The sequence below is a fragment of the Phalacrocorax aristotelis genome, chromosome 2 (assembly GCF_949628215.1).
Source record: "Phalacrocorax aristotelis chromosome 2, bGulAri2.1, whole genome shotgun sequence".
NCBI lineage: Eukaryota > Metazoa > Chordata > Aves > Suliformes > Phalacrocoracidae > Phalacrocorax > Phalacrocorax aristotelis.
Window position 1 is genome coordinate 56,974,559 of NC_134277.1, and position 288,358 is coordinate 57,262,916.

General features: G+C 39.8%; 1 protein-coding gene and 1 long non-coding RNA gene across 3 annotated transcripts; one reads left to right on the top strand and one right to left on the bottom strand.

Annotated features, from left to right (window-relative positions):
* The first annotated feature begins 16,294 nt into the window (after positions 1 to 16,294).
* Positions 16,295 to 139,230, top strand: LOC142053905 (uncharacterized). 2 transcript variants are annotated; one of them, XR_012659364.1, is made up of 3 exons: positions 16,295 to 16,378; positions 17,031 to 17,156; positions 137,594 to 139,230. It is a non-coding gene; the product is annotated as an uncharacterized LOC142053905 (long non-coding RNA). The 2 variants fall into 2 exon arrangements; XR_012659363.1 differs by having other exon boundaries at positions 16,303 to 16,378; positions 16,988 to 17,156.
* Positions 139,231 to 190,617: 51,387 nt separating this feature from the next.
* Positions 190,618 to 209,337, bottom strand: INHBA (inhibin subunit beta A). Its single transcript, XM_075083706.1, has 2 exons — positions 208,642 to 209,337; positions 190,618 to 197,697 (listed from the first exon to the last, which is right to left on the bottom strand). The coding sequence occupies exons 1-2, from the start codon at positions 209,027 to 209,029 to the stop codon at positions 196,811 to 196,813; spliced, it is 1,275 nt and encodes a 424-aa protein (XP_074939807.1). The 5' UTR covers positions 209,030 to 209,337; the 3' UTR covers positions 190,618 to 196,810.
* Positions 209,338 to 288,358: the final 79,021 nt, after the last annotated feature.

Sequence of the window (288,358 nt, forward strand, 5' to 3'; positions counted from 1 at the left end):
GATCAACACTCCTGCCCAACTTACTGAGCATGCTCTCAATCCCCTCATCCAGGTCACTGATAAAAACATTAAACAGAACTGGCCCCAATGCTGAGCCCTGGGGAACACCACTTGTGACTGGCCGCCAACTGGATTTAACTCTATTCACCACAACTCTTTGGGCCCGGCCATCCAGCCAGTTTTTTATGCAGCAAAGAGCATGCCCATCCCAGCCCTGAGCAGCCAGTTTTTCCAGGAGAACACTGTGGGAAACTGTGTCAAAGGCTTTACTAAAGTTCAGGTAAACAACATCCATAGCTTTTCCCTTGTCTGCTATGCAGGTCACTGTGTCACAGAAGGAGATCAGGTCAGTCAAGCAGGACCTGCCTTTCATAAACCCATATAGACTGGGCCTGATCACCTGGCTGGCCCCGTACATGCCACGTGATGCAACTCAGGATGATCTGCACCATAACCTTTCCCAGCACTGAGGTCAGACTCAGAGGCCTGTGGTTCTCTGGATCGTTCTTCCAGCCCTTCTCGCATATGGGCGTCACATTTGTTATCCTCCAGTCAAATGGGACCTCCCTGGTTAGCCAGGGCAGCTGATAAGTGATTGAAAGTGGCTTGGTGAGCACTTCTGCCAGCTCCCTCAGTACCCATGGGTGGATCCCCTCCAGCCCCATAGACTTGCGTTTGCCTAAGTGGTGTAGCAAGTCAGTAACCATTTCCCCTTGGATTATGGGGGTTTCATTCTGCTCCCCATCCTTGTCTTCCAGCCTGGGGGGCTGGGTACCCAGAGAACAACTGGTTTTACTGTTAAAGACTGAGGCAAAGGCAGCATTAAGTAGCTCAGTCTTTTCCTCATCCTTTCTCACTATGTTTCCCCCCACATCCAATAAAGGATGGAGATTCTCCTTAGCCCTCCTTTTGTTGCTAATATATTTATAGAAATATTTTTCTTCGTCTTTTACAGCAGTAGCCAGATTAAATTCTAGTTTGGCTTTGGCCCTTCTAATTTTCTCCCTGCATAACCTCATGACATATTGTAGTCCTCCTGAGTTACCTGTCCCTTCTTCCAAAGATCATAGACTAAGTAAAGAGGAATCTGTTTACCTTCAATTTTAGGCATATGTAATGAATTGAAATGAATTACATTGTATTATATTAAAAGAAAGAATGTGATATACTATAATGAAGATTATCTAGATCGTCTTAGAGATTTATGACATTTTTGTCATACACACATTTTTTCTGTGGACTGTAATCATTCCTCACCTATTCTGCTTGTTACTCAGACATTTCTTCAAGAGTCTATTATGAGAAATCTGGAGTAAGTTGAGTGCAGGCAGAGAGGGTTTAGGGTTCTTCAGGTGGCTCCAGCACATCAGGTAGAAAGCTGAACGTGTTAATTTTAAACTAATCTTGATTTCCAGAGCTAACCTGACATCTGTGAAGTGTTTCAGACTTTACAAGCACATTGATTGTCCTCAAGCTAAATTGCTCCAAACAAAATACAAGACAGAGACAAGTCCTACTCCTTTCCTATTTCCTGGATAAGTACCAAGGCATTATGGCCCTGCTGTATACTTCTTTTAAAGCTACCTTTACTTGATGAGAAAAGACTGTGCAGGTATTGGAGTGGAGGACATAGCTGGATTAGACCCAAGTAATAGTAATTCTTTGCCCCAACAGCATCGCACAGGGGCTAATGATTCAAGTACATACAGAAATTAGATTTATTTTGAGCCCCAAGTTGCAAAAAAGTCCTAGATTTCTTCCTCACAGAGAAGGAATAACTATTTTTTTTTCTGTCTAATGCCAATCAGAATTATTATTCTGACTGATATGAAGAATAATTATCTGGACCAGTTGTTCCCCTATGACAACAGCAGTGGAAAGGCAGAACAGCAGTGTACAAAAGCCAGCTTTCCTTTTCTGCAACAGTTGTTACTTTGGGCAATTTCCCCAAAGCTGCCAAGAGCATGGAGGAAAGCTCCAGATGGAGAAGAGCAATCTTATTTCTTTCTACCCTAGGAAGTTCTTGAGCTGTAAGAAGCAACTCTTTCTTTGAAAAGTGAAAAGAAATGTATCCATAAAAGAACAACATTAAGACTATGTACAAAAAATTGAAGCTCTATTAATCTGTTAGTTTTTTTCAGTTGGGTTTAAGGATGTGGAAAGCTGCCTGCCTTCTGGGTGCAGGGTCAGCAGGGGGTGCCCTCCTTCTTCAGGACATGGGTGAGGATTTCCTGCCCTAGAGAGAGACAGAGGGCTTGGTACCTATGGTGAAGCACCACCCTCAGTGACTTGTGAGAGAGAATTAATCACCGTAGGCCATGTCCTTGGCTTTTTACTGAGGTTTTGTTCAATCCCTCTTTGTCTAAGCGAGGTCCAAGTAAGAAAGTGAGTCAGGGCTGGGTGCTCTGTTGCTTGTATCTGAGTAATACCGGTATGATCTCTCCATTAGAGAGGAGGTGATGTTTTGAAAGAGGTATCAGTGAAGTGAAATTATGGATAGTAACAGATTCTTAGCCTTGCCTCCATCATCAAGGACAGGTTCCCCAGCAACAGCAGAGGATTTATGTGTCTCACAGAGGACAGTCTTTGTGACTGCATCCCCATGAGACAGAGCTCCACATGGGACGTGTGTGCAGCAGCGTGAGGGTCATATTGCACTTCAGCTGAGGAACTCTTCTCTCCCAGTTGTTAAGAAGGGCACAAAGATAAAAATAAGCAGCAGGGACTGCCCATTACTCAGGCTGCAAGTCTTCATCAACATAGCACCATAGCACAATAAATAGCCACACAATAACCAGAAAATAGCACAGAACAGCCATATGCAATTAGGAAATTATTTATCTTGATTTGCAGATGACCAGAGTAGGGAGCTAGGACTTTATTCTGCTTTTCTGTGGTCTCTCACAATCCTTGGGCAAGACCTTAATTTAAGACTCACTTTCCTAAAAGCAGGTCTGACTAACATGAGGTGTTTGTTAGGGGATGACCCTGAGAGTGGTTTAGTGATTGTCCAGCCATTGGTGCCTTCCCCTGGCTCACTGCATCCTCTGGAGACAGTGAGAGGGATGTGGTATAGGTCTGGCTCTGTGTACGCCAGCTGCAACCTGCAGCGTAACAGATAGCCCAGCCACTCAGGTGGTGGAGCAAAATGGGTATGTAAAGGGTTTTTCAGGTTAATTTGAGATTCTGTAGTGGTGCAAAGGCCTTGAAAGCAAGAAAAGGCTGTAGCTCTCTACTTTCAGATTTAGGCATCCGGGGGTGCACCTGGAAGTTGCAGGTTCTGGTATTGTTTTGGTGCGAGGTAATGAGGCAGGAAGATTGGATGTGGGAGGAAGGAACAAATTTACGATTGCCATGCAGATCCTGAAGTCCCCCAGAATATGAGATATGGCTCATGCTGACTCAGCTGTTATACCGAGGGATTAAGAAGCTTCTGTTCTTCCTGAAATAGCTACAAATATGAGCGGACATTTGACAAAATAAACTGTTACTAGCTCTCTTAAGAAGCACTTGCAGACAAATTTTGCCATAATGGAAAATCCAAGTTTTGGAACATAAAGGTGCTTCATTTTTTGTTGTTGTCATTGTTGTTATGGATTGTTACATTGTGACTCTCAAGTAGTCCTTGACTTATTCCAAAGTCTAAAGGGGGAAGGAAAAACGTATAAGATATTTTGTCCCTTTAAATAATTAAAAAAAAAAGTATTCCTATAGTGCAGCTGAGGTCAGGAGGTAGTTCGTCATGGCAGGAGTCTGGACCCATGCCCTACTATGTCTGAGAGAAGTCTGGTTAGAGAGAGGGAGAGGATGTTACCTCTGGACTGGAGTAATTGACAACTCAGCCATATAGGAGGATTTTAATTCTAGTCCAGGGAAGAATATTGGGAATACCACACCTTCACTGGAGGGGAATTCAGTGAATTCCTATGCCAAACAGAGCAGGACAATTTCACACTGAAAATGGAAGACAGTTTTGCTGAACTATGAATCTTTGTTCCCTGCAATAATACCATTTGGCATATTGTTCCAATTAATATATGAAACATATTAAGAGAAGGAGGAAAAAGCTCAGCAAACTTAAATTTCCATTTCCAAGAGATGGAGCAGTGGAGACCTGGCAGGGTGCCACTGTATGATGCAGGGCTTCATGGAAATCAAGTTGCAACGGTGAACAACTTGAAACAGAGTGCTGAGCTGTCAGATAAGTCACAGTTGGTGAATGTTAACTTCTATTTGTTATGTTTTGAAGACAAATACCATACCCACGTACCAGACAGGGCAGGGTTAGACTGCGGGGGTGAAGAAGGGAGGAAGGCAGACCAGAGGAAGGAAGATATCCTTTGTAAATAAATAGAAATGTCAGTCTTCCCCATTTACTTAGGCTGCATTGTTCATGACCCTGTTACACCAACAGCCAGTGGGGCGAGTCAGTGAAAGACCATTTCTGTCTTCCCAATTGCCATAGGATGCGAGTTGTGTCAAATGAGACTTACATTTTAATAAATTTATTAATGAAACTTTGAGCCAGTCAACCCCATGTGAAACCCCATGAAAAATCTTTGGCCCTATCCTGCTACATGTTCTTTGCAGATAGTATGTATATTTTTAGCTCTGTAAACTACAACAATTGCCCATTACTATTTTATTGTAGTTAATGTTTACATTACAGTAGTACACAGTGTTTTCAGTCTGAAAACACTCTTTTGCGATTAGTATATATAATAACAAACAGAAACTTGTTGAATTATAACATAGGGTTCCATTTATATTTAGGTGAACCAGAAATGCTGTGGTGATTACTATGATATAAATAAAACAAGTATTTGCAGACTTTACACATTTTATCCAGTACAGCTTGTCAGAGTAATTTTGTCCACATTTCCAATGGAAAATAATAATTGTTATTGAGAATGATGCCCCCCAATCTCTAAGCACATAAAAGACAAGAGTTTTTAAAATTGTTGAAGAGATGTCTAAAAAGGAATAATTACAAACATATTTCCAGTTAAAATTAACATTTCTAGGAAGATGTTTGTGTTTTCCTACTTTCACTTTTGTGACAGGCTATGCTGATGAAAATAGAGGAAAACGAACAAGTCGGCTCCTCTGTTTATTTTATTCTTGGAGGTTTTACCTAACAAGGCTTGTATTCCAAATAGGTGCATAATTAAAGCAACACAGGAGTATTTTACAGACACTCTGTTAAAGAGTAAGGCAGAAAGAAAGCTTATTTCTAGGCATTGGCTGGCGTAGTCTCTTACAAGCAGTAGCAGACTTTAAGCTCTCTGATGCTGTTCCAAAAGGTCCTAATACACCGTGTCAGGAACAATGGATACAATTGGGCCAACTGTATTACAGGTCCTTTCTCATGCCGCTGGCAAGTAATAGGATTTCCTAGGACTTGAATCTGTTTCTGAGCCTTTGCTCTTCCAGCCAACTGTATAAGCAGCCTCTGAGTGAGTTGAAGGCACCTGGCTTTGGCGTTCAGTGGGACACAGAGCAATGACCCTTGCAACGCTGCCAGGCAGAGGTGACCTGTCACACTTATACCAGGGGATCTTCCTGCATTTTCTGCAAGTTAGGTAGCCTCAAATTTTCTCACTCTACTCCATAACGTACTTTGAGATGTTCAGCAAGAGGGGGTGATTTGTTAGCAAGCAAAGAGTGTATTGCCCTCCCCACCATAGACAGCAGTTGTCTGCCTTACCGTTTCAAAAAGCAAGTTATGGAAGTGTTTTCACTTCAGGATTGTATTTAATTACATGCATGACAGCTAGCCAATGCGTATGAATGTGTTACACACCATGTGCTTATCTTGCCTTGCTCATTCACACTGAGTTGATATTGGCTGGTGCAACCTACAGGGTAGTGCACTATTTTTCAGGTCCTTAAACAGAATCAAGTGCTTTGCTACCAACAGCAGTGCACGTTTGCTTGGTCCCATTGGTTTCTTTGGTCTTGTGCAGTTAGCCCTGTGCCCGAGTGCATGATAAAGTATGTGAGCTGTCAGGAGAAGCAAGTAACCTTTCTCTCCTGATTTAGCCAGAGTAGTGCCTTCCTTCTCTTCCCAAAGTTAGTCAGAAACATCCCTTCACTCATCTCTCCTTTATCCAGCCAACCAAAGATGGCAGCAACAAGACCTCCTTTTCTCCTTACCCAGTACCTCCCATGAGGGGTACTGGTAGTAGATGTGTATCATTACAGTGGTGCTGATAAGGTCCTATGGACTGCTTGTTCTAGTAGTTAGCTCTTTGTTGATACACAGAAGGCAGTTCACATCTTTCAGCACCACTATTTGAGCCCATCTGCAAATTTAGTGAGGCTTGTTACGTTGGTTACATCTGGTCATGTTTTCAAGGTTTTCTCTTTAATAGCATAGGCTTGAAGCCCAGGTGCTTTAATGTATTTTTGTTTGCTTCCCTATTTTTTGGCTTTGATTTAATAGAAGTTGAATGTATGATGTCTTCATATGGCTTTGAGTGTGGTAGCTGTAGGCACAGGTCTGGGATTCTTTTATCTCACCCTACACATAATTTGATACAGTAATTACTTGCAGTCCATGGTTTCATTTCAGAGTGGAGTTGACAATAGACAATAGAGATGCACAATCAATGCCTGACTTTGAAGTATCAGAGGGTGTTGAAATGTCATTGAAATGTGCTTCCTGGATGTATCAGATGTGCTACATTTACCACCACTGTGCCTGCCACACTTATGCCAGCTTAGAGATCACCCTGTTAATGAATGAACTGCTTAGACATGGTCTATAGCCTCTTGAGCAATTATTTTAACCTCTGCCATTGCAGTCGCAGTTTGCCTAGAAATAACTATAGCTTTCTGTAAAGTTAGTTCTGGTTCAAGCAGTAATTGCTCACATAGCCGTGGTATGGCTGTTCCTTCCACAGGCACCACAGTCATATCCCTATGCTAGTATGTATTAAGTTCTGTAAGTTAGCATCATTAGTATTGGGTTCCTCCATTTTCTGAAAATGATGGAATGTGTTAAGGAGGTGTTCTTCATATTCAGTTGCAATAACTAGCTGAAAGCAGTGGCAAAAGTCAAAAGCATAGGAAGTATTCAGAAGCCAGACTACGGTGAGCGTTAGTAGAGAGAATGGCTTCCCAGTACTTGGGCATTTGTTCTTTTTTGTAGCAAGACTATATTTCTGGAAATTTAAAAACTTTGTAGATAAATCATTGTTAAATACTGGCTGTGTTTAGAATCCTGAACAGCTTCAGAATCCTGTTTTGATAGGGACAGTAGAAATACACATGAGACCCTGTATCAAACTGCAAGGCATCAAAAAAGTCCTGATTGATTAAGTAGGTTATTGAAAAAAGATGAAGTAACAAATGCTGTAGAAGGTTTTACCATAGACTAGCCATGTGCACAATTTATAGGAGTCAGACGGGGTAATTTCTGTAGTCCCACCGTTCTCAGCACACTCAGAGGAAGAACACTGAAACAAGAGTTATGGGGGAGAAGCAGCAGGTATGTTTGATGGCCAAGACTAGGACTACAATACAGGCTGCTTTACCTAGGAGCTTCTAGCTAACAGCTAAGGTTTTATCCCAGAATGCCAAATATGCAAGTTGTGGTGTCAGCTAACAAACATCCAAGGTAAAACTTCACCTAACATGGTGGGAGGAAACTGAGGACCTTCTGGGAGGGCTGACTGGAAACAGTGTGCCACATAACAGAGACTTTGGAAAAAGTGTAGTAGTGAGTCTCAAATAGTTGATATATTTCAAAAAGGCATCCAGAAATCTGGGTGGTTATCTGAGCTAAACTGAACCTTTTAAGGTTAACCCATCATTAATAAGTTCATTCCCAGGATTAATGGCCATGCAGTACAGTATGTGCGTGTTTAGTGAAGCCACAAATAAATTATGAAGGTTAATAAGTGTTTCTCTGAATAAGGAGAATTATTCCTCAGGGAACCACAAAATATGCTATTAAGACCTTAACAAAATAGGCGGCCTCTACCATTTTGAGATTGTGGCTTGTTTTGTTAAATAAGGCAGTAATTGTTTTTGTTTTAATAGTGTGACTGGCCAGGTATTCCTGCTTGAGCACTTTCTCTGTTTCTCAGGGTGAGAAGGTCAGATCCAACCCTTTAAAATTTGATTTGGAAAATAGAACCAAGGGGGGGAAAAGTCAAACAGAGTGGGGTTATGTGTGGAGTTACAGGTCCACGGGAACACTCGCTAACCAGATCCTATGTGCCCAAGTCAGCAACGGTCTTCATCAGGTTGCCAGACTTCTCTGCCCTTCAGATATGTGAATGCACAAATGAATTAATGCTGTAGATTTTCCATTCAAAGAGATGGGGATGACCTTTGCATGGCCACTAGCTAGGATGCTGCTGCAGGAGCTCTTATGTAAAATATCTGAGAGGATACTGCAACATAAGAACCTTTGAGCGTCATGTCCATGTTATATGAATTGATGAATGGTGTCACTGAGACGACAGCACTATATTTGATAAGCGCTATGACACAGGCAGAAAGATGGATCAGAGAGAAACACCTGTAAGGACAACAGAAATAAGTAGATACTGAGAGTGACAAAGAAATAAGAAAAACAAGAAATGAGCAAAAATTGTATTGATGATTATTTTGGTGCTTCTGGGAGACCATTGTGATCAGTCTTCAGAATATATATGCAACACAGAGAAACTGGCCTTGCTAGCTTGAGTCTGTGCCCTCACAGTAAGCTTCAGAATTTCACTGGTTGCAACTTGAAATGTTTTCTTGAAGGGCACATGGGCTTTTTTCCAGCAGATTCCTCTGAAGCAATGGAAACTAAATGACCACCGATTTTCAGAGATCCGCAAATCAATGTTGCCGTAAATACTACTCTCTTGGTCTGGGCCACAGCTGCACAGTTAAGAGGAACTTTGCAGGGCTTCTGTTGTCCAATCTCACATAGCATGAAGCTTTTATGACTCCACAGTTTCTTAGAACATGACAGAAAAAAATACAACCCACCAATCTTTGGTTAGTGTAATGAATTTCAGACAAGCTGGTCCAAAAATGGACCCTGTGGTCATCATGTAAAAGTCAATGCTTTCCAGGGGTGACGACATTTTGTTATCATAATATTTCCTTAGGGTTAAAAGAGGAAATAAATGTTCCATCTCAGATACCACTCTGTGATAACTGTTGGCATATATTCACCAATGTAAGTAGTTCCTGATGTTAGATAATATGGTCCTGAAACTAGGTGAAAGGAGGTGGCTTTAGCTGAGTTTTGCTGCAAATTTCTGGTTCTAAAGCTAGTAACAAACCTCAAGGCATGAAAATGAAGGCAGAATGACCTCAGCCCAATTCAGATGCCGTACATGAACATTCTGTGGGCAGAATCTGAAATTTCTCTCTTGATCTGGGTCCAAACACTGCGGCTAGAATCTACTCTAATCAAACTGAAGAAGAAGCCTGCATAAACGCCTTCAAACAGAACCTGCCAATTTCTGTAGAGCTCTGCTGACAAGCAGTTATTTTTCCTGTGTTAATATCGTTAGAGGAAAGTATTTGAACAAGAAAATAAACAAAAAGGCGCATTGACTTGAGGTTGAGTGGAAGAATGAGGATAGCTGAAGTCAGTGGGAGCTTTGCCATGGATTTTACTGGAGCCCAGGATTCTGTTTCCTTCTAAATGTTTGCAGAGGACTGAGATGCTGAATATTGAAACCAATCTCCAGGTGCCAGTTAGTGTCAAGAAAATGTGTGTGCATGTGTCTGCAAGTGAGTGTGCACACACATGCTTCTTATTAAGATATCCTTTTGTTGTTTCAAATTTAACCTAAAAACTATTTCTTTAACATGAGGACTAGATCAATGTGGCACTGACAGAAGCACAGTGGCAGACCAATGCGAGCTGCTCCTGAGCTAGTTCCAGTGTGCATTCATTCTGACTGGAAACTGCCTTGCCTTCTGCCCCTGGTTTCCTCACATATATTAGGGGCTGATCATGTAAAATCTCCAGGTGTTACTTTGTCATGCTTGCACATAGAGATCACCTTCCTCATTTCCCTTCAGTAGGAAACTGCAATGAATTATTTTAGCTAGTGCTGAAAGATTTAATGTACATATTTACTTCACTCCACAAAGGGAAATTGGTTTTTTTAAGAGAGCTGAATGTCAGCTGTATCAATTTTGACTTCCCTCTTTAGGAAGAAGCAACAAGTCATGCATGCAGTAAGGAGTCAGATATTGCAATGCATAATAACTGCAGTTTTTTAAGAAGATACAAATCACTTTCTCACCCTGTGAAATTTTTTGAGAAAAAAAGGAAGAGGACACTAGTAGGGAAAAGGACAATTTCTGAAAGTGATGGTTGTTATTGGTGGAAGATCAGAGAAACGCACTAAAGACTCTTTCTGAAGAGAAGGTCTGTGGTATTTCTTAGTGGGAACTAGACAAATAAATTAGTGGAACATGAAAAAGTCCCAAAGTAGAGTGAGAGTCAATGTTTTGAGTTCATGCATCAGGAATGCTGTTTGGTACTTTGCAACGTTGTAGCACTAAGAAGTAGTTGACTATGGGTTGCTTTTGCGTAGTAAGCTAGTGAGATGATTAGGCACTTCCTTTGTAAGGGGAAGGGTGCAGGTATGTATCCCAAAGTCCAAGAGAAGTGTGGAAGAACCAGTGAATTTAGAGGGATGCTTGTAATCCTAGTAGGAGGTCCAGGTGATCCGTAGTGACTTGGAAAAGTTGGGTAAACTTTTGCAAACATGTTGCGATGTCCTTTCTTGGCTAGTGTCAGCTTCTCAGCTCACCATGCAGCTTCTTAATTTCCCTTCTGTATCCAAAAGCAATTGCATGCCTGGCTTGGAGATCTTTAAACTGTGAGTTTCAGTGACTACCAGTATATTTCTTCATGCTAACTCATTGTTTGGTTTGCCTTCAGCAAATACTGCCGCTTCTGTTTAGAAAGAAGAATGTGGTACTGAACCTATAAACAAACAGTATGCATGGGAATAATAGATAATTACTATGTCAAAGTAAACTATGACATCGTCAGGATGGAAAATCCACTTCTGGCCACTGCTGTAGTGAACGATGACATTAAGAACAGATAACTCCATAATGGAAACTGCTCGGAATTGCTTTATTTTAAATGGCAAGCACTTGCTTAAACATAACAACGAGCAAACGAAATAATTTGTTGAGACTTGACTCTCTGTTAATTGTATACCATAGAGTAGCAGGTGTCTAAGCATGTAATGGTTTGTTTAATCTGTATTTCTGAGTTGCTCTGAGGCTGCCAAGAGCAAATATTCAGTACTGGAAATTAAATCTTAAGAGAAAATTTGGAAAAGGCAATTAGCTGGTAGGTCTGGCTGAGTTGTAAAGAGTCATTTGTGAGAATGTTCCTAGGCAAGAAGATGCTCAGTCAAGGCCCAGGTCTATCAAGAACTGCATGGCTGATCTGCTTGTACCTATAAACTACAGGCTTGATTTCAGTAAAGCAGAAGAGCTTCAGCTTTTTATGCGAAGCAATATATTTTATAAACTTTAAATTTTCACATATACTTCTATTGTCTCCTGACCCAGTGGTTTTTAAAGGTAGGTTTTAGACATTCAGAAGGGGAATGTTTAAAATATTTTCAAAGGAGGCTATACATAGCATCATACAGTGTGCTTTTCTGATAAATTGGTTTTTCTATGAAGTACCTGTTTATTATCTTCTTTGATACAGCCTTGCAGAGTCTAGATCACAACTGAATGAAATGTAATAGCAATAAAATAGGTAATAAAGGTGGATTGATAATGAAGCATTTGCTAAGGTTGCTTTTGTCTCTTGCTTCAGAGAAGGCTTTACTAATAATTTATAATTTTCCCAAACTTCTCTATTCCTCTGTGATACGTCAATGCCAGTTATTAGCGGGATTGGATCAATATATGAAATCACATAGATAACCCAAAATGACACAATTTCTGCAATATACAAAGAAAATGATGAATGCATTTAGACTACAGCATTTTCTCTGAGAGGTAATTTGCTTACTTAAGTGATATATAAAGCCTTTTTTTTTCACTTATTCTACAAAGACATAATAAGGAAAAAATTTTGTACATACCAGTTCAAGGACTTCACACAAAGATCTGCTTTTTTTTGCTGTTGGGTGCAGAATGCCACCATCATTTTCTTTTGATAGTACTTTAGCTAAGCATAAGGGATAACAAATTGTGAAAAAGTGGAAAATTGAGTTTTGGTTGCATTTCTTACATATTTCAATTGTATCTTTCTTAGGATGTTTCCTTTCAAGGATGGCTTATTACAGTAGCAGTTTGTAAATATGCACTGTTTAGGGAACATAAAATCGTTCCAATAATACACAATACAGTCAAAATACATCAATTCCAATTTAGCTTTACACAGAGCAGCATGAAAGAAATGAAAGTGTGGTCTCATAAATGTAGGAGATAAACCTTTGTCTTCACTTTGCCAAAGCAAGAACCACATCCTGTGAGGTGCTCAGCATCTGCTGCCCTAATCAATATAGCTGAGAGTTGGCTTTTCTCGATAGGTTTGTTCTTCTAGCCAGCAACTGTCCAGCTATAAGAAAGCATCATTGTTTGGCATGAGGAGGGAAAAAGAATTATATCTTTTATGGGAAATCTAAATCATCTTGTCATCATATAACTCAAAGATGGCCAAGTATGTTTTCCCTCAAATTTGTTTAAACAAACAAATGTAATTCTTAGGTTTAGTCCTTGGAAGCCAAGTTTCCGTCCAACATGAATTTAGGACATAAAGATTTGTTTGTGATGGAAACAATGCCAGACACTTCTGCATAGCAGCGTAATGGAGCGCTGCTAGAATGTAGCTTATAAAACCGGATTCAGGGAAACAGAGCTACTCTGTCTAATTTGGCCTGCACCGTGTGATTACAATAGCATAATTGTGCAGCTTGGAAGCCTTTCCCTCTCTGCTGAAACGATGCAGTATTCAAACACGTGTGAGAGTGTTTCTCCGACAAAAGGCCAGGGCTGAAGCCTCTGCATATCCTCCAAGCTCTCCTCCGGGATGGGTCCTCCTCATGCTGCCATGACTTCCCACAGTGACTGTGCGCTGTCACCTGCGCGTGGCTCTTAGGGCATCCCGGTCCCCTGGTACAAGTGCACTGTTTTGTCAGGGCAGCTCTTTTTTTCTAGCAGTTTGAAGAATAAATTCCCCTGAACGGCAGTGTTGGCTCTTCTCCTGTGTTAGACAGTGGCGCTTGGTTAGAGAAGATTATTCATACATTCAGCGTGTGCTGATACTTGGGGGGTGCATGGGGGTGCTTACTGAGTGGGAAGCACTCACAATTTGGATTATTTTGGAGCCTAGTCCAAAGATTTTTGGAAGGGTTTTCTAATATTTGAAAGGACCTGAGGTCCATTTCCTAGACAAGCTGCTCGTATATAGTAATCTTGTTCCAGCAGCAAAACTACAAAAGGAAAGGTGGAAAAAAAAATCTTTTCAGTATTGCAATATTTACCCCTTTGTGTTCAGTGCTTCTCAATGTTTCATCTGCCTCTGTGATCAGTACTACAGCACTTTGTATGTGACTGTCAAAAAAATAGACAGACTGCATTTTGGTGAAAAAAGGAGAAATTCCGTGAGTACTTCCTGTAACAGAAAGGGGTATAATGGTTTTTTCAGCAGCATATCATTTGGAAGGAAAAGTTACAGTGTTTTTGTTCTGAAAGCAAAATGATCTCCTTATAACACTCTATTTTAGTTATTGAACTTTGAACAAAACAAAAATATTCATTGGGGCTCAAAATATTCCTCTGCTTCATCCCAAACCAAAGTTTCCTTTCCTTTTTTTGGGGGGAGAAATATAAGGAAATTTTATTTATTTATTCTTTTATTGAGGATATGACAGATGATGGGAACTAAATGTATTAAAATATATTTGTACATGAAGTTATATGAGAAGTGTGCTAGTTGCCACTTTTAGAAGCCAGCATATATACATATATATGTGTGTGTGTGTATGTGTATATATAAAAGCACTTAAATAGAGAAAAGATAACTTTGGGTTATCTTTGGATTCTTGGTTTCAAAATGCTGGCTCCTGAGGAAACTGGATGAACTGTTGCTCAAATACTTGTGTGGGAGAGTTCTCTGAACACTCTTTGAGCACTCTTGTAACCTCAAGTTAGTATTTATTAACTAAATATATAAAGAGCTACCAAAAATAAGGATAATTTTTTTTTAAGAGAAACTCCTTTCTGAGGGCTCATTTCCTTCTGAAAAAAAGTCCTTCCATCTGCTTTTAGAATATTTTGAGAGAGAGTATTTCAGTAGGTTTTGATCCTGATAGCATCAAGGTCATGGCAGTCAAAGCAAGGTTTTGGCCTCACACTGAAATCCAAATCTTGCTGTATGTTCAGATATATTTTTTAATTAGAATGATTAATGAAATGCTTACCCTTTTGCCATTATGACCTCTGGTCAAGAAAAAGTTAGGAAAAGAGAAATTAGATGGGTTTTTTTACCTGGTGGCAACTGGAGAGAGTAGAATTGGTGGCAGAATCTCACTGGCCATTGCTTGTCAAATTTTGAAGGTCAAGATAAAGTTCAAATAGATTAATAGATTTTAGAGGCTTCATTGCCAGGCTCTGTAGTGGGGGATAAAGTCTCAGCCTCTACTCTAGAGAGTCACCCATCACTCACAGTAAGAAGAGAAATTTTAATTCTGTGGTATGTAGTTAATTTGCCATTAATGGTAGTGGGAGCTGGAGAGAGACTTAGAAGTTTATTCTCTATGTTTTAGTCATTTCTTATTGAGCAAATATAGCATCCACCTCGATGGGAGTTACTTCTGACTCGGTACTGAGTAAGACCTGAATATACTGCTGATAGACTTTCTCAAGACGTTTTAGAGTTTACATTTTAGATTCTGTACTTGGCAAAACTTTTTGAGCTGCATGGATCACCTTGCTCTCCTGTTCCAGTGGGTAACAGTGTCTCCTGAGGAAAGGCAGGCTAAATTTTCCTCTGTGTGTGTGCCTGTGTCCACGCACTTGCTTTTTTCCCATGTCTTATACCTAATGGCACTACTGACTACTACTGTCAGCAGCAGCAGCTCCTTGTTTTGGCATGGCTCACACACTGATGCAATCGATATTGCAGTTCGGAAGCTTGGGAATGACTGCATGTCTCTTAGAAAGAGATCTGAGCCATGTTCAAAGACAGAAAACAGTGAACGATCAGTTGCTCCGGTGGTGACAGGCCTTTCTTGTACAATGTATGTACATATTTCCATATTTCTAAATTTGTCTAACTTCTTCAACTTTTGGACCATACTTTCTCCCTTCTCATCCTCGCTTCTGAATTGAAAATTTCTAAAATGAAGTCTGCTGTTGTGCAAACTATGAAGATATTTCTTTAAGTTATTTTAGGATAACAAGGGAAATAAGATCTGAAACCATAGACTAGTCTTGGCACCTTATTTGGCCAGTGCCAAATGGAAATTGGACTGCAGGTCTTGAATTATGCTTTTAAGTCCTGAAATTAGGTCTGCTCAGATGAGGCATGCTGACTTCAATGAAGTCAGGGCAGGAGTATGAGCCTCCCTGAGCAAAGTTCTCTGCAATTTCACAACTGAACTTAAAGCCCACAGGTTTCAAGGGGTGTCCAAATATGGTAAAATAAGCAGAGAAGTACTTCCCTTTTCATTGACCAAGAGCTGCCATTCACAACACTAACACAAAGCCTTTAGTCAATTCCAGGAAGTTTCTTACTACTTAGAGGAAGGAAAAAATGTGGCATAATAAGGGTTGTAGCTGTCTTATGTGACTGCTGTTGTTAGCCTGGAGGTAAACAGGAAGACGATCTGGTACACTTAAAATAACCGAGATGGTTTAAAGGGGGAATGTGTGATCCTTGCTTCCTGTCTGTGAGACAGAGTTAATCACTGCAAGTAGCCGGCAGCATGTGTTTTTTTACGGAGAAACCCCTCTGTGTCATTCCCAGTACACACTTCGGTGGCTGTCTTGCTTTGATGACACAAGATGTACGTTCCTTTCTTCATCATCCTGGGATGTTGTGGGGTTTTCCTGCCCTCTGAGAAGATTTTTTTTACAATTTCTCTTAGCAAAAGTGGCTAGATAATGAGGCCAAACAAGGAGATACCCTGCAGTTCCTAGGATGACACACCTCCCTGCCAGTGACTCACCTAGTGATTTAAGACTTTCTGTTGATATTTCTCTTAATGAGAAAAATAAACATCTGATAAGAAAATGACTTCATTGGTTATATGTGATTTGTGTGCTGAGCTGTTTCAAGCACTCCAGTTATTTAGTGTGAGGAAATAATGCACCAGGATTGGAGGTGACCTGCACTGTGGAGAAAGATTCAAGTTCACATGTAGCCTGTGTAAGTATTAGGGCTTTTTGCACTGAGCTAGACGTGAGCCAGAGTGTTTGAATTCTGCCCTGGATCCAATTCCAGCTCTCAGCAGGCTGGGGAATGCATGTTTGCTATACTGATTCAGATCTGCCTTGGAAAACAGTAAAAGGAGAACGCTTATAATCAGAAGGTACAGTCACTAACAGACCAAACCCCAAATTTATTTGTTTAATTTTATTTGGGCTTTAATACGTCTTCTTAGAGTGTCTGTGCCATTATACCTAAGACTGATGTAAATGGGGGTGGAGATAAGCCTGAATAATAGTGTCTTTTAGAGGTGTAAGAGAACAGGCATTAGTAATTGAAAAACAACTGACAGCATTTGTGTTCCTCTTTAATGGAAGACACAGTGGAGGTGTACGTATGTGGACCTTATGAAAGTCAGGCCAGATAACTGGAAGGACATGTAACAGTGCTAGTCTAAATCTGGTAGGTTTTAATAAATGTAAATAAATATAGATGAACTCATGAGAGCTTTTCTTTGTCCTCCCTTTCTGTTATTCTTCTTTGCCAGTGTGCACCACAGTGTATTCATCTCAGATATCCAGATGATCTGGGTCACTTTCTCTTTCCCAGGCAACTTCAATTGCATTATAACCATGAGATGCATCATTGGCAGGTGAGCGTGGAACTGGACAGTACGATTGTGGACATGGGTATTCAGGGGACAGATCTAGCGACAGGTAAAACCAAAGGATATAAATCAGAGTTTTCTTCATGAGGAGCTGCTCCAGTGCTCCTAAATGTGAGTATTATTTAGTAAAAATTAAGTTTCCTAGCTGGTCTAAACTAGTGTAAAACTGCCAGGTTCTCTGGCACTGGTCAGTGCCTATCCACCTTTAGAAATTTTTTGATACTCTTGACTACCTATCAACTCCTTTAACATACTGTACAGAAAAATACTAGGGAGACATACAGCATTTGTGTAGATATTAGAATTTGGAAATTAAAGATGCATGAAAAGGAGCTCTTGTTTTCTCCATTTCCTAGGGACTAACAGAATTACTTTGCTCTGGACTAAGGATTTATTGGATTTGATGCTCAGCTCTGAGGTATTAAACATCTGCACGGATTTCACATGGATTTTCGAGATGAAATAATCTGTTTCCAAATCCCATAATAACCAGGGTTGTTATTAGATTGTCAAAATTATGGAAACAGTGAGAATTCATTGTATATCACTTATGTGTAGACTTTGATGTGACAGAGGCTGGGCAGTCCTGCAATTGACGGCAGGCTGCTCAGAGGGGGGTCGGCATCAGCCAGTGATGGAGTAGATGGCACAGGCCAGTGTGCAGAGAAGAACCACTGCCAACCAGCAAAGCTCAGTGTATTCTCATAATCTATGGCCTCTGCCTTGCCTACATGCCTAGCTGTGCCCATAGTGAACATAGATGGTCTTACTGCTTAGACATTATATTCTTGTGACCAGATGGCACATGTTCATGCTCCTTGTTTGTAAGCTGAATGATCAAAAGAATGGTGCAACCTCATGACATTGTTGTGCTGACTCTTCTCCATGTGTTGCTTGAAGTGTCTCTCTTTACACAAACTGTTATGGTTTTGTCATTTGGGTGAGAAAAAGTTGTACCAAAAGAAAAATGTATTCTGAATTGTACTTTTAGATCCCTAGAGAACTTCTGGATAGTAAACACCAGAGGCTCATCTCCCAGTCACATTGTGGTCATAAAGATTAAGAAATTTGGAAAAAAAAAAAATCACTGACACTGTGTCACAGTGTCTGTCATCTGGACAAAAATCCTGGATTCTTGGATTAGACTCAAAACAATAACGGAATCATCCCTCCCAGAGTGGCAGATGTGGGATAAGGATGGCCTGTTATTCCTCCATCTCTGCTCCCAGGTCTTATGACGGTTACAGCTAAGTTGGCCAGTGTAACCCTGCAGCTAAGTCTACAGCTAAGATGTAGATCCATTAACAGAAATGTCAGTTTACTATACAGACGGCTCTTGTGGAACTTCCTACTGGATACAGGGAGGTGACAAAAACACAGTGAAACATCCTGAGATTCCCCATCTATTTTTGCAGTTCCAGGAGGATTGAGCAAGCAGCTAGAAACCAAAGCCTTTAACTGAGCCAAAGCAAGTAAAAGTTTTTGAGGTTCCTCTTGTATTAGTTACAAAGACACTTAAAACCTTTCAGAGACAGATGTGCTGCTGCTGGAAAAATAGAAAAGCAAAAAATGACTTAAAAGCGTTGAGTTCTTCACAGGGGGCTGGATTCTTTGAGCTATTATAGTAGGTGGTTTTTCACAAGGTTTAAAAGCAGAAGGGGTAAGATGGAGATGGTAAAAGTAAGACAGAAGAACAACAAGTGAATCATTAAAAAGTCAATATTAGCCCAGGATTTCAGCCCCACCTCATTAGTTTGTACTGGTCAGCTCCTGTGAGCAAAGCTAATAACCAAACCGATAACTAAGAAAGCAAGAAATATGGTTCAGCCATGAGTTGTTATCAAACAGCACTTATGAGGATGGTTCACCGTCATGTCACCGGTACTGGACAAAAACACGGGCATGGTAACTTTTCCTACTCATTGACTATTAGTCACATCTTGGTTAAATTGAAACATCGTTTTAAATATTACAGAAATGTGGCACTTTGCTCAAATAAGGCATCTGTTCCAGCAAAATGTTATGTTTTGAACATTAAAAAAAAAAAGAGTTTTCTGTTTTTAAAGAAAGCATGTGGACATGAAGATGAGTCAGTAGGTTTGAGTGGTTACTGTATGTGAAGTTATTTTGAACCATGTAAAAATTAAAAATACTTTGAAAGAAATCTCTTTCCTGAAATATTACTTTAATGTTTTTCTTTGCCTTTGTTATATTTTTATCTTTCCATTTTACCAACCATTCAGCAAGGGTGAAAATAGCAAACTTTCACAACTCAAAAAGATCAGGAGATTACAAACATAGTCATATAGTTGTGGGATTCTGAATGGAGAGTACAGATGAAACATCAGCCGCAACCAAACTCCCCTTAGAGTGTTAAGACATGCCAGTTAAAAGTTTAGGTTTTCTGTAAACACCAGGATTATATCTATGACCTTGATAATTTGACAATTCTTCAAATAAGTGGAACTCAGGGGATATTCAAAACCTTATAAAACAGAGTATTCCGAGCAGTGATATTCCCAAAAGCTGTCTAGAACAAAATAGGGGACAATGAAAGCTGAGGGGATATTTAAATCCAAAGAGCTTCTAACACTTTTGTAAGACTTTCCAGGGAGGTAGAGTTGTATTTGTCAATTTGCCTTAACATCTTCACTCCATATGTTTTCACATTTTGCTCCTAAGCTTTTAGTGCATTTTACATTAAACAGTGATTGAATAAAAAGAAAATTATCCTGGGATAATTTCAGGAAGCAGTTTTCCTCCTCGCAGCGGTGTGTTCTGCCTATTAGGCTACAGAGCTGGTGTGTTGCCTGATGCAGGCCTGGCCAGAGGAGTCCTGCCTTCTTACCCACACTGCAACCCCACCTTCTGCCTGTGGGAAATGCCCTTCCCAGGGGCGGTGTTCTATAGCCCAGGGATTAAAGCGTCTCAGAGCAACAAAAGGCAGAGGTTTTAGCCTTTTTAGGCTAAGACAAGGCAATACCTAGGTCGAGGCCTTCTGAGACATGTACTGGAGCTTTTGGGATTCACAAAGAAGGTGCCTGTCACCGCAGCACAAGCAGACAAGCCTGCCTTGCACAGTTGGGCCATCCCCAAAGCACACAGGTCCCACAGGTGAGATTCACCTGCAGGCACAATGATCCCTGTATGCTGCGGTTTTTTCCCCAATGGATATTAGTGAAATTTTATTTGGCTAAATTGTACTTCAACCTCTGTGGTGGAAACAGTCCTTTGAAGAATGGTTTTGCCATTATAGTTGTGGCACTCCGGAAATTACCCTATTGCCTACTCCAGCAGCAAGGTAGTAGTGTAAGGGCATTTCAGAGCATTCAGGTGTTTAGCATCAGTGTTATGCTGATGCTGTTGTGTGTGGGCACCTGTGTTTGCTAAAGGAACTGGTGCAATGAATGTTGATATGGTACAAGAGACAGAAATGGCCGTATTTTTTGGTATGAGTTCATCAGATGCAAGTGGAAGTTGGAAGAGAAATTTTTGAAGAGGGGGAAGAAAAAAAGATGTATGTGCTGTTGATGCTCACTGTATTTGTGGATATACTATGTATCAGAATGGGCTGGGACAGATTAATTCTAAAATATATTGTTTTGGCATACAACTTACAGACCTCTTCTAGAAACTAAGAGGACACTGCAGCTAAAGCCTCTCACAAGGGTGTATTCCGACGTTTGTCCCTTCCCTTCCTTCACCCCTGCTGCTTGCACTGACAAAAGCCCATTACAAAGCTAGAGGTTTGCCCAGATGCAACAGGAACAAAAAAGATGCCATATACCTCTGTGGTAGGGAGGATCAGAGACTGCTGTAGAGAAGATCTTTATTCTGTGGCTGGATGTGAATGCTGTCCTCACCTGCATCAGGAATACTTAAGAGTTCGTGCCTGGCTTCTCTGTCTATATAAAACCAATATGAAAGGTAGAATAACCCTGCAATGAAGACAGCTTTGCAGTGGCTAGTGTGAGTACAGTGCTACTGCATGAAACACAAGGAGCATCAGATAAAAGGAAGAAAGACCCTATTACTTGCTGAGCCAGACAATTTAAATGCAGGCAAAGCAATGCAGCAACAGCTGTGGCCTGTTATGGCTGATGATAGGGAGTACCTGCCTTCTCCAACTGCTCCTGCCTACATTCCAGCCAGTGGAGAAGGTTAAAATCCACTGTAATCTAGTCAGGCTGAAGAAAGGTGTTTTCTACAATGTGCTAATTTAAAACTGACCTTCTGAAGCCTTTTGGGGTCTGTGAAATTTGGTCTGGAAATGGCATGGTAAGATACTGAATGCTCTACTTCTGGTTAATTGATGACTATTGTAAAAGTGGTTGGGAAAGTCCCTTACTTAAAAGATGTTGTAAACTTGAATTGAGAGCTAAAACTTAAAGTAAAATGAGTAGTCTGAGGAAAAAAATAGATAATCGTTTTCAAGGGGTTTTAGATTTTTATTTTTAGTAGTATTCAATTTATTCTGTCCTGATTCCCAAACCTAATTTTGTCTATATGTGTGACATTAACATGAAGGTAAAAATGCAATGTTTCTTCCTAAATTTTTGGTTTGGGAGTTGATATAGTCCTATAAAATGGTTTCCTTTTGATAAAACTGAATTTTTACTGGTGGGAAAAGTTAATAAGCACCCTTTAACAGGCTTTATATAGAGTGTATTTCCTCATACTGTTTTGATGCCTTGTCTTCTAAAATTGACATAAAACAGAACACCCAGAATGACACAAACATGAAAGCAAAGCTCAGTTTGTTGATTTGGAAGTACTGTGGTGCTGAAGTCTCACGGTGCCCTTATTTTATCCATCTTTCCCTTCTATGGAAATTGTCAGCCTGAAGTGTGGTTATGTCATACTGTCATATCCCAGATGATTTTGGATACCGCAAAAAAAATCATGGTTAGAGGGAGTGTGTGAAATGTCTGAACCTTTGAAAGGTTCAAGCATGCGATGAATGTGCTTCATTATCCCAAATGTAGGCTGCCTTCTGCATTCATAAACCAATACTTTTTGCAGTAGATGAGTTATGGAAAAACAGATAATGATTCATGAAAAAAATCCCACTTGCACACAGTTGGATGATCATCTTACTGCTGCTTGCTTTTTTTTTTCTAAGCACGAGTTTGGGTGTGGGTGCACAGTGGCATGTGGATAGGGGAAGGGAGGACTGTGTGTGCATGTGAGTTTATATATGGAATTAATATATGGATTGGGATATTCTTTTTAAGTCTGTAAAGTGTGCGTGCTGCTTTTATTCATTAGCACCTACAAAGGACTAATTGCCATCAGGCATGTAGGTGGAATTTTTGGCAGGGAGCAAGAAACGCAATAGGTTTGATGACAACCAATGATCTGCCAAAGCCTTGTCAGAAGAAGCAGCTAGTTTTGCTGTCAGTCACCCACCCCTTTAAATTCAAATGCAGATGCTTCCAGGGGGTGTGTGGCACCCATCCAAGTCAGCATTTGAAATGGAGGGCTCCTAATACTGTATATACAGACAGTGCTGTAGCTGCGGCTGCTGCCTAATGCTTGAGGTGAGAGGGAAATGTGAAAGCTGAAATGGAGACAGGAGGATATAGGCTGCTCTGCCCTTTCTGCCACAGGGCAACAAAGACCCTACCTGGTGTGGGTGGTGGCTGCCCTGTGGTGTCCAGTGGGACCTCTCGTTGGGGAAGTCAAGGACAAGAAGTGGCTCTAGACTTGTAAACCCCATGAGGGCTACCATGGGAAATTCTGAATTTACATGGATGACTTCACTGTCGTACGTTGTGCAACTCGAGTCAGTGTGGTACCCTTGCAACTGAGTGACAACAGCGTGTTTTGGGCATTGTCAGTGTTGGGTTCATATCCACTGCTGAAGGACCAGAGACACTGACAACCCAGGAGGCCACAAAGGTCCCACCTGACATTTGGCTTAACCTTGGAGGTGACACTTTTGCCCTCTTGTCCATTAGCTCCAGTTCTTCACCTGGAAATTAAAGCTCTTGCAGAAATTCTTACAGAAGTCCAGCGTAATAAAAGTGATGTGGTTAGAAACTGTCAGTGTGTTAGTTGGGTACTTGTGCTGTTGTGAACTGCACGTCAGCTGTGGCTGAAAACTTGCTTATGTGGTATCTGTAGAATGGATATCCGCCATATGGTAAGGCGCTACAGGGTGTCTGCATAAGGAACATTACATAAACAATGGCAATTTTTATCTCTCCATCAAAATAAAGCAAATTAAACCATTTGAAAGAAGACTAAGGAAAAAGAATAGACGGTACAACAGTCTCTATTAACGTTTGATTTTGCAGTATTAAGCTCTATGTCTGTCTTTTTGGCTGGAAATGAGATTATATTCCTTACAATGAATACGTTTGGGTCTACAGATGAGTCCCAAATGTACGTGATGTGTAAGTTGGGCCTGTGTTAACATTGCTTTTGACTTCTATACGTCTAAACTCTTATGGCAGGAGTTGAAGAAGTTTGTCTGATACAAACTCTCTTTACAGCTTTTTGGGGGCTATTCTAAGAACAAATGTGATCCTTTAGCTAGTTGTGTAGACTAGGTATTAACTGCCTCTGAGAGGGCCTATACTGATACGATTGAGGTGAATGAGACAGGTCTTTTGAGTCTCTGTATATCCTGGAGTCAAAGGAATCCTCCGCTGGGCTTCCCGATTGCATACCTCTCCTATCACCTCAGATGACCTCCTTCTTCCCTCCCAAAAGGAGGGATAGGTGCTAATTCTGCTGGAATGTGGCATTTATCACCTGCTGCATTCCAGGGGGATTAGTGGGGTTGCTACTTCATACCGTATTTGTTTTAATATAGTCCGTATTCTTTGATTCATACCCGTAACTTTTTGTACCGTTTGGAGTTAGCTGTAAAAAAGCAGTACAGAAGTACATGAACTCTGTGTAGTTGATCATGTAAAATAATTAAATAAAAATCCACAAAAAAGGGGAGGGGGGCAGTGAAAAAGACATGACTGAAAGTAGGTTACCTGTTTAAAAAAAACCCCACACCAAACATATTTACATGTTATATAAATATATTTATATAACATATTTATATTTTATATTCAGTTGCTGTAGTATAGAAGCCTTTCCATAAAATAATATTGTGTCTTAAGTGTCTCATAGGGCTGTTGTGAGACTAATAAATGCTTGCTAATCGCTTTGACAGCTTCAAAAAAGGTGCTATGAAAGTAATAGTTATTTCTGTTCTGCTTTTTTTATTTTCCATATTACAATTGTGATCAGGAATTGGAACATCTACTTTTATCAAATGGTGGGTGGTATCTACTTCAGTTCTTATGCCTATTTCTCCAAGTCACAAACTGACATTGGAGTAACAAATGAAGAAACGTAACTGGGTGGTCCTGTATTTCATTTCTCATAATGTCACAAGAACAACTCATTCAAATAGAAATAATGCTTCATTTACTGCACATGTAATTAGTATGCTTAGACAGCAAGTTTTGTAAGTTAGTGAGACAGAGACTTGGGAGCAAAATCCAGTCGCACTTTATCACATTTCATGAGACTCCTTGCCAAATAATTTGTTTTTGGCCTTTCTGGTAATAAGTACTATTTGCTGTAGCAGAAGTTACGTGGTAAATTTATTTAAGGGGGAAAGCTGATTTGTTGGGGCCTGGTAGTCTGTGGAGCCTACAAAAAGGTAGTTTATGCCTTTATACATGCCCTTTTCCCTATTTTCATTCTTTGAATTCCATTGAAAGGCAGCTTTGCAAACTCAGAACTACTTTCTTCTGCTTAGTATATATGGTCACTCTGCTATTTGCCAGAGATATTATATAGTCACCAAGGGAAAGTGCACTTGTGAATGGGAGAGGAGATAGCCCAAAGTCTGTTAGTATTAAGATAAATAGATAAAAAACATGAAACTATTTGATTTATAGGAAACTGACAAGAACAACATCAGAACTTACACTGGCCAAGAAAAAAATTAAGAGTATGATCAACCTTCATGTCCAAGGGCATGAGCTGATCACCAGCTGCAGTCAGGAGGAGCTTTCTCCCTATGGCAAGGTCATCGCAACTTGGTATACTGTTGGAGTTTATGTGCTCTTCTGGAGAGTTGCACACTTTCTCTTAAGCAAGCCACTTGCTGAGAGAGGGTGCTCAACTAATGGGCATGGAAGTGCTTTGGTACTGCAGCTTTCTCCTACAACTGTATCTTGTTTCTCCACCTAAATACTGATGGAGTATTTAATTGAACCTATTTCTTATTTTCTTACTTGGTACGCAAGTGCTTTGGTTTTGTTTGGTTGGTTGGTTGGTTTTTTTTTTTCAAGTCCAGAGTGACTACATCATCTTGTGATGCTTGTGAATGTTAAGCCACTGATGCTGGTAGGTGTAATTAAAATTGCTTTCGTTATAAAGGCAAGTCTTCAGCCTGAGCATGGTCCTGCTGAGAGATGGAGATATGTAACCTTTCCTGTCCTTTAGGGTGGATTACAGTCCTTCATATAATATTTGTAACCCACATATCAACTAATGATTGATCAAATAAAGCTTGTAATCCACATATTGGCCAAATATCCCAGGAGTTTTTGATTTCCTGGTGATCATCATCTCAAGAACTTAGGAGATGTTGGTGAGGTCAGATCCTTTCCTTTTTCTTGTATAGCAATTTTGAGTAGTGGATTTTCATGATCAGGCCTTTCCTGGACTGATCCTGGCTGCTTTTTTTTTTTTTCCTCCAAAGAGAAGCTCACTGGAGCAGTAGGATCTGTGTAACACAGAATTCCTTCCTGAAATTTCAGAAGTTCTTGCCCTTCTCCCCTTTTGAATTGGAACTGCAAGTAACTAGACATGAGGTAAACCCTGCAGCTCTCATGGTGCATGGTCTGTGGCAGGATGTGTCCAACACTAAAAAATATAGACCATCCCTTTCTTGGAATCAACATACCTGGATCAGCTCATAAAAATTTCCAGTAAAGAATATTCTACAGCCTCTCTAGGTAGCCTTTCCAGTGCTTCATAACCATTATAAATAGATATTTAGAGAAAACTTTGTTGCAAATTAAGCCAAATTCTCCCTAAACTGCTCCAAGTGCATATGGAAAACATTGATTGGCATTGTCTCCATAACTGCTACTTACATATTTGAAGGCTGTCATCATGTCTCTGCTCCTTTTTTCTCCTCCCTGGTCTCCTCCAGAGCAAACAAGACCAGTTCCTTCATCCTGTTCTCATGCTAGCCATTCACAAATTTGCCTTGATTGATCCTGCATCATGGTGCTGAAAACTTGACTCAATTCTACATTTGAGGCCTCACCAGACTGAGCAGAGCAGCACAGTTATTCTTACAAGCCAAAGTAGTTGAACCAAAACCAGTTTATTCAAATATTTTAATGTTGTCAATTGTGTACCAGTGTAGGCTCAAGTTGATAGTGAGGAATAATAAAAAGTCTTTGTATTTTTAATTACAAAGGTAGCTATGCAATTAAACAGAGGTAAAAACATTAATGTTTAATTCAAAGAAATTATGAACCACGGCTATTTGGGTCTTTCTGGGGTCCAGTGAAACAGGAGGATGTACTTATTTCCGAAGACAGAATGAGATGCAAGAATGCACTTTCCTGATACATGATTTTGCATTCCTAAAGGAACTGGACTCCACAAGTTGCTGTATTCTTTATTTGGTGTTTGTTATAAATGGACATGGCAATTTGCCAGGCATTAAGCACATCTGAGCATACCCACAAGCTAATTTGATGAAACATCTGTGTGCATATGTGTATAAAAAACCAAGGAAAAATTTTTACTGTAAAAGATAAGAGCAACTCTGTAGATGGCTTTTTTTTTTTTTCAAAATATTGAAGTGTTTTTGAAAGGAAAAGAGGAACAGAAGTGAAATGGATGTTTATTTTTTAGGCTGTTTAATAAAAGAGCAGGATTTTCCAGTTGTACAAAGCACTGCTTGAAGAAAAGCCTGTCTGTTGATCACCTAATTTGTCTAAGGAGAGTCAGCATTAGTTTACAATATCATTTAAGAGGAAATGATTTAGAGCATGATGTCAGGTTCCTGTTCTTTGGAAGTGTAGAGACAACTTTTCAAACTTGGGTACTTCAATTTACCCTTCTAAATCTGAGTTTAGAGATCTCAAATCTTGAGGTGTGATGGGTTTGGGTGGGTTTTGTGTTTTCGATTGGGTTTTGGGGGGTGTGTGGGGAGGGGGGCTGGGTTTTTGGGTTTGTTTTGTCTTATTTGTGGATTTTTAGGTTTGTGTTTGTGGGTTTGTTTGTTTTTTGTGTTTGTTTTTTTATTTGGTTGGCAGGCTAATACATTTAGTGACTTGAGTGTGGATGTTAGTGGAGGCTGTATGTTCTTTTTATGTTATTACACAAGGCCCCTTTTTAAGTGCCTGAGAGCAGACTTTGGTCTGCCAGATTTGAAAACTGAATGCTAAGGTACAAAATAGTAGGAACTGTTTTAAAAACTCCATTTACATGTACAATGTTTGTTCTGGCAAGTTCAGCATCTTCTTGCATGCAAAGGATACAACATAGCATCTCAATCTTAACATCATCTTAATTCAGGGAAGTGCTGAAGTACATGCCTACCAATAGGCAAATACATATACAAGTGTCTCTCCTGGGGAGGTATGCTGTCCTGAATTCAGGCCTAGAAAAATACCTTAAAAATTTTTTTTTTTTAAAGTCACTGCCATTTTATATTCTGTTGCTTTTATTTATATGGAACAGCATGTTGCAAGAAGCTGATCTGTTTTACTGAAGTTTGAGGAGTGTGACATTAATCAATGTGAAGCTGGTCTTATAGAAAAAGTGTCAGTATGTTTGTGACAAGTGGCTTCAGGTGGAACTGGGGGCATCACAAAAGTGTGTGGGCTTTAGGTGTTCTATCAGGAAAAAAAAATCACGTTATCCACCTCTGTTTCACCTGTGGTTCATTAAAATTATCTTGGTAGTTTGATAACCCATTGAGCATCAAGTCCTCCTTTTGTGACTGTTGTAACATTTAGGAGTCTAATACTGTCACCAGCCTGTGGTCCTATTCTGTCCCACATGAAGAGTGGGAAGGGTGTTCTTTGGTACTGATTTCATAATAAAATCTTTTTGAGGACCAATGTAGGCTTTCTACTAGAATTTCTTTTTTCCACTTGGGGGATAAACCAGTGAAGCCAAGAGATTTTTGGGTCAGCATGGCTTTATCACAATGGTTCACATGATCTATTTCCATTTGAGTGTGACAGGGAAACGGGTTTTATTGTTGCATTTGTTTTGTGATCATGGAGAACTCTCAATTGGAAATGGAGAAAAGACTTATGCTTCTCTTGACCTGACACAGTTCTTAACATGGTGCTGCAGTGATACCAAGCAGATCTCTTTAGTTGTGTAAAGAACTCTGGGAGTGAAAAAATATATTTAGAGAAAAGAGAAGACCATGGCTGACATCCCAGTTATATTCCATACCAAAAAATATATATCTGTTGAACAGATTCCTTTTTATTTGTCCTTAAAAGTTGTTATTATTCTGCATCCCTCTATTAATCATTCAGTAATGTTAAACAAATTCCCAAGAGTGAGCAAATATTACTCACCTCTTTCCTGATACAGGTAGCTGTGTGGGCGGACAGGTGGAGGCAGGTTAGACTGTAGGCATTGCTGTATTTTCAGCATATCCTTTTAGCTGACTAGCGTTTTCCTTCTAATCCCCAGAACAGGTCAACTTCAGGCAAAGCAGGGTGGAAGCATTATCCACACATTTACCATGTTACTCAAAAAAAAATAATAATAGGAAAAAAAATCCCAATCAAAATAGGCAATTTGTTTCACATAGGGTAGTACGCATTTTACATGGATGACTCACCTGGGTATAGGCCTGCATGATTACACTGGATTTCTCACACCCCACATAATAGGATGAAAGCATCAGAAAGTGAAATGGCATTTTTCTTTCCTCCCCTCCAAAAGGCAAAGCACAACCATGCTTGTCTTAGCAAACAATACTAAAAACACTGTAGTGTAGAGGTGCTAAGTGTCCAAATAGAAAATGTATCTTCTTTGAATAAGAAGGAACCCAGACAGTATGTCATCCTTCACTCCTGATGCAACTCTCCTAAAACCCCAGCCTGTTGTTAATACTCTTTCACATTACGCCTGTCTTGTCCTCCAATTGCTGTTCTCCAGCAAAGATATTTTCAACACTCAGTACTGTTGTGTGGGCTTTTTTTAGCCAAATTCTCCTCTATACTTAAACCCTTTTTGTCCTTTCCCTGCCACTTCTGTTCTGTGTGGCTTTGTGCTGTATTTCTCTATTGTAATGCTGGAACTTCTAATTATGATAGCTCAAATAGATATTTGAACAAAAATTTCATGGACTTCTATATTTTGAGAGAGTTCAGACCATGTCAGTTCAGCCTTCCAAAATGATCAAGCCCAGTGGCAAAACTTGGGTTTGCTTTGGCTTCTAACATGCTTGAGATGTCAGGACTATAAAGATATGTTGGTTAGCCTAATGTCCACTCCTCAAGTGGTTGCAGGACAGGGACAGAGGGCCATTTGTTTTATGGGGGTGTGCAGTTTGGGAAAAACTATTCTGCCATCCTCCCCCAAGAACATTCTTGAGTAGCAAATGTCTTCATCTTCTGACTAATTTGTTTTTGTAAAGGGCTTTTCTATGCTTTTGGGTGAGATGTACTGCACTTTAACTAGTATTTACTAGCGTGTCTGATAATCGAAGTGTTACTCAATTGCTCTTTGAAGGCCATTTGTCATAGTGGCTATGCAGAATGCGTCTGGATTTGTTTGTGTTAACCTCTTTATTTAGGCCACATGACAAAATCCTGATATAACCTACAGTCAGGATCAGTTTAAGACCTGATTACCTCTTAAGATGTCCTTTCTAGCTTTAGACCCTCAACCCTGGTTGTGGCTTCATATTACACCTAAGATATTACCCATAAGCCTGTCTTGCTGCACTTGCATAAATTCACACATAACACGTTAATCCCATAGAGACTATGGCTATCGACTGTAACTGGCTGAAGGCAATACATTTGAAAACGAATGGGATGATGGTGAAGCTCCAGATTTCTTATGGTTGCAGTCTTGCTGAGTAAATTGTATATAAAACACATGAGGCTTCTCAGGTTATTCATCATTGCTTTTATAAATGTAGTTGTTGTTGTTATGTAAATGGGCTCAGCTGTTTATGCCAAATCACTGTGACAAAACAATGGCAGCAATGCCAAATCTTCACAGATTATTGGAAGACAATGCTTTCTTCCCAAAGGCATTCATATAACTATCCCAAAAGGAAAGGGTAACAGAGCTATCTTAAAATCCTAATTTTTTTATTGTTATGAATCATACAAACTATAAATACATATAGGAAAATATATATAAACTATCTTAATCATGAAGTAATTAATAACTTTAAAGTCATTCATAATGAAATTATTTACAATTCATTAGGAGATGGGATGGCGAGAAAAGCATGTAAAAGATGGCTCTTGATTATTCTCCTTTTATATATAGCATAGTTCTCAGCAGTAATGAATATATTAACCAAACAAATGAAACCTTGATTACTCTCTGAAGTATTCTGACAGCATACTTCGCTAATTCCTCAGTGGAGAAAGTAGCCGCTCAACCACCAAGCAGTGGCTAGATTCAGTCGTATACGGAGATACTGCTAAATGAGCTTTTTTTTGGCGTGCTTTGCTCTGTTTTTGTTGCAAGTACATTGTTGCTGGTATTAAAATTTAATATAGTTTATACAATAAAAACCTTGTAAATTTTTTTAAATGTGGTGCAGCTTTGATTGCATTTCATGTGGTTTAACATGTTTGAGAGAATTATTTTAAGAAGTTTTACCATTTTAATTAAATGCAGACATTTATAAATGTTTCACATCTGAAAGTTGTGTTTGGCTGATGTGAGGTCTGAAACTAAATCAGTCTGGCTATGCCTTATTAATGAACAAAATTTCATATTTATAGTATTCTGACTTTTTGTGTAAGGTTTTGTCACTGAGTGATAGGGAATATGTTCTCAGCAATGCCAGTAGTGAGTAGAGCTGCCAGCTGTAGCCCACCTCTTCCTGGAGAGTCATGAAATGAGCTGTTGCAGCATGACAGTGCAAGCTCTCTACTGGAGAAACCTCCCTGTGAGCTATTCAGAGTCACTCTTGCTGGCATGTCTGCCTTGACACTACTGTCTGCATGGCTTATAGAGGAGCCAGATGGGCCGGCTCTCATTTTTGGCTGTTAGCCTTATGGAAAGTTGAGGAGAAATCCATGGTCTTTAAGGTGTCTTTTATGTACGGCAGAGGCCAGTGGCAGTTTTGCCTGATCTAACCACCACGGTGACACACAAGGAACAGTCTAGAGGATGTAGAAATAGTGTCAATGGAGGTCACTCCTAGAAAGGTTTGTGATCCTGTGCCATGTGGTCACTGGTGGATTCTTGTTGTCTTTACAAATGGCAGTGGGTTAAAGCCAGTTCAAGATTTTTTTCTGTTCCTGCTCTGGAGGTCTCTGAGCACCACTTTTTTGGGAGACCCGTGGGAAATCCTGAAAAATACCAATGCCCAGTCTAGACACTGCTCCAGAAGCACCATTAGTCATAAAAGGGGAGGTATCCTGTCTCTCTCTGCTGGTTAGATGAGGAAAAGATGAAGATTTCATCACAGCTTTAAGATGCTGGGGGAGGAGTGTGTGTGGTGGTGTGTGATGGCTTCTCAACTTCCTTTTGTGAAATTCATAATTTTGTAATGAATAAGTAGAGAGATCCTCAAAACAGTGCTTCTTAGGACCAAGTTCTGAGTTACAACTCCATGAGCTTTGCAGGTGGTTCTGTTTTGGGGCTTTTTTTTTTGGTTACTGACACCCCACCCCCTGAAATTATTGAAGACATTTTCAGCAATTGATAGGTGATATATATATTTTTTTTTTCTTTAATTGGGGTAAGGAAACAATCTGTGAGGAAAGCCTTGAGGATTGATTGGAGTTTTCATTGAAAAGGCAGAGAAAACACTTCCATATCCTCTTCTTTCTCTTTTTTTTTTTTTTTGTTTTTCCTTTATTTTTTCCCCTTTCCTGAATGTACTGGGAACTTGCCATGTTCTGGGTCAGGAAAAAGACCACAACCAGTTTATTATTAATTTCCTTTTAATGAAGCTGATTTCTTTTCCCAGTATATGCACATTGCAGTCCACTGATTTGGACAGGAAAATCTGTCCTTGTTAAGAAACATACTGAATAAAACAGAGCTGTTAGCCCATATCCAAAAATATTCTATGTTTTTGTTTTGGGTTCTGCTGAAAATGCTACATTAACTTTGCCTCGGGACACTAATTAACAAACTGGCCATTAATTGCTGGTAATTAGGAACTTGTCAGCAGTCATTGTTTCCTTAAACTGCCTAAATTCAAGAGGACAAGTTTAGAAGAAAGTACCTCTCTGAAAGATCCTTGTCTTTCCTCCCAAACGAGAGAAACTCCCAGTAAGTGAATGAAAAGGACCTTAAGACTATTTATTGTTGGATACTGTTAGTTTCTGAAGCAGCAGGGGTTTGTCTAGAAATGACCGGTAATGTGATGCTAGAATAAGCTGTTTCCTTGATAACATTTCTTGCCTTCAACTGGAAACAAACCTCACTAAATATAGCCATGAGAGAGAGTGATTTCATTCCCGAGGATTGAAGTGGTAGCCATGTATGTATTTCTTGCCTGTCTTCACTTATCTTGTTCATGTAATAAATGGAATGACGACAGATACGTGCGTTGACATTTCTGCCAGCAATAACAATTGCCTCCATTTACTCTGCAGGCAAAAAGTTGGGCTGAAATTGGAACAGGTATCTTAGGCCCCAGGGCATTTGGAGAGAGGTTACAGTGCTCGGAGTTAGGGGTGGAAAAGTATTCCACTGAACAAAGATGATAGTAATGTTCGGGGAATTGAAGACAACTTCTGTCTTCTTGTATTCTGGAAGAACACAATGCTTCTATTTTCATGGTTTCTGATTTCTAAAAAATATGTGAAAAAAGGATACAAACCCAGATAAAAGTCTTTGATTCAGAAGACTTAGCAGTAGGTTCTTATGTTCTGTAGGTTATGTGGAGATTTAAGAAAAACTAAAAAACACCAAAACCCAGAACTCTTGAGAATGAGAGTGTGTTGTTCTGCTAGTGTTTTGCTTTTCTTATGCTGAGCTAAGGAGGCCAGTTTCTCATTTGATTAACAATGACACAAATGACTATCCCCTTTTTTTACCCATTAGGTAACTCACACACACACACACCCCCCACACACCCCCCCCCCCCCGTTTCTTAGGTTCAAAATATCTTTTTAAACATGTGATGTTCAGGGAATTTGACTTTGACATTCCTGTGAGGAGGGGTAGGTTTAGGTGATCTACTTAGTCTTTATTTTAATATCCCATATTATTGTGGGAATGTTGATACTAATTAGACATGTGTTGGTGTTTTTATTACCAAAGTTAATTTGACTAGATTTTATTGCAAAATGGATGAATGGAGGAAAAACTTTGTTAGCATTTGAAATTCAAATGTATGATTGCAGAGAAAAGTGGTATTCCATATCCAAAGTGAAAAAGTATTTTGAAGACTCACAGATCTTAATTCAAGAAAACCAGTCACGTAATTTTAATTACATGTAATCCCTCTCTTTATTTCCCTCTGTCTCCAATAACTTGCAAAGCTTGGGGGGAAAAAACCCTAAATTTCTGACAAGAGACAACAACATATAAATGCACATCTGTTTGCCCCAAATCATTGTCAGTTTACTTACTGCAATTCTAGAAGGCATTTTGGTATTACAGAAAAGATTGTATTTCAGGAGCTTGAATACATTTTTTGATTAATGTCTGAATCTTTTTCATTTTGGCCTTTAATTAAAGGTGCACAGGGGAAAGATGTGTACAAAAGCAATGGTTTCCCAAAACCAGACATACATAAAGAAAATACAAACAAGAAACATAAAAGTTTAATGAGACTGCACATCAAAAAAGATTTAGTGACATTATGGTGCCAAAATCAAGACGTATTAAATGTGATGGACTTTTTAAAGGACTGACTGTTCATCTCTGTTAAGACAGATTTGCTTAGATGAGTGTGGTGACTTGACCCTGGCTGGATGCCAGGTGCCCACCAAAGCTGCTCTACCACTCCCCTTCCTCAGCTGGACAGAGGGAGAGAGAATACATAATAAGTCTTGTGGGTCGAGATAAGGACAGGGAGATCACTCACCAGTTATTGTCATGGGCAAAACAGACTTGACTCAGGGAAATTAATTTATTACCAATCAAAATCAGAGTAGGGTAATGAGAAATAAAAGCTAAATCTTAAAACACCTTCCTCCCACCCCTCCCTTCTACCCAGGCTCAACATACTCCTGGTTTCTCTACCTCGTCCCCCCAGGTGGTGCAGGGGGACAGGGAATGGTGGTTGAGGTCAGCTCATCACATGTTGTCTCTGCCGCTCCTTCCTCCTCATGCTCTTCCGCTGCTCCAGCATTGGGTCCCTCCCACGGGAGACAGTCCTCCATGAACTTCTCCAGCACAAGTTCTTCCTCCCACAGGCTGCAGTTCTTCACAAACTGTTCCAGCGTGGGCCCTTTCCACGGGGTGCAGCCCTTCAGGAACAGACAGCTCCAGTGCGGGTCTCGCACAGGGTCACAAGTCCTGCCAGCAAACCTGCTCCAGCGTGGGCTTCTTTCCCCGTGGGTCCCCAGGTCCTGCCAGGAGCCTGCTCCAGTGCAGGCTTTGCACTGGGTCAGAGCCTCCTTTGGGCACACCCACCTGCTCCGGCATGGGGTCCTCCACGGGCTAGAGGTGGGTATCTGCCCCACTGTTAACTTCCATGGGCTGCAAGGGGACAGCCTGCCTCACCGTGGTCTTCACCATGGGCTGCAGGGGAATCTCTGTTCCGGCACCTGGAGCACCTCCTCTCCCTCCTTCTTCACTGACCTTCGTGTCTGCAGAGTGTTCCTCTCACATATTCTCACTCATCTCTTCCAGCTGCAATTGCTGTTGTACAGGGTCTTTTTTCCCGTTCTTAAATCTGTTATCCCATAGGTGCAACTGTCATCACTGATGGGTTCGGCCTTGGCCAGCAGCAGGTCTGTCTTAGAGCCAGTGCCAGCTGCCTCCATCAGACATGGGGGAAGCTTATAGCAGCTTCTCACAGAAGCCACCCCTGTAGCCCGTCACCACCAAAGCTTTGTCATGCAATCGCGATACATTGAGCAATGAGAAATAAAAGTCACTTTTGAGACCCTGATTCATGTATTTTAATAACTGCAGTAGCAAAGGAAGATGCAGTGACAACAACACTTCCCTATATTATTTGTGAAAATCAGGCCTAACTAATTCAGCAAGGTTTTAAGGTTGCTGAGGAGACATGGCAGAAGATGAAAATAATCATAGAATCATTAAGGTTGGAAAATACCTCTAGGATCAGTAAGTCCAACTGCCAACCCAACACCACCAGGTCTCCTAAACCATGCCCTGAAGTGCCACATCTACACAATTTTTTAAACACCTCTAAGGATGGTGACTCCACCACCTCTCTGGACAGCCTATTCCAATGCCTGACCACTCTTTCAGTGAAGAAATTTTTCCTACTATTCTGTCTAAACCTCCCTAAAAGCAAAGCTGCTTGATGATTTCTTTCAAGATATGGTTTTCCAACGTTCTCTGTCAAATTTGGTATTTCTATCAATGAGGAGGAGGAGAATACAGAATGGGCCCCATTAAATTTGCAGATGATGCTAAGTCGCAAGGCCAGGGAGCCTATACTGGAGAACTTGATTTCAGAATGATGAAAGCCGGTTGGAGTGATTGCTGTAGTTTACAAGCTAAACACGAGTCAAATGTATATTGTTGCTGTGGGGGCAGAAGGGAAAGTGTATGAGGGTACTTGAGAGGGAAGTATATCTTGGAAGAGGTATGAAGAAATCCTGTACTATGCTACACGTTCTGTGGCAAGACTCAAGCTGGAGGATGGTACTGAGTTTTGGAGTCTGCCCTTCCAGAATGGTGGGATCCAGTGGGCAACAGTCAGACGACTTAAGGCATTCCCAGTGATAGACTATTGTCTGAATTTGGGCTTGCTTAATCTAAAGTAGAGAGAAGACTGAGTAAGGATATGATTATAGTCTTCAAATATTTGGAAGACTGCTACAAACTGCAAAGAAATATTTTAATATGCCCACATAAGGAGAAATAATGAGCTTATGCTTCACAGTGAAATATGAAGGTGATACATTAGGAAAACTTTTCTAACAGTAAGGGTACTGGTGAGTTGCCACAGACTGGTGGAAACTTTGTATTGTACATAGGCGCTGTGAATGCAATTTCACAGCCATGTTGGATGAACCTCTGTCAATAAAGTGGTACGTATTTTTGACTTTATGGTGTTACTCTGGATTCATGGGTCTACTGTGGACTGGATCTGGGACTGGGGGAGCTCTTATGATCTCTTCCAGCCCTATGGAGGTTCTGTGTAGTTAGATACCTTGCTGAGCCCAGTCAACTGGGAGGAAAATTTCTTCACCAGGCTTACAAACAAACAAAACACCAAAGCACCTATTGGTGAGATGGGGCATTCTGGGGGACACGTGTTTAAAGACAGAAAAGAATGGTACTGAGATTTAGTTATAATATTGTCAGTTATTGTATTGTATTATATTATAATAAGACAGTAGCTTGGGGAGGACAAAGTAAGGGCTTATGTTGCAGGAGCACCCTCGAGCCCCTTTCTGGAGTTGGGATTCTAGTAGGGATTATACCAAGATATAGCAAAAAGCTGGTTGTGCCTCCAGAAGTTTAAAACCTAGATGAATAACAAGAAACAACCTGTGGATGAAGCAAATTGGTAGAACTGGATAGTGGGAAGATAAGCTCATTTACAGAAGAGTAACTATCACCCAATGCATCTTTCTTCCTGGCTGCACATTACTGGCTGGCAGTGTTTGGTAGGCTTTGTGGCAGAAGCGAGCCTTAAGGTGGGATGAAATCCAAACTAAATAGCTCTTTATTTTGAGCTAAACATACTCTAATCTTATTAAATGTTTAGGGGAATTTTAGAGGGACAGGTGAGAGAGCGTTGGGTTAAGGCTCAGTAGCTGGGTGAGTTCCTTGCAGAAACCTGTTTCTACTGTAGAAAAGGGAGCAAGGGGTGGGGACTATATTCTTCCTGTGCTTGCTGGAATGGCACCAATTATGGTGTTGGTCAGTAAGGGGCTGAGGTGTGTGTCCTCCTTCAGAATGCTGTTTGTTTAGAGATGGAGGCTTGGGTGTGCACTTTTAAGGTTAATCCATCTCCTTTCTTGTGCACAGTTAAAGAAACTGAGGGCTTGAATGCTGAGATGACCCTCAGCACCCTTTGGTTTCAGAACTGATTCTCACCAATTCCAAGTTCAGCCTTGGGAAAGTAGTCTGCTTTTTTCTTTATCTTTCTAAAATAATATTCATTAACTTATTAAAGAAGGATTTTGAAGATCAGTGAATTACCTCTAGGTTTTGAAATGAAGTGCTGGGCATTGCTGTCAGTAAAACTATGAAAACCTATATCTGAGTATTATATAAATAACAAACATTAATTTCATGAAACATTTCAGGAATATATATGGAGAACAGTATTTTTCTTTCTCCTTTTAGGAGTTACTTTATTTCCATTTTATTTGTGTTTTTCTTTGGGCTATTTAAAAAACCTTGGGAGTTAAACATGACAGGTTGTATGTGAGAAGAATTGCACTGGAATATGATTTACCACATTTTTCCCATGCCATGAGTATATGAATTCCTGCTTACATAGGAAAATATTTGAACATAAAAAACAATAATTTGGAATCAGATTGTGCAGAATGAATCATGCGACAAAATCTCATTAGAGATCCAAAAAAATATTCTGGCGTTACTGCCAGAGTGTTTTCATAAAACATTTTTTTCTGGAAAGGAATTACTCAGAAGGTAATAATAAAAAAAAAAAAAAAAGCAGCCAAAAGTTGCAACTGTGATAGTTTACATATTGTAAAGTGTATATATTATATGAAAAAAAAAAAAAAAAAAATCTGTGTTTACCTTTTCTGTGATATAGACTACTCTTCCAAGGCCCCTTCTGTTCTGCAATTAAAGAAAAAACTACTGTCTTGGAGTTCCTCTTCTCTTCTTTATTGGATATAAATAGAATTATTGGGTAGTAGTATAAAATAATCTACAGTCTTCATGCACTTTTTTTTCCTAAAGCCAAAGCTATCCAAATTCCCAGGTCCTTCATGTTTAGTGTGCTCATCATAGACTGCAAGTTATCTGCTTGTTTTCTTCTGTTGTACATACTTCTTGTTGTGCTTCTGCGCTGAAATCATCAGCCTGTCTTTACCTTTCAGCCATCTTCTGTGGGAAACGCTGCCGGAAGTTTCTACTCCTAGGTTACTCTCACCAGGATCACAAAGGAGGCACAGGATAGTGAGTTTATCCTGTGCTTCCAGGAAAACACTGCAGAAGAACCCTTGTAATTCTCTGACAGGGCTCTTGCTGAAACAGATGTGCTGAAAATGAATGTGGCCGTTTTTCTGGGAAGAACAAATAAGTTTTTCCTTATCCTTTCAGCATGAGAAAAGAGGTATTAAATTTAAAATGCCTTGTATGCAACAGATACAAAAATAGTTGCTACTTTAGAAATGTGCAACATAAAAATATAAATTAATAAGTCTGTAGCAGTTTTGAGCCGAGTGATTATTTTAATGTGATAGAAATGGTAACTAAATCTTCGTGGGATTTGCTTTTGAAGTTATCCAAACGGGTAGTTCTCTGCAACTGCAACTGTACTAGAGCCTCAGCTTATCTATAAGATTTGACGGATCTTTCACTTAAAAAATAAAAAATTCTAAAAATTTGTTAAAACATTCAGCTTTGCATTTTAAAATCAGTTTTGTAAATTCAAAGCAATTATCCATTTGGCAACTTTGACAAATTTGGAACTTTGACAATTCATGTTTTAAAAGAAAAAGAAATCTCAAAGTTGACTGTTTTAAAAAATTGGTAAAGTTTTGATAGTCCCTGTTGGAATACACAGGCTTTTTTCTTGCTTATGGGAAAGGTCTGATACTTCAATTTTTCAGTACAACTTTTTGAGATCATAAACATTCTAGAAACACAGGAAATCTGTTTTCCACTCCTACATGCAGAGGCACAAACCTGTGGCCGTACAACACTTTATTTCTTGACAAAAGGCACTGTAATAGTATAGTATTGTTTTACCAATGCATGTGCAAATAGCCACCTGAAATTAGGTAGCTAATTGTTAGTATCTTAGAGCTAGTAGCTAAGAAAAAGCTATTGTCCTCTTAGCACACTGGGTTGTCAACTTAAATAGCAGTCCCTGTGGTTCATCTTTCTATAGGGGTGCTACATATGGAGGACATTAGAAAGTTCCTAAACCTAAGTGTGCTCAAAGGTCCCTTCAATTCCTCTTGCGTGGTTTGTTTTTGAGGTTTGGGTTTTTTTGGAGGGGTGGTGGTGGTGTTGCGCGGTAAGCATATTGATCTTCAGCTTTTTAAATTTTGGTTGCACTGTCCAGGAACATAGCTCCTAGTGTATACCCCCAAGTAACTTTTGGATCCACTGGCTTAGTTCAGGTGAGCTTGGTAGAGGAGTTAAGGCAGTGGGAAGAGCAGAGGCCTGTCAGTGTCCCCACAAGGCAAAGGGCAGTGGTATGACCTGTCCCATAGTACACATCAGAAAATTCACAGGGCACAGGATCCATCAGAAACACTAAAATCTCAGGGGGGAAAAGGAATCAGAGTTTACATCTTCCTAAGCAGCTATTTGAACTTTCCACAAGAAAGAAATGTGTAGGAAATGAGGCTTCATTATGTCTCATAAACTACATGTTTCAACCCTTCATTCTTCTTTTTTTTTTTTCTTTTTCCCTCTAATCTTCTGTAAGTATAATAAAACCTGTTTGCAAGCAAGCCAGTTCCAAAGTAAAATCTTCCAGAGTGACCTGGCAAGAAAGGGGGTGCAATATAGGGAATATAGTGGAAACACTGTGATGTAGCAAGGTGTCTGTGAAGCAGGAAGGTGGCTTCTTGGAGAGCACAGCAAGGGGCTGACGTTCATCCAGTGCCGCAGACTGCCCCGGGACACTGAGCTGGCTACGAATGCCGTCATGCCAGCAGGCAGCCTAGAGCTGAGTAAGTGGCCTGGGAACGGCTGTATCCGCTTTTATGTACGTTTTCTTCATTTGAGAGATTATATTATGAAGCCAGAGGGAGTGCTTCAGGCAGAATATATAAATTAACTGGTTACTGAACTGTGTAGGAGGGACTGAAGTGCTGGAAAGAGAAGCTCACAATAAAACCTCCGTCTGTGTGCTACAGAAAGGCGTTCAAGCTGCCCAGGTCAAACCTCACACACTATTTCCAGCAGACGAAGGTGGTGGCGTAGAACAGCTCTGGAGGTTGAACCTCTGAAAATAGAAACCTGGCTCCTAACGCTGTTTTTTCAACAATTGCGTTAATGTAAGATTTCCAGCTGATGTGGGTGGAAGATTCAGGATATGAATCCAAACACTCTCAAACTATCCCAGAGTTTGGAAGCAGGGTTTGGATACAAGTCCATTATAAAAAAGCAAGTTTGTAGAACTCAAATCCAGTTCAAACTATCAAGTGTCCTCCAAAATTTAGAGGTATTTGGATCAAGTATTTCAGTTATGGTCCATCTCTAATTTTCACCAAAATTTCTAAACTGCAAAATCCCACTTTGCTCCTAGTTTTCTTTCCTGAGTGTATTTCGGTTGTGTTTTCTTTCTTCTTCTTGTCTGTTTAAAAATGTCAGTTAGGGTTTTACCAGGGAGTTTTATTACTTTGGAATGCTTTTTGTTTTGTGATCCGCTTCTTCCCCCCACCTGTAATTTGTTTGACAAGTTAATTTTGTTCTGCAGTTGCTGTTCCAAGGATTAAGTAGCAGTAGCTTTTAGTCACCTGTACAGTCCATTATACTATCTGCTCATAACCAGACACAGTAAAAATACTGTTAATGCTCTACATTACCAAGAAGTTTGTGGGGTTTTCAATTTCAAAATATCCAGGTGCATTCATGTAGAAGCTGGAGTCATCTTGGACAGTTTCTCTTGAGAATTTTGTAGCTCCGATGACAATATGGATGGATGAAATGAAAACTATTCTGACAAAAATAGTCTGAAGCAGAATTCATGGCAAGTGGGATTTTTAACAGTACTTAATAGCTTGCCTCTCTCTGTGTACAAAATGTGTGTTTATAATGGAACTTAGTTCATTAATTGATAGTTTTATTACCTATAAAAGCCATGAATTACCTCAGCTAGAGGGTTAGAAAAATACTAGTCTTTTTAATCCAGTACATAATTTTTAGTAGCAGTCTTAGCAGCGTGAAGACACAGGCCACTGTAGTGAAGACAACAGGAATTTCAGATGATACATTGCTGTAGCTTTTACACAATGGGTCTGAACACAAAAAGCAGTAGAGAAGAAATACATATATTCTTTTTCAGACTTTTCAGACTTGTCTATAGACAATAGAAAGGGTGTCTGAACAACTCTGACTTCATGGGCACAACTGTAGCAATACAGAAGTAAAATTGGACTGATACAGCCCAAATTCAATATTAATATACAGATATAGATTAATACATGTAATGGGCTCTTTCTCCTGGCACTGAGCAGAACATCTGCAATACTTTTTATCAAGACAGAGATTTTTTTTTTTAGATTTAAATATACTATCTTTAGGCGCTAGAGTTAGAATGCTAAAAGTTGAAAGTCTGTTCTTTGTCACAAATAAACTGGTGACTGTTTAAAATCTAAAGAAATGACAAATAAAAAAAAACAAAACCAGAGGAGGTAAAGAAATGAGGAGAAATACACATCTTTGGTCTTAGTATCACTTTTTACTTGTAATAACACTTATTAGATTTTGGTTATGTTTGTAGAGTGCTTAGCACAGTCATCCAAATTTGCTTGGGGTCTTCCAAGTTCAGCAGTGTGAAGTATGTGCAGAAACCTTTCCTCTGCTTTCAGAGGCTACTAGTAAGTTTGTACAGTCAAGTACTCAGATGGTAGGAAGTGCCATTCTGTAAGGCTCTCGGCATGAACTTAGGTCAGTCCCTTGTGTATCTGTATTGAAACTTACTTAATCACACAGTCATGTGCTTCTTTCTTCTGCATAATCTTTGCATTATTCAGGCCACTGGATGGATAATATTTTTGGATCACCTTTTTTTTTTTTTTTTTATTCAGAGCAATTTCCTGCATTCAGGCTAAGCTTTAAATATTGAATTGTGAATTTCCTCAAAAGTGTTTGGTGGTTGGTTTTTTTTTTTTTAATTCTTATCAGTGCATTTTCAAATTGTTTCAAGGACTCTTTTCTCACCATATGAGTGAAACAAAGGAAGTGTTATCTCTGGTTTGCATCCTGGAAACTGATGTGCAGAGAGATTAAGCTAAATGTATCCATTCATTTTAGGGAAATCTGAGATGCCTAGGACCTGATTTCTTTTCCAAGTACTATGAATTAGCTTGATCTATGCAACGCAGGATGGCTGCAGTCATATGTGACCAGCACTTACGTAATTCAAAAATCAGCATTCAAGTTAGGCATCCAGAAAATGAGTTAAACAGAACTTGTGACTATCCCTGACAAGCTACATGTAAAAGTCTTACCTGATATTTCAAAGGCCTATAATTTGAGTGTCTTTTTATGGGGATCAGAAAGGGCATATCCTTGGAGCTATTGCAAGAAAGGTTACTAAACTTCTGTAGCTCATGTTTGACAAGAAATAATTTATTTCTGCTTCCCACTAAAAACTGCAGTCTTGGAAACAGCCAAACCCTTTTTATTGAAATGAACAATAATACATAATTCAGCCCACAAAAGAAAATAGTAAACAATTCAAGCAATTGTAATTTGTCAGTCAGAAGCAAAGAAAAACAGGCTTGTGCAAGAGGCTGCAGTGAACAAATGTTAATAGAAGGGGAACTGATTGTAATGCCTGCAGTAACAGACTAATCTCAGAAGTTGCCTATCTCAATAGCAAAAATGAGAGTAAAAAGATCAGTAGATTATACCGAAAACAAAAAGAGAGATAGAAAGGATGTTACAGCTCTCTCTTTTCTCTGTATTCAGACAGGAATGAGTAGATTGACCACTGAGCCAGCTCCTGCATTTTTGTGTAGGTCAGCAAAACTTCTCTCCCAGTTGATAATTGATCTGCTCACAGGGATTACATCATTATGCACAGGGCCACTTGGGGGTGGCTGGTCAGCAAGTTGATCCCTTGAAGGCTACCAAAACTAAAAGTTTGCTTCAGGTCTGGGAAGTTTGCTAGAAGAAAAACAACGTTGGAAAATACCGCATTTATTTGCTCCCCATTACTTTCATGTCACATAGTCTCCATTCCCAAATTTAATTGCATTGAGCTGTGAGGGTTGGCAAATAGAAAGAAACAAAATGCCAAACCCCAAACAAAGCTGGATTCTTTCCTTTTCCTATCTCACCTGGCATGACAGGAGTTCCCCGGGCTGACTCACACCAGCATGTGTACAGAGTCTGTGCCTGAGAAGATGCACAAGTGCATGCCGTTGCAATGTGGGAAGCAAATCTGGCTATGGGCAGGAAGATTTAAATTTAGCTTATTCTCCTTCTCCTGCCTAGAAATCTGGGGAGGCAAAAGCAATGTTAACTCAGGCTTGTCTCTTCCACCTGCAGACCCAAAGCTCACTTGTGAAGCTTGTGGACCTGATGCCATTTTAATTTTGGGGTTTAAGTAATTTAATTGACTATGACTGGAAACTGGAAAGGGGAAGGGAGGTATTCCTGTTGCCTAGGCTTTTGTTCCAGTGCAGGAACTGAGCTGATTAACTTACCAGTTTCCCCCCCTTCACACCCCTCAGCAGACATTCAGACAGCAAGGGCAGAGCTTTTCCTCCTTCAGCAATGTTCTGCATGTCTCTTGGTGCATTTAGTTACAAACTTAGCTGAAAACCTACTGTCAACAGTGGTTTACCATGGAACACTGGATTTCTAAAGGGAAGGCCGTTTTGGAAGAAAAGACACATTTTTTTCCATGGACAAGCTAGCCTTTTGGTAGAAAAATCTCAGTTCTGGAGGGCTGGGATTTGAGAATAGCGGCATCTTTAGAAAAGGCTGTCTAGCAACAAACAAATCTATGCTCCTAATCCAAAGGGGAAAAATATGTAACTAAGAAGTCATTTGAAGAAAATACAGAGTTTTGGCTTGTTGAGGAGAGAGATCTAAGAATCAGAATTTTTCATTTAGAAGAGTTAGCTTGAAGCTAGAATTGCTTTTGTTATCTAAAGTCCCAAACTAGAAAGCCTTTAACAATGTGAAGAACTTCAAGCATGTAATGTCAAGGTTTTAACTACCTTTTACAAATTAAGCTAAGTTCACCAGACGAACAAATGAAAAATAAAATAGAAAGCAAGTCCCACGAAAGAAAATGCTTTTTTTTTTTTTTTAAGGTTGTCTTTTAATTCAGTGTGAACTCTTGAACTCTTATGCTATCATGACTTTGCCATTGTTTAGGAATTGTAAGAGGATTTTCCTACAGGTTTCACAAATTATGATAATGCCATGGTATTACCAAAATTCTTAGGGTTGCTTAAATTTCTCAGCTCCCTAATATTTTAAACATGTATTTAATGTAACAGGAGGCATGAGAACAGGGTCCTGTTCAAAGTACAGAAGACAGACAGAACAGTAGTCCTCTTTGCTACAGGTAGCTCATATCAGTAGCCTCACACTGTTATACAGTGACAACCCCGAATAACACAGCTGAAAGTTGTGTTACTGCATAATCTGTTCCGTGGTATATTTTCTACAGCATATAGTTACTGAGACGGTCCCTTCAGGCTCAGTGTTTCCATCTACAGTTCTGTTTCGTGGTGCTAGATGTCAGTTTGCTAGTGTCTTTCAGAAAATGGAGAAGCTATTTGATGGTGTTCAAATTCACTGGGTCATCCTTGGGTATTTCTAGGCTTACACTATCTGGAAGCTGTGGTGTCTGCCTGGAGTTTCTCCACAGCAGCTGACATACTCTGCTTCCAAAGTAGACCAGTATTGCTTTTACCCCCTCCAAAGAGGGATGGATCTTAGCTTCTATAAAGACCTGATATTATTACTGAGTTGGGGTACTTTCACACACCGCGCCCCCCCATTTTGGCCAGGACTGAAGTTCAGATGCATACGAGGGTGTGCGATGTACATTGCAAGAGTGTCTCACTTTGGAATGTCTTAATTTTGAACAGACACCAAGATAACATTTTTTTCTTTAAATTAAATGTATATTTTCTTCAGAGAGCAAATGCAACAACCTATGATTAATGAGAAGCTTTTCACAAGAATTAATATAATTCTGAAAATCTAACTATTAAGTATAATCTGTAAGGAATGTCTGAATAAATAAACACATAAACCAGCTTTATTCTTCTCCTTTTGGAACATCTGTGGTTCTAAATACCTGACTCTACATGTTTTTAGTGGATTTTGGCAGGTGTAGGGTTACCTGTGGTCATGATACATGGTGATTAAAAAAAATATTTTAAATAAAATTAGGGCATATGGGCCCTATGTAACCTGCATTTAATGATCTCAGGAAAGAGGAAAGTATGGCAAGTTCCTGGGGACTTTATAAAAGCTCTTGTCAACTGTGGCATATAACATAGGAAGCCAATCGCGGGCAGGGGAACACAGAATATGAGCTTTAATTGAAAGCTTTATCACAAAGGTTGAGGTTAAAAATGCATAGTCAACCTTAACTCGAATTTTTCTTCCCAATGCTTGCTTTTACATGAAAGATGTTATTTGTTAGCTATATTCACTTCTGCTTTTTAATACACAATCACAACAGTCAGTGTACATAGCAGGATAAGGCCTTTAGCAGCTATCAAATGTGTTTATTTACTAATGTAAGCAAACCTAACGAAGCATTTACAGTAGTGGTCAGCTTGATGTTCTAATTCTCCATGTGCATGGGGAGGCACTGTTAGCACAACATCAGCTGCTTGCAAGTTAATCCCTGCCTGCATCCCTTTGCCAAGGGCAAAACTGCCCCTACTATCCCTAACCCATCCTGAAACAAGATTTCTTGTAAAGCAGGCTCATGTTGTGATTCACTTTGTGGTGGGATCACAGTGTGACTCACCCTTCTCCAGTCCCACTGTGGTCATCTCAGACTGGGGAGTGAGGGAAGACATGTGGTTAGAGAAGGAAAGAGGAGCCAAGAGGTCCATCTGCCCTGACAGTGGATGAGCTGTGTGAGCTTCTGGAAATCATGTCACCTCCTCATGCTTCACCAAGCTTGAGGGGAAAGTGAATGTGCAGCATTCAAATGATCCATGTGCTGAACTTGAGCTCGGCTGTTTTGTATAAGGAAGTTTGTACAACAATGGCAGAATGAAGTTATTTTCCCATTGGAAACTCTTTTACACTTAGAATAAAAGCTTGTTGGGCATATTAGGCAGGTAAAAGCCTAGGTTTACACTTAGATGCTTGTAATCTGTGACTGATGTTTTGTGTATAGAAGTTGGTTTAAATGGAGACTCCGGAAGAGGTCACTGGCAAGAGGATCCAGATTTGCAAAGGTACTTAGAGCTGTTGCCTGCACTTCTCAGGATGGATCTGATTCACCATAAGTGCAAGAAGAGCTGGTGAAAAGGGTTCACATTTCCTCAGTACTCTCATAAATGAAAGATTGCTGTGTTTGTGAAGGGATGTATCAGGACCTAGGAAATAATTCCTCATGATAGAGATGAGGAAAAAAGAAATCAGTTCCTCTTATTCATAACTTTTCCCTTGAACTATTGATGATGCAGTTAAAGTGAGACCCTATATTCAGCAACTCTTAGTTCAGGATTGGCAAGAAAAAGCACACGGTCCCTCTTGCTCATTCCTGGACTTTTTTACTGTTCCATACTTTAAGTCTCTGCAAGAAATTATTTGGTTTCCATTCATACTCTATCATAACTCATAGCTCGGTTTTTGAAAATAATTCTTCTGGCCAAGTGCAGATTGCTAACTCTTACGTAATGCTCCACTGACGTAGCAGCAAGACTTTTCCAGCATTGCTGAATGGGGCATTGTTAACATTTTGGGGAGGATTTGCATTTTGTAGGCAACTCTTGAATAGCTGGTTTATAATATTAGCAGTACTACCTCAATATGCCATCTTGATATTTCACAAGTTTAACTTATTTAAGTTGAACGTCTACTTTAGCTGGGTTATAAGTTTCTCCTTCATAATTTTCATTCCATGAATCATTGAAACGAGCCCCAACTTGGTATGAATGATCTACCCGCCGCTTGCTTATAAAGACATCATTGGCGCTGTTTCAGCAGTTATGCTCAAGGGTTTAGCTGGAACATTTCGCCACACTCAAACCCTGGCTGCCAGGGGTTTGACACTAGTTAGCCACTACTTTCAGAAGGTCCTGAGTAACCAAGAACAATCTAGTCTCATTACAGCCTCTAATGATTCCTTGATCTGCCAGCTATAACAATCTGTATGTATTTCTGGACTTTCCACAGTTTTCTTTATGAAAATTTTACTCCAAAGTGAGGGGCTCTTCAGCTTGACTTTATAAAAATCTCGTAGGTTCAACTAAGATTTATTCTTCCTGTCATAACTGATGTCTCAGTCTACAAATTGAACCCCACCTTAGAAGACTTTGACTCGTCTTTCTCATTTCTTTAAATTCTGTTTCATGGGAATTTTTCCAAATCAAGTGAAAGACAAATTTCTCACTGTGCTTCAAATCCAGTTTTGTTCCTGCAAGAGGGTTACTTACCTACCTGTAGACTTGCCCTTTACTTTCAAGGAAACCAAATGCAAAATCATGAAAGATGACATGAATTGTAGCTGTGAAAATCTCAGCAGCCAAAATCAAGCCAAATTATTAAGTTTTTTACTTGTCTGGACAACCGTGGTTTGCCTATGTTGGACTACTCTTTTTTCACTAATTGCTTTCAATTACTTGAGTGCCAATTTACTCAAGGCAATTAAAACACCTCTAAAAGCTAGTCTGGGTAGATTTATTTGAGGATAAGAATTCTTGTGCTCCAAGTAAGTGAGGTCCAAGAAAAAAAGCTTGGGTGTCTTGGAAATATCTAGTCTAGCTTCAAAATAAAATACAATTTTTAAAAAAGGAGTTGGTTGGCAGTAAGTTAACCTATTTACTGGCATAAACCCTAGAAACATGTCTAGATTATGAAATAAAGCTTTTTTTTCCCCAATGCATTAAAAAAGAAAGGGAAAACCCAAAAACACACTAGGCCTTTTCTCCAGCAAACACTAATCTAATCCAGGTATATACCCAGAGTAATGTTATATAGCATCAGAATAAAGTTTCAATTTATAAGAAGGCAGTAAGAATAGGGATGGGAAAATGGCAAAATGGTTACCAGTTTTCCAGATCAGATTTAAAACTTGCATGAAGAAAAAACAGGTTAAAAACATTCAGCCGCTTTAGCATGTCTCATGATAGACAAAGGGTTCATGATTGGAGTGGGCAGGTGGTAAGAAAGACCAAAATTCATAAAAGCCATTGAATTTTAACTGTAGTTAGATACAAAAACCTGGTTATAGTCAGTACAGCATTGTACAGGCCTACCAGGAGGGCCTATGAATTGGTGCACGCAAAGGTCTCTGACATCAGTTCTATGCTATCGAGTCTTATGAAAGGAGATCTGGCAAGGCAAGATCATCCCACACAAGAGAAACAAGTTTCATGTTTAAAGAAGTTGGAGACCTCTACTGCTATTGTGTTATAAAACTTGAAAGGGCTGGTGGGAGTTTGGGAAGCAGAAAGGGACAAGAGGAGAAACAGGCAGAAAATATGGTTAAGAGATCAAAATATGCCTACCCCACTGGCTTATTTTTTGTAGCTTTAAGAATTAAAACCTGACTGAGAAAAGTCAGTGGGCATCTGCGTGGCTTCAGCTACATAATCTTCCACTGTCAACAGTCGGAGAGAGTAGAAAAAACAAGCAATAAATCTAAGCCCTGAAAGGAGAAGCTGCTGATTATATGGTGAATTATGCCAAGTTTATCCTAAATCGGCATCCTAAACTGACCATTACCTTGATGGGACAAGAAGCAATGGCTCAACTGCTTTGTGGGGTCTGTTATTACTACTGAATGTCTAATTTCACAAATGGAAGTGCTGTTTGAGGACTTGAAAACCTCGTTCATGTGTCAGGGTCAAGAATTTCAGTCTTAAGCCTCTGAGGCTAGTCCCTAAGTCCCTGCCAAGGAGCTAGGTTTTCAAAAGCACTTGTCAGCCTTTGTTCACAAATCTGGAACTTAGGAGCCTATATTTTTCTGTAGTAACAAGTGTTAGGTACTCCATATTTAAAAATCTGAGTTTTGAAACTAACCTGAAAACTGCTTTAAAAGCACTGCCTATTCCAAAAATGCTGCCTCCATGCAGTATTACATTTTTTGGGAAATAATGTCACATTAGCTACTCAGAGAGGAAGGCACTTTAGAATATTACTGGCATCATAAGCCTAAATTTGGGGTGATTTATGAGAAGTGCCAGAATCTGTTGTGGGTGGGTATCACAGTCACTTTCCAACCACAAGATGCTGTATCTTCTGGCCAGTCATGTGCACTAACAGAGCAGTGTGATGAGCCTGCATTGCTCATGTCTGCACTGCCTTTGGCACATGGGTTACGTGGAGGACAGCTGCCTCCAGTCTCTTTGCTCCCTTTGTTAACTACTGAATCCAATATAAAAAACCAAATAAACAAAAGCGGGGGGAGAGAGCTAGCTGAGAGAACTGTGTGAACCAGCAGCCCTCTGAATTCAATTCTGGTTTTATCGTGTTTTTTCATAGTGACAAGGCTGCAGTTAGTCCATTTAGTTTGCATTCAGGGAAAGACATTCAGCAAAAGACCTTTCCTTCTTGTGTTATTGACACCCATGACAATTTAAGGCTGAGCTATGGAACTGAACTTTCCTTTACAAAAACAGATTAAAAACAGCAAAAGGCTTAGTCAGCAAACCACAGTTACTTGTTCCACAAAGAAGAGTCGAGTACAATTCAGGCAAGCTAACCACAGCCTTGGACACCTGATCATATGAGTCCGGGAAATGTAAAAATCAATGTTCCAAAACAGAAGAATCGAGCTGTGATCAATGGAGCACTGTTCAAACTTTGGCTCATCCACCCCTGAAAATCCTATCTGAAAAACCCTCTTATGCTTTTAAATGGAGAAACTGAAGATGCACTGTAGAAGAGAGGCTCATGGACAGTTTTCTGTGTCCTTCAGAGGAAATATACCTGCAATTGTTTGCTCTGGATACCAGTTAACATGAACTATTGGTTCTGTCCATTTTGCTCTGGATACCAGGTAACATGACCTACTGGTTCTATCTGTGCTGTCTGTACGTTAGAGGCTTTTTGGTCTTGGGCTTCCTTTGATGGGATCCTTTTATGGTACCTAAATATGTGCAGTTTTGAATTTTTTTTTTTTGAGCCATGGATATTTTGCTTCATATCATTAAATCAAGCAATCATTAGGCAAGTTTGTAAGAAGGATGTCACAACACTTTTGTTAAGCTCAGTCTGAGGCAGTTCAAGCTTCATGAATATCTGTTTCTCTCTGGGTCAGTCTGACGTTTAATCCTGGCTTTAGCAAAGTAGATCTTGTGCCAGATCCCATGTACCTGTTCTTGTAATGACAGATGTAGCTTTTCTTTTTGTTTGAGATGTCAGTGAAAATCCTGCTATAAGTCTACGGCATAAAAAGAAGTCAAAGCTTTATTAAAGCTGATATTCCCCCCCTTCTTTTCTCCCTTATGGAAAGGAAGCATCCTTCTGCTGCTTGATTGACGTTGCTGTTCTGGAGGGCAGCCCACACTGCTTGAACATGATCCTCGCAGTGCGGGGATGCACGCTAGATTTCTTCCCAGTTATGCAACATACTGGTTATGTGCCAGAGCAGAATAATTGTCGTTCACAGGGCCACAGAGGAAACACCAGAAGTGTGAGGGCTAACCTGGGGGCCACAGGGAGGCTGAGGCTAACTCAGGGGGGTAACTAGGTCTCTGTGTAACACCCAGAAGATGCCCAGCTGGGCTAACAGAGGTACTGGCTGAGCCCAGCCCTTCTTGTTTCCTTCCACGAGCTTTCCTTTTTCTACTCCCCCACTCTCCTTGAAACAAGTGAAATGACTTTGTGGGTTAGGTGCCAAAGGCCATTTGTTTTGCTTTCTGTTGTATCCATTATGACATGTTCAGGCTACTGTAAGGTGCTGCTGGTAGGGGTTTTTGTTTGTTTCTTTACTTGGGTTATCAATTGACTAATGACTTTTTAAGTATTGACATTTAAGAACTATAAACACATCAGTAAAATGAAAAACACATTTTAGGGCCGTAAGCATCAAAGTGCAACCTGCAAACAGATAAAATGATTTCCCCCTTTCATCAGCCCTCCGATGATAGAGCCTGATTGAAAGCTCACTGAAGCTAAAAGAAGCTGTCCTCTCAGAGGCCGGAGATAGTCTCTCTGGATCAGGCAGGGAGGTATAGCAGCAGATTGCTCTGAAGAATGTATAGTGGTGGTCATTCAGAAATCGCTTAGATGCATTCTGCTTAGAAATCACTTACACCCATTAGGCTAAAGTCCTACTACAGATCTGGGCCTTTTGCTGTAGCCAGAAGAAGAAAGGGGCTGGAAAGCACCTGCAAACAGCCAGCCCCATCATAGAAAAACTCCTTGCTGGTACAAGCATGTTGGCTCCCAACACTGCACCTCCTGCTTCCCTTTCCTGCCCCTCATTACCGGGGGTGTATTGGGGTCTATGGTAGAGGGAGGCAGGGAATGGCCAAGCACTGCTTCACCCATTCAAAACCAGGATGTAATTTAGAGCTGCCTGGCAATAGCTAGGCAGGTGCTAAATCCCATTGCAAGCGAATTATGACTACATCACTGCTGCTCCCTTCCCTTCTCTGTATGGGTCTGCATATTTGTTCTTTTTTTATTCTTTCTTAACAGTTTTTACCATAGCTCAGGATCTCCTGGCTTCAAGGCAGTTGTGCTGACGATTGGAGCAAGGGTAAAAGAGGTGAAAATCAGGCCTTGGTTGCTCTCTGTTTGCCATGTTAAGTTGTGGACTGTGTAAGGTGAAGTCTCTCGGTCCTTGCAGTGGCCTGGAAGCGCCTTCCTGATGACAAGGACTTAGACAAATCAGTCTGTAGGGAAACGGGCAGACTGTTCTTGAGAAACTCAGCAGCTCCCAAGAAGCTTTTAATTTTTTTTTTTAATTATTTATTTATTTTTATTATTATTATTTATTTTATTTATGTCACTGTTTGGAAGCATGCTCTAGGATAATAATAAGGATAAAGGCAACCCTAAAATTAGATAAGCAAGATATTTTTTACTTTCCATGTATGTGACATAGTAAGACAGATAAAAGACTACTTGTGAGAAATCCAGAAAAGCCCAAGAGAAACTAACCTTTTGAACAGAAGCTCAAATTACAGTCTTAAAAGAAGTTTTGTAGCTGCAGAAAAAGCCATGTTTGACTATTACAGGTGAGAGTTTGTGGGGTCTTTTTTATTCTCCAGAAAAAGGGGGAGGAGGGCTGTAGTTTTTGTAATACCCAAATGAAAGGAGTAATTTGAATGTATATGTCACAGTGTCAACTGTCTTATTCCCCAGATCATGTCACTGATACCACTATTAAGCCTCTCATCTGGTGATTTCATTTGGGAAGGTGTCAAATGTCTGTATTATTTTGTTAAATGACATGGGATAAAGAAGACTGATTTAAGTCACCAGATTTCTTAGAGACCCATTTTTAATGAATTCTTTGATCACAAAATGAATTATGCTGTGTATTCTCTAACTTTCAGGCAAAAAACCCCACCTAGGATTCTTTTAAACACAAATAAGGGACTCCATTTTAATTACAATACTGCAATCAGCACTGTCATGATGAGTAAGGGTCCAGGGTGTTTCTCTATGAAACCAATGTTAAAAATAGTTACTCACCTCCTTTCTAGTATTTGTTTAGGTTAGACACCTAGACCTGTAGCAGTTTGAAGACTAAATTTTCTTGACCTTGATATGAAAGACAAGCATGGATTTACCTGGGGGAGATTCAGAACTGTTTCGTCTGCAGCCCCCTGCCTACTAGGTCATTGGCAAGTCGTGTCATCCTAGCTGCTGTTTGATACCGTGGTTTGCTCTAGCTCCAATAGCATCATGTAATAACCTCCCACAGTGGGTGTGCCCCCATCCACACTGTGTTTTAGATCCTGCCCTGAAAAGAGATCAGTGTTGCCATCCCCTTTAGCTTTCTTTTTATAAGTGTCTCAGCAAGTTTGTACTGTCAGCTGGGTCACTTTCTTGTTGTGGGGCATGCCCTTTAAAGAGCAGAATGACATAACGTAATTGTAGAAGCAAAAATATCTTATGGGTTTTTTGATACTTGGTTATTGTTCTTTTAGAAGTCAGAGAATTATTTTAATTATTGTCATTCCCTACCCTGTGTGTCATGTCTCAACACTGAGGAATGAGAAAGTTCCTTCATCTTCTAGTTTTCCTAATGAGATGGTGTCAAAAACAAGTTATTTTTGGTCTTTGAAGGCTCGGAGATAATAGAAATACAATTCCTGTTTCAGGAACAGAATTCAGTACCTATATACTGATATGCCCTTCTTGCTTATATAGTCTGCCCAAAGATAGATGTTCTGGGCTTTATTGTGCTTTTCTGGGATTTGCCCCATTGCTGAGAAGGATGAGGTGCCTCAACATGGCCTGCAAGATCAGGAAAGTTTACATTCTTTTTCCCAACCAAATTACTAGAGGGAAATCAGACCAATAGGTATAAGCATTCAAACATTTGTGAAACTGCACATTTATTTCTCACAGAAAGGGAGATTTCAGAGCAGCTGTCCCTGATTTTTTGCTGCCTTCATTTCTATTCAACTGTGGTCTGAGGCAAAGAGCTTATTTTTGTTCCCTTGATGTTATCCAGCCATGGCTGTCCTTATCAACCACCATCAGAGCTGATGACATATATTTCATGGTAATTTGTTCCCATTGAAGATACATTGCTGCTTCTGCTTTGTTAAGGAGGTAGTGCTTCTTGCCCTGCTTTCACAGGCTTGCTGGTACAGACGGAACAGTAGCTGAAGGGAGAGCCCTGCTGTCCGTATTCAATACATGGATAACACCCTGCCTTTTACTCTCATGGTTATTGTAGGGGGTAGAGGGAGGTTGTCACTAGCTGAACTCAGTTGATACCCAGTGGTCTTCTGTACCCTGACAGAGTGAGGGATTCACTGTGCCTTAACAGTAACCAGTTCCAAAAAAGAAAGTTTTACTTGTCGGTTTTGTCTTCAACCCAGTCTGATTGTATTCTTTCTCCTGGAACTTCAGTGGTATTGTTCTACCCGTTGTCTTTTGCTCATCTGACAGCTTTGTGGAGCTGGAAGATAGTATGATTCAGATTGGAAAGACCCATAATTTAATTCCTGCATTTCTAGAGGAACAGAAAAATAGCCCGTTCTGGCAGTGAGGTGCAGGGGGTTGGCAAAGCATGAACACATTCAGTCAGTTCCCCAACACAGCTGGGGGCAACCCCAGTAATCCAAACTTTCTGGGATACATGAACACCCTCCTTGCTCTGCAGTAACCCTTCATCTTACATTCCTATCTTTTTACCAGATCTGGCTTTCTCTACACAACTCCTGGATTCCTCATTTATTTCTTCTACATTGCTCAGTTTTTAAAGCAACTTTTTTTTTTCTTCATGTTCTTTCCTCCTTACTTGTTCTCAGGGTCCCCTCTGTGGCAATGGGAGCCTGTGCACAGCCCACTCTGTCCTCTCTACTGAACTGCCTGGTGTCTTCTGGTGAGTGAAAGATGAGCTCTGTTTCTTGAGCTTTATGCTGATGGATTGGTGCCACAACCCAGAACTGAAATGCCATTCCTGCTGTCTCTGTTCTTTCTCCTAAATTTAGGTAGTGTATATTTATTTCTTCACTTTCTAATGGAAAGTAATTTCCTGGTAAAGTGCATGAGGAATTCTTGTTTGCACTCCTTGTTTGCTTCACGCAGTGAATAGAGAAGCTTTCTCACTTTGTTTCTCTTCTCAGATTGCCAAGTTATATTGGAAGGTTTCACTTATGGTTCAAGTCTCCTCCTTTCTCACTCAGACTGTGATGAATAACTGTGTGTTGTATGGTCTTTGCTTGCTTTAGCTTATGGAAATGACCTGACTAAGGATTTATGATGTTTCTTTTGAACTATAATGAAAATTCTTCCTCAGTTCTTACTTGTCATTTGCTTTATGCATAGCTTAATGATCTCTTGCTTCTATCATGAAGCCCAAGACAATTACAAGTACAAGTCATCTTCCCTGCCTTGCCATCTTACTGAAGTTTTCTTATGCATGCTACCATTTCTTCTCTGGAAACCATATCATATAACAGAAGATGGAAAGCAGGAATCTCATAGAGCTCAAGGATTAACGTCTTCCCCATCTTATCACTGTTGCCATTAACATTTGCAACTGTTATAAAGGTTTAAAAAAAGAGTGGGGCTTTTTTGTGTTGTGTTTTGTTTGTTTTTTAAATGTTTTACTGTACATAGTGTTTGCTTTGCCAGGGACACTGTGATGTTCCAGTTTTGACATTCAAGGGTGTTTGAGCTACTGTTTCAGATGCTTTAGGTACAAGTAGAAAAATCTAGACCATTTAGATTTGTCTTCACTACACACCAGCCAGTGCAAATAAGAGGTGAGTTGTGGTGGGATTTTTTGGTTTTGTTTTTGGTTTGAGGATGTTTTGATGTACAATTTCCATATAAGGGGAAAAGTAAACTGGCAGCGAGGCAGAAAATTACATTGTGGTGATGTATCTGTATCTAGCTTGGCAGAAACAAGTAATATCTCATGCAGGTAGTATTGTGACACTGGGACAAAGCTACTGCAGGATATAATTTGAATTTTTCTGGGGAGTGTAGAAACAGCTGGCAAAATAGTCAAAGTTCATATCTTGCACTGTGCAAATGTCTGCTCTGTTAGACCAAGTCTTTAAAGTTAAACATTATTCCTTGGGAAATGAGATGCTGAATTTCAAAGCAAGTGGGTGAAGAATTAAAAAAATGTCTTCTGTAACATTCATTGGTGTGTTTATATCAACTACTCAGATGACAATTTCTGAAACAAATGCCTCTCACTTTCTAATATCTGCTTGGACTTGGTTATGCATCCCTTGCTGAGCAAGGAAATAAAGATTATGTTGGAAAAGATAGAGAAAAGCAAATCCCCCTTTTCAATGTTTCCTGAATCTATTTAAAGAAATAGTATTTGCTGACCCAAATGTTTCTTCCAGATCCGTACGTCTGAATCCTATCAGAGATGACAGTTATAAGAAAGTGAAGGACTAGAGTTATTAAAATACCTTTGCTTGGCGTATTTCTTGACATGTCGACTTTACATCTATCATGGTATCACTTTCTTATCAAGCAGTGTTTATAGGTAGATTTGACAATAACTCGTACTTCCTCAGCCTTCTCGAGATAAGTTGGTCCTGAGCTACTTTGGCCAACTTCCAGTTTTCACACCTTTTAGGACCTGGAGTAGAATACGCAGCCGCCATTTAGATTCGGCTCAGGTATTATTCAGACTGACCTATTGTTTCAGAGACACTTTATGTTATTCCTTGCCCAAACACAAGATTCATGAAGTCCTGTCTCTAGTAGCCTTTAAGATTTTTCCATTTTATTTTGATAGAAAACTAACATTTTTATTCCAAGTAGCTACCTAGCTGTGAAACATGTGAAACAAAAAACCCTCTGGAAGTGACCCTCTGGGGCAGAAGGCATCCCAGAGGCTGTTTTGCCCACAATAAGCCTCCTCTTGATGTATATGTTCAAAGCCATAGAATGATGTAGGTTGAAAGGGCCCTCTGGAGGTCACCTAGTTCAACTTTCTTGATCATGCAGGGTCACCTAGAACAAGCTGCCCAGGACTGCATCAGCCAGGTTTTGAATGTCTCTACAGATGGCAACTCAACCACCTCCCTGGGCAACCTGGACCAGTGTTCAGTCACCCTCACAGTGAAAAAGTGGTTCCTGAATTTCAGACAGACTCTTCTGTGTTTCCATTTGTGCACATGGCCTCTTCTCCTGTCACTGGACACCACGGAAAAAAGCCTTGCTCTGTCTTCTTCTGAGGTATGCTGCTAGTTTCTGACCTCCAGCTAGACTTCATACCACTGATCACCATCCTCTGGGCCTGCATGTTCAGCCAATTTTCAGTCAACTTACTGTGTGTTCATCCATCATATACTTTATCAGCTTCCATGTGAGGATCTTATGGGAGACAATGTCAAAAGCTCTCCTGAAGTCAGAGTAGATAATACCTACTGCCCTCCTCTCATCTACCAAGCTAGTCAATTCATTGCAGAAGGTTATCAGGTTGGTCAAGCATGACTTTCACTTTGAGAATCCATGCTGACTACTCCCAATTGCCGTGTTGTCCTCCATGTGCCTGGAAGTGGTTTCCTGACCATGAATTAACCAGTTGTGTGAGCTGACCTGTATGTGCTGGAAGAACAAAAGGAGAAGAAATGGGAAGGAAGAAATGAGCAGTAGATCAGTGGTGTGAGTAATCCTTTACCTAGGTATTGACAATCCCAATGTCAAATGAAATACAATTGATACCTTAAAGTTGGGGATCTTGGCTCTTCCCACCCTCCCCCCCCCCCCCCCCCCCCGCCCCGCTCCCTCTTTGAATTGGCTTGATCGCTTATTCATGTAAAAATACCACCTCTTTCTTTTCTGAATCATCCTGCTATAACTTTTTAGTTGTCATAAGGCTGTCTGGACCTTGCTCACAAATTAGAATAAAATCTTTTTTCTTTTAATTTTTTTTTTCCAAGTCTCTTCTGAACCAGAAGTAATGAAAGTCATTTTATGTGGTCTGCTTTCTTGGCACTTTCACAGAAGGACAGAAATAGCAGAAATCTGAGAAGACGACTCTTTTCATAAGTACTTGTTCATATATAGAGATACTTACATAATTTGTTCTGTTAGAAAATATACTAAGCAAAGGTACTAGGACTCTGGCTACCCTTACTCCTTCACTTTCTAGTAACTATTCTCAATGACAGGATTCAGATTTTAAATCTAAAAGTGAAGATTAGCTTAAAGTTTGCTAACTTTATTCTAAAGAGAACCATTTTAGAAGTTTCAGAGAAAACTCTGACTCCTGTCTTCATTTTAGACTCAAAAGATTTGGTTAATCTAAATAATGTTCCTATTCTCATCCAATCATTTGGGGTCTTACCTGAATTTAACATCTGTTCCTTCAAAGTTCATCATTCATAGCACAGCTGGGATGTAATGTCTCTTTTTACTGGAAATCTCCGCAATATTATCAACAGCATAAGGTTATGATTAAGAAAATCAATTCAGTATTAAATCTGGATTTCTTGGCTTTAGTGGTTTAAGGCACACACAAAAATTCTCTCTGATTCAGAAAGAAAATTTTCATTGATCTAAATTAATTTTCAGAGAAAGAACAGGCCTTTATTAGCGTGAGACCTTCCTGTGCTCTGAAAATATGGGTGAAAATTTTATTTCATCTTGACTCTGCACTTGAAACTGGATTCTAAGTACTTTCTACAGTACATTCAAAACCATAGGGTACTGATGAAATGAACTGTAACTTATTTTTAAGTGTAAATACTGAAAAAACAACTTCCTACTCTGTAGAGTAGGAACTGTTCTGGAAAACTCTGTTAATAATGGTTAATAACAGAGAGGCTGGAAGTGCTGAATTCAGACCTCTTCTAAGACAGCACCAAATTTCAGTTGCTCTGAACCATCTTGCCCTGGCTTGGCCAAATCTAGGCTTCCCATGAGTGAAGACTGAGGCAAGCAAGTACAGCAGAAGTTTTCTCCTTTGGCCTACTGTCCTTTAACAACCTACGAGAGCGGACACTGTCTAACTCAATTATTTGTGACCTGGGACTGATTTAATTCAATTCCACAATGACAGAGAACCAAGTGTTGGAGACCAACGAACCATTATTCCCACTGAAAAAATACCCTTGTGTGGTATTATTATTTGAGGAGGGACTGCGCCTGATTTTGTGCTGTGTAGCAAAGAGTCTGGCATGAATTTGGTCTGGGTTCATTCAATCAATGATGTTGGCAAACTACAGAAGTTGTTGCCATTTGAGTCTTATGAAGTGAAATGTAAAGGGCAATTAGTTTTGTATACAGGATTCAAAATCTGGTTTGTTCTCTTTTAAGGATCTACATGGGTTGTTTCAGGGCAAAGACAATCTCTTCCTGAGATTGGCACATATATACATATATATCTAATGTATTGATTGTAGATAAACATTAACAGCTGTAAAAATTGAATGGATTTTAAGCACTGTATGATCTATCTGTGGGAGAAATTTTCTACCAAATGTGAATGAAATTACATTAGGAAAAAGTAACACCGAACATGTTAACCATAATAAGCTTGCCATTGATTATTATAGCATGTTTCATTTTAAATAGGAAATGGCATGGGAGAAGGGAAACAAACCAGTAGGAACACATCTAAGTCATTAAATGTTTTTTCAGCTTGTCAAATTCATGCGAAATAGTGGATGATCAAAAATCAGGTGTGTTTGCATCATTAAATTAAAAATTACAGTCATATCCATTAAGTTTTTATCATCCACTTAACAAATGAAAATAAGTGAAAAGTCTTCTGGTTTTTAAAAGTGTTTGTACTTTTCTGTTTTTTGTGTATTTTGGTGAAGGAGTTTGAACTGATTCTTGATGCTGTTTGTTTGAAGTTGAAAACTGATGCAGACTTAAATAGCAGAGGCTGTTAGTCTTGGAGGCTCCTTCAGCTAAGGAGAAAGTGAAAGGTATATGTGATACCTGGCAGGGCTCCCTGGGGGCAGGCACACTGTTCTCAAGGCTCCCAGTTCCACATTTTAATGATCTGAACACAGTCCTAGATCTGTCCATTCAGAAAAGCGTTTTAAGCATGTATTAAATTGTCATTGACTTCTTATATGGAACTGGATGTTTTGCCAAGTAGAAGCAGACTGTTTGAAGTAGAGCTAGGGATTTGATCCTGCATTCATTGAAATCATCACTAGTTCTCCTTCTGAATTCATTAGTGCAGAAGCTAGTTCTAAAATATGCATTAACAAGGGCATGAGTACATTTATAATCTTTATGTAAGGAAAGAAAAAAAATAGAAAAATGTTTTCTGTCTTTTTTTCATGCTACTTCTGCAAAGTGCTTCTCCAAGAAGACGTTAACCTTTTTATATGTGAGCTGAAACCCTCAACATCAGAATATTGAAACAGAGTACTAAGGGCTCATAAATGTGAGTTTCATCATTAGTTGCTTTGCACTTTCTCTTTGCGTGATGTTTCTAGAACTTTTTGAACTATCAGAGAGCTTGTGGGTGGTCTTATTCAGCCAAAGCACTACTGCGATACAGTAGCTGCAAAGAGAGTTTAGTGGAACTTGTTGCACACCAGTGAAAAGTAAATCAAGTATTAGTGACATCATCTTAAGAGACAATGTATTGTATTTGTGAAATATTTTCACCATTATAACTAAATAATAATGATGATGATGATAATAATACTTTGGAAATTTTAGATTCTTAAGTAACCAAATCCCACTGCATTGGGCAGTGTGAGAGTTAGTGATTATGTGGTTTGACCCTCATATGGTACATCAATCATGGCAGTGTTCTTTCCTTTTGCGTCCAAGTAAAACCACTACTTCCCACGCAACATGTCGTTACCATCACAATAGGATCTGCTTGGTAATAGCATTTGGAAGGGATCCTTCACTTTAAAGCACTGTTTGAAATCAAAGCTCTCTTCCTGTTGCAACTTAGCTTTAAAACAGACTTCTAGTGATCCTGGCAAATACAATGCTCTTTTCTTTACCCTCCTCAGTTCTGATTCCATTCATTGCCTTTTGGCTACTTTTTTTTTTTAATGGAAGACCCAAAAAGAGGTTTTCCAGATCTTTAAATAATATTAAATTCTAAATTTCAGAGGAGAAAAATAAGATTTTTCCAATTGACATTTGCCTGTGTGATTTTGAAACCTCCATAGTATGTCCTTTAATTGGAACCACCCAACAAACTGCAACATCTCCAACTTTTGTTCAAATGACTAACTCAAAAAAGAATTAAACCATAAAATACTACTTTTATAAAGTAGTATCATAAAGATTTGACAGAAGTAAGCTGAAAAAAGGAAAATTTCAGACAACACACTGAACTCCACCTATGGCGGTAAACAGTAGCAAATGGTATTCACTTATGGTCTTCGCTGTTTGCCAACAAATTGGGCAAGGATTCCATTAAATTCCTTAATTTTAAATACTGAGTCATTAATTGCCAAGATTTGTTCCCTCTCACATATTCAAAGGCTAACGTTGCAAAAGAAGATAGTTTATTCGTATGTTTTGATCTTTTAGTATACATTGCTGCTGGTTTTTGGCTATTATCTAACCAAGAGTATTAGAAGTACACCCAGCACTATGTTATGTGGGAGGTCCACATAACATAATGGAAATAGTTATTTTTCTTAATTAAAAAGGATAAATATTTCCTTCCTTTCTCATGTGACAGCTGTTCTCCTAAGAACGATAGAATCCCCATTGGGCTTTTGGGACAACCTAGCTGGAGGGAATAATTTGTCTATTACGAGGGAGATGGCCTGCCTCAGGACATTCAAGTTGTGTCATGATTTAAAGCTGTGTCAGCCTGATTCCCAGCTGGAGTGGATGGTGCAGGTCAGGGTCCTCTTCTGAGAATATCCAACCGCTGTGTGCTCACATAAAGCTTCCCCACCAAATTATCTGCTGGAGCACAGGGGAGAGAGCTGGCTTAGAAGAGTAGAAGCTGTTACTAATTTTCACAGCTATGTATTAGAACTGCATAATCAGCCTATAAATGAAATGTGAATTGGTCTGGTCACCTGTCACAGGCCTGTCTTCTCCACTTAATGGTTACTGAATTTTAATGCTGATATTTTTTTTCTGTTGAGTCTTTTACAGTGATACCCAGGTTAGTGGGTGCTACAGTAGACTAATGAGGTTTAGTGAAAGCACAGACTTCTATACCTAGGCCCATAACTGAAAAAGATGCATGCCATGACAAGATGTACCTGCAGAATAAAAAGGATTGCAGTACAAAAGCCATGTCAGGTTGTGTTTATAGCTATAGTCAGTGCTTGTTGCTACTTTTATCCTTCCATAAGTATGTATTTGTAGGCCTGTCTCCCCAATGGAGTACTTTTTTTTTTCTTTTAAAAAATTTGTTTTTTTAAGTCAGGTCCTTCTGGTCAGCAGAACATGTGTCTGCTTGTGACAGAAATAAAGACTGAAGAGAAGGCAAGAGGACTGTCTTTAGAACTGTTTTTTGTCATTCTTTCCAGCTATGCTGATATCTTTCTTTAGTCCTAGGCTGGTGCTTTCTATAACCAAACAATCCTGAATGGAACTACTGCATTACTACATCCTCATATTTGTTAAATGAGGATTTTCTATAGTTTCTAACAGAGGAATGCTATACATCTAATGATTATTATCCAAAATTACTTGGACACGTTGAGATTGTTATTTCCTCTAACAAAGAAATGAAAAGGGAGCTTACTTAAGAATTTGTCGTTAGCCATGAGTGCCTCTTCCATGCCAGAAAAATCTTTCTATGACTACAAGCATAAAGCCTAAGAATAGCTGTGTGCTTCCCAAGGTGTCTCTAAAATCATCATATGCTATGGGCTGTTGGCCTTCTATGGTCCCACATGACCTTGTGAAGCAAGGAAAGCTGACCAGGTCCAAAGAAACTTCATTCATATACATGTTCTTTTTGGGGGTGCTTTTATTAAGTGAGTTAAGTTTTAATTGTCATTAATATAGTTATGCTTTTCTGGCAAAAAATGTGGGCATCTGTCCTGCCCCTAATGGACCGGGGTCAGTCAAGCTATTCATTATGGCCCACAGCCTGAAGTGAAGCATCCTTTGGTAAAGAAAGGTAGCTGAGAGAGACTTCTGGAAGAAAGACAAAGACTGCGTTTAGGAAATCTCCGTTGTTGCCAGGTCAGTGGACAGAAGCTGTATGTCATTGTATCCTCTCAGAAAGAGCTGACAACGCTGTGGATGGGGAAGTGTAAACTTGCAGTCTGTGAACTAGTGGACTGAGATGGCCACGAAGCACAGTAAATGGGAGAAGCAGGTGGCAAAGAGGTGGAGCAATTAATGAATCCAGCTACTAGGAATGAGCAGAGGCCAAACCTGTTACTGGCAGCAGGTTAATGGGCAGCCTGGCTAGTGGGTGCTGATGGAGAGTCACTTAACCATGACTCCTGGGACGGTCTGACAGAAAGCACAGTGTAAACCCATAGCAGTGGAGGGCTTGGCCCTCAGGGGGGCTGATCTAAGGGATTACCCCTAAAAGCTTCAGGAGCAAAGCACTTACTCTGTAAAGCTGAGAGGGCATAGCACCTGGGAAAAGAGGATGTGCTGTTAGGGGCATCAGATGAATCTGCCCATTCATTGCAGTCTTGGATATGAAATGGTGAGTGCTGCAGATGGACAAGGAGCTATTTCAGCAGTTTTAGTACAGAGGCTATTGCTGGCATGTTCTAGGGAAAAGATAGTATTGCCTATGGAATTGTTTAGGTTTTCCTAATCCATTTCCAAAATGTCTTTATCCTCTTCCAGTACATTTCTCTTTATTTAAACCCATTTGTTTGGCGTACTGCATATAAGTGGGGAAGTATGGCTCATTGAGTAACTTAGCAATATAATTTGATTGCCAGGCTGCTGGATAATGGCTTGAGTGTTTTATTTTGAACCTTTCAAAACTCAGTTCCTATTGCCACAGCCCTGCTCCTTGCTAATCAGCGTCTGGCAGAAAGTTTAGGTTTGTGAAAAGACAGGTCAACAGTGGAGGGTGAGTTGGGTAGTTTGCACCTCTTGTTGTTTTTCATGAAAGTTGCCTTGCATGGACAGATTGTCAGGGAAAAATTAACTGACCCAAAAAGGCGGTGAGCAAAGAGGTGAGAGTCTGCTGATGGTACTAAGTTAATGGAGTATTCAGGGCAAGGCTGACTGAAGAATTGCAGAAGGATCTAACAAGACTGAATGGATGGTCAATAAAATGGCAGATTAAATTCAATGTGGACAGAAAAAAAGTGACACACAGAGCAGATTTAAAAAGTAATCCTGTTTTCACCTCAACTTAAGGGCACTGTTAGAGGAAGGACACTGGGCTGGTCAGACTTTTGGTCTAAGCTGATAAATCTTCTCTTTGACATCTTTTTTTCCTTTTCCTGGCAATAGTAGTTCTACAAAAGCTGTCCCTTTGTACTCTGTAAAACATGGGAATTCACAGCAATTAAAAAAAAAAAAGAAAAAAACAAAGTGTCTGCTTCTGGGTCCATAGAGAATCTTGCAGGCTTCAGTACAACTTCACAGAAAAACTCATGCAAAGCAATCTCTCCTTGCAGAACCTATTCTTGGTCTTGTCTGTGTGAGCATCTTTGCAGAAGAGGGAAAGTGGGGCCAGAGGTGGCTTTCCCATGTCATGTATCTCAGCATCTGTCTCCAGGAATTTATACAATTCTTCTTTTTCCCCCCCATTCAGAGGAGAGGAGAGAAGAGAGAGATTGGTGTTTAAACCACAGTGAAACCCTGTGGGATACAGGCTACCTAGTTGTCTTCAGGTCTTTGTTTGAAAGCAAGTCTACTTGTGCACAACTGAGGTACAGATAGAGTCATGACATGAGCTGGCAGAGCAAAAGCCAAAAGTCAGTCCAAAAGCCACGTAGTCCTCTTGGCTTAGGAAGTTTATAAGATGAGAGTCAGGATACATTAGCTAACCCAGGGAGTACCGTTTACACTGGCTTTTCTGGCCTGCTCAGAGAGGAGTTCGTACAGTCCATGTTTCTCTGTGCTTATATTTTAGGACTCTCAGTTTAGTCTGGATTGGAAAATTTGGGCTAGACTCTGCACTCTTAAAAAGAGCATTCCAAACATTTCAAATGTCCAATCTTGAGTGCCATTTCCTTTCTCTAGGGAATGTTGTTTTCCTAGATGCAAAGCTTAGCACAAGCATCAATGTGACAGACCACTAAGGTTAAGATCATACATTTTATCTTTAACAAATATTTTATAGCATTCTTAACAGCAACAATTAATTCTAGGAATAGAATGCTTTATGATTTATTGCAGTCAGGAAGTGCTACACAAATTCATATATGACAGAATTTTCCAGCCACTTTGGTGTAGTTGGCTCCAATGCCTTATAACCATTACTGGGATATGGTAATTTGCTTCACAGTTCTCTTAAACAGTTATGATTTTTTTTAAGTTCACCTGATGTTTCTTTTTTGAGGGAAGTGATGGGAATTTTGGTATGTGGTGAACCAAAATTAATCTAGCATTTAATCTAAAGTAGTAACTGTTTCTTCGTAACATAAGCTTTCATTGATGCCTTCATAATAGCTATAATAGATAACCAATTTGTATCTGATGTAGACAAACAGAAAAAATCGATGACAAGTAGAAATGTGTTTCTAATTGTAACGACAGTTTGAATTGGCTTCGACTTCTAATGTTTATGCAATATAAATTATTAGAGAGTCTAAGGCATTGCTAGTAGCTGAACTTTCTATTATTGGATGGAAACTTAGCTATAGCACAGTGAGTTGAATCTTTTCTGTGTGCACATGCACACATACACACAGAACTACTGGGATAAAGCAGACTCTGAACCTAGAAAGTTAGTCTAGATACAGTTAAAGAGATGTTGAAGTGGTGCTTGAGAAGTTCACGCTTCTAGTGGCCCACTTCTGCCTCTTCCAGGAAGTGCCCTGCCTCCTCAAGCTGCACAAATACATATGTTTGTGGGACTAGCCTATTACAGGTCACTGAAAGTTTTCAGGTTAAAAGCCATTCTCCCCCATTTCAGTGAGCTTTGGATGTAGGACAGGATAAGGCACAAATAGAATAAATGACCTGTGTATAAGTTTCTCCTGAACTGAGTACTATGACAACAAGAAAATCCTCGTACTAAGTCATATGTGAATGTTAAACTAAATTCTAAGCAATTTGGTAGAGGATAGAAATGTTTCAGGCAATGAAAGGACAGTTTTGTAGACAGTGTATATGGGGTCTATGCTCTGAACACCAATGGGCCTTTGGCGTTACACTGAAGAGTGAGTCTGATTTCTGTCTGAAAATCAGAGATTGTAATGTTCATCTCAGAGAAGTGTTGGGAGGTCTAATTAGTATGTTCTGCAGAAGATTTTCCTTTTTGTGGCAGAGAACATAGTAGGTAGGAAGCTAATTATTTAAATGCATAACCTTTGCCCTAAGTCATGAATCCAGCCCCTACACATACTGACTTCTCAGAGACTTGAGTCTGATCAAAGAGATGATGAAATAAGATTTGCTCAAAGGGTTTTCATTGATGGATTTGAAGAATAATTAGTTTTTTAAAGTTATAATTAATTAGCATTTACAAAATCCATTTACACTGTTGATTTTCTTTTATTAGTACAGGTATCTGCATGACTTCTAGTTTGCACTTGTACTTATTTCCTGTGATGCAACTTTTTATTACTACTTCTGAGCAGATGCTTCATTTTGGAAGGGTTTCTCTGGCAAAATGGAGAAATACTGGCTGAATTTAAGCATAATTTGGTGTTGTAAAGACTTATAGTTCATAAGCAATGCTGTTGCTGAAAAATAATTCCAATATAACAAATTTAACTGCACATCCTATGTCAGGAGTTCCTTGCAAAGTTGCTAACCTACTGCTATTCCATGATAAACTAGAAGAAAACTTTTTAAAATTGTTGTAAAATATTGGCATTGAAGTTTGACTGTGAAGAAGAAACATGTCCTTGAATTCTGCTGTTAGTGGCAGCAAATCATGTTAGGAATAGAAATTGAAAAGGAAAAACAGAAGTCTCAAAAAGAAATATATCCAGTAATCTAAAAGATCTGTCATGTACTCGAATGAATACTGGTATGTATGCCATCACACAAAGACCCATTCTGAATACCTATTCTGAGAGTACCAAGGCTTGCTGACTGTCAGCCCAGCCCAGCAGACAAGCTCACCGGGCCACGTACCTATGTAACTTCTCAACAGTGCAGAGCTCCCTGTGCACCACGCAGTTTAACCTGGCTAGCTCTTGTTATGGGTGGTAGCAATCTACTCTTGTTTCTGCCAAGTCTGGCTAAACCCCTTGCATTTGAAGGGAACACAGTTATAAATTCATTGCTATGCTGAATATTTATTAGGAATTCTTCTCTGTTAAGCATGGATAATACCTAAATACCCAGTTTCTCATTCTTGCACATAATCACAAATAAGAAGAAACTTTAACCCTTAATGGTGATTTACTAGCTATAGGAAAGAGAGGCAAAGCAAATATTTTGTTGTTATTTCACACTAAGCACTGCAGGTAACTGTGCAAATCAGTGCGTTACTTGGAGCCTGAGATCTCCATTTTGTTAACGGCTATAACATCGTCTTAGTGCCAGCTTTCTTTGATTTTCTTTCATTTTTTTAAATGTTTTAGTTTTACTAGCCTCTTATGGGACATAATCTTTCCTTGCAGTGTGAATATGAGAAACTTCACAGAGATTCTAATGAAGATGGACACCTCTAGGTGTTATTGCAATATGAAAAATAAACATTAATTATGTGGATCTTTCTCATCTTCTTTCTACTTCAGTGGATCTTTTCTTTAATAGGCTTATTTGCAATTTAAAGGGCTAAATAATTGAACAGTTTTGCCTTCTGGAATTTAGTTTGGTTTCCTCTGCTATGTTTCTTGCTGTGGTGTTAAAGGAGCTGGTCAAGAGAAGGTACAACAAAGCAGTAGATATTTGTACTTCGATGTAAAACTTTTGGGATGCTGTTCAGGCACCTTTGAGTTCAGTGAGAATTTAACGGCAATGCTCTCTCTGTTTTAATGAGGCGAGGATTTCATTTTTCTTTCTGGTCTTACAGAAAATTTACTGGATTCCAGAAAAGAGCTTTACTTTTGTAAATGTTTCAGCGGTGTTTCTCACAGTCCAGCAGCACTTAAAGCCATAATTTTTCAGTTTGATAGAAGGCTGAGTAAATGCTCAGAAAGGAATCAAAATTTGACCTTCCAGTTCAGCTGTGACAAGGAAAGCCATTTAAAAAAATCATTCAGGAAGGAGGGGGGGAAAAAAATTCTCAGATGTATCATAGATGTATTTTTTCTTAATTTATAACAGGCTACAATAATTTTGCATTTTAAATATTTTTTTTCTTGTTCAAGACCATTTAGTGAGAACATGTACAGTTTTGGCTGCATGTTGAGAGATAATTCACTGAGATGAATTATTGTTGTGTCTTGTAGTGAGATCACCGCTCATAAGCGAGGGGATTAATATGTGTTATCTAGCCAAAATCAAGCTTTTATGTATGGTATTTCCTTCTCTGAAGGGGGTGGAGGGGAACCCCCTGCCTCTGTAGCATATCCAGAGTAGTTTGCTTTTCATGTTATGGCAAGCAGCAGGATGACCTACAAGAACTGTCAACCACATTCAGCCAAAAGTCATCAAGTTCCTCCTGTGTTTTTCACAACTGTGGTAAAAATCAGTCATTAAATAGAACTCCAGAGAATATGAGGATCATCTGAACATATCTGGTATTCTCTTTTCAACTCAGAGAGTAACCCAAAGGATCTCCTGTCTCCATATTTGACTTGCCACTTACTATAGCCAGGGCATAGACTGGGACCTTTGTAGGATGTAGAAAAGGTCAACATGTCCTTTGGGCTAAGACAAGGTATATCGTTATCAGAATATCAAATATAGCCTTGTATGTAACCTATACATACACATAAATGAAAGGTAAATCCCCAGAAGTTCACATAGTCATGGATACCTTTGCTATCTCTTCCTTGTTTTAATAAGGCAACTAGTTGATATCAAGTATTCAGAAGGATAATATTCTATCAAAGTGGTGAGGAGGGGTGTGGGGTGTGGATCTTTGTTCCTAACAGCAAGTAACAGCTAAATTCAGATCTGACTTCAGCTTCAAGCTTAGAAAAAGAGGAGAGAGAAGCAAGGCTGTTTTCACATGTGTCAGACTTTTAAGCTAAGGTCTCCTACACTTGCTTTATGCAAGTACTAAATAACTCTGTATTTTATAAATTAAGTAGGTGGACACGATGATAAATTATTAACTGGCAGTTGTCAGGTGTACCTTATAAAGATGATGGAGAAGTACAGCCAATATAAGTCTTCTGCTGAATTTCACAACTCAAGCACGTAGGTGTGCACATGGACAAAATTAGTCATTAAGTAGAAAAGTAGTAAGATAATATAATAAAATGTGTTGACTGTTTAACTTGATTCCCATTCCTTTTTATTCTCTGGGCTGCAAAGCAAAATTGTGCCCACCCTTTGAGAAGTTTATGAGCAGTGAATGACACAAACAAAGCAAGTGGGACAAGAACAAAGGTGCAGTTATGGTTTTTCAGTGCGTGATCAATTATAATTTGTGGTGATAAAAATGCAAGTAACACTTTAGCTTTCAGGCAGCTGGAAGACAGCGTGACATGGTGCCCTTCTTGCAGAGAACTGCCGTGGAAAAAAAAGTTAGCGGCATGAGAAAGAGAAATGTGTATGCAGACAGCTTGCCTGCTCCCTTGCTTTTCTTGCCCTAAAAAAGAAAGAGGAGAAAAAAAAGGGGGGGGGAGGCGCCATTACATGGGAATATTTAGCTATGTAAGTGGTTGCTTCTAGAGACTTCTAGGCTGAAAAAAAATGTTAGTACCTTTTGAATATAATCTGTAGTGAAAGTGTAGCGCTTCAGTTGTTTCTTCCCCATAACACTTACAGAGCACAGTAAGAGAAAGCCTCCTCTTCTCACTACTAGTAGGACATTTTTTAATTTTTACCTTTGATGCAGTACTGACTTGTTCTCTAGTTTGGCTGAAAAACTGAAAAGTGTTTTGATTCAAATTAACTTGGGTGGATTTTGCTTGCTAAACTAGGTGGGGGGAGGAAAGAAGAAAAATGTTTTGTTTTCTCAAGCCTTTAAAATCTTTTTAATTGAACACTGGCAATTTTCTAAACAAAGATGTCACTTCAAAATGAAAACAGATGTGTTCATTTAAAAAAAATATTAAGCTTTTCTGAAATTAAAAAATCCACAAGAATAAATTTACTACAATCACAATAAAACTTATTTAATAATAAAACTCCTTTTTTTAGCAAAACATATGATAAAGCCCTCAAAAACTGCTCTACTTCTGTTTGGTTTTAGTTTCAGCTCCTGCCTGACACCACCTCTTTTTTGTTAATCTCACTGTTGTTAAAAAATTTCCTTGCCCTTTCATTTTCACCCTTTCACCTTTCTTTCCTCTTTGAGCTCTTTTTTCCATGCTGCTTCTTGTAAATGCAAGTTCTCAAAGAATAATCAATGGAGGTGTTAAAGCGACCACAGAAAGTCTGTCAACACTCAAGAGCAGCACAACAGACATGGCTCTGTGTTAGGTTCCTCCTTCAGCTCAGTCCGTCCATGAGCTGCAGAGAGAAGAATATGGTGACTCAGAAAGGACTCCTGGAAGGTCACTTGCAGGGTAAACCAAAGGAGCAACTCAGTGAGCAAGTAATATCTTTCTTGAAGCGGTCTCATTTGCATTGTTTTCATTGTATTCAACAGAGTGCTGGTGTCTTTGCCTTCTGTACAATATCACATTGTCCTTTCCCACCATATCAAGTTTACATCCTGCCAGGCAGCACAGAGCTGTCATGCATCATCTTCCTTCATAAGCAGAAGAGGGAGGAGGTACATATTTCCGGTTTCTGTTTGGAAAGGTTTCCATGCTACAGTACATATCTGTTATTTTGCAAAAATCCAAATCTAACTGGTTCTAAAAGACAACCTCTCATAATAATCTCTTTTCCCCATGTTTTCTCTTGAGCTGCCCTACTCCATACCTCAGGACTTTGCTGGGATTCATTCCTCATGCTGGGTAGGCCTGAGTCTAGCAAAGGGTTCCCATAGTATTCCTGTCTGTGTAAGGCTTGATGTGTGCAAGGAGATTGCATGACAATAGCTGGAGTTCAGGTATTGTGTGAAGAGGAGCTTCAGTGCAGAGCCAAAGGAACAGACTTCAATGGAAGATTACCCCCCATCACTTTTCTTCCCTGCTACACCATCCCCTTCTTTCTCTTATTGCCCTCCCCGTACAATGGCCTAATTCAGATGCTGGAAACAAGGCAGTAGAGAGTTCATAAGCTATAGGAATTACACACTTAGTTTCCTGCCTCTTTTCTGGTTTGTAGAAAGTCTGTAAATCATTATAACATCACACCTATGAAAAATAAAGATGTTTTCAATACTGAAGGAAATATAATGTTAGAAGATCGAGATATAATTATGGATATTCTTTTTTTAGATAAAGATGGTGTAAAGTGGGGATACAACATTACACCTGTTTCCTTTTAAAATTCAGCGTAACCCACCTAGCAAGTTCTATTGAATTTGGGATCTTTTTATGTATTTTAAAGTTTTGGACCTCCTGGCTGCCCAAATGGAGTTTTGGGAGCCTACACTTAAGCTTCTGTTTATTAATAGCTTGGTCTTACAACATTATTGGATTGTTGTAGTCAAAAACCCCATTGTTTTGATCAGGATGGATGTGGGTATCCAAAAGCAGCCTTAAGAGAGAAACGAGAGAGCTGGTTGTTCAGCCTTATAAACCGATGGCTAGAGGGAAATGTGTAATAGATCGGTATAAAGGCATAGCAGAAATGAATGCTAGGGTCAGAGAGGGGTGCTTAAGCTAAAGGACACTGCTGACCCAGAAAAAAGGGTATTAACGGACTAAATTTAGGCTGGAAAATGCTCCTCTGATGGTAAGAATATTCTTCTAATAACATTCTGGAATTGCCTTTTAATGTCAGCAGCAAGATTCAGGCCAAACTCAATTCAGAGGTACAGTCTGATGACTTTCTGAATGGGATTATATAATCAACTTGCATTAGCAGAGGTCTGCTTTGGAGGCAATTTCTTTTCCTGTGTTTAATTTTAGGGTTTTTTTGTTTGCTGCTTTTTCTTTTTTTTCTTTTTTTTTTTTTTGTATAAAAAATGTAGAAGTTTGAAAATGAGGAACTTAAATCTCCAGATAATGTGTCCTAAAGAAAAATGTTTTATGTAAGAATTATAGGAACAAAAAATTTTGCTGAAAGAATGCATTAATTTTTGGAGTTTGTTTCTGGCATTAGGTAAAATAAGTCTTGATTATATGGTGTGCTCTCTATTGCTACATTCTTTTGTGATACCTTTAGATATAACTATAATGGTAAGCCACCGAAGGACATATACTTACAAAATACAAAGGATACTTATGCCCCTTTCAATACGCCATGTACTTTATTCAAAAATAGACTCTTGTTACGACACAATCTCCTAGATGTGTTGTAATCATATGTGGTTTGTGGTCACAGTTTAGTATCTTTGGATTACTGCCTGAGGTGCTATGAAACGGTTTAGGTGTCACAAATGCTACCCTGTTTCCAAAGATTGGCTTCCTGTGCTTCTCACCTTGAAACGTTAGTAGATGTGACCTTTTTGTACCTGCTTGTTTTGATGATTTCTCTGGTACACCACATAATTTAACATAGGACTCACTTTTTGCTTTTAAGTAGTCAAGTCCATGCTACTCCGTGCATTGCCTGACAATCCATTATTCCCAAGTCAGCCTTTTTTCCAACTTCTGATATGTAACAGTTCATATTTAGAGGTCCTTGTTGCATGCAGAGCTTGATTCGCCTGCAAGATTTTATTTCTTATGTTTTTTTGCTGCTCCATTAGCTTCACTGAAGCTGCGTCATTTTATGTAAGCTGTAAGACCTGGCCTGTAAAACTCCAGGTTTATATGTTGAAAGTGAGGTTTTCTGAATTTAGACGATCTAATGAACATTTGCCATGCTTGACAGTGCAAAGTTGTTGAAAAGAAGTGTTTGTAGGAATTCACGCCTGGTCAGGGGAGAGTTTGAGTAATGTACAGATGGTAGCTATGGAAACAATATCTGAGTTTGTCTAGATGGTCATGAGGAAGGTAAATAATGAACAAACTGTACCGAATAAATGTACAAGATATGCTGAACCGAGGTAAAACAAATTCACTAAGAAAGACACAGGACTAGAGGTTTACTGGCAGCTGCATGCTTGTTCCTGTTCAGTGTGCAGTGAATATAATCTTAGCCAAGGGTTGGGTTGCACATCTGCCTTGACCCTACAGCTACAGGCTCCAATATAAACGTAAAAAAAAAAAAAATCTGTCCCATGCCTTCCAGAGTAGCACACAAAGTCCCTGCTTACAACGTTTCTAGCTTTCAGTTTTCCCTGGCTCAGCTCTGACATGGAAATTACTAGTGATTTTATACATGTGAGTTTAGGTAAATGGAGCTGGATTAAAAGATTTAGGGCTGGCCAGTCTTTCCCTGTTTATCTGCTTCATGCTACTTCCACAAAAAGATGTCAGCTGAGAAATCCCATTGCAAACCTTGTCTCATACTACCAGCAGAGCTTTATGTGAGGGGTCCAGATGGGATGACTTTCAAGGGCTAAGGCCATACAAAGTATAAGGTAAGAGGTGAGACTATTAACACAATCTTTAAACTTTTCAGTTTTAGCTGTGATTGGAGGGATGAACCAGGTTTCAATATTAAGCTTTTTACTATTTATTTTTTAACTGCTTTTTCCATGGTTGCATATTCAGACATGGGGGGATTCATCAATAGGATTCTGTAAATAATTTGATTGCCATACCTTACTTGATCAACTGTCTAATTGAAGTAGTTGATAAACTGTTTCAGAAGCTTTAATTTGGGCATGTGGGGGCTATTTGTCTCACTGAGTCAGAAAACTAAGATGATGTTCAGCTAGCATTAACAAAAACGTGCTGTTTGTAGAATGAGGCAATTTTTTCCACATCTGTAAATTATTTAAATAATTTGAGATAGGGAAAAAAAAAAAAAAGAGTTGGTGGTTGGGTGACTTTACCCAGGAAGTGGCATCACGTAAGTTATTGTGTCTGGTTTGGTACTTACACATACTTACATATTTCTACAATGTGCAGAAGAATGAATAAGGGAGATTGAACCCCCATGTAACCATTAGATTATCCAGATAGCTCTCCTGAAGACTGTGGGTTCATGTGTCCTTCAGCAAAGAAATCCTGCCTTTGTTTCATTGTAGGTGACTAGCTAAAGCCACTTCCCTCCATTTAAAAACCATTGGGTTAGAAAAAGATTATCGTCCATCTTTGCATGTGGTAGCGATGGATGAGCAGGGATGGTTGACAAGAAACACCCATAAAAATAAAATCAAAGTTATTTCTGAAGAAATTGCTTTTACTAGTTTGGGTTGAATTTGTGAAAGTTTCAAGCTGAAACTACATTTCATGGAAATGCTGTGGTTTGTGAATAAGTTTTGCCCAGCTCACACCCTGATATTGTTCATTCAATCGTCATCCTGCACACATAAGTATAGAGAATTGTCTTTTTATATAGGTCAAATATTCTCCTATGCACAGTTCTTCTCTAATGGTAAGGTTTCCTGAATAATCTCTGACAAAGTATAAATCTGTGAAAAGAAAATTTTATAGTTCACTGGTAATCATAATAGCAGAGCTCTTGTTCCAAGAATGGGGGCTTAATTACCTTTTGAAATTCCAAAAAATCAGACCAACTATAGTATATTTTACATCATGTGCTAAAATTATTTTAAGATATGAGCAATTTCAATCTTTTTCAATAAAAGCTTTTCTCATGGCATTTTAGGAAATTTGTATATAAGTGGGTTTACTAAATCACTTTCTTGGCATTTATTCAGAAGGATGCAAATCCTGTTAATTGGCAGCCTTATATAGATGTCATAAATGCACAGTCACAATTTAATTGTTTGATTGTTGGGTTTTTTTTAAACATTTTTAAAATAAAAAAACCATATCAGTCTTCAAATGTTTGATCAATTTGAATTATTGTTCTCCATTTAACAACAAAATCGCCTATTAAAAAATACATCCTTAATTTGTGTTGTTTTCACTCATGAAAGGATTGAGAAATTATTAAGAGTCCAATGGTAGTGTTGGAGACAGTAACAAAAAAAGTCAATAAATTATTGAATATTGAGACAAGTTTCACTGCTTGCAGTGCTTCCAAAAGAATCACTCTCTGAAGGGTCTGATCCTGGTCCCATTCAAGCTGATATAAGTTCTTCAATATATTAAATGAAAAAAAGCGCAGACGCAAGTTAAAATTAACTTGGTAGCTGGAGTGCAGCTTTATATTCTGCCTCAGCAGAGATTAAACCTGTTGCCTACTGAAGGAAATTCTTCATTTACTTACTGAAGTTGAATTGCAAAGTATGTGAAAAGTAATATTTTAAGTTCTGTTCTTAAACCTGGTCTATTAAGTAATATTTTAAGTGAGAAGTATCCCAGTCTTACATTTACTTGTGTTTAATCTTCATATGTCTCTGTCACTGTGGGATGCATACTCACAGGTTTCCCATATGGAACTCAGTCGTGGATGACCAGACTGTGCTGGCTTGCCTAAATTCACTATTTTGGTCACACTACCTAAGCTGCGTGTTGTCTGAATACATTGGCTTTAATTCTCTAGTATTCAGTGCAACTTTAAAAATAGAGCTATCAAGTATTTTATGTTATAGTGACGAAATGTAAAAATGGTTTTAAGATTATATTAGGCATTGCAAGTACACAGTGCTTTCTCACTGTGGTGGGCTGACCTTGGCTGTCTACTTGATGACTGCCCAGCTCTACTCTCACTCTTCCTCCTCCACAGGGTGGGAGGGAAAAAGTCAAGCAAAGGAACTAGGAGACCTGCATGAGTAAGCAAAGAACTTCTAGAGAAACTCAAATGGGAAAAAGAGGTTTACAGAATGTGGAAAAAGGAACTGGCCACAGGGGAGGAATATAGGAACTTTGTCAGGATATGCAGAGATGCAACAAGGAAGGCCAAGGCCCACTTGGAACTAAATCTTGCAAGGAATGTCAAGGATAACAAGAAGGGCTTCTTCAAATACAGCAGTAGTAAAAGAAACACTGGGGGAACTGTGGGCCTGGTGCTGAACAAGGTGGATGCCCTGGTGATGCAGGATGTCATCTGTAGGAAGGTGGAGTTAGTGAATGCCTTCTTTGCTTCAATCTTTACTGCCAAGGCTGGCCCACAGCCATCTCAGCCTCCACAGAGAAAATCTGGAGAAGGAAAGACTACCCCTTGGTTAAGGAGGATTGGGTTAGAGGTCATTTAGGCAAACTGGATCTTCACAGATCCATAGGCCCTGATGGGATGCACCCACAAGTGCTGAAGGATCTGGCAGATGCTGTAGCTAAGCTACTGTCCATCATCTGTGAATGGTCATGGAGGACAGGAGAGGTGCCTGCAGACTAGAGGGTAGCCAGTGTCACTTCAGTCTTCAAAAAGGGCAAGAAGGATGACCTGGGGAACTATAGGCTGGTCAGCCTCACCTCCATCACTGGAAAGGTGACGGAACGGTTCATTTTGGAGGTCAGCGCCAGGCGTGCTGAGGAAAAAAGGGTTATCGGAGTTAGTCAACATGAATTCACCAAGGGAAGATCATTCTTGACCGACCTGATAGCGTTCTGTGATGGTGTGACTGGCTGGGTAGATGAAGAAAAAGCAGTGAATGTTGTTTACCTTGACGTCATCAAGGCTTTTGACACTGTCTCCCATAACATCCTCACAGACAAGCTAAGGAAGTGTGAGTTAGGTGAGTGGACAAGGGTCAAGATAAAGACAGGGAGATCACTTACCAAGAGGTGCAGGGGGATGGGCAAAGAGAGGCTGCAGTCCAGCTCCTTTCCACCACTCCTGCCCTCTCACGTTGTTCTCCTGCCCCATGGTGGGCTCTCCACAGGCGGCAGATCCCTCAGAGAAACTGACCTGCTCCGGCGGAGGCTCTCCAGTGGAGTCTCTGCCAGAGGGGGAACCGGGGGCAGCCAGAGCCCCTCCTCCCCCTCCTCCTGCTCTCCCCCTGGGGCTCGAAGGGCTGTTTCTCCCTCTTCTTCCCTCACTCCTCACTGCTGGGCAGCGCCCTGCCCTGCCCTGGCTGCGCTTTCCCTGATACGTGGCGCCAGCCCGTGGCTGAGGGGCTCAGCTGTGCCCTGCGGTGGGGCCACTGGAGCTGGCTGGAACCGGCTGTGTCTGGCTTGGGACCACCAGGCCTCGCCTCCCCTCACAGAGACCCCTGCATCCCCCCCCAGCACCTGGGCACCTGTGCCTCACACACCCATCAGGAGATGTGTAAACAGCATCCTGTAGACACATAACAGAACATTGTGCTGCTCCCTCAGGTAATTTCCTACCCCTATTTCTCTCTTTCCATCTGTGGTGGGTTGCACCTTGGCTGGATGCCAGGTGCCTACCAAAGCTGCTCTACCACTCCCCTTCCTCAGCTGGACAGAGGGAGAGAGAATACATAATAAGTCTTGTGGGTCGAGATAAGGACAGGGAGATCACTCACCAGTTATTGTCATGGGCAAAACAGACTTGACTCAGGGAAATTAATTTATTACCAATCAAAATCAGAGTAGGGTAATGAGAAATAAAAGCTAAATCTTAAAACACCTTCCTCCCACCCCTCCCTTCTACCCAGGCTCAACATCACTCCTGGTTTCTCTACCTCGTCCCCCCAGGTGGTGCAGGGGGACAGGGAATGGTGGTTGAGGTCAGCTCATCACATGTTGTCTCTGCCGCTCCTTCCTCCTCATGCTCTTCCGCTGCTCCAGCATTGGGTCCCTCCCACGGGAGACAGTCCTCCATGAACTTCTCCAGCACAAGTTCTTCCTCCCACAGGCTGCAGTTCTTCACAAACTGTTCCAGCGTGGGCCCTTTCCACGGGGTGCAGCCCTTCAGGAACAGACAGCTCCAGTGCGGGTCTCGCACAGGGTCACAAGTCCTGCCAGCAAACCTGCTCCAGCGTGGGCTTCTTTCCCCATGGGTCCCCAGGTCCTGCCAGGAGCCTGCTCCAGTGCAGGCTTTGCACCGGGTCAGAGCCTCCTTTGGGCACACCCACCTGCTCCGGCATGGGGTCCTCCACGGGCTGCAGGGGAATCTCTGTTCCGGCACCTGGAGCACCTCCTCTCCCTCCATCTTCACTGACCTTCGTGTCTGCAGAGTTGTTCCTCTCACATATTCTCACTCATCTCTTCCAGCTGCAATTGCTGTTGTACAGGGTCTTTTTTCCCGTTCTTAAATCTGTTACGCCATAGGTGCAACTGTCATCACTGATGGGTTCAGCCTTGGCCAGCGGCAGGTCCATCTTGGAGCCAGCTGGCACTGGCTCTATCAGACATGGGGGAAGCTTATAGCAGCTTCTCACAGAAGCCACCCCCGTAGCCCCCCAGCTACCAAAGCATTGCCACACAATCCAAATATACTATCCTCTTTCCCTTCCATCGTATTCACTGATCTGACCCTGCTAGGCTAATAGCATTGCCTTCCCATGCAGTATCTGAAAACATTTGGCTAATTCTAGCTCATGAGCTCTTTCCTTTCCTTCGGTAGCTTTTAATACAGCTTCCCAAGCGCAGTTTCTGGTACACATGGTTTTCCCTGAAATGTCTAAACTAACAGCTGGTTTTCCAATCTCTATAATTTCTGTAGTATTTTATTTTTAGTGAGTTTTTCTACTGTGTTGCCTTACAGTAATATTCTCTTACTGGCTTTTGAGAGTACTGAGGGAAATGAGCCCAGCTGCTGGGCAGCAGCATCACCATCTCTCTTGTAGGCCCACCATAGTCTGGCAATCTCTCTTGCATTGTTTCACTGAATTCAGAGCAGTTTCCTAAATTAACAAGCAAGGTGGAGGAGCCCAGCTGCCTTGGTATTTCTCTAGCCTGCTCACATGAAACACAAAGTGGTATAATTAATTTGTGTCAAAATGACATGGTAAAATCTCAGTTTTCATAGGTATTTGTACACTGTCAAGAGATGTTGAATAATTGTGACAATTACCAATAACAAATGTTATTGGTTGGAAAAATAAACCTGTGGGTGCAGTCTAGTTTTGGAGAGGCCTTTGGGAAGGTGGTTCACCTGTTCCTAATGGCAGCATACCCCTGCTACCAGCACCTTGGCCTGGGGATTTTGATGTTTGTCAGTGGAAATCTGCTGCTTCTTCCTGAACTGTGGCATGGGAGTACTATTTTGTGTGGGTGATTGCACGGAGTGCTGAGGAGCCATAGAAATATTAATTATTTATTAAAACACCCCCTTGGTGTAGAGTCAGACTAGCAGTGGTAAGTATATGGATTTACAGTTAGGTGGTGTTTGTTATGGTGAAGGCAATCTTACGTATTTCAGTATTTTTATTATTTTTATCAAAGATTTCTGACTTTATGGCAATGATGGCAGATCTGTGCACATGGTTGTGTACAATGCTGAATTCTACAGTATAAGGTTTTGGGACCAAGGAGTCTCTACTGATTATCTTATTTAAGGTCTGGGGAAGGACATGCATTGATCTTAATGAGGTTCATCTACCCTTAGATGAATTCCATTAGCAGAATGAGGTTCTGAAGTATTTTCCTCCTTAGGATACCTACTGTGCTACATATTGAAGAGCAGGAGATAAATAAGTGAATAATGGGGAGAGAGGGAGGGACAACAAAACCTGTTTGTTAACAAACTCCATTAGGACTTTTAAAAGGCCTTTAAATATATGCTTCCTCCCCTCAGAGGCACAGAGAAGAAACCAAGTAGTCATGATATGGATAACAAAATGTTATTTTTGAATCCGCAAATGATTAGGTCACCTAACAAGGAAAAAAACCAATAATAGTAAATAAAGTGATTGGTCTTCACCCCACTAAAAAGCTACAATCAGAAGAACCCAAGTTGCCCTAGAAATACCATACTGCTTTTTCAGCTTTTATTTATATGCAGTGACAAAGGGGTTAAGCAAGGGTTTGTATGATGAAATTTCCAGGTGTTATGAAGGGTCTATCTAAGCTGTAACATAAATGTTGAAGTACCTGAGTTAACTTAAAAGAAGCAGTGGAACACTTTAGTCATGATAAACTGGCAGTGTATCAACACCAGTGATTTTTTACTTGTATGCTCCTCAGTCAGAAACAACCAGGGAAGCTAGCTGGATACGGGCTTCTCACAGAGTAGGACAGTCCATGCAGAGACCTCTGTTGAAATCGGTGAACTGCCTCTGGTGCCCCAGCTTGGTCCTCTGAATGCAGCTGGGATCTCTCTTATTGCAGTGAAAATTATGTACAAAATAATTTAGGGGAATGTCTGGTCACTGTGACTTGAAACAGAAAAGAATCACAGGCAGGTAGGGGGGAAAAAAAAAACCCCAAACCAACAAACCCCTCTTTTTTCAAGTGTACTTTTAACAGATGAGGATCCAAAAACCATCAGGTATGTGCCTTACAAGAGTATACAAAGTTACAATAGGAAGTTAGAAAAAAGCTTTGAAAATTATCACTATCACTATATCACTTCTTATGCTTAGAGGGTAAACCAGACTTTACTATCTGAGGTCAGGAGGAAACTTTTCCAGGTTGGGGCAGCTCATCCTATGGCCACCTACTGAATAGATTTTGCTGCACTTCGTACTGAATCAGGTGGGACTGCCCACTGTTGGAGAGAGGTTATCAGGGTATATGAACCATTGGTCTAACCTAGCATGGGAGCTCTTTTTTGCATAAAGTGCAAACCAGGTATACTGAAAGAAGTATGGTTTGGGGAGCTCAGGTTGAGGTAGGGACAAGGAGTGCTACTGCAGATTCTTACATCGTATACAATTAGCTTCTGGACTGAAAATGTATGCTAAGACATTTGGGACTTAGGGTTTTTTTTTGTTTGGGTTCTGTTTCTGGTTTTGTGGGTTTTTTTAAAAATCTTATCTTGTATGTTATTGTCTTACTGCTACCTATATATATATTTTTTAATAAAGAAACTTTTTATTAGTAATTTGCTATGCCAGCTATAGAACTTTAATACGCCTTCAAGATAAGGCCTTGACAAGATCCCATGTAAATCAGATACAGCTGTTTCCTAAATCCAGTCATTCTTGCCGCCTTCTTTTCTAGTAATTACCTCATCTATAAGAAATACTGTATTCCTATATTGTGCCCCTGAGTATACTAAGTGTTTCTATTAGCTTGCCTGCTGCTGAGACCTCTTAGATTTTTTTTTTTTTTCTAAACATCTTTCTTTCATCTAAATAAATAATATGAGGGTTGCACTTACTTTACTTTGCATCATCAGTATTCCCACTGGTTTAAGAAAGTTTTTGTTGCGTGCGTTCCTTGTCTCCCTTGGTGTCTGCCTGTGGAGGTTTGAGATCAGGGATTGCTTTTACACTCTGGACTCTTGTCGGTCACAAGCTGAGATACCTGAAGCTAGCGTTCTAGTTGATCGTAATTCCTCCATGTCTTTTCCTTCCGCTCCTGGGAGATGTATATCTGTTTCTGTTATTTAATCCCTGGTTTTTTTGAGCAATTAGTCAAAGAATTAATGTAATGTCAATAAATCACCCCAGTCTCTGTCAGAGACCTCCTTGTCTCCAGCTGCAACATAGTTCCAGAGTTTTGGTTTGTTTTTATTTTTTTTAATGTCCTCCATCTCTGAAAAGGTGGGGTTTAATCTGTATATTTGTTCTGTGTCACTTAAGCCTGTTATTTCATTTGCAAGGTCATCTTGTCCTATTTCTGGCCCCAATACAAGAAAACACTTAAGCACATATTTATCTTTAGGTGACTAAGTACTCCTATTGTCTCTGACATTATTTTGTTGCTTTCCTGTGAAAAGGTATCTACTTCCTGGATAAAATCTAGCTTATTTGGCAGATTTGGTGATATGCTGCCTTCCCGTTGCAAATACTGATTCTCTGTAGTGCTTTACAGAAAGCACAAAGTTAAATACCTTTTTTTATAAAAATTCATTTTCATGTGGTCTTGTTTCTTCTCTGAGTAGAACAGGTAAGTGAGTCAAATCATACAGAAATCAGATTGAAGTCTGATGGGGACGTGCCTATGACTGCACTAGTAATCTCCGTCCCATCAGCCACTTGGTTCTTTCACATTGTGTACTCCATGTCCTTCTGCTCTTTGGCATGACTTTTTTTTTCCTGTTTTTGCTTGTAAACCTCTTATCCCAAGGATAACATTGGCATCCCACTGAAAGTGGGGTATTCTGTGCAATTTCAGATGTGTGAGCTTCACCTAAGTTTTTCAGGTTTTATATCATGGCTTTGCCTTGAGTTTACTCACGTCCCACAGTCAGTCCTATAGGAGAATTTTTGAAAGTGGAAGAAAAATTCCTGAATCTATTCATTACCCTTTCCCATGCCTTTTGGGGTGTAATGGTTGCTGCTTTCCATATTGCGGGAGTGGAAAAGCAGTTCCTGTGCTCTGTCCTCTACTGATCCTTCACTGCAAAGATGACAAAAAAATCCCCCCCAATATTGTAAGGTTAATTATTTAAAAAAGCCTAACAGCCTCTGCATCACTTAAATATTGGGTTTTCACTAAGCGTGTCATAGTTCAAAGGTTCTTATGCAATATGTCTCTCTATCCTACCTTCCTAAAATCGTAAAGCACGAAACAAATGCATTCTGAATGAAGGTGGATGACAAAATACCATTTGCATTTATAGCATAACTGTTTTTAGGATTTCCTATTAGCTTGTGGACTTTAATTTACCTTTACAGGCCTGCAAAAGAAACTTTACTAGCTGCATTATTTTCCAGAGAAGCAAAAGCATGAAAAGGCATATGCTAACATTTTCAAATGTAAAACTGGGATATCCTATGGACACTTGGTTAAGATCTCTGATTGTCTTGTACTTCTCAGTATAAATGTGTTTAGTTTTGCTGTTCAACTCTGGTAGTGCTGCAGGTAGCTGTTCCAAAGCTGTAAAAGTCTACAGAAAGTGCAAGGGGAAAAAGAAACTGGCCCCAAAAGGGGAAGAAATTAATGTGTCACATTTTTTTCATGATATTACACTGGTTTGAATAATAGTGTTTCTTCACTGGAGTAATTTGAAATTTAGAAGTTCATTACAAGAAATAAATGTTTTGATACTACAGCATTATATGCCCTGATGACATAATGATTACTACCAGTTCCTCATAAACAGTGACTTGTTTATAATGTGTATTGACCCTTTAAAACACTTTTTTTGAATGGGTAAATGGGATACCAGCTGTATTTTTGAACCTCTTGGAAAAATTGCCATCAGCCTACAGTATACACAGCTCCCATCATGGCACTTGGAACACCTGTCAGAGGTTCTAGTCATAGACCACGAATAAAAATATTCCATATTGATTCATGCACATTTCTAGAATTCAGGACATTGCAGAAATGTTGTGTTATTTGGAGTGGTAAAGAATGCCAACTGTATTTGTTTTCTGAGAGCACTCCTTGCCAGGCTCTGAGTAATGCCCTCTTGTACATTCTGCATTTTGCATTCCAAAGTCCACATTCTGTGTTCATTGTTCCAAGTCATGAATTCTGGACATGATGTGGGCAAAATAAATTTTTCATACTTTTATTACCCCTTGGTGATTCTCAGCTAAAAGAACAAGTTAATTTAGATGAAACATGCAACCAGTTCAGTACAATTGAAAAGAAAGTTGTGCTTCCATGCCTATGGCACAATTCAAGTTTTGTTTCTGATACAGGATAAAGGTGAGCCTTTAGCAGCTTTGAATGAGCAGTAGCGCAAAGCTTAGCATAACGTCTGCCCTAAGTATAGCTCTAATAAAACACCATCCAGGCTTTCAGTAAACACACGAGTGTAAGTAGCATAAATTAGTGTTTGAAATTTCTGAAGTGATTTCCTTCATCCTCTTGTTAAACAACTTGGCACTGGATGGTTTGTCAGTTTAAATGATAGCACAAAAGGTCCTACAGCTACAAAACAAACTATTTTGGCTTGCTTCTTGGGTGGCTGCTTATTGTTTTACAAGACAATGGGAATTGTCATGATGTTTTGGATTATTTTCATAAATTTATTGAATATTTATTGTCAAAATTACTCCAGTTTTGTATTCTGAAGCTTGATACTACTTACATTTTAAAGAAATCCTCTGGTACTTTTCCAGTTTTCTGTGACTTTTCCTAACTGCTCGCTTTCAAAAAACTTTTAATTTTTATTTGTGAACTGAGTAAACAATCTGGAAGTCATTGATAGACAATAAAAATGGCACCCCACAATGCTATTTAAAAAAAAAAAAAGGGCGACAGACACTATTATCTTGTCTACGTTTGACATACTTTCCTAAAATTTCCCACAATTACTGGCTCAATTTCAGCTCTACTGGTGGTAGAACATGTAGAAATGTTAGTAGACACAGGGCACTGATGTGAGCTGGTGTTTTGGATCATCCATTGTTATTTATTGCTATTTATTACTTGTGCATTACAGTTCCTAGGAGCCAGAGTCATGAATCAGTATCCCATTGAGTTAGGCATCAGGCCAGCTCTAGAGAGCAAGACTGTCCCTGCCACACTGGGTTAAAACATGATAGTTAAAATTCTGGTGAGTTGTCAACATGAAAATGTCTCTTTGGTTAGCAGAAATGCAGAGGCGAACCAATACAGCTCCCAGGAAAATCAAACACTACCCTGTGCTGTTAACAGATTCCATGGGGAGGTTGTGCTTCCTTTACCACTGTAAGATCAAGTAACTTCTTGACGTTTGATTCTGCTTACTACAACAGTATAAGTACTTTAAAAATAAACATAAAAACTGTAGTGGGGAAAGAAGGAAAGGACACTTAGCACAGAGGACTCAGTGTAGTATGTAGCTTTTGTTCCCTACCAGCAGATGTAGCAATAACTTGTCCTTCCTTATTCGCATGTAGGCTGCTGGAGAGCATGAGAAAACAAGTTGCAAGTAGGTTTTATCTTCCTTGGGTAAATTTCTCTTATATGAATACGTTACTCTGTACACTGCCATATTCTATAATTTGGCAGGGGAAGCTCACCCCTAAGCAGAGGTGGCTAGATTCAGTAGACATGCAATAGGTAAGGAACTGTGGAAATACTTTGCTGAACCATGACTGTTGTTATGTTCACAATAGCACAGGATCTTCTATTTCTGGAGAACTTAACATCTTTTGACTCATCTGAGATCAGGCTGTAGCCTTAAAACCTGTTGCTTCCTCTGATTGGTTTTGACCAGAGGATGATATTCCAGTATATTTGTTCACATGTGCCTTTGTTTCAGCAGAAAGTGTTTAACTGCCCTTTTAGAACAGACACACGTACCAGAAAAACCATGTTTACCTCCGTAGCATTTTCCTATGGGGAAAAGGCACTGTCTTTCCTGGGTTTTTAGGAATACGTGAGGTTTCAACAACTATAAGAAGACAATAATTGGTGGACATGTTGAAGTACTGGTTTGTCTACAAAATTAGCTGGTAACAAACTGGAATAGCGTGCTGCATGAAGCTAGTACAGTCTAAAATATTAGCCTGGAGCATCTTTAGTTATGCTGAATTATGTTAGTACTTGATAATGCTTGGATTGTTTCTCCATCGGCACCAAATGCAGCATTGCTGGGAATTCACCATGTTGTGTAACAGGATTAACATTTATTTATGGATTTAATTCATCAGTACTGAAGTCATTTCCTAAAGGCATTTTCTGAATGCTTTATTATTATTGTATCAACTTTCCATTGTATCATCATGATATTTTTGGTTAGGGAGAGGCAAGTATGCAGGCATTTAAAAAAAAGGCATGAACCTGGAGCCCACTGGTAGACTTTAATTTGTCATTTTTGCGCTTTGCCAGTTTGCCTTACATATTACTATTTCCTGGTATCAATTATAATAGGTAGATAAACTGCTTTTATTTTCAATTATTTAATAGCAAGTTTGGACAAAAGAGAGAAGAGGCATTTGTTGGATGTCTTGAGTAGGACAACGATTGGAATGTTCAAACGATCTCTATAGAAGTGACATTTAGAAATTCTGAACTGGTAGAGGTTACAGGGATGTAGTTGTCCTGTCTCACAGTCCTTTGGGGATCTTTCTGATTTAGGCAAACTTCCCACTGTCTTTTGGTAAGAAATATTATTTCCTTTTGTTTTCTCCTGTGCCACCCAGAACTAGAATCCAGCGTGCCCATTATTTATTTATTTAAATGGTTCTGGAATTCTTATTCTGTGAGATCATATTTCCCTGGGACAACACCTATAGAGAGGTGAAACTACTTCTTTCATGGCTTTAGAAAGCACTTTGATTTAATATTTCCATTGTGTAGCTTATTTAGCATGTTTCTGGCTATAATTTTATTTTTTATCAGACTCCTAAGAATACCGTTAGTAAAACCTCTCACATCATACTGTCATAACTATTGATTTCTTAGTAATATTACTGGAATTATGTCTGGCTTTGCTAAAAGATCATTGGGTTAAGGCTGTTGTTATCGACAGTAGAATTGGAACTGAGACCACTAGCTCAAGACTTACTTTGCTCCCTCTCAAACCCAGCTGGTTGAAGATGCACAGCTACCAAGCCCTCATGATCACTCTTCCTGCTTACAACTTTGCAGTACAACAGGTCACGTGGCAGGAGAACTACTCTGCAGCTGCATGCCCCATCTCGTCCACATGATGAATGTATGAAGAGATGACAGAAATAAACCCTAGCTCAATCAAATGACATTATATTAGGAATTGCAAAGAAAAGACTTAAGAGTTTCATGATCCATTAATGGGTCTGTTTAACACTTCTTGGCTAGAAATTAGACCTTTTCTTTTAGAGGTACAGGGAATGAGCATTAACCCTCCCTTAAAACAGGTATAGATAAAACAACTAATATAAAAACTTTTTGAAACAGATCCAGGAAGCCAGGTATCATTGTGCTTACCTTTAGATGAAGCATTTTAGAGACAAGTCAAATTCCTTCCTAGAGTAAATTGCATCAGCGGTCACAAAACATCTGGAAAATACGGTATGTCTAGAAAAACCTTAAATGGCCTGTTTTCAGAACGTTTTTCTGTATAACATGGTTTGATGTTTTTCTCTGTGTGTGGCTTTGTTTTTTGGTTATAGTTTTTTTCCAAAGCAGAATGTGGGCTAGGAGAAGAGATATGAAAGGTATTTGAAAGAATATGGTCTATTTATATGTATCATTGATTATCAGAAAAAAAAGAACAGTTTTGAATGGAGAAATGAAGTCTTGTCTGATTGCAAGGAATTTATAATGGGAAAGGTCGTGTAGTGTGGATCGGCAAAAGACAAAGAATTCTGAATATCTACGTTGTGTTTTTTACCTTGAATTATTTACATTTTGAGAATGGACCGTAATTAGATCAATTTGGAAGGGTTTTTTTAATCTGGGAAATTCTTGTTCATGATTCATGAATCAGTTGTTCTGTTTCCCTTAGGGAGAATGTGACTGAAGTTTTATAAAATTATAATGGAATCCTTGACTTAGCTTTACTACAGAATTCAACTCCAAACAAAATGTTATTTGGGTCAGAAAGAGTGGAACATACATGTATTATTGTTCTTTTATTAGAGTTTTGGAGCTAAAGCCCTGCACCTGAATTCCCTTTGTTATGTTTTGTAGTGAAAATCACTTTATGATGTTAATTTATTATAGCCAAGATTTGTGTATCAGAAATGCAGTGTTTATATTGGCTTACTATTGCATTTTCATTCAGTATTTGATGAGAAAAGTGGCAAGAGTTTGGCTGTTGCAGCAAAAGTGTAAACTGTCCAAGAATTAGACACTAGGACATCAAAGATTTCCAAATCTGTCTTTGAAAGAGGGTATCAAGTTTTGCAAGGAATGAAGTGCTTGCATATCAAACATATTATTGATTGTGGGATCACAGTGTCCTCACTCGCTCAATGGGTTGTCTCAGCCTTACTTATTTTTGACCTGATACTATGTGGTGGAAAGAAGTAGGTTTATGTTCATATATTCCTATGCTGGAGCTTCAGTTCCACAGTAGCAAATGCCCAGGATAGAGTTTAGCATTAACCAGTTCCTTTCAATCTGTTATTCTGAATTGGAGTGTAACTTCCCTTTTCATGTTGATATGCAACCTTGTCCCCTGCCACTCTGGGTCAGGTAACTGGATTTTTAAAAGTGTGCTGAGTCTTGCAGGTTCAGTAGTGTTTGACCTTTGTTGCTCAAGAGTGTAAAGGAAATGATAGGGGAAGAGGCTTCAATTTAAATTTTCCAGATATGTCTCTTGCAAACATGGCTGGAACTATTGTTAGAACTGTCTGTCTCTTGTTATATTCGTACCCCTGCAAGTCCAAGAAGAAAGATGTATCATATAAAAATTGTATTGAAGTGTATGTAGATGAGAAATTATTATTCCTCAGAAATGGTGCATTTGGACAGCCTTGCCACCCTATAAGGGAATTTAGGGCATAGAGCAGGTACAAGGTCAGAGGCAAGCTGAGGAATGTGTTTCAATCGATGAAGTATTTTATTTTCAAAGTATTTCCTCATATGTAATGTTTCTTGGTAAATATGAAGTGTTTTAGAAAGATGATAATGTAAAAGAATAGTCATGGACCACATGCTGTAATCAAGTGACTACTGATATCAAATGCTCCCTTTAGTCACTTGAAACTTTCGATACTATCAAAATATCTTTGCGTTATTGCCTTGTCACTATTAAATAATAGTTTCAGATATTTAAGGCTCCACTCCATGTTTTACAGGGGCAAGAAATACCTGTCTGTTTTATGTTGACTGCCCCTTTTGTTGCATTAATTTTGCTGTATTGTTTTTATTAGTTTCTTTGCAAATAGGCATAGTTTAGGATGTATTCTATTGCCACTTAAGATGGAGGCAGAAACCACAGCACCATCTTCACTGTAAGCAGAACTCTTTTCACATCTATCAAGTGTCTGAAGAGACAAAAGAGCTTTGATCACTTTCAGTCTCTTTTAACAAGGGACTTGTTTTAATTATAGAATGCTTTAGCTATTACTACACATTTGCCTGGCACGGTTGGCATATGACATCATTTTACAAAAGCTTGGGTTTCTTTAGAGCATTCCAGCCTTAGGCTGCTGTTCTTAGAACTAAAGAAGGATCATTATTTTTCCACCAACTGAAGAAGGTGTCTTTAAATTAGAGCCAATAAAAATAAGATGATAATCCAGAACCATTCCCAAGTAATGACCATAAAGCAGCAGTCACCTAATGAAGAGTTATTCATATTCACCATTGCAGTATTTCCGGTGACCTCATGACAATACAAAAAAATTTCCCATTTAATTCATGCAGGAAAAAAAAAGATAGAATTTCTGGTAATGCCCCTTTTCACTTTATAAAATTGTATTGCTATAAAATAAAAAGGTATGTTTTTCTTCCCTTGTATATGTTGTAGACAATGTGTATTTTAGATGAAATGCCACCTAAGGTCAGTATAATGTAAGAAGAAACTGTCAAATCTGTCAATTAGTAATGGAAACAGTAAATAGTATTTAATGTATGAGTTTTAACACATTGCAATATGCAAATTTTCTATATATATAAAGTACATATTTTTGGTATTGCTAATATCTATCAAAATTTTCTTTATTTCTTGAAGTAGAGCAAGGTATGATGAAATAGGTCGTTAAGTACATTTTAGTGATTCTTTGGCAGAGCAGAATATGAAGGCTATTCTCAATGTCATTTATGTAACCAGTGTAAATTCCATACCTATTTCAACATTTGGGCTTGTTTGCTCTTGTCTCCATTCAGCTTTATGACTTAAGTCACGATTATTTTTTTCCTCTAATGAGATGTAAACCATTCGGGTTTTTTTTTTCACACAGCACAGTATGTTTAAAATTTAGCATAATGTAGATACAATATTATGACAGCGGCTGTCTGAAGTTAAAGTTTTATAAAAACCTCACAAGTTCATTGAATGGTTTCTTAAAAATAAAGGCTGCCAAATGAAAATTTTACAGCTTGGTGTTTGTCCAGTTTCAGTGTTTTCCTGTATTTTTGAGGAGTGAGTTTGGTTTTGGATGTTTCAGCATCATTAGTATAGTGTGCTGCTTATAGTTAAAACAAAAAAATATATAACACCCTCATTGAACCTTGGTATTTCTGCATTCCTGTAAGTCTCAGTTGTGATATGATTGACTGCAGAAGTGCAGGATCAGACAGGAGGAATTATTAATCTAGGCACAGGACTTTTAACACCATTGTAAATATTTCAGTCATATTTTTGTATAAATTCAAATGTCTTACTTCCCCAGTTACACATCTGAAGGAAATTATTTAGGATTACTTTGTATTTTCAGCAGTATAAATCCTACTCCAGAATGTTGTGTGTTGCATATGTGCGTTGTGACCCAGCAGCTCTTTGGTGATCTGTAGGATAAGTTCTTTTTACTAACTTCAGTGTAAGTAGGGCCATATTTATAATGTATGGAAAATCCAAGAAATATTAGTATGCTTGAGGTATATTTAAGTGAATTTTCTTTAGAAAGCTTGTCAGTTTACCATCTGGTGATTTTTCTCATGGTAAGTCTCAGCAATTATTTAGTTTAGTAGTTGGTATTACTAAACATTTGACATAAGAATTCTCATTTTCTCAGAACCATTAAAAAATCCTCTGATCTGACTGGAATAAATTTCTAAAATCTTAATATATCAAATTATATATCCTTTATTCTGGTGGCTTTTGAGCCAGTCTTTAGCACACATGACTTTGCTTACTGGTGAAAGAAGTCTTTGCGTTTCTGTGGTTTTAATGTACCTAAGTCAAAAAGCTACAACCATTTTCCTATACTAAACACATTACAGAAGTTATAGCTTATGATTTAGTAACTCGGTGCATAGGTTGTGTATTACCACGCCAAGCACTAAAGTTGGTATCAAGAGTCTAAAACCTCATTAAATCAGATGAGTGTGAATGCTATTCAACACCATCTTACATTTGGAAGTTTTAGCCTTCTGTTTTTACAAGGTTGAATAACATTTTGTTTTCTTAAGCTTTGGATTTACATGCCTTCGGAAAGAGAACTTAATTTTCTATTTTAGAAAAATTATCTCTCTGCAATGTCTACAGGGAGCATCTACATGACAAAATTAAATAGTGGAACTGTAGTCATCTTTATCACACTAATCCTTCCCCAGAGATTAGACTGTATTTATTCTAGTGTCTGAAGTCTTTCAGCATATTTAACATGAGTAGATTCATATTATCTTTAATTATGTTATTTAGCTATTTAAACCCTCTTTAATTTAATGCTCAGATAAGTCATGTTCTTCAGTAACCATTTATATGTCCAGAGTGAGAAGTTAGTAGGATAACGTCATTGACAGTCATAGTAGCTCTGATTTAGCTCTATTAGTGTGACATATTGAAGCCTCATTAAATTTCTCTGTTACATCCAGGGATGCCAGCGTTGTCAGCTGGTGAAAGTTGCACACTGTAACCAGCTGCGTTTTCAATTTAGGGAGGTCTTAGCAGAGGCATGAGACACAAATATGAGCCTCCCCTGTTTGTGTTCACATCATAGCTCCAAAGAGTTGGTGGAGGGTTAACGTGATAACATTTTGGGACGGCTACCTGCATTTCAGGAGCCTGCCCCTTGTATTCTGAGGTATTGATAGGTCTTTATTCCTCCAGCAAATCTGATGCGGTGCTGGAGACCAGCTGCTGGTGCTGTGTTTTTCACGTAGATAGCAGCCTTTTAAAATAACTTTGCAAGATATAAAAATTCTAAAAGCAACTGTGTGCTCTTAGTAGTATTATTAACATGTAGGTAGCATTTGTAAACATGAAGTGTTTGATTATATAGATCTAAAGTAAGCTTTGTGTCCAATATAATTTTATTCTTCTGATTCTGGAATGGCACAGGGGCTGTGCAAGCATTCGTCCTGAGTTAACCACTTCCCATATTTCCCCTGAGAAGCAGCGGTGAGGGCCTAGAGAGGAATGAGAAGGGAAAGAAATTATGTGGGGACCCTAGGGTTTGCAGGGGTTCTAGGCTAATCCAAATGGACACTAATTGGCCTGCAATCTTCATCTGCGTTCTCTTCATGCAGTTTTACAAGCAATAAACTTGGGGGGGAAGAGCTGGAGAGGGAAGAGAAGACAAAGCAAAAAAACTACAAACCACATTTCTGTGTTTCTCTTGAGCTCCCTGCTGTTCCTTTGGGTTGGCACAAGTCCTGTGTCTCTCTCCCTCATTGTAACTTCTCCTCTTCCTGGAGGATGAGGAGCCTGAGCAGACTTTGCTGCTTTTCATTAGCACCCGCCCTGGAATGCCTTTGAACGCCGGCAGGGCATTTTCACAGGGGCACCATGAGGAAGAGGGGCAGTGGGGCTGCCAGTCTAGACTGGCACTTGTGAGAGACTCCAAAGTGCACCCCCTCACAGGTGTTATTTATATTTTGCATGGAAAGGGAATCAAACCAGTGTTTCTGTAAAATGTGTCAAAAATATTTGTGTATGAAACTGACTTAAAATGCTTATTTTTCAAAGTTGCTCTTAACAGAAACTTACATTTCAAAGGATGCTGAGCTGGAAAATGTTCCTTCTTTCTGTGAGGGCATCCCAAATTTTGATCTAAGAGAAATAGCTAGTTGAATAGAAAGGTAACTGGTGCAACATGAGAGGTAAGTGTCCAGAATATGGGAAATACAAATCTCTCCTCTGTGAGGTATCAGGTGAGTCCCCACACTGTTATACCCTTGGGTTTCCTTCAGCGGAAATTTTCTTCTTTATAGAAAAACACAATTTTAGTGGGAACTTAAACCTGCGTCTTGCAAAGGACTTCGTCAATTCATTCCCTAACTCCAACACTATTTAATGATGATCTGAAACTGAACATGTATAACAAGGTTGAAAAAAATTTACCTGGGAATAGAAAATCTGAAGTAAGCTGCTTTCCATCACTTTTTTTTTCTTACCTCAGTAGGGTTGAGAGTAGAGGGAATCCTGAGCCAGCACTGATTTAGGCTGGTATGCACACCAGATGCAGTGTGATGCCATTCACAAACACCATCTCAATTCTCTCTCCTGTTTAGCTAGTGGGATGCAGTTCCTGCAGTGAAAATACCTGCTTCTCGGCCCATGACAATGCAGTTGTACAGCTTCTAGTTATAGATCTCTTGTGGTTCATAGCATGGTCTCTGCACAATGCTGCTTTACACAGTGATGATCTGCCCTTAAAGAACTGAGTCTCAGCACATGTAGCATGCCCCCCCTCCTTATAGGTCTTCCACACCTCATGGAAACTCTTATTTATCTCTAATTGGTTTTTAGCCTCCATTCTCAAGAAAATGAGGTTTAGATGACTTCCTCTCTCTTTCTCCCTGAGGAACTTTACGAGTTTACTTGCATACACAAGAAATCTGAAAGCATAATAAAAGCCGACCTTTCTTCTTTCAGATTGAAGAATGCAAATATGTGTTGAAACTTTTGCTTTTCTTTGCAGCATTATTAAAAAATTACCATCTTCATCCAGTGGTAGACCACTGGGTTTTCTAATCACAGCCTTTGGTTTGCTGGTGAATGCAAGATGTTCTCTGATTCTCACCATGAAATTGTGGGGCTTTTTGCTCATAATTACAGAATTTTAAGGTTAAAAGGGAGCGCAAGAGATCACCTAGTTCATCACCCTGCCCCAAGGCAGTATGAGCTAATCCTGACAGATGTTTGTCTAACCTGTTCCAAAACTTTACAGTTATTCTTTAAGGCCCCCAGGCAATCTATTACAAACCCTCGCTACTCTTACTCTGGGGTATTTTTTGCTAATGTTTAAAAAACTTCTTTTCTGCCGTCAAGCCCATCACTTTTTGTCACTATGGATATGGAAAGCAGATTGCTAGCTCACCCTTTGCAGTAGTTTGTTTTTTTTTTTATGTTAAAAATCATATCAAGCCTCTGCTGTTTTACTTTGCTTGATAGAGCTGCAGTTCTTTTAGTGTTCCCTTGCGATTGGTGTTCTATATAGACTGTGAATATTGCTATCCTGTATACCTGTAAGCTCTTTTTAGACAATTCCTGCATTTCCTTTTTTTCCTAAGCTCAGAATATATTCTACCAATCAGTTTGACTGCATTCCTCTCTACTAGAAAATTAGTTCTCCTAAAACTCCTGTTCATTTGTGGTCTACCATTGCAATGACGGATAACGACAGTACAGAGTTAGCATATGTTGATATAGTACTTTTTGTGTTAAGAGATGGCTCAGTGGAGGCAGTGAGGGATTATCATATATACTTAGTTGTCACTCTTTCCTCAACATTTACTTAAGACCAGTGTTGGAGATCAGATACTGAACCAGATGATGTTACCAAGAATGGCTTTATGCTCTAATAATCTATGTTTTTCAGTCATGTTTTACTGCTGAGTATATGAAAATTCTAGGGTATATTTCTCAAAGGTTTTAAAAATCAGTTCAATAAATGGGCACATTAAAAGACCTATTGAATATTCATTGTATACTAAGCTTATAAACAGCAATCTGAATGGTTGGCTGTCTTGCTGACGGTCAAGTATCATTGCTGTTCAGCAGAAGAGCCAACAAATGCTGTGGGTCAGGGGGAACCTCTGGCAGACAACGTCTATGGAAATAATTTTAACCCAGCTTAAAATGGAGGGACTTGTGGCCACTGCGTATGCATCCATGGAAGCTAGGCATTTATAGATATCAGAGGCACTGTGAATGACTCTTAATCTTTGGTAAAATCTTTAACAAGCGTTAACCCTAGCCATGGTCTTAAATTTCCATGACTGTCTCTCCAAAAATGTCTCTCTTGGGGAAAATAGTGTTTTGGTTTTGATTCTTAAATTCAGAGTAAAGAGTTCAGTTATTTGTGTAAGATTCTTAAGTCATCATGTCTTAAGAGTTAAATGATTTAAAGCACTTTGCTATAGCAGAACTTTTATTTGCATCAACTCTGTCTTCCTTTAAAACCGAAACATTCAAGGTGGGAATCCAGCTTCTGAGCAAACGTTCCTCAATACAGAAAATTATTTTTTTGCTATTACTGAATGTTAAAAAAATGTTGGTTTTGTTCTGTTGATTTTTTTTTTCTTGTTTGCTTTTTGAGGATTCATATGTTATCATCTTCAGGTCTCTGTCACTGTCCCTGCTTATTTCTTGGATGCTCTGTTTGAAGATATGTGCACCTTGTCTGAAAAACCAGCTGGGATGCCACAAATAGTGTCTGTTCTATTTATGACTGCAAAGTAATTACAATGGAATTTAAAGACTTGGTTTATAGATCCAAGACGAGGATCTTCTGTGTACACTAAAAGGATGAATCCTTTCCAGACCACTTCTTATTTGGCTTAAGATGAACTTGAGGAAGCATTTTGGAGTGTCAGCCAAGGCTGCTTTTAGAAAGACCTGGGTGGGATTCATACTGTTGATATCCAAATAAAAAGAGGCCCTGATTTTAATCTCTGCATGGTTACTTTATTGTAGTTATGAAACCATGAATTAACTTTAAAGCTTTCAGGGATGAAAGGAGACATATAAGCAAGTGCCTGTTATCTTTTTAGATTCATGGGAAAATATTTTAACCAGTATTCTAGTGGCTTTCTCTTGTGGACTTGCCTTTTGCTTATTCTGTTTCTGTGTGGTATGTGTTTTAGTTTCTTTCCTATGAAAGCAAGAAACTGTGTGTGTGAGAGAAATATGTACAGGAGCAGGAAAAGAAGACGGGCACTGGTTTGGAGAGGAGACGGGCTAATCTGTTGTACTTAAATGAAAATGTTGTAAGTATTCTCTGTTTTAGGTGAAGCTGAATATAGCTTTTCCTGGTAAATGTCACTGAAAGTTGGTGGGTGTTAGTCTTTCTCAGCTAAAGAGTTGTTTTCAGAGTTCAGTAAGGAGTAACAATATTGAATGATAAAGAATATAGATATAATCATGTAAGCAATAGAGACACAATTGTTATGAGGAATACATTTTAGAATCTCTAGAAAACTTGTAGAGTTGAAATACTGTTCTCTCCACAGTTTCTTTAGACATTGCAGCACCCCCCCACCCACCCCCATCCAGAAACCAGATAAATGTCAGGGCATAATTTGTCTTAAAAATATACTTATTCTGTATACAGTTTTAAAATTTAAAGATGAAGGAAGGTAATTTTGGGACAGGAGAGAAAAATACATCTAGAATGTGTGTGACAGAAAAAAAGTACATTCTCTAAGCACAGATATAAATGATTTTGAGGTAAAGAGGTCTCTTTGCCTTCAAACTAGGACATATTTTGTCGTCAAGATAAAAGATAAAACGGCTGCATGACTGAATTCCCAGGCAAAGTGGTACATTTTGATATCTAAAGAATAAGATATGCTGATATTCTCAAACATACAGTGACAGTCTCTTTTTGGTTTGTGTTTTGTGATAAAGTCAAATGGGCTTCCCAGGTCTAACTGGAAGGCAAAACTGGACCGATCTAGTGATAATTACATTAGCTAATGAGTCACGGCCAATAATGTACAGGCAGTACAGAAAAGAGCAATGAGACTACTTTGAATTTAGACACTGAGTGAATATACAGTGAAAAACAGGCTTGCTTCTCCTCACCAGCAGGGAAAATCAGATGCTTCGAAGTCCGTTCTGCATTCTTTTCATTATGAAGTTATAATTCTTGAGCAGACCTGCATGATAATGACGTTATTAAAAATGCCTTCTGAAAATGAAATTCTTTGCTTAATTTAGCTCTCTTCATGGATGAAGCATGAACGACATTTTTTTCTTTCTTCCATCTGCTGTACCCTGTATTTCATCTTCCCTTTTTTTCTACAATGTCATTTACAGCTGCAATGAATGTATTAGAATTCCTATATACAGTTAAACTTGTGCGTTTAGCACAGTTAGAATCAGACAGTGGCAAATACAAAATTAAAACAAGGTTGGTGTGCCAAAAAGGTGGACTAAGTAGAGTGATGCTGTTGTCCTTGGCAGTCTGCTGAGCAGATACCATTAGTGTCACTTGGTGGGAGAGGGGGCAGGGGATGAGCAAAAAAAGACCACCTACTGCATGGTTTTTTACACTGGGATTATATAGTTATTCTAGTCCCTGTGCCAAAAGTGACAGACCTTGAATATGTGTGTGGTTTTTTTAGTGGTTACATATAGCTGCAGTGTATATTGGCAAATGGAACTGACGCCATCTTTGTCGGGAAGCAAACAATTGTTTGCATAGTTAGTCTGAGTCTAGTAAGTACTTGTGTTCATCCTGACCAGCTCTGCATTCCCAGCCTATACCATTTTGCCTTTTCTCCCCTTCTGAAAGAGGAAAAAAGAACAGCCAACCTCCAGATATTTTAGTGAGCCTCTACAAATATTATTGCAACTGTGTTGGCAGGAGGGAGAACTGCTCTTTGGGTCAAAGACTGCTAGTTAGACAAATACAATTATGCCACTCAGGCTGCCTATCAGTTACTGCAGCACTGTTGATTTTTTCCTTTTTTTGGGGGGCAAGAGAATGATGATGATAGGCACATGACAAGATTAATACATCCAAAGGTTGGAAATTATTTACAACTTTGTAGGATGTAAAAATTTCTGGAATAAAGTACACTTGCATATCTGTGACATGCGAAACTTGTTCTTGTCCACACATTAGTGGGAATTTAAGAGTTTTCAAACTCACTATACCTTTTCCTCCTCCTAAATCTATATGGCAGGATTCAGCTCCAATATCCTGCTCTTTCAGCATGGGCAAAATGCCTAGTGAAATCAGCAAACTCATAAACCGGACTTTTAAAGTGTAACAAGATCTGAATATAGGAAGTACAACCATCATCCCTATTTGAGAGAAAAAAAAATTGCCCTTAAAAGCTTAGCTGAGGCTAAATCATAATTTGCTTAATTCAGCTGACATTATTTAATGTTGGCAGCAGCATGTGTGTATGTACCACTGCCCTCCTAGTCAATGGAAGATGTCATAACCATTCAAGTGATTTATCAGTTTATAATTGTTATGTTCTGTAGTAGCTGGAGGCCAAGAGGAAGATAGTAGAGATTCTGCTTTAGCTCAAATTTTCCCTGTGGAAACATCCTGCAGAATGGTAATAAGAATATAATCAGTGATTTACTATGGAAACCTAATAGGATTATCTCATCCAGAAGCCTATATAATTTACTGGCCATAATTATAATGCTTTGCTTTGTAAACTGTAACACAGAAATGCTCTTACTATGGGATGATTGGGAAAAACAAGCTACAAAATTTTTAGGTGAGGGTACCATTCTCTATTAAATTCAATAGTATTCTTCCAAAACAATAGTGTCCAAAATTAGCGCAGGTTTCAAGATGAGGTTTTACAAATGCAGCTGTGCTACCATAGTCCATCTCTACCAAAAAAAAAAAAAGATTAGGCAAAAAGAATAGGACTAATCTAAACCTGTCTCTGCTCAATCTACCAAGCCACATGCACAAAACCCCAGGATTAGGTGGGCTTACTCCCTGACAGAGTTGCTTCTGCACGCTTTCCTTTTTATTCCAAAGCTGATACAGGATGCTCAAAAACTTTGCTAATTTAAATATCTTAAATCCACCTGTAGTTTCTTGAGTTGTAAATATTACCTTCCAACTATGAACTGTGTTAACTGATTGAGGTCTGCCTGAGTCTGCAGATGGCCTGAATCAGATCTCGAAGCTGCTTCCTTCCTGACACTTTGGAAAAATTATGATGCACGCTGTTGTTCCCATTATTAATTGTTTCCATAATTGCCCTTTTAGCAACTGGTTTACATACTTCCCCAGGAATTCAAATGATCTGTCATCATGATAAGTGCAAAAAGCTGTGAACTTCTGCCATCTGGTCATACATATCCTTAGCTCACTAAAGCTTTGCACATTCTTAAAATAAAAATCTGCATTGTGCATTTAGATCTTCTCCTTTTGTGCATTTTCTTCTGTTAGAAATGGATGTGAAGAATTATCCTAACAGAGTTGCCCTTGCAAAATAAAATTTCAAAATTTCAGTCTGTACTACTTTTGGAGGTTATTTGAACAATAACTGAAAAATCTTATACAGTTTAGTGGAGAAGGCTAGCCTATCAAAACAGTATTTTATAGCTTTTTTTTGTTTGTTTTTAATAGTCATTACATACCAAGAATTGCTTAGTATACAAGGCTATTTAAAGAGTAAATATTACAAAAGAAAAGAAACTCTGGGGACACTGGGAACAAGTTACTAGAAAACTTGAGCCCAGCAGGTAGCAAGTTGAGTTTCATAACAAATAAAACAGCAAAATAATCTTGGTTTTCTAAATAAATATGAACATGCATATGACTCCAGTAGTCAGAAAAATAAAGTTAAATTTTCATATTTGGCTCAGAACAGCTTCATTTTTCTGTTTAGCATAACATGCTGAACAATTGCCCCTCTCTGGCACTGAGCAGTACCCAGGATATGGGTGTGCTGCATGTAATCAGGATCCATCAGTACTGTGCCTTTTCTTCTACCTGATATACTTGCTATAAGGTGTATGTGCAGCTTTTGCATGGTTAGGCAACCTGTATTTTTAACAAAACTAGCAAACTGGTTTCCAAAACACAGCTTTGAAATATGGACAGTTCCGCTGTTGTCATGTCTCAGATGGGAGCTCTGTGGCAGAGGGTTTAATATGGTCTCAGGCCACCTCAGCACACAGTGAGTCTGATGCCCTGCTTTAACTTGGCTGTACTCAGACAGGAAACAGAAGGGACAAGAGTAGCTCTCAGCCAGTTTTGGACCCCTCTGAAGTCTGGGGCTGCCCTCAGGTGTACCTGGTTCTCACAAGAAAGTGGAGCAGGCTCAGGACCTTACTGGCCATTGCTCTGAATGGAGTGCAGCAGTAGTCAGGAAATTTGGTCCCTTGTCCTGCGTGGGGAGCTTTATACAACTGGTCCAGTGTTACTGCTATTACTTTTATGAATGTTTTTGGAAGATCTTGAGAAATTTTTTTTGGGCAGTCAGGTTATATTTTAACTTGCCCTTCTGCTGCTTGTGTGTTGTGAAAGAGCTGGGACATTCACAGCAGAGCTAGGCCCAACACATACTGGGAACATTATACATACTTGCATACATAAGACAGGACATCCTCCTGACACTATAAGTCTAGATTGAAAAGGAATAGATTTTCTTGCACCTATGCATAGACTACATTTAAATCATGTACCTATTTTTGCTGTATGGACTTTATATCCTATGTTCTACCACTTTTATTTAAATGCCAATATAGAAATTACAATATGGGAGGCCACAAGATTCACATAAGGAGCAAAGAGTTAAGAAACTTAAGATAATCAAAATGTGAAGGAAGATGTAAAGGCATGTTACAGTCTGATGAAGATTACCAGACCACCACAGAAAAGCCTTGAAGCATCCTTCAAACCTCAGGAAAAAATGCACTAAAAAGTTACCATAGGAACAACCAATTTAATGAACCAATAAAAACAGACCGCTATCTACACCTTAACCCATTTATACAAACAAACAATAAAAACAGAACTGTAAATAAGCAGAACTCCATAATTAAGCAGAAAGTGGAAAATCTAAAATATTAAACACAGGAATAAAGGAGGGGGAAAACCCAACAATCCAATTCTAAGATACAAAACAGCAAATATAAAAGCTGTATAGAAAGCAAAATTGAACATTACCACAAGGCAAAATGTAAAACTCAGTAAATGCTTCTACCTAGGTAAAAGTTAGCTTTTTTTAGCTTTTTTTTTTGTTGTTGTGATTTCGACTCATTTCTTTACTGTATCATCAGTGGATTTTTCACAGCCTGCTGCCTGTATGCTGAAATTATTGTGTACTGAAATACTCATTTCATGACAAGAACTTTTATCCAACATACTGGTATTAATGAAGAATATGTTGGATATTGATATCCAGTCCCCTGTCTGAAAATATAGACAACACAGGATTTTGATTAAAGGGATGTCAGTCTGTATCTCCTTAGGCATTCAGGTCCCTTTAGACTCAGACTCCTCCAACGTTTCCTCACCTATTGTTAATAGTGAGCTATGTGAAACTACAAAGTGGTATTACAAGGTGACATTTATTTGACAAAGCATAATTAACTTAAAAGGAGTTTAGTGTATATTACTACTAGCACGGCCCAGTTTTTAAAGAGGGTAGAAACAACAATTCATGAGGAGGAAAGTCTATTAGCCTGTAGCTGGAATAATTTTTAAAGAGGAACTCAGATGTGATAAAAAGACAAGTGAGACTAGGCCCCCTAAGATTAATTTGTAAGTTGAAAGTATCTTGAAAGTGTTCTGTCTTTCACAACCAAATGGCTTTATTCACGTAAGATTTATGGATATAATGTCAATAAAAAGTTGTACTGTAAAAAAAGAAAAAGCCTAAACCCAGCCCAAACCCCAAAACATAGCATGCTTCAGAGTGCTGGAAGCATCCTTCTTTTTATTTTACTTATGAGATAAAACGTAATTTCTCAAATTACTAGAGTCCATTAAGGAAGAACAAGACTGTGTGGTCCAAAATCTCAAAGGGATTCTGTTTTATGTTCGGGAAGCAGTTTGTTCATGTTCTCCCAGACAAATACTTGTTACTTCGCCATTAAATCAAAGATGGGTCCATGCTGCCAAATAGATTTGAATTCAAACCATTTAAGAATTTTAGGTTTTTCCCTTCCAGAGATTTGATTTGTGCCCATCTTTTACTTAATCTGAGGCTTTTAAACTTCACTATCATTAGTTAACAGATGAAACTGTGTGACCATTGGGGGGGTGGGGGGGGGAATGGTGCATTTTTATATTTGAAAGTTTCTATTAATTTTCTTTGACGAGCCTTTGAGTTTGCATCTTTCCACTTTTTGGCAAGGTCATGGTTCTCACAAATATTTGAGCAAGCAGTTGAATTTGCATATGAGAGGACTTATAATGGAAGTGGGTATTTTTACATTCATTTGACTCAGCACTAATGACTAGTAACTAACACAACACATATTGTACATTTGTACACTGAACTAGTATAAGAGAATCCTCTGCACTTAAAAGTTATAAACATCTCTGTTTAAGTGAACTTGAGCAACTGAACTTGTTCCTCATTATTGTTCTTGCAGAAGGAGGGAACACGTTCTTCAGATACATAATTAATTAAAAATATTTTTTTATTTTCTTTATCTCTGTTTTGAAAATGGGAAACCACACCCCTTGCTGATGAAAAGCAAAATCTTTCCCTTGTTTGAAGGTTATCACCGATTTAAAATCTAACTGGTTACATCAGGTCAGAGAAGTTGGTTATTTGCTTCAGATATCTGTTAGTGTCTCTGCCACAGTTGGGAATACATCTCAATATTTCTTGGGATCCCATCCTATGATAACATTCAGAGTTATTCCAAGTAGATCAGGGCTTCTTGGAATAGCTATTGAATATGGGAATCTGTGCAAAAGCTGAGATTTAACAGCAAACTGAGTAAGTTATAACAATGCTATAACATTAGCAGCTTGAAGCAAATTAATCATATTTCTGTTGTAGAGATATCACTAGTGAGGTTAATTGTAAGAGAGCTGAGAAAAAAAACACATCCTCTCCACCCAGCCCCTTGGGTTTTTTGAGATTTTTAGCAAAAGTAACATATATTTTGAGTGTCTTGCTCATGATTCCTTGTTTTTGTTGTGTGCTCTCTCCCACTGATGCACTGTCTTGGTCTGGAGGCTGCTCATGAATGGAGGACCCAGTTTTTGACACACTGAGGTTAGTTGCGTGCGTACGTTGCAGGTGAGTTGGGGAAGGTCACGGAAGAAGTGTTCTGCATTTCCAGTCATCTCTTTGTAAAGTGCCAAACCCAGGTGATTTTATCACTGTGTTTGCCCTATCTCCTCATATAATCAAGCACCATTTTCCTAAGAAAAGCCCAAGTTAGTTTTCATTGCGGCAGCTGTTTCTCCATCAAACAAGCTCTTGTACCTAGTTTGTTAGTTGTCTTTTTACTCTTTCTGCCATCAGCTGCAAATCTTACTTCCCATGCCCCCTTTAACATCTGTAACCTACTGATGCAGCGCCATGGTGATCCTGGGAGAAGCTTCCTCCAGAAATCTAATAGAATCAAATTAAGTGAGAGTTGTCTGGAACTGTGGAAGAATTTTTTCCCATGGGTAAAGATGCATTGGTATATGCTATGAAGCTACCTCTCCGTGCAAAGAAAGCACTTTTTGTCAGGAGATTTGTGACTTTACTCTTTCCCAATATGCTACCAGTATTTTAGCTGAAAAATGTGGCATAATCAATAGAAAAAAGTAAATGGGTGATCAGTGGAAGATCTGTTTGTTTTACTGCTTGCTGGATGGTTGCTAAGGAATGACTTGGAAGATGGGGACCAGGTTTGTGAAATTAAAGTTCTTTATCCATTACAGATTTTGTTTCCTGTATGACTCTACGTCAGTAGCACATAGTGAGACTCAAATTTATTCTAGTCTCCTTCATTACATGTGTGCTGACTGCTACTGAAAAACTTGCATGATTTAAAAACATGTGCTAAACTATAGAATCTCAAAAATAAATGCAATTGTTGGGAGAATCTTTGTTTTCTGATGAAAAAGAAAACCCCAAACAACCTAAGCCAAACACCCTGGATTTGTTCCTTTTTATTTGTTTACAAGGATATGATTGTGAAACATTGCTAATAAACTTTTATTAACAATAATAGATGACAGCTGTGGGCAACATGGACAAAAAGCCTGTTCAAAGATTCATTCCTAGGTTGCATGTCATGTTTAAAGCTTATAAAGTATAATGACCTTTTCAGAGATCAAAGTCCCTTCTTTTTTTCCCCCCAAAGAGATGTTTGAGTTTATATGTGAACTGAACACATTGAGTGAAGTTTCAGTTTCTACCAGAGGTTAATTAGCAGAGAAGTTGAGAATGATAGTGCCATGGGGGAATGGGGGGAACAAGCCAGGTGGATGGGCAGGTGACCACATGCACTTTTCTTCATACACCACCCAGTAGATTAGTCGGCTACAAGTGCATCCTGCCCCTTCCACAGGACTATGTAATGAACCTGCCATAGGTGGATTTCATTGTGTGTGTGTTGTGGATGTGTGGCTGGCACAGAGCAACACTTTGCTGTTAGTCAGCTTGCTGTGCTTCATCACTTAGAACAGTGCACTCTCTCATGCCTGCATAGAAGCATGGCTAATGTGAAAGCTCTGATGCTCTTAGTCCTGTGGAAAGTTTTCTTCTAGGCTGACTCCATTCAGCTGGTGTAAGCCTGCCAAAGGATAGCCCCATCATCTAGAGGCACAGTCCTGTATCTCCATCGGTGTTGTCACAGGCCTTGATAGTGCTCCTTATATATACAGATTCTTTTCTGAAACAAGCTGCAGAAATAGTGTGTGTTCTTACAAAGGTATGTACTATGTATTTTGCTTTCCTTTAAACTGGTGGTTGTGCAGAAATTTACCAAAGAACTGATTGGGCTCAGATTTCCTCAATCTTGCCTTGAAGTTCCTTAAGTATAAAGTGGCAAACTGATCTGTGAAGGAGACAGATCTTCTTTGGAATGGGCTGCCAGGGCACTACCACAAATATGGAAAATTATATTGTATTTGCATATCTTAGGCCTAGTGTCCTGTCTGGAGAGGGCAGGCAGTCTTTGTACAACTCAAACTGTATCCAAAGCTTGCACATTGTCTTGTCCTTCCTCTGCTGTAACATAAAACAAAACAAGTAGCGCAGAACATAAAACACAATGTTGCTTACCAGTGCTTGCTGCTGTAAAGCTCAGATGCAATTCTTGCAGGCTTTTCTCTGTTGTGTGAAGGACCATGGGCGCTGTTATGGATTGTTTTAACCATAAGGTTCCAAATCCCAGATAAACCTGTTTTATCGAAGCCTTCTGAGAAATATGTTAAAACTGTGATGAAAGCAAAATACTTTTTCTCAGAGTTTTTCATGAATGAACTTTTGTATAAACCTTTTCATGTTTTCTGGAGAGATCTCTATGGTCTTTGCAGAACTCCATTTTCCACAAAATCCAGTATTGGTTGAGTAGTAGCTATGACTGAAGGAAGATCCTTCTTGTCAACTTTTATCAACCTGGTGAAGTAATATTTCCCCCTCTGCTGTCTTTTGTGAATGTTACAGCACCGATGATTTTGTCTGTAACTGGAAGCACATCCTAAGTGAAGATAGGCTTCTCACGGAATGTGTTCAAAACCCACACTGTTGACAGCTGTGCTGACACTGAGCAGATGTTGAAAAGGCTAGTTCCAGTGCTGACTTGTATTTTCACAGTCTTTGGTCAATATTTTTACCATCTATACTTTTAGACAACATTGTCCTGTCCTACATTTGTCTATAAATAGCTTTTAGCTGAGCAGAGAGCCAGCACAGGTGGGGTTCTTCATCAAAAGTACCTGGTATTTCACCACCTGTCTTTGATTTAGCATTATTTGGACCTCCTGGGAAACATTTCTATAAGCCAGCTTCCCAGCAATTCATTCTTAGGTTACTCAATACAATGTCAGTATAATAAATGCCCAATTTCTGTTTGCGCTGAAGTTGAGTGGTCCCCGATTGCCAATATTCCCACCCTGGTATTGCTGTATATACTGAGTCGCTGGTTTGCTTGCAAGTGTGGTAGAGCATCACAGGGAGTTTGCCCTTCTGCTGCTTAGGCTGGTATCATCAAGCGTTTCAGCAACGATATCTTAGCAGCCAGGTTTGGAGGGCTGCAGCTCAGAATGAGGGAAGGGGCTATTTTGGGTGGTATTACTCCATTGCAGACACAGAGACTGTGGATAAGAACATATATTAATAATAAGGGTTGAATTTTGGAAGACAGCAGATACTGCAGTGATGAGTGCCATACAAGTACCTAGATAAACTATTTTTCAGGAGGCTGCCAATACAACATCAAATGAAGTCTAAAGTTAACACCTTGTGTTGCATGGTGGCCATGAACATCTCACCCTGAAAAGGAGAAATTTATAATATTGTGCTATCAGCAACTTTAAGTTTTACTATAGCTTAATGGAAAACCAAGTCCCCATAATGATGGTACCTGATTACCAGAAAAATGATGAGATGGAATTTAATCGAATGAGGTTGAGAGAGGAGACTAAAATGGGTACAGGTTAGTCAGTAAATAGAGAAAGCAGCATGCATTTGCATACAGCAATATGTTGCCTGTGCAGAAGCATCTTTCCATCAACAGCAGTCTTTGCCACTGGGTTTGGATCAGACTGATAAAGCGTTGCAGTGCATATATAAGCAAACAGATGGGCACCTAAGTAAGTTTTCAGAATAATAGAAGTTATTTAGCTAACCAGTATGTCTTTGGTACAGAGAGAAAATGACAGTGCAGCACCCTTATCTCTGTTTTTGGTCATAATATTGTGCACATATATATTTGTAGTTCCTTTCTCTGCCTCTCTCTCTCTTTCCCTCTCTTTGGTAACATTGTCCAGATCTTCTCTCCCGCCTGTGGGGCCTCACATTAGGGTATCATATTTTTTCCTATCTAGTGGCCTGCGGTTTGTCCGTTCCTCTATCACTTGAGTGTTTCTATTTTGGTGCCAACTTATAACATCCCAGACTTCAGATCAAGGGTTTCTAACAGAGATATTGTGCCATGGACCTGCTTCCTTCCCATTTGTGATCATAAAAACCACCCCTTTTGTTCACACAAGGCCCCTGTGACAGCTATAGGAATTGTTACATGGAACATACATACAAGGAAACAAGGCAACATTCCTCACACAAGGAAAATATTTTAGTGGGTTTCAATGGCTGCATTTAGTGTAGTAAATTATTTATTCCTCACCTCATCTTGTAATTTCTTCCTGTTTCTCGCGGCTGAAGATAAGGAGGGCTTAAGCCATATGACCGGTCAGTGCTCTGAGTGCACCATAAAATGGTCCACAAACTAGCATGTCGCATTTCTTTAAAGTGCTGAAGAAGTAAAGGTATGGTGAACAGTGATTCATAGGCCTAAGAGCCTGTTGCAATATACACCATATTAAAGGTTTCCTGCTGATGGAGATATGTGTTCCAACAGGAAAACAGGAGGTGATGAGCAGGCAGGATGTGGACAAATAACTTCAAAGACAGTAAAAAGTTACTTTTAAAAATACTTACATTTAGTATTGTATGTTATAAAAATTAAACTTTGAACAAAATGGAAGCATGAAGGCTGCATAACCTATGAAATGCACAGCTTCTAACAAGAGTGGAAGAAATTCTATTCAGAATTCTCTGTATATGCCTTTATAACCTTTTACTTAGTGGCGTGGATATTACTGTGATTTTGTTAACGTAGGGAATGAGTGAGGGCAAGAAGAAGGGTGCAAAATTGACAGAGCAGGGTCAGATAGTGTTGTCATACCTGTTATTTGTGGTTTTGTGCTATTCTATGCACCCACTGTAATTCTGTTTAAAAGGGACTCCCTTTCAATTGTGCAAACATATTGGGAAGTTGGTCACTTGGGGCATTGCCCTTATCTTTGACAAGAACATGAGCACCCAGGGATTAAGGGTAACCTGCAGAGTTCAAGCTCTGTTGCAGAGGGAGGGATGTAGGGAGTCTACATCTGAAATAAAGGTTGTATTGGAGCAGATGTAGACCCATCCACTCAGTGACAGCAGGGACCTATTCTTTTAGTCTGAGACATGCTATGAGCTGGTGACTCGCCTAGACCCTCCACATTTGCAAGCAGAGAGGAAATGCTGACATGATGGAATATCATTTTCAGTCATTAGCCATTTAGTTCTGGCAGGCCTGATGATTGGGAGAAACTCCATCCGGATTTTCTTGCCTTTTGCCTTGAGGCTGCATTTATCTTGTCTTTGGCAGCAGTGTCCACACTCACATGCAAGTTCTCCAGCTAAGCGGTGCATGTTAATTGCATTCACACTGCTGAAGCTTTGACATCCCTGTGGAGTACTGCAGTCACGTCCATACTGCCCACAGAAGAAGTACCTAGGCATGTGGAAGATCCTCCTCTGTGCTTGAGTTCCCTTGTCATGGCAGGATTTTATTTAACACAACTTACATGAAAAAAAGCTTAAATTTTATATACAGAAAACTAGAATTAAAACTCCAGTTTTTCCAGTCTCTTGTCTGTCAGTTGCCTCCATGTTTTGGTCAATGGCTAAATGAGAGGGAAAAAAGATACGGGAAAGTAGAAAATATTGAAGATTTATAAGGAAGAAAGGCAGTCAATGAAGGTAAAAAGGTCCTTTGAGAACATTAAAAATAGCCATTTTGTTGGGTTTTTTTTTTGCAAAATGTGAAAAGTAAATATTAATATGAAATTTTCACACACACACAAAAAGAACTTTCTATTATAAGCTTTATGTTGGGATTCTGATACGTATTATTTCTTTGTTTCAAACTATTGCGGTGAATTTATATATTTCATTTGTCACATGGCAGGATAGTTTCATAGGTTTTTCCATCTTTAAGCCACTGTGGTTTTGGTCTTACTGTGTCACTTTGTAAAGCTTTGTCATTTAATCTCTGCCATTGTATTCCTCTGAACCAATTCTGTTGAAGTGAATACATGATACCATAACCAAGAACCCACCGTTCTAAGTGTTTTATTAAAAAGAGGAACAAAACCCCAAATCATAAAAGCCCTTTGACTGACAAATCCCACTTAGTAGTGTATTTTAAATCCATTATTAATTGAAGTCTAGAGAACAAAAATATTACAGACATCTCCAAGACAGAGCGTTCAGCTCTGTGTCTCATACTGAAATATTTTCTTTATAAGAATAGCGTCTTTTTGTCTGACTACGAACCATCTAAGATTAATGATGTCCTTAGTTTTTCATTTCTGTGTTTTTATGTGTTTGGATTTTGAAAATAATGATGTAGTAGGTAACTATAACATTGTACCCTAGCAACTCTAAGAAGTTTCTGAAACAAAACTTTTCAGTTTTGTGATATATATCCAATTCATCTAAATTCGCTTGAGTAATTTGGGATAGATATGACATGTATATATTCAGATCTGGATTATTTGTTGTGGCACTGCAAACCAATATTCAAATACATATAGAAATATCATTAAACAGGTGACTCCATTTTCCTAAGCAACATATTCAGGCTTTATAAGACCCAAAGAATTGTAAGGCATTTTACTAAGTAATGTTTGCCAGCGGCAATATGTAAGTTTAACTGCCATTACAGTCTATACCTCTAGCTTATCTGAATTGTTCATGATTATACTGTTTTACGTTGGTGATTGTACTCAGGCATCTACACTGTATCTCTCTCCCTCTCTCCATCAGGGGCCCTGGTCACCCCTCCATCTTTATGCATGGGTTAAGTGAGCATGAAAAGCTTACAGATATTTCAGATGATCAGTTTGGTCAGTGCTGCCATAGTTCTGGGGTCCAAGGTGAGAATGCAAGGAAAGAAGGAAAAAAAGTGCTTCACAGTCCCTCAGGGAAGATACTCACTTTACGCTGCTCAGGAAACCAAGACCTGCCCTAACAAGGCAGCCAGAATTTCTTCTAGTGGAAATGGAACAAATCCAGTGGAGTCATCTATGTGCTCCACACTTTCCTCACCCAGGCGTGTAGGAGTTGTGTCTGGGCAGACTGGGTACAATTTCATTCTGTTCCAGAATTAGGAGAGCAGATGGGTGACTTAGAGTCATATTTCCCTCCCATCTCTGATCCTGTACTGAATCCAGATCAACATCTCTGTTTTCCATCTCATCACCCTCATTCCCTTCTTCTAGCCAGGCTAATTCTTTTCTCTCCTTCCCAGCCTCCTCGGAGAGATATTGTCTTTATTTCAACAAGAGGCTGTTACCAAAAGTTTCCTCTAGGCACTGTGATCAAGGATGAGTGTTGGTCCAAAGTTAAAAGGAGGTATGGAGTATCTCTCTTCCTCTCCTCCCCCCTATGATATTCAGGGAGAATGGAAGTAAACTTGTGCTAAAAGCAGAATTTACTTACTTGTGATCTGATTTAAAAGGTGGGGAGATGGCCTGTTAGAGAAATTTTGTACCCCAGGGATGACTTAATATTATCTTAACAGGGGGAGATGTCCATTTGAGCAGGGAATTCTGCCTTCAGTGTGCCTGCATATTTTCTTTTAAGGAGTCCCTTCTCAAAATTGTGCTGTTGTTGCTTTTCTGAACTCCTTTGAAGTGTGGGCAGGTTTCTGGCTCTCACAGCTTTGATTCCAGATTATTCTTCATGAGGAACCCAGTAATATTTCTGTGTTCCTGTGGCTTTTTTTTTTTTTTGCCTATTTCCACCTTTTCACAACACATTTTTCACCCTTTTTGATGCTGAAGTGCTATGGGGAGGGTTGGGGTTGTGTTATTCTTGGCTGTAGCTCTTTATTCGGTAAAAGCATATGGAAAACCTAAGGGAAAAAATGGAAATACAGAGTGTACCATTTATCTATGATTTATCCATGGAGACTGTTCCTTTCACGTTCCTATTGAGTGCTTGTTTTTGTCTATGTTTATCTGGGTCATTTTTTAAAAATGTAAATAATTCTTGTTACTATGCTCTCTAATCTCCCATCAAATCTATTTAAATCAAGTGCACTACAGAGCAACTCTTTACTTGGAAGGGCTTTAGAAATGAAATCTGTTAAAAGCTAGGCTAAATTTAATATTAAAGTTATGACTAAGCAATGTAGCAAGCAATCAAAAGTTACAGTGAGTCTCCTCACAGTCACTCCAGCATTCACTAACTTCTTTTGCATGAGAGTATTCTGAGCCATGTAACAAGTACTATATAAATGCAACTGCAATTGAAGGGTAAAGCATTGCACAAGTATGTGTATTTCTACTATCAAAAATTACTTTTATAGCCTTAAGCCCAGTCCTTAAAAGTAAGGTTAAGCAAGATTATGCTATCTGTGATATTGATGCTGTTGTTTTCTTCTGGATGCTAAGTAGTATCTTACCCCTTAGATTTCATTCCTCTATCAACCTCACTATGTGATAGTTTATTGCTTCTGAGACCTGTTGTGTCTAATGTACTTTGATGCATGACCACTACCCTGAACTTCCCTTTTAAGGACACTCATGTCAAGGGTGTATCAAACATGCCTTGTGTCACAGGGGGACGCCAGTGCTGTATGAAGTAGAGCCAACAGAGTGTAGAAAGGGTCCCACTGACAGAAATCAGGGCTCTTTCCCCAGCCCCCAATCCTGCTTATTTAGTCTAGCAGAATATAAGAGCATATGCACAGACAAACTGGCGTCCCATTACATTCCTCCAGGGTAAATAATTTATCAGGACTGATGCTGATTAAGTATAAATGCAGAGAGTGTCGGGAGTCCAGGTGACACAGTGGTGTGTGCTGGCTTTTGCCTCCAAGGAGTGCAGGCCTCATCTCACCCTCCACATCCACTTTTGGGGAACGTTTGTTGTGTTTCTGTAGTGTTTTTTGTGTTGTTTTGTTTTGGACCAGAGCTCTTTTAGAAGAAAACAAAACATATTCACTCAGGCTACAGTGTCATAACAGACATTTAGTCCTAGAGCATGTATTCATTAGGAGATAATTACATTTGGTTGGATCTTCAAACCACTGATTTTATCCAAGCCTTTTTATAAATCTTCCTGTTTCAGTCCTCCCTCCTGAATCTATTTGGTTCCTGAATGTATATCTGTCTTTTTAAAAATGTTCCAGTTCATTTCTGCCTTAAGTTCACAGGCTTTAAGCAAGTTAAACGTTGTGCACATGTAACTCTTGTCAGATAGCAATCCTTAATGCACTAATGCATTAATCCTTAATGTATAGGTGTAATACTGACACTGAAGCAGACTGTGGGACTCCAGAAGCTCTCAGGGCATCCAAAATCTAGATTTTGTAATACCTGGGGTCCTGATGTGGTTGTACTCAAAACATCCAAGCCACTTTTCAAAATGGATCACCGCTGAATAATTCATTTGGCTCTTGCACTGCTGAGATGGGAAATGCCAACTGCTCTTTAAAATTCTAGGTCTAAAACACTGCACATGGATACAGAGCATGCCGGAGCTCTGCTGATAGCAGCTACTTAGATGATCTTTGTCAAATATACAGTTTAATTAGATCAAAATTGTATCCCCTGCAGAGAGGGCAAAAAGTTCAAGATGGGAAATTGGAGCAGTGCTCTCCTCTTCGGAGAGCACAAGCCCCAGCAGAAGCTCGAGCTAGTAGTGGGTGTCCAGAGAGGTGCGAGTTTTGACTACATGTGAATCGGATGGGATCGCAGCTGGAATGCACAACAGGGGAAAAGGATGTGAACGAGGCTAAACCTCTTCTTAGAGCTCTGCTGATCAAGGAACTTTAACCTAGTGCTGCCAAGCTTGCTTTTGACATACCTCATGATGTGGCTTGGGTTATCTTTAAGTGAGTCCTGCTGTGGGCAGGAAGGAAAATGTCTTTCATGCACTGGAGTATCCTCTGATGTATAGGGACTTTGGATGGAGGAATAAACACAGTGATTTTTAATGGGTGATATTTGCTAGATGGTATGCCAAAAAAATATGTAAATCTCAGAGGACCTGGCCCTTCTTAAAAGCAAGAAAACTAACTGCAGAAAACACATGAGATCTAGTATGGAACAACTGATAGGGCTATCAACGAATTCCCATCACCATATTTTTGTGTCCACCAAAAAATGACTGCCTACTAATGGCTCTCAGCTGTGAATTACATCCCCAAATCAGATATAAATATCAAACATATTATATATAATATTAATTATATTTACTATTAAAAACAGCCTGGAATTTTCTCACAGAAAAAGAGGTACTCCTTTCCTTATAATCACAGTCCAGGCATGCTCAAAGTACACACCTCTTGGACTCCAAGACACTGATCTTTTGAGTTACCTTCCTGTTTCCTATATACCTCCATATAAGTCCATTAGCAAAAGATCCAGTGCAATATGCAGAATTAACTTCCAGATTCATGGAAGAGAAGACAATCAGCTGTCTCTTCTGGCATGGAATATTTAGAGTAAGGCAAAACAAAATCTTTAAACTAACCGAAAGTCTACCAAAATTTAGTAAGGAAAAAAAGTCATGTTAGGTAACTAATCTAAGACAAGTCATTACAGAATAGAAATATGTTACTCTTGCACTGGACTGATTGAATTGACTAATTTTTTCAATCAGATTGTGTCTGTACTGTTCCATTTTTTTGTTGTGTTAAACTGTGTTGACAGCTATGCTAGGGAAAGTATTCCAATGAACTCAATAGATGGGGAAAGACATAAAAGCTTCCCAAAGAATAACTGGGAAAAAATCCTTTAAATAAATGTAGAAATGAGCTTAAAACCACAAAAATTTATTGAAGCTAGTCATGACTTTTCCAAATATTAGGCATATTCGAATCTAAAGTCCTGATCCTTCTCTGTTTGGAAGAATTGACCCTGGGGGAAAAAAAAAATCATCTGAGAGGTTTAAAATTTTCAAAATGTGTGAATGAGAATACTTTTGTTTTGCTAGTGTTGTTCTAATTTAACTTCTCAACTAAAGCATAAGTTCACTTAGGTTTCTTTAAATCTGAATGCCAAAACGGTATATAACCAGCAACATTTTTGTTTTAAATTCCTCCAGTAAGCATTATTTTTCTGTCTGAACATTTTTTCCCCATGAAAAGTGTTGGTGCTATGCAAGTTATTTTTCCTTTTTGCTGGGCAATCTTACAATGCTAATAAATTTGTCCAGCCTCTGAACTGCAGAGCTGCTTGGTTTTACTGTCAGTCCCCCTAATTCAGGTTTTCTTGCTTTGTGTAATTTGGTTAATCAGTATCATTATTTTAAGTTTATTGTGAAATGTCTGTTAAGTCAGGCAAGCGTTGTAGCTGAAGCGAAGGGTAATGCTATCTAACTTAGGATAGAAGACTGTAAGAAATAACTCGATAAAGGAAAAAATAGACTCAGAACTTGCTTGTGAAATATTTCTTCAGTTTTGTGTTTATATATAGCAGTCATGTTCATCATAGACAATTTAGAAGATGGGGGGAATACTGGCTCCTCTGTACATGTCTCCTTGACAAGGTGAATAAGAGAGTGTCATTTCAAGCTGGTTGTGAAGAGAGTGCGGACCCCTCTTGGATGTGGTACAAGGAAAGTCTGCATGCTACACAGGAGTCAGTCTTCTTTGGAAACCTTTTATTAGTACCAAGCAATAAACTAACTAGTGTGTGTTCAACATCATGAGCTACAGCTTGAGTGTTCCTCCCCCTACTCGGAGACTTGCCAGTAGGAGTAACAATTTTAAGCAGTAGACGGCTGTGGAGCCGTTTGGGTCTGCTGTCGAACGTGGCCTGTTATCCATCTCACATAATGTACAGTGTAAGCCAGTTCGGGCTGATGCAGCCAACTTACCTGATTTACCCATTCTGTGGGTGGGAGAAGGGAGCAACGAGCACCTTGCCCATGAGATGCAGCAACCTTCCTGTGCTTCTGAACATTTTGCTATGTAGCTGGTTAAATCAGCCTCTGTCAGTAGTCACCCAAGGACAGCGTATGCCATTGGCATTCTCTCAGAAGCCAATTCAGATGCCTGCTCCTCGTGAAGGACTTGTAATGCAAAACCAGGGTTGTGTTGAATTCAGTATTTGAGTAGATTTGGAAGGTTTTTGGGGAAAAAAATAGAGAAAACCATGACTCACACTAACACAGCCATAAAATACAGCAGTGCCAGAATCATAAACTGTTGTCCATGAATGTAGCACCCATCTATTGGAGACAGACTTCTGCCAAGAGCTCTGCCAATAAGAGGCAGACTTTTGCCAATAATTTTTTAAGGTGGAACATGCTGGTATTTATCGCAAAACTGAAGTTTGCCACTGGAAAGGCATTGTGACATTGTTTCAGATTGTTTCCTCTCCTTTTCAGCAGCTATAGACACTGCGCTGTGGAGAATTAGCTTTCTTGCATATGCTTTGTGGACATAAGAAGCAATAAAGGAAACGCAGGCAACAGAGTTTCCAAAGTTTCCCAGCGGTCAGCACTGAAAACGGACCACCAGCAAAGAGACTGCATAAAAAAATAAAGCCATGCTTCAGAAAATGTTGTGTCTTGACATCACTCATGCAGAATGTTCTGGTAAACCCAGAAAATTAATCTTATCACTTAACTTTCCCCTCTCCTGCTTGAAAATCAATAGATTCATAGAACCAGATCTCTAGCTGAATCATCCTAGTTGCAAGCAGCAACCTGTATTTTGCTGAGGTGGGTACAAAATAATAGCAGTTAAGGACTGAATGGGATAGATTGTTTTAAGGGTGTTACATGCATTCACACAGAAGAAGGAAAAAAGAAAAAACCACACATCCTCTTCCAATCTGTGATAGTCTGTATGAGGCACGCTGGGGAATGAAGACTGTGATCATTCAGAGCAACCTAAAATCAACCATATTTTCATAGTGCTTGTGTTGGTTATCATAGTCTCTTAGAAAATATGGTAATGCTGAGAATAACAAGTGATAACTGTAGGAGGGACAAAAAAGCAAGTCTGAGAGCTGATGTAAGGATTCCCAGCTTCTTAACTTTACAGATGACATAATTGCTGTCACCACAATCCATCGATGTAAAGAGGCTGGAAGCAAGCTGGCAGAAATACAGATTTTTTTCAGTGACTTGACTGGTGGAGTCATTTATTTAACTCTCCTTTTGAGCAATGTTAGGACTCATATAGGCTCCCCATAGAGCACATACTGTATATCCTCCCTATAAAATATGATGAAGCGCAGATCATTTTGAGCACATTAGCAACCAGATCCAAAACAAGAGGGCTATAATTTTACAGTTACTGTGCACGATCCATTCCTCCACACACCCCCATCCCTTTTTTGGCTGTTACTTTTTAAAACATGAAATATGTCTTGTAGTGCAACCCTTCCTGAAAGAATATATTATCAGTGCTTCTGTGTAGCGGATGGAACTGTCTAAAGATTTCTGTTATGTTTCTAATTTTTCCAGTCTTTTTCAAATTGTTTTGAGAATGAGACAAATCAAAATCACTTGAACTGGGAAATGGAAAAGGAGGAGCCAGAATTAAGAGCACTATATAATAAGATTTAAGTGACTATTAGGACTTTCAGCGGCTTAGAGAATTCTAACAGGATACTGGCTACAGTGCTTTTGATGCAAGGAAATAGAAGACTGTAAATACTTTAATTGCCAAACCCAGTCGTCTTCACTGCTGTTCACTGTGATTCAGGACCACCTAAGGAAAGTGAAAGTGGAAGTTAGGATGACTGGTGTCTCCTCAAGTGCATAATGAGGAAAATACTGAAGGAGATGTGGTGCTATCCTCTTGTTATCTCACCACTGACATGGCTTAGAGAATTTGCATGCTCCAGCACAGCGAGGTGAAGTGAGTTTTTACTAAATCTATGGACTGACAGGGCAGCAAAACAGACTCTTTTATTTTCTTTTTACACATTTATCCAAGGGGGAAAAAGAAATTGAAGCAGATAGGCAAGAAAAATATCAGAGAGAAAAAAGTTACCTGCCTGTTATACTATGTTGGTGGGCTTACGCTCCTGTAAGCAACCTAAGAAAGTGCGAAGAGCTGCTTTGCTGTGGGATCTCCAGATACTGCCAGTTTCATTTCTACTCCTAACAGCATTTTCATAAGCAAATGAATGGGTATTTAAGTAAGCCAGTATTAAAAGAGTTTTTTCTGAAGCTCACTGCCTTAGATGTAACCTGTCTCCTTTGGCTGGGATTGTGATTTTATTTTCTTGGCAGCAAGTATGAAGACCATAGAGCTTGTGGAGCAGAGGGAAACTACCACCTTATTCCAAAATAAGCTGCAGAGGTGGTGTGGCAAAGCTATAACTTCTCATGTCCCTTAGAGAAACTGACTGTGGAACAGACCTGACATTGATGCATCTGGGAAAGGAGTCTGACAGGGGCCCCACATGAAAATGTGCAGTATTTGATGTTTGAAATGACAGGTGGCCATCTGACTGAAGCCCCTCTTTGTCACAGGCCATGGGGACAATATCTTGCACACTTCAGTAGTAAAAATTTCAAAAACAAGCCATGTGGTTCTAGTCAGGAGATATTCTGATCCGTTGAGTGAATTACAAAGAACGATCCAGCAGGAATTGGCCTGAAATTCGCTCATCTATCATTCAATATGTAACATGTTTTTTGCATTATGATTCATGCTGTCATTGCAATTGCTGTAACTATCAACTGATAGCTGACAGTGGGAACCAACCTAAATCTCAGGGTAAAAAGGGAGGCTAAACGTTACTTTCAGAGGAGTTGTGCCTGCTCGTCTCCTTCAATTAATTTAATTAGCTTCATGAAATGCCATGCACCATTCTTTGTTGTGTTGTCGAGGGAAGATGGGGATTTTAAAGGATGTGCGAGTCTTTCCTCCTCTTATGTGGCATAAATCAACAAAAGTCTTGTGCTACAGGGGAGAAAATAAGCTCCTAGAGTGAAATCCTGGTCAGCGCTAGGAGCTTTGCTTCAATGAGGGAAGTCTCACTCCCTGACTTTCAAAACTAGCAACCAAAGTATGAACAAACTGTGAAGTTGACAGTGAGGATAATCAGTTACTCATAAAAAATACTGGATCTTTGCATTTCTGCAGAACAAACTGAGATAACTGCTGTAATGAAAAGGGTGAAATGACAATTCTCAAAGGTCCACTATTTGAACATCATCGCTATACAACAGTGCCTGCTGTGTTTTCTTACTGTGCTCCCTTTTTGCACACAAAAGCCCTGTTCGCTGTGGGAAGAATTTTTGAAAGACCAAAGAATGCAGGATCAGGTAGAAATTAGGAATGGACATACTGGCTGTGTTTTTGGAACATGATATATCATTCCCTTGCTGGTTTCTCATAATTCCTGGCTCAGAGAGTACACTTTATTCAGAGAAAGCAGTGTAGCTGGTGTATGTCGTTGGGACATAGCCCAGATGCGTGTCGGGGACATGCAGTGCACAGCACTCTGCTATTTGTTTTCTGAGTGCTTGTATGTCATGGAAGTGCCCATACATAATTCAGATGTAAGTGAAAGCCACTTTCCTGAGCTCCCTTGTTGATTCATACGGTCTTTTTAACTTCATAGAAGGTTGCAGAGGCAAAGGGCAAAGGTAGTTAGAAATGCCCTGTCTCTCCTGTAGGTTGCATTTGTTTAATCTCCAGTTCCTAATCTGACATAGTGTTCTCAGAGCCATATCTTTTAAAACTTCCAGTAATATTAATAGGCAATGAGGCTAACCTATGTCAATTTTACATAGCAAAGGATTTTCTTAGCTGAACTTTTAAGTATGTACAGCACCATTTTCTATCACTTACCACTGTTGCATATTTGTTGTATAAGAATGATGTCTCTTCATTCCTCCCACTGCTACCTTTCATTCTTTGCCAATCTACATAACGTTTTCGGAGGATGAATGAAGAAGCTCCGTCTCAGCTCTTAATGAAAGTTTGCTTTTTTCCTTATCTTCCACCCTCAAAGTAACTTTCTGATAAGTTTGTTTGTTAGAGAGAGTAAACTGTTGGTTCAGCTCTGGTTTAATTATGATACTGAACTGTAAAAAAAAGTTCATGGAAAAGGCTGCTTGGTCAGTGCCAGAGCTGGAAACATCTTCCTGCATTTCTAACATTACTTAAAACTTGCAATTGACTTCACCATTTGGGATTGCTTTGTGCATAGAATCTAGGAAAAAGTTTATTGGCAGAATATTTGCAAAAAGAGTGAAGTTTGGACTTGAAATAATTCCCTTCGGGTTTTAAATAGCTAATCTTATTTGTGGTTTTCTGCTTATTTTTTGCTTGCCTGTTTGTGGCATAGAGCGTAAGAAATCCAGTCACAAAAGAGTGCTCTCTTGTGTTTGGTGCATATGTGTAAGATGGTGATGGTCCCTGCCACTACAACTCTAAATGTCCTTTTTCACCCATAAACCTTGTTGAAACAGAAAGGCTTTGGACAGTTGTCCAGGGTGTCTGAATGTCCCAGATGCAGTGGGTGTGATGCATCCATGGGGCGTGTGGGGAACACAGGCAGGTACAGGCTGGTGGTCTGCATTTATCCAGTAAACTGGGCTCAGATCACTGATACAGTGCATCATCAATTATAGGTTTTTAGGAGGTGCTGTGCATGCACCACTAAGTGCAAAAATAAACATCCCAACCTATGGAGTTGAAGTCTCAGGGCCACAGTCTAAGGCAGCACAGCAACAACTGATGAACAGAGAGTGACCTGCAACAAACAGTTCAGAAAGAATCTACTTCTAGCCAAATGGTGAAATTTATTCATGAGCTGAGAGACAATATAGTGCTTTGAGACTTCTCTGAACCCTATTCAGAGGATTGAAGTGATGCATATGCCTTATGCTGGTCCTCCACAGAGGAAGGAAATTCATCCAGTGTGAATAGTTTTGAATAGAGAATGAGTATGTAAACCACATGGAGACAACTGATGAATAGGAAAAGAGGATAAATTATCAAATTAATTAATATTAGTAGTGAGTGCTTACAAATACTGCTCATCAAGGACTAGACCTTTTGTTGCTCTGACTGGGTGGGCCCTTGCTGGTTTGAATTATCTTTGCAAGAAAACAATCATCAAAGAAGGCAAAACATATTTTAAGAAACCCTTTTAATACAGCATAACTCAGAAAAAAATATACTATTGTTTAATACAGCTATCATAGACGCAATTCTGAATATATAAAAGTTAGCTTCTTGGCTTGAAAAGAGAACAATATCCTATTCCAATATATTTCTTTTGCTTATTATGAGGCTTTTTAGTCAAATATAATGTATTTGTTTGTAACAACCTTGGAACATAGCTGGCCCATAAAAGTGGAAGAGAGAGCAGCAAACCAAACACTAATGCTTGAATTTTGTGAAGTACTGAATAACATATTTCTTTGCTTTTTATCAGTACCATAAAATATATAATTAACTCTTAAAAGTAAACCAGACAGAAAACAATGTAGAAGTTCTACACCGTAGTACAGAAGATTTTGATGGTGTCATAACTACTCTTTCTGAATATTGTGCAACTCCCCCATTTTTAATCACTCTCAACTTCTTTAAGTATGATGCACTCACTTTTAAATTTTGAGGTTTTGTCTAATGCCTGAAGTCAATAAAGAAGAGGCTTTATGGGTATTTTAAATAATTTCTAAATAATTTTTAGATTTCTTGATGAAAAACTTCCAAAACACGTTTGTACTTCAAGAACAAAGCATACATCATTTTTTAATCGTAATCAAAAACTTCTGCAGTATAATATTCAGCCATTCTAATAATTTCAATTTCAAGAACATTTTCTCATTGAAAAAATTTTGGTAATTGGAATTTGTAAATTTTTACACCTTAATGAAGATTTTGAAGCATTTAAGTGCCCTCAGATCATTAGAACTTTGGATAAAAAGGAAGCCTGCAATCTTTGGTTTTATGAACCGCACCCAAAAAAAAGTATTTCCAGATGGAACTATTATGTTTATTTGACTTGATTTTTCACTAAATTAGTTGTTCACCCCATGTGCCTGTCTCTCCTCTAGTTATCCCAGCTTTAGCTGTGGTCTATCTTTCTTAGCTGACACCTTGTAGAGTGTAATTTTATTTCACCATGGTGCTTAACTGATACTTACATGCTCTGTACTAACATCAGAGTTTTCAGTGATGTGTCTTACTGGCCCAGCTTTACTCCCGTTGAAGTCACTGGTTCCCATCCCCTCCTCCCCCCAAGTCAATGGTAGTAGTTAGGCCAATATCAAATGAGCTCTGAAAATTTGACATCTCTTAACTGTACACTGTCAGAACGGCGGTCCTGTCCTTGATATATCCTAAAGTAGTCATATTTGTGTTTGGTATAAATTAAAACTCTAGTTTCTGCATCCACCTATGCTTTCTTTCCAGCCTCAGGCCAGCTGGCTGAGAAGAGATCTTGCTCTAGCCTCCTAATAGTTTTATTTTTCCAAACCAATTTCCTTTCAGCTAGATATTGGGTTCTAATGCAAGCCCTTAGTTTCAATATACAATGGTGTCATCGTGTTAGCTATTGGTATTGTTAGCACTTTGGAATTCTAGTAATGGCATTGTATTCTATGCAAAACATATCTTCTCAATCGCAGAAGACACTCTGACCTGTGAACTAGGAAAAAGTCCACATGCTGTGGCCTAGAGGATAGAGATTAAAAATACTGCAAATAAATGGGTCAGAGATAAGAGAAGTGCTCTGAAGTGGCTGTAGCCCCTCCAGTAGTCTGGAAGGTGAAGTAGAACTGCAGAGCCTGGAAAAGTTTGCATTTCCAGGGAAATGCAAAGGGAGGGAAAGTCATTTACCTTTCTCAAGGAAGGAAGCATGGGAGCTAGGAGGTAATTAACGGCTGGTGTGTGGATCCAAGAACGCTGAAGGGACCAGAGTACATAAGAGCAGGAACAAGAGCCAGGAGTGGAAGTGAAGGTTAGAGTCCTCTCCTCAATTTTCCTCCCATTGGCTGAAGGGAACCTTACCCCCTAGGCTTACCGCAGCCTCCCAGCTGCGGGCTGTGGCTGCATCAGGATCTCCTCAAGGGACAGACCATATCTTCCTTTCACTTCCCATGGCCCTTTTCTTTCATCTGCTCCTGTTTTGTTCTCTTTCATCTTAGTTACTGAGTTTATTCTTCAAACGTTGTTTTTAGTTGTTCCACATTGTACTGCATTTAACTTCTGCATGTCTTAAGTCACGTACTTCTTTGGCTCTTCTTCCTTTATTGGAAAAGGCAGCATTGCATAGTAGGTCTCTGATAAGCTGACAGACATGTGCCCTGAGTCAGCAGTGCGATATTAATCAACCTGTGTTATGCAGTGATTACATCTATCAGTACAGCACGAGTAGTCTTCCGCAGATAGTGCAGACTTTCACCTGGTTGTTATCTTAGAGCTTTCTGTCCTTTTATTTCCTTGTTTGGGTTTTTGGTTGGTTCTCATTTTGACATTATGTTGTGAGACTTCATCAGATATACCTTTTAATTTTCTTCCTAATTATTCTGTTCCTTGGGAAAGTGAAAATTACAAGCTTATACAGCTGAACTTCCAAATGTCCATGATGCAACAGATAAAACTTCCTCAAATAGTTTTAGAAGTCGCCTTTTCTTGTAAATTGCATCATGACTGCTTTGAAATCCGGTGGAAATAATTAAAAAGTGGTGAGACCATTTGTTGCAGGCCCATCTTTAACATATTAAAATCACTCCTGAAACAATACTGGCTATGGACAAAAGGTAGTGTTTCAAGAAGAAAATACAGAAGAAAATAAAGAGTTGGCCTGCCACTCCCAACACATGCTGCATGCACAAGCTGCCACAACATTTTTGTAGATTGTCCCATCTCGAAATCACCAGAATGCAAACTAGACACTTGTTTTATTTTCCGCGTATGAAGTAGCTAGTTAATTTCAGAGCCCCCCTTGTTAACAGTTACTATCTGTAATATGAAGTGCACTCAACAAAAAGGTGAATGCAACTTTGGGCATCACTAATTCATAGACCAGTCTACTGCTGGTGGACATGGGGAGGTATGGTACCCCTAGCCTTTTCTCTGGAGTTTGCAATTACTGTACAAGTATATGTACAAACGTGTGTGTGGCAAGAAGGATTTCTTTCCTGCGTGCAGAGCAGACACACTTTCCCAATGCAATGCGCTGCAATCCTTGCTTAGAGGTGTAGGACTCCCGCAGATAGATTTATCACTGGAAGACAGTTTGTGGTACTGAAAAACAGAAAAAACAAAAAATCCTTTCCAGTGTAATGGCAGATCCATTGTTAATGATTTTTCTATTAGTATCAGTGGCTAGTGAGGTCTCCTCGAGGCCCGATTTAACTAACTCCTTGTGAGGTTCTGACAAGGTGGGAAAAAATATTTATGGATCAGGAATACTAACGTGGGCAGTAGTTTAATACTTAATTCCCAACAGAAGAAATATAAAGGTCTGTAAGTCACAGGTGCTGAAGCCAGAAGTACTGTAAATTACGAAAATCCTGTTAGTCACATCTGAGCAGGAATATGCTTTATTAGCAGTTCCCATAAACTTCTGGACTCCATCTCTTGTTGCTTTAAATACATGAATTAATTTTTACTTTTTTTGTACATGGTTTTGTATATTTGGCTAGTATTGAAGGCAATGTAAGGAAAATAAATTAGCTATGCCACAGTGAGACATATCACTCCGTGTGCTAGGGTTTGTCTTTTTCTGTGTTTTGCAGAAGAAAGATTACCTGTTGTCTCCATTTTCTCATCTCATGCTGAGTTGTTGGGTTTTTGTTTGTTCATGGAGTTGTTTTTTTCTTGCTTTTTCCCCTGTGGGGACATGAGATCATAGATATCCAATCCACATTAAGGAACTTAACTCCTTAACTTAAGGAGATTTTCCACTGACTGCTAAGGAGAATCTGCAGATTAAGAAAACCCTTGAGTCACCTGAGAAGGACATTTTTGTCTTAATACAGCCACCTACTCTCTAACTGGGCCTTTCTCTCTTTACACTATGCTGCTTTGAAGCCATGAACAAGATCTGCAATTGTGATCCTGTTGTCTTTAGGAGCAATAGGTGGACTTGCAGGCCTGGACAGGGTGGCCACTCCCCATAGATGCAAACCTGGTTTGTTTGGAAGCTTGTGTTTCTGGAAAACTCATGAAGTGTTTCCAGAATTATAATTTAAACTTAATTCAGTTCCAGGTCTGGGCTGAAGTTTGCACTTGTCATCTTTTCAGAAACAATACTTCAGCCAATATTTGCATCTGCAGATGCATGTAATATTTTTGATGTTTTAAGTTTAAATAAAAAAAAAAAAAGAAAAAAAAAGGAAGAAAAAATCGTGCTGGAATCTGAGGCTTTGTGTTTAAAACTAGCTGTCCTCTTCTTTCCCTCTCCTCCTCTCTCCCTCAGTCAATAGTTTTGGATCCTACGTAAGTGCAACAGACACGACTGATTTAGACAGGAAAAAATGTGGAATGCTTGCTCTATAATTTACTTTAAAATAAAAATAAAGTGCCAAAAATAATAGTATAATATGCACGATGATTACCTTTTCAAAGGGATATACTTTCACGGTAATTACTGCATGTGTAAAAACAAAAGAGATTTTTTACAGAACAAACTGGCTGATAGTTTAACATATCCCACACATAATGATTCCTCTGAAATCATAAAGAATACAGTATAGGTCACATTATACTGCTGAAAACATGCATGTGAACTTTACTGAGGTAGTTACAGAGAGTCCATCTCATATCATCTCTCAGTTTTGAGTTACGTTGGTGATTCTGACTGTAAATGCTCATATATCACTGTGAACATCATTTTAATTTGACATGCTACTCATTGTAATCACACCCAATTGAAAACAAAGAAACTTACCTGTCAGGTACATAATGGAATATATTACAGTTTCTATAATAGATTCCTGTAACTAACGTAAGGGTTCTATAAGTTGCTCATGACTATTTTATCTTTGATATACTGCTATGGTAATCCCCCAGTAATGGGATAAACACAGATAGGATCTTATAGTCATGAAATATGGCTCTCCAATAACCATTTATGGAAAATGAATCACATTAGCAGACAGTACCATATTTCATTATCTTCTGCATGTATTGAGTTGGATAGAATCTAGATGTAAACTTTAGAATGCTAAGAAGAAAAATAATAATAATAATAAAAAAAAACCAAAACCACAAACAAACAAACAAACCTTAGAAAACTAATGCAGGAATAATATTCACTTCTCAGAACACTACTGACATGACAGGACTTCACAAGTCCACAAGATAAGATGAGATAGAACGCATATATCAGTAGATGCATTACAGAAAATCAGGCCTTATTTTCTGTTAGAGAATATAACTTGATTAGAGATTATGATACATTATCAAGGCCATAATTAAGATGGACTGCGACAGACACAATTGCTTTTGCTGCCATACAGGAAGAGATTCAGATCTGGTGGAAACAGGAGGATGGGATGTCAAAAACTGTGGAGGTGAGACTGTGGAAGGGTAGCAAGTTGGAAAAATTGTAAGAATGGTCAACATGTGCTCCTCTGAAGGTACTTTTCAACCTAAAGGATTTTGTTTCACCTGCATTTGATGTCCAATGGTTGTTGTCATTGTGGGCAGTGTTAGATGTAATCCTGTGCTGTATAAATCAGATGTGGTTCCAGATTTGAGTATAGATCTGTATCCATATTTTCCTAAACATAAGGAGAGGCGGTCACTGAGTTTCAAACTACAGTATGTCAGGGCTTCAGTTCTTTGTTGTTCTTTCTCACCAGTGGAGAGTTTTGTGCCGTTATTCCCCATGTATGGTAGTGTGCCACCAAAACCAATGCCAATTTTTTTTCAGCATTATCTTTTAAAATATTCAATTTTATACCCTAAATTTGTGACAGCTCTACTTTCCTCCAATAATGTTAAGTTTGAATACTACCATGCTGTAAATATTTTAAGACATCTGCTGCTATTTCAGCCAATTGTACCTGGTAATTTGAGAATGAAGCATGTGAGAACCACAGTGCTATTTTGAACAAAATAAAAAACTTACCATATCATTGTCTTTTATAGGAATTAAGCTGTAAGAAACCAGTATTTTTCACTGATAGAGTCAAAGCAGTTAAGCTGTTTGTCAGTAAAAGCCTTGCTAAAACAGACAAGACATAAGAAGTACCTTGCTAATTATCATCAGATCTCTTCTGCCTTGCCTCTCTAATTCCTTTATTTAATAAATGAAGTGTGCTTAGTAAATTCTTAGATGTATATTTGTTGTTCTTGTCTTCGTCTTCCTCATGTGAGGAAATAAGTAAAATACTGAATGTAACCATTGGCATGAGGAGTGCCAGTGGCAGGACCTGGCTTTGGAAGCGCTTTCATGGGTATTTTGCATTGTGAAATGCAGGTTCCTGATTAAATGTTTGTCTGAAACAAAGACTTTTTTTTAGATATTTCCTACTGTTTGGCTGGTTTGTCTTTTAAAATACGTGTGAATTGAGGAAAAGATTATTGGTGGTGGCACTAGGCTGACCCTAACTTAAAAAGAAAACCAATGGTGCATATGAGAATTGCCAAAAAAAAAATTGGCTATGTTTCTTTATTCTTTAAATTCCATGTTTCTACAAAATATATATATTTTTCACTAAGGCATAAAAATTGTACCATGCAGGTAAATAAACAGAGGCTTGATTGAACCTCTTTAACTTCCTAAGTATTTGAGAATTGCTTAATAACTTTCTTATTTGGTTTTCACTGCTACTTGAGATTTTTGACTGCTGTACAGAATCTGGGAACATGTTTTTCTCAGGAATAAGCAACTGTCACAAGAATAAATATAGTCATATCTTACATCAAGGAATTTGTGGGCAATTTTCTGTAACTATTTTTACTGTGATATTTTCTTCTATAATAAGTTTGCTGACAAGTTATTTTTCCCCACAGGAGTAGTAGGCTCAGGGAAATTAGAGATGGAAAAGACCTATTAGGTCATCTTGTCAATTTTCCTGCCAACATGAGATTGCTCCTAGCAAAGAGGGTTTTTTTTCAGTATTTCTGTCTGCTGAGCCATATGAAAGGGGTTTGAGTATACATTTTCTGATGTAATAGCATCAGTGAGCAATGAGGAGCTGCTATTTATACTTTTTTGGGGCAAGGATGGTCAGAACAAGCTGGAAAGAAATTCGGGGCAGTTATTCACAAAGTAAAGAATATTTTATGTTGAAATAGGAGTAAGGAGTGAGTTTTTATTAACTTTATCACAAATTACTCACTTTGGGTAATGATATTTGATTATTTTTATTTGCAAAACGTGCTTGTTGCAAGGTTCTGGCTGCACGTACAAAATGTACACATTGGGCACTATTCTTCTGGCCATTGCTCACAAAAACTGTCCTTACTTAAGTATGTAGTACCCCAGATTGCATTGAGGCTAGTCACAGGAGTAGGAACTGTTTGTATAAATAATACTTTTCAGCAATGATTGTATAAGCTGTGGAAAAAAAGTAATATTGAGAGCTGGGTAACAAATATATTTTCTGTTCTGGGAAACTTTTCATGTAATCAAAAATGTTCCTGTTGCATGGGGGGGGAAGGAAACAAGTTTAAAAGTTTTCTGTCTTGCAAAGAGAGTGTGGGTGTACTCGTGCACTAGCAGAAACACGCAGACCAGCCAACACCCCTGTGCTTGAGGCACGTATCCAGCTCTGTGCTATCTTTCAGCAGCCTCATGAAAGCTCTTCCAGGGTAGATCTCTCCCAGGCTCTCTTTACAGGTATGGGAGCTCTTCTATGTCATTTAAATATTTTTTTAATGCAAAGCAAGGCAGCTGCAGTGACAGTGAGCGACCCCAGTACAGCCTGATTTTAAGTGTCTTGTGTAGGATGTGAGCAACTGTCTGTAAAGGAGCTCTGAAGTCAGGTCTCACATCACCAGTGAGCACCGTAACCACCTGTGTGCTCTTGGCTCTCCTTGGTCCTCACAGTTTCACACTGGGACTCCAAGGCTGTTTTTTCTAAGAAAATCACATGAGAACTGGTATATTTGCACAGTGTGTTTCAGCTTCTGTGAACTTGCTCCATTATTTCCTTTAAAATCTGTTACACTGAAACATTTGCCCTTAGCTCTATTTCTCCAGCCTGCCAACCGGTAATGTCTTATGCTACTACAAAAAAAAAGGTTTCCTAAAACTGAAAGTAACCTACATAACACTATTTTGAATACAGAAACTCTGGCCTGTTCAAAAAGGCAAATTCTGCAATACTAAGAGGCACCAAAAGTACCAAGCAGGTCTTTCCTCCCTTTCATCAGGTGGTATTTCTGGGTATTACAGTATGTCAGTTTATATGATTTATTAGAAAGACAAGAAATATTAACTTTGCAGTGACTAGCAGTGCTCTCCTTGCAAGAAGTAATGAAATGATGGATCTGGCTGCTTCAGGTATAGTTGTGTCCTAATGGATTCGAACACCAATGTTCTTGCTAAACATATCATAACGGATTTTTTTCTTACATATTTACCATTACCTCATACATCTAAAACTGATTAAGGAAAAATACATATACCGAATTGAAACCAATTTCTGCACTTCTTCACTATTGTAATCCCATTCCTGAGTGTAAATGTCTCTGCTTGCATCCTGCTTACCACCTGCTGTATAAATATTGTACTGCTTTTATTTGCTGACTCTATTTACTTAAGAAGACCAATGTAATATGACATCATTCACATTATAATTTCTTCAAATCTTTTTAATAAAATACTTAATTTTTTGTTACTGCTTATATTTGTTGGTATTAGCTTCTATGGCTTGCAATGATTTTTACATCATAATCTGCACTGTGACATTGAAATATGTGTGCCATCATTCCTTTTGTTTGTTGGGGGTGGTTTTGTTTTGTTTCTACAATTTGTAAGTACATTACAAAGTTTTTGATAGTGTAAAATTCAGAATGAAGTTCTGTCCAAATTCCAGATGAATGAATATCAAAAGACACAGTGTGTAAAATACATTGTAATCTTCATCTAAAAGCAGTGGCTGGCTCGGTATGTAAAAAATTCAGGAAACAGTGCAAATATTTAACATATTACTTCTTGGTTTTAGCATGTCTCAGAACTGATACCTTATAAAGAAGATTGTTGAAAAACAAGAATTACTAAGTTTTGGCTATGACCTTTGCAATAAGGATTTTAATTCTATTTTTAGCTTTTATTCAGGGCTTTTAAACAGTTCATATTTTGCAAGTAGTTTTAAATTCTTGTTCTTGTCTTGCAATGCTGCTTTATCAACAGATATACATTATCTGCCTCTGGCTGCATATATATTATTTAGTTGCTTTGCCTCTGGGATCTCTTAAAAAAACTGTCTGAAGAAATCCAGCTATAAAAGTAGACTCTACTTGCTTGACTGGTTGGTTTTTAATGCTGTTCACCTGTAGGGTGAATTTAGTGGGAATTTCTTATCCTTTCAAGGAGAACTGGGAGCTGGTTTCTTCTAAATAGCAATGCTTGAACACATGCACGCACATACTCTGGGCATAATTGCATTGCCTTCAGCAGTGCAGAGTACTGGGTAACTTAGAATAAATGTGAATCCAATTTTTTCAACACCAATTTGTGAAATTTCTAACATGAATTTTTATAAAGGGGGAAAAAGCTAAGATTTGGTGAGGGGGAAAAATGGAAGGAAAGGCAGCCCTGGCTCTGGTGAGTTAGAAGCGCTAGATCCTGCCATACTAATGATACAGATTTCATTACTAGTTTTCTAGTAAAAAAAAAAAATAAAAAAGGAGGATCTCGTAGTCCAAACTGGAGTGCCATGCGAAAACCAGAAGTGTAGGCTCCTATGGCCCCAAACTGACAGGCTGACTATGAGGCAGCATCAGTAGTGCAGTTATGAAAAGGAAAATGCAAAGCCTGTGTTCACTGAAAGAAGCATTTCTAGAAGAAATGGTAAGGTATACCTTAATGCCATACAGCATGTGCTAGTTTGTCTTGATTGTAAAGCCACATAAACAGCTGTAAAGCCTTTTCCACTGAGTTTGAGGGAGATGGCTCAAAACCAGAACAAGTGCAGAAAAATGATCTTTTTCCAGTCTGAAAAACAGAAAACTAAGCAGAAATGGCTAAAAATGCATGCAGTGGGTAAGTGAAGTGGAAAATAAAGAACCATGCAAGACTGAGATGGGCCAGAGAATATATCATTATTGACTTAGGATAAATTTAGGCAGGAAATTAAGTCAAGTTTCCTGACCATTATAGCACTGAGAGCCTTCCAGTAGGAGAGAAGATGGAGCTACAAAAGTTTGTTAACATGAAGCCTCAAAAATTTGTTAACATACCTCTCAGAGTGGGGGACTAGACATGATGGTGCAGGAAACTGCGTTCCACCTTTTCTTCCCCCCCTCATCTCCTGTAAGAGGATAGTAAGGCAGAATTGCTGAGGACGGCAAGGGCATCTTGAGATCATATGGTCCAAACCCACCTGCTCAAGCAGGGTCACTTAAGTCACACAGGACTGTGTCCAGTCAGGTTTTGAATGTCTCCACAGATGTAGGCTCCACTACTTCTCTGGGCAACCAGTGCTAGTGCTTGGTCAGCCTCTCAGTAAAAATGTGTTTCCTGATGTTCAGAAGGTACCTCCTGTGTTTCAGTTTGTGCCCATTGCCTCTGGTCCTGCCACTGGGCACCTCTGAAAAAAGCCTGCCTGTGTCTTCTTTGCACTGTCCCTTCAGGTACTTGTATACATTGATAAGACCTCCCTGAGCCTTTTCTTCTCCAGGCTGCACAGTTCCAGCTCTCTCAACCCTTCTCATAAGAGAGATGCTCCAGTTCTTTAGCCATCTTAGTGGGCTGGACTCTCTCCAGTATGTCCATATCTCTTCTGTACTGTGGGGCCTAGAACTGGACCCAGCACTCCAGATGAGGTCTCACCACTGCTGAGCAGAGGAAAAAGCTCATCTTCCTTGACTAGTTGGTGATGCTTTTCCTAACATAGCCCAAGATACACTTGGCCTTCTTTGCTGCAAGGTTGCATCAGCCTGTGTGAACAACTTGTCATCCACCAGGACTCCAAGGTCCTTCTCAGCAAAGCTGCTTTCCAGCTGGTCCTCCCTCAATGTGTACATGTTCCTGGGGTTATTTGTCCACAGATGCAGGACTCTTCAGCATTTTTGCTTGCTAAACTCTATAAAATTCCTCTCGGCCCACTTCTCCAGCCTGTTGAGGTCCTTCTGAGAATCAGCACAACCATCTGGTGTGTCAGCCACTCCTTCCAGTTTTGTATCATCTGTGAACTTGCTAAAGGTGCACTCTGTCTCAGTGTCCAGGTCATTAATGAAGATGTTGAACAGTGTTGACCCCAGTAACAACCCCTGGCGTACACTACTAGTGGCTTGCAAATGGACTTTTTGCCACTAATCGCAACCCTTTGGTCCTAACCCTTGAGCTAGCTTGTAATCCACCTTACCGTCCATTTATCTAACCTGTATTTTGTCAGCTTTATTGTGGGAGAGAGTGTCAAAGGCTTTACTGAAGTCCAGGTAGACAACATCCGCTGCTCCCCCCTCATTCTCCAAGCTAGGAACCTCATTATAGAATGAGGTTGATCAGGCATGATTTCCCCTTTAAAAAATCCATGATGAGTACTTCTGCTCACTTTCTTGTCTTTCCTGTGTTTGGAAATACTTTCCAGGAGGATTTTCTCCATCACTTTTCCAGGGACTGAGGTGAGGCTGACCAGCCTTTAGTTCCCTACATCTGCCTTCTGGGAGACAGGAGTGACACTTATTCTCTACCAGTCTTCAGGAACCTCTCCCTGTCTCCATGACTATTAAAAGATAATTGAGAGTGGTCTTGCAATGGTATTGGTCAGCTCCCTCAGCACTCTTGGGAGCAACCTTTCAGGCCCCATGGACTTATGTATGCCCAGTTTAAGTGCTCCCTAACCTGATCCTCCTCTGTTGAGGGTAAGTCTTCCTTGCTCCAGGCTTTTCCTGTGGTCTCAGGGGCAGAAGAGGGAGAAATGTCAGTATTGCAGTACTGTCTCTGTTATCTTCTCTGGATTTTTCAGGAGCTCACCCACAGCGCTGGTACTTAACAGGTGGTGAGGGAAAAGGTGTGGGACTAAAGCAGGGGCTTGATAAATATTTGTTATAATTTCTCCTCTGTCAAAGAATGCTATTGCACCTCATTGTAGTTAAAGCTGATCAAGGTGCGTTGTCTTCCACATGTGCTCAAAGTGCTATCTAGAGTAACAGTGAGAAAAGCAAAGCATGTATGGTCATACTATGTAAAGGACATGCCAGGGAGGTAGAAAAGAGGTGCCAGGTAGAACATCTGTGCAAGTGGAACAGGCCAGGGGAAACTCTCCTAAGGGACATTTCAAAGTTCCTTGTCAAACACGTATATTACTCCCAGGCTTTGTGTAGACTGACTCCAGCTCTTTAAAATCTGACCCCATATACGTTTGTGTAAGATGAAACCATTATTGGAGCTCTTTTATATTTCAGAACACAGTTTTTGGGGATTGCATGTAGATGTTGTGATTCATGATCTTACATTGTTTCAGGCTTGTCAGTGCTGTAGCAGTAGACTTTTAATTTTCTGTTTGTCATTTATCATATTTAAGATGTATACCTCAAAGCTCTGTACTTAAATTAGTGGGAGCCCAATTCAATTTAAAGCTTAGAACAGAAAGAAGAAAAAAGAAGTTTTTTTCACAAAAGCTTTCCCCCCTATAAAGGTTTAAAGTGTGTAAAAAACAGAAGTTGTCTAGTAGTGACATTGTTGTGGTCCAGAGATTTCTGAGATGTAAAACAGCCTCTGTTGAAACAACATAGCAGTAGCGCCCAACTTGAATTATATGTAGGATTTAAGTCGACAGCATGCAGTTTAGCTGAGTCATTCAGGGCCAAATCCTGCATTTCTTGCTGATGCAGATGGTTCCTCTGACTTCCATGTGACTGTTCATGTGATGGAGGTGAATTTAAAAAAAGGTCTTCCAAGAGATACTTTTTAAAACAAATAGTGCTAGATTTAAGTCCAACAGTTTACTTATGAGATATTTGTGAAGAGCTATTGATACTACATTTGTGAGAGTAGCGTATTTAGACGAACAAAAGCTGCATGAGCTGGGCTTGATTACCAAAATTTCCTTCAAGATCACCTCCTTTCTTTTCAGGGGATTTGCAGATATAGTGTTTAAAAAAAAAAGGGCTGGTGACCAGGAGCTTACTAGTTAACTAGTCAATAGTTAACTAAAACATAAGCATGCACTGCAAAAATATAGAATAGTAGTGTTCTGCTTTTTACTGGGTTTGAATTTTACCTAGGTTTTAATCAGTAGGAGTGGCTTCTTAATTTATTCTTAAATCATCTTATAAATAACACATTCACCTCAAAGCTCTAGAATCTGAAGTGCAGTCCTGATGATGATGTATTTCCGAACTGAAAAGACAAACTGAATGCCTGAGTATGTGATGTGCTGATAAAGCAAAGTAAAGGTGATTTATTTCAAATTACTTGGTTCAAGGTGAATACACTGTAGTGACCTTTTTGCTGCTTTGTGCCCAGCACTTCAGAGCAGGACCCATTATAATTGTCTTGCAACCTTACCCATTTCATACTGAAATCCAGAGAAAAGCTTTCTTAAGGTGCCACTGTGAAGTTGGGTCAGGTATTTTCTTTCCAGAAAACTTCTGTCTTCTGAGAGGAAGAGCTGCTGATAACTTACTCAGGCAAGCTGCATAGGTATTCCCTTACCACTATCCTAGTAAGTGTATTTACAAGGTCAGGTTTCTAGCAGAGAAAAGGAAGTTTATCTGGTGTTGATAGTACAGTAGGTTTTTACAGGGAGGTATTGGATTTCAGTATTCCCCTTTCCACCTGCATTATCTCTTACAGATACCAAATGACAATTGTTTGCTGACATTTTACTGAAGACTCAGTGAAAGAGTGAACAGTTGAGGGGGAAAATCCTTGCCTAGAGCAGCCGAAGTGGAAAGAAAAAAAAAAAAAAACAACCAACATGAAAATCATTCTTGCAATTGAATTTTTCCGATATTTAAAAAATGTAAACCATTGCCATTTTACCTCATAGCTCGTCAGCTCATCTTCTGATCCCAATCTTCTGTGTTTTCGCTTGTTTGGCCTTTTGCTGTCATTGTTTCTTTAAAACCTGGGATTTGTGGCCTTATATCTCAGGGTCTTATATGAGAGTATTTTCTTGACTGTGCAGAGGTCTTTCTAGCCTGACAAGGCCAGCTTAAAAGGCCCTGAAATACAAAGGCATTGTTGAGGGTGCAAAAGGCTTCCAGAAGATAAACTTTTAAACTCTGTTTTTGTTTTGTTCTGCTACTTTACTTTGCTATGGCAAGATGCCTGGGCTCTTCTTTTGCCTAATGTGCAAGTAAAGCTAACTTGGCGTTTGCAGGCTCTCTTAAATTTTGGGCTCCAGTAGTCGACTGCTAGACACCTTACCAGGGCAATGAACTGTGAGACAAAGAGAATGAAACTGCAAATGCTGGCTGCAGAGGGAAGTATTTATCCCATCACAACAGCCCTTTGTTTTTCTTGCATTTGGACTGGGTATCTGGTTAAATGTCTGGACACACTAGCCATGGACACCTGACTTTCTCAAGGACAAAACTTGGTGAAATGCAAAGGTGTGTTTAAAGCTCTGGTTGGAGGAAATAGCAAGGCTGTGGCTGACTGCTGCTAGTTAAATCTGTGAAATCCATAGACTAAACCTCTAGTTAAAAAAAGCTTCCTCTCATAAGACTACTTCACCTCTTCTTCCAATCCTATAGAAACTAACATACTCTATGCACTGTACTTTATCTTGATATATACAGTAAAATTCGGTATGGCTGATTTCCAAGGGCAGCTTCATGAAAAGGTGCATTGTATTTTAAAAGAAGTCAAAAGATAGTACTGAAGATTTAGTCAGAGTACGGAGGGATAGAGGTCATCTTCATCTTTCTCAGTACTCCCCCTCCCCCCAAAGGCAAAACAGCACAACTGAAAAAGTTGTGCACCACCTGGTTTTTATATTAATATTGCTTTTCATGCCGTTCTGAGGCTTTGAGCCTGCAGAGGTCTGCACAGCTCACTGACGCCTGAGGCCCAGCCCCTCCATGGAGGTTTGGCTCTGTCGCTCCACCGGACTGAATCTGAAGTCAGCAGAGGCGACTGTAGTGTCTTCTTGCCAGTGGATGCTGGATTTCTGCTTTGTTCCCTGGGAAACAATGAGATTCATATGCAAGCTGCTGGGTTATGCTGCTAGACGGTGCTGTGGAGACAATGATCCATGATTTTGGAGTTGGGGGGGGCAGAAGCTCCCTGAGAATTGCAGCCCTCTGACAAGCATTGTACAACCATGCTGGGCAGTGAAGCCTACTCCATCCTGCTACACGTGGCGTTATTACAGGGCCAAACATCTCTGTTCTTCAGGATTTAAGTTTTTGCCACACCCCTGTCTGGTTTGTTACTTGAGGTGACTCCCAGGATTACAGAAAGGAATATTTTCCTGCATGTGAAGTCTGCTATTGATTTTGGATGTTGTATAATCTTCCTTTCCCACCATTCCTGCTGCTCATACAAAAATGTTTCTTGGTGGAGAAAGGGGATCCAGTAAGAGGACAATTTATTCTGTAAACCGTGGCACCAAGGACAGCTGTTTTACCCTCGCTGCCCACAGCAATAACCTGGCTCCCTTCCCCTGTGCTTCAAAAGGGCTCTCCCACAGTATCCCCAATTTCCTTTGCACACACCCCAGAGCTGACCCCTGAGTATTCCCCCTTCTTCCTCCGATTTCTTCAGCATCCTTCTCTCCTTCCCAGTTGCATGTGAGGCATCAGGTGCTGCAGGGTTCACTGGTTGATGACTCATGGATGCAGAAGGGCACGTAGGAAAGTGTCACTGAGAGCTGCTGTGGGTGTCCCTGCTGTGGAGGCATGACCAGACTCTCCTCCTGCTCTCCTTCCATCCTCAGCTTTCCAGACGTTTAAGGGAACCTGATATCTTCATGAGTTCTACCTTTCCCCACCCCCATCAAACATAGTTCAGACCAGCATATAGGTTCAAAACTGGGAGGAGAGGCAGATAGCCAGAGAACGTAATCATTCAAGCTTACTTCTCTGCAGAACTCAAGCTTGCAATGCTAAATTTGCAGAGTAACTGGTGTTACGTTTGTGGGTAAGGGGTTAGGTTAACCATTAACGGGGGATTGGGGGTTCATGTTCTTCTACCCAAGTTATTTTGCTCAGCCATGCACATTGTCTGTGCCTCTTATAGCCTGTTCTCAGGTGATGGTAGGCAGCAGCACTGTGCAGAGCCCTTTCACCTTGGAAAGAACATGTGGGGCTGCACTAGGGTTCCCCTTGGCGCCTTTCCAACTTTGTTTCTGCAAAGCTGGACACCTATGAAATTTCCATTACATCAATATTGTAGTTACTGCAGCAAAAAAAAGATCATTCAGCAATGTTACAGAATTTGTTTGCACTGCCCTTTTTTCTTTTTTTTTTTCTTTTTTTTCCCTTTTTTTTTTTTTTGATTGAAAAAATAAGCAAGCTGCATGGAAAGGGTGAATATATACCCAGGAAATAGTTTGCTGATAACATAGGAGCCTTCATGTCTGCTGGGTGGTGCCCTAAGTTTTCTTAACAAAGAAGTGAGTGTTAGTTCTTCAAATAAAAGTTACTTTTTGCACTCACGTAACTGAGGCTGAGAATTTCCAAGATGAAAAACTTGGCTTTTTATTTATTTTTCTTTTTTTTTTTTTTAAATGGGGTATAATTTGAGTGGGATCTCCTCTCCCTCTCGCAAACCCCTACCCCCCACATTGCCCTCCCCACCTTATGAGGATTACAGTATCCCAGAAACTCTTTAGCACTGTGAGCAAAGGAAACAGAAATGGCTTTGCATTATGAACTGAACAGAGATTAAGTTATTGGCGGCCTTGAAATAGCTCTTTCTCAACTTCCATTCCCATGAGGTTATCCACATAAAGTTGCTGTTTAGTACAGGGTCAGCGTGATGAAATTTATTTGTTGAGTCTCTTTGGTGCCAAAGCTTTTGCCAACGATCTGATCTACCTGATAGTGGTACTATTTCAGAAATGTCCAGTCAGTAAAAGAAATGCAGTGTCTGTGGAATTTCAAAGACAGCAGTAATAAGTGGGATCAGAGCAAAGAAATCAAACCAAAAATGCCTCTCCTTTTAATAAAATAAATACATAGAATAATTACTTAGACCATTTACAAGCTATGGAAAAGTAGACAATATTACTTTTTCATCTCACATGCCGTCCCTGCTCTTATGCACGTGGAATCTTTTTAATACAACTCTATCAGTGTACTGTATTGGATGTGCTTGTATCAACTGCTTTTAAAAAAATTAACTGTTCGCTGGCCCTTTCAGATAAAAATTGATGGCATTAGACTAAATTGCGGGGGTGGGGGACCAAAGGGTTAAGACAGTGTGTACTGTGGATTTTGCACATGGTGTCTGTTTTGTTTCCTTTTGTTTTACTACATTTAAAGACCTCTCTGCCCAAACATTAGCTATACAAAAAAACCCACAGTACAGTATATCTACATAAATTATACATGAAATAAAGGCTTAGGAGATGAAATCTTGCCATTTTAAGTACGTACGTTGTAAAACTATGTATGCATTTACTTAGTCTTCTAACTGCAAGGGAGGGCTGTCTTTCATTTTATTTTTCAAAACCTTTCATTACCAACATCAAATGAAATGATGATAATCTCCTCTTTGTTTAGTCATCTCTAAAATGAGTTTATGGCAATGGTTTCCTCTAAGTCAGTACCACATCAAAACCCTGTGTGTATGGGAGTAGTGAGATGGTGTTAACTATGGGTAATCCGATTTCCCACTTTGCATTTTATAAGAAATATTTATACAAGGATGGGGATAATACCAGGAGAATCTTTCCACTCATCAGTCTGCCTTTATCTTGCTGCAGACTAACATGAAACCTCAGGAATAGTCCATCATATGCCTGCCCACCTCTGCATTTTGGCATGGATCACCTCGAGATGACTGAAAACCCCCTTTGCAGTAGCCTCACTGCTCTGACCTCTGCTGTCCTGCTGCTACTCTAAGGTAATGTGATTTGACCATCATGCTTTCTGCTTACATGCAAGTAATAGCCAAAACCATTTAAAAAAAAAAAAAGAAAAAAATGTCAATTTGCATTTGTGTTCTCAGATTCATGAAATACAGCATTTGCAATGCAAAGGCCTGTTTTCATTTGTTGTGTTGCAAAATAAATGCTGGCAGGAAGCGAAGTTAGGCATCTGTGGTTTCAAACCTCTACATGCCCAGTGTGGTACACTGGCGATAACATTATGACAGCTTCTTGGCCACCTCAGCTGGTCAGTGTGGTCTAACCTATATGGAGGGAGTGTTTTACCTGTCGGTCTGCCTCTGCACCAGGGGCTACTTCTTCACAGCTGCCTGTTGCAGTCAGGCTGCTGCAGCAATCCTGCAAGACAGAGCCACTGTCCTGCAGGGGTCTCACAGCAGTAGCAGGGAACATAATTGCATTTACTGAAGAGGGGGTTGTGAGGGTTATCCCTCACTTGGTGAGCATGGGTCCTGCATGAAAACCATGACTTTCCCTTTTTTCCTCTGGCCCTCTGGCCTTGGCTGCAGGGGATTTTCTTACATTTAATGGTCTCAGAATGGTCTTGGAAGGTTTTTGCTCTGAGATGGTGTTTGCTAAAGATAATACAAAATACATTCAACTGCCAGTACTTTATGCCTCACTACTTAAAAAGAGCAACCATATGGCAGGACATTCTTTAGGCTCAAGCAAGGTAGGCAGAAGTTTAAGGAAAGCAAACTCATGAAGGCAGCAAAATCACAGTGGTGATGAATTGCTCCCTGCCTTATTAAATGGTTAGGTCCATGGAAGAGAGCGAGCTGCCTGGCCTTGGTCTTGGGTAGCCGTGCATCCAGTCCTAGTCAGTGGCTTGAGATATTTCTTCCCTGATTCTTTCTTCACCCATGGGATGGCAAAATTTAGTGTTGCCTACATGGCTGAGAAGCTTGCAGCTGCCCTTTTGTAAGGTTGCACATGTTCAGGCAGTAGATTTGGAAAGAAAGGTGGAGAATGTAAGTGCGTCAAGTGCCTGCAAGGTGTATGGTAACTTTGTTTAAGACAGGTTAGGGTTCAGTGTGGGCCTCACAGTCACGGTTCATGCCAGGACTGTTTGTCATAATAACAGTGCAAGGAACAAGTACAGTGTTGTCAGTATTATTTTAGGAATTTAATCAAGGGCCATATGCTGACTCAGTCGTAAGTGGATCATACAGATGTCTCTTCTGTTCTACTCTCACCGAAATTGTTCTCACTCCTTCTTTCCACCTATTTTACCCTATATTTCTTTTTTATGTTATCCACTGTGTTCTGATTAGATTCTAAATGACTTTTTTCCTTCTGTGATGTCTTGATCATTCCATTTTTTGCATGTTCTTTTGATTGTAATTAGAAAACAATAACAATTTATTCAAACTAGTGATGTCAGAGCATTTGAAAAATGCTCGTGATTAATTAATTCACACATCCCTTATTCAAAGAAAGAGATATCAAGTGCCAAAATTAAAAAAAAAAGAAAGATTTCAGGAAATTTCAGGATTCCAGCTTTCTGTATTTTATCAGTTAATATCTGAGTAAGACAGCAATAAATGATTAAGAAGCTTCTGGTAGTCAGTCTCAGAGTGGACACTTGTAGTTCAAATACAAGTCATCCAACCCTTAACCCCTTTGTCTTAATGATAGACTGCATGGTATTTTCTCCTAAAGCTTTATTTAACCTATTGTGTGTTACGTTTCCTGTGCCAAATTCTCTAGGCCTATTTTCATAATTTACATGATAAGATAAACAGTATTTTTCTGCTGAGGAAGGTTAAATTGCCTGCCACTTGCTTTATGTCTTATCTGTTGCTCCAAATAAGACAGAGGCAGATTAGCAGATGAATAATATCAGAAATTTATTTTTGTGGAATGCATATTGCTGGAGTTTTAAAACAAATAAACATTAAATAGTCTTGAGTGAAGGCTATTGATTTTAACTGTTTAACTGTTTTAACTGACTCCTACCGTCCTTTTTGTAAAGTTCTCTGCAAACAGGCATCCCTTTCCCAGTGTCCTGGGCTTGTGCTGAGCCAGTGCTCCAGTGCACCGTACAGTGCAGCATGTCTGACAGGCTAGGGGCTTCCCGGTGAGCACCCTTGCCTGCCCTGGGTGATGAAACCCAGGAAAAGAGATACACCTGAGGCAGCCCTGGGGAATATAGGAGGAAAGGTGATCTCTTCTGTAACTTGGCTGTAGGTTTGAAAGACAACCCAGGCACAAACAAGCTGGCATCAAGGGGCCAGGCATGCTTGGGGATTCACAGCCATCCCACCTGCAGAGGCAGGAGGTCAGCGGCTGCTGCTTCCCAGACCTGCTCCAGCTTGTCAGACTCCTCCAAGGCTGACAAAGCAGCCACAGTCTTGCTAGAGGGAATGGGACTCCAGGCAGCACCAGTGTCACCTTAAAGAGCTGGACAGAGAGGCCATGCCATATGCAGAGTGAACCTCTGAAAGATGGGCTGAGGCTCGTGTCAGTCAGATTGATCTTTGGTGAATTTGGTTGTGTTCATATGCCATAGAGGTGGAAAGGCAGAAACAGTGTATACCACCAGATGGATAATCATTAGCATTAAACAACTGCTATACAGCTGGACTACGTTTCTCAGCAGAGATATAAACTCTATGAAACTGCAGCTCTCCAGAAGGGAAAGTGTGAGGTGGAAGGTGATTTGTTATTTCATACTTCAGTGCACTTTGATGGGCAGCAAACCAGTCTGGACAACTGGGCCACTAGTATGCAAGAGTGCAATAAGCTGGAAAACCAGAAGTAGGTAACTCTTAACTGTATGTGCTTTCCCTGCCAAGCTCAAGCATCTCCCCAGAATGATACCACTTTTTAAAAAAGGCTTGTTGAATACTGTGAGTCCTGGTATTATGGTGTGGTGACATTTTTCCTTGGAATGGGCTAAAGGGTTTTGTATCCAGTACAAAAGAAATACATTAAATTTTTTATTCATAGGACAGTATATACCGTTGTTTGGATTTTTCCATCTTCATAAAACTGATAAGCAGGATTAGTTCAGGAGGATATTGTGCACTTTTCCCATTAAAAGGTTTGACGTGAGTACTGGGGGAAGAGAAAATTGGGCAATGGGACAGGATGAGGATTTGAAAACTAGAAAGTAACATGTTGGGTTATTCAAGTCAGAACCAAACAAATGGTAGTTACCAACTCCAACTACAGCAACGAAGGGCTAAATTTCATTCAAAACAAAACAAACCAAAAAAACCCCCATGCAGCTGTCTGTTGATAATTGATCATTTCAGGACTGCAGTTTCAAAATATTTAAGAGAGCTTTGCCCTTGTCCTGGCAAAAATCAGGTTTTTACTTTGTTAGTATATATCTCACACTGATTTATTACATTGCAATTGTTGTAGCTTGGCATGTATGTAGCTGAAGGCCATGTTTAGAATTATAGTGTTTAAATGTTTTTGTTTTAATTAATTTTGTGTTAAAATCATTTACTGCTAGTTGGCCTGAATGCCTTTGCAAAAGAAGACTTAATTTGTTCATGTGATATTTCCTGGTAAAAGAATGGTTAGATAAATAAACAAAACAAAAAAAAAAAAGCCAAGCACCAGCCAAGTTTTCATACTGGCATTCCTTTCTAAGTTCTCATCATCTTCAGACATCCCCTCAAGCCTTGCCATGGTATTGTTGATTTTGTATTATGAGAACAAGACAGGTGCCTGGAGGTACTGCAGATACTGATAGAAAACTGGATTAAGGAAGCCTGCAAATTGTGGCAGCAATTTCTAGTAAAGGTTTTTTAATTACTACATGTATCATGCCAAGAAACTATTGCAAAATACGGATAGTTTGATATGTTTTACTTCTCCAGGGTGTGTTGTAAAATGGGATTCTGGGATTATTATGTTTAAAAAAGAGTAACTGTCACAGACAGACTAACCCAGGATGCTTGCAGTGCCAGTGGAGTTCTGCTAGGCCAAGTAAAATGGCTGGTGGGCCCTTAAAACAGTCTCTTGTATTTTATTTTAGCAGATAGAGGGCCTTTCTTCTCATTTGCCAATTTCCTTCTCCTGCAGAAGCCCCTTTTTGGAATATTTGCTATAGCAAGATGCAGCTAGCTTCTGAGGTGTCCCATGTTTCACTGCATCACTTTATAAGAAAAATACAATACATGACACTTTTAAGGAGAGGTAGTCTCCACCCTGAACCAAAGGCTGAAGAAACATGCATATCAGCAGGGAGCAGCTGAGATTTCCCAGAAACCAAACCCTGTATATTGTCTCCTCCTCCAGTATATTGTAGTGGGCAAATACAGCTGGGAAGCTGAGGTATTTTTTAAATTGCATCTTTAAAACTTTTATTGTTCAAAGCAGGACTTCATGTCTCTTTTGCCTCTCTTACCATTAGATGAGTCATGGCTCTGTGTTGGTTTTTTTTCCCCAGTGTGAGAATTTTGATTCTTCAAGGTTTTTGACCCTGTCACAGAACATTCAAAATGCCAGGGATGTAAATTCAAGGATTATGTTGTCAGGGTTTTGTCATTTAGCCTTAGGTTGGGTCCCGTTAAAAGGTTTTAAATGCTTCACATCTGCTGTGCCACAGCAGAGGAAAACAGAACCATGCCTGGAGTATAAAGTGCGGTTATGGTCAGAAAAATGACTATGTGAAAATGGCATGTTCTTAGTCAACAGATCTGTTCCCTATGTCTATTACCACTTTCATATGCATGTTTCACTTGCAAGAGTAAGTCTGTCATTATTTTTCAATCCTTTTGCCAGTGGAGCACCAGCAGGGCTTTGGGGAGCAAATGACATGCTATCCTGTCTCTCACGTCATAAATGGGGTCGTTAGTGAAATCCCAGTTGCAAAATCTCTGTTAGTAGTGATGGAGAGGATGCATGAGCCAGCCTAACTTCCAGAGACATGGCTGACAGCGTAATACTGGTTAACCTTGCTTCCGTCTCCATTCTCCCCCACACGCCTAAAAAGAAACAAAACAAAACAAACCCCAGCCCAAAACCAAGCACACGTACCATCTTTTTGGTTTCAAGCTGAATAAATTTGATCTGGAAGTCATTGAGAAACAATAAACATGAAACCCTACTGTGACATATTTATAGAGTGATATATTCAGAAGATGACTGCACTTAAATAAAATAAGTTCAAAGACCAGTAATCAAAAACAAATACAGTCAGTCCATCTTCCAAAAAACAAGATAGCTGAAACTAGCATGTGTTGGGTTGGATGGATACTGGTATATGAATGGTAGCAAATAGATGATAACCTGGTATGACTAGTATGGAGTGGAAAAATTAGGATTAGAAGAACAAAAACCTTACATGAAGAAAAAGCCTGAAGCAAAATTTATCTGTTGGATTTCATTGTTCATGTTATTGCTGTGCTAGTACAACTAAGCAGAGAGCCTCCTCCTTGGGCTGCTTTAAGAGTTTGTAGCACAGTAGTGAACAAATCGTAGTGCCATGATTCAGCCCTGGCGCTTTCCCACTGCTGCAAATGGCCAGCCCAGCTGAGGTTGCAAACTCGTTTTTCATAAGGCATTTTTCTCATCTGCATACTTCTGAGCCACTCTGTCTCACTGGGTAGGGTGAGTGGGTACACATTTCTGCAATCCCAAAGGTAAGTAGATATGCTTTGTTTTGGGCTGTCTGCAATTACCGATGTCAGGTAAGGATTTAGTCCCTTGCATTCTTGCAAACTGTGAGCTGTATCAGAGGTGACGTGTAGGAGGGTGAAAATTATATCTCTGGAACTTTCCAAGTGAATTTCCACATGTGGAAAGACTGGAAGAAGCTGTAAATTGGAGAAACTTACATACACTTACGCACTTTTAAACTTTCTTCTAAATCCACTTCTATATCCTATTAGGTGATAAAATTTGAAAGCCTCTTTCGTATGCTGACATGCTACTAGTTTATTAGCAGTGTATTTTGGAGTGGGTGGGGAAGGAGGAGAGACTAAGTAGCAATTTTGATTAATAACTTTCATCTTTCTTGCTTTAGAAATTATTACTCTTCAGCTGCCATGTGTTCTTTCCTACAATATTTCACTTGCACTTGTTCTGTTTTCTTCCTGGGATGGGAGTCTCAGTGGAAAGTACTATGTCATGTAAATAATATACACATGACAGTCTATTATTCTGTATGGTTATTAATCCCTGTGGAGTTGAGCGTTTTCTGGTTTGCCTTAATGTAAAATCCATAAGCATGTTCCCATACAGGAAAAAGGGCATGTTTTTCAAACTTACATTTCATAAAGCTTAGAAAAGATCTTCCCTGAAAAATTTTAAGAATCTTAAAAACCTGCTGATAAACTCTGAGATGCAGATGAGGATTCAGACAGGCTTAACTTCTTAGCTTTGTATAAAATACCCACAGATATTTAAAAAATACTTAAAACCCTGCTGTTTCTAAGTTCGGTGTGTTAATGAAGGTTTGAAGAAATAAATTTTAATTGGAGATGGCCCCAAAACAATTGTCCCTCTCAGGAACAGGGAAATATCAAGGCAGGGAATTGGAATACAGCCATCACAGAGTACAAAAGTGGTGTTCCCAAGGCCTCAGTACATAAGTAATGCTTAATTCCTGCCTCCTTTACAATATATCCTTACTAAATTCTTCACAAAGCTGCTAAGTTAGAAATGTGTGTGTGTGTGTGCAGTCAGAGTTTATTTGGACTTGGGATTTTCCTGAGAAGAGGTCTGAGTCACACCTATTTTACTGTACAAGCATAGAATCGGATTTTCAAAGCATTGTAATTAGGCAAAATCAAACAAAAATGATGGTGCTGGTGGAAGTATTTTGCTTGGGACTGTTTCCACCCCAGGTTTCTACTTTCTAGCTGCCTCTAGAAAATCTTGCTGTTCTAAAATGGAAAAGAGCTTTTTTTGTTCCCTAGGGTAGAATTTTCCTCTTGCCCCTATCCTTCCTCTCCCTTTATTTTTACAATACATGAACTGTTCAGGCTGGAAAAAAAAAAAAAAAGTAATCACCTGCAGCCAGAGGCTCAGAGAATATAATCCTAAGTGATAGCTGAGAAATCTATCACTGACTGAAAGCAAGAACTGTGCTACTGACTACTGTTACCATTCTTGAAACAGTTCTTTTTTCTGTAGGATCTATACTTTAAGAATCATAAAGTTTGTAACAACCATTATTAGATAAGCTTGACAGTATCTGCCTGAAAAGAAATAACTCTGGAGAAGTAAAATAAGAAGCCTGTAAAGCAGGAAACTCAACAGCCCACTTAATGGTCACTCAAAAAAACAAAATTACTTGCATAAGGTTGAACAGGGAGAACTAGTAAATATGCAGAGTGTGCAATATTTTTACTTCAAATACATGTGATGTCTCATAACCTCTTAATAATTTTTTTGCAAGCAAATAGGTGATTGTTGGGAAGACTGGGTTCCCCTCTGTCTCTCCTGTCCCATGCAACCCCAAGCTCTACATTCCCTCCAGCTAGGGAGGAGAGACCAAAATGGTGGAAAAACTGGGGTGGTCCCTTTGGAGCTCAGCAGCCTCGTTTCATTAACCCCAAAGAAGCAGTTAATTTAGCCAGTGAAATAGGCATCAGAGTTGCACACCAACCCTCCTGTTCCCCCGCAGGCTACCCTGAGGCAGTGCCAGTCTCTCTTGCCGTGTTCTCCTATGTCCGACACACAGGTAAACCAGCTCAGGGCGACTGTAGCATCCGGACTTGTCAGGCTGCCCTGAACACATTTAGCAACCAACCTCTTCAATACCACATCTACACCATGCTGAATCCAACTCAGGAAAGTAAGCTGGGAAGCTGAGCACCAAACATATTGTCAAGACTGCAGAGCGAGGGAACAAAAGCTTAAGTGCAAGAAGCATCCCAGAAATAACAGTGGGAAAGCCACGTCCAAGCTGCTGGAAGTGGTCTTTGTAAACACTACACTTTGCACCCCTGAGTTTCAAAAAGATCACACAGTGGCCACCACCACAGTAAATCTTAAAGGCTGAATAAATGCGTGGTTTACCTCCCAAGGTCTCTCCCCTAGCCTTATTATCACCAACAATGGAGCCAGTGTTATAAAAAGAGTCAATGTTGGCTAAGCCACTTAAATGCCATTAAGAAAAATGTCTCCCTCCCTGGGTTACAATCTAACAGGTTTGGAGGATTTGACTATTTATTTTTATTAAAATTGTGGTAAAATTCTAAATGGCCCTTATGGTAGCAGTAGCTCCTATGTGATAACGTGTAAACCATTAGCTGTAAACAAACAAAAAGATGATTAAAAAAGTTTTAGAAGAGTATGTACTGTTCTTGTCAATCAAGCTTTGAAATGTTGGTGTGCTTTGTTTTTGTTTTTTTTTTTGCTTTCACACTTTAGTCTCTGGTGAGGAGGAAGATGATGTTGAAAATACTGGTGTAACACCTGCTCTGATATAAGTGTACATGCCCTGCCCATGGACCATGGAAACGTATTCGTATTTCTATTGGCAGGAACAGTATAAATTCTGCACTGACCTGGAATTTTGCAATTTTCTTCTTAGCAGCAGCAAGAGATCTTCAGGAAAGCCCCCCTGGGGAATATTTTTCCCTGTTCTTCCCTCCTTTTTCTACTTCTGACACCATCTGGTAAATTGGATTTTGGTATCTTTGAGTAGCCACTCCTCTCTTACTCTCAGTTTTTTCATTCCAACATTCCCATACTCAGTGCTCTCCAATGCTCATGCAAGCAGACTGGAATTATTCTTTTTTATTGGGTTACTAAGTACACCACTGAGGATGTTTACCAAGGAAGGAAAGCCTGACATGAACCTAATAGACGAATAGAGAACTGGTCCCAGATTTTTTAAGAGAATCTGGAGGGGTTTATATTCCAGAATTTCATCTCTGGTGAACAATGTGCTGAGCTTTAATTGATTCCTGCACAGTGTCTTTGACTGATGAAAGGGACACTTCCCAAAGAAAAGCAGCCATCAAAAATTTCACATATGTATGCGCAAATGGCCTTGGAACGATTGCAGTGAGACTTCAGATCCTGCCCCAATTCCATGCTGAACGCCAATTAACTGTTTTACCAAATCCCATCTCTCATGATACTCATGACATCAGTCAGCTACACCCTGATTAATATTCCTTACCTCAAACTGTATCTGAAACAGGTTTTGAGTAATAGAGGGGAAAAATCCAGTTTCATTCTCAAGTACTGTTGAAATCCTTTATTAGTGAGTTAAAATTATTCATGGAAAGCTAACTTTTAAGGTTGCAGTGGATACCTTCTTATTGAATTAGATAGAAAGGAATTACTTTTTATTCACATTTAAAATTTTCTTAGATGAAAGACAAAGGCTTAATAAATGTGTTTCATCTCTGCTGTGTAATAGCTAGGTATCTGTAAGACTGTGGTCTGAGTAACATGTGCTACAGCATCTTCTGATCCACCCTCTCATTGGATTAGATTTTTAATTTTTCTTTCTTTCTTAATTTGCTTATCCTTGTAAGGAGACAAGAATTAAGTAACTGGTCTGTCTGTACCTCTTCAGATCTCTGTGCTTTCTGGTGTCCCCCATCCTTCACCTGTCCTGCCTTACTTTTGGTAATTTAACCCTTGGTCCTGTCTAGCCAGGCTTGGCAGGGAAATAGACATCTCAAAGATAGGGCCATCTGTGCAGATTTCTGAGCACGATCAGCTGAGCTAGGTAGTGGGCCCCGAAAGAAGGCACAGTGGGGATGAAGCAGGAGGAGCAGGTGTTGTGGCCTCTGTCGCGCAAGGCTTTCAGACCCTGGTACTGCTCTGGACAAGCTGTAGGACTTGTTATCTCTGATGGATGAGACCCTGTCCACAGGTTCAGCAAAGAAATGGGAGGGAAACTGGTTAATGCAAGGAGAAAATCTTCAGAGGATGAAAGGAACACATCCGTAGGATGCAGGTTTCATTAGTTCAGCTGTATGAGAATGACTTCAAAGTAACTCTCAGATTGACATGGGTCCTAAGTACTTCAAAGAACTTTTTTTTCCCCAAGATATTAAATTTCTGGTTTTGTCTTTGTGTACAGATATCTTTCTTTTAATTAATTTTCCTTTACCCATATGAAAGTTTTTACATAGTCAAGTACTTTCGCTCAGTAGTTCCATCTCAGAGGCATGTATATTGCTATCAACAAGAATAATAGTAGAATTCAAAACAGATCAAATTCTTCAGAATTACATTTTTAAAAATATAACATGCTTTATTTTTAAGAATGAAACACACATGCCAAAATGACATTTAAAGGCAGCTAGCGTAAGGTTTGGGAAATGGGTCAGGTTGACAACCTGGGAAAATAACATGAGCTGTAAGCAGGTAGTTTTCACTGTGTTGGTGTGTAAGTGCTTCTCAATGAATGGAAATCCAAGAGACTGCACATCTACTGTGGTTCATTCAAACCCTCCCCTTTCTGTTAATATTACCAAGAAGAAACAAAACAAAATCATGTAGCACAGTTAACCTTGTGATGTCAGGAGTGCTGTCAGATGTCACCTCAGGAACAATATGATTACCTATCTTCATAGCAGCCAGTCAGCCATTACCACTTGGCTATTATTTTTGGTCACTAAAACTGATTCAGACTAATTCCCCACAGACATAAGTCTTCACAACTGATTCTGTTAATACTTTGTTAATTTGTCTATGTCTTTATTCTTCAAACCTATGACAAAATGAGATTTTCATCCAGGACAAATTTTCATCATGCCTTTACTCTTAAGTTAATGATTTTACATTCTGGATGTAAGAAACTTATTGTCAGTTGTGAACCTGTCTCTCATACTAATGAGCAGTTATTCATCTAGTGTTAGTTTATCAGAATGGCTGGACCTGATGGATTAATGTGTAAAAAGTCAAGAATTTTTGCTGCAGAAATTTGTTTTTCCACCTGAACCTTTTAGAACTTCCTGTCATTTTAGTAATGATAAAATGGTGGCATTTTTCTTCTTTCCTTTTTGGCAGAAATCTTAATGATTTTCCTTGCTTCTACAATATGAAGTTAAATTTTTTTAAATACCTCAAATGGCATCTTTGCTCTGTTTCCTAGTTTAGCCATGGTACAAGTTACTTAACTTGTAAAAAAAGAAACTCCCTACTTGAAAGTTATTTCTTTTTATTCACTGACTGTACTAATTTTAAGATTCAGTTCTGAATAGACTTAAAAATCTCAGTGTTCCAAATGGCTACCAGAAAGCACCCTAAGTTTTAGAAAGAGACTAGTTATGTAAGGATGGGTCATATTTGGGATACGCAGTTCAAAGTGATCTCAAGAAGCAGGGCCTTTAGAAAGTATTATCCCTTAGAAATTTTCCATCGTCTTCAAATCAGGTATAAGACACTAGCTGCTTTTCAAAATTAAACCAATGTTTCCAGTTGCAGCTAGGAACAGAATTCCCAAAAAGTTCACAAAGTGTTGGTACTTGTGAAATTTGTTTTGCTGGATGCTACGGGATGAGGATGTTTTATCTCCTCATAAGCGTCTGACTTTTGGGACTTTTTTCCAAAGTTAGTTATGAAGCTTTAGACTTTTGTTGTTGTTGTTGTTAATCTTTGAGTGAGGTGATTGAGAGATTAGATTGCATTTTCCTGCAAGGAAAAAAATGTATTATTCATAATAGTTACTTTCAGAGTAGATACACCATCCTTGTTGCTGAGCCTTATTTTAATGCAGTGGAGTGCCATTTTATTCCGTGCAGCATGATTGTATGGTGTTTATTCAATCCCTGTGTGTCCACATAAGTTTGACGCTAATCAGCAGTAATTGCATAATTTACAGATGATTACTGAGAAATCCTCCACTGGTCTAGCAAAGGCTTTCTGCATTGCTGGGCTCTGTAGTTTCAGGCCATCATTCTTATGGTCCTCAGTCTTTCACAATCCCATCAGTTTGGCAAATGCCCAAAACGTATTTAGTCATGAACTCATTACTGATACAACAGGCAACACAGTGCATGAAACACCATGCTGCCCACGGCATTCCTAAATAATATGTTCTGGAATGCTTATCTTAAATTCCATCTTGTTATTACTTTGGCACATTTAAATAAGTGGACTTGTCAACAAATAACAATCAGAAGCTACAGGCGACGTTTCATTCATGTTATGTCATTGCCCTCCAGATTTCATTGTCCATATGTGAAAAGCATTCTTCCCTTGAGAAATAAGAAACATGGGGAAAAAATAGAGCATTTTTATTAGTATTTGACAGCAATTAATCTGCTTGATGACTAAAGAAGGCAGCGATATCAATCTAACACAGCAGCATTATGGTAGCCAAGACCAGTAGCTTCTACCCCGTACATTACCAATGAGTCACTGCCTGATCTTATCCAAATTGCTGCTTGCCACCAAAAGAATCCTTTGACCCCAATTTGTGTGCAAAACCAGCAAAAGGTGGCCATCCAGAATTTCAGAGGCAGAAATTAAGAAACGCTTGTAAAAAGTATATTTAAGATGTCTCTGTGCTTCCTTGCATCCTTCTGTAAGGTATAGAAAACAGTTTTTACTTGTGTAAGCATTTTGGAACCTACTTTGTTCATTGGAAGTTACTGAAAGTGCATGTCTGTAATACAGACCAATGTGCTCTTCAAATACATGGCTAAACAAATAAAGTACTGAAAGAGGGCTAATTTTCTTTTTGTGTGAAGAGCAGCAGAAATGTATGTTGCAAACTGTGATCATGACATTGTTATATGTTTTAGAGATTTAAAGATTTTGGTGAGATTAACAGTCTAAGATTTAAAGGGAGCCTTCACAATATTTCATGCTTTAGGAAGCAGCTATTCCAGTCATAGGATCTGTGTGTGTGGGAAGAGTGTGGGAAGGAGGGTGTGCATAACTGAGGGCCTTCTGAAACAAGCAAGAAGAGCTCTCTCTTGGTTTACACACCTTTAAAGAATACAGTGTGGTCTTACGGTTTTGTTTTTAAATCCGTATAAGAACCCCTACTCTGGTCGCTGGGAAAGGCACATAGAAGAGTTAAATATGACTTTGAACATGGTATGGTGAAAAAGAGGGAGTAAATAGGTAGTAGATAAGGCAGAGGCAATACTGCTGATTGTGTGTGGAGTGTCATCAGTTACAAGATAAAAGAATAAAATGGGTGCTCTGGGAGCCATCCCTCTTTTTCTGTCACTAGGAGTTATCTGCAAATGCAAAAATATTAGGAGCAGGAACTATTGTGACATACCCAAATAGATGCTATATCCTGATGCATCCAAATACACTCTTCCAAAATAATTTAAAAAAAAAAAGTAATTAAATATTGTATTGTTCCCATGGTGCTATTTCTACACAGAAAGGCAGTTGCCTACTTTGTCTTCAGTTTCAAGCGTTCCTGCATTGCTGTACTTCCCTTACTTGAGACTTTGCTTCCAAATGATACCAATTTCTCTGCACTGAATCTCTATTTATGGTCAGTCCACTGCTGAAAGGAAGATTGACATTTTCAGCTATGCTGGGTATTTCCCATTGTAACAGCCTACTGTTTCCATAGAAATCCTTCAAAGTGTTTTAATAGAATGTGAGTAAAAAAGGAGTTTTGTTGACACATTTATTCTGCCAGATTTTTAACAATCTGATTAATGTCTCTTCAATATTCACTTAAAAAAAAAAAAAAAAAAACCAACCCCAAAAAACTAAAACAAATGCAGAAAACGTGCATGCTGCTTCCACAGCATTTTCACTATCCATTTCCAGGACCCTTGAATTTGTTTCTCCCTTCTCTTTTTTCCCTCCCTACCACCGCTCTCCCTATCATCATTCTGTCCCTGAAAGCCCTTTTCTACATAAAATTAGCACTAGCAAATCTACAGTGGTGACAGAAAGCTCTTAAATCAGACACTGAGCATTTTATGATTCATCAGAAACTCTCTGTGCCTCTGAATCAAGTTACTTACTAAATGGTGGCTGCGTTATGGGCAGAGAGAGATATGTGAGTAACCCATGCCACGCATTGTCAGAACTTTTGGAGCCCGCTGGAGATACCCACGTTGAGCTGAATACATTTTGTTTTAAGGGGGTGTTGATTTAAATGTTGGATGATTCACTGCCTCCTGCTGTCTCCTGCAGTGTGGGCATAATACTCATACATTTGAATGCAGTGCTTTTTAATCTGTTTCATTTAATGACCATCCTCCTTCTCTTTGCCACTGCATGATACCAGTTACCTTGTGAAATGTTCCAGCTACTCTGTTTCATACTCGCTCCTTATCAGGCTCCAAAGTTGTACTCCAACCTTCCTAGGAGTCATAATTCTAGCTTTCAGCATCTTTGTTATTCCTGTAAGATATTATTACATATAGCCCTGTGAATCCCTCTCATGCCTTGCCTGCGTTTGCTCAGTTCACACAAAAAAGGATTAGCTGGCTGTCTTTGTTAAGTTTGAACAGAAATAGATAATGCTGGCAATGACACATATTAACTTCTTTTATAATTAAGTTTTCTGACATCTGGAAATAAGGTTTTGGTGAATCTGATGATGCTCAATAGACTTTTTTTAAACCAATCAGCTGATGTATTTGTTCACGACAGCAACAACATTATTATGAGTGACTTCTAAGTGTTTGTTCTTAAACCTGAAAGATAATTTGAGTTCTTCTAGCATAGAGCGAGTGGGTTCTCATTTTTTGTACTCATTATGTAATTTGAAAGTTTTCAAGCTAGTAACCTGCTAAGCAGAAATTCCTTGATCTGCCAGGCCCTACAATTCCCCCAGCCAAGCAGGAGGAGATTCCTTAACTAAGCATGTATCTGTTTATCTTTCTTAAACAAAATGCTTTTCGCATTTCTGACTGCCTCCAATTATTGTGCATTTTACACATCTTGAGATAAGTTTCTGCATGTCTCAGTATAGGCGTTTAGTGTCTGTTTAGATGGCCTCTGTAAGTCCTGAGTCATATCCTCCAGCATTTTGCAAATGTCTCAGGCAACAGGGTGCATCTAAAATAACACTAGATGCCTATACTTAAGGACCCGAATCCCATCCCTTATTTTTATCCAACATAAAGCTTCCCCATTAAACACTTTATAAATTAGATAAATACAGGATTCCTTCATTGCATCTTCCAATGACTTGTGGTATGAAGCTACCTCTGGTACTTGGGTTCCATTTCCCCTGGAGTGAACAAGACCCTTTTTATAGTATGCGTGTCACTGGATCACAAATGCTTTGGAGCCTGAGAACTTCTTTCACTATGTATATTATTTTCAATGTTATCGAAATGAATTGGTGCAATTAGAACATAAACCCTTCTGGTTGCAGAGGTTGGCTTCTGCCTATCAGTTGCTAAATTCTGTTTGGTGTATGTCAGAGACCAAAACTGCAGCTGACACCCAGTGATCAGGAACACTCTGTGCATGTCCCTGGAAAGACAGGATTTTAATGACTTTCTGTCACTTGAGTAAGGTATAGTTATTGCCAGGGGACTTCCACAAGAGTAACAAGCCTACCAGATATCACACAGTCATGTTTAAGTAGCACTACCAGATATCACGCAGTATGTTTAAGTAGCACCTTCATGGCACTCATTTAGGGTTTTCTCCATACGGCTTGCTTTGGGGCCTCAGCAGCAGCAGGTAAATTATGGACTGCTTTTTAGTTGCAGGTAATCTAAACAAATAGATCTATGGGGAAACTTAAGTGAGAGAAAGCACAAAGTAGGAAAGCCTAAAAAACTTGGAGGAAAATTGAGAGTAGACAGTCAATGGAGGAGACCCACAGCAGATGCAGTTCTGAAGAAAAACCAATGCATTGTGGTTTCTTAGCGGGCCAATCCAGCAAATCTATGCAGCTGTTATGTTAAGAAAACTGGGGAACAAATTAGTAGGTGAAAGATAAGCTACTGTGCTTGTATTCCTGTTAAAGTAATTGTTGCCCATTTAAATACTAAACAACATGATCTTGTCTTGTACATGAACCCAATCATGCAGTCTTTTAAAGCTCTGGTATCACAAAAAATGCTCAATGAATGGCAGCATGTGAATGGTGTAGTACAGTATGGGTGGTTATGAGTGCTTTCAAAAACCCATTTAGGGTCTTCTGAGTTGTCTTACAGCTATTCTGCTGCTACAGTTCTTTGCTTAGGGGATAGAAACAGCTCATTAAATTAAATGCAGCTTCTTCAAGATGTGACAGAACATAATGAAGTTAATAGTGATTTGGATTAAGGAAATTTTGATACTGATATTTTTGCTCTGACTGTTGGCATATATTGAATGACTGGATAATTCCTTTGCAATGAATAATGGATCATTTTGTCTAGCATACTGTAACATTATGCAAATTCATCACGCACAGAAGCAGTACAAACTTTGCTATTCCCTCTTGTTACATCTGGCCTGTGCTGAAATAGGAAATGTTGAATTCAGAGGAATGGGAAGAGCGTTGTCCAGGGTTGCAGGTTTTTGCAACAGCTTTGCCATCAAGAGCATGTCTGAATACAGAAGTTGTATGACTTTTTGTCAGATTTTCTACATTCAGTCACATCAACATGGCATGCAAGTTTTGCCTGCCGTTTGTTGTTTAAGCAAAATTAAGCTCATGTTTAGCATCAATGTGCAAAGTGCTTCAGCTGAACTACAAGCCCAATGGTAGTTACACAAGTCTAATGTCTCCTAACACACCCTGTGAATCTGAGCATGCCATTAATTTTGCTATGCCTTGGTTAATATTGCTGCAGAACTTATAGTATAATGCTTACCAGTGGCGCGGTTACTGAAAAGTGGTTTTATATCCTCAAGTGAAAACACACAATAGCAATGTGGAGGATTGTTGAATTGTACAAAAATATTGGGAGTAGAGAGCATATTGATTTATCTGTGTTGCCTCAGGAAACATGACTTTGCACAAATTCAAATGATCTATGCAGAAATGAATAGAAAGAAAAAAAGCCTGTCCCCAAAAAGCCTGCAGATGAAGGCTGTAATTCGGAAGCTCTGAAGAATGTCAATAGTGAGTATACTGTGAAAGTGCAAAATTTTCAGGCCTTTTCTATTCACAGTGTGGGAACTCATGCTCAGTGGGAGCTATTCCCCACAGAAAGGGAGAAGAATGAATCCAGCCACTAACTGGGATAATTAGATCCTTCCCTACACTATTTTATTGACTTACACATTTGACTAACCACATAAATAAGTTTTGCCCAATATTAAAACATAAAAAATTACTATTAATTTGATGGTTAGCTAAACCATGCTGACCTGAAGCTAGAAGCAGCATATATGTTTTCATATGTGGAGTATCACAAAGTTCTCTGAGGGTTTTGCATGGAACAACTGATATCTGGGGTGTGCAGCATGCTGCCACCCAAATCCAAGTGTGCCCTGGAGGTGCAGCAGCTTCAAACACAGGCAGATAAATGTGTTAAGTATGTCAGCTCTTGACAATGCTGAGAATGCTGATGCTACAGCTCCATTAGCTTCATTGAAGACTCAGTAGCTAGGAGGAATACAGAAAGAAAAATCATTTGGCGAGGGAAGAACAAAAGACAGAGCAAGAGGATAGGAGCTGGGAATCGTACTGTTTTCTGAAGGAAAGAGTACTTGTGTTTGCACAGAACAGGTAGATAGTTGACTTGTAAATTCATCATTCTCAGGTTTCTTCTCAAAGAGCACAGTAAGAGCTCAATTACATATTCACAGATGTAAGTTTATTGGAAGGGATAGAGAGAAGTGCAGGAGGAGACTTCTGTTCCTAAGAAACCATAGCTGTAAAGAGCTGTACCTTGTGCTACCAGTGCTTTCTTCAAGGAGTGGCAAGTACTGCCAGGGGCTTACTGGATGGTGGGTGACCAAGGTCCTTGCTGCTAGGAGCTAAGTGCAAGGAAGGAGTTTGGAAATTGGCCAGTAAACTTTGTTCCTGAAATAATGCTTAAATGAGAGCTGTTCATTGAAATGCAGTCTCTCCCGCCTCTCTGGGAATTACGGGTGTTTCTTCCTACACTAGGCAGTGCTAGAAAGGCTTCAGGGAAGACAAAAAGTCTGTCTCTTCAGAGTGTCGTCATATATCCCCAAAGGGCGCTACCTCTTCAGAGACACTACCTCAAAGTATTCCTCAAGGGATTTATTGCTTTCAGATGCTATTGCTCACACAATGCATTTAACCCTCCTCTTCAGCACAGCTCTGCCCCTTACTAGATAGGATTAGGTCTTTATCAAGCTTTGTGTACTATGATTGGCCAAGACTATTTTAGGAACCTTTTCCCTTGTGTTGAATCCCAGGCACTACACAAACCTCAGTCTGGGTACAGGAACTGTTTGTCTATGGCCTTTTCTGACTGCAAACCAGTTTCATATTCTTAACGTTTGTTATTGTCTCTTTTCCCTTCTGAGCTCGCTATAACCTAATGCTAAACGTTGTAAGCAGTTATATTCAATAGGTCTGACATAAAGAGCAGCACGAGCTACAGCAGATTATATTCTCCACATTTATTTTATGTTACTGCAGATACTTTAGCTTTCCACTATTAGTACCAAATACATGTGTTTAACTTGCACCTCCTTTTTTGCCTTGCTTGTCCTGAAGTCGCTGATTTATGTCTTTTTAAATAGTTGGTGTAAACAAATGCAGTACTCGAGACCTTTTGCAGTGCTTGTGAAACCCCTCACAAGCCCATCTGTCCTTTGCAATTGTTCCAAGCCACAGAAAGGGGTGTGTGCGTGTGCTTGTATGTGTGAATATAACTATACATAGAGCTTAATAATAATCAAGCCTATACTTTTCCCATTGAAGTGTAATGGAAACTTCTCAGTTTTGAATAAATCATAGTTTCGATACAAGATTTTTTGAACCTTTTCACTAAAAATTAAAAATGAAAAAAGAAGGTATCATCCAAAGTTGCACAGTTTGCTGAAGAAATCTGAAGTGGATGTCATAAGGGAATGCATTGTTTCTTGAACTGAGTTAATTTATGAGAAATATAGGAAAACAAAAAAGAACTGCAAATGGGGCAGTACCTCTTTTCTCTTTTGCAGTAACTCCAGATATCAAAATACCAGAACAAATCTCTTCTTAATGCCCCAATCCTCCCCTCCTCCCCTCCAGATCTACCCCCACCTCAGAAATAATACATAAAGAAAGGTTTTTAAGTATGTATAATTCAACAAGTGAGCATACTTCTCTTTCTAGTGTGACAGTTAGACTTGTTTGGAAAACAGGGAAAACTTTTCATTCAGATGTTTCCTAGTTCCTTTCTGAAATTCATAATTTAAATAGCAAAGCCTCTTCAACATTTCAAATATTTGAATCAGAGTGTTGCAAATGTGATGAAATGTTTATTGAAAACGTGGGCCTTTTTCCCACTGAAATTTTACTGCTGATGAAAAGCATTGCCACTTTTTTCATTATATCTAATGCCATTTTATTTTAAATGAAGTGAAATAGCAAATTCATGACTACTTGATGGATTGTTAAACATTATTTAATAGGTTGTCTCAACTGGTTGGGATTTTGAATTTTTGGATTTTTTCTTGTGTATGTGTGTATTTTCAGTATGATGATTGTAAACCCTTGTTTAATCCATGCTTTAATACAGCTAGTGGCATTTTGGGGATGAGATCTGAGCACCATTTAAATGAATACACATTTTGTCATTGCAGTGGCTGAGACAGTATGCCTAAAAAAATTGTTCCACAACTAAGTTACACTTTCCAAAAGTGTTGTTTAATGTCCCTGTGTGATACTACAGTATTATTGGTTCTTTACCACCTAAGGAATGCCATTTCTGTACTTATGAATTAATTTGCAGTTTTACTTCCTGTATCTTCAAAGATGTGATGTGCAAGGTCTATGTGAGCCATAGTTATTGGTAATAATTTAGGGCAACTCCACTGAAATATTCTAATGTGTTTGTGGAGAGAGCTTCTTGACATTTCGTTATGTCTAAACAGCATGCAATGAACTACAGTCGCTTTTCCCTCAAGATAAATGATTGAAGTGCACATAATGATGTTGGGGAATTGTTTTAATCAAGCATTTACGATATCCTCTCTCTTCTGCAAATCTCTTGTTAATGTGATATTAGTGGTACTTCTTTTTTCAGTTTTCCTCATATAATGTTATAATTGAATGAAGCTTGGAAATGCAGAGGGAGCATTACAAGAATTATATAAATAACTAAAGAAGTGAGGAGAGAAAGTAGAAAGAACACATTAAAGTCTCCAAAAGGAAAAAAAAATCCATGTTCAGTTTGATTTTTAAGGTGAGGTATTCATCTGTTCTTGATTTATCCACACTAATACAACCTTCCCTATTCAGCTCATCATCTCCTGATGAATAATACATGAATAAATATTGCTACCTATATACTCTGTGAATGCAAAAGTAGTTTATAATTCCCCAGAAAGGTTTTATTAATAGTACAGTGTTAACCACCTTGGTTTGAGTCATAATTAATTGTTACTGTATATTTGTGAAACCCAGAGGAATGAAGACAAGAGGAGGCAGAAGACAGGGAAAAAAACCACCCTGGAGTTAGTTAAATTAAAAGAATAAATTCTTTTTAGTCTGAGCAGGAAGCCAGTAATACTTGTTAATGTAGTCATTCTTTAAAATAGTCTTTCAGATGATTCAGTTAAAAATCTTCATTGTGCTCTAGCTATTAACAGAAGCCACCTGAATTTCTGGATGGAAGTCCAGTGGAAAGAGGGTTATAATATCCAGAAGCCTCTGTAATGGCATACTAAGTTTTCCATTGATTGCTTTCAACCCTCATATTGCCTTCTCATTTTTAGAATATAACATTAAGAAGGAGTTGAGGGGTATGCAAGTCTGACATCTTACCCATTTGCTGCTTCACAACCTATTAAAGAGGAATCTATCACATTAAATTGTGATACACAGCCCATTAACCTTGTGCTTCACACTGTCTCCAAAAAGCCTGCATAGAAACATCTTCACAGCAGATCACTAACAGGATCAGGAGTGAAACCTGAATATGCAAAACACCACTCAAAGTCCCTGTATTCCTTCATCAGTGTGCAAACTTTGTGGGTGATGAAATCCAGGGGACCTCTGGCAGCAAAGCAGAGGGTATTCTCCTCTAAATATAGCTGCATGGATTGGGCAGAGAAAAAATCCTGGTAAACAGTGGAAAGCACCAGTAAATAAATACAAATGTAATGCTTTGAACTCTGAACCCTGACAGTGGCAATTCATTCCCAAAGAATACCTATTTATCATTCCACCCACTTCTGTGCTATAGCCGACACTGAAAACATATTAGGAAAGTGTATGTAATGTTCAAGGCATCTTCAGCCTCTTTCAGATGTAGGAAAATCCAGACTGGGTTGCTCAACCACCTTTTCTACCAAAACACCAGCTGGAGAAGAGCTCCTAATTATTTGGAACTCAGTGTGCTAGTATGAGCTTGAACAGATGAAGACTACACCGAGCCAAATTGCCCTTTCACACCACCTTTACGCTGGTAAAACATCACTGACTTAAACACCATTAAGCGACAGATGAGTGGGTCTGCATATCCGTATGTAGTGTGCAGAGGAAAATGAAAACTTTTTCCTTAAAGTGATCTCTAGGAACTGTTGTGGGCAGGGGAAGGAATAAGAAACACAAAATACAAGGTGGTCAAAAAAAACCAAAGGCAAGCAGTTTATGGGGCAGAGGAAGGCAGCTCATGAGGAGGACAGAGCTCCCATGTTGAGAGCCTTCTGTGCATAGTGTGCTTTTCTTGCTGTCATGCCTGTAGTATGCAGCAAACAGAAAAATGTTGTCAGTATTTGCGATCTGTGACTTATCATTCCTGTACTGTGTTATGTCCAGGTTAATCTGCATGAGCACTGAACGTGCATACCATAAGTAATAACATTCATTCAGGAAGCTACGGAGGTTTTGGCAGCCACTTCAAAATTAACACAGATACTTGGAGGTTTAAGGGGTATGGACTCATTTTGTTCTCTGTGAGAACAGTGTTCCTCTATTACCTGTTCATGTGAATTGATTCTTGAGAGAATTTTCATGGAGTCTATATAAGGAAATAGAAATTTAAAAAATTAATCTTTCATGAATTGTAACACTGCTCGTTTCACTTTTCCTTTAGCCCACTCTAGCATGGAATTGGCTGGATTGTACCACTTCACTCTTTAGATTCATATAGCTCTAGGCAAAATCTCAGGCACAAAATATATATATACCAACCCTGAAACCACTGATAGTAATGTTGTTAACATGCCTTATCAGTCTTTATATTTTCAGCAAGAAAAGCTAACAGAGTCAGACTGCCTCATTAGCAGAACACTGTCAGCAGTGTAAAGAACCGTGAGCCTCTGAAGCATAAATTAAATCTCTCCTTGCTGCCTTTATCTGGCTCTCCAAGCTACAGAGGGAGCGTTATCAAACCATTTCTTTACACTACAGAGCAGCATTACTCTTTGGAAGATCTCCAGCAGATGCTGAAACGAGCCCTTGGCGGGGGTGGGGGGGGGACTCTCTGCAGCTCTCGCTGCTTTCCTGTTAGTGATGTGCCAGAAGAGGGGACTCTGCTTGGGCAAAGTTTGGTTTGCCTCCATGCAAAAGTTTTTAAGCTCACCAAGAAGTCCCCCCTCCTATAAGATGCCTGAGAATGAAAGCCCTAGTTCAATCAAGGTGCTTGTTAAGTCCCTACCACATCAGTGGGAAGCTAAAAGAATAGGCAGTGAACAGTAGACTATTGTTTTTTTCAGGCATTGTAAATAGGTAACTAAAAATTCAGCAACCTGAAATTTAGAATATCACCTCAGCACTATAAACCTGCTAGCATTATTCAGTATACTTGCTGATTTGCATAGAAACAGTATAGACAATGCACTGAAAACACTATTCTGAGCTTAGAGTTTCACCTGTGGAGAACTTAGAGCCCCCAAGTATGCCAAGAAAAAAATGTCACTGTTGTACATAGGACTACAAGGAAGCATGTATTATCAAACAGGCAATAATATGTCATGTATTTCAGTTTTAAAACTGGCATTTTCAATAAAAGATGTTAGTTTAATTTAGAGCTTAAGCAGAGGACGTAGGCAAATATTTTCCAATTCATTAGGCCACAGGCCCAAAGCATGGAAATAAATTCTTCTGATGAGTCCTGTCACCACATTGTAATTCCAACACTGCCATTTTCTGAAATTAAGCAGACCCATGCCACCCTTTGCTCTACTAATGTAGCTCCAAATGCTTCCCAAGAGTTTACTGGGGTTGGCTGTGAGGTTGAATCATAGTGGGAGCCATCACACAGGAGGAGCATGGGGGATACAAGGGGTGTTTTGCCCAGAGCGACAGGTGTAAGATAAGTTATGACCTCATGAATCGGGAAAACAAGCTATTTTTAGCTCATGCTCTCTGCCAGGTTCTCTTCTTGATGCCCACCGATACAAACATAATTATTCTGTGTTTATAATACTGGAACAAAAGCGGGGTTTGAGAATCTGGATATAAGCTCTGGGAACTGCCTCAATGTAAAGGACGAAGAAAGTCACAAAATCAGCACTGCAGCTTCTGTGTGTTTAGGAGGGAGGAGTTCTATCATGTGCTGCCTGTTGGAGGGGTTTCCCTTCTTTATTGTGCCAACTGGCAAACCTCTTACTGAAACTTCTGTGTCAGTTTTCAATATTACTACCAAAAATCAGTTGGCTGTTGTAATCCTTTTGTTTAGATAATTGCAATCCACTGTAGAACAAAAGATTTACGTCATCTGCAAAAGTGTGCCAGTTTGTAGAAAGTGCATGCAGTTTGATTTTTTGTTATTGTTGACATTTTCCTTTCAGCCATTCATATTTATAAAGGAGCAAAATCTCTTGGTGCAGCTTGCCTGGTGATTGCATTCAGGTTAGACATTTAGAAACAATTATTGCTAAGCTATAGCACTGTTGTTAGTGGCAGATGAAAGTTGTCTCGTGTGGTGTGAACTGGTCACAGAGGTGGCGCATTTTTCCTCTGTTTTTGTTAAAGAATACATTGTGAATTCGAGAACACTTTGTTTAGCATAAATTGTGCAACAAACGGCTCTCCTAAGTGAAATGGAGCACACAGCTTAACCACAAAGATTAAAAACATTTTTTCTGTTTTTCAGATCTGGCTAATAATTACACAATGAATAGTGCCTTTGTTTCAGCCTCTCATACATACAATGGAGGTATTTGGGAAAATACCTCTGCTCTCCTGAGACCCCAGCTGGAGCACTGCATCCAGTTCTGGGGTCCCCAGCACAAGAAAGACATGGACCTTTTAAAGCGGGTCCAGAGTGGGCCCACGGAAGTGGTCAGAGGGCTGAAACACCTCTCCTATGAAGAAAGGCTGAGAGAGTCGGGGTTGTTCAGCCTGGAGAAGAGAAGGATCCAGGGATACCTTACTGAGGCATTTTCAGTATACAAAGGGGGCTTGTAAGAAAGATGGACAGAGAATTTTCACTAAGGCCTGTAGTGACAGGACAAGAGGTAATGGTTATAAACTGAAAGAGGGTAGATTTAGATTGGACATGAAGAAAGAAATTTTTTACAGTGAGCATGGTGAGACACTGGAACAGGTTTTCCAGACAAGCTGTGTATGCCCCATCATTGGAAGTGTTCAAGGTCAGGTTGGGTGGGGCTTTGAGCAACCTCATCTAGTGATAGATGTACCGTCGCTTGGCAGGGGGGTTGGACTAGATGATCTTTAAAGGTCCCTTCCTAACCAAACCATTCTGTGATTCTAGGAAAATCAGACTTTTCTTTCAATTATTTCTGCCAAGATACTGGGTCTAAAGAGAAAACCATGTGATCCAAAACTGGGCATAGTTGTCTTCCCTTCTGCTGCCCAGATGCCTTGGCCTTAGTATGAGTCCAGTCATTTTCTAGTAAAGTTGATAGAAATGGTCTTCATTTCATATTAAGAGAGGAACTTTAATAAAGTGGAAATAAGAAATTATGATGCAACTATGAGAGTATCCTGGAGAGTGAATTTGGAGTTACTCTTCTTCCAGGGGATTTATATGGTGCCCATCAAAAATGGCACCATATACCCAAATTTTTCAGTTACTGTGTTTTAGCAACTAATAATGTAAAATTTTGCAAAAATCTGAAAATTTGAGCGTATGTTTCATATAATTCATGTATGTTCTTTTTTTATTTCCCTTGAGGGAGATTTTTTCCTAAGGATTTGTCACAAGAATTTTTTAATTTGCTCCATGGTTTCAGTGCCGAGATACAGGAAACAAGTAACATGGCTGTGGTTCCAGTAGTTACCAATGCTATGTTAAATAATACAGTTATCATCCTCATAAATATTTAATTTCTCTTCTGGCGTAGATCTAAATAGCACTACACCCCTATGTCCTTCAGAAAGTATTGAATGCTTTAGCTACCTGTTTAGCTACTGTTAGCTACCCCACAGTAAAACAGTCACTAAATTTTACACTAGTCAATCTCATATTATTAATATGCACCTGTTGATACTGAAACAATTAATTATGTCTCCTGCTTAGCAGGATTCTTACGTGGATGCCTAATTCTTTTCATTGGCTCTCATTAAAATCAGTGAAAGTATGTGAATGCTTAAAGCTGAGTCAGACTTAAAGCAGTGGAAGTATTTTCACTGACACTAGTAAGAACTGAATGGGAATACAAGGTACAAATATAACCATATTTTTCCCATCAGTAGCATGTAGGGGACCCATGCTTGTCTTAACCATGTGTATGTGAAAGGAGTATGCCTACATTTTTTTGTTCTAGTCAACTCTTTTGCAAAAGAGTTGGTGTAGCTGTACTAATATATTTTTTTGTGGGAGCAGTTTCAAGGAAGGAGTTCTTCTTTAATTGTTTCCTCTTAGAGGAGTAAATAGGTACTTCCATCTTGGAGCAAAGAATGTCTGGGTTTGGTTGGCTACATTTTTCTATCCCCCAGCCAACATACAACCTCAAATATGCATATGCATTATGTATAGTGATTAGGGTTTACTTAGTAGAAACTTTGAGTTATATATTCAGTTTTGCCACAAAATAGAAGTCCTGCCTTCCAAAGGAATGTTCATGTTTCCGCTACGCTGATCTGGTTAAAGGGCACATGATTTCCTGTAATTTACGTGTTTTGTTGTGTTTTTTTCTTTCATCTTTCTTTGACAGTTTGTAGAGAAGCTCTTCTATTTTCTAATTTTAAATACTTCCTGGGATAAACTAATGGGATGCAAGAAGGAAGTTTGTCTTATTCAGTAGCCATAAATAAACATAATTGGAAGTTTGTGGAAGGACATCTTATTGGTCTGGGTCTGGATCTGGATTTGTAGTTGTTGGTGGTGTGGTGGTATTTGCTGCAGTGTCAGGCAAGTAGGTGGAACAGGGCAGGTGGTGTAGCTAATTGTCTTAGTGTTTATCATGTCTTGCATGAGGGTTTTTTATATCACGACACAGGATGAATGCATCATTAGGAGTTTGGCAAGAGTGTTTTGTGAGAAGAGTAGTCTAGAAGGAACGCCACTGTAATAAGCACAGCATAAAATCTAAAGATAAGCAGAAGAGAGACCAATGACAAAACACACTATTTGTATCAGCTTAAACTTCTGAACTCATAGTTTGGAGAACTGAGAGCAATAGTTACTATCTGTCTGGGATCTGATTGGATCACTGAAATCTTGTACCCACAGTCTGTGTGCAGACAGAATTGTCATTGCTTTCCACCTAATAGACAACAGAATGGAAATTTTAGGCCACTGTCATTTAGCTTGCTTGCTTATGTTCGCTGAGGTGGTTTCCCAATATGTGATGTGAAGTGGTTGGTCATTTCAAATCCTTTTTAACCTCCTCTCACTATCACTAATAATGAAGAGGTGATTCAGTCATTTTGAGGACTTTATCTTCAAAAGGTTTTGCATATTTTGAAGTAACTTCTCAGACCTATTTTTATCTGTTTAGTTAAGCAGTATAGAGACCCAGCCCAGACGTCTGCTAGAACTCATCTGCTGGATGTTACAGATGCATTTGGGAATCCCCTGCATAGCAAGAACTGGACAAACTTAACTACAGAGCCTCCCTCCTTCCCCTAGGTGCCCGTGCAAGTGCCCCTCATCAGCCTCCACCATATGTCTGCTTGTGCCACAAGTTTGGCAGCACATGTTCTTTCCACAATTTCTGCTAGCAATGTATTATTTAAGCATTCTTCGGATGGGTGGCTTATGGCATTTTTTTTGCAAGTCATTGTACATCCACGTTTAGTTCGGGTTTATATTTCTCAGAAGAACATTCCTAATAAATTCTAGTTAAGACACTCGCTAGCAATTCCTTCCTTACTCAGGAACTCTTACATTGTGCTGGCATGAGTGTTGTTTTGTTTGGGATTTTTTTGGAGTGTTTTTTTTAAAAAAAATTTTTTAGTTACCTATTACTTATGGTGAGCATTCTTGTTCTGTAATCACACAGAGTACAGTTTATAACAGTGAATGCTATCAGTCCCAATATTTACAAAATCCTGCTTCTCAAGTACTTGCTTATTCAGTTTTAAGGTTACATGGGCAGGACATGAAGTATCATACAGTTGGGCTGAATGTCATATCCAGTGAAATGCTGGTTATTCTAAATATTTAGGAAGTACATATCTATGTGATCTCTAGATTTTTACTCTTTCTTCTTCCCTCTTTCTACAGTCACCAATTCACTTCTACTTTTGTTTTTGATTAATAATGTTTTTGAAGACCTAAATTTGGACTCCCTTTTTCCCTTCTTTTTTCTTTTTGAATCTTAGCTTTTGTGCTTTTGACACAGATATCCTATTTATAGCCACCCACTTAATTTCATATTATTTTAATGAAACCCATCTAGCACAGCTACACAGAGGTATCCAGCATTTATGACATTTTGCCTCACTGAGATCATGAACAGTAACAGAGGTAGTGGAAGAATCACAGCCCCAACAAAAACAACTGGAAACAGGAGTGAAAATGTGCAACAAACTGAACAGCTGACTGTCCCCCCTCTCCCTTGCCCCTGACCTGAGTGTCAGGAGAGGCAAAGCTAATTCAAAACTGCAGTTGAACAAATAATCTGTGGAAGATAAAAAGCAGCCCTTTGAAGTTATAAAATATATCTTGTGTTGTCTTGTTTTCCTTTCCTGGGTATCTTGGAGGCAATTCTCCTCTCAATTCACTGGAAATGGCTAGTCTGCATATTTTGGTATATGAATTACTGGCAACTATGTCTTGCATAGTTGTTTAACTGGAGAAAAAGGTTGATTGAGTAATTGAATGTAACAAAATTCTCCAGTGATAGTAAACACAGTGGTCCATAGGCCCAAGCTAAGAGGAAGAATTGACCTTAGAAAGCAGTTTTACAGTGCTGGCATGAAAGTGTGATCTAGCAAACACTGACTGGGTTCTGCTTCTCACGTTCAGATGGGGAAAAACAATGAAGCATCCTGTTGTCTGGTGTGAAAATACTGTAATCCAATTTAACTTTGAATAGTATGATTCTAGTGAACAGAAGTCAGGTCAGATCAATTTGAGACAAAAAATTTTCACAAGCCCACCTCAAAATGTTAAAGCTGCCTTTGCCCTCACAAGGGTACTTTGAGGATTAACGTCCTGTCAGCACTTTGAAAATGTAAAGTGCTAAGTATATATTATTATAACCCTTTCCATTTATTACTTTTATTGATGGTCTCGTGGTTTCCATGACGCTATGTTGATTTGCACGGGATTTTCCTGCAGTGTGCATTTCATCTCATGAAGAGTAAAAAAACAAACAGTTCTTTTTAGGCCTTGTGCCTTGTTGGATATCCTCCAGTTACTGGGGGACTTGTTTATGACCCACTATCTCTGTGCCATGAAAGCCTTACTGCAATACATTATGCAGCTGTTTGTTTTCAACTTTGTTTTCTCAACTGTATAAGCCTCTGCTGCTACTGAGACCAATGTGTTGCTCCTAACTGACTCCTAAGGAGGGCCTGAGTGAAAAGCAGACTCTTACCACCCATTGAACTCCGTGTGCTTTTACAGTAGGTGCCTTTTTATGATAGATGCTTCGGTGTGTTCAAGGAGTGGGGCTGAAGCCAAGCTTGTCAATCACTGGCAATCAGGGAATATCTTGCTTGTTGAAGTTCAGTCCAGTTTTTTCTGCCTCTTCTGGCACTGGTATTACAGCCAGACCTCCTGGTGGCCAAGCTTTTCTGAGGAAAATTCCAAACTTTATTTCAAAATTTTAGATTTACAGTTTGGCTTAGTAACATGTCTGTCTAATTCCCAGCCAAGTCCCCAGGCGGCATTTACTTTTGGAGCAGTTTGCCTCCTCAGCTCTGCTTTCCTGCAGACTTCATGGATCAAGTTAGTCCAAGAAAAGCCAAAGGCATATGAAACCACGTGTGCCTTTTGCTTCCTCCTCTGCTGAGAGTCTCAGCAGGGAGGTTGGCCCTGATCTGTCAGCAGTGTTCCTTCGGCTGATAGCATCAGCCAGGTGGGTTTTCCTTGGCCCCCATCTCCCCTTAAGAAAAGACATAAAGAGGGTTGGAAGCCATGCTGCAGGACAACCAGGCCCCCTCTTACACAGATGGCCCTGTGAAAGGGCACAAGCGCAGCAGGTTGTGCCCAAATGGGTGGAGGAATTGCCACACAATGCATATATCAAAGACACCCAAGTCTATGGTATTGTTACACCCCTGACGTCTTTAGGGCCTGCATCAACTTCCATACCTTTAACTATACTTCTCCCTGTCTTTCCCTTCAGGAGTCCAGGGTGCATAGGGACAGGCAAAGTCAGAACATGTTGCAAAGGGTCTTGGAGATGCCACGTCCTGTAACCTTTCATGTCCCCTGCTGAATCATATCATAGACAGAAGCCTCCAGGGGAGCACACAGACTCACCTTTCTTCTGTGAAATACAGGGGGTTTTATATCACATAAAACAGCAGACTAATGTAGGTTGGAAGGGACCTCAGGGGGTCACCTATTCCATTTTCTTGCTCACTTTCAAGCTAGGTTTGGTAGCTCAAGGCTGTCTCCAGGTGAGTTTTGAATACCCCCAAAGATGGAGATTCCCCTGCCTCTCTGGGTACTTAGTCCATGCCGCACCACCTCATGGTAGAGAATTCTTTTCTTATATCCAGGCCAAATTTCTGTGGCTGGGTTGTGCAACTGTTGTCTCTTCTCCTTTTGCTGTGTGTCTCTGAGAAGCATCTGACTTAATCTTCTCTATAATCACCCATTAGTTAACATTCAGCCCTGTGGAGCATGCAATATGGGTTCTTTGCCAAAAATCTATCCTCAACATTTTTCTGGAGCATTTTCTTAGATTAGTTTTGCTTTTGTCGTGGTTTAACCCCAGCCAGCAACTAAGCACCACAGCCACTCACTCACTCCCTCTCAGTGGGATGGGGAGGGAATCAGAAGAGTAAAAGTGAGAAAACTCGTGGGTTGAGATAAAGACAGTTTAATAGGTAAAGCAAAAGTGTGCATGCAAACAAAGCAAAATGAGGAATTCATTCACTGGTTCCTGTTGGCAGGTGTTGGAGATGGCAGGTGTTCAGCCATCTCCAGGATAGCAGGGCTCCGTCACACGTAATGGTTACTTGGGAAGACAAATGCCATCGCTCCAAATGTCCCCCACTTCCTTCTTGCTCCCCCAGCTTTATATGCTGAGCATGACGTCATATGGTGTGGAATATCCCTTTGGTCAGTTGGGGTCAGCTGTCCCAGCTGTGTCGCCTCCCAGCTTCTTGTGCACCCCGAGCCTGCTCGCTGGTGGGGTGGGTGAGAAGGAAGAAAGGCCTTGATGCCGTGTGAGCGCTGCTCAGCAGTAATGAAAACATCCCTGTTTCCAGCACACATCCAAAACATAGCCCCATAATGGCTACTATGAAGAAAATTAGTTCTATCCCAGCCAAAACCAGCACAGGTCTCTTGTTCAACCTAATGAGAAAGTAGAGTGCAGAGAGAAGAGACACAAGAGGGGAAAAAGCTAATGATGCAATCGATGTTTTATTTAGCACTTTTGTGGAATATAGCAGGAGTGATAAATATTGAAACAGGAAGACCCCAAATGTGATGATTCCTGTAGACAGACAGCTCTCCAGTTCTGCCAAAGCAATTTCTTCTCTTAGTGGGAGAAAGCCCAGCTGTCCAAACTGGAGAAAAAAATATAATATTCTAGCTTCTTAAAATGCTGATAAAAAAAATCAGACAGCCAAAGGCTTGGACTTTATGCAGCTCAGCTTAGAAGTCTGTAGCTCCTTGTTCTCTATAGGGAAGAACAGTAGGGTTCTCCTGACATGCCTAAAAGCTTAAATACCTCTAGTTTATGTGCCTAGTAGATGTTGTATGCCCTTCTGCAGTTGTTACTCCAGACTGGTATGGACTCATGCCCACATTATTAGTCCCAGCTTGCTGCTATATCTACTTGCAGTAACTTGTCCACTTCTTTCTGTGTCCACTTCACATGGCTGTGATGTGGAGAGGGATAGAGGTCCAGGCACTGAGAAAAAATATGGGCAAAAAGGAGCCTTTTTGGCAGAGCATTTTTGGTATCAAAAGGAGAGGGAAGTCAGTAGGGCAATGACTGCTCAGGACACAATTCATTAAGATCTTTGGGCACTGTCCCTTCCACAGAGATCAAGTGTCCCATCATGACGCTCAGTGTCTGACACAGTTCTCATCCAAGTCAGCCAACCGCTATCGGTTTTATCTCCAAGAGGAACTGTCCTACTCCTGATAGAGAATACGTCCTATCTCTGTGTGTACTGTCTGCTGAGAGAGAAGATAAACACCAAGAGATATACAGAAGAATTGCATGCAGAGGTAGCTCTCTTGCATAGCTTTGTGGGCTGGCAACTGACCTCTTTGGCTATCAAGATAGTTATCAAGAAGCATCTTGCAACCTGTCTGCATCTTGTGACCTCAGACGTGAGATGTTAAATGATACAAAATTCAGGAAGTTTCTTGGTCTATGTGTTTGTAGTCGATGTTTTCTGTTGTTCCTGAGGGTAATGCCGAAATAGGAAAGAAACCCAGAAGCAATGCTGTTTATGCCATGCTGTCTCTGGGGCTGTGACTCTCAGGCCAGGTGAACAAAACAGATCTTTAACCTTAGAAGTGCCAAAGAAGAGAAAATAACCCATATTCTGCCCAGGACCAGACAGATTTATATTACTGTGTAAATGAAATAATTATTGCACTATGGATCCCAATAGAAAAAAAGAAAAAATAAAGAAGTTGTGGGGCTTGGGGTTTTTTGTTTTGTTTGTTTTGTTTTCTGGACGATTCTAAGGCCATTGTTTAATTAATATATTTTATTGGTGAAATAAGACCAGTGGGGTGAATTCTCCACGAACAAACACAAATGCTTAAACAGGAGGCTCAAGTCTTTTTCAAGAAAAGGAAATTAACTACAACTTACAACATCAAAGCTGATATCCTCAGGATATTGTTCATGTGTATCAAATGCTGCAACGTCACAAAACACAGCATTTAATCTTCTTTACTACCTAGAGTAACCCTCATAGAGAATAACACTGTATTTCATGTGCTGTAAGAACACTTTCTCTAACAAGACTCTGCTATGTACTTTTAATTCTGACACTTAATCTTCAGAACTGTTATAGCATTCATTCATAATGAGAAATATTTCTTGAACTTACTTAAATATCCAAGTTCAATATTTTAAAGTATTATGGGTTTTGGGACCCATGTTACTAGAACCATGTGCCACAACTTGAGATGTGCTAGGTAGTCAGCTGGCCATCAACACATTGAATACTTTTAACACCACAAGGTGATCAAGACCATTTAATATTTTTTATATTGTTTCTTGTTTTCTTTTTTTTTTCTGGTTATTTTTTCCTTCCATAGTTTTTCATATAACCTACCTTGCTTGGATATCCACACATAAAATCTTTTTTCCAACCTTCTACATCTTTAGGGATGTGTGGGAATCTGATTGTTAAGATATGTACATCCTAGCATGTGGAGAAAAAGTATATTTATCCACACACATTTTATCATTTTGTTCTTTTAAGAAATAAGATTCTCAAATCTTACTTTTCACTGGAAACAAGTATAATCCTAAATAGAAATAAATATTGATGTCCAAGGATTGAAGTTTGTTCTGGAGCAGAAGCAGCTCTTTGTGCTTTTTCCTTACATTGCTGAAGTATAGTTAACATGATTCATGGTCTGGCAAAATACATCTGAGTTAGTACGACTGTGCAGATTACATCCATTAGAGGGAACGTTGGGAAGCATGGGTTCCTCTGGTGTTCAGTGTCTTGAAAGGTCAAATTTTGTGCCTATGCATTTAGCAGGTTGAAAAATAAAACAATGGAATGGACTTTTATGTTACGTTATTTAATTGCAATACATTTTCAACTGACCAAGGATTAATTTTCCTGTATTCTTGTTTTGCAGGAAGGCTGAGATCTCATTTATGTTGCCCCAAATCTCTCAGAAACTGTCATTCTACCCTTTGAGAAACCCTTTGAATTTATTTCTGTAAAGTATCTCTCTGCTAAATGTTAACAAAAGTATTAGGTCTTTGAAAAAGTTTATCCATACTCTAGACTTTAAATGGTATAGAAGGCTTTGAATGGGGCCAATTTCTGGGTATTCTCTGGTTTCTATCCTACCCTCTAAGCATAGGATAAAACAAAGTGGTAAATGGGAATCAGACCTTCTGCTTTTGTAGACTACATAAAACCATTGGATACAGAGAATAAGAGTGACATATGACAAATGAAAGGAAGATTACAAAATTGTCATATGCAGTGCAACTTAATTTGCTATTTCTTTCACAAGGGAATCCAGGAGTGCAGCAGGCCTGTCAAATCTGGATTATAAAATAAATGTCATTAAAGGGAGAGGGTAACACTTGTCATTAGTTCTGCTTTCAATATATTTGCCCAATCTCTGGAGAATAATCAAATCTCCTTCCAAATAGTAAAATCTTTCAACAAAGTAACTTCGATATATGTGCCTGTGTATGCCAAGGTAGATCAAATGCTTTATGAAAGAGATGCAGAAGTTCATTATATCTTTCCTTTTACCTTACATATTGGAATGGCCCCAAGTTATAGGATCATAGAAATGGAAAAGACCTATTAAATAATGCATTTCCTTGCCAGTGAAAGTGTACTCTCAGTATATAGTATTTTCCATCTCAGGCTATTAGGCATCTGTCCTTTCACTTGAGGAATCTATTCCATAGCACAATAAAATCAGTGTTGGGAATTTTCCCTACTGCTCAGCCTAAAAATGGATTTGTTCATTTGTATTGCCTTACTCACATCTGTAAGCCACCCTTTTCTGTCCTTCCTCCTTGAGAGTTCAACCATCAAACTCTTGTAAATTGTCATTACATATACTTCAACCTCTATAAAGTGAACCATGTCCAAGAGGAAAGTGGGAAATCTGTTTCTAAGCTAAACTTATGGACAAACTGTTGATTTACTATAGGTGAAATATTTTTCTCATCTTTCCTTTCACAAAAATTTTGGCCCAATTATCTTTCTCACTGTCTTCCCAAATGCTTAGATGACTCAGACGTGAGAAGGGCAATCTTACCGGTACAGATCTACATTTGAATTTATTTCAGTAGGATTGCATATTTGGCTTTAGAAATTACTCAGGAGGTGTGTTTCTTTCACAGAAGTGTGCTACCTCATTTAACATCAGCTCCCCTTCCTATGGTCATGGAAACAGAATTAACTTAGCCAGCAGAAGCCCTAGGGATCATGTTGTGTGCTGCGCTGGAAGAAGTTCCCCCACAACTCCATATAGCATATGTAGTTTTATGGACTTTATAACTTGTCTGTCAAACAGTGCCTTCAATCACTGCCTTATTCTTCCTTTTCATGCTTGAATTTAATCTGTCTGAAACTTCCCCTTAAACTCTTCTTGATAGGTAACATGGACTGTATGCAAATGCTTTAAAAAGACATTAGAGAGGTGCAAAGAAGATAGAGACAAACACTCTAAATCCCCTTGTTGGAGAAAGGCTGTTGTAGTTAATCTAAAAAAAAAAAAAGAGAGAGGAAGCCACCTCTGGTTTGCATGAGAATATGTAGGATGGCTGCCCATTGTTAAATTAAGTTCATCCATTCCTTTCCAAGTATTTTCACCACACTGCTTGCTCTACTTTTTGCAATGGATACCAGCCAGGTTAAGGATTTACAGCCTTCTATGGCTACTCTTGCCAACACATAGATCTTGAGAAGGTGTTCAGTGTGTATAAAGAAGCTTTAAAACAAAACTTGTTTGCTGTAGGCGTTCACTGCTCTCTCTCTCTTTCCTTTCTCTCTTTCTCTCTCTCTGCCCCTCCGCCACCTTAATTTGCCTATGGACTTGGCTTCTTTGTTCTTTCATGACTAATATTACCATCTGTGACATTACATATTAAGATAGCAATGCAACATATTAAGCACAGGAAAACCCGGAATGTTTGAGCTCATCCAAGCATTTGTTGCTTAAAACTCCAGCATTACTTGTAGCCACCTGAAGCACCCAAAGTTTCTAAAAGCACATTGCAAACAATCAGCAGGTTTTTGTGTCGTTACTGAAATGGAGATATAAGACTTTGTTGGAGCTGCCTTCTTGAAAACAATCTCGGCAACTTACTCACAGTTTTATTTCTCACTAAGGGCTCATAAAAAGAGCTTTCACTTTTATGGTATTAGCCTAACTACCACCTAGGGCAGTTCATTTTGGGAACTCCCCAACTCACTTTTGTCAAGATTTCATATACTACAAGGGAAGCACCACTCCTGCATCAGATCTATGACCATGGCCTGTGTGAACTATGCTCTCGTGCAGCAGGGGCCCAGCAGCCAGGCAGGACATAAACAAATGCATATCTCTGCCAACTTCTGCCCTTCCAAGGATGGGGAAGGGGCAGCAGCTGTGGAGAGAACTGTGTCAAGTAAAAAACATCTTGAAATGGGCACGTCCCAAGATGCAAGATCCGAATCAGAATGGAGTTCTGTCCTCCTGCTTCTCGTATATTTCTAGACAGATTCAAATCTTATTTACCTAATAGGGATTGCAGTAACCACCAAGATCTGATATTCTGAGAGACAGTTCTCTCCCTCCCTTTGCTGATTCCTCAGACAATGAGTTGCTTCACTGTTTATCTCAAAACCTGTACTCATCTGCAGACATCAACCTGTCCAGCTTTTCTCTGCGTTAATGATTTCCCACTTCAGCTTCTAGTTCCTGCATGTAGAATTGAATATTGAATAACTGTATGTTTGACACTGTATCTTATTTGTATTATCGCATTCTACATTTTAAAAGAAAAGGCCTATATCTATAGCACAGTAATATATAAAATAAGTAATAATAAAAATTCACGGCAAAGTTTGGAGTGTTTCTGCACATCCATATTTGAAGTCTGTTACCTCCTTTCTAGTTTATCCAAACTGCCCATTAGCACAAGTGAAGTGGGAACAAGTTTCATCCCCTTGTCTGCTCTGTCTGTAGCATCCACAGCTCCTGAGGGCTGAGGAGTTTCTGAATCTGCTCCTCATAGTGCCATGCAGTTGGGTTGAGCTTATGCAGAAGTGATGACGAGAGAGGGATCAACCATCACCTGTAATTAAGGTGGATCCAACGATGTAGCTTTTCGTCTGTTCCCAGGCTAGACGGGGAGCCAGAAAGGAAGATCTGACTTTTACATTAACTTAATTGACTTTGATTTGACCCTAGGCTAGGCAAGCACAGAGATGCATTGCCCTTACCCCTTATTTAGGTCAAATTGTAAATTAACCCTGCTGAAACATCTTTACTGTGTTTTGATATACAAAATATGTGTGGGTATGTGTATTATAATGCAATATTTCTATATTACTTTTATTTCTCATATGTCCAGACATTTACAAGACTTTCCTGTCTAACATGACAAATAGTCTATTAGTTTCCTGTTGAAAAAAGTGAATAAATATTACTATTCTTTTTGTATAAGTCGCAGAAATAAGAGAAATACTGCACAAGACATATAAAAAGAACTATGGCAATGTTTCTATTAGGATTTGTTAATTTGATTAGGCATGATGATAGACTTGGAAAAACATGTAACAGTGGTATATTTAGAGGAAGGAAAAGGTGAGCTGGAGAAAGGAGGAAACTGGAAGAAAAGGACAAACAAAGGGAAAGTAAAAAAGTGTCTGATTCAACAGAAATCTCCTCAGCTTTTTCTCTGGACCTGCAATCAACCTTGCAGGGCCAAAATATTTACTAGCGGAGACACCTATGTTTCATGTGGGTTCTGGGTCATTTATGATCACTGTGTTGATATGTTATGCGGTATGTTATTTATCACTACTGTCGGGTAAATGATCTTCCTCTAAACAGGAATTGAAACATAACCAATGTGCATACTAGATGAACATGTGTGCAGACTCACACATGTGCTCAGAGTGCACATTTAACACTATGTATGAAAATTTTTCTGCATACAAATTGGTGGTGGTGTAGGTGTTGACCCAAGTGGAGCTACGTTTTCAATCTGTAGCACACACGTGGTTGTCTATTGCATGCATATGTATTGAAATATGTGTAACTTACTATAGTTCTCTGCATTTCCATAAGAGAGGGGGTGATATGGAAAGTATATTCAATATTCAGTTTGTTTATGTTATTCAGATCCTATCTATTTCTTGTAGCTGATGGCTTTAGAACATTATTGTAAGGGAAATCCTGATGGTATAGCTATGGATGACTGAAAAACACATGTGGTTAACTTCTGGTATCCACCTGCATGACCCGAAACACCTTTGGGCACAGGCCATCGTTAAAGATGATAGCAGCTTCTGTTTCTGTGCTGTCTTTAGGGTCAGGGCTCGTGGGACCCTCCCAGCCAAGGTCTTCCTCAGGGAGGTGGGGCTGGGCGCTTTGCTCAGTGGGGCTGTAGAAAAACCCACAACAATGAACCGCGTTGCTCCACCACATCTCAGATGTTTTCCATGCCACCACTACCTCTGCCCTGTGGACTCAGGAGTGGGGCAGATGAGGCATGGGAGGTTTTCCCCTAACTGCAGCCACTCCTGACCCTGGGCGCCAGTAGGGCAGCAGCAGCCCCTGTGGAGTCGGGGCTGGGGAAGGCAGGTGCTGTTCCCACGACCAGAGCCTGGCTCCCAGGAGTGGAAAGCAGGGGTCAGGAAGTTAGCAAAGGTCAGCCAAGTCCCGCTGGCTCTTCCTAATCCTCTTTTCCACCCACAGCCCCTTGAAACTCCCCTGATTCCTCCCAGTGCGGTGTCTGGGGGAGTTGCTCTACTGCTGCAGGATTGAATTTATTTTGCTCGCTTCCAAACTATGCTTCTGCAGTGTCTCAAGTCAGCTTTGTTTCAGCTGGTGTCAAGCAACACACAGGAGAGATGCGGCTCTATTACACTGGTTTGTTTTTCTTTTCCTTTCTTTTTTTTTTTAAACTTTTTTTTTGGTTTTACTATATTGACAGGAAATCTCGCTCCCTTTTCTCTTGCATAAGTATGAAGTAACCCTGTGAAAACAAACAGTTACTTGTTGTTTACATGTGCAAAACTGAAAGGACAGTTTTGCTGATCAAGTTAGTTCTTGCTAATCTGAAGACTAGAGTTGTATAAAGAATTTATTTATTTGTATTTGTATGCTGGCCAAACAAAAAAAATCAACAACAATAAAAACATTTCTTTTGGTCCACCCAGAATTAAAATTTGTCAGTTTTCTTGCCAAACAGCAACAAAAACACTAATTTGAAAGAAGTGTCATTTCAGGTCAGAAGACATTTCATTCAGGCTTTTTAACATTTATTAAAACTGAATATAGGTAAATTTCAAAAGAAACCCTTATTGAAAAGGAGAAGTGGCAAGTTTCTGTTTTGAAGACATCAATATAATCCTTCTTGACATTTCAGAATGTTCTTTTGACCCAAGAATTTAATTCTGCTCTAATAAAGTTTGTTCCACATAAGAAAATTAGAGTAAGCTTTTTGATACTGATGATGCTTCCTTACAGAGGACCGGACAGGTTAAAAAGCTGTTAACAAGCAATCTTCTCAGATATAGCTGGAGAATGTACTTTTTGGTTTTGGCTTTATACAAAGCATCCAGGCATTAAACCAAATTAAAATATATAGACTATAGTGTCAAGGGAAGGTTTTATCCAAACAAAATTTAAATAAATTCATGCATATCACTAGGTTAAAACATTAAATAAACAAATAATTTTGTACATATGTAATTGTCTCAACATTTTGTCATTTCTCTTCCGCTTTTAAAACAATAAGACCCAAATGTGGATAAAATCATCTTACTCTTCCCACTCAAAGTGAACAACTTTTTCCAAGTTCTTATGCGGAAAAAATGTGTTTCTTAGGAATTAACAATTAAAACTATATAGAATAAGTGTTTTAGTGCTCTAGTTAAGGAAAAATAAACAAATGCATTAGCTAATCTGAGTTCAAATAAACAGATGCATAAGCGGGGCTATTTCAAAGCAATGCAGAACTGAACAGAGACCATTAACACTCAAAACACTTCATAAGGTTCAGAGATGGTTAACCTCTTCAAAACAAAATGTGCCTAGGTCTTGTATGGCTGCAGTGAAGGAGTGAGGAGTAACACCCCTATGTAGTGGCAAGCTGTAACTGCATATTTGCTGAGCACATATGCTGGTACAGAAGGCAGCTCACATGTACTTAATTTTAAAGATGAAGAGAACAAAAAATATGGTCTCATTTATTGCTCACTGCAGCCAGCAAAGCTGACCAGACCTAGTGGTGTCCAATGCTCTTTTGAGTCTTAGCAAAACTTCTAAATTTCCAGGAGCTTTAACTCCCATGTGCCAGGGAAAGCCCCTTTGAGATATTGCCCAAATTTTGTGATATAGTATTGACCCTTGCTTATTCAGTGCTGAGTGTAAATGATTTGTGACTCATGGTAAAAACTTTCATGGTTTGTAGGAAAATCTTGGCTACCTGCACAACTTGGTAACAGAGGCGGGAATCACAAAATCTGTACTTTGGTGCATTGTGGATTTAAAAACAGATCTCTCCAGATTGTCCCAAATCTATGGACTGTTTCCACAACAAAAAAAATGGCTTCAAAAAATGAGGTTCATATTCCAGTGAATTTATTTTGAAATAAGACTTTGTGTGTGTTTGTGCGTGTGTGTGTTAAATACAGAACCATTTGAACTAGAGAAGTACTGAAAGAGTTGTATATAGGTCTCAGAACACACAAGAAATGAAAGGGCCTTGTTAGGTGCAATGGTGCTGATATCCAAAGAGGAGAAAAAAGACTTGCCAGAGACTTCATTCAAGTATTGTTCTGCAAAAGTTTGAAATCCAAACCAGCATGGATTACTTTGTTTGAATTTTTTATTCAGTTCAGAATCATTGTCCAACTTTTAAAATTTTACTTTACTGAGGGAAAATGGGAGGCATTTAACACTTCTGAAAAACAACGAAACAAAATTTTGTTCCTCAGGAGTCCATCCCAGCTTTTACACAGACTTCAGTGCACGCCAGGAGTGGATTTTGGTGTTTTAGCCAGCACTGTGTGATTACACATAGGAGTGTAGACATGATCAATATGTTTTCTAGTTGCAGAGGTCACCATTAAAACCTTTATTAAAACCTTTACAATTGCCATTTGCACATAATTAACATTACCACATGGTTTACAGTATTCCCCACACTATGAATGCTGCTGTAAAGATAATTAGGTAAAAGTTAGAATTGTAAAGATTTTAATTTGTGTATTCCTTAATATGGAGTCTCAGTGCTGTGATTTAAGGAACTCCCAATAACGGCAGAAGCAGCAGGGGGCTTTGCAGGGGAAAGGAAGAAGAACAATATTTCTTTTAAGAGCTCCTTAAAACTTTGTTCCACTTATGAAATCCTCTATAGTCTGTACTATTATAGCCTAAATAATCCATGCTATAACTCCAAATTTACATATTGTAATTACTTATTTTTTGCTCTCATAGAAATGTCTGTTTCTTATGTTAGAAGAATTCCACTTGGAAATTTCAATTGGAGGACTCGATAAAAATAGCTGTAAGAAGTGCTGGTGTTTTTGAGGTCAGAGCTTTTAAACAGGTTTTCACATTTGCCAGTTTTTACAGCCCATTTTAAAAATATGTGCTAGTGTCAGAGAAGCCCAGCTGCGCTGAAATGATAAACATGACTAGGGATGCTTCAGACTGCGGATGACCTCTTCAGAACAAAGGAATGAGGCTTGACTTTTCAGGCAAGGGGAGAGCAGCACTTCTGGCACCCAAGGGACTTCCTGCATTGTTCTAGGTGGGTACTCACCTGCTTCCGAAATGTGGGCCCAGGGAATGGCCACACCGCACTAGGAAGTCATGAGCTACCTCAGCTGAGATGTGGTATCTCTGCGTCACCCCGCAGCCTGCTGTGTAGACAAGTCCCGAGTGTGTTTGAGCTGTATAAACATAACCACAAGCTAAACAGTTCCATTGTTCAATACAGATTTCCACTGTGCTTGGAAACTGAATTATAAATGCCTTTTCAGAAAAGCATCCTAAGGGTAATGGATGCCTAAAATACATCGGCTCCATTATCAAGGAGTAGATTATCCCAGCTGAATACACAGTATCAGAGTTTCCTGGTTTGTATATAATCTACATTCTTAACATTTTCCTGGAGTGCTGTTAGTTTGGGTTAGTAGGACTTATTGTACTCTCAGCGTTGAAAGATGAATAGGCCTATCAACCGAACAGCATAATAAATTTGTTAGCCTGCGCATGTCATGGTCCACCTCTCCCTCATTCTTCATCGTGTATAATGTAGCCTAACGCAATATGACAGCTGCTAGCAGAAAAATGGTGCAACAGCCATAAAAAAGTGATTTATGCCTTATTACCAAAGCAGCTAAAATTAAGAAGCTGGTGTTTGGGAGGGCAGCAAACAAGTGAAATGTGAAACACAGCAGATATATATATATATTCATGAAACATAGGAAGCTGTGAAATGTTTAGACTGACAGTGAAATTCTCCCTGGGTATCCACCACAAGGTTGGACTAATAAAGGGGGTAATTGGTGGTGATGGTTGTGGATGTTCAGAATTGCCTACATGTCACAGCTGCTTATGGTGGAGTTTCAGAAACATGTTAAATGCATCTCCTGACATGAACCCAAAGATCCTTACTACCAAACGACATAAGAAAGCCTAATTTAAGGTGGCAGCTGGCAGAAAGAACAACATATCAAGCAGGAAAGTTGTTCTTAACAGCCACAATGTAGGGGTGGGGTGGGAGAAATAACATGGGCCTCATTCCCTGCTTCATTTTTCTGCTGGTGTAAATCCAGCTGGTGTAAGGCTACAGTCATGGATTATGGATTTCTCCCTGGATGCTGAAACTGTAAGCGTCAGAGAAAATTTTGTATCTGGTTTACAATATACCTAATGTGAGTAAACGTGATCATGTAACATCTTGTCAGTTTTGCCACTGAATGATGTAACACATTAATTTAAGATATGGTGAATTACAACCACCACCTCAGACCACTCCTTGGTTTCTGTTCAACATACGCTGTATATAAATACTATAAACACACATATGTCTACGTACATATATACTCAGGCAGCTGCTAAGTGTGATCTTTTCGGTTCAGTGGGTGGCACTCTTCCTTCTGAATCAGTACTAAACTAGTTCTTCCCCCATGGTGCTTAATGAATAGTGGAATATGGTCAGGTCAGAGAGGTTAATAGCCCTACTTTTGTGAAAAGTGCCAGGGGATCTTTCTTAGCAAGCAGTGAGAACCTCACATTAAATACCATCTGAAAGACAGCCTGGGACCTGCTTAGAGTCACAGGCTGGGTGTTGCTGTAATGCAGAAATAGGAAGAACCATGCCGCATATTCAAATGACTGAGTTGTCCTGCCCCCATAATTATTTACCAGATGCAGTGAAACTTATGTGGACTTACAAAATAATAACCAAGGGTAGTATGGCTGGAAAATACTAGAGATTCTCACTGGCATTCTGATCTAAATAAATATCAGGGAAGAAGCTTTCACCTGGTAGCATGCAGTCATGTTGTAAATAATCTGGGATGGGGATCTCTCAGACCCTTTGTTGTCATGCTCTGGGTGCAGTTAGTATTGAATGAATCAGAGCAAGTGAGACCAGTCGCAAAAAAGGCCACATTTTGTGCCGTTGATAGAGGCCTAGCCTTGGACAACGATTCCAGTCTTCTTAGGGAAGGGCTATGGAAGTCCTGGTTCCTATGCATTAGATTTCCTGAGTGAATTTCTAACCACCGGGTAACCAGGATAGAGATTATTATAACTGGATGTTTTGCAGGAGCATATCCATGGCAAAATGAAACAGCCAGGAGGACTCTATTTTGTGAATCCCGATTGAGATTTTGCCCTTTGCAACTCAGTGTGGCTAAAAGCTGCGTGCTGGCAGCTATATGGGCCCCTGTGAGATGACAGCCACTGAAATTTAGCCATCAACGAAGTTTGTGTGACTACAAGATTAGGTACAGATTTTGCAAATGCCAGCGGTGCCTTAATATTGCACTAGAGAGCATTTCTGTACCTAACCCCATAGAGACCTAGTAGGTCACTGCTACCACACTGAATGCTTCAATCACAATTCAAATTGCATCCAGGTCTTCAAGTAACAATTTTCCAAGGGCATCAAGGGCACATCGTCATCTAACATACTACTCACCACTTTCCTCAGGGTTCAGCTTCATATGTGGCTCCTGTCCCCTCCCCAGCCCTTCTGTCCACAGAATGCACAGAATGCACAAGGAAACCTTTTTGTATGTGCAAAGGAGCCCAGTCTTTGCTAGTCCATTGGTGGTGAATCCTGCCTCCACAAACCACTTGGGGATTAAAGTACCAATCCCTGATATATGCTCACATCTTAGAAGAGCATACACGATTATTTTCAGCACTGCTGTATGCCCAGGGGAAGGAGCATTGCCTTGCACTGGGATGGACTGTCTTGCTGCAGGAGCTCATGCTGCTTCTGCACCCGAGACTGGCTTTGTCTCTACCCCGAGCACCCTGCGTAGGGAACCTGTGTGGCAAAATGGCTGAGGAATGATCCCATCCCACTGGTGCAAGGGGCCAGAAGTGATGAGAAACATATACTTGGCTCAGTGGGAATTCTTAGGAAAACAGTTTAGCAAGGATGGCAGGATTCATTACACTACCTAGGTGGGACTGAGGTACTTCATACTTGTGTCTCTTTGCCGTAACTGTTTTCACAAGCTGCATCATTAAATTCTACTGTGTAATTATGGTACCATACTAAACACAAACTTTTTAATCAGTTTCTCTGTAGTGTCTCTATTAGAGGATCCAAAATACCACCTTTACATTTCTGGTAAAAAACATTCGTAAATCCTTCTTTTAGTCAATATTGAAATGATATTGTTACATTTGTCATAAACACTGTTTGCTCACTAGTTGTCTCCTGAAAAGTGATTGTTTCAAATGTCCAAACCAAATGTTCAGACTTATTCCAAGCACACAGCAGTCCGTTAGATAATAAAGTCTTACATTGGTATGGCCTGTTACCTGAATAGATTCCAGAAAATGAGCATAAACCATGTTAGGAATCATTTCAGCTGTCATTGCTTAGTGGTAATCAAGGTGCAATGAGGCAACTTTTAAATAGTGCCAAGTAAGATTGCACAATAATTTAGGTCAAAAAGTGAGTAACTTGTCACATAACTGAGATATTAGATGAGCAGAATATAGTGAATGTAGAACAGTAGATACCATGCATCACTGTCATCATTCTAGATCCTCTTAGACTAACCATTTCTTGCAGTCCGAGTAAAGAAAAATGTTAGTGTTGCTGCCAGAAAGAGTTCCTGGAAAGGCAAAGGTTGATAGCAAAGGATGCTTTGTATTTGGATGGGCACTGCTTAAAACATATTTAGAGATACAAGGTACAAAGAGCGTACATATATTGGAAAGCTGAAGAACTTAGTCTCTCTTGAAGTGTAACAGCTTTAATAACTGCAATAGAAGGAAGTGATTTCTGTCCACGACAGAAAGACTTTTTGCCCAATTATCAAAGAGCATGCGATACCAGAAATTGAAGTTGTGCAGGCAAATTAAAGCAGGCTGTACTTCTTTGTCTTTCCTTTTTGGAATGGCTGTGCAACACATATAGATCAAAGCAAATGGTTGTGTGTTTGGAGGCAATCTCTATGATTTCTTCTTTTATGCCAAATCACTCAAAAGTGTTCCAAAACCATGCAAATTTGCCAAATACTTCTAATTCTAAGGAATTATGATTAGGTGGACTTGTTATTCTATGTAATAGTTTCACTGAGCCATCTTTTTTTTTTATTACTGATATGTTACGTATTAGCTTGGCCAAGTACGTTGCTGAAAGACAGTATGTTTCTACCTGTTTTATATCTTTCAGTGACAATTTTTGCTTTGGTTCTGTATCCTTCCAGCTTTGCGTGACTCATTAAAGCATCAAATCCTTTACTTTTCAACAGCTGTCTTAGTGGATGTAAGGCTTTCTTTGAGGGAAGCATTGTAGCCACCTTGTTTACAAAGACAAGTCATAAGGCCACATGTAATTTTGCATCTAAACATATTTATATGTTTATATGCAGCTTCAGTTTCAGGTCTGAATTTTTATGCTGGCCTTCAAAGTCTACCTTGTTCTGCTTGCTGTATCTTACAATACTTCTCTGATCTCCTGCCTCTTTACTCTCTTGCCTAATAACTGTACAGACAAGCATTGCCAAGATAATCCTGAGAAGTAGCTTTACCTGCTTCTTCCACCCCAGAGTTTTCTTCAGTAACACCCTGAACATCCTTGCAGCAATCCAAAATTAGGGAATTTATTCAACAGACAGAACTGAGTTGTAGCACCTCTGTTCTTTGCTGGTTGAAAGTACCTGGGCTTGGGTCCAGGCACCAGAAAGCTTTTTGGGGAGTGCTGTGTCTGTGCTTATGTTCCTTTTTGCTTTATGTACCTTTTTTTTTTTTGGTGACTGTCTTCAAGTGCTCCATAATGAAGGATATTTCTGCCTTTGTTTATTCTGGAGTTTGTTAGATCCTGATTTCAGTTATATTTGTCTAAATCAGAGATAATCCTAATGCAGTAACTCCAACTTTCCTTTGGTGTCCCTGAGATTAGGTCTGACTCACTTCTCCTATACCTAGTCTTTAAAATCAAATCTGTTCTTTTTCTCTTTAAAACTGTCATTATGTTCTACTGTACTTTAAAGTGTAGTATTACTTTGAAAAATGAGCGTAAAAGTGACATTTCAGGGTTCTATATTTGTCTGACAGTTGTTTCTGTTGCAGAAGTGCTCATTTCATAAGTTAAAAAGCTGTCTCTCCTAACACCTAGCCCTGCAAAATGCAGAGGGTGCTATGATTCGAGCTGTTGACACACCATCATCAGATTCTGCAACCAGTCTAGGCCATCTTATATTGTAAAGCTTCTGCCTGCTTGTACCACCCTACCTTCTTCAAATCATGCCCTGGGTGACACTGCCAGGTCCTTCGCATTGCATGAACATGTTATAAGTCTAAAGGTTCAAGTTATGCAAGGAGAACGTACACTGCAGAATAAAATGCCGCTCAGGCTTTGTGTTAGAATGACAGGAATAATCGGTATTAATAACAGTAAGACTTTACTTCTCTTACCAGATACAAACGTAGACCCACTAGAGGTCATTCTCTGGGGGCCGGATTTGAGGCATAGCACTTCTAGCACAGAGATCTGGTCACCATTCTGCTACATGTACCAAGAAGGCCTTAATTTGATCTCAAAGGAGATTCTAAGAAATTTAAAGTAGTACCTCTCAGTTTTGCAGAAGTGGTGTTCTGTTCAGCTGCTTTGGCAGGAAATGCATTGCTACAGATGCATAGGCAGCAGTTGGCTGGGGGAGGGGTTAACAGAAGATGGTGGATATAGCACATTATGGCACCAAGCAAACTTCCACACCTCCTTGCAAAGGTCTGTCTTTCATTTTCTTTTATCAAATGTATCAAACAATTTGACATTAAAAGTACAACTGTTGTCAGATTGAGAATAACAAGGTGTTAAAATGCAAAGGAACAAAGGCTGGAAGTTGAGGGAAATTAAAAAAAGGGAAGAAACAAAGAAAAAATTAAGATGTGAAACAGTTGTGTTTAGTTGGGGAAAAAAAAAAAAAGAAAACTTTAATCTTTCCCCTCCCTCTTTGTCTTTTTTTTTTAAATATATTTGAAAATGCAACATTTGGAATATCTACATGTGTCTAAATTTAGACTCTGTGTTACTTTACTATGCATTTCTTTATCACACTTTAGTCATCCATATATAATTTTGTTGAAAGCGTATGTGGCAGGCTGATGCATGTCTTATTTTATAAATATTTATTACCCACTGGTGTGTTCCTATCTTTGAAGTTACATCCACTTCTCCTTTTCAGTCTATATTCCCTCCTTTTCCCTATTAAAAAAAGCTCTTGACAAACAATTCTGTTTATGTAGAAATGGTATGAACACCATTTTCATTTTAGTTTTAGCCTCATCTTTGTTTTAGCTTGCCTTGCTTCCCTCCTCCCAACTCCCCTTCGTTTTCTTTTTAGATAGTGTAGGCCAGGAATAATAATGTAAACAACATAATCTCTGTTGCTGTAACACGAATGCAGCAAGGCAAGCCTGACCATTCATAAGCTGATTTGCTCATCAGTCTGTCTCCCCAGGGATGCATATGACGTGTGCAATTGAAACAGCTAGAAGGACTTGAACTTGAGCTTGAAGGAAATAGTGACTGGCCTTTGAAGAAAGCACAAAGATAATCATCACAGGCTGTAGCTGCTCAGCCATGAGGATAATATAATTTTGTGATTTAACAGCAGGGGATCTTAAAAACATGTATTTAAAAAAAAAAAAAAAAAACAACAGACAAACAACAAACCACAAAAACAATTGGCTGCATCGGAAGGATAACCGAGCTGTTTCATTTGCTGGAGCAGACCTGTATTTTTGTCTTGTGGTGTTTAGTGAATTCTCTCTGTATACACAGGATCAGCGTCTGCTCATAACCTGATCCTCTGTGTCGCTCTACCAGAGAGGGTGTAGTATTACACTGAGATAAAAAATGACGTAACTAACGGAGAATCAGCAATGACATTTTTCAATCAGAAACATGATGACCCAAAAATTGTATCTTATTTTTCTTCCCTCTGTCTGTCTCTCTAAGGAAATTGTATAAGGAAAGTGTGCATGAGCTGGACTTCCTTAGCTTGAGGAGAGAAATCAAAAGGGGGGCCTAGTTGCTGTCTTCACCTCCCTAATGAGAGTTTCTGTTTTACCATGAAGTCTGCCATTCTCTTTCAATACCCAAAACCATGTCTGCATTTTCCAGCTATACCAACTAGTCTAATAAGCAACACACCTTGGCTTGTCTAGTAATCCCTAATGTTCAGCTTGCTTTTCTTACTGATGATGAGCATTTAGCTGATACTGTTCATTATAATGGTCAAGTCCCTTTCCTGAGGTGCAGCTCACTAGCTCACTTCTGTGCATGTGAAGCCTGGATTTTTCTCTCCCACGTGTCCTATGTTGCCTCTGTTACTTTACAGTTGTCAGTACTGATTTTTCAGCTGCTCTTTCATTATTTTGTGAAGTTCTTCTGCAATTCCATGCCACCAACAATTGCCTTTGCTATTTTGACTAACTTCATTTTGTCAGGAGAATTTGTCATCTGACTTTTCGTCCACTTTTCAGATTTTTATGCTCATAGCACAGACCCCTAATGCAGAGCCACTAATGACATCTCTCCATTTCTTTAATCTCTTTTAATTAAAACTACTAGTATGTGTGTTCTGCCTTCTTTATCCCATGATGGGTTGGTTTCTTTAGGAAAAGTTAGTGGAGGTCTTTATAAATCCCTCCTGGAAAATCCAAGCTGACTATATCAGCCAGCTGTTTTCCTTTCCATGAACTTGTTGATTCCTTCAAAGAAATGAAACAGGTTTTCCACCTACAAAGCACAGACTGACTCTTACTGCATTTATCTTACTTGACTTTTTAACTTATTCTTAGATATTATGGATTTTGCAGGATACTCAGATTCTTTTCTAACCTTCTGTAATATGTTTTTAGAATTACCTTGCTGACGTTTCTGTTCTTTTCTATTCTTCTCACTTAAATACAGCTTTATCCTGCTGACCCATCATACTGGCTTTTGGGGTCTTTTTCAGTACTGTGCCTCTAATACAGTATCCTTAAATAGTTTGCCAGCTGTTTTGAAATATTTTACCCTTTCAGATGTCCCTTTTAGTTTCCTGAAGTTTTCATGGGTTTTTGCAGTTTCTCATTCTGAAAACGCGTTCTGCTGTAGCGGCGGTAGGTAGATTAAAAAAATCGAAAAGTACGACTTACCTTCTCACTGTAACAAACCTAATCACGGTATAGTTACAGTTTCAGAACAATATTTTAAAAATAGATTCTTGAGCCAGGTTCTGCACAGCCGTTCACTGCTTCTCTTGTGGATTCCCTGCCCAGCTGCTCCCTGAAGAGGTCATTTGTGACAGCAAAAAAATATAGTCTCTGCATCATGACCTGATGTGGCAGTTACTGCATGAGAGTAATTTAAACCACTCCCTCATTGCCACATTTCCTCTCCCTGCAGTCGCTTTGCTCTTCCCCAGGTACTGCAGACCCTCTCAGTACCTGGGCTGGGTCACTGGCAGGGCAGATCTAGTACTGGGATTCTTCTGTTTGGATGTGGAGTTTCTATCCATAGAGAATCTCTTATGTGTTGACATAATTAACTTACTTATCTGATCTCTCTCCTTCCTGCACAGACATGTGGGGGTGGCATAAAGCCCCTGTGCCTAAGTGTATTTTCTTAGGCTATGAAAATACAAATGGAGAAGCGAAGCCTGAAGCCTAAACCTAGAGCCAATTTCACCACAACAGCTGTGTACAAATGACCAGGCTGTCCACTGAAAGCGTGAGAAAGGAGTCAGATTTACATGAAAAGGTATGCATTTGAAAGCATGACAAATTTAAACCTGATTCATGCTAAGGTAACTTGCCAGTGCTGAGACAGGCCTGAATTGCTTCTGAGGGTTGTGTCATGTGCTAGAGATTTCAAAAAATTGAAATAGTTTGATTTGTCACTTGTTAACGAGTCTGTCTACCGAGTTTTTAGATAGGTTTGCGGCCTTTGTACACTCTCAGGGTGGCAAAAGCTGTGAGTGTCCGATATCTGAAAGTGGTGCTGTGTCTTGTTCCTGCATTGCACCATTTCTGAGTCTGGCATGACCCTGGGAAGGGCTGTGTCAGTGAAGTAGAAGACACACAGCTCAGATGAGAACTAAGATTTAGACCTTTAAATGGGCTCCTTATGTAGAAAGACCCTGTGAAATTGCATTCTGTAACTGGAGATTTTTCTACCTCTTCCGTGATTTAGGTTATCTTCACATTTTTCAAAGGCATTCAACTCTGATCACTTTCATGTGCAGTTCATTAAAGTGCCCACATCATCTACCATCTTACTCTTTGCTCACTTATGCTTAGTGGTCTTTCTTGAAAAATAGGACCTCATTTTACTTTCAGTTAAGCCATCCAGGTCTGTAATACCCTGCTGACTTCATTAGGATCAAGCCCAGGCCTATAAACTGCATCCTAATGTAGCCATAAGAGGCATTCTTGTGTGTGCATGAGTTGTGGAGGAGCAGTCTGCTCAAGAGCCCCTCTAGGGACTTCTGCTAGTATCTGTTGCCAACTTTCCTCTGAATGTTTTTCTTGTTTGAACAAAGCTGCTATGTTGTTTTTGTCTGCTGTTATATGAAATTCTGGAGGCCATAACTCTGGTGATATACATTTCTGTCTTCTCAGAAATAGAGTAACTTTCTCATGGAATAGAGACTGGATGAGTCAGACATATTAAATAATTGTTATACAGCTTCCTGATGTGGTGTTGTAATGTCTACGTTGAATTTGCTACTGTGTCCATAAGATGCAGTGTCACTGTTCAAAGACAAAGTCAACCCATTCCCTCTCACAGCCCTTTTAAGACAAAGATACATAGATGGTGTGTACTCATGTGGACCTTTCTCCCATCCCTTCCACTTTGGGTGCTCACAGTTTCTGGCTGTTAGATGGGAAAGGGAAACCTTACCATGCACTTAACTCTGCCCTGCAGAAAGGATTTGGGATGCTCTAGCAGCTGATGATTTTCTGTACTATTTTCCTAGTCAATGCAATTCCAGCAAAGCTGATGAGAAGCAATAGTAGACAGGAGAGATGTGATCAAATGGTGACAATGCTCAATATAGCTGTTTTGAAACCATGACATGCCCTGAGCTCATAGAAGCTGGGTGGCAGGTATTTGCAAACCATGGATTTGATCACTGTGCTATATTTCTATCTGCAGCATAAGCGAGGACAGTCACTCTGAGCCCTAGGCAGTACTTGAAATCAGTCTGTGGTTGTATTTCAGGGAGACAGACAAACTTAAGTAAGAAAGGGATCACTGAGGGCAGCCATTGAGACTACCAAAACATAGACTCTCTTAGCCCTGTGACAAGCACAAAAAGAATCATGATATACACTGAAACTAGCCCAGTGACTCAATAGCCCAAGCAACAGTGTGAAGATGTTCCTCTAAGGCAGGAAATCCACACTGACTAGACACTATCTGTATATCTGTTCTGCAAAATCATTTGGTGTTATCTGTCTTTATATATATATTATTAGCTCCATCTAATTTGTTTCTGACTTTTTTTTTCAGTTTTAGCAGATTGTTCTGCTTGTGCAAAAGGCAGCTTTTAGTTCTCCACTGTTCTATTCAGATGAGGCATTTCAACAAGCCTGTACAATAGTAACAGTTCTCAATAGCATTCTTAAAATAAAAAGAAAAACAAATGGCTGGATAAAATGGAAAATATCTGGATTACACCATCCAGTACTGCACTTCATGTTATGCCAGAGAAAGGATATCTCCCTGTTTTACACCTGAAGTGTAAGCTTCATTTATACCAGGTTAATACAATAGCCGTTGGAATCAAGTAGCTCTTTCGATTTTATTCTCTTAGAGCAACTTCCAAATCCGGTTGGATTTGTTCTTGCTGGCATTAATAATAATAGTGATCATAACAAAGGAAAGAAAGCAAATATTTAATCAAGTCTTAATTATATCCTAAACAAAGGCTTTCTCTAGCTCTGATTGCATTGATTTGTTGAAAACTTAGTAAGAGGAAAGCAATTAACTTCTCCAGCCTTTGTAGAAGAGCTTTCAGTGCATGATTATTGAAAGGCCTGCTTATAGCTGTGGTGGCCTATGCTTGAGCACTGTGCAAATAATCCATTTCAAGATCAACCTCAAAATTCTTGTTCCCTGATTCTCACCCCACTGGAATGTAGCAGGAGTCCATTTATCACTATAGGAATGCAATGGCTGGTGAAAACCCTTCATAAGTTCACTTTACTTTCAAATATGAGGGTATTCAGATAATTCCTCACTCAGACCAGGGATCAGCTGGCTGTGATCAGGCCTCTTTGATCACTTCATCTCTCTACTAATCAATTTATAAACTAGCACATGTGAACTGACAGCCTTACAATTTTGTCTTGGTAATACAAATTCTCCTTTTATCTGTGTAAGCATCTAATTCTGGGTTATTCAAGGGAACTATAGTGATGGTAGTTGAAGACCTAACAGCCTCCAGGCAAAGGGAAGTTGCAGTTGGCTTTAGCTTTTGTACTCGCTGCATTTCACAAGAAGTGAACAACATAAAATTCCATTACATGTAGGGCCATGAATTCGAATGTCCATTTAGCATAGTCACACCAAAGAGAAAGGCATCACACTGTTCAAGCCAAAGAGGCACCCACAGGTTTCACCTCTAAGGTTAAATTTTTTCTGTTATTTCCCCAGCTCCCATGAATTTCCCAACCAGGAATGCATATTAAGGGACGATTACACAATGCTTGGTGAAACTCCCTTTATTTATTTCTCTTGTGTTGTTGCTGCTGTTGTATAAGAAAGAGCAAAATAACAAAAAGAACAAAGTAAAATAAAATAGTAGCTGACCCAAACATTTTTAACACATTAAAATCCTCTTCCAAATGCAAAGACTCTCTCTTCCTTCCTTCCTTCCTTCCTTCCTTCCTTCCTTCCTTCCTTCCTTCCTTTCTTTCTTTCTTTCTTTCTTTCTTTCTTTCTTTCTTTCTTTCTTTCTTTCTTTCTTTCTTTCTTTCTTTCTTTCTTTCTTTCTTTCTTTCTTTCTTTCTTTCTTTCTTTCTTTCTTTCTTTCTTTCTTTCCTCTTTTCTTTTCTTTTCTTTGCATTGATTTGCACAAGCATTTTCTCTATGAGCCAAATACATCTCTGGTATAACTTCACTGAAGTCACTGGACTTACACCAGAGGTGGTTTTGGTCCTCTGTCCTGGGTAAATACAGTAGGAATAAATTGGTCACGCAGGCAGAGTGTCTGGCAATAAGTGCACTGAGTGGTCCTGGCAAACCAATAGGAAAGACCTAAAATAAAAATCCAAAACAGGTCTTTTATTTAACATAGGGCCTAAAATTCTACCGGGAGCTGCTGAATACTGCCCACTAACTGTACAAAGTATAGGTAGCATGCCTTCCAAATATCAAAATACCAGACGGAATGCCGTGAAAATAAATAACTTCTAATATAAACAAATGAGAACATATCAAACTGTTACCTCTTTAAACATAATGTAAATAAAAAAAATACCAGTCCTTCTACACAATAAATATTAAGAAACCATTGACATAGTTGAAATGTACTCATATAAATTAACAACTTTAATTACATTAGCCGAACAGACATTGGTTAAAGCACTGCATGTAGTATGCAAAATAATAATAATAACAATAATAATAATAATAATAATAATATCAACAACAAAACACAAAATGATGAAAACAAAATAGGCTTCATAATATCTTGGCTTTCATAATTTATATATATATGTATATACATATATATATAGTTGTGTGTGTATATATATACTGTAGATATATATATAATATGTATATATATATACACATATATATATATCTTCAACCCATCGTCAATGTATTGGTTTTGAAAGTTTTTAAATACAAAGAAACTCATTGAGAATTAACACAGATTCACTATATCTCAAAAAATAAATACCTATATAACCCAGAAGTGTTGTTTGTTTCTGCCCATGAAAATGTTGCTTATAGTTGTTCATGAAAGGTCAAATTATTATGTTATTTACTCATACTGAAAACCTTTTTACTCCACATGTAATGCAGTGAGAGCAGATGAGGAGTAAAGCTTTTTTCAGTGTAAGGAAAGTGATTAGCGTCTGATTCTTATACTGACGTACACTATTGACATGAGGTTTAACTTGAAGAACTTAATCATTTCCATTGCTTCTCTTCTACCTGCACACCAGAAATAGATTTTGCTCACTTTATTGATGTTGACTGGTAACTTTCTAGGAAAGGAGACCCTTTGAAATCAACAGCATTGCTTACAGAGTAAGGCACTATTCCACACAAGTAACTATAGTCCATAAAAATTTTCATTTTGCACGTAGAGTTTACAGATGCCTGAACTTCTCTGCCTTGGATATATTGCTGCTAGCCTTTACGTGGCCTTGTGGTGTCACAGTTAAATGAACTTGATGGCTTAAATCTCAACTAAATATAAAAAAAGCAGGTCTATATAACGGGGTCTTATTTTGCAATGATTTGGTAAGAGACAGTTTCTATTGAAGCCAATGACAAAACTCCCATTACATTCATTTCTGCAGTTCCGGGCCCTAGATTGGTATTCTGCTGTGACATATGAGTGCAGAATAATTATAAGCATCTGTAAGCGTTTCCTTTTGCTAAACCCCAAGAATACAAATACATACAGCCTTCCCAAAGAAACATCTTAACATGCACTTCTGCCAGTTTCTTAGACCTTGTATCCAGTGAGCATCTGACTTGGAGAGGGGGAAAGACAACCAAATGTGGTCAACTGTGAAGCAAGAAGACTGTGGAGGTACTAAACAAATACATTTCTGTGATTAAATATATACTGAAAATACATTTTCAATATAAACAGGAAGTAGGTTATATGGAAAGGAATGTGTTAGTAGTTAAAAGACTCTCTTTTTTTTTGGTATAGTCATACCTGAAAGGAGAAGTAATTTTTGAGACTGCACGCCCTTGAACAACTGTTTAAATATGGTAACAATTTCTAATGCTATTTTAAGTACATGCAGATTTAATTAAATAAAATTATTGGGGGTGGGGTGTCTTGTTGGAATCAGTCAGTCTTGATTAACATCCCAATTTCTTATTTTATTTTATCATATAGTTTTTCATTTCTCCCTACTTTAAATAACTCTGACCACAAATCAAAACCCCATGACCAAATCTAGACATTGGAGGGAGAAACCTTTAAAATTTGTGACTAATATACACACACAAATGCAAGCTAAAAAGCAGGGCTTAGGAACAGTTACTTCTTGAATTGAAAACCTTCTTCTGTTTTTGATGTATTTATCATGAAACATGCTCACCACATCTAAAATCTTATTTTCTTTCCTCACTTGGAATCTGTCTCAGGCTAGTTTCATGTTTTCCAGGGCCAGTCCCCATTCACCACATGACAGCTGGTATCAAACTCAGCATCAGACTTCTTTTCAAAGGCTGTTTCTGCTTTGGCCAGGAAAACTGTGAGCCTAAACTTACTCTGCTTGCAACCAGTGGGAGTTTTGCCATTGTCATTTAGGGGAAGGTGCTGGGATTTCAGGTCTCCAATGCTCTCTAACTACTCACGCTTGAGAATAATTTTTACCCACATGAGCCATCTCACCTGCTTCCATTGCCACTACATTCAGAGATCAACCATGATGCAAGCAGCCTGGTTTAAATAATTGAATTAAACAATGTTGGATATTGTGCCATTCATTCAAAATCCTTTCTTTCCCTTCACACTGCCCACAGCAGAAGGAACCTGTGATTCACCCTGGCTACTTTTAGTCATGTAAGTAGTTTTACTACTCTTCTAAGGAGACCAGTAGATGTCAAAGAGCCTGTTGACATGAGTAAGGGTTCTGGGACAGAACGCATCAAATTTTAAGGCCAAGTCTAAAGCCTAGTGAATTAAAAGGTACTCTCCTCAACAACTGTCATGGACTATGTCCCTGCTTCTGCTGTTCCAGAGCCTGGCTCTACTACTAGAAAAATCAACAGTAGTTCTGCCACTTGCTTCAAATGAAGTAGGGCCAGAAACTTGGTTTGTTTAAGTTATAAACATAAATCAGCTGTGCATCTTTTTTTAAAAAATTTTCCTACTAGAATTTGGTATCCCTCCCTCTCCCCAGGAAGAAAACACAAAAAACCCAACAAACTTCTGCAAATAATTTAAATTAGAAAGCCTTGATATTTTACAGAATACTTTAGTGACAAATTTAGTGTTTTTCCAATTGTTATAATTTTAAAATTTTCTTTTTTTGCAAATTGCAAACAAGTCTGTAAAAAAATGCATTGTATAAAAAGTACATAAATGTATAACCCATTAGCTGTACTATGCAATCTAAATACTGTGGAATAAATTAGATAGAAAACTTAGCTATAAGCATGTATGTTGATATCTATTCAACGGAGGAAAGGTTTTTTTTCTTTTCTTTCTTTTTTCTTCTTTTTTTCCTTTTTTTTCTTGAATCTCTATTGATACATACAAATAAGGACATGCGCCCATGCGCACATACATATGCACACACAGAGAACACCCACGCACACACGCACACACAAACAGTTTTGGCTGACAAAATTGAGGGCCCTGATTACACTGTTTAAACATAATTCTTGCCAGGAAGGTGCTAACACGCTATCCCTAGCCAATGTGACTGGGTTAAATTGTGCTATCTTCTTTTTTTAATTTTATTTTATTTTACAGACTGTGCTCTCAACAAGGTGGGCAGCCGTGTCAGTGCTTCTTTCTGTGAGAGGCGTTTTGAAGCCTGTCCTGTCAGAAGGCAGCTAACAGGGGCTTGGTCCTGCAAACCTGTGAGAGTCTGAAGCTTCAGGCTCAGGGTTATCAAACTCAGTGTAAACAGGGCCTAAAGGTTTCTCCCACTCCCTCTATCATCTCTCCCTACCCAAAGACAAATGTTGTAACTTTAACATTCTTTTAAATATGACAGCGATAGAATTTTTTAAAAAAAAACTATCTACCTATGCCCTATGGGTTGGACCCTTCAGGTTAGGTGTTGACACTGAAAATTAGGTCTTACAGGTAACGCGCAAACGCATGAAGAGTTGTCATGCTAGGGGGTGGTGGTTGAGACAGCCAGTCTTTTGTTGAAGACTCCATTTCAAACAGAAATCCTACCACAACTGCCATTTTCTGTATATTTGCAGGGGCAATGGTGGACAGGGCCCAAAGCTGCTTGCAATTTTACATCAAGACATTCTCAGTGTACACCAGCACTTTAGGTTTCTCTCACACAAATACCATTTTGAACGTGTAGCCTCCCACTTGGTAGTAACAAACAATCTTTTAACATACTGTGCTTTGCACACAAACATTCATTGTTTTAAGAACATTAAAGTGAAGCCAGAAGTGCTTATACCTTGTGTATACATACATATATACATACAGAAATATATACATATATATATATATGTATATCCGTTGTATAAAGTTGTTTCCCAGCAATGCACAGTTGCTGTGCATCAGGGACAAGTCTTAGTGTTGTACATGCAAAAGAGTAAAATTATGCTTAGATGGACCTCAGATCCAAGCACCTTGGATCCAAATCTCAGGGCTTTTCTGGGCTTACTTCAAATGGCAATTTTTCTGTTGAGGGCTCTCTTTGAATTTAACTGGTTAACAGATATTCTAGCCTAAATGTAATCAACCCACTGACCCTTAATTCAAACCCTAACTTACTACAGGTGAATGGTACCAACCACAAACAGACTTTTTAGAGGCTCGCACAAATGTCTTTGGTGTATGTGTCTATTCATTTTAAGGTACAAAACAATAATAATTATTATAATAATAAAAATAGCTATTTTGTGTGCTGTAGCAGTTCTTGTATAGCTCACAACAAGTGCAGCTCTCAACCCCTCCCACACCCAACCACCCTCCCTTGCAAAGATTTGTTAAATAAGGATTAGACAGGTCAGACACCATTGTAGTGCAAATAGTAAACGATTAAAAATTTTTTTTACAAAATATAGAAATGTTTGGCTCCAGTAACTGGACAAACATGTTCCTTTCAAGTATCTCTCACTGAAGAATTTTTTTAAAACAAGTTACTTCTATTTAAAAAAAAAGTCTTTCTGGTTTTTTTTTCTTTCTTTCGCAGGTAAACAGTTTCAAACCAACTAGGTTGCATAGTTCTAATGTTGTAAGCACCTTTACAAAATGTAACTTTTATTCATTCATTCATTCTTTCTTTTTTTATTCTGCTTTTTCTTCATTTTTCTTTTTTCTTTTTTCTTTTTTTTTTTTTTTTGTAAATGTAGTGCAGAAGATGAAGGTGTATACACCTGCACAATATTGTCCCTTTACCAATGTTAAATATATGTATGTGTATAGTGTCTGTATGTATAGAGATATGTATATAAATACATAGCCATATATATATACACACAAACACTACACACCTACTCAGTTCCTCGGTAAATTTGGGGGGGGGAAAGTGCCAGTGAATGTAGTGTTCATACACATGGCTTTTAAAGGAATTTCAATGACGTTTTGGACTTTGTCCAAATTGCTGCAGGTTAGATGAGCTGCTACCACGGCTTGAACTGATGGGTAACTAAGGGAGGGATCAAAACTCCCCTAGTAATAACTAATATTTAATATACTATGTAATAATGTAAGGAGCATACTGAAAGGAAGGGGAAATCCCCAACCCATACCGCCATTCAGACATATCTCATTCAAGCCCGGGTTCATGAAGGTTTCTTCCTTTTTATAGCTGAAGTCTCTTCTGATCCTCCATAAGTCTTTTTTTTTTTTTAATCTTTTCTCTTCCTTTTGTTTTTGCTTTTATTTCCGATGATTGTTTCATTCAAAAAAGGTTATACCATGTCTGGTCTTTCCTCTTCTTGGGCTTTTAATACATTTTCTTCTCAACTTAACGAGAAGGGTCTTACGCACACATGCGTCTATGAACAGCCACACTCTTCTACAATCATATTCTGTATGTCTTTCTTAATGATGTTCTGGCCATCGTCATAGTAGAGCATGGACATGGGCCGCAGCTTGGTGGGCACGCAACATGACTTGAGGTTGGCAAAGGGGCTATGGCCCCGCATGCGGTAATGGTTGATGACAGTGGAGTGGAAAGATAATGATGAACCAGATGTGCCTGCTATATGGCTGGGGCACTCTCCTTCGCAGTAGTTGGCGTGATAACCTGTAGGTGCAATGATCCAGTCACTCCATCCTATGTCCTTGAAGCTGACAAAGAACTGCTTCTTGCAGCAGATGTTGACTTTGCCATCACATTCCAGGCCTCGCCTCCGCCGCCTGTGCTGGCGGTCCTCTGAGTGCCGGGCAAGCATCATCAGGAAGGGTCGATGTGATTGCTCCTTCTCCTCTTCTCCTGTGAGTTCTCCAGCTTCCTTTTCTTTCCCTTCCCCATCTTCTTCCTTTTTCTTCTTCTTGCCGAGTAGCACCAGGCTGGCTCCAGTCTCTTGGCACAGGTCACAGGCAATCCGCACATCCAAAGAGCTCTTGCCTTGGTCCAGGAGTCTCTGGACACTGCTGGAGACAGGAAAGATGTGCCAAGTGCTCTTACGGGTGTCCACAGCCTTTTCTGAAATCAAAGTCTCACTCCTTTCACCTTTCAGCCCCCCGTCCTCCATATCTTCTGCTCCTTCAGAGTTGCCTTTTGGCTGCCGCTGCTGTTGAAACAGGCGGATGGTGACTTTTGTCCTGCTCCGGTTGGCCTTGGAGACCTTCAGGAAGAGCCACACTTCAGCATGTTCTACCACCGATAATTCACTGCCTTCCTTGGAAATCTCAAAGTGCAACATTTTCTTGGCTGTGCCTGATTTGGTAAATGGAAATAGACAGGAAGAACTTGTTAGTATGCCTGCTTGCATTCATTCCATTAAAGAGATTTCTGTTACTGTCACCACAGGCATGAAGATCCCTAGGTTTCCTACTTGGCTTTTTAAATTTTTATGATTCTTCTGTTCTAACCTTCCTTCACCAAATCTCGTCCTCAGTTTGTCTTTTGTGAAAATTGTCTCTTTAGAAAAGTATTTCTTTGCCTGTTGTTTTCCAGTATCATATTTTAACCAAAGCATTTTGTTATAGTAATGAGATAGTCATTTATGTAAAGCATCTCATGGCAAACAAGCATCACTAGCTGCTAAGAGTTCATTTGCCCAAGCTGTCTTCGTGATCACTGTTAGCCAAAAGGCAAAAATACTTTTCTGACAACAGTGCATGACTATATGTACCATACGCATACAACTCTGTGCCTAACAGCTACAGTTAGGGAGTGAGTTCCAGCCCTGCCAATTCTTTGGCAATACTTTGGAAATTATGCGGGAATGAGGTCTGCCCTTTCTCCCTCCATAAAATGCTACTTCATATGCATCTTAAAATGAGTTGTAAATGTCACCTGTTTAAAAAACAAAGAAATTCTAAAATATGAGCCTCAGCTTTGAAAGGTTTGCAGAGTTATATTGTGAAGAATTGCAGAATTGCAGCAAGCAGATTCTCCATCCTGTGAGATGTCAGCTGTAGATCCTGTTCTTAATTTAACACCCTGTACTCACTGTGATTATAGTAATGGTGAATACACTGAGAAATGAGCTAAAGAACTGTATAATTATGGGGATGGTTCTCTGGCATAATTGTATCAACTTGCTGAGATGTCATGATGATGATTATGATGGTGAGGGGGTGTTTCTCTGATATAGAGCTCATATCCCTGGCAGAAGTTGGAATGAATAATGAGGGCTGTTTAATGATTTGATCACTAGAGCATGAAAAAGTTAAGAGAGAATGAATTAGCTGGGGGGTGGTGGTGGTATTATTTTTTTAAGAGAGGTACTTTTCTATTTTCTTGACAAAAGAAAAAGCCGTGTTGGTATCTTTTGTTCTTTCTCAGCATGGAGGCCAGGTTGGAGTGGCGACACAGAATTGAAATGCACAGGTATCTGACCTTAGTGAGACAGAAACAGTATTCATAATTATCAATTCATCATTGATATTATTCTTGAGCTACCCACGGTTGTTGACCCAATTCTCTGTGCAGTGGTTCTGCTTTTCAGGGAACGAGAACTTTGCACCCTTAAAAGGACAAGTGATCATCAAAACTGAAATGGCTGGACACATGCAGGAAAAATGGCTCTCATGGCAGCAAGGCTGTCCTCCTTGTTTCCCATTGCCACTGACCTTGACTAGTACAGGCTCTCTGACCATCTCCCTTCTTCCCCATTCTCAGGTGAGACAGAAGAGAGTCAAAATCACAAGAGACATCTATCCCATATTCAGTTGCAATTTCAGGAGTTCCTGGTTTCTGAATGTGGTAGGCAGGCTGTGCTGCCCTTTGAGCTACCTGTTCCTGTCCTCCTCTGCAAAGTCCTGGCACTGGCACATTTGGCTTTCCCTGGTAGCATTTCCAGGTCAAAGAGACAGACGTTTCTGAATTACAGTGGCCAAAGTGTGCAGCATTTTGTTTTTGTTTTCCCTCTAAGTGAGAGTGTGAAATTGTAGACTTTAACTGTCACTGAGATAGGGAAACACATGGTTTGTGTTAACTACTTCTCACAGACTTTGCTGATGCCAGTCTCCAAAGTGTGTTACATTTATTTGTCAGGATGCTACATGAACCAGTGGGACTGTGCCATAGAAAAGGAAGTGGCTTATAGAAAAGACAGAGGAAGCTGACCAGTACTGTGAGGCATGGTGGAGTTACTGTTTTTCTATTATTTTTAAAATAAGACTCATTCAATAATGGCTGAGAGTTCATTAGTCAGCTTTTACCAGCTGACATTATTTCTTTGCATTCCTGCCTGGGCTTCAGAGCATGAGGAGATATACAATGACGTTTCTCTAGTCCAAAGGAAGTGTGGTCTGAAAGGCTGGTTGCCTTGTACGTAGAAAAGTTATAGTGTTCTCTATGAGAATGGATACTTCTAAGGCCTGAGAGGGCCATCCATCCAGCCTGTGGCTTCATTCCCCTCGACTCTCTCTTCTAAAGCAAACTTCTAACTTTAGCTTATCGCTTTCCTTGGCACAGTCCTGATAAACCCTTTGTGAGGAAGTCTTGGGCTTCCGGGGAACCTGAAGGCAGGTGACCTGACATGAGTAGGTTGCTGCCTCCAAGGCTCTTCATCCAACCCCTTCTGCTTGCTGTCCCTACGCAAGGGAAAAAAAGATGGGGGAAGAAATTGTTGTGATACCAGCAGCCCCTTCCCAGCTGCTCCCTTTCACCAGAGCTCACAGGCTGGTGTGGGCAATGGGCATATATTGCTGGGAAGCGCAAAAGTTATTCTGTGTTCCTGAGGTACCAAGCTGTGCACAGACAGCAGTTCTGGCATGAAGAGGGATCCTGTGCGTGAGCAGATCAGCTGTGCTGGACATGAACATGGAAAACTGGCCCAGTCATGTGCTCTGGAGAAAGCAGCCAGCAGGTGCAGACCTGGCTCAGCAGGGGAAGAAGCTCCATCGCCCGTCTGATCAGAAAAGCCGGACAGCCCTGTGTTACAGAATAACCTAATGCTGTTAAGTGGTAATGCATGATATTTCACATTTTGTTCTTTCCATGCTAGTGGGAGCCGAAAATAGTTACGAAGTGACGTATCTCCAACAGTAAATATCCATATTACCTTATGTGCTAGCCAGAAGTGTAGCAATGCAGCCACTCTTTTTGACAGATTACATGAAAGAAACAGAACCTCGAGAACTCTCTTAATTAGTTTTTCATATGTTCCTGTATGTGTGAAAGTTGAATACTTCCTCATTACAAAAAATATTACAATAGTAGGGTAGAAGTACCAAAGTACTTGCTTTTTCTTCACTTGAGGAAAGTGAGCTTGAGCAAGGTAGCATAAAACATGTCCTTATGCAGGGATAACAGCCTCCCTGTAGGTTGTTAGCTACAATAGCAGCCTCTCTGGATGTGTCTCTACATTTGCACACACGAATGGTTGATTCAGATTCTAAAGTAAAAAGATGCACGAAGCTTATATGAGCCTAATATTTCTGGACGAAACAAAACCCTGAGTCCTCAAGCCTGCATAGTTAATAAAGGTTTTATAGCAATTAAACAAAACTTTCCCTTTCACAGATCTTTTTAGAAGGAGACTGGGAATGGTGCAAAGTTGGGGATAGAAAGCATGCTTTCACATTAGGAAAAAATGAAGCTTTTCTGAATTCTCTCCACATTCACAACCAGTTTGTTACGATCACACAGCACAAATGGTGTGAATCCTGCAGTCTTTACGAGGTGACTATGCTCAGACAAGCTCATTTTGAAATCAGAGTTAGGCCTGTACTAAAACTGAATTGAGATCTCTGGATCTGACTTCTTATGATTACACATTCGTTTTACAACAGGATCTTTATTTCCAAAAGGTTCGGTGCTACAATAAATTCTCCACGTGTTCTGAGACAAAAAAAAAAAAAAAAATCACTGTATTTAATTTTCTCCAAATATTGCTTAGGGAGTTAGCAGTCTCTTCTTTTTGGCCTGATTTAACGGCCAGGTTCAAAGCTTCATCTAACTGAAAGTAAAAAGGAGACCTTCCCGAAAGTTGGGGATTGTATCACTTCCAGAATTACACTTTGTTTATCCTCTTGTCCTGCATTTTCATCTGCCACAGCTGATTTGCAAGGGTCTTTTTCCATTTCTAATCATCCTGCTCCTCCTGCCTGACTCCTGTGGAAAGGCCCACAGCCCAACAGTGGTAATGCCTTCATCACTTCCATGCTCATATAAACGGCGATGTCAACGGCCTGGATTGTTATCATAGCAGAAAGCAGCTGAAAAAGGAGATGAGGGACTCCTTTGGGCCCCCTTTGATTGCTTTGCCTCGTCTCCCTTTCCCAAATCCTTGGAAAGGCAACCTCTCTGCTTTACTGCTAAGCAAATTCCCTTCCAGGAAGAGGGCTGTGATGCTGAGGGAGCAGTCTAGCTGTGCGAGTGACACTGGCAAATGCTGTGAGAAATGGTTAAAAATACAAGCCCTAAGAAGTAGGGCATATATGGTAAAAGCTTTAATGGAAGGAGTTACTGAATGGAAAGAAAGTGAGGAATCAGTATATATAGCTTGAGAGTTTGCTCGTATCTGTTTTTCTCTTCAGTGGTACTTGCACACCTTTTTAGGAGAGAAACCTGAACATGAAAGCAGAGGGGTGCCTGCACAGGTACCCTCCTCTCCACCTCTGGAAGGGCTGTTCAGGGCTCACGCACAGGACTCTGTACTTGGTACCTGCACCCAAGCGGCACTTGGTGATGGGCACAGCGCGGGACAGCCTGGAGGGATTGGCAGAGCCTTTGCGGGCCCAGGTGTGGGGGGACTGGCCGTGGCAGCTCTGCATGGGGTAGTTCGTGCTGGGCTCACAGCAGGAGCCTGCGGCTCCAGCACACTCTTCCTCTGAGGTTAAGGATCCTTCCTTCAGTATCGCTGGCTTTAAGTATGCAGTTGCAGCTCATTTGCTTGCAATTTGCAGTGGGATTCAAGATCAAGCCCTGTTAGTCAAGCTATATACATAAACTTGGTAGGGTCTAAGCTATACAATTAAGAGGATTGGGTTTTTGAGTAAAATGCTAAGATACTTAAAATTACTTTTTTTTAAACTGTATGCTGTTAATATATTAAGGCTGTTTCTTCCATAATGAAAGTGATTATCGTCTCTGATGTTATAATGTGACTTATTCTTAATTTCTCTTAATACACGGTATTTAAATTTTCCTTTGAAAAATGTTCACTGTCTAAGAAGGTGCTGTTACTTTAAATTTCTGTGCTTCACCGCTGCTTAATTTTGAACCGTTTTTACGTTATACTGTAAGTGAACTGTTTTTCCATACAAAGCAAGCTTTTTTTTCCTTTTTTAGTTGCTAACTTTACTACTGCCTATGTTTAGATTTGGGGGAATTTGTACTGCGTGCCAATCTGTAATTACATTCAAAAGCATCCTTCTCTTTACTTCTCATTTCCGTTCCCCAGGAGACAGAAAAAAATAGGTTACTAGAAAGGTTTCTCTAAAAAGAGTGAGGAGAAGAGCATGGTTATTGAGAGATAATTGCTCAAAATGTTTACTAATGAGTGACCACTAGAGTTAAATGAATTGTTCACAACGTAGAATTTATTTACTGAATTTAGCACTGTTATCGATGGGCAATTATCCCTAGGCAGACTGATTATTACAAATGTGTTATTACCGCAATTAGACAGTGGCCATTTCTGTGAATGCATTTCAGCCTATGGATCACTGGCAAACGATTTATTCTAACTGTTCATCACCCCTTGGATGTGACTGGTCATCTAGGTTGCATACTTTCATTTCTGCTCCCTGACTGCCTGACTGTTGTCTCTTACAAAGGGAGGAGCAATTATAACATAAATAACAAACACCTTATCTTTATGTTCGCATACCCTTTGCTGCCAGCAAAAGGGGATTTCTGTTGTAAGAAAAAAGCAAACCAAAACAGAAAACCAGGAAAAAGAAATATTCCCCAAGCATTCATGGAGGAAAAAGCAGCAGCAACCTTATTTAAATACCTTTTCTCAAAAAGTTAATCCAAAGGGGCATTGACAAGGTCATTCAGAACGTGAAATAATTCAGTTCTGGTGAACCTTGACTCTCCTCTGCTATTTTGTCAGGAGGGAAGCACTTTACATCCAGAGTGTAGAGTTCTTTCCAAATTGAAAGCCCTTCCCCCACATGGCTTTAAATATTTAGAAACAAAAAAGGTGTTTGTTTGGTTGAAGTTTTTTGTTACTTGATTTTTGCATTTATGTCTAATTGCTCAAGCAAAGTTTAGGGTCGCTTGTACCAATAGGATATTTCAAGGTAAAAGCAATACCAAGTCTTTGCCTTTCACAAAAGAGAGAGTAATATTTTTTTTATATATACTTGTAGTGATTTGTTGTAAATTCTAAAATCAAGTGGATCAGAAACTGTCAGTCTGTTTTCATGAAAATATTTAATTTCCATACACTAAGGCCCAAATCCCAAGCCCACTGAAATGAATAGCAAAACTTCCAATTGCTTCTAGTAGACTAAGCTTCAATCCTAAATCAATCTTGCAAAGCTCTGTTTCATTAAATGAGATTGCCTTTTCATACCCATATCTAGATATAACAACTCCTCAGCATGAATCATTTACACATATGCAGTGCAGACACGTACTGCGTACAGGAGAGCACATGAATGCACATACTTATCTGCCGGAACCTATTCACATTACAACGATGCAGGTAAAGCTGCATGGGTATTTAAGCGTCTCTGCCTTGACATAACTATACATACAGACATACATGCGGCTATACAGGCAAATGCATATTCTGCTGTTCCCAACCGCATTTGCATACCAGACTGTATGCATGACTAGACAGAGAGATGGACACATGCTGTACTTTATCACTCAGGTATCTCTTTCTAAATTGGCTCCCACCTGCTCAGATTCTTCTGTGCTTTCTCAAGTTGTTCTCAAACCAACCAACCTCCCTGAATTATCACATTTTGTTACAATGAAACAGATTAATACAGAATGGCTTTTTTCTTCTGGAAGTAACTTGCTTTCGTTTGCTAGACTTGAAATCTTTGATAAAGCATGCCAAAGGGGGGGGGAAATATCAAAGGGAAATAGGCTTGTTTTCTAAAAGCCAAGGAGACTGCATTGAAAAATAGATGTGAGAAAATCAGCTCAGATGATGATTCACGGTCACATTTCTCAGTATCTTGTAAAAAATAATAATGCCAATTTCCAATCTCTCTAGAGTTCTACAACTTCTAGCATCCATCAGTTTACCTTTTTCCCGTTTGCCTGTTTCCTTCCTGCATTATTTTACTTACAGTCTTCCACTCCAGTGAATCTCTGCCTTTTGAATAAACCACAAGAGAGAAACAAGAGCTCCACTCAGAGAAGCTACAGATAAGCATAAAGATCTCTGGGATTCAGGATCCAATTAGGTAAAATAGGAGTTTGCAGGAAGGTTGCCTTGCGTGGAGCAAAAAGCCTTTGCAGTGTGCCCTCTCGTGGCCATTATTTACTCAGCACGGATATCTGTGCCATTAAATACATTTGATTTCAAAAGGAAATCGATTAAATGATTTAAAGAGGCATAAGCGACCCATACTTTTTCTCCTGCTGAACTGCCAGCCTAGGTGTATAGAAGTAGGCATCTTCCTAGGAAAAGGCATGAGTGTGTACACACATGTATCTGCACTTGAAAGCGGTCAGTTCACCTTGAATTCAGTATGAACTGATACAAAAAGGTATCGAAATAGCGAAATAGCTGTCAGACTTCTCTCTTTTTTTTTTTTTTTTCCCTGACAGTTCTCCTAATGATAAGCCTTTGGATTTCAGGATTTCCATCCAGTAATTCCTATCATCTCTTGGAGGCTGATGTTAGCAACCCATTTCGTTGGTAGTTTAGTTGCCAGGATCAAACTTACTTGGCAAAATAACAGGTCTGACTAATAAGCCATCTTCTTAAAATCATGAAAGAGTTAGTAGCCAACCATATTTTATGAGTATTGAGTATCTCAGTTATAGAACCTGTTGGATTTGCTTGTCACAAAATTATATGACCCCTCTCCTCAAAAGACTATTTTTAAGACCTTGAAGTAACCCGCAGAGCTCTGGCACAGCTACCCTCATAGCAGAAATAATCGAGGTTAGTAATCTTAGTTTGATATGCAAGTAGAAAATCATTTTCATGTTTTACTTGTAAGAGTGCCAAAGGACAGTAGGGTGCATTTGTAAACTTTTGCCCAATACTCACGGTCATTAGTTTTGCAAAGATCTGCCTGGAAGTGTTAGCTGTGAAAACTACCTGCCAACTGTTTTGCTGATTTCCTGGACATAACTACACCTGTGCTTCAGACAAGTTCACTGCATTTAGTTTCCTCTCCAATTGTCTGAAGCCTGTGCTCATTTGGATTTTGGTCTATTTTAGAAAATAGCAGTCTCAAGCCATAGTCACATGCACAGGGTACTGTTTGTTCATTCACTCCATTTCATTTTATGTCTGAGGATACGGCCGATGAAAGATGGAAATACTACTTTTTTATGAAGGCAAGTAGTAAATGTGGCTTCTGAAAGGTAGGGGGAATGGCTGGTTTATGTCAAGTCATACCCAAAGGAACAAAAAGCCTAAAGTCTTATTTCTCTTTCCATAGACCTTTATTTGATACAATGTGAGATGTTTCCATTCATTTTCATTGATTTCCTATTGCCCTGAGCTGTGCCCCATGGGCAAGCCCGCCCTCTGCCCAGGGCCTGTCTCCCAGCTGACTTAGGATGAACAACTTTCACATTAAAAGCAGGAAGAACATTAACCTGACTATGAAAGGAACATGCTTATTCTGCTGCTCAGCGTTTTAAAATTATCTATACTCTTCCCAGTTCCCACAAAGTGAAAAGTGGGGATTGTCCATGTGGCTATATTCTATTCCTGTCTTTTAAACTCATACTTCCTATATGACACATCCCTTGCCTTGTTTTGCCTCACTTTCCTCAACAGAAAAAACTGCTTTAATATTTGACACACAATACTGCTGGTGCGTGAGTGGAAGAGATCCCAGGTGGAGTTTATGTAAATCACTGCGGCATTGGCAGCTGTAAAGTGTGGTAGGTCCTCTGGTGTTAACAAGAGACCAATTATGAACGGCTATAGATGAAAAATATGTTTTAACAGGCTGAAGTAACTCCACAGAGTGGACTTATCATTTCCATTATAAGCCCAAACCCTAGAGCTTGGTTTCTGGGTTGCTAATTGCTCCTCCCTCCTCCCAGATGAAAGCCTAGCAGGTATGGGAAAAAGGGCTGGAGCAGCCCTCCTGCATTGGCTTCCAGGATGGGCTTAGTGTGAAGGTAGAGAACAGCAGCTGCAGGGAAGAAAAGGCATGGGAACCCAGCGGATGCCATCGCCCTTCAGCGGTGCTACTCCATAGCATAAGCTTCTTAAAATAACTTGGCTAGCAGTGGTAGGACAACACTCTGTAAGTCAAACTAAGTGATGTGTTAGTGTTGGGTAGCTTGTGGCGGGGGGGGATCGGTGGCTGGACTATTGACCAGCGTGTGGGCAATGGCATGATTTTCGCTGCTCATGTGACCCTGAGAGCCAATAGCTTCAGGAGCTGCCGTTGGAGGGTGTCGTACTGAGTAGGCATATATCAAATTCCAAATTCCTTTGTGTCAGAGCTCAGGAGAGACAATAATGTGTTTACAAATGATTGGGACTCACACAGTGAAGAGAAACCACTGTTCATGCCATATGTGTTTCACTGTGCTCAGAGTAAGCTGCTGAAAACCAGGTGGGGAATCCGACTCACAGATAGCTTAGAGATTTCCTTGCTTTTAAAAACTCATTTCTAAACTAACATCGAGCCACCCCTGCTCCTAACGACCACTGGCATTGACACCTTCTGCCTGCTTTCTGAAGTGGAGGGGATGGAAAAAACAAAACGCCTGAGCTTTCACACTGAAAGAATTGATAATGTGTATATTGACAGGGACTCCAAAGGCAAGGGCTCCTTGTACATTTGGAAATTGGACAGCCAGCAGGAATGTCTGCTCTTAAAAGCATGCACACTTCTTGTGCATGGCTTCCCTGCAAACAGAACATCTGAGTCAACAGGTTTTCAGGACTGGAAACTCTGAGTGTTGTCTTAATTGTTTATACTGCTGCAGCAAACTTTTAAACAAAAATGCTTGGAGTTCCTTTGCATACTTTGCCTACCATATGCTGTACCAAACAAAACAATGACATTCTTTTAAAACCGTCTTGGCAACAGGAAAAATGCTTTGGCTAGACAGCATCATAAAAAGTTGCTGTTAGATGATAGAGTTATTGCAAGATACTGCTACTGATGCATGTATAAACATATTCACATATACTAACAGATAAATAATGCACATATATATACATTGAATTAAAATGGGGTTTGGTCCTAGTCATGTAGGAACAAGACAGAAAAGTACAACTTCAGTACTGTTTCCTACAGGCAGTTGACGTTAGTCTTAAGCCATTACTTAGTAAATACCTATATTCTGAGCTCTTACTGTATAAGAGTTAGGGAACACAGAACTGTGAAAGAGTTCAAAATACACCCTACCAAGGTTGCATATTTTTGGCAGGAGCGTTTTAGGAACAGAATCTTTTTTTCCAGTATGCAGAAGTCTGCATTAGAAATTGGATCAGCTACAGCAACTTGTCCGGTTCTATTGAAGTCATCTGACAGTCCCTGCAACTCTCAATTGCCGAAGATGCTGTGTTAAATTAAAAAAAAAACCAACACAAACCAAAACAAAAAAAGCCTTCTCACTTCTAAAAGTTAAAGCTGCTTCATCTGATTTTATAACTTCCATTATAATTTTTACACGAAAAGGCTGTTTCTCAAGTAGTTTGCAGCTCACTTTCTGTCTTGATAAACTCCCCAAAAGGCTTCAGCCCTTTTTTTTTCCACCATGAGCTCTGCAATCCAGTACTTTACTGCAAGTACTCTGGCTTCACAGGCACAGTTTGGAGGACCCCGCTGCAGCCTGACTTTCTGCTCAAGATTGGTTAGAGAGCTTCCTCCCTGTGTGGCTGTCTGTGCTTAGCAAGTGTAATCTGTAGCCAAGACTAAGTCAGAAAAATCAAATTCCTTCAGAGCCCTGTCCCCCCCATCCCATTCCTCCTTCTCCCTTCCCCCAAGTCTCATCCTGCAACCTTGCAGAAAACGTTTTTGCTGAGGTGAAGAAGTTAATTGCGGTTCTGGCACAAAAGATATTTTACAGTTTTGTTTTTCAAGCACTCACCTGATTCCGCAAAAGTGATGATTTCTGAGGTTTGTTCCACAACTTCATTCATTTCGGCTCTTCTTCCAACGTCATCCTCTATTTCCACATAACCATCCTCTCCCACCTTTCCCACATGGAGTTTTTTGATGGCATTTAAAAGTGCTGCCTTGGGCACCGGCTGGGTGATATTAGGTCTGTCCCTCAAGTGCAACATGTTCAGTATGTGCTTCTTTACTGCTTCCACCATCTCAGGCTGTGAGCTGGGCACATCCTTTGAGAGCGTGGCGAGGGCACATGATGGACAGTCAGTGACTGAACTGTGCCCCTCGGATCCTGGGGTTGGGGAACTCCTCACTATAATCCAGCAAAGCACCAACAAAAATCCTCTCTTCCAAAGCAAAGGCATCCTGGCAGCAAAAGTTGTTGTGATTCCCTTTTTAAAAGGCCCTGCTTTTCCTCCCCCTTCACGCACAGTTTTTTTGGGGCTGGTTTGGTTTGTTTGTTTGTTTGTTTGTTTTTCCTTCTCTTCAGCAAATTCTCTGGAACAAGAACCAAAAGTTTTCTGTGAAGTTTTGTTTGCAGGTTCCCTCTCTGAATGCAATAAGTGCTGTAGATGTTTGTGGCTGTCAGGGAGAAGAGTTCTGACTCTGTCTCAGAGTAGGAGAGAGACACAGAGAGAGGGGGAGAGAGAGAGAGGACGGATTGGCCTAAAGTGAGTGAGTGAATGAGAGAGGGAGGGAGTTTTGTCTGTGAGTAAAGGCTATGATTAGGAAGGGGGAGGAACAGGCAGGCTGGCTTCCTTATGCTCATTGCTCCCCTAACACACACCTCTCTTCAAATATCACTACTCGTGGTTTCTGCCCTCCCTCCTTTCTAAAATCTCTTTTTATTCCTGTAAATGTACTCTTTTGATTCTTTTTTTTTCTCTCCGTTTGACCCTCCTAGCTCCCCCCAGCTGTCATTCCTCCCCCCCCCTTTTTTTCCCTTCCTTTCTTTTGTTTTGTTTTGTTTTGTTTTGTTTGTTTTATTGCTTCAACAGTATCACTGGCTTAACCAAACAGAGGAAACATGAATGAATGAAAGAGTGAATCCTTTTATTAACTAGCACCTTGCTCTTGGTCCTGCCTAGTATTGTTAGGGGTAGCCGGAGATGTTAAATATCTTATGAATGAGATGGGTAGGAGGGCAGGGGCTCCAGATATTTTGGGCAGAACGTTATTCTGCCTTAAGCAGAAGAGAAAAGATCTTTTCTACTAAATTCTAAATGCTGGAGGTTATCAGCACTGGCAAAAGATCTGACAGGAGCAAAATAACACTGTTGTTTGGAGTGCTATATAATACATGATACGCTCTCCAGCTGCAACACACGGCCAGGCACTGAAAGTCTAAGCAGGAGTTGGTACGGCACATATCTGTGACATGCTAAGGTAGTGCCCTCACACCAGAAATATCCCTACTTCTATGCTAGTCTGTGCCTAGAAGTTCTCAGGCAGATATATTTAGGTTTGGGGTTAATCAAGTAATGTCTGAAAAATGCTTTGAAGGTGAAAAGTGTTACATGTCATCTGGCCAAATTATACTTGCTCCTGACTCAGGCAAATCTCTCATCGATGCCAATAATAATTCTGTCTGAGTGAAGGGTGAGTAAGATCATCTACATTTGGCCCATTGTTATTAGAAGGCACTTTTTGTTTCATTCATTTAAACCACACAGAGCAATCATAACATTAGAATAAGACATCGGGAATGAAAAGTGATCTAAAACACTGCTAGGAGACTAAAAGACTGCTAGGAGAGTTTCAACGAGTGTTGGTAGACCCTTGCCAGTTTATGCCTGTGAGGACTTTGCTCTGCAGTGAAAAAGCATTCCCTGTGTCACTGCCGCGGCTTCATGTCGCCTTTACGTTCTGTAGCCTCTCCACTCTGTTCCTTACCTAGCAAGGGTAAAGTTAGCAAACTCCCTCATATTTGAACTTGATAATGGAAAATGAGAAAACTACAGCTGACAGATTCTAACTTTTGAGGTTCTTCCCCTCCAGACTTTAACTTGTATGGATTTTCTTAGAACAGGTTCTGGTTTTTTAGTATTTACCCTATTTATCCTCTTTCTTTTCCTTCCTTTCATTCTCTCTCTCACACACCTCTTTCTTCTCAGGTGTGCTTACCTCCTACCCAGCAAATATTCCACTTTCACTCTATTACCGTCAACCATTGTATTTTAGTGGAAAGGAGTAATTTATAAATATAAGCATTGTAGGGTCTCTAATTTCCATGAGATGACTACAGGCACATGGGCTGAGAGACAGGCAAGGAATTATAGTTAGAGTAAATGAAACATACAGAAGTAATTGAACAATCAACCAAAGTTTTACAAATGTTATATATTGCAAGTCCTTTTCAATTAAGCTCTTTTATAAGACTTTCACTGTTATAAGGCATCCACAGTACACCCTCATCTGTGTTTTACTGACCTCAGTTGCTATACTGTTATATACTGTTACACTTACGGGTCTGTCAGCATTATAAACCCTGCAGCCATTCTTATAAACACATCTTTGTAACACAAACCTCGCTATAATACATCTGAATTTCTTGGATCTTGTGAACAGCCCAAAGTCTGTTGTAATTATATGAAGTCTGAAAGTCAGCTTGAAATAGAACTAAAAGTTTAATTGGACGAAAAAATAATTTCAGTCTAAAATATGCATTCATGATTAGATGTACTAACAGATGACATAATTAAAGGGGCTATTTATAGTTCTAATATAGCACCTATCCCAACAGTGTCTGATGAAAAGGAAGGGATAGGTATAAATCAGTATAAAATACAGATAAGTATATTTGGGTTCTTGCTGTGGGGTATACGTTGCTTGCCATATATAACAGGTACACTTATCACAGACAATCTCTATTACATATAGGTATAGCATATTTTACTTGCATGCCATGATGATGACAGGTTTAACATTAAAGCACAACTTTCTAAAAACCACTGTTTTCTAAAAGCGAGTCTGCTGATACCGCTGATATATAGTTCATTTGCACTTACATACATACATATCTATAGGTACAAAAATACATGGTGTTTGAATAAATATAGACATGGTGGTTCTTTCTATAAGATTACCTGAGCTGCAAAGCTCTGCATATGCATTCATTCAATATAGCCCTAACAGTATGCAACAGCATGCACAGGAATTAAAAGTTTCAGTTTTAAAAGAAAAAAGCTGATTTAAAGTTTTACCTCTCTAGTCCTGACTCTCAGAAGGAGACTGCTGTATTGTGCATTAAGAACTGCTGAAGTTCCTCTTTGTGGTATTTATAATGCGAAGCTTTATACTGTACTTCTCATGTGTACACTCACATATAATGTCTGTCAAAAGTAAGTGGGCCGGATCACTGTGCTGGATTGGTTAATCCTGTTACATCAGCAATTGACTATTTTCCTGTATGAGACATACTTCTGGTAATTATCTAATGGAAACTCCTAATTGTCCAGCATGACAAAATATCGTGGATTCAACTTGTAGTGGTGATCTCTGTATCCACTTAAAGAACAGAACTTAAAATCAGACTGAAAGCAAACATTATGAGTCAGGAAGACACACTCCAACTTGTTTCATTGCATAGCTAGATATAGATATTATTAGATGTAGATATCACTGATTTAGTTCAAATACAGTATTTGCCAGATACTTAATTACTAGTTTGCAATTTGTTTTCTTCTTCTTTCATACTTAAGGGTATACCAGATAATCTATTTGCAAATTTGGATTCTTTTCAAATTCAGGAAAATGCATTTGATTGAGAATCCTTTTGCTGTGGATGAATTTTTTAAATTCATTCTTTGTATAAATACGTCCTTCTGTTAACTTAGGGATCCCTTTAAAGCTCTTAAAAATGAATCATATTGCTCTGTCCAAGTCTCCTGGCTTCTTGACGTGCAGATTGCATCACACTATTAAAAACTGTTTAGACATCTAAAAATAAGTTACAGTGAATGACAGGTCACATTTTTTGCAAGTGTGATATTAACATGTGGAATAAAATAAAATGCAATTTTCATTTCAGTTTACATTAGTGAAAATCAGAAATAGCTCTATGCCAATTAGGCAGTACAAAAGTAATATATATAAGGTCAAAAGTAAATCCAAAATCCGTCTCCTTTCTTAAACTCACATAATAGCTGGCTTTATGTGGTACCGTTTATGACAAATGGCATGATCATGCAGTCTTTACTCATTCAAAACGCCCACTGATTACCAGAAAATCCCCATCCTTCAGATTTTTTTTTTTTGGCCTGAATCGTACTTATAATTGTATTTTTATGTCCTGTTGGTAATGTAAGTTTAATCTGTCTTGGAATATGGCTGATCTGGATCAGGGAAGAAAGATTTTAAATTTTCAACTTACAGTGATACCAGGGAGTAGCAGCACTGATTCCAACTGGTGTGTGTGCTGTATTCACACAGCAGCTTTGGTAGAATGAACAAAAATTCAGGAGTTAATGGGAAACATATGACCAGATAGGTTGTTTTTTTTCCCCAGGTTTAATATGCATATAATAAGTTTTCAGGCTGTAACATGCTGTGGATTGAAGCCTCTTGAAACACGTTTCAGTAGCTTTCCTGCAATCTGACATTGGTGGTGGCTCCAGTTGTTACAAAGAGTGCTTTTTTTCCCCCTTATACTTTTTCCCTTCAGGGACAGTGAGACTCGCTTGAAGACACAGATAATGAACATGCACACATCTAGTTTTTTGCAAGACTGTATTTTTAATGGGGACCCTAAAACTGAGTTTTGGCAAAGGACTTTTCCAGCGTGGAATTCTGTTCTTCTCAGGACCAGGCTGAATTTGGTTTTAACTGGCACCCTAAAACTCTTTGAAATTAGTTACATACTGGTAGTGCAGTGATTGTAATTTGGCAGCAGACATATGCTCAGCAAGAGACCTTGTACTGCACTGGGTTTACAGAGAGTGGAAAAATTGCCCTGAAAGTAACAGTTATCTTCTCCTTGGACTCAGAGTAGCACGGTGCTCCATTTGCAGCAGCTGGCACGACGGCTGCTGACCATCACACCCCTACTGATGCAGCACCCAGCCGGTCTGCAGCTTCTCCCACAACACAGCAGGTCAGAGAATTCTCAGTGTGAAAGTGTGCGGTCTGTGACAAAAAAAGGCGGCTACTGAGTGAAGCACAGCAAACATGTATGTGATTTATAGTGCAGGATAATTTCTGAAAGGAGATTAGGAGAAGTGAAAAGCATTATTCATTTCAGAGCATGCTCCTTATGGCCTTGGGGAGTTTGTGTATAGCTTTACCAAAGGCCTAATGAAAGCTTTACTCAGTGACTAATTTTTTTTCACACCTATTTCTCTCTTTATAAATATTATTCTCCCCACCCCTCCACTTCTTTTCATTTTGTTGAACACAGCAACACCTGCTGGCAGTGGTCCGGGAGTACTGCTGGAAAGACCCACTGATCTAACTCTTCAGACCAGCTGCCATTAAGTACTGCCAAGCCATATTAATGAGCTGCCTCTATTTTTACCCCTTCCTGCCAGAAAGGGCAATTGCTCTTGGGAAAGACTGTAGCTGGTTTTGGTTTTTTTTTTTTTTTTTTTTTTTTCTTTCTTTCTTTCTTTTTTCTGGCTGCTTCAGAATCCAGAAAATCATTGTTAATTTAGAGAAGTTGGGATTTCTAACTTAAATTCTGATACCACTGATTGAGACCACATAAAACATCGGAGTGATGCTGAGCCTATCTTGCTGGCTCGCAGGCATATTTTAGTTCCCTGCTGGATCAGAAACAATTAAAGGAATGGGACTGAGAGAGAAAGGATTCCAGCAACCTGTCTTTGTTTTTCCTAATTGTGGATCTTATCTTACAAACTATTAAAAAAAATGGCCCAATGCCAGTTCATTATTCACCTAGTGGGGATGGTGTGATTTGCTGACTATTTTGGAATCCCAAATTGCATGCAACATTATTTGTGCATCTCCGTTGCTGCTTTGAAGAGCAGTCAGTAGAAAACCCATTGGCACAGATTTCTTTGCAAATCAGCTGGAATCTCACTCTGTCGTACCTTATTTTACTGTAATAGCAAGAAAAGATACGCCAGAAACTTACATTAGAAGTTTTATGTTTCTACTTTTATGTAAGTGGACTAATTAAGGGCAGTCTTGCTGTTGCTGCTAACTCTAATGCTTATGTGCTGTTTAGAGGGGCCAGTGATTTCAATCATAATTAGTGAGTTGGTCAAAAAATAAAGTTCATCTGAGGATAAGAACTCAGTCTAGAGGGTGGGGTAAAGAATAGCTTTCAAGTTCTTGCCTTTTTTTTTATGTTAATGGATGACACTTTTTGCAGGGGGGCAGGATAAGTATAAATGTTCTGTTTTAAAAGGATCTTATATAAAGTCCATCTGACTAACAAAAGCTAGTATGTTCAATTTCTTTCTAAACTGTACTTATGTCTTCAGCCATGTCATTCCTTGATCTTTTTTCTTGCCAACTTACGGAACAGTGAGCTGTTTCTTTAACACGGATATTTGTATGTCCATGTTATTTTAGCATACATGTTGCCATTTTACACTTAAGACAAAAACCAGGCGTTATCGATACATAAGCCAGGTGATACAGATGATGTTATTACTGTGGTGTGATATGGCACAAATGTGTTCTATAATCAGAGATTTTTCAAAACTCTGCATTTGGGGGAAAACCTATTTACAAAGTGAATTTCCTTGAATTTATAGAGAGTATGGAGTTATCACTGCAGAGGTTAGTCCAAAGAACTAAAGTTGTTCACACAACTTGTTCATCTGACAGGCGATTTTTCAGTACATTACTGGAAAAGTCTTTTTTTTTTTTTTCTTGAGAAACAGCTCTGTAATGTGTAAAATGTCTTGAGTGATGCTGTCTTCAAAGATATTTCCAGAGGTTATGATTAGAGTCACATCAATGATTTAAACCACACAGGGAGAGAGCCCCAGATGACAGATCCTATCTGGTTCCAAGTAGGGTGAAAAATTTATGGCTAAAGTTGGAGCAGCATTTAACATTTATAGGTGAATTGAAGCTATTCTTGAAAGGTGGATTCCACTAAATTAATTTGCATGCTGTTGAAAACTTCGACTGTTGCACAAAACATATATCAAAATCATTCCTTACGTAATTGTACTTCAGTCAGTGGAGTTTTATCAAGGATATATTTGGGCCAGATGCAAAATAACAGGGAATGGTGTAATTTCTCTGACAAGCCCTGAATTCTCTGTTCTGTTTCTTTTACCACCACAGTTAGTCAAATCACAGCACACACAACAGTTTAAGTAGAGACTCCTGCCATCTTTTAGTTTTTAGGACTAATTTTCGATGCCACTGAAGTTAGTGCTGACTGTGGGAGCAGAAGTCAGCTGAAGTGACTCTGAAGGTTAGTATTAACCATTGGTGGATGGAAAGAGAAGCAAGAAATCAGGTGTTAGATAAAAGCTGTTCAGATGATTATTCACTGATATACTTCCCAAAGTAATATTGCCTGTGGATTTTAGGAAGATTTACAACTCTGTCTGCAAGAGGAGGACTGGACCCTTAGTTACTGTAAATTAGGGTAGCTCTCCTGACTTCAGAGACTGGGTTACATCAGTAGAAGATCTGATCTAAAGTCTTTTTTTTTTTTTTTTCATTTAACTTCTAGGTAGTAATGTCTGGTTTTTGGCTCTTCCTCTTAAAAATAGATCCCTGCTTTCATATTGTAAGAAAGGTCCAATTTCATCTTGTTTTAGCTCCCTCAGCGATGGGGATACATTTTGCCTATTATGTTTTGATTACTTCTAAACCTGCTGACACGTGGGAGGGAACAGAATGAAGCTCGTAAGCTTGCCACTTTTGTTGAGCTGAGCTCAACAAGATGTTACACTGGCAAGTCTTTGAAGGTAGTCACCATGCAAAGACCATTGGGAAAAGCTGCAGTGTCACACATCGACAGACATTCCCTCTCCGTAGAGTGACCAGCAGAGAATTGGCATAAGTGAAATACTGAGGACACCAACAAGTGGCTTAAAAAGCTTATGTTGATCTTGTGCATTGTTGCTGCTTTGTCCATTGTGAATCCCCTGTGGAGCAAATCACTGTGGAAAAGTAAATATATCCTGCTGTGAAAGTGGTAAGGGGAAGCCTGACTGCTTACAACTGTTTACTGAATAGAGGATTAGATGGGGACCCGGGAAATCTGTATTCTCTGGCCCTGCCCTCAACTGCTGTGTAAGAAGAAAAGTACCTCATTTCCTCATCTGTAAAATGGAAAGAATCAAGATCTGTTCTGAGGTCTGTGGGTCAGAAATGGCAAAAAATTCCTCACTGTTGTTTTGTTGCTCAGGATCCTTTGGGATCTGAACGAAAGAAGCCATAGGGGGAGGCAGGGTGCAGGTGAGGGCACAGGCACCAGCTGAGCTTGTCTGACATAACGTGGAGTGTTGGTGCTCCCCATGCATTCTGTCTTTCCTAGGTACCACGCTGGTACCTAGCTTGGCACCACTTTCCTTGCTGTGCTTCAGCGTTGCTTTCTGAGGCACCAGTGAGCTTCTAGGAGAGGCAGTTTCTAGCCCTGCGTCTCATAGGAGGACCTGCTGGGGCTCTCCCAGGAGTGAGCACGAACAAGTATCTGTGTCTTCACTGAAAATCTCAATCCAGCATTTTTGCCATTAACCACACAATTCAGAAGGTCCTTGACTTGACACGGTGTCCAGCTAAAGCACATAATGTGCGGTGAGCAATGTCATACTGTATTCTTACTGCCAGCACTGCTTTTCGTGTTGGTTATTTAAAATAATGTTTGGACTCATGTCCAGTACAGACACAGATCCCTCTGAGGGATGGGCTGGGGTTTAGTGAAACGCAAGAGAATCCTGAGCGCATTTCACATATGGGGAGGTGAGGAGAGTAGAATAAACAGTCATCGTTTGTTGATGTAATGAAGCTACCCCCCTCTCTACATGCGTGCGCGCATACGCACACACTCACAGTTTTAACAAGCACTAGAGATGACTCTGAGCTCCCAGGTTCAGATGTAAACTTGCCTAAGTTTTGAGAACTTATCTCAGAATTTTCTTCAAATCTGGAATTATAACACTAGAGATTTGACTTGGTAGCACTGAGGTTAAACCTTTGGAAAGGATATGGGGTCCTCAAATCTGGATTTAGTTCACTAATCCACTTCCATTAATTTTTCTCTTGTGAATTCACATATATGGTTGAAATTTTATACTTGTAGTTCAGTGCAGGTGCGAGGTGTAACATGTAGACAGTTAAATACCTACTTGCCTTGTGTCTTTGCCTACAGACTACAATGATATGAATAGTAAGGTTTAAGCCTGTTTATCAGTGAAGCACAAAATTGTACCTGCCAAGGTCGTAGGTCTCGTAGAAGTGCTTTTGATATGAGCTTTATAACACCTTTTAACAGTTGGGGGAACAGAGGGTTGATAGGCAGCAGTGGTGGCCAGTTGCCTAGAATATCAGTTCCTCTTCAATAACTTTTGTATGCCAACTCTGAACTTATAAACAGTTATTTTCTTTATTCATTGTCTGCTTATTGGTGTCATGCCCTCGTGATGACTCCTGCTAAAAGGGGTGACATAAGGTAGCTCAGAATAAAGTTTTTGTGTGCAAACAGGGCTCATCTGTGTGTCCATGCACACATTTTTTTAATTGCTCCTTTGAAGCTGCCCATTCAGGGACAGTAACCAAGCATCTAGGAAGTATAAAACCAACAAAGAAGTGTTCAGATATTTCTCATGAAGCAGATTCTTTTTGGGGGGCTAGTTCTGTTTCGGTTTTTTTTCTTTTTTTTCCCCCTTAAACTGAATTTAGCCTCTGTGATCAGAGCCAAATTGACAGCTTTGAACAATAATGTAATCTGCTTGCTCACAGGAGAGGTACAGCAGGGGCAGCCACAGTTCTTGGGTACACAGAGGCTGGCTCATGTCCTCGATCCAACGAGTTCTTGGGACGCTCAGCAGAGCTGCCTGCTGTAGTGTCATGGTTTGAGTAGAAACTGAACTGGAAGAAGTAAATCGTTTCATACAAATCAGCAAATAGCCAATCTGGAAGTGACATGCAAGGAAGTATTCCTGAAGGGTACCTGCAGCCTAGGGAGAGAGGGGTCTTGGAGGTATCATTTAGAGGCCTCCAAACTTATGAATTTAATCTGCAGTGGCAGGTCAAAAAGCTAACAAAATGTTGGGTGTTGCCAGGAATAGTGCTGAGAGGAAGACAGAGGGCACCATTTTGCCACTATGTAAAGCCCTGGTGCACCCACAAGGTGGGTGTTGTGTGCAGTTCTGGTCTCTGCATCGCAAGAAGGACATAGTGTAGGTAGAGAAGAGCCTGTAAAATTATTAAGGTTATGGAGCTGCAGCTTAATAAGAAGAAATTGAAAGGCAGAGACTCTTCAGCTTGGTGAAGAGAAGGCTGAGAGAAGATATGCTTGGGGTTCAGAGAATCATGAAGATGGCAGATAAGGTGAATGCCAAACTGTTATCCACCAAATCCTGCAGTACTAGGGGGAACTCGTTGAAACTGGTAAGAGAAGATTTAAAACAGATACAGTGCTTACACAATGGAGACTGAGCTTCTGGAATTTGTTGCCACAGGAGGCTGTGGAGGCAGACAGTATCAGAAGACTCAACATGGTCCATAAAAACCTACCAGAGGGAATAGGCAGGGACATATCCTTTAACATCCTTAATACAAAAATTGAGGATGCTGGGGAGTTTGAAGGGACAGGCCTGCGCAAAGCGGCCAGGCTCACATTCTCTCTCCAAGTAACTTCTACTGTTGCCACTGTTGGAATGAGAAAAGGGGGTTAGATGGACCACCAGTGCAACCCTGCAGGGAGTTTCTCATGTCCTTTTGTGGTAGTGAGGTGCTTCTGTCTCCGTGCTGTGGAAAGAAGAAGAAAGCTCCTGAAGGTGATTCAGAGCAAGAACTAACTGTTCCTGCCCTGAATCACCCTCAGAAAAGCCTATCTCTTGCCATCAATTTCAAAGGAAATCTACCCTAGACAACAGTCCTGTGAATAACCGCTTTAGTCACAACTGACACAGGTTGGGTTTGAACTGCTGATCTAGAACTGAAGACAGTGTCGTATACAAAAATTCAATCCAGACCCCTCACAGTATTTTGGTAAGTGTTTTTAAGAGTAAAAACGCTGTATCAGAGCTCAGTATTATGATAATGATTATTAGTTAACTTTGATCACAGGGAATTGGAAACATTTCCTCAGCCAGTGATGTTGAACCAGTACGTCAAGCTCTGGTTAAGATGAAAAGTTAAGAAAATGTCTTTTGTATACATTAGACTGCTTTCTCATAGTCTCAAAGCTGAATCACTGGGAAGACTGCCTCTGCTGTCTCGCTGAAAAGCTGTTCTGAATTGCCCAGGTATGGACGGATGTCCTAAGGTTTATGGGAAGCTTGCTGCATGTCACCATCTGGAAATGGAAACAGGCTGTAAGGCTGGAATTGCAGGATGACATCTGACTCAGAAAGAAGAATGAAAGTCAGGAGGTGATTCTTTTATGTAAAGCTACCCCAGTAGCTTCCTTTGACCACTCCAGCTCACAAAAATTAAATAACTCCTTAAGTAACAGTTTTGTATTTCATCACCTGATCTCTACATGCAATGAGCTATTTAGACATGCAAATATATTTTTTTGGACATATATTACTAGAGGTACAGATGTTGTGAGACATTTTTAGGCATCTGCTGAAAAGCTGGTCATTAATGGGAGAAAAAAAAAAGTGGTTCCCAAGAATATTTCGAGATTCAAGAGTAGGCTAAAATAGAGTAAGAACTGCACAGAATCTAAACTTGTCTTTTAAATGCTTTCTAACTGTGAAATTAAGTATAAGAGATAAAATGACTGATCACTGGTAGCATGAACACTTGGTATTCAGACAGTATGTAGATCTTTCAGAAATTAACTGATTAATCACCACTGTACCTTTTGAAATAGGTATGTGTCTTTTTTAACTTGGAAGATATGAGGTGAGAGCTTGCTCACAGCAATTAATTTCCTGTCCAGGGCTGCCAAAGAAGTCTGTGGTCAGGATGGAAATGGGAACCTGCCATGGTTCCCAAGCTTTTCTCCCTTCTTGCTAAAATAGGTTGCTACCTAGTTATGAGCTGCAAAACCATTCCAAGCTGCACAAAGCCTCCAACCGAAAATGTTTAGGATATAGTTAACTTGCCTGTGGTTGAACATTTCAGTATCTGTAGTACTCCTCAGCTCATCTTCTGGCTGAATTTCCAGATATTACCATTGGGACCATTATTCACTGATTCAGTTCGGAAAATTCTTTTTGTTTCCCTCACAAGATGTCTTTGTGAAAATGAGAAGCACAATGTTATTAGTGTTTGGACAAGTAAATGGTTAGCTTGCACACTCTATCTTTCATTTAATTAATGTTCAAAAAGGGCATTTGAATTGTCCCAGCTCAGATAACTTTTTAGTAATGTAATGTCAAATCTCTGCAGCAACCATTTGGAACTGTTTCCTTAGTGCTTGTGGAACAGAGAAGTTGAAAGTAGTGTCATATGCCCTTTTTATTATCAGGACAAATGCTGTCCACGTCACATGAAAAAGTTAACTTGATAGAAAGAGTCCAAAGTATCTGACCTGCTCTCAGGCACCTCATATTTATATTCAGGACTGCACAATGCAAGTGCTGTTACTCTACAGGGATAAGAATTCAGTTTACACCGACGGTGATTTTGCAAGAGCATTTCAGTTCAGTTGGTAAGCATCTCCAGGTGGGCAAGTCTAATTTTAGGGAGGGCAAATTTGAAAAAGTTAAATAGCAGGCAGGATTGCTATAAGTCTCTATCAATTAGAAAAAAGAAAATGTAATTAAACACACCATTCTTCCAGAGATTAACAGGAGGCTCTATGTCTAACTTCTTTCTTTTGTTGCAGGTAAAATCCATGCTCCAAAGATGCATACGTTCCTTTTGTTATGACTTTATGGAATTAACAATGAAGAAAAAAGTTATTATAATATCAGCAGATGAGGCAGAAAATTGAGATAGCGCAGCTTTATATTGGAAAGGCCATTGGGGTAGGTTTTGACCAGTTTTGAGTTTGCATGTGTGTGCATTTAATGAATAGAGAAAGGCAAGAGCTTGCTGTAGGCCAGCTGAAAAGTCTTGCAACAGTAAAATGAAGCAGAAGACTTAAAATGGTGGCTCCTATTCAAAAGTTCCACCAGAAGCGTCCTTCCAGTTCCAAGGACCCTTTGTGCCATCAAATACTGTTAGCCCCTTGTTAGTCATTGCTAGAGAGAAAAACCTTAACAACACACAACTAAGTTTGGTCAGTTTGCTCAGCTGCTGTTGATGTCACCCCATGCCCACTAAGAGTAAGTTACTGTAATAATCCTCCCCTTTTATTAATCATAACCTTGTAGAAAGCAAGGACTGGGTGACATCATTGTTGAAGAGGACTGGCTAACTCATGCGCAGCTTTAGTCAGCTTTGCTATAACATCTCTCGTGTGTCATATGAAAATAATTACCAGCTCTCACTTTCCATGTCTGACCAATCATCCCCTTTTTTCCTCTTTATGAGGCTACAGACCTCTGCCTATTTCAAACACCTGCTGAAGGTGTAATCTATTTAGAGATGAAAGAGAATATCTTTAACTGGAAGCTGGGACATTCCAGGGGATCCTCGTAGGATGAAGTCACTTGCCATATAAAACATTAGCGGTATTTGTTATAGTGAAAGCATCATCTTCCATAATGTAACATATTAAAGTGCTTCAGATACAGGCTGTCATCATACTCTGAATGTGATTTCAGCATTGGCACATTCCACTGTGTATTTTCTGCTCTGCTTTTGTTTTGGATAACATAAAATATTTGTCTGCTTGTAGATCTATCTATATAAAAAGGCAAATAAACCAAATTTCAAGGGCAACTTTTCCACTGTTGATTTTTTGAAGGATATTTAATTAGTTATTTGCTAGGAAGCCAATGTCTTTCTAGTCTTGCTGACCTATTGCCTAAGGCCAAGGAAGAGATAGACTCTACCCTTCACTTTTAACTCCACATTTCAGTCATTTTGAGGTCAAAAGAAACCTTATTACTTCAAGAGAAGTGCGGTTGAGAAAAGGAATTTAGACAGTAGGGGAGGGTTATTTCATTAGAGCAAGTGATTCATTCACACCAGGGAAGGAAACACAGGTAGGACTTCAAGTTAGACAGCCTTCATCTGTTAAGGGTCAGGGAAAAGAGCAAAGACGTAGACATGACTGAATGAATGAGAAGGACTAGGCAGACAGGTCAAACATACAGGTAGATGAATTTCAACAAAACACCTGGCAATCTGAAATGGATATTTCTATAGATTTTGTGCTTTTCTTCCATATTTTCTGTTAGAATGAGTACATTTCCTTTACGACGTAATATATTATTGGAGAGTTTGGTCACAAATATATACCTTTTCCTCTAAAGATCTAATTTAATTTCTATTACAATCAATAGCAAAACTCTCTTCGACTTCAACTAAACTGGAGTAAGTCTTGGGTTGTGTTTGCTGTGGTCAACAGTCATTTCTAGCTCTTCAACTTTGTGGTGTTTGAACGTATGCAAAATAATTGTGATGGTTTCTCTCCCTTTCCAAGTAGGCTTGGTAGTTTCTCAAGAAAACATCGCAACATGATATAATTGCAGAATAATAGACTTAACATCATATGATCCAGCAACACCTCCTCCAAGACAAAAGACGTAGAATTTCACTCACTAATACCTGCATTCCCATCTTCCCAATGTGACCAAATGCTGCTTTTTACAAATATGTCCACTCTTGATAACAAAGATCATAAGGACTAGGTTCAATAGCATAAAAAGTTCCTAAATTGTCATAAAAATAATTTCTTGAATCTGAATGAGACAAATTTTTTACTAGAGGTAAAATGCTACATCCCATGAATATGCCATATCTTCTCCATTGAAAGATGTATTGCATTGCTCTCCACTGTACTAAGACATCTGTAATGCACTTGAGCAGAACTTATGAAGTTGGGTCAGCATGTGATACAGGTCATCTATATGGATCACTCTCAGCTGAGGACTCTGCATAAGACATCTACTATTATTACTACTACTGTGTCACCAAACTTTCATTACCTTTAGCTGTTGCCAGCAATGATTTAATATTATACTCCATGTTATGTATTTGAATTGTTATACTAAGTAACATTGAGCCACTGGAATGTTCAGTGGAATTAAAATGAAGTGCCCTATTCTGTGCAGTTCCTCTTGAATAGTTAAGTTTATCAGCCAATTGTTAGTTAGATATAAACCCACTTAATGTCTCTTATGTTGATTTTGCCACATTGCTTTTGGATTCCAAATGCTTATCAGTATTCCATGAAACCATGCAAATTTGTCTTATTTATGTTTTCACTCTTTAATTTTTTTACTGAAGGAATCCAGAATCAGTTATTTTGCCCTCTTTGGTGTCAAACCGCCAACATGCAATAATGATTCTCATCCTATGTACCTGTTTTAAACTTAGGACAAGGTAGTTTGATGTAGGTGGATCTTTAGGAATCAGATGGAATGTAATGAAACTAAGTCTTTTTTCTAATAATCTGAATTTTCTTTTTATTTTATAAATATTAAAGATGAACACTCAGGTGATAAGAAAGCACTGAAGTCAACTCCTTTAAAATTGATTGGAAAAATGCATTTTACCTAGGAATGGTTAACATAAACACATTATGGAAAACAACATCTGTAGTTATTGCTGAACTAGAAAATAATCCATTATAAAACATGCATGCAGTCTCCCATTTTCTTTTTTTACAGAAAAATACACAACAAATATTTATCATGCTTGTTGCCCTTTTTCTGTCGTTACTGCTGACAGAAAAATTCCAAATAGAATTTGAACTGAGGTATTGCTGATGTTCCTTTTCTGCCTGATTTATAAACTATCTGGGGCAAGAAGTATTTATTTTTGCAATTAGCACCTATTGATCATGGAGTTTCATTAATACTTTTAGCTTCCCTTATCAATTATTTGCATTCTTTTGTGTCTCATTTATATTCATTGAAATAGCATGCTGTTCAATATTTCAGCAGAATCTATGGTTTTAATAGGTACTAAGGGCTTTAGGAAAAACAGAAAGTCACATCACTAAAGAACACCTATAAAATAAGGCGATTTAGAGGAATACACATTACTATAGATAAGGACCACTTAACCTCATGTCAGCTGATCATGCTTAATCTTCCAGTCTGCTTAGGTTAACCATAAGTTGCCATAATGTTTAAATGTCTGTCTTTCTCAAGGCTGTCTGGTTCATATTTAACAACATGTTATTTGCCATATATACCATTTTCCCTATTTTTCTTCTCCAGTCTGTCTTGAAATATGTTATAAGCTTTAAAAAGAAGTTGTCCATGTCAAGCTTGGACAGTGCTACTGGAAGAATGCAGGAAACTCACACTGCTTCTGCCTGTCTTGTACTTTGTTCTGTGCATAAAGGAGATTTTGGTCTCCAGGCCATTCATCTGGCACCTTTTATGAATGTTAAATTCAGAGCCAAAAAGGTTTAGCCTAGGAAATATAGAATACTGTATCCATTTCAAATCTCAAGGAAAATACAGGCAGTCAGAAGTTAATTGTCCAGCTTAGAATTTGGCTGGAATTACTTAACACGCTTATTCATAAAATTCAGTGTCCCTGGATTTGATAGCTTGCCCCTGTATGACCTCAGTCCAGTATTTGCATTCTTTCACATGATAATATACTTGAATGTGTATTAGCAGCATGATGCAAAATACCATGCACTGCTAAGCAACACTATATAACTTAAGTTGTAAGAATTTTTTTCTCTAGTATTTGCTTGATTAAGTGAATTTCTGTATATTCATATATGATTACATCTACATACGTATATATATACGTGAATAAGTGAGTATGATTTTTTGTGTGTGTGTGAAGACAAGTGCTGCTTCACTAGCCTAGTGTTGGGAAGTAACAGAAATGAGGTGGACTTTTCAAGCACTTCTATATGGATTGTCCTCTGGGCTCTGGGGTGGCATGTCAATTTATGCTTATAAAGCACAGTTTCTTTAGCCTGTATATGCACCACAGGTGCCATATCTCATTCCTTAAGACCAAAGAGCAGGAGCAGTTAGTGAGTCTGCCCCAACAGCACTCTGCATCTTCCTAATGGTTGTGCTAGGATGGCAGAGCAGTAAGAAACATTGCATTGCAGCATTCAAGTAGATGAGGCCCACTCTTGATTTCTTAATTTCATTTAGTCATCTTATAGGTGACTGAGACTGCCTTTTTTCACATTAAGGTGCACCAGACCAGTACAGAAGCCATCAGTTTGTATGGTGTCTTGCTAAATATTTTCTTGTCACTTTTCTTGTGAAAGCCCCTGTGTCAAGGGCTTTGCATCTTCTTTCAGTTTCAGCCTGTGACATTCATTTAAGATTGTTTATGAGGGAGTAGCCCCTGTGGAGTCTCTTCTCCTGGGATTCTTCTTTGAAAACAGGTTTCTGCTCTTCTTGGAACTAGTCTCTTTTTGTGCTACGAGGCAGAGGATACACAGTAGGAACACCATGCTGCTTAGAGCTCACAGGGTGATCCAGGCTGTTGTAACTCCTGACACCTCAGGCAGGGAAGTGCACATACCACTGGAAAGACTAGATACAGGTCACCATCCCTCATGCCAGTCAAGAAGCGGTCAAGGGACTTTTGAGTTTATCAGAGTCATTGGTGCTAAGCATGGCTGTCACCATGGGTCTGTGAGATCCACCACCTGTGGTCACACACCTCATATTTCCATTTCAGTGGTTGTGTGCTCAGTGCCATCAGATGTGGCATGTTTGGTACTGTTAATAGATAGAGGACTTCTCTACCTGCTAAACTGACCATTTCAGTCCCGTCTCTTTCAGAGCAGAGTTCTCTAACTGGTGCATTTGTAATGCTCGCTGAGCCGGGTATCACTTCTGATGGGCATCTTTGTTCTTGGATACTTCTTTGTATCTAAGATTTAAAGTCTCTTCTAATGATGGCTCAGATAGCCATTAATATAAATATCATTGTAACCATCGTCTCTGGCCTTTGTAGCTACTTTTCAAAGGTTGCTTCTAGCAGTCCTTTGTTAGTCCTAACTATTCACAGGTCCCATTTTCAACCACCATTGCATCATATTCTCCTGGAGTTCCTGAAGCTTTAATTAAAATGTCTTGTTTTCGAGATTTTGTTCCTGAAATAATCACTGGGAAAGAAGTTCTAGTCATCATAGAGGAGAAGATTTGGAAATATCAAAAGCTCTCCATACTCTGTTCTGGGACATCACTGATATTTAAAGCACAATTCCTCCTAAAGTTCCTAGTAATTTGTATTGTAGCATCGTTCCAAATGTTTTACTGAAATACAGACTATCTTACTTTTCTAGGAAGTGGCTATAGATATCAAAGAAAGACTTCTGGATGTTCTTGCACAGAGTACCTCTGATGAAACCCTGTCCACTGTTTACCTGTTTACTACTCAGCTGCATGTACATGCACACCCTCAATTATTCTTTTCTTTGAAGTACTCCTGAGATCAGTCAAATGCCCTTTTTGCCTAGATCACACTTCCTTTTGTTATCTCAGGCTGCCACATTCAAAATTTGCCAGTAATACAGTGCTCCCGTAGCTTGACAGTTTTACTAACAGATTGTTACCAGGCTTACTCTTTAACAGGTCAATTAAAAAAAAAAAAGGGGGGGGTGGGGGGTGGCAGTTATCTTGTGATTCGGGCATGCTTAGCTGTTTCAGTTTTGTTTTTAATTCAGATGCGTCCATTACAAATTCTGATTTGCTTTCACTCTGTAACCTTGCCCATTATGCTCAACAGCTGCATCTTTGCTGAAAACTGAGGCAACGCACTCAGGTAATTTTTGGAGCCATATCTTGAGTCCTATCCCACCCTTTCTGCACAACAAAAATTTGTGTCATTTTATTATTTTTATTGAACAAAGGACCTTTTGCTGCTTGCTTTAAGAAAAGTCAGGAAATCCACAAAGTCTGTGTAACTCAATATAACTTTTGACAATTTTCACCCTTCTGGACCTCCAAAATGCACTTATTCATGCATTCTTAAGTTCCTTTTTATAAAAGTCTCTCTACATGATTCTAGTTTTCTTCTGGTGTCCTTGTCCACCCAGTTAGATCCGGAGCCTTTGTCAGATGTCTTTTTGTGTTTTATGGACTACAAGTCCATGGTTAAAGAAAAGTAAATTTTGTGTGTTGAAGTCCTCAGGATTGGCAGAAAAGGGTAAGGAATGAAAGCTGTTAGAATTTTTTAAAATTTCCCAAGTTGCAACAGAATAAAAAATAAAACTGGAAGTTAAAAAAAAATCTGGATAAAATATTCAGTTTATGGTATTTTCTCTCTACTTCAACTACTTTTTCCCTGAAGGTTCATATTATTATTATTTCAGAACATAATTTGAAGTGTGTTTCAAGCCCTATTTGTCAATTTCTGAATGATTGGCACTTCTACTGGGACAGAAATTGCAGGTACTTTTTCCATCTTTGTTTCCCAGTAAAGAAATTCAGGAAAACTGCCCTTTTCTACTAAGCTTTGGTTTAGACAAATCAACATTTTCGTCTGGAAAAAAATTGCTATTCCAAATAATTTCATCTGAGTTTTGTTCCCCAGAGCTGCATTATAATGCAGTGTCATATTAAGCCACCACCTTCTGTCATTTGCCTGTCCCTTTCATTTGACAAGATGCAAGTTCATTATATGCTGTAGTATTCTGATTCTGAGGGATTTAATCATACAAGCTGAGGTATAAAAAGTGTATTGATTTGCCTTATGGTAGTCCCACCATTCTGTATTGTATCCAGTTAAAGTGATATGGATGGGTCAGCATAAGATGAAAGGTATCTGTGTGACTGGAGGAGGCTGATGGAAGCCAGGTTCTTTCTCTTGACAGAACATGTACCAGTATGTCAGAAGCTGAAAGGGTTAATACTAGGATAGAGATAATGTCTTTGGGAGATAAAAGGCCAAATTTCTACCCAGCTGCAGTCATAAAGGTTCCCGGCTTAAAGGCACTTTCTACAAATGATCCTCTTCAGCCTTGCGTCTGTGACCAGTTCTTACTTGACAGTTACATCCCGCTGATCTAACTACCCATCATCACAGTTCTACCTGCATGCTGCCCTTCCCAAAGCCTTTCTGCACAGCGAAGGTGTGATGTTTAGAAATTGTCACCGTTCACTTCTGAGTTAGTGAGAAAAAGATTGTGCAGTCAGTGAAGTGCATAATGCTCAGTTTCATGTGTGATTGTAGAAGGATCAGCCAACTTCAAAACTGTCTTAATAACTTCGATGAGTCTGAGTGGATTTCTAACACTTGACTGCGTAGTTTCATCTTTTGCACTGTAGGCAAAAAAAAAAGTATGTGTACCTCAGCAAAACTTAAAATGTGTCTGTTCTTTGGACGCTCCATAGATCAGCGACCAACACAGTGCAGAAGTTCTTACATAGTGTGGAGTCAACATGCCTTACTGATTTGGAACTATGTTGTGCAATATAACAAGGTTCTTCTTTCTAGACCTCCTTAATGGAAGCTGGAAGTCTCCTGAGAACAGCGGCTTAGCAGATAGAGTACCCTTCTTTTTACCATTGTTCAACTCCTAAATAAAATTCATTTATAGCTCTTCCTTCCTGACAGACAGCAATTTGTATCTTGAAACCTAAGACCACTAAGTTATAATTTGCACAACTTGACCATTTCTGGTCAGGAAAGTCTCAAGCGTGGACTCGCACAGAGGCTGAATTATCTCTGGCCCCATGAGAAGTAGTCCCTCCAAGTCATGGCTGAGGTCATTATTAGAGTGTTTTCTAAAGGCTTGTCAGTATTCAGAGCATATTGTTTCCTTGTTCTTGGGGGATTTAACCCTGCAAAGTGCTGAGCACTTCAGATAGATATTGAGCACCCTCAACTTTCATTTGGATTAAGATAAAATTGAGGACACTCAATCTGTCCTGAAAATGTTTAGTATTTCGTAAGATTGAACCTTGGCCATCTTTTTTTAGTTCACTTTACAGTCCCTAAAGAATCTTAAATTTAATTACAAAAATTCTGCTGAAGCTCAGGCAGAATGGACACTAGTCTATGCCAATGGTATTTAAAACTGTCTGTCAATGGAGTATTGAATTGCTCAATCTGGGTTTTAATAGCTTTTTATAAAACAGTAAAAATATATTATTTAAATCCCATGTAATGTAAATGTAATTAAAATGTACTTTTAATGCAAGACAGTGCATGCAGAAATTGTTGGATACCTCTCCTATACTTAGAGGGAAAAAAGACATTGGGCTTAGGAGCTCTTTTTAAAAGTCTAGTGAGGGCTTAACATTTCTCTATGCACTCCTTGAAATCAGAGATAACCAAATGATGAGATAAGTGGATAGCTCTTTTTTTGTTGTTTTTAATTCAGTGAAGGCCTCCCAGTGCATATTCCTGTTGGAGTTGATGAATAGCTCCTTTGGGATGCTGTAAGCTCCACTCAATGTATTTATGGAATACCTTCCATTTACACAGACCACATTTTTCTTGATCAGCCCATACAGATCAGGGGAGAGAAAAAGAAGCAGTAGGCTGCTTCCCCCCCCCCCCCCCCCCACTTCTGGATAGCTGTTTTGTGCTTTGTTTTATGATTGTGGCAAACTGAAGCTGCTGGGATTCAGGCTGGCCTTAACTCTAGATGATAACATCCTCCCAAACCCTAAGGCCATCCAGTTAAAGGGTCCATTAGCCATTATTTTTCCTTTTTAGATGAAACAGTCACACTGTAAGGAAGGCTTACTGGGAATCAATAGGACGAAAGACCTTCTTTCAGCCCAGCCCACAGAACAGCAGTATTTTTGATGCAGTGTCTTGCAGCTATACCTTTAATACACCTCAAATGCTTCTTATATTTTCATTACAAGGCCACTGAGAGCAGATGAGTGCACTACAATGATACCCTTAAATCTTTGTAGTACGCACTCAGGTCATGTAAGTTGGCCCAGATTTTCACTTCTGCATGGGCTTGTCTAGCTCTTTTAGACCTGCCTGATGGCTGAAATACAGTGGCTGTAGTACTATTGATAGGGGAAAATTAAAAGGACATGAATTACAGGCAATAAAACATGCTTCCATCATAAACTCCTCTCCTGTAACTGAGTGAGAAGTGAATTTGATTCACACTATCCAAGCTAAATGAAGTTTTTAGGTAAAGAAGAAATCTTCCCCTGGGTCAGAGTGGTGGATGCTGGGGTTTTTTTGGTCTTGCCTTCTTACAGCAAAATTCATGCTTTATTTCTTAAAAACATTCTACCCTAAAATGATGATAGCCCCCAGCGCTTACATGCTGATGATGCTTGATGCTGTGTTCTTTCTACGCCACATTACAGTTCTGGATGCTCATTATTATTCATCATCTTTCTTAATCATGTTACATAGGAACTGTTTCATGGCCTGTGACATGTGGGGTAGATGTTCTATGCACTGTTTGCAATTAAACATCTAATTTGTAGTAGCCTACAGTGTGAAGAATGGCTCACAGATGGTTCCAGATGGTCCTTTCCACTTCTGTGTTCTCATGTTTCTATTACAGTGGAAGGGTATCAGCAATGAAAGGTAAATTGCAATCTCTGTAACTTCTCTTCTGTGGATTTGCAATGCTCTTTGATCTCCATTTCCTTTGAAAGAAAGACGGAAAAATATGTTACTTGAAAATGAATGCAGAAATGAAGAGTGAAATACAAGATTAAAAAGAAATAGTATGAGAAATGATTTTGCCATAGTTGGTTAGAAGGTTCCTACTACTGTATTTTTATGATTTTGCTTTGAATAGCAGTGCTTTGCTCTGGGTACCAAACCAAGAGCTCACCAAATGTTTTCATGCTTCAAACAACATCTAAGAACAATGTATTGCCTCTTCTCTGGCTATTAGTGGATTTGAATTGCATTACCCCGTGCATAGGAAAGCGTCAACGTTTTCCAAAACTATACAGATGCATGTCTATATCTGCATCTTTATCTGTGTCTATATCTTCCTAATAACTTGCATATGAAACACCCCGTATCTTGCAAAACAGAGGTATGACACTTTTGCTGCTGCGTAAATGCTCCACACTAACGTTCCCACATGCTTTACGTAACACAAGCACATGCACTCTGACGCAGAGGAATGAAGCAACGTGGTAGGGGGAAGCCTCAGAGCAAAGGGGGTCACTGAAATGCAGAAGTGGGAGAACAACAGATCCGCTACAGGAAAGGTCCCAGACCTTCTCTGCAACGAGTAACTCGTGCACAATTACAGGTGTAATCCATTACACCAAGTGTACGGCTTCTCCATGTCGGACAGACACACACAAAATATATCCTAGTTAGCAAAGCCAGCATAGTACTGAAACGCTCATTTTCCACATAGTGCATAACACTGAGTTTCATGCTACTTTAGTCATTAGTTATGGGGATAAGGATTCAATTAAGCCCATATATGTTCCCCGAGCTCCCACTTAGGGAAGTTCGTATGTCCATGTTTCCATGCTGTGTCTGTAATTGTGACTCTTTATATGAGAGTTGGGGCTGAATAAAACTTTAAATCCAGAATTAGGGAGATGCAGAGTGGACTTCGGATTCAGACCAGAATTTTGTAGCTCAGGCTCATCTCTGCTCTAAGTTTGCATGGCTGTGGGTGGAGTTTATAGATGTCGGTACAGGTGACTGTGTATCTAAGACTTTGAAACAAGAGCTTAGGTGGCAATAGGACCAGTCCCATGCTTTTGCTGGATCAGAATTTCCTTTTGATTGAAAGACACTGCTAGTGTCACTCCAGCATATTTTAAAACAAGAATGTCCTGTGTGTAGCACTCGGAAGGAAAATCTCTAGCCAGTGGGTTAAAAGCTAGTCAACCTTGTAATTTATCAGTTTCAACTAGGCCAGTGTCTCAGAGCTGAGAAGGAGAGGGTAAATCATGAGACGGTTGTCTCCTGACACTCAGCAATGTACAGCAAATGTGCTTTTCAAGATTAATTGATTTTTCCCTGAAGAGTGACTATTCTGGGCCAAATCTATGACCCAATCTACCTGCTTCTCAAGACATTTTAGAAAAGGTAAATTTGGCCTGCTATATATAAACTCATTTTCATTTTCAGTGTTTTAGCCTGCAGGAGTATTCAACAGGAGAAAAAATTGGATTTTTTTCTCCATTTGAATAAGTGATAGGGACGGAAGCTTTAATCCCACATCTTTTGTCTGCCATGGATTTTATACATTGGTTTTTTTTTTTTTCCTCAGTCTGTCGAGGTCTCAACAGTGACCTTGACAAGTGATTTCTCTCACTTCTTCTGAGTGTGAATAATCCCAGTTATTTCTGTGCTGATGGTTGGTTTTTATTATGGATTTCCTTGAGCCTAAGAAGCTTGAAATAGTGGCTTTTATCTTAAAATGTATAAACGTGATTGAGTCACAGTAAGTCTGTAGCCGTCTGGATACGTAGATACATATCTGTTCTTGGCACCTATATGGCCTTCACTGATGCAGTCTTCAAGCGTCTTGCAATCCTAGCAGTGTTTTACTCCCACTGCCCCTGCCAGGCAGGGAAGTATTAGCTGTATTTTGCAGATGGGAAACTGAAGTGTGGCACAGAGTGAGTGGCCTGTCCAGAGGTTCCCGGGAAGTCCAAAGTGCAAGTTCACAGCAGCATCCACTAGGTCAAGCTTATCCTCTCACTGTATTATCAGAGCAGTTGCAGAACAAAGAAAAAGCAACCTTGTTTATTTTATGTTAACCCATTTTTGAGTTAAACTTAGCCCCTCATAACACTGATAATTGTTTAAAAATAAGTTTAAGCATGGAGAATGTTGTTCTTAAAAAATACATCTATACAATCAAGTCAAATTGATAGCTCTTACCAGGCTGTAATAAAAGCAGGCTAATTAAGCCTCAGGGACTTCAATAAACCAATTCTAGGTATATGGTGTTGGAACTTAAAGGAGTGAGTTTGCCAGCAGATGCACACCAGGGAGCATCTGCGATGACAAAGGTGACGTTCGTTTGCCTGTTAGCATTGAAAGAAACTTCCTGATCATTTCAAATGAGACATCTTTCTAGATGGCCCAACAGTGATTGCCATATTTTCCTACAGGATGGATATACACCATCAATTAAGTGTTGATATTCATATATACAGTGAATCCAGCTGTGTAACCCATACGTAATCTAATATAACCCATCCCACCTGCTGTTTACGGAGTTTGTAAAAGAATTGTTAGCAGGAGAGTGTAGAGAGGAAGGCAGTGATTTGCTGGGGTTATCAGCTTACAGGTCCTGTTATGGCTGGCTCCACCTGAAACCTTTCTTGTTCTTATATGATCTGGTCAAAACTGACTTGCCTGTCTATACCTTTTGCTTCTGTGCTGTGAAATTGAATTAAGGATGTTCTATCTGAACTTATCCAGCACTGATAATCATGGAATCATGTGGGTTGGAAGGCACCTTTGGAAGTCACTGGCCAACCTCCTGCATGGAGCAAGACCAACTTTGAAGTCAGACTCGGCTGCAGGGTTAGATCAGGGGGCCCAATACTGTCACGGCTTCTGCCTGGTATACGAGACCTCATGCATCAGATTATGGGTTAGGGGGAGGCCCATGGGGCAGGGTCTTCTGCACATTAGTCCCTGATGCAAGTATTCAAGGGATGCTTCTGGCACCCTGGGCACCACAGGGGCCCAGGGCTTGGCACTGCAAGTGGGTGGGATGTGTGCTCTGCACTCCAGAAGCCTCGTGGTTGTCTCCTCGTCGTGCAGGAGACAGGCCAGGCCTAAGGGACAGGTGGGACATGACAGAGTAGCAAGAAGACAGGGGTCAGCGCACCGTTACTCTTGCAGGAGCAGCTGTGGCTTCCCAGTGTGTCCATCCCTGTAGCTACTGCACACTGGGAAAGGGGCAGCAGTAGATTCACTGAGGAAACTCGCAGCCCCCAGGAATAAAATGAGGTTTGAACCAGCCTATTGCTTTCCTGCTTGAGTTCAGTGTTCTTCAGTTCCTGCCTTGGGGAAGACAGACTTTTGGCCTGCATAGTAAAAAAAATAAAAGGAAAGCAAGACGAGAAGCTTCTGCAAATGAACTGGAGTCACTTCACTCCAGCACACCTATAATCCGCGCCCTGACCGCCTCTCGTTTGCCTGCATCCGCCTCTGAGTGCGAGGGAGCTAATCCCTGCAAAACCAAAGCCTTTAATCGGAGCGTTAATTAGCTGGAAGCGCTGGTTAATGCAGTCCCCGCGCTTGGTTGGTGTTCGAGCGCCCTCTCCTGGCGCGGGCCGCCCGCCTGGCCGCCCACCCGGGCCGGGGGGGGGATGGCGCCGTGGGGGAAGGGGAAGGGACAGGGAAAAGAAGAGGAAAGAAAAAGAAAAGGAAAGGGCTGGCTCCTTTATCCTGCGCTTTGCTGTATGTGGGTAGAAGCCCCATAGGATGTTGCTGAGCACTCAAAACTTGGCCTGGTCAAGTCTCCCACACTCCCTCCTACTCCCCTTCCCCACCAGCTGAAAATCTTCCCTTTTTTAGCTGTCTTGTTGAACGTCCAGGAGAAAGGTTAAATTATCTTGCATCTTCTCCATCTCCAGCTTCAATGATGATGTGTGGAGATAGGCAAAGGCCCAGAAGCCTGGGCTTGCCCCTTAGTCTTGCTCTGTCCCTGTGAAGGAAGCATCATTTCGAACTACTGGTTCTCATCTTTTCCAAACACATAATTCTAACAGTCTGTGTTGCTGCAGGGAGGCCCTGGGCTCTCTCAGTTAATCTGAGGAATTTAATGCTGGTTACATATTGGCATATATGGAGATTCTTCAGGACCAGCCTTATAATTGATTTCTTGGCTGAGAAGAAATAATGTATGTATCTCACTGTTGTGACACCATGACCATTATTAGAGGATGCATAACTTACAAAGGCATGGAGGCTAGAGTAATGGCCTCGCAGAACAGTCTGGGTACAAGTGTAATTTTCATTCATTTAAATACCTTCTGCTAAGTTCAATGAGCTGTAATCCAGTGTAGACTTTTTTTTTTGCTTCAAGCGATTCCACAAGGGATTCTTCAGTCTCTTCTAAGGGATGAATTCCAGCAAGATAGGAACTGCATGAAGAACCACAGTCATTTGCTACAGGGACCAGCAAAGACTGAGATCATCAGGAAAAAGGAAACTTCTACATAGCTGTGAAAAAGTACCTGGATCACCAGAGAAAGGAATTATCACATGTGCAGGAGGTTCAAGGAAGCTGGGTTGAATGATGCAGGAGGGTTCTTTGGAGTCAGAGCAGCTTTACCCTTCTTCAGCTCTCAGATCAAATGTCTCACATACTGTCTGCTACTATCTGGAGTCTGTTCCAGACCTTGTTTTGCTCACCCAAAGATTCAGGGAGAAGTCAGTAGTTGTGTAAGGCTGGAGATGCCATGTGGTATGCAAGGGAGTGGGAAAAAAAGCAAACCTTTGGCTTACAGGCCACAGAGTTGACATAGACTGAGGTTGTGGGCCAGCCACAATTGTCTTGGGACTGCTGTTCTCTTCTGCTGGCACGTCATCTGCCTGCAACAATGTGCTGACTGAGCCTGCTTGTCTATTGTAGCGCTTATCCTACCACTCCTTTGCCCTGTAGAGCATTTCTCTATTTCAGCTGTGGATCATAGCAGCTAGTCTTGTTTCTGTCCCTCTTCACTCAAGGCAGGAACAGAAGCAAACAGATTTTCTTGCAAGCACAGATACCACCCTGGGGTGCGGGAATGTGCTCTTTGGGATTCTTGCTGTTTTCACCAACCTGTGAGTCTCCCTTTTGTATTCATGAAGGTCATGTCAGCACAGTATTTAAGCTTTGGTTGTGGTATTTGCTAACACAAAGGAGGGTCACTCAGACAGGACTCCCTTCCCAACAAGAAGACTACACAATGTGTGTTGCAGTGCTGTGGGTAGTACCGCACATACCCTAGAAACTTGCAGAAGCTATGTCTTCCCAGAAAAGACGGTAAGGAGAAGTTAAAGATGAGTGTGCTTTATTCAGTGAGCTCTCTGCAAACTGAGGCTTGGTAATGATGAGGAAGAAGCTTTCTTTGAGAAGGGTTCCAAAGCCCTTGTAGGACTGGCAAGTACAGCTAGCGACCAAGATGCCTATGGGTAAAAATGTGTATCAAAAGAAAAACAAAAAAGAATAGCTTAGAAGAATTAAAGCTTTGGCTTTTCTTTCTGTGCTTCCTCAGGAAAGGATATAAACTAGCAGCAAAATGTTCTCAGCATCAGCAAAAACTCTAGTGCTGTCAGAAAGATCTGAGATGTGTTAAACTTCTGCAGATGCGAATTGAAGTCATATCAGATCTGATCGCTCAAGGAACTGTGTGACCTGAAATTTCAAATGAAGCCATGCCCAGCAGCTCCTAGAATGGCTGTCAGGACACAAGGTTCTACTTATGGTCCAAAACCAGGGGGGTTGTAAGCATTCTTCTTTCAAAAGTAATTTTCTTGCTGTTGTAGCAAAGATGGACAGTCTTATACTGACAGCATGGGATAAAGAAGTGTAACAGTGCATGTGGCCCCTTGAAGGACCTGTGGGAATAGCTAGTCCCACTGTATAACAAAACAGTACCCAAATACTGGAAATTAGCCGAGAGCTACGATTCCCAGCTGACAGCCCGAAAGGAACAGAGAGGACTAGAGGCACCTCTTTTGGAGGGATAGGCTTTCAGAAGGGCTGAGGGACTGAGAGGCTGTTGCTAAGTGAAAGAGTTTTTATTTCTCCCTAGATTAATTTTAAAGGGCATTTCTGTCCAGCTTGCGCAAAAAAAGTTTATCACACAGCTATGGCTTTTGTTGTCCTTGGCTAACAGAAAGCAAAACCAACCTCAACTGTGCACTCAAAAAAGAAATTGTGCTTAATGTACATTTTCGCTTGTCATCCCTCTGCTGTTCCTCTAACCTGCTTTGGGGGAGGATTATCTGGAGGTGACCTTAGATAATGTCATTGTCTATTAAATACTAGACCTCCCTACCAGAGTTAGCAAGAGTGATACTGGTTGCAAAGGTGCTTTTCATGGAAATTTCTGTGTTGCAGGACAGGACTGCAATCACTAAACTCATTTTACTCAGGTTAGGATACAGAAAGCAGATGGCAACAACTTCAAGTCATTAGTGTAATGTTTGACACCACATACTTTTCCTTCCTGTTTCACTGTCATAGCTGTTGCATATTGCAGCACCTGAGACTGATTTTTCATCAAAGGGAGACTGGAAGAATGAACAGATTTTACCCGGAAAATCCCAAAGAAGAACCATATCACAACAGACAGGCCCCTTCCTCCTGGCATTTTGCCACTTCCTCACAAAGAATGGAGAATTTAAATCAAAACTTACTGAAATAAATGAAAGCAACAGTTCAGATGTCAGCATTTCTGTCTGAGTGTTTGGTAAAGACGTGAAAGGAACTTTTTTATATGAGCTGTTTCCTCCACCACTAGTAAAACCTAGTCTCTAGATAGCTGCCACCATCTCTTGAGACTCAGCTGGGTGTGTAACACAGGTGTGGGCATATGAGTGCAAATGTGTCCGTGGTGCCCTTCTCACATTCTCTTACCTGTTAAAGCTGTTATTACCTGTTTTATAACAGCAAATCCAGATGTCAGCAAAGCTCAGTGTTGCATTATACTTCTGCTAAAATAGGGATGAACTCCTTCCTATTTGCTGAATTGTACTTTAGAGCCCTCATCACAAACAATCCCCCTCTGTTGCAGTTAGAGACCAGTTTCCCCCCTCACTTTGCACTGGTGGCTAGCTGGGATGCCGCTTGTACCCATGCCCCCTGGCTGTGTCCCCCATGTCCCCTGTCTGTGGCTGAGAGCCTAACCCCATCGTGATGTTTCTTCCTGATTTGAGATATCTTTGGGCTGTTCTCAGGTCTCTTCTCAGGTGGATAGTATGGCGTGGCATTGTGGCTGGAGGGTGGTTTTTCTACATGTCATTCCTCACAGAAGTTTTTTTCCTTTGCTGTTTAACACAACTATAAATACACTATTTATACACTTATGTATTTATGTATTTATGACATTCTGAACAGCAACACCCATATTCATGCATTCAGTGGCATCAACGCAGGAGAAGCCAGTTCTGTTCAGTGGTGCATTCTGAAGATCCAGTTGGATCCAGTCACACACCTTAACTGGCCCTTTTTGCTGTGTTTAAGGGAGTGAGGTTGTTGCAGGCTTTCTCAGCCGTCTCATTGCCCTGTGAATGTTTTGAGCAACTGATATACCTCGCTGGGTGTTCACTCAATGACTTGAACTGCTGATATTCTTCGCCTTGCACATCATGATTTGATATGCATAAACATCAACACTGTACTAATTGTTTATTAGTTTTGGCTTGTCTTTGGATCTTAGAGTAGGAATCATATTCTAAGAAATAGGTTTTTAGGTCAAATTCTCTCTTGGTTTTCCCATAGTCTGTCATTTCATGAACTTGAATCAGTTTTTTTCATTTGTGTTCTTTGGAACTATCATGTCTTCTATGTAAGCATATATCCCAGGCCATAACAAAACTTGTCTTTCCCTTTGCTAACTTTTTTTCTATACCTATAATACTGTGTTTGTCCTAAACTGCTGGAATCATCATATTTCTCCTTCTGACACTGCAAGGTTCTGTTCATTCTTTCCTTCCTAAAATGCTGAAATTGTGGGGATTTAAATGTTCTTTGATTACTCTGTCCTTATAAACCACAGTGGATTTTATTTAATACAAAACTAGAGGGGAGAAATATATCTCTGATGTTTTTCTGATTCTGCAGAATGAAAAGGAATGTGCTTAATTTTGAGTTGGTGGAGATCTGTTTATTGCCTTGTTAAGCATGTGACCCAACCCAAAGTCAAATTATCTTCCATATCTGTGTTCTAGTTGTGGCTAAAGACAAAAATGTTTGTAAAATATGTTTTCAATTAGAAAGCAGTTAATTTATATAACTGAACTATTATGCTACATAGTAAACTTGAAAAAACCTGCCAAAATTCTCAATATCAATGCAGACATAGTATCTGTGTCTCATTTAGGAGCAAGTGGTGGCTGCAGTGTTGTTGAGAGATGTTGGTATAAATAAATTACTGCCCTTCTTGCACTAAGTAAGTTACACCTTCCTGTGAGAGATGTACAAGAAAGTAACTTGGTCAAACAAAAAATATTTTAAAATAAATGAACAGATTTCTTGGTGGCTGAAATGTTTGTTTATATGTTTATCTTAATGCTACACAAATGTTACTTTTTACAGGAATATCTTCAGTACAGTGCAGAACATTCCTGTGTAACTTACCCTCAACTGAAGTCACCCACACAGGTTACTGAAAATTACTGTCATTTTCAAAGTGGTGTATTTGCTTCAGTGCTTTCCCCAATCATACCAGAGAGCACTACGTGTTGCAGGGCAAAGAGTGCCAGTCAACGACTTGTACTTCAAGCATGGATTGCATGAGTGACCTCATTCACATGCCAGCATGTGAGCACAGGCCAGGGAAGAGACAACTGGGCAATCGTGACTGTGGGAGAAAATACCCCAGCAGGGATTGTTGAGGCCAGAGTCAGCATACTGCTATAGGAATGAGCTATGGGCATGAAGTGGAGCATGTTGAAACAAGGAGGTGCCTGAGCTAGTAAAAAGAATTACTGCTCTAAATCAAATCTTTCTGCTTGCTTTCGATTCCTGGGTAGGTGGTGTCTGTTCAACCAGATTTAAGTTCAGCGTTATGTCTCTCTATTATACAGAAAAATTGTATGTGTCTTTCAATATGATCAAACCTCTTTTGTAAACTAAATCAGCAGCCATTATAAATTCATCACCTCCTTTACTCCTCAGGGATTTCTGGTACTGATTTTGAGAGTGACTTAGGGGAAGATTAATACTGACTTAACTCAGCAGGCTTTATTTTAAATACCTTAAAATTTATGGGAATGTAGATAATCTTTTCCCGAAGGAGGTTCATCAATGAGTTTGTCAAATGTTTCTGCAACAGGTTGGTCAGAATATATGAATGCTCTCTTTGACATTGGGCAGATGGCATATGTACATCGTTCCTCCTCCTCAGTAATATATGCAACAAGTATTGCTCTCTTGTTGCCTGGACTGCAAGAATAGGTTTATAAATCTGCAGGTATTTTTGGTGTTAGGCTTCATCCATATTATCAAGCTGATTTTTTATATTAGTGCCTAGCCAATGTAATTTCTTTTGGCAGATGGATCATTAGCATTATTGATTTCCACCTCTTTGTGTGGCTTTTTTTTCCAGATCACATAGATCTGAGGGTTTTGCTGGTTAGCCTCTCCATATGTGATCTATGACATCCATAGCAAGAGCCTTTTTAACTAATTTCAAAGCTGAGCAAGTATTAATCCTAACATCAGAGATACAGCTGTATTTCTGACCTAGGGGGCCATTGTCTCATTAGGCCTGATTAACTACAGCATTATTCCAGTTTTGCTCTGTTATGCATTTATATCAGTGTACAACTTCAGTAATGTGATAAATTAAAAACAGCATGCCAAAACCTGATTCAGCTGAAGTAAACAGCAGCAGTACTGCTGACCTCACGTAGCCGAATGACCTGTTTGAAAGCAGTTGTGATGTCCTTGTATCTCAACTTCCTCATGGCTTTTTGTGACTGAAAGTGGAAAAAAGCCAGATTTTTTTTTAAGCTTTCTGTATGCTGTCAGCAACACGCTATTGTGCTGGTTTTGCAAAACACAGTATATATCTGTTACAGTGTCCAGTTCAAAGGATACAGCTCTGCTGCCATTGTCTGTTTCGTTATTGTTTGTCCTGCATTCGCTAGGCCTACAAACAGATCTGATTTACTGTCTTACTGTTACCCAACCGTGGGACATTCCTGTGGCTTTAACTGTTTGACATATCCTTACGAATGGTTTTCATTTGATTCTTAAAGCATGATTGATCAAATGAAGGGAAGTTTACTGGCCCATATGCTTGACCCTTAATTAATGAATAGGAGCTTTTCCTGCTCTGTAAACCATTTGTTCTTGTTGAGCTTGCTAGCTGGCTTTTCATACTTTAAAGTGTTTTTTGGATGATGTAACATGGACTGTCCCATTTGATAGTGGGGATTTAACACCATTTACCTCAGTCCATCTCTGACAGTTTTACCAGCTGAGGATTTGGCCCTGATCTCTGCTGCTTTAATTTCACACAGGCTCTCTTCCAGCTCCTCTGGTCAAGGTTAAATCAGCTTTTCACAGCAGTCAGAGAAAACATCATTGATTCATTCTATATTCTACATATGAGTCTTTATTTTATTCCTGTCTGTTCAGAGATGTCCGTGTCAAGTGCCAAGCAGCTATCTAAACACTGAATATCTCCTTGTAACAGAGTTACACGGTTCCCTTAAAATCATGTTTGAATTCCAAGTTTTAAGGCAGGAACATGAATCGGATATACCACAGTGTCCATGGTGGCAAATGAAAAGCAAAGGTGACAGACGTGCGACACAGTTCCTGAGATTACTTTGCTGCTTGTGTGTCATAGCCCTTCTCACATGGTCTTTATCCTTTTCTCATGTAAAAGTGCTGTGTATATATCCGCAGCAGGACCATCACATGAAGGAATGTCACTATGTACATGTGAGGAGCCTTATCTGTGAGGAAAGGTATATAAACTGTCACAGTAAATCATTCCTGTTTTCCTACTTTAGTTCCTTCCAACTATAGTGGACTTCGACTAGATTTCTACCTCCAGCCTTGCTGGAATAAAATATCTTCACCCTCAAAAAAGTCAGGACTACTGTGCCTCAGAGAAAACACATCATATTTATTTATGGGATAAGCACTCAGCTTAAATGGATTCTGTCTAGCTTTTGGGAACCTGCAGCTTATGCTAGGAACCCTTATTAACTCCAAAACTTTTGTCATCGATTTAATAGCATAACTGTTTCCATTATAGTACCATGGTACCTATATTTACAGTGTTCACACCATGTAATATAAATCATCTTCAGAGGCATCCACTGAATATGGGAAACTCAGATAACTCCAGCTGTTGTTATTGCTTTTAAACCAGTGAGCCTTTGGGAATTATTCCCACTGTCCATTATGTTGTGATAGTGCAGTGCATAGGTTTTTTGTAACATCCTGATTTTACTATAATTAATATGGAGTCCATAACGTAGCAAAAGAAAGCTTGGATCTGACATATGAAAGAATAAGAGAAAGAAGAGGAGTGGAGAATGTTAAAAATTTTAGAGGTCTTGAGATTCTTTGGCAATGATGGTTGTAGACCTGTTCTGCTCAGATCAACCCTGCGTGAAAATGAGATAGGCTTCATGCTTACCCTAGCTTGCCTTGACTGAAACGGATCTCTAGATAACTCCCATTGGTAGGTCCATGACAGAGAAATATTTGGATATCCTGCTTAAACCATTTTTGCAATTCCTTTGTGCCAGCAGACTGATTAAAAAAACCCAACAACCACAGCCTGGGCCAAGATCTGGACTGACTTTTCAGTTTCCCATATGGGAAACTTTATAGTATGTGAGAAATAGAGGGGACACCTGCTTCTATGCAAGTTATGTTAAAGCTCTGCTGGGCTTATGTGAAAAACAAAACATTCACTATTTCATCCAGGACCAGTTGAGAGGTTGTGTTTTCATGTCCTATTGCACAGTAGGAATGATAATCCAAGCACATAATTTTTGATTGCTGTTGCTTCTTTTTCCACCTGCCTTAAATCTGCTTTGCTGCGCACCAGCGTCTCAGCAAATGTCAATTCCCAGGAGCCGAGTCTGCCAGTTTCCTGTCATAACCACCAAACCACACACGAAGGATTCCTTCCAGTACGCCTTCCCTTTTGGCCTTGGAAACACAGTCCTATGGACATCTTTAGACAAAGTCACTCAAGTCGCTAAGAGTCAAAGAGAAATTTGTAATGAAGAAAAGTATACGGTGTTCCTCTGTTTCAGTCTCATGGGTATATCAGGGATGTGTTGTCCCTTCACACAGTGGCAAGGCAAGAATAATTTTCTTTGCTCTTGTGAATGGAGAAATCACAATACTGGAAAGGCAGGGGGGGAATTCTCAGACAAGACTCTTTGTAAACATCTTTAGCTTACAGTTCTGGGTTTTGTCTTCCATGCCAACCTGCTATTTTCTACATTGCCTGTTCCATCTCAGACTGATCATGGTGGTTTCAAAATGCTGTGTTCATATCTCTGCATGGGCACCTGGCCCTTGAGGTGGGAAGCTATTGTATGTGGCCTCCAGCTTTCCCTGATTACAGGTCTCAAACAGGAGGGTGGGTAGTTCTGTGAGGCTGAGGAGCTCTAGTTGATCCTGAAAGAACAAAGTCGGCAGCAGGAAAGATTTTGTATGCAGTGTAGAGCTGAGCAGTCCATCTACCAGACCTGTTGCTATACAGAGTATTAGGGGTACCTGTTAGATGAAGTGTTTTGCACTGACAGTGATTTCTTTCTTATTGTCCTAATAGCAATGTTCAGCCTGCAACTGTATGCACTGCAGAATGCCTACATTAAATCCACTTAATCTGAAACAACCAATAGAAATATGAATAATGAAAGTCATTGGAAGTTTCTGGAAGGCAAAATAATTTTAGGATTACTTCAATGTTCAATGTATTTGCTGCTTTATGTTTTATATCCATATCAAATCTCTGTTTTCATAAAATTTTACTCTGCAGCAATGTATGGGTCAAATTTGTTCTGTGAATCTGTATACACTCAGTTCACAAGTTCCTAAGCTTTAGTTGTTAGGAGTATAAAAGTCTGAGCCAAGCTGAAGAGCAGCCCATTTTTGTAACCATCAGAGCAAAACCCTTGATCTCAAACATCTTGGCTTATCCAAGATCCAAACTCTGGCCCAAGCTTCACAGCTTTAGCCCATCTCTCATAGTGACACTTACATTCTGCTTTTATCCAGAGTGTGCTACCAAGAAACAATTTGTAATGTCATTAATCACAAGATGTGTTTTTAATTGCAGCAGAAGCTTAGTGTTGCCAGAGGTAAATAGAAGATATCAGAAGGAATATTCTGATAGACTTCATCATCGTTTTGGTATACTCATCTTTGAGGCTTAGGTTCTCATTTCAGCTCCAGACAGAGGTTGCACAGCTGGTTCCTAGCAAAAAAGGGACATGCTGCACTAGCTTGCTGCAGAGCAAAGAAAGTGGTTAACTTTTCATATTTCTGCACTTCTGCCTCTGTGCAGTGTGCTTGTTGTTGAACTGGACAGCTATCATGGAAAGACCACTGATTTTCTTCCCATGTTCTTTAACTGTAGTCGCATGTGGCCAAGCTAAACCCCCGCAGTGCAACTGTTTTTTCCTATTTACACATGTTACTAAGAAACATCAGCTAAGGATATGTTATTACAAGTTTGGGAATGACCCCATTCTTGGCACAGGGCCAAGCCAAACATTTTATTTCATTTAAAAAAGCAAAATGTGATAGAGTCAGTAGTTATAATTATGATTGGCAAGCAAAGGTGGAGTGCTACTACGAAACAGGAAGACGGGAAATTCCAATAATCCTAATTAATAAGCATAGTCATTAATTCCACCAATGGGTCTATAAAACAGAAATGTAACTCTGTCCTAAGAGCACTTTGTCCAGGAAAGGGCACAGGAGACACACAGTAAAAAAAGACTGATTCATTGATCAAGGCACCTTGATATGATAAAGATGTTAATACTGAGATCTTTTAAAAAGTTTGTTTTTGTTAGATTTATTAAGCTTCATGTCCATAATCAAAAGAAAAGGAAAACTGAAAAACAGAAATATGATTTAAGTAGCAATGAAACAGAGCTAGAGGGGGAAAAAATGATGAAACAGTCTTATGAAATAGACAAAGAAGAATCTAAAAAACATTTAATTGTCTCTAAGCGCAACACAGAATGCTTTCTCTTTGTCACACCAGTACTGTTGTAACCAATTTCTTAGTCCTCCCCTTCTCCTGTTTACATATGCAAGAGGGAATATGTTGCTTTCTCTTTGACAGTGTCTTGTTAGAACATATGAACCACAACATTCTAGTAACAAAATTACCCTGTCTTTGTGGTTATTTTCTGAAGAGGGACAGTAATTCAGAAATGACTATTTTCCTCTCTTTGTACTGGTTATTTCATTGTGGACTCTAAATGCTGGCATGAGACACACTGACTGCACTGGAGTAGAATTTAGAGGGGATGTTACTGGCGCACCCACTTGCACTGTTCTGCTTGAGAGTTTGTCAGTGTTTCAAATGCAAACCGCTCCTTGCAGAGATTTATAACTAGGTCATAAAAGTTCCCTCCCAGCTAAAATTTGCACTTCTTTTAAGTTTTATGACACAAACACAGAATAGAAGTCTGATTTTTTCATGGGATATATTTCATCATAATGCATAAAGATTTACGCACTTAAATCCCATTCTTGTTTGGGAGAGTTACGCATCAGACTCCGTCCACATGCATCGGCACGGGGATATAGAGGCAAATCATCACCTGGTTGTCCACAACCTCAGTGAAGCCCACAGAACAATGCTGATTTACACCAGCCCATCTGGCTCATAGTCAGTGTCCTTCATTTGCTGGCTGTGGCCAAATTGTTTTTGTCAGTCCTTTTTCAATGTAATTTCAGTATGCTTCCTAAACTAACGCTGGAGAAGAGGGAGAATCCATTTCAATGTACTTCATAAAGCTGGAGTCAGAACAATACAGAACAGATATTAGATTCTGAATGTACTTTTTTCTTCTGTCTATCAGAACTAGCAGCTTGAATCCAAACTGATCAGGGCTAATGATGGCCATTGGCCTCATTGTCTCTGTCAAGAACTATATAAAGCAACAGCTGGAAAAATGCTGAGTCCACAATATCCGCAGCCCCCTTTCTCAGGATGATCTCCACTGTTATGCCAGGTACACGTTTTATTACACACACCGAAAAATTGACATTTCATTTGTTTATGAGTTATGTTTCATGTCAGTTATAAGGATTTATACAGTATTTTCCTGTCTATTACTATCTGTGGACAAAAGCTGTGCTTCAGTTCATGAACACCATTCACAAACATTGTATAGTGCTGGCTCTAGGAGAAACATATGAGCCATTGTGTTAAAGGTCCGCTTCCTTCCTGAAGCTTTAGCAGGCCTATCAGAGATGTACGTTTCTTTCCCAAGAGTACTGACAGTTCTTCCACAGTTACCTTGGACTCTTGAAAGATCTTCCCATTCAGCCAGAAGCCAGATCTTCAGGTACTTGTGGTGAAAGCTGTGGGCTAGACAATTAAAGGATAGTGCAGTTGAAATGGTGCCAAATCCATCCTAAGTACGGTCTTTCTGCAAAAACACCGCAAAAATACTTACGCTGCCATTGTATGTTACACTCTTTTAAATAACACTGTTGTGAATTTACCAATCCAGTTTTCAGGGATTTAGTTCTTTTTTGTAGACACGGCTACACTGTATTTCCTTAGCCAATAACTAGGGCCATGTGAAATACTCTCTGTCAAATCCCAAACCACCAAACACCAGCCAGGTTTCAGTTTTCATTATGAACTCAAAATTCAGACCAGGATGGTCTGTTGAGGAAATGGTTTGTTAAGGTTCACAAACCTTACAAAGAAACGTTGGCCATATTTTGATTAACGCCGCTTCTAACAGGGAGAGGCATGTTTGAAAACCAGGTAGAAGATGGCTCCTCCTGATGCATTTCCCAGGTCTTTGGCTAAGCCAACCAGACAAACCAAGTCTCCACTTAGCCACTGCTTCTGAACAAAATCTGTAGCACGGTCTGGCACTCTTTACCTCTCAGGTGGTTAACTATGTTGGAGCACAGCACTGAAAGAACCATTTCAAATGATTTTGAAATATGCCTCATTCTCACTACAGGCATGGAACTAGCTAATCAGAGCTGCATGGATACAGTGTTCAGGCTTCTTGGTCTCCATCCAAGGATACTCAGAGCTCAAGGTTTTAAGTTGCTGCTCAGTTAGTTATATATTCAGAACTGAATTGCAATTTTAAATTCTAAATAAGCTGATTAGAAAAGAAAACTCCCCATACCATCAATGTTAACACTCTGAAACAACCTTTACCGGCACAGTACTCAGTGTGCGGGGGTGTGTACACATGACAGAGATACTTTTGCGTTTGTTTTTTGTCTCTCCTGGTGTTATATTCCTGAGACATTGTTTTATCACCAGATGAAAGCCTTGGCAGTGAAATATTGCCGTGTGGATTACATTAGTGATAGTAATAGTCTGCTCCAGAATTACCCACCCAACATGCCTTTGAATTTGTTTGATTGAATTGACCCGTCGAGGTCTCAGTCATGGCTAATCTTTGTTCTCTGACAGACTGTCTTCATTAGGACATGGCAGGATCCTGCAGAAGCAGTATTTTGCTGGGATGGTGTCATTTCACAGTATGCAGAGCTTACGGTCAGTAGGTTTGTTACCTGACAGCATAGTGAACGTTTAAATGAGTGTTGGGGGTTTTATTTGTTTGTTTCTTTTTCCCTATGCACGCTAGCTCCAAAGCTGGGGTTCCTTATACCAACCCATACTACATGGGAAGCCAAAACAGGCAGGCTGTGCATGAAGGAAAACTAAGTCTGGGAGAGGCACTAAATCTAGTATTGGTTGTGGCACTGTTGAAGCTAATTTTGGCTGGCAAGTATGAATGAGACTGAGTAATGCTGCAATCTGTCACCTCTCACCCTGGTTAGTGTGACAGCACATGCAAGGCATCCCATGTAAAAATAAAACATATCTCAAAAAGTATTAGAAACTGGTATGAGGTGACTTATTTGATTTGAAACACAGTTATCAAAGAAACCAGCTCTCCTTCAGTTCAGCTGTATGCATGGAGCAGCTGTCGCTTCTAAGAGTGTTGTGGTTTTGTAAACTGTCCATGCAAAATATTTTCCTCCCTTTCTCTCCCAATACCTTAGTTTATCTATACATTTAGAAGATGTCCAACTTTCTGTTCTTGATGTTCTGTTCAAGTTTAGTTCACTGTAATGAGTCACGTAAGAGAAGTCAAAAATTTATTTTCATGTGTGGCTGAGAGGCTGAGCTGTTTCCATCTTAGTGAAAAGGGGGAGAAAGAATGGGAAGATGTGCTTAAGAGGGAAGTAGAGGATTTGATCCACATATGTCTAACACCAAGCATCAGATTATTATCCACAGTCTGGGACATATACTGAGCATAAAAGAAAAACATCTAAAATTGATTAAAAGAAGCCTTTTGATCCTGAATATATAAATTGATCTGTCATAATCACTGCCGCAAAATGTTCTTGAGATTAAGAAGAAAATCTCAAACTACCTGGGAAAGGGGACAATGTGTCAGGTAGAGGAATGATGAAGAGAGAGCAGGAACCACCAGGAGAAAGAAGGGAAATGATAGTGGAAGAGAAGCTGCAAGAACCTAGTGCTGGCTAGGAAATGAAAACAGGATTGGAAGATAGCTGGTCGGGGAAGGAAGAGAGAGGGAGAAGTGTGCTAAAGAGGAGTCTAGATCATGAAGCAGGGAGAAACTGGACCTAACTGGCTGGGTAAAGATTTGAAGGCAAACAGCTCATGAGAAAGTAGGTACAAACACTATACTATGTGTTGGAACACAGGAAAGGGAGATATGGCAACAAGGAAGAGTAGATGGTCAGGGGAAGTGGTCATAGAGTGGGAAGAATGAGTAGATGAGGGGATATAAAATGGGAATTGAGGTTGTCTGGACAATAAGACTAGGATTAGGAGAAGAAAAGGGACTGTGCATAAGCATCCAGAGGACTCTTCTTTGTTAGTCAAGGAGAGAGATGGGCTGGGAGCAGTGAGCAGAAAGGTTTCATGAGAAAGATGAAATTTGGATCCTGAGGCAGCAGCAGAGAAGAGATTAATGAAGGCAAAGCTGTGTCAGAGAATGTAAGACAGGAGGGATAATGCTGACATGGGATAGACAAATAGGCGAGGAACATGGAATATTTAGGTTCTCTCACAGTTCCTCTGCTGTCAGCAAAAGTCTGTTTAAATGCTAGAAGAGTGTGTGTGTCATCCCACTTCAGTGTTGCCAGTAAAGAGGTCAACAATCTATTGCTATAAGCTACTCCATTAAATTAAATTACTTAGACCTGTGTGGAAAATTCATATGGTTGACAGTGAAGTGCTTACAAGTAGCTACATGATGGAACTTCTGTTTTTTCACTTTGCTTTCAAAAAACATAGAAAACAAGCCAAATTGCACAGAAAAAATACATATCGAGAGTGCTATTAAAGTTTCATTTAAGCACCTGGAAGTTTTAAAATTTCCAAAGCACTCTGAGCTTTGCAATCATTATTACATTTCCCTGCCCTATCCCCTAAGTTTGCTCTCTGATACCATCTTTAATTGCAGGCACACTGGGGGTTTTTGTTTGTTTGTTCGTTTTTGTTGGGTATTTTTTCTCCACAGGCCATTTACTCACTAACCTGCTTCGGGAGTGAATCAGGAATGAGTACTGGGGCAAAGTATTGTCTTTAGTATTCTGTCTTCATTTGTTACAAAAACTTGTGAGATGTATAGTGATGGAACAAGGTGGCTGTAGGAAGAAAAAGAACAAGTCATATGGCTACGATAGTTGAATATTGGCTCACACAGTTGGATTCTCTCCCTTTCCCTTTACCATTCGGTCCCTGTGCCTTGCCAGGCATCACACTTTTCCACAGGTGGTCACTAATTGTGTGCTCCTCATTTCTGGGGTCCTGACAGGAGACTCTAGGGTCTGGTTTGCAGAAGTGCTGAGCATTCACAGCTGCAACTGAAGCTAGTGGTACTTGTGTTTTAAACACATGAAGGCCTATGTAACAGTATATACTCTGAAATATCCATATGATAAGTTCTAAGGGAACTGGTTAGTGAAGCGAACTGGCATGAAAAATACAGGGATTTTAATGTGGAGGAAGTTTGGAATTTCTCAAGTCAAAGGCACAAAATTATCTGTAATTTGGATCCCAACAAGGTGGGTGGAAAAGACTTACAAAGAGGGCCCCAGCCCTAACTGGATGAATAACCATCTCGAAGGGGATATTAAGAGTAAGCAGGGAGCTTACAAGGGGTGGAAAAAAGGATCGACCAGCAAAGCAAGCTATTTCTTGAATGTCAGGAAGTACACAGGCAAAGTGAGAACTGCCAGGAATCAGACTGAGTTGAATGTTGAAAAGAAAATTAAAGCAAGCAACAAGAAGTTCTTTGGTTATAGAAATGAAAACAAGAGAAGAAAGGAGATGAAACTGGAATGCTATGTGAAGTAAGGATATGGCAGGGATTTGATTCTCAAAGTATAACCCAAAAAAGTAAGTAAATACTTCAGTTTTCAAATAAGGGTGATGATGGGCAGGATGACAAACAGGAATGAAGATCTGGAGAAACTAAAAGGAGGTGAAGCAAAATTCAGAATGTTTACTATAATAGAGTGAGAAGAGTGGATAATCTCCACTTCGGAATGCTGAAAGAACGGGCACACGAAATTGCAGATCACAGGCAAAGTAATTTAATAAATCTATAAAGGAGCTGGTGCCAGCTAACTAAGAGTAAATGACACATTACCATGAAATTGTATTTAATATTTCTAGTAAATTGAAAGCACAAGTTTAGGGCTGCTGAAGGGGACGAAATTTGATTTAGGGAATTTACTTGCCTTCTAGGCTCACCTCCCTAATATGCATCATTTTAGATTGTATTTTAAAGATAAGGACAATTAGAAATGGTGGGGAAAAGAACTAAATTGCAGCTGGGGTGTATCAAATTTTGTCATGCCAGGATAACCTAATATCCGCATTTGATATTCAGTAGATTTTGTCTGTGTGTACTTCACTGAAAATTTCTTGTACATTACATAACATAAGTACTTAAGAGGAAACAGACGAGGTCTAACACTGAAGCTTCAAGGTGAGTAAAAGGGTACGCAAGAATGGCTGGTACTCATAGGTAAAGGACATCTGGCAAGAGAACACAAGTAGACTTTTGCAAAGATGGCTTTGGTCCTTACCTAGTCGAATGTTTTTATTAATGATGCTGGTTCACAATTAACTGTACGCTAATCAAATCTGCTCTTGACTTCAAGGTGGGAAGCACTGTCAAAAAAAGGAGAGATCCAAATAGCATATACAAAGAATCATATGACACTGGGGACTGGACTGTTTGTGAGGTCATGCACATAAAGAGCTAAAGCCAGAAACTTCTGCTTTAGGCTTGGAACTCATCAATTCTCCTATTTCCTAGGAGGAAAAAGTCCTGGGATTTTGGTTCACATGGTGACAACAAATGTTCATGTCATTTGAAGGAGCCCAGGAAGTAGCAAATGAAACCCTTAAACTACGTCAAAGATAGCTTCAGGAAAGATAGGGAAGAATTAATACTATTTTACAAGGCACAGGTGAGATACAAGAAAGTTATACCTTGTACAGTTGTGGTCCTGTGTGGTGAAGAATGATTGATTTAAACTAGAACCTGTGTCTATCTTACAAGAGAAAATAAAAACAGCTTTGCCTGCTTTGTCTGGTAGAAAAAGAGGCTGAGGCAGTAAATTGTTAATCTCTATAAACACATGTGAACAGGTAGAGCTGCTTTGAAGGTATGGGGGTAGTGAGAAGGAGAACGGTCAATGCTGGATTTCAAGAAGAGTTCTCTAAGCTAAAGAAAATTACTGGCAAAAGAACGCAGACATATTAATTACATGTGTATGCGTTAGCCTAGGAACTGGGATGAACTCTGTGAGTATCAGAAGGCTACTGAAGAGTTTCTGGTAGAAGAGAGATGAGCAAAAATGCTGTACCACAGCTGCAGCTAACATCCCTCCAGTGCATACTGACTTTCCTGCTGCTTTCTCTCCCTCTGCCCGGCAGCAGCCTGGATTCCTCCCTCCAAGCTCCACACAGGTTGCTACATGTTCCCTTTTAAATAAGTTTGTTGTTGCCATGTCCTTTGTGCCAGTACTTGCTGATTTTCTAAGGCCAGACATTACAAGCACATAAGTCACAGAAGAGACAAGGAATCTTGTCTTGCCAGCCCATTACAGCCTCATAAGTCTCACAGATGTTCAAATATATTGGTTTTGAAATGAAACTCACACTATGTGGTTGAATTATTGCTGCTAGTGAAGGACCTGCCTCCACCCTATCTGGCTTCCCTTTATTGTTCGGTGGTGCTTTCATGGTTGTTTGTGTGACTGGCGTATCTTGTTTCCAGTGATGGCTAAAGCTCATCATTTCCAAATTCTGGGCTTGGTTCCATTTATCGTGACACATGGACTTTCTGCACTTATTCCTTAGTAATATTCATGTTTTTCTCTACCTTTCTCTTGCATTTCCCCACAACAATGGGCTGGGTTAAGCTTGAAGGTCCATCCCTAACCAGTATCTCATTTCTGAGCATGGTTAGGGCCAGATGACCAAAGAAGGCTGTGGGAAGAGGGCAAATGTAGCGAGACTTCCTCAAAACACTCTTCAGGCTCCAGGAATTTGTGGCTCGGGTAATTCTTGAGCCAGAGATGGGGCCTTTGTTTTTAATAGCTCTGATGGATTTTTCTTCTGTGAATTCGTTCATGAATTTTTAAATGTAAGTTAACTTGTGGTATCCCACAACGTCCTGTGGCAAGGGGTTAGCTGGCTTTACTGTGAGTTAAGAAAGGGAAAAGCTACCTTTTCATGTGTTTGAAAAATGCTTCCTGCTTTCCATTTGATGTCCTCTGGCTTGTATACCAGAAGAAATAGTGTGTAGTTGTTTCCTATTTACTATGCTTGTGCCACTTGTGATTTTACAGACATCTATCATATTGTCCCTTAGGCTGAAGGGTCTTAGTCTATTTAATCAGTGACTGTGCTTTCCTCCTGGGGCAGTTTGTACTGGGATTTCATATCCAGCCAGTAATAAAAGGTGAACTGATAGCGCCCTTGAATTCCCAAGAGCTCAGTCAGATGGTGTTTTGGTTTTGAGCCTTTAATGAGGCTCTGCCCAGTGCTCAAAGCAGTGCTCTGAGCTGCCAGCTTTGCAGATTTCTTCAAGGTGCTTAACATTGTTCCTGTTCTTCCCTTATTCCTTTCTGCCTCTCTCTTTTCCTTGTCAGTCCCTTTTCCTGTATGCATACATCTTCTCTGGCCTTCTGCAGACCCGTTCACCCCATCTCGAGTGCCTCTGTCCCAAGTATAACTAACGTAGCTCTAAAAAATAAACCCCTTCCTAACAACAAGCCTTACAACTTCATGGGCTAGGCAATCACAGCCTGTCTTGTCTACCTCTATCCCCACTTCCCAACCTTTGCTTGCCAGCTCCTCGTCCGTCATCAATCAATTCCTACCTGTTTCTTTGTATTTCTACTCCCAAAGCCTTAGGGTGTCTCCTTCTTGCTGTCTCCTGCCATTGCACCCCCTATCTATGCTAACATTTCCCCAAAACAACCTTCCTCAAGCTGATGATCTTGAACACCTCCCAAAAGAGGAAATGTAGCTCTATCCATGTTGTCAACACAAGAGCCACAGCTTATCCCTTCAGCCTCCCTCAGCTCACCATTTTGCAGGGAAGGAAAGGCATGGGAAGGAGTAGGCAGCCATCTGACAGCTGCATGCACAGAGAGATCTTCAGCCTAGCAACAAGCTTTGGCCCTGTCAACTTCCTATCCCTGTGCCACTGCTGGCTCAAAGTGAATGCCCTCATTTTCAAGTGCCTATCAGAGAAGGGGAGAAAGCTTCCAGGAAGGAAAAAAAGCAAAAGAAAGCAGGAAAAGGAGATACAGTGTTGAGTTGCCTCTTTCCCTTCTTTCTTGCAGCTGTCTTGAGTCCACACAAGTAAGCTACTCCCATCTGAGAGCTGCTGCCTTCTCTGCCCCACTGTCTGAGGCACTTAAGGATATTATTACTCTTTCCAGGTCCATTCAGGACCACACCTGTGTGGCTTCATTGTCTAAGTCAGAACTAGGAGGAAGCAGAACCCAGAAAACCAACAGGCCATGCACTTAAATCAGTGGATTCCCCCTTTCACCTCCTGGTCTGGGCATTGCTCTTATCTCTCTATTTCTCAGGTCTGACCAGTATCTATCTAAGATCAAAAGATGTCTGGCTTCATCTTGTCTGCATTCACATACAATACACTCCTAGTACTTGCTTGGGAATTGGTTGTGATTGTAACTGTGTGATTAACTGGATAGCCTTTTCTTGTTACCTTTGGCTACTGCAACAGGACTGTGGTGAACTACACATTTAGTGCCTCCGAGTCCCTCTAGTTAGTGACAGGTTTAGCTCTTATCAGAAAACTTGGGTAGCTAGAATTGTGACAATAACATTGAGACTAATGATATATGCCAAATGTGATGGCAAATAGTCAGGTGACTGGCAATAGGTCTAGTACTGCAAGGCACTGCTGACATCAAGAACACTGAGCACTTTTGCCCAAAGTAATTTTGGTAGTAACCTCCCACCTTACTGGGGGTGGAAGTCTTTTCAGCCTTCTGCTATGTAGCACCCTTCCACCTTGCTTTGAAAGCTTTCTCGATTAGTAGACCACGGGCTTATTTTGTGCTGGTTTTCGACTGTAATGATTACTGTCATTTGTACAAATACTGTTAGTGACTTTATCATGGCTAGATTTTGCGCTGCACATGGAAAGTAATTTCTGGCTTTAGCTTGTCTTGTGTTTTCTTGAAATGTGGCTTTATAAGCTAGAGCATATTGAACAAAATAATTATTCTTGTTCCTGTCTCATACTGAGAAAAAAATTCTGAGTAGTTGCATGATTTGTGCTGATCTGGTATTAACCAACTGGCTACCAAACTTTGCACTCTAATATGTTTTTGTGTGTGTGGATGTGTTTGTTTCTTCCTGAAAATTTGCACTGACTAAGAATTCGTGAACTGATAAACTAGTCCAGCCTTATTTTACTTGTTTAACAAAGTTGTATTTCCAACAGTAAGCCTGTTACTGGGAGTAAGTCTGATAAGTTTGTTAATCTAATATATTCATAGAAACTTTTTTTGGTGGTAGGTTAATTAAATGTAAAAGACACTTTAACTTATCATTTGCTTGTTACCAGTCCAAATCTTTGCTGAGGCCAAAACTGGCATCTGTGCGAACTGTTTGCTACAATATTCCCATGGCCTAGTCATCCCTAACTGCCTCGAACCACAAATCATTTGCTCATTCCTGTTCAAGCCATCAATCTAGCCCTCTGGGCTTTGCAGAATCCAGCAATAAATCTAGCTCTGATGACCCAGATCTTCTGAGTCCTAACCTTAAAATTAAGGTTAATAGTCCAGAGACCCCTAACAGCAAGAGAATTAATCACAAGCCATTTGTCTCTGATAGCCTAGCTTCTAGTCCTACAGGTCATGCAGTACCCAACAACAAAACTATCTCTTTAGTTCTTGCTGTCCCAAAAGTTATCTGAACCCTAACCCTAATTTTAACCTAACCAGAAAACCAATATCTGATCCTGAATTAACCATGTATCTTTAGTCTGAGGTACTATGAAGATATATTTTTGGTTAGCCTTGGTGTTGATGACATCAGAAATTGAAAAATTATGGTTTAAGGTTTACCTTCTGTAAATTTCTGTGCTAGCCCATGCACTTGTGACAGCAAGTCTGCATGAGTAAGGATAATTTCTGCTGTTTTTATGGTTAGAAATGCAACTTAAACTAGCTGGCAGAAATGCTTAGTTTTGTGGCTGTGATAAGTTGGCAGGTTATAATCAGGAGTAGGTCTGGGTATAGAAAATGAGGAATTGATGAATTAGCTTTACAACTGGATCATTTCCTCTTCAATGAGGCAAAGAAAAGGCCTGGAGCCAGAATCTTCTAATGCTGGAAACAAAGAAAAGACCTAGAGGCAGCATGTGTAGGTGCTGCCATATTCTTCAGATCTGAAAATACTGACCTGAAAAATCTAATCTTAAATACCTAAGACTGACCTGATCTTTATTCCGGTACCTATGTAGGAACAATTCTCTCCAGCCTTGTGAGCTTCAGAAAGCTACGGTTTTCTACAAAACCCTAGACCTAATCTACCCTACCTCTAAGTGGCCAAGAATACTAAACTACATGCTGTTCCTGAGCTGACCGTCACCCTTGGCCTGCAGGACTTGCAGAATAAAGAAAAGAAGCTGTCCCGTTGTGTTTCCTGCTTGAAATCTTTCCCTACTCCAAATGTTACTGCTGCCTTAATTCTAGTATAGAGGCCAAGAACGGGTAAGGACCCTTCTAGTACTTCATCTTTGAACATGGCAAATCTTCAGTCCTGTAATAGGACCTGGTAGGTAGTAACAACCTAAAATACTCAGTCTATGCTATTCTGAATGCTAAACCTAACCCAGCAGTTTCCCTATGTTGGCAAGGGGAAAGGTCGCCTCCTGATTTTGGTTTGAATATGAGTTGTTCTGAATGTTACAATTTAGTTTAGGTTTACAGGTAGCTTCAGAAAATTATAAATTCTTGGCTTACTCTACGGGGAAATTCTACTTGCCAAAATCTTGCAAGCTCCAAAGGATTGTTAAGATTACAGAGAAATGGTTCATGATTCGTTTAAGCCTATTTTAAGTTGCAGTTCTTTCTTCAGGTTTGGGCGAGGCTTAGGACTGGGGAATCCATGCTTTAGATTTATTACTGAAACTCACAGTTTCCAGTGAGGGAAGACAATGGATGTAGCTAGCAGAGACAAAAGTCTTACAAGGAGTGTGATTCGTGCCATGGGTTTCAGGCCTCTCCTTCAGGGTAGGGCTTCAGCAGTGAAAACTGTGAAGCTAGATTAGTTCCTGATTCTTACAGCCACTGAGAGGGTAAGATGTTGGATGAAGTTATTAGGGGAAAAGAAGTTGTGATTAATTTCTTATCCCTCATCAGACGCGACTAGATTAAAATAGACTAGGACTAAACAACCTGCAACTCATGGGAGCCATAAAATTAATCACAAACTATTTGACCTGCAGGCTACTTACGTCATGTTGGTCATGTTGGCAAGTTCCCAGAATAAGAAAAGTCCCTGAAGTTCTAGACTTCCTCTCCCCCATCTTACCTCTGCCCTGAAAGACAGGTTCTTGAAGTGCTGAAATTACTCATCGGTTCGTTTTTTCCTGTTAGCTGTATCCTTCATCTTACATGTTACTGACTTGCAAGGTACAAGCATAAAACTATTCAGAGACTTCCTCCCACTCAGCTTCAACCATGAAAGGGAAGTTTGCCTCCTTACAGAAACAAAACTTAAATAATTTATGTCAAATGAACACATGACTCTGGCACAACTTGTAAGATTCAAGTGTAATACTGTTACTTCTTCTTTTCTGAGAAAAAAAATCTACCAGTGCACCTAACTGTATTCCTAACCATGATCTGAAACAGAAATGACAAAGCATTAGAGAAAAAAGTTAACAGTGAACTGATTCTTCCTGCTAACTATGTATGCCCATCTTCATCATAACAAGACTTGCAAGGCTCAGAAATAAACCACATTTTAGATTTTTTCTCTTCCTGTCCTACAAATCCTAAGCATCTGAAAGAGATGCTTAGAACCCAAGAGAAGTTATGTGAAATTCCAAGGTTTTATATTAGAACTAGCTCTATTGGTTTTCATTTCCTAAAACCTGATCCTAACTACAGCATCCATTCTGAGCTGAGTCAGAAGCTAGACAGAAAAAATCAATCATCCACCCTTTCTCCACACTAACAACTATCATCCTTCTCTACCAGCACCTGCAAGATCTAGTCTTGTGTTTTGTTCTAGATTTCCTTGTACTAAACTGCAGCCCTTAAGCTGACCCCAACCCTAGCCTGAAGGCAGTAAAAGTATTCCAAGACTGTTTACATTATAAACGTATTATATTTTACATTGAAAATTCACATTTTTAAGCTGTATCCTTCACTTGCTCATTTGAAATCCCAAGATTCAGGAAGGAAAGCAGCTTCCTGTTTCTTAATCCTAACCCTTGCCAGAAACACATTTGCTGTGCTGCTACTCTGTCCACAGTGCCCCCAGGCAGTCCCACAAGTGCTCTGGCAAGGCAACAGGTGAGCAGCTGGGGGAAGAAGGTGAAGTTTACTAAAGCAACACATCTGCACATGTCTGGCTAAGCAGAAATACCTGCCAGGGTTGATCTTTATAGGGAAACGCATGTTACTTGTTGCTGCAGCTGCTCCCTGAGCATACAGGAGGTAGCAAAGATGTCCTTGATAGCTAGTTCCTAGTTTCATCTGCTGAAGTTGTCATGGGAGACCCTTTTTTCAGGTAAAGGCAAATTATCTCCTCCTCCAAGGAATGTGATGTTATTATCTTTATTATCTTAGGACATAAGGCACCCAAACATCTGGATTTCTCTGTCCCCTGGTAACAGGAAGTGTGGAAACTCAGTGAGCACTCCCTGGAGCTCTGGCCTTGAGCCTGCGAAGTACACAGGGTCAGAGGTTGTCATGGCTAAGGGTGTTCCTTGGTCTCTGTACCTCAGGTCTAGGGTTGGTGTGAGGGGTGCCCAGAGGCTGTCCACACTGGGGTGTCCACAGCCTCCTTCTCCCAGCTGACCACGGCATGCTGCTGGGAGCCCTGGCAGAGGAAGCATGCCAGAATCTGTGCTGAGAAGTGGGCGTGTTTCCTGCAGCATCCTAGCTACCAAAGTATGTCCTAGAGTTGCTTGACAGCACTCCAAAATCACCTGTTTCTAGCAGTTTTGTTCTGTAGAAGAGTGTTTTCCAGTGATCAAGAACAATTTTGTTTGTTGATGTTTATGCCGCTTTAGAGGTAAAAATTAATCTGTATCAATTTCCTCTGAAGCTGAAGGCATTGGTGGCATAGGTTCCTCCTCATTCCAGTCCTCTTCCCAACCCTGCAGGCCCAGCTGGATGCATCAGAAATCCTACCTCTCCTGTTTCTGGTTTCTGAATTCCAAAACAAACCTAGGCCTGTCCCCAAGAGCAACCATGAATGAACCCCATCTGATTCTGCCCATGCAGACAGACCTCACAGACAAAAAAGGCAACTCTTTCAGAACTTCCCTTCAAAACCTAGACCTAACTACAGCTTAGCAGCTCACAAATGCTACAGACCACCTGGCAGTGGTGGGCTTCACAGGATCTGGCCATAGCATGTTATCCTCTTATTACAAAGCAAACCCAACCTAACTCTTCCTTTCTTTTTGGAAAGCTGAAGAGCTCTAACTTAATTTGATGTTGAATGTTGGTTTATGGATAAAAACATAGTAGAACTGGGCCATACAAGGGCCATATAAGTAAGTTAGGCAGTTCTATTCTAGAAAGCAGAACATACAGGGAGAGTACGATAAGGGTTTATAAAATCTTTGGCAGAATGGAAAGAACCAATAGTGATCATTTGTTCACTGTCTCTTTCAATACAAACCTAGGATAATCAAATGAAATCAGAAAGAGGCATGTTCCAAAATGCTTCTTTTCAGATTGTATAACTAAAGCACAGAATCCTTTGCTGGATGACCTGTGGATACTGTTTACATGTGGTTAAGATAAAGTAAGACTAGACAAGATCATGAAAATGAAATCCATGGCTGAATATTGGGGGTGTATTACCAGGATTACTCTGTTTTATACTCTAGGCATCTCCCTATGATTGTCCTCAGAGACAGGTGGACCGTTGGTTTGACATTCTATGGCCAATCCCATGTTCCTAGGTCCAAGCCCTACATGACTTTATCAAGTGTGGCCAGTTATCTGAAACAGCCACAGATCCAGACACAGCCACAGGGAAAAGCTGCTCTTGCATGCCATAACAAATAAATCTCCTAGCCAAGCTGACCTCACAGCCCAGGAGCAAATCAAACTAACCCTGACCTTAACATGTCCCATGAACCTGGGACACTAATTATAATCCACTTCTATTTGAAAGTCATGCAATGAAGGAATGAATATAGCTTCTCAGACACTGTCTTTTGAAGTTTAAGCTGGTACTCTAGGTGTAGCTGGAATGAAAGGCGCCTCAGAAATAATCTGTGTCATTCACCCTTCCTTACCCTGTTCCTGCAAGTCTTGAAGGATGCAGCAATAATGATGTTTTTTTCATCTCCACTTTTCACATCTCTAGTGCCAACACTCACCTAAAGCCATACCCTAGGTTTTTGACCCCTTATCTCCTAAGCCACAAGCCTTTTGCCAGTGCTGGCAGTGAAATCTTTCAACTAGTTCTGTGGGCATTGCAGGATCTGGCAATGAAATTGAGCTCTTCTTTTTCAAACCCTAATGCTGTCACCAACCTTAATACTGGTTTTCCCAGTCTTTCCATTAATCCTGACACCTCCAGTCCTTTTCCAATCTCTTCATCTGCTGAAAGCTGTTCTTTCTTCTCAACTGGCTGTATGTTGGGACAGATTTCTTTCACTCTTTGCATTTGTATTCAGTGGCTGAGAATGTTAATTTCTGCCTTTCATGTTCTTCCCACAGTATGTACACTGAGCCATGATTTTCAGTCTGGCTGTGTCCTGAGTCATTGGCTTCTTTATCTTGCATCTATGTACTTGTTCTGCACACTAATGGCTGTCACTGTTTTGATTTTTCCCTTGGACAGCTCCTGTGCTGTTGACGTTTGTATGCGTTTCCCCAGGGTTGGAGATATTTCTCTTGACATTTTCTCCTGCAAACTGAAATCACATGTCTTACAAATGATGCTGTTTCTGATTAGAGAATCCTTTTTGTCTCCAGAGTTACATGTGGATACCAGAGCACTCCATTGTGTAACTCACATATCTATGTTACCCTCTTCTTGATTCCAGGTAACCCAAAATACTTTCCCCACCTCCATCCCAGCCCCAATACCTGTCCACAGTATCTTTCTGCCTAAAATAATGTACAATTATCTATTATTCCTGTATTTCCCAGCCAAAGCATGGGGTATGTAATGGGGACAAATCTTTGCCTTACTAATCCTTATGGTCAGTTCTGTGTTCTGGATCCATTTTTCCCTTGTACTGCTTTAGTGATTATGCAACACTATCTGTCTAGAAATCCAGCTTTCCTGTGGAGCGAGTCATATTGCTTCTCTCCATAAATGTTGCCTTGTTCTCTTCTTAAACACGCACCCTTCTGCAGTGTGAGCATCACTCCCCCCTCACTTCTATCCTAGGTAATAAAATGGCAGGATTTCATTACCCTTCAATTAAAGAGGCACTTTATTAGGAGAATCCTGTTCACAGATGCTGCAAGTCAACTCCAGCTAGCACCATGACTACATAATGCAAACAGACTGGTGTCTCCTCCAGACTTTCTTTTCCTCTAGCTCACACTCCATGCATGGTGCTACATCTCTAAAGGAAGACTGAAGCAATCTACAGTTATTGGTACAGTTTGCGCCATTTTTAGATGGTGTTAAGACCTCAGATAGGAGAATTTTGCTTACAAATTCCTAGTTTGTTGTTTGGCTTACACAGCTATGTTTCCATGGTTAAGGCAGCTCAGTAAAAGCCATTTTCAGCTGGTTTTTTCAGTGACAAGATACCATTCAGCTGAGTTCTCTGATTCAGTTTGGGGCAGGGGGAGGAGAAAACAAAACAGGGTGGAGGTGGTGGAGGGTTTGTTTCTAGTCCTGACTTGGATTTAATTTCTGCTGGCATCAGATCATTGATTCAAATACCACTACACCTAATTTGTACCAGTTCAAATGGAATTCGGTCTGACAGGCTCCAGCAAATACTCTCTGATAAATGCATCGATTGCATCTTTCGGTTCCTTTGAAAACAGCAATACTGTAGTGATGTATTTAGCCTGGTGTTTCTCTTGGGACTATGCTTAATTCAGTGGTCCCTGAGCTGCATTGTTTTACAGAAAGAGGTTTGTTTCATGCAATCTGTGCAGAGTTCATGCAATGTGCCCTCTGATCGCTCCTTCCTCCAATCAGTTCCAGTAATTTGGAATTACTAGGAAGAGGTGGACATATTTTGTTTCATTTCAAACCCACTCATACACTTTTGAAATGAGGAACAGAACTCCAAAAAAAAAGATTTGTTTTCCTTTTAAAGGGGGCACAATGCCAATTTGGGCTGCTGTGATGAGAAGGAAGTCCTGAATTAACAATGTATGAGTTCCTAGCTGTGGCCAGACACTCTTCCCCCTGGCTGAGTTATGAGGAGGGGAAAAATCCCATATTATCAGTGGATCCCACTTCTTACAACTGCACCCCACAACTGCTGGAAAGCTCTCCCATTCTTCCCATTCTCCCAGGAAGGAGTTCTGCTGTGGGCATAAATCGTAGTCCTCGTGTTTATTCATTTCAGGATGGGACAAGTAATGGCAGCTTGTCATATCTGTAACGAGGCAGTTGCTACATCTATCTGCTTTGAGAGGTCTGTTTTCAGGAGTCACTAACTCCTAGTCCTTTCCTTTTTGGGTTGGTAGAATCTGGAGTAACGAAAGGGCAGTGCAAGTGGGAGAAGTTGAGTAAAAGAATGAGTCAGGGCCCAGCCCTGGCTGCTGCTGCTGCTGCTGCTGCTGCTGGTGCTGCTGCTGCTGCCCAGGAATACAAACTGCATGCAGGGTAAATGAAGGATGTTTACAGCTGAAAGGAGTATGGATGCCAAAATACTCAGCTGCAGCTCTGGGCAAAATGCTTCTGAACATGCCAGTAGCATGAAACTTTCTTGTTAAGCTCTTTGGGAAAGCAATGTCCTTCAACAGCAGGGGCTTGGTTGTATCAGAGCAAAGCCAGTCTGCATGTGTTTAGGGTGGCATATACTTTGAGTTTTGCTGTCTTACGGCACCTTGTCTTTGTGCCGTTGCAGCTGCTGGATTTCAGAATGGGTGGCAAAATACTGTATGTATCAAAGCAAGCCTGGTTTTCTTTCATTTCCTTCTCTTTGAACAGATAAAGAATAAAGCAGCCACTTGCAGAACCAGACTGCTTTTTTTCACAGCAGATGAAGAGAAGAGATTTTGGAAAGAGGAAGGCCTGTGTAGCTCCCCATGTGATGATTTACCTTACTTTTTGCAGCTGTCCAAATTACCTCTTAATAATTTGCATATCTGCAATAACTGTACACACCATTTGCCACTCAATTTCAGCTTAAGGTCAACTGCCTCTTGCCACTATGCAATGAAGCTGGGGCTATATCAGTGGGGTTTGCAGCTGTGGCCTCAAATGAGCAGAGGTGAAGCTAGGTAACGGTGGGTGAGGGAAAAGCAGCTGGCATGATGGAGCTATCTGCCGAGACAGCTGGCTATCTCTGGAGAGCAGTAACTCCCTGCTCCCAGCTGCTGCTGCTGCCAGCACAACTTCTGTGCTTTGCTCTTATTTTTTTCTTTCTCTGCTTGGGGCTCAGAAAGCTCAGAGACTGCTTTGCTGGTGGCTTATAGGTGGCATCATAATTTCTCACATATGTGTGGTACAATCAGCAAGGCAAACCTCTCAAGTGGGGCAGTCACAACTCAGGACAGCTTCTTTTGGAAGATGTAGCACCCAGATTTTGTTTTAGTTTCTTTATATTTTCTTTCTTTTTCATAAAGGAATGCAAAGATTCCTAGGTAATAAGCCAGTTGCAGCAGCCATTTCTTTCTTGAGGAAAAACACCAACTATCATTATGGGTGCAATAAAAACTGAGAGGCTTGAAAACTTCGACAGTTGTTGGCCATTCTCCCTGTTCAGCTGAGGCAAAAGCATTCCCTCTGAGCTCCTTGGTGTGTGAGATGCAAAGTGTCAGACTCAGTGTCTTGCAAGGTGACCAAGACTTAGAGGTTGGAGAGGGACAATGATATTTTCATTGTCCTTCTTGTGGGACGTACATGACCATTGCCATTATTCCAACAGAAGCAGAAGAGTAGGAACAGAAAAAGGAGAGTTATGAGTTTTCCAACTCTCTCCAACTTTTTTTTTTCCCTAAGCCTGGGATTTTATAAAACTCTAACTCCAAAACATATTAAAAGCCTGAGCTGCTTACAAAACCTCCAGCTCCACAGGGTTTTCTTATCCCTAGTAATTATCACTTAATATTTGGCCCTGCACAGCTATCTTTCAGTCTTATAAGGATAAATGTATTTGTTTCACTGCTATCTGAGCTCTTTTTCACCATCAGACTGAAACCTATAGTTTATTATTCCTGGACAGAGGCCTACACACACTATGTGTTACCTCTGTAGTTCCCTCAGTCAGTGGGAAATGTTTTAGTATTATTATCATTAAATATTTTGCCAGACGTTGTGGTCTTCCAGCTTTCACATAGATAGGGAGGAAGGGATGTGTGGCTAAAGTGCAGGCTTAAGAGATGGGAGACAGGGGGTTTTTTCCTTAGTTGTGCCAAACTGCTTAGAGAGAAAATTCCTCTGGTAACAAGAAAGGCTATAAGGCCCTTAACCAGCTACTATCTCCTTCTACTCAGGCTTCTCAACCCATCAAATTAAATTAAGCATTTCATGACCACAGGTGCATTTAGCAGTAAGGCTCAGGTTTAAATAACCTATGCAGTACTACTTTTGCATCATTGTTTTTTGGTATATATAAAACAGTACAGGCTTAGTTCATATTTTTAAAGCAGAAATTAAAGGATCCTCATTGCAAATTTCATTATTTTAATGGGTTTAGTACCTTCTCAACTGTTGTATTTTTGTTTGTTTGTTTGTTTATACACATTTAATCTAAAGGGTTAATCTGGAACTGTAGATAATGGAGTTTAAATGCATAAGAGACCAATATCAACTTATTTAGTAATGCTGCAAAAATCCAAACTAAGAAATAAATTTTAAGCTTACGTCTTTCAAAGTTTTAACACTCTAGTTCAGAGTGGAAATTATAAGCACTAGGTGCTTATACCTGTGAAGCCTTTATGCAACATTTACAATTTTTATTATATTATGTATCACAGTGTGTTAGTCTGAGAGAGCAATGTCAGAGCTGAGTGAGGCACAATGTCATGGCAAAGCATATTTGTAGTAGGAAATACACTGATTTCAGACTTCTGAATCCTCCTCTGCCATCACACCACTCTCCTAATTTGTCCTTCCTGGATGAAGACCCTGAAGTTTGTAACACTTTATGAGAGTTCCCTTCACCACTGCCTGAAAACATGTGCCAGTCATCTTATTTGGGCTGATGTGTCTGTAGCTTCACCAGATATTCCTCACTGTTCAAAAGGGGAATCTTACAGGCAGCACCAGCGGTGACGTATGGGCAAAAGAACAAGAGGAAGTATTAGCAAAGACCTGACTCCACAGAGTCAAGGATCTCTAACTCCCATGACAGTGGTCTTACTGTGAAAGAAGGAGGTAACACCACTCAGAGGTTCACATCTGCAAGAGGATGCTTTATTCTTTATCTGTTCAGAGAGAAGGAAATGAAAGAAAACCAGTCTTTCTCTGCTACATACAGTACTTTGCCACCCATTCTGAAATCCAGCAGCAGCAAAGGCACTCAGAGGTTCATGTCTCAAACTTTCTGTTGGACTGACTCTCAGTCCCCTGACCTCCGCCAGAGATGCTCAACTTTGAAAATCAGGCCCCTTTAGGTACGATTGGAGCATATTGATTTCAGAGCTGAACTTGAGGAAATTCCAGTCTACTATATTACCCGTCCACCTGTGCTTTGGGAGATGTAACTGGACCAGGAAAAATCTAGGGCTCGTAGTTTGGCAGAAAGGCTGGATGCAGGTGGATGTGGAAGAGCCGTGTTGCCAAATGCAATAGGACGCTGATCCCTTCCACTCACCCCAGGAGCCGCCTGCTTTTCCCCCAGCAGCAGAGGCCATAAGGACCAGAAACTCATGCGGTGGCAAGCAAGTTAATAGTTCTTCTAATGGCCTACATGCGCTACATGCATCAAATGAAATGAGTATGAAAATGCTTCATTACTTGCCTGAGATCCAAGGTCAGGTTTTTCAAAGGAATTTAGGTACATAAAGTTGCAGGTGGACAGCTAGTGATGTTTACAAAAGCACTCATGCCAGATTCCCATGGATTTCAGTATTGGTTAGACGCATGGAGAAATAGTGTCTTTAGGCATCCAAGTCCTTTGAGGGGTGAAGTATTTTGCATTTACTGCAGTGTCCTGCAGGGTGCATAAGGACTATTACTACAGAGCAGCTTGTGTGCTGTCAATCCAACATACTGGCTTACCCTGCAGTGACTTGCTCATCTTCCCATACCCAGTGGAACAAAATCTGTTGCGTACATCCCACGTATCTACCATTCAGGGAACAATGCCTATTTGTGTTCTGGAAGCCTTCTCTTGAGTTTACTTTTCTTATTAAGAAGGGAGGAAGATGGCGGGGGTGGGAAGTGGAGAGAGAGAGAGAGGCATCAGTGTCCAGCACACAGCACATTACCAGCTACACTGCCAATTAACGTGCCAGGATTGCCTTGCTCACACATGTTATGTTGTTTTGATGTAACTAAACGACAGTTGCATTCAGCTGCTTCTTTCTATGGAAAAAACATCTTCAAAAGAGCAGATGAGCATGACCCCATTTCTCATTTTGTTTCCCATTACTTTAATTGTATATATATTGAATGTATCATCTATCGTGGAAAATTGCTTTCGTCTCTGTAACATCTGCAGGACACTACTATGGCAAAGACTAGTGCATCTGCTGACGCAGCTTTTGCTCTCCCCATTTGTTATTCCGTTTCATATCTACAAATTTCAAACCTGTGTTCCTAAAGCTAGCCTGCTAAACCCACTGATTTCACTGGGAAGCACAGGTGCTCAGCAACAGAGCAGATTAGGCCATTTTTGTTTAGGTGTCTAAATATGCCTTTACTAGCTTAGACATTTGGACTCAACGTTTTTGCTCTGGGAGCATTAATCTTGCATCTCAAGTGTACACTAAATTCCAGTTTGCTTCCTCCGTCTCAGTCTGTTAAAAATTTGGTTCCATGTTTTTATTAATACCATTCAGTAGAGTATTTTCCTTTGCTTCAACGACACTGTCAACCCAATGCTTGCTCATTGGTGATTCCAAAATTATCTACAAGTAATGTCCTGTGTATGCAGGCAATGTTCATTGTTAGAAGACGAATGTAACCCTGATGCTGAGGTCAATACTTATAATTCTGTTGCATGCCATCCTCTACTCCTTGTAATCCTTGTAAACCAGAAGGGACTCGTCTGACAGCAGGACTGGAAGGTCTGTGTGATTAATACTGAGGCTAATTTATTCTGTGAGTAGCTCTGTTTAATCCCGTGACTGTCTATGTGCAGCGCATGCATATCACCCCCAAATGCCTTGGTACACATGTTAACAATGGGAAAAGTACTTGGTGGAAGAATGTAACTTTCTAACTCAGCTGCTGTAGTTGGCAAGGGCTGTTCCTCCCTTAGTCCACAATTTGTCTTACTTGATCTTGTGACTGCCTGTGGAAATGCCCAAATTGTTTTTCTTGCATTTTCACCTGCAGGACTTTAAATTAGAGACAGGAAAAGCATTTCAGCAGTACTGAAATAAATGTTCTCCTAATTACATGCTTTACTTTTTTTTTTTAACGGAATTTTTCAAAGCATTTTTTTAAAGATGAAAATACACTAGTTGGGAAAAAGAAGGAGGTAGGAAACTGCAGAGTTCCACATGCTGAGTTCCTTTTAATCCTATTTTTAGGAAAGTAAAGACAGTTTGCATCCCTTCAAATATGCTGTCTGTCTGTTTACTCTCTCAAGCCAGTGGACATCTTTCTGAGAACCATAGAGATCCTGGGATATCTTCCAGGGACAAGGACATTCATGACAAGGTTCAGTACCTGGTCTTCACTTCTCACCTTTTTTTGTTTCACTTGGTAACATCACCACACCCCAAAAAATGCATGCACCTTGTGAAGTCAGAGCCAAGATTAATATTTGGGATTGGGCCTGCAAGCCATTTTTACCCAATCCTCCAAGCACAAGCGGTTCCTTCTCAGACCCTGTTAGTAACAGAACCTGCCCTGTGACAAGGCCCTGCAAGATACTCCTTTAGAAACATCCTAAATTTACGTTTGTGTGTGTGTGTGCGCACATGTACATGTCCTGGGAAAAGCAAGGAGAGCATTTTGGGATTTTTGCTTCTCCTATTCTGCCACTGCAGAAGGGACCCCAGCTGTCTGTAAGTGCTTTTCAACCAGTTTATGTCAGTTCAATTGCTGAAGGCCAGTTTTTCGTGATAGTAAAAATTTTATATATATATAAATGTATATATAAAATACATTATATATACTTATAAAATTAAACATGTTCTACTCTGGTTTGCTCAAAACACAGAAATCCCAGGGCAGAACAGAATCTAGGTTAGAGACACTGAGCCCTGTCTTGCAGCTCCCATCTGAAAGATGCCCTTGTATCCAGCTCCTGAGACACCATCTCTAACAGTGCATGTCTGTAAATCCTTACAGCATTTTGAATCTGTCCTATATTGTACCTTTGATCAGATTAATTGAGTGCCTTGCAAAAATTAGTGGCTTTAGTTCAGTAATATCTTGGGCAAATAATAGTTATCAGGGAAACTATTAAGGAATAGATCAGTTTTTGAAAAGGAGCGAATCTGACTGTAACTAAAGCTCATAGCTGATATTTGTTTTAAACTGAATAGGTAATTTACTTCAAATGTCTAAATGCTCACAAATAACATATTCAGAAGACTCTGAGTCCTTTTCTAAGAGGCATGCCAGTTCCTAAGTTCCTGGGACTTTCCATGGGAATTAGGCTTGCTAGGTATTTTAAGAACAGAAAAAAAAAAAGAAGAATTGATGTTTCTAAATCACTTTTGGTGCTTTGAAAATGTTACATGCCAGTCAGCTCAGTTCCTATTTTAAGCACAAAAGCTTATGTTTTCACCTGAAAACTGGTGTTCTGGTTTTTGGGGGCGGAGTTAATAGATTTGCTGGTCTCTTCCTTGCTAGATAGAAATGGCTTCCTTTTCTTTTTTTGAACCACAAACAGAATAGCCTTACAGTGGCCAGTAAACCACTTCTTGGTAAAATGAACTAAGACACAAGTATTGTAAATGCACCACAAGCCATTGATAAGAGGGGAGAAGCTTACATTAATGGAAACATAAACATGGATTTAGTGTTTGTATTTAAGCCATTTACACATTTACGCCTCATTCCTGTGTGTAAAGTAGGAGAATGATAAAATGTGCCGAAAGCAGTGGAAATTTAATTGGAAGAGTCCTTGCAGATTTATTAAAAAAACCCAACACCTCTCTAAGTTTTTCCATCCCTGAGTCCAATACGTCTGCTGGGTCAATCCTCTGTTGAAGTCAGTGGGAGTTTGCCACTGATTTCAATGGAAATAGGCTTTGGTTGTTCTGCTGTAAATCCCCTGTTAAGAGAATCCTTCTGATCAGTAATGACTAATTCAGAAACAGAACGTGTGAGCTGTTTGAAAAAGCCCTTTTCCATATTTAGCACTGCTTCAAATGTATTCTTTAAAAAAAAAAATAAATAAAGAATTAGCTCAGGAAATACAACAGAAAAGTTCCCTTTTTTTCCTCAAACCCAGCCTCTTCCTCTGTCTATCCAGCTCCTCCTCCCTCAAAAAAGTGAAGTATACAATAATGCCAGTAATTATGTGCTATGTGATTTTTATTGCCTTGCAATTTATTACAAATGTTTTTGTGGGTGGTACAAAGTATTTGAACAGGTTTTCAAACTAGTCAGAAATTTATTAAATATGGGTGATTGTTATTACAGGTTGTGTTTTATGATCTAAGGTTGATTTATATGTACAAAAACCAAAAGGCAACGCCGTATAACTCTTTCAGCATTCTTCTTGTGGTAACACTCCACAACGCACAGTGAGCCTTTCTGAGCTGAAGGGGCTCTCCATAAGCTGAAGAACAAAAAGTGACCATTACCGAAGAAAAAACAAAAGCAAAAACATTCTGCATGCCCTGCTGCTTCCACTACCTTGGGTAGGGTTTGTAGATAGCCAGCATTTCCACAGTTTCTTGCAGACTTTAGGAAACCTGAACATTAGACATTGAATTCAGAATGTTTTGCTAAACTAAATGTCCAAGATCATGTGAAATGCACGTCTAAAAATATCTTCCAAAGAGGGAGACAAATAATTGCTGTTATGATGTATGTCTGATTAAAAATTATATGATAATTTTAAGGAGAGGCCCAGGGCACATCATGTATAACAACTAGAATGTAAGGTTATGGTTACCCAGATTATTTCATGACACATACGTTTTAAACTGTGCAGTAATGAGTAATATTCAAAAAAGGACACATGGATGTATTTGCCCTGCAGATGTCCTGCAGATCCCAGACTATCTAGCTGATTTTCTCAGAAGTGCTGGTAGACCCTCCATATCCATAGATCATAACATCAACCACACCATGCAAGGATCCCCCATACATCTTCTCTCCCTCATTTGTTTTATTTTCCCTATTGGTCACCCATCCTGACTGGTTTGAGAACAGATAATAATGAACAGCAACTAACCACAGAAAATCTTAAATTTGAACAGGATGTTTTCACATAAATAAGAAACATGCTTCTGCATGGGGGGATAAAGAAAAAAAGAAAATTCAAATGCAATGGCTGTTTATGTATATAAAGGTTTTCCTCACCCTTCTTTCCCCCTAGCTGGTAGAAAACTGTAGATTGCTGATAAATTTACAATTGGATATTTGTTCCAACCTACTTTATGATGGAAAATCTTGAAGGAAAGGGCATGGCTGCTGCATGCATTGAGGTGGCATCACCTTCCCTCTACAAGCCTGGCAAGGCTGAGCTTATAGAGAACTGACTTGCTGGCCCAGAGACTGGGCACTAGTCTGTCTTCAGCTGCCAGAGGTAGTGGTGGTTGGGAAATGAGTCATCTCTCCCTCTGCTTCTGTTGTTGAAGCAGAGGGATTACCAAACTAATGAGCTGCAAGACTGTCTAGGTTTCTCAAATTTTAAGGTGTGTCCCCCCCCCAAAAAAAAAAAAAAAAAGCATGGCTTGGGCTTTGGGACATCTCTATGTACTTGTATTGAAGCCAGCAGTAAAAAGTTTCTGCTTTGTTTCAACCTTCAAAACCCATGGGATTTTTTTTCTCACATCCTCAAAAGCAATGCAAAAAGATTGGTATTCCTAAGCATAGAACAAAGTAGTCCAAGTGACCCTCTGGACTCATAGAAGAGGGGAAAAATCCCAACAAGACATGTATTCAAATCCACGGTGGACTGCTGAAGAATAGCCTAAATTTTGATCTGAGTTTCATTCTGACCTTTAAAGCAAACCCTGTCTAAACTAAGCAAGGATCTACATGGACATTTTCTCTTTAGCCCTTTCCCTCCACCATGCTGTGCCTGTCAGCATAATCCCAAACCTTGCATAAATTAAAACATGACTTTGCACACACAGCTCTCCCCTAGGTAGCAGATGAGAGAAATGTCCTATAGCTTAAGCCACCTTTGGAGAAGTCTAAAAGCATTATACTGATGAAAAAAGAAGTATCATCCTAAATGACAATAGAGGCTTTTCATTGTTTGTTGGAGATTTTGATTGAAAAATTTTGTAAGATCTGAATCTTTGGCACAAGTTTTAAGTCTCTGCTGAATCCATTAAAACACAAGGATGTAGCAAAGGGGGACATCATTCCTTCTTTGGGCATTTAACTCCCATTTACACCAATGGAAATTAGATAATTCACACATCTGGTCCTTTGTCTAACATTTCCAACTGTGTGCTTGGGGTGGTGAACTTCAGACACCTATTTTTAATGACACGCAAGTCACATTCAGAAGCCTACGTGCTGTTACAGTGAATAAAATTTGGCACACCAAAGTGGAGGCACCTAAAGCCTCTAATTATTTTTAATCTATTTTTTATCTTCATTTGCTTGTCTGTAAATGCAGGCAAAAATATATACAGCTTCTCCAGCTATATTTGTATCTTCCATCTTTAATTTCAGTTTTAGGGTACATTCAGAAATATTCATTTTCTCAACTTTGATGAAGGTTTGATTTCCTCCACTATTCCTTGATCCATTCTAAATGTCTCTCCTCATATTTGCTATTTTCACTTTTTGAGTTTATTACTAAAAATGCATACATGCACATATGCCCATATACTTACATGTACACCCATAATTATTGTTTAAGTGATTACACATAAAGGCTGTGCTTTTTGGTAAAAACACACATGCTAAAATATAGTTTTATTACATAATATTCATAATGTCCATTTCAGCATCATTCTCATTATGTAATATATGCATTTCAGAAGTAAGTTTAAATTCAACATAGCTTAAAAGTCTTTTTTTCTAAAGAACATATTCTTCTGTGGGTAGGTAAGACACTTGCTTTCAATTTCTCATCACTAATCATTCTTTCGAGTTTCAAGTTTTGTCTAGAATACTTCCAGGCAGTTAACTGGTTTCAGAAAGAAATACAGTAATTCAGATGATAGCAAAACCAGCGTGAAGATCCACACACTGATCTTACAAGTCACTAAGTGCCCTGACTGCAACCCAGAAAACACATTTATCTATAGGCACACCCTTGTATTGTTTGTAGCCCATGACTGAAACTCTGATCCAGTGAAATCAAAGTCAGATCTTCCTTAGAGCTCTGTAATGCTGGGGCTTCATTCTGCCAATCTTTAATCAATGCATTGTGGGCACATTGCTGTACGGCTTGGAAGGGGGATCCTTATCTACAGTGACTTCCTGCTCTGTGACATTACAGCGCACCACGCTGCTCCAGCAGTGAACCTTCTCCTTGAGCCCTAAGTGTGTATTTGGGTCATATAGCATGACTTTTTTTGATATCTTCCTGGACACGTATCTAGCCATCATCTAGGCAGCTTGCTGGGTTGGCTCTGCCTCAGAAATATGCTTGGTGGCCTTTCTAGGTGCTAACCATAACTGTAAGAAGCCACCATGATGCTAAATTAGGACTAAGTATGCCGATCATCTTCTAGGTACTGGTCTTTCCCAGGGACTTTTTTTTTTTTTTTTTTTTTTTTTCACAAAAAAGTGGAGAGAAAAGGGCCAAGGGTTCTTGGTGGGGACACTGTGAAAGATAGCAGCTGAACTTGGGCGAGTCCTGTGTGAGTGTATGTGAAAAACAAGGATGGGCTCATCCCAGCCCTTGCATTCACAGAAAGGGTGACTAAGTAAGGACTTTGCCCTTTTTCAGAAGTCTATGATTTTCAATTCCTTTTAAGAGTACCATGTCTGTGGTTCAGGTTTTCTTCTATTTAAACTTTGCTCCTTCCTTTCTCATGTTGTCCTGGTGGTGGGGTTAAACTGGAAGTGTGGAAATGCTCCCCTGAAGCCCCAGAGGAGTTTCCCAAATGTGTATGTAAGCCCCAGGCAGTACGGCAAGGCTGGCTGCCCTGCAGGATTTCACCTCCCTAGAAAGGGGTTGGAGGAGCTCTGGGGCCACAGGGAGCACAAGGAGAAGCCATTTGCCTTCAGAAATGGCTGGGTTTGAAGCAGGTGGGACCCCATGGATTGAGCCCACTCACAGCAGACTGGTGACCTTACACGATGGGACTGAGCCAAGTTGTGACAGATGGTATCCCTGGATCTGAGACTGGGTCCTGGCTCTTACTGTTTAGTTAATTAATTGGGAGGAACATACAAATTAACTTGGTAAATTGTGAATACAGTATAAAACCCTCTGTTTTAGTAGACAGCTTGAATCCTATGCTGGAGTAAAATGGAAGTATAATCCAAGTTGCTGGTAAATTCTAGTGTTTTTCTCCTGGTCCTTGTCAGTTGATCCACAAAAGTAATTCTGGAAGGACACTGCTAAAAGACCTATGAGCTGATGAGGTTTATTGGGTAGGCAGGACTGATGGGATAGAGACATTTCTGGTGTTTATATGTACCTCAATAGGGTTTATCTCTACCAAGTCCTTCTAGTACAACTGACTTAAGGGAGTGTATTCTTCCACAGCAAACATAGTCACTGAAGTAACATATCTTAAGTCAGGTAGGCTGGAAGTCTGATTTCTGAGGCTGCTGCCTGAGATGCTTTATGCAGTTAAGGAAGAAAGAAAGAAAAAGAGACAGAAATACCCACCCTCCACCGACACTGGCGGATATCCCTGTGCCAGTGGGAGAAATGGGTAGATTGGGTTCATTGCTGTACTTTGGGGTGCAGGCTGCTACTTGGGGAACGGCCGTGCCTGCCAGATGCAAATCAACATTTTCTGGATCTACAATGGCTCAAGGAACCAGGGATGGTGGGGCAAGGGTGAGCATTGGCCATGAAGGCACACCCTCCATGCCAGCAACTCACAGGGAATCAATTGTCCCAGCTAAACCTCCAGAGGAATGTCCTCCTTTTTGGTGAGCTTCCAGATAATACACACACTTTAAAGCATTTTTCTATCCCGGCAGTGCAACAAAAGGAGCCGAGTGTCTCAGGGAAAGAGCCCCATCCTCTTCAGTCAATTCTTTTGAGATGTGGGTGATGCCTCTGTGCCAAGATAGCGCATTTACCTCCACAGTGGCTTTTTCCAGCAGGTTTCCAGGAATGAGAAGAACAGCTGGAGAAACTGAATGTTATGCTTCATTGGTGGGGGGAAATTCTCTGTACTGCAATATTAGTACTCACTGCCTGTTGTGGTCACCAAGCACTGTCATCAAGGAGGTTTCAAGGGGCTGGTAAGGAAGTGGGAAGTACTGAAGCTCTCATGCTTGAGCAATATAAGTCCAGAAGGGTAATGCAGGGAGTATGTTTATCATGTAAACAGTGAACTGTCTGTAAAAAGGGAAGTTTTATGCAGTGATGGGGATGTGGGAAATGAGAAACCACAAATTAATGAGAAACTCTAAGGAGGTTAAAGTAATTTACTGATTAATTTTGATTTCACTTTGTTTGGTCAGAGTGGAAGGGGGAGAAGACATAGCAATGCATGATATATCTTTTATTGGCATAGGTTTGAGATTATCCATAAGTGAGACTAACCCACATCAGTACCAATAGCTTATGCTGTACCATTCTACCAGGTATTTTTGATGTGCCACCTGGACAGCTGTTTCAGACAAATTTTTTGAAACCTTATCAGAAATCACCTCTTCTCTGTTTACCTGAAAACCTCCAGTAAGGTTCTCTGGTATTTATTCTTCAGGGGGATTTTGGAGAAATAAGTCACTAAAAATACCACTGTAGTGATATTATGACCAGAGGCAACCCAACTTCCAGTCTGATTTCTTGGGACCTTCCAAGTACAGTTAGAGTGTTGTGTTGAAAAAGAAGAATCTCGCCTTTCTATTCTGCCCACGCCTAGCTCTCAAGGTCATGCAGAAAACTACTTCCCTCCAATATCAGAATTTAGTCTGATTGCTCCTTTTTGCCAAAGCAATATTTCTGGAGACTATTTCTCCAATTTGAAGAAAGGCTGAGAATGGTGGGATTCTAGAGGATAGCTTCATTTGTAGGAACAGAGATGAGGCACAGCTCTTAAAGTTTGGGTTGGGTATTTTTTTTAGTGAACCTTCTGGAAATGCATAGTTGATGCAATTTATACCAAAATACCCATTGCTGATTATATAGATATCAGAATTGCACTGTTCTGGTATATCCCAGAAAGTTCCATTTGAGATGAGGGAGAGGGTTTTTTTACCGGGACTGGGACAAAGATAGAATCTTATTTTGCAGCTGAGTTCTCAGTTGTTTATTAAAACTTTGCCTGCCTGGAAAGTGCTCAGAAGGTTGGCTGTGGCACTGGTGGTGGCAGAGAGAACAAGGCTCAGGTCAGTGCCTCAAAAGCACAATGGTATATTCAGCTTGAAAGCATATTGCTTTGTCTTCCACCATAACAAACTCCAACATGTGGGACCTGGCAGCAGTTTTCAAATTATTTAAGAAGAAAAAGTAAGAAAGAAAGAAGAGAGGAGAAGGAGAGGAGAGGAGAGGAGAGGAGAGGAGAGGAGAGGAGAGGAGAGGAGAGGAGAGGAAAAGAAAAGAAAAGAAAAGAAAAGAAAAGAAAAGAAAAGAAAAGAAAAGAAAAGAAAAGAAAAGAAAAGAAAAGAAAAGAAAAGAAAAGAAAAGAAAAGAAAAGAAAAGAAAAGAAAAGAGACAAAAAATCATTTCCTTCTTACTTCCCAAATGTGAAATTCTCAAATCAAAGTAGCGTGTGCTGCAACAAAGGCTATGTTAAATGCTGGATTAGTTACAGGATGAAGAACCATTATCTTATGATTCATCTAGCACAAAATGAATGGGTGCTTTATACCAAAGGAGAGAAACTAGGAACTTCCTCACTGCAGTTTCCAATCAGAAGCAGCATTGCACTCTCATTCTGGCAGATTGCAAGATGCCAGACTGTCACCGTACCAATGCTGTTTGACACTGCTTGAGCAAACTGGCCTTCATTCATTGTATTTTATTATGAAGTGGTTTAGAAAATCACAAGCTTCACTCCCGAATTTGCCAAGAGAAATTGGTGTTTTTTCTAGATACCCTAATATATTTGTATGAACAATTTCAAATATTAGGGACTAGAATCTCAGGAAGTACTGGATGTTGCATCTGCATTTAGTCCACAGTTTCATGTAAGCCTACTTCTATCTGCTTTACTTGCCATGTTTTCTCATTTCTTTCTCATCTTGGACACCTTTTTGCTCACTATAAGAGCAGGGTCTTCAAACAAAAGCTCTGTAGTATAGCATCTATATAATTACATAAGCATACAATATTGAGCACTATGGCTCCGAAGCATGACTTGCATGGTCACAGCAGACCTTTGGAAAGATGGCTTAGAAAAATTATTTGACAACTTGATGCACTAATAAAAATTCAAACAGAAGATAAACTTCTGGCTGTAGAGGATCTTGATGAGCTCCAGGATGAAGGAGAACTGGGAAAGAAAATTTCTTAGAAACACTCACCTTATCCTACTTTGGTGAGAGGTAGGAATGTTTTCACATGGAAACAGGAAGAACAGGAAAGTGCAAAAACCAGCAACAGTCTCAACTCTTCCAGTCTTTCATAGATGAAGAGAATAACAACCACCACACTGTTGTATAGGAAGTGTAGAGTCATGATGACAGAGCACAATTTGACACCAGATTAGGCATACCAAGGCCATTCTAGGGCCTTCTGACTGCACTGTGTTTTAGCCAGCACTAACATGATGCTAGAGTATCTATGCTAAGTGGAAAGTTAATCTGTCCGTTTCATCTTCTGAAGGAAAAGTCTTCATTTAAATGTTTGGCCTTTGAGATGAAAGCAAAGCTAAATTGTTATATGTGCGGGTACATTTATTTGCTCTTTTTATTCTACGGCTGGCTGGCCATGAAGAAATCAGGGCCTATTTAGCTCACACATAATTGCCATGCATCCACTGCTTCTAGTGTGTAGCTGGCTTGCATTTGACCAGCTCAACACATGGGAAAAAGGAGAGTTGTTTGTTGCATCTGTCCCTTTGGACTTGCCTCAGTTACTTTTGCTTGTTGCAATGTAAGGTAATTTAAGCAGTATTACTGTAAAAGTGAGATTGAAAGAAATAAGAAAACTTGGGGTTGCTTCAGGAATGTCATGCCTGTAGTGTGGTCATGTTGCACTTGTACTTTATGAAGAAATTGTTAATTCCTTAAAGTTATGGTATCACTATGATCTGAATGTACAAAGTTAATTTATTAACAAGGTAAAATCATGTGAGAAAGAGAAAATATTCCCCTCCAAATTGCAACATATAAGAAAAAAATAGCCATTTGGGAAATAACTGTCTCCTACACACAAGACGTAACAGAGGGGAATTTTAAAAATAAAGTGTCTGCACAGATTGAAAGCAAAACTTTTTAAACTTCTTCAAGAACTCTAACAGATGAGACATGCTTACAATGCTGACAACTCCTATCAAACTCTACTTCCAAATATTTTTAACTTTTCAGGTGATACAGATGCATGGCTCCATTTCAGAGCATCAGAGTTCACTGTGTTTCATGTCTAGCAGTACAGCTCTGACTTTGTGTGTATAAGCCAAGAGAATAATTTTTAGATGTAAATCCATCTTAGGTCAAGGTCAGGTCTGAGTTCAAAGAAGTCTAAAGTTTCAGTTCATATTTGTTTACTGTGAAATCTTGCCAGACTTCTATTGTCCGTTATGTCCTCTATGTCTTTTAACATAACAATTCAGTGATGGTGATTAATTCATAGGAGCCCACAAGGAGCCTCTTGATCATGTTTTACCACCTAATTGAAAATAAAGTTGAGAGACTTCTTTTCTTCTCATGATGCTGATGGAGAAGTGGTATCTCTGGGACTCATAAAAATGTTCCTATCTGTACCACATTTTATAACAATAAAACTTCCAATGGAGAAAACCCATCTCCATGTTCCAGCTCCTCCCCACTAATGACACCTATTGTGCAATGCTGTCATTATAGTTACTGGGTCTTATTAACATAAAAGCTCTGATAATCCCTGTATCTACACTGAAAAAGAGCTAGATACTTCTTGATATTTCTGAAAGGTTCAGAAGACCTAAGTTAAGCATTTGGATCCGTGAAAATATATAACTTTTTTTTTCATAAGTCAGGTCTTTTGTAGGTCCCTCGATAAATGACTGGCAGGTCAGCAACCTCATGGCTACAATACTAAGGCCATGATTCTAGTGATATTTCTAGCATCAGGCCAAAGCATCTCAATATTTCACCTGATATCAAACTGGAAGCAGACTGTTTCCATTAAGGGCTGTCTCAGAACTGAAAATTCAGTGCCTGAATCCAATGCCCCACTCACCTTCAGCATTTCACATGTGATTCCCTCACTACAGAGTGATCATGGGCTTTGATTCAGTTATCCCCTTGAGACCCACTGTGCAGAAGTACATTGAATGGTGCTTTATGGGTGAATGTGTCTTCAGTAGTAACATTCATATAGTAGTTCTCAGCCTAAGTAATCTGTAAGAGTGAGGGCCTTTTGCTCTAGTTCAAATGTTCCTGAAACCCAGAGGGGGTCTGATTTCATGGGTCTAGTAGAGTTTTCTCATAAAAACACAGGTATTTTCAAGATATCTAGAACCACAAGTCCATCCCCCATTGAATTTCAGTTTCCTTTACAGGTCATTACTGTTTTCACCACTTTATGGCAGTACTGGCCAAAACCAATCTTTTACAACTCCACTTCCTACTCATACTAAAAGAAAAAGGTTGGGGCATTTAATTAGAGCTATTTATATTTTCAAAATGAGGAAGGCATTCTGAAAAAGAAATTGTTTTTGCAGCCAATTCGGGGACCTTCTGTCTACAAAATCTGCTCTAGACACTTTCCCACCACAACTTTCTTTCCATTATTAGGAACTTACACCATGTTGTATTTAGCTTGGTATTTTGCCAAAAAATGTTCTTTAGGTCTCTATAGTACAAAATCTGACAGCAAACATAACACAAGGAAAAAAAGGTATTTTAAGTCCCTACTCTTTTCCATTTTCCCATCAGAAAATTTTTTTAAAAAAATATTAGTAATATAAATCCATCTCTGTTCCAGTTTTTGCTCTGGTTATTTATACCCTTTAAATCTGATCCACGTAGAGAAGTCCAAAGTTATTAAATCCGTTCAGATAGTCCTTCAATCTGTTCAGGAGCTGAGTGTACCTGGCACAGGCACTGAGTATTTCCTTTTGGTTTCTGAGCTAGAAGTAAATCTTGAAGTAAATTATTTTCTGCTGTGATAATGATGATACTACCAGACGCCCTGAGTGGAAAAGGCCAGGGAGGTTCCGATCCTGACTCACGTTCTGATATTGTCTCTTTCTTTTTTACCCTAGGAAAACTCAGCTCAGATTCCGTCTGTGGTTTTCAGTAAGAATAGTGCTTTTCCCTTCTTCCCGCACAATTTTCCAGCCAGATTGACTGAACTACAGAAAGGTCAAATGACTTACTTGGAGGGTAAGCCATGAGTCAGTAGAATAGCTAGCATTGAATCAAATCTCTTCCTGTCTTCCAGTCCAACCACTAGACAACACACAATTGCTTTCATTGACCAGAGAGCTTTAATGAAGTCAGCATTAGCTGTAGTATACGCTAGCATGAGTCTCTGAACAGTGTTAGTATACATTAGTGTGAATCTGTGAAAATCAGTGACCTCCTATCAGCAATTCATTTGGCATGTGGCAGATAGCAGACCTTGGGTTCTTCTCTGCATGCCTTGTGTCCTGTCTGTGCGTACTGCTAGTTGCACACTTAAGTCATGCAGCTGTGCTCCCATCTGCACTGGGAGTTGCTGTGTGCAGTTCTATTCAGGGGCTTCATTCTCAATCCTCAGGTCCTGCAACCTCCAAGAGGCTTTCAGCTGCCCTTCCTTTAGAGTCAAGAAGAGGGAAAACGGCCCATTATTCTGTTCTGTAGTAATATGAGATCATGGTTTGGAAAATGTTTAGAAATGCTGGACAAAATAAACTCAACAGTCTATTTTGACCTTAGACTCTACTGATGCTTGGATTTAGCTGACCTATATGCATCTGCACATATTTTGGCAGATAGATGTCTGGAAATTTTACAGAGAGACCAATGGGAGATACTGTAAAAAAAAAAAAATATGGCTGAAAAAGAGCTTGAGCAGGCATCTAATCTACCCTCATCTAAAGCAGGATGGGCCTTATCTTCACCATTTCTAGCAGGAGGCTCAACTTCTATCCTCTACCTCCCCAGGCAACCTGTGCTATCACTTCACAATTCAAATTGTTAGGTTAGACATTAATGGAACTTTTATTGCCCTCCCATGTTGAAATAAGACTGTGTCACTCATACATATGATGTAAAACGATAAAAAAATAGAGCTCATGCAATATGGAATGACATGTATTACAAAGTCAATGGTAAAAAAGTAAAAGTGTTTTCAGCAAGAATTCCCTTTCTCTTATGGTACCTTTTGCAGTACAAAGAGCCTTTTTTCCCCTTCTTTTTACTGAATAATGCCTGGTTCTGCCTTTCTCCTAATAAGGCTCTGTTTACAAAGATTTTCCAAGTTATTCTACACAACTGCCTGTGTATGAGAAGAAAAGGTAATGGGAAAAAGAAATAGTTTTCAAATGACACTGAAGATTTGACTTTTCAACTTTTCAAAGCCAGGAAATTAATATTGAATCATCTGACTGAATTTGCTGTGCTGTGCTGCAATATTTTAGCTCATATGGCACACAAGATAACCACTGTTCAGAGGCCCTGCAGTAACTCAGCAAAATAGGATGAATGGAAGATGACGTTTCTGCTATAAATCATCAGGTCTATTGTGTATATGTGTAATAGACAGGACTTGGGAAGTAGGGAAGTATGGGCCCGTTATGGAATACCAGAAGGAACTTTTTAGCATGTTTCTTTTACTGATGATTGTTTGGCAGCTCAAAAAAACCCCTCTCTAATATAAAGTCACCATATAAATTAGAAATGGAAAGAGCTACTATTAGATCATCTTTTCCATCCTCCTGTCACTGTGGAATTGTTCCCTACAGTGTGTTCTTGAGTGTTTTGTCCAGTCTCCTCTGAAATAATTTAAGCAACAGGGTTTCCATTGCTTCTTCTTGGAATCCTACCCCACACTGTAGTAGATCGCGTTAATAAGAAACGTTACTCTAAAGCATAAATTTTCCTGCACTCGGTATCATCTCATTAATTCCACTTATAGTCCCTTCTCTGGTCCTAATCAATTTCTTTGCCTCTTAAGTGTTTATATCCTCCTAAGACTTATAGGGAATTATCACGCCCCAATTAGACATCATTCAGCCAAGATATGTGCAAAGCCCATTCCCTTCGTTTTCCTTCAGCCCACATCTAAGCCTTGGATCATTTTTTCCCCTCTCTGAAGTCCCTTCAGTTTGTCATCGAGTCGCCCTCAATTTAAGTTGAAGAGAGTTCTGGTCCCTACACTGCAGCCGGAGACACAGCGATTGGGTTTCCAGAACTCCAGCAAACCCCAACTCACCACAAAGTCAGATGGAGAAGAGTGGCCATAGAGACCATTCAGGAAGAAGAAAATAAAGGAGAGTGGCAGTTTGCAGGGAAAGAGTAACGTAAAAAGCCAGCAGAACAGTGGCTTCTACCAGCAAAGCAGTGTCACCACTGGGAAAACAGCCACAAGCCCTTGCAGGACTGCTGGGAGCTGTGCTGCCCCATGGCTTACTGCACCAGTGGCTTACTCCCTGGCTGGCCACCCTGAGTTGTGCCAGTGGGGTTGAAATGCCCCAGAATCTCTCCGTGCCCACCCCATGTTGGTCACGCCAAGCAGGGCCAGTGTCACTGCTTTTCCAGCATTGCTAACCATTTTGCAGTGCCCCGCACCATGATCTCATGAGCAGCAGCAACCTGGGAGAGCATGCGTGTGTTTCACAGATGGACAAAGCCCACTCTGTGTACAGGTTTTTTCCTTGTGACTGTAAAATTAAGGAGCAGGAGAGAAACCTGGGCTGTATCATAATCTCCTGGTGGTCCACCCCCTCCACCCAGACCTGCAGACCATCCAGAACGTGGTCATTCTACCCCAGAAGGCAAGCAGGCCTGGGGTGGATCCAGAATGGATTACAACATAATCCAATTCACAGGGAGGGGTATTTTTGAGAGAGGATTTTTTTTTCTGGCTAGCTGCCAAAAATAAATAAATGCTGTAAGTATAATGTAATGTTTTTAGAGGGCATGGTGATGGAAAGAGAAGGCTCGTTTCCATATCCACATTAGAGAGCAGGAGGAGGTAGTTTGATATTTGCAGCAGTGTGCAAAGCAGTCTGAGGGTATGTAAGGTATAAATGCTGGTATTTCACACTGGAATTTCAAACACAGTATTAGCCTGAAGAAAGCAGTGCTTCGTTTCTAATCAGAACAATGTACTATGGGTGTTTGGTCTGCATTTCAGCATCAAAAAGCCTCCTCCTGAACCTTCTGTGACCTTCAGAGAGTTTTGCATAATTAGTTGATTAAAGACACAGCACAGTTTTAGCACCAGGGACCAAAAACCACAAATTACTGAGGATCGCATGTTTTGCAAAATAATACCATTCATGTGATTATTTGTTTTGCTCTAATCATTTTTGAAATATTACTCCATTGCTTCGACTTGAATTGCTGGTTGTAACAGATAGCCAGTTCCCAAATAAAATGTAAGTCTCTACAAAAATGTTTCCATTGCATGAGAAACTGTTATTAGACTTCTCTAATATCATAGGGCTGAGTTTGATGTTTATATTAGGGATACGACTGAAAAAGGCCCACAGTACAAATGTTTTTCAGCTATGTATGCTGCCATTTCACTGGGCCTTCCTCAGACTTTGCTTTTACCATTTGGTTTTAGTGTGTGAATCTTAAATTTTCTGTGCAGCAAATCCAGTAAAAAACAGACCCAGAACATATGATAATAAATAGCTAGACTTTCGCATCAAGGGAGCATCAGGTCATCTCCGACAGACCTGTTTGGGGATTGCTTTCATCAAGGAATCCACAAGATAAATGCAAGGACTTGTAACAGAGGGAAGTACTGCCCTAATGCTCCTAGGCCCATGCAGCATAGAAATTGGGTACATGGCGCATTCCCAAAGCATTGCCAGAATGGAGATACCTGTCCATTGATATAAATAAAAGGCACCCCTTTGGCAAGGCAACCCACCTACCTCCTGCGTGCTAAAATGGGAACTGCCTAGTTGTTTTCTCTCCACTCACACAAGAGGTAGTAATTTCCCATTGCCTGAGGGTGGTGGAAAGAAAAATGCTCAGAATGTCCCAAGCGTCCCAGGCCCAGACGGAGAGCTCTTTTATAGGATCCTCATCCTCTGCCAAACACCACTTTTCCGCACCACTTTGGTATGAAGTGGCTGTGGATCCCTGCACATCCGCTTGCCATTTCTAACAGGTTTCCTGACACACTCCCTGTCCCTCAAACAATGAAGAAAAGGAACCAGGCAAGTGCAGTTGGGTTCACACAAACTGTGTTCACGTGCCTATGTAGCTGTGTAAGGCCAAGTTTACATCCTTCTCCTCTGTCTTGTTTCCAGTAGCTTCCAGACTGAAGAAGATGGTCAGCTATATTACAGACCTTGCAAGCTATTTAAAGTAACCCTGCCCTCATCCACACTGTACCTACAGCCCTCACAGTCCGCTGGCCTGCTGCACAGATTTATGCAACCCTCTGCTGTTAGCACACCCTCATTGCTGCAAAAGATCGCAGCTCAAGACCTTCATGTGTTAAAAGAAATTAAGGAAGTTGCAAAATCTGTTGGTACAATAATAACAGTGGGTGTTCTTACAGAAACCAGTATAAGCTGGTTGAGTGGCACATCTGGGATGGTTTTAAGAAGAAACTTGATTAATACCACAGATGACTGCTATTTAAAGCCACTCATTTTGATGCGTACTTTGGGGGAGGTTCAGTTTACCCCTAAAGGAAAAAGCAGGAGTTAATACAAACAGTGAGCGTATGTGTTCCACTGGACGGTATTGATCACTGGCAATTCAGACTTGATATTTTAAAAGTGAGGAACTTGATTAGAATAAATATGAGGAAATCCCAGCGGGGCAAAAAGTGCAAGGAAAACAGCAGCAAAGCAAATCCCTCTCTCCCTTAGATCAGAGATTTAACCTGAAGATCAGGTGAGACGATCTCATTTGGAAAGTAAAGTGAAGGAGAAATAAAAGGTCAGTTATGATGTGTGGTTAAAGAGGAATCTGCTGCAGCTCACTCTACAAGACTAACAAACAAACCACTTCACCCAAGGAAGGTGAGGTTTAAATGAGAATTGAACTGGGCCATGACAGTAGATAAAGGCAGGAGAGGACACGAGAAGTCCACGATGATAGACACTGCTTGTTGGATACCATGTATGACAGTGGAATGCCAGTGAAAGAAGATTTTGGAGCAGATAAATACATTTGTGTGTTGGTCCTTTGTTGTTCAAATATTCCTGTTTCCAACACTCCACTTGCAGGGATGTAAGATATGACCAGAGTTGAAGACTCTTGGCTTGGAGGAACTTGGAAGAAACTCATATTCAGTAAAGTAGTGGGATACCAGAGTACTCATCCAAAGGAAGTGAACTGTGAAATAATAGGTGGGATACTGGCACAGATGTATTTTCTAAGTAATTAGATATAGCTGTTATTAGAACGTCCATACAGTGACTATTTGTAATAAATCAGAGGAAGAAGCTGGAAACCTTTTACTTCAAAGTGGTAAGCTTCATATGAATCCTTGAGAAAGTTAGGAGTGAGCAATAGAGCGAAGGACCATATTTGCAGTGTACAGTTTACAAAGGGCCAAGACCATATAGACTCTACTAGGGAAATTCAGCTCTGCTTTTTGCCAGATAGCCTAATCTGAATATCTGTGTTCAGAAGTAGGTGAGGATGAACGGTGAATCCTCCATAATGCACTGGAACTTTTAAACATCCCTGAGACAATCTCTGTGCCTTTGCAGGTTGGGGGGGGGAGGTTCTTCTCCTGGTGTAAGAGAGGCTAAGATCAGCGCAGCTTTTGGGATGAACAGATTTTAGGCAGCCCTCGGTTCAGCATACGGACTAGTGGCAGCACCATATGGAAGGTGATGATATTATAGCAATAGATGTAATGGATGTGATTGTGATCTGGCTTGCGCCAGTTCTAGGCAGATGCAACTGCTTCAGCTTTAATGGACTTACCACAGCTTCATACGAAATGAAGTGAAATGAGTTTCCGTTACAATATATCTACATTAAGCAATTAAAGACTTGTGACTTTTGTGATATCTTTTTTAATTTATCTTTTTCTTTTCTTCAACTGAAGTGCTAAAATGCTGTGTGGGAGATATTTTTCATTCTTATCAACAGTTGCCATTCTGTTTGCTGTAAGCTGTGTGTGGGTTCCTGTGCAAGACAAAGGCATGGCACTGCTCTGGCTGGGGAGCTTTGAGCCAGCTCTTCACTGAGGAACTTCACAGCAGTTTTGGACACATTTTTCTTCATTGGGAGTGGAGGGAAGAAAACAGAGCATGTGTGCACAGCAAAGGCAAACTTTCCAAACCTGGTTAATTTCACTGTACCCTTGCTGTGAAGTCCTGGCTGCTGTAAATGAAATGGAGCTAGGGGAAGCAAAAGCACAGGGAATAGAAGAAAGGAAACAAAGGAGGGATCAATGGAGAAGATGGGGAGGTAACAAGCTAGGGAGACAGGAGCACTGAGCAGCAGGCAGGCTGTGACAGCAGCATTGTTCTTAGAAAAGAAGAAAGCAGAGGGAAAAATTTATTTGCAGATAATAAAAAAGACCTAGAGATTTGGAGCTGTGCTGCCTTTCTTCTGTGTGAGAACTTGCTTCTTCACAATCCATTTCCCCACCACTAGTCATCAGCTTTTCCTGAGAATGGGTAGCTGGAGTCAATGAGCAAATCGCCTTCTAAAAGGAGAGCTCCCAGCTTGGTTTCACATGTACAGGCAATTTTGCCTCAGCTTCTGATCAGCACTTGGCTCTTCCCATAGCTGCATAAATTGATATTGAGCAGCAAGTCACTTTCCCCCACTGAACAACCCTGCATTTGGAAGGACAGGGAGGAAAATGGGGGAAGGTGAACACAGTAGGGAAGATGGGAAGCAGCAGAGAAGGCCAGTGTTGAAGAAAACAACAAGAAACTCATTCCATGGCCCTCCTCCTCTTCTAGCCTCCTGCTTGGCTGTGGTTGGAGTACCTCTGATGTGTAGGCACCACTTAGGGCCCAGAAGTTCGTATGGCCTTGACATTTGCAGGAATATGCCTTCTACTGCTGTTAGAGATGCTTTTGTCTTATCAACATGGGAAACGGCCTGGTTAAGTCCAGGCCTGGGAGGCAGTCATAGATTAGGGAAATTGTCTTTGGAGTTGTTTGTATGGGCCAATGTAAATTTGAAAAATACAGTATGCTGTTGTTTTACTTTTTTTGGCCGCAGCTAAATAAAGAAAGTATGTTGCAAATATAAGAGGTATCTGCTTTCAGCTTTGCAGGCTTAAAAAGACTGATGATCTGGATAATAATCTAAGTTGGGGATATCATTTTTCTATAGGCTGCTTTGATGAAACTTGAAGAAAAAAAAGCCTTTTAAATGTTGTCCTCTGCAGAAAGTCATTGCTGATTCTTTCAGCTGATCTGCTGCCTTTGCAATTGCTAGCTGGCTGTCAAGTAGAAGTCAACAGAAGGATCCGCTGCGACAGCGTGGTGGAGGGACTGGAAAGGCAGCCAGCAGGATGATAGCATGTGATACCCAACTACTTCCACAACAACTCCCCATGCCACGGTAGTGGTACAGAGCAAGAATAACTCTACTGATCTGCACTAGTGTAAGACCAGGGCTTCAGCTGCACAGATGAGAAGTTTGAGGAGAGGCACGATGTGATCACAGACAGGGGAGCAGGAAACACCATGAGGGCAACTCTTTCACTCTGTCTCTTCCTCTTTGCACATACATTCATTCTGCCCAAGTTATCTATGCCAGGCTCAGGTCAGCCAATGGAAATGGCCCTGTGTCATTCCTCTTCCATGTGTATCTGTTGGACCACATGACCTGTCAGAAAAGGCAGAAATAGAGAAACTCATTGACAGTGCATGAAAAGGGGAAAATGATAGTTGAACCAGGAAAGTCCCCATGGGTCTTGCAGAACCGATGAGGTGGAATTGCAGTGGAAGGCGCATCATGTGAGTGCATTAGCCATACTTGCAGACATTTGGGTTACCACAGCAGCTGTTCAATGCCAAGGGCCAGCGCACACACCTCTTCAGAATTGCAGAAGGGAAAATACAGCATTTGTTCTGCTCTTAACTACAGTTGATGTCA

Excerpts from the sequence above, each read along its gene's own strand:
- INHBA (XM_075083706.1), bottom strand. The coding sequence starts at position 209,029 with ATGCCTTTGCTTTGGAAGAGAGGATTTTTGTTGGTGCTTTGCTGGATT. Across the intron at positions 197,698-208,641 it reads CATCACTTTTGCGGAATCAG|GCACAGCCAAGAAAATGTTG; the intron begins GTGAGTGCTTGA and ends TTACCAAATCAG.